Source organism: Periplaneta americana, chromosome 17, assembly GCF_040183065.1.
Source record: "Periplaneta americana isolate PAMFEO1 chromosome 17, P.americana_PAMFEO1_priV1, whole genome shotgun sequence".
NCBI lineage: Eukaryota > Metazoa > Arthropoda > Insecta > Blattodea > Blattidae > Periplaneta > Periplaneta americana.
Genome location: NC_091133.1, coordinates 85,970,754 through 86,259,111, shown reverse-complemented (window position 1 = coordinate 86,259,111; position 288,358 = coordinate 85,970,754). Strand labels below are relative to the sequence as shown.

The window sequence follows — 288,358 nt, the reverse complement described above, 5'->3', positions numbered from 1 at the left end:
ACCCAAGGAAGCAGTCGGTCTAAGCGAGATTCGATCCCACACAAGAGCGCAGACTCGGATTAGTAGGCAGGATATAATTTTTGGTCGCGGTCGGTGCTCTTGCGGTCACCATGCTTATCGTTGAATCCGAGATTCGAGGATTTAAACTGAGCCGTTGACAATGGGAAGGGAAATAAATCTGTGGACTCAGTGTCGTAGATTTGCAGACGTATAGAAAAAGAACCCGGCCCTGACAGACAGGTCGAGGAAGAAATTGTTGGTCTATTCCCGCTCACATTGAATTTCGCCGCTGAATAATATCTGCTGAAAATGTTATAATAAAATACAGTACTACTAGTATCTGCAGAATGTATTTTTTTGTTGGATATTCTTGTGGTCAAGACGTTACGCGGCATGGATCTCAGTGGAGAGGAAACTGCACCCAGTAGTGTCGAACCCACAATGCATAGGCACGAAAAGCAATGCAGGAGCAATGGCCCATGTTCTAAAGAATGAAGTCATCACGAACGGTTATTCATAGCCGGTAGTGATAAATTGCTGACGGTACTCGTGAAACTGAACCCTGAAATATGACGTCTAACAATCGGGTAATTAAACAGCATATATTAAGTTCATTAACATTATTATTTAGGTGACTAAGGCGCGGCTTTGAAACTACAAGAAAGTACAGACAAAGACTTACGGCCTGAGGTAGCCAGATGCGGACCTGAATACCACCTAGAGAAGAGCAATTTTTTCGATTTCCATGATGTTTTATGTGTAGTCATAGTAGTACTAGTAGTAGGAGAAGGAGGGGTAGGAAGAGGAGGAGGAGAAAGAGAAGTAGGAGGAAGGGAAGGAGGAAGACGAGTAGGATGAAGAATATGAGGAAGAGGAGTGGTAGGAGAAGAAGGAGAAGGAAAAAGAGGAGTAGGAGGAAGGGAATGAGGAAGAGGAGTGATAGGAGAAGAAGGAAGAGTAGTGGCAGGAGTAGAAAGAGGAGTAGGAGGAAGGGTATGAGGAAGAGGAGTAGTAGGAGAAGAGTAGTAGCAGGAGCAGAAGGAGAAGGAAGAGGAGTGGTAGGAGAAGAAGAGTAGTAGCAGGAGAAGAAGGAGGAGGAAGAGGAGTGGTAGGAGAAGAAGAGTAGTAGCAGGAGAAGAAGGAGAAGGAAGAGGAGTGGTAGGAGAAGAGTAGTAGCAGGAGGAGAAGGAGAAGGAAGAGGAGTGGTAGGAGAAGAAGAGTAGTAGCAGGAGAAGGAGAAGGAACAGAAGTGGTAGGAGAAGAGTAGTAGCAGGAGAAGGAGAAGGAAGAGGAGTGGTGGGAGAGGAAGAGTAGTAACAGGAGGAGAAGGAGAAGGAAGAGGAGTGTTAGGAGAAGAAGAGTAGTAGCAGAAGGAGAAGGAAGAGGAGTGGTAGGAGAAGAATAGTAGCAGGAGGAGAAGGGGAAGGAAGAGGAGTGGTAGGAGAAGAAGATTAGTAGCAGGAGGAGAAGGAGAAGGAAGAGGAGTGGTAGGAGAAGAAGAGTAGTAGCAGGAGGAGAAGGAGAAGGAAGAGGAGTGGTAGGAGAAGAAGAAGGAAGAGGAGTGGTAGGAGACGAATAGTAGCAGGAGGAGAAGGAGAAGGAAGAGGAGTGGTAGGAGAAGAAGAGTAGTAGCAGGAGGAGAAGGAGAAGGAAGAGGAGTGGTAGGAGAAGAAGAGTAGTAGCAGGAGGAGAAGGAGAAGGAAGAGGAGTGGTAGTAGAAGAAGAAGAGTAGTAGCAGGAGGAGAAGGAGAAGGAAGAGGAGTGGTAGGAGAAGAAGAGTAGTAGCAGGAGGAGAAGGAGAAGGGAGAAGAGTGGTAGGAGAAGAAGAGTAGTAGCAGGAGGAGAAGGAGAAGGAAGAGGAGTGGTAGGAGAAGAAGAGTGGTAGCAGGAGGAGAAGGAGAAGGAAGAGTAGTGGTAGAAGAAGAAGAGTAGTAGCAGGAGAAGAAGGAGAAGGAAGAGGAATGGTAGGAGAAGAAGAGTAGCAGCATGAGGAGAAGGAGAAGGAAGAGGAGTGTTAGGAGAAGAAGAGTAGTAGCAGGAGGAGAAGGAGAAGGAAGAGGAGTGGTAGGAGAAGAAGAGTGGTAGCAGGAGGAGAAGGAGAAGGAAGAGGAGTGGTAGGAGAAGAAGAGTAGTAGCAGGAGAAGAAGGAGAAGGAAGATGAGTGGTAGGAGAAGAAGAGTAGTAGCAGGAGGAGAAGGAGAAGGAAGAGGAGTGGTAGGAGAAGAAGAGTAGTAGCAGGAGAAGGAGAAGGAAGAGGAGTGGTAGGAGAAGAAGAGTAGTAGCATGAGGAGAAGGAGAAGGAAGAGGAGTGGTAGGAGAAGAAGAGTAGTAGCAGGAGAAGAAGGAGAAGGAAGATGAGTGGTAGGAGAAGAAGAGTAGTAGCAGGAGGAGAAGGAGAAGGAAGAGGAGTGGTAGGAGAAGAAGAGTAGTAGCAGGAGGAGAAGGAGAAGGAAGAAGAGTCGGAGGAGAAGAAGAGTAGTAGCAGAAGGAGAAGGAAGAGGAGTGGTAGGAGAAGAAGAGTAGTAGCAGGAGGAGAAGGAGAAGGAAGAGGAGTGGTAGGAGAAGAAGAGTAGTAGCAGGAGGAGAAGGAGAAGGGAGAAGAGTGGTAGGAGAAGAAGAGTAGTAGCAGGAAGAAAAGGAGGAGGAGGGGTGGTAGGAGAAGGAACCGTAATAGCAGGAGGAGAAGGAGGAATAGGAATAGGAGGGGGAAGAGGAAGACGAAGAAGAGGACGAGAAGGAAGAGTAGTTGTCGTAAGAGAAGAAAGAGCAGTAGGAAGAGAAGAAGGGAGAGGAAAAGGAGTAGAGTAGGGGAGAAAGAAGAGGATTAGTAGTTGGAGAAGGATGAGGAGAAGGAGGGTTATTTTTTGTGACGCCTTATCAACTGCTGTGGTTATCTCGCTTCTGAATGATATGAAGGTGATAATGCAGGTGAAATGAGTTCCAAAGTTACCTAGCATTTATTTTTAATGGGTTGAGAGAAACCCGTATACTTAGTCAATCTCGCTGCGATCGGCAGATAAATCGGATCCGTTCAAATCTCACATAGTTATGACGCCGGAACGCAGTTTTCGAGGCATGCTTTGCCCTATCCGTCTTGTCGGCCTTGAGGATTCGATCCGTTTCTTCTGTATGTTTACGGTTATGGGACTCCTTTATCTACACGATGGTATACTTTTCATTACACTGTGCCTATTTGTTCAAAAGTTATAAGCGATTCATTTTTGGACATAATCTCTTCAGCTTGCAGATGGTTCTAGACTTCTGCGCGTAAACATTGTCCTTTGTATATCCCCATAAAAAGAAATCAAGAGACCGCGAGGTTGGTGACCTACCGTGCTGAATAGAAAGACATAGTACGAAGTCATAAGGCTGCTATGGGACGGCTTGTCTCATAGTAGGTTTCCCTTGACATTCTCATTTGAGAATTGCTCCATTATCATCTCTAAGTAGGCTGGCAGTTGAAAATATGTACAGTCCACATTGAATTCTCTCTGAATGATGTTTATAGTACCGAACAACTAGACTATTATTCTGAATTTTAAATTAAAAGTTTCCCTCCAAAATATACGAGTGTAACGGAGCGTAGGCCTATAATTTGTCGGAAGTTAAGCAGAAAATGTGTCTCCTATCTTTATTTGTCGTTTCTCCTGAAATGTACTGCTGAACTACAGACTTTGCAACAAAACTTTAGAAAAAATGCGAATATCAAATACTTAGAGTTCTCTCTCTCTCTCTCTCTCACTCGCTCGCCCGCCACGTGCAGCAGCGCCGTCTTCCTCAATCAGGCCTGCTGCCTTCACTTTCGTCGAGCTGCAAGAATCGCCTACAGAGTCGATCCCGTAATACAGAGGTCACTCACTGCTGTCCGTGGGTTGGGGTTCGATTCCAAAACAGGTCCGGACTATTGAAGGCTGATTCACACGTAGAAATAAGCTCCGTTTCCTCGTGGGAAGATATTTGTCGGTCTGAGGATTTATAGCCGACTTGTTGATTGATGCGTATTGAGACCGCAGAGCTGGGGGTGGCGTGGAGTGGATAGGCTATAACTTCCAGTATCTCTCAGATCTCTGGCTGGCAATTGCTACTGTTGTTAAGTCGATGGAGCGAGCCAAGATCAAATTAAATGGAAACAAAAAGAATAAAGAAAAATAAAGCAAATTTTTGGCGAACTGGGAGTTCGTGTTCAGATTTCCTTCACATGCATCTTAGTCCGCTTTAATTTTCGTAATAATTATTGTCGCTTTCTTAGCATCGTTTTTTACTCGTATTATCATTTTTGTTGTGTCTTTCATCTTATCACTTTCATTACCATAGCGTCGTTTTCTAATGTAGAGTCTGCTATATTATCATTAGAGTTGTGTCTTATTATTAACTTTATCGTGTCCTTCGTTATATAATCGTTATCATTATCATTATCCGTTATCACTGTCGTCTACTTCATTATCATCACTTTCTATATCACCATGGTCATATTCATCACCACAAACAATTTCTAAATTGCTATCGTTTCTTCTTCTTCGATGCCATCGTATCCCTCACATTATTTTCATAGTTTCTTCTTCATCATTTTCTCGTTTCGTCTTTTCCATTTTTCTCGTTTCATCTTAATTGTCCTTGCTTTGCCTTTTACATTTTCCTCGTTCTGCATTCATCGTTTTTCTTGTTTCGTATTCATTTTCCTCGCATCGTCTTTATCATTTTCTTCGCATCGTCTTCATCATTTTCCTCTTTTCGTCTGCTCCATTTTCCTCGTTTTGTCTTCTTCATCAATCTATTTCATTATCTTCATTTTTCTCTATTCGTCTTCTTTCATATTCTCGTTTCGTTATCTCCATTTTCATCACTTCGTCTTCTTCATTTTCCTCATTTCGTCGTATCCTTTAATCTCATTTCTTCTTCATTTTCCTCGTTTGCTTTTTCATTGTTCTCGTTTCGTCTTCATTATGCTCGTTTGTTCATCTGCATTCTCATGTTTTCGCCTTCTTTTTCGTCGTTCCATCTTATTCATTTTCCTCATTTTGTTGTCTTCTTTAAGCTCGTTTCTTCTTTTTCACTTTGCTCATTTGGCCTTCATCATCCTTCTCGTTTCATCTCGTTTCGTCATCTCCATTTTTATCGTTTCGTCATGTTCATTTTCAACGTTTCGTCTTCTTCATTTTCTTCGTTTCGTCTTCATCTTCTCCATTTTGTTATCTTCGATTTATTCGTTTCGTCTACTTTGTATTCCTCTCATTGTCTTCTTCGTTTTCCTAGTTTCGCCTTCTTCGTATTCGCCGCATCTTTATTGTTTTCTAGAATCGTTTTCTTCATTTTCCTACTTTCGGCTATTTCATCTTCCTACTTTCGTCTTCTTCATTTTCTTACTTTCGTCTTCTTCACTTTCTTCGTTTAGTGTTCTTCACTCTCCTCGTTTAGTCTTCTTCAGTTTCATCGTTTCGCCTTTTTCATTTCATCAATTCGTCTTCAATTTTATCCATATCTTCGTCTTCATATTTTTCGTATCTTCTTTATTTTCATTATTGCATTAATACACTGCGATCGAAAAGTCCCTCCGCAGCTCTATTAGTTCTAGTAACCCTAGAATACAACCCTATAGAAAGTTGGCACTCCTCCATTCACTCCGGTTTGACCACCTCACAATCCCAGTCCATCATATGCTTAGCGGTTAGTGCTGTCACTTGTTCTCTACCAAATACACTTGAATTCTCTGCCTAGTGGATTCTCAGCTACACAAGCACTGCGGAGAGACTTCTCGATGGCACTGTATTTTCATCTTTATGTTCTTCATTGTTATCGGTGTCGTCATTATTATTATTATTATTATTATTATTATTATTATTATTATTGATGTTATATTTCCTAATTCGGTGGTACAATTCTGGAGGCTTACTTGTAAGAAACACGCATTCCAGGCTGTTTACTGAAGTTAACCACATGCTTCATGTCCACTCCTACTTCGTCTTCTTCATTTTCATCACTTCGACTTCATAGTTCTCATTTCGTCTTCACTTTCTCCATTTCGTCTTATTCGTTTTCCTCGTTTTGTCTTCTTCCTAGTTTATCCTTGTTCGTTTTTCTTGTTTCGACTTCTTGGTATTACTCGTATCGTCTTCTTAATTTTACTACTTTCGCCTTCTTCATTTTCCTCGTTTCGTCTTCATTTTTTTTTCGCTTCGCCTCCTTCACTTCCCTCGATTAATCTTCAATTTCATCGTTTCGTCGTTTCGTCTTTTCTGTTTCTATCATTTCGTCTTCACTCTCATGACGTCGTCATCATTTTTATCGCCATCTTCGTCTTCGTATTTGTGGAATCTTTATTTTCGTCGTTGCATTAATATTATCATCGCTATGTTTTTTTTATTATTATCGGTGTCATCGGTATTATTATAGCTGTGGTCCTCGTATTTTTATGATTATTATTATTATTATCATTATTATTATTATTATCATTATTATTATTATTATTATTATTATTATTATTATTATTATTATTATTATATTCCCTAATTCGGTGATACGACTCTAGAGGTTAACTTGTAAGGAACACGCATTCCTGGCTGTTTACTGAAGTTAACCACATGCTTCAAGTTCACTCCTGTCCCTTCCCATTTAAATAATCGCCCTATCTTAATTGCATAATTACATACAGTGCACTAATAAATACGAATTATTAGAGGAAATACCCTTGTACCCTTATATGCATGAGATTTGACATTCCATGCCAAAGAATTTGCCGAACATCACACCCACCGAAGCCTCCCTGGACAGAAACCCGTTGCCATCATTGTGAGGGGGCAGAGCAGGAAGTAAGCCCTGCGCTGCTGACATCTCACGTACGTCTCGATAACATCTCGCTGCGCGCTGCCCCCGAGCGTCGAGTACAGTCAGTCCACGGAGAATCTGGACGACACGACGACGCATTGCCACGCCGTTTCTTATATAGACAGCTACCAATTCAAGGGCTTATCCCTCGTTAATTCGATATGGTTTAATTTTCTGGGGAATTGGTACCAAAATTAGAAGTGTTTTGATTTATGCAAAAGAAAGCCACTAGAATTTTATGTAGATCAAACTATCTTGACCATTGTCGACCACTTTTCATACAATCACAATTATATTTGCATTATAATATACATGATCTAGTCCTTTACACTCAACATAATATCGACAATTACTCAATAGTGGTCAATATACATGAAATAGTGAACAAATTAATATTTCATACTATAGATTACATAAGACTAACACAAACGTTTTTGTCATGCGGATCAAATTATATTAGTACATTATGCAACGAGCCTATAATGGTAGTAATTAAGACGCAAGTATGTTTGTTTATGAAACGAGCGCAACCGAGTTTCATAATTTTCATACGAGCGTCTTAATTACATTATAGGCAAGTTTCATACCGACTTTCTATGCTCGACCAAATTTCTAACTTAAAATTATTCAAAAATATTCATATTATGGTTATGTAAGTGAGTAGCGAACTGACCTGAATTGTGAGATGTGCGCAGACGCGAAAGTATTGATTTTTACCGAGGCCGAATGTCATTGACCTTGATATAACGTAGAGAATAAGATGAAGATTAGTCTTGATATAACCTGGAAATTGATTTGGAATTGAAAAACGAGATGACAAATTGAATTTATTTGAATATTATTTACAATTAACGCTAATTATTATAGTAACAGAACATAACCTTCTGCGACAGTATTTGATTTACAGCTTCCGTGACTTTTCACTAATTGTCTTTCGATTGCATATCGGAGAATAATCGATACTTGCAGTTTTATAATGGTACAAAGGTGATTTGTCATTGGCTGAACACCTGAACTTTAATGAATAGGTATGCTTTAATGAAGTACATTAAAGGGCTACTACCAGGTGTATAATTACTACATTTCGGCAGGGTCGAGCATAAAATCTTTTAAGCTACCAATCAATAGCTTTAAAACTAGATTTTGTAATTGGTTATCAAAAAAATCCTTTTACTCTGTTGGCGAGTTTTTTTTAACATAAATTCACATGAAATTGTTTTTTAATAAATACATTTACATTTTGTTAATATTAATACATTAAGTGTGAACTGTTTTAATTAACTTTGATAGTTTTAGTATATTTTGTGTTTTCAAATGACAAACCCTATTCTTGTTGATAAATAAATTTGGTTACAGTCACTGCTTTATCCACCGGCCAGATACCAGGGGTTTCTCCTCCCCGTTTTTAATACCCCAACATAATTGTCAAGACGTTATGGCAGCGATTTGTGCAACTGAGAACATCTCTCTTCACATTTTTACTACTCGAATTAAATATTTTAAAATAGTAGTCCATTCATTTTGAAGGACTATTATAGTTTACATTAGTATACAAAATTTCAGCCCTTTATCTTAAGTAGTTGCTGAGTAAATGGTTCCTGAATTTAAAAAAATAATTTTTTTCAATACTCCTTCTTTCTGCCATTGCTGTACTAAAGAATGAAAGATAATTCCTTTCTGTGGCCATCTCACCAACATTTTGTTTATCACATGGTGCAAAGGAATTAGTCTGTGTTTTGATAGAAACAGAGGAAAAAATTATTTATATATTCATATTTATACGTGTTATCAGCTCTACTCACTACCCTTAAATTGTAAAATAAGATCTTGACGTTGGTACGAAATGTAGCTTTAAGGTATATGTACACCTTTACATACAAAAAATTTTGTTTTGTATAATTTTGCTCTGTAAAATTTTTATACAATTGAAAATGGTACCAGAAAGAGAATGAAGTGGACAGATCCCTTGAAATTATGTCTAAATTGTTTTCAAAAATTATTTTGTTTATAATTTTGACATGCAACTTGAAACATGATAGCTCATGCAGTTTTTAAGATAGAGCCACAGTTTCTTCACTGTTTTATAGCTAAAACTATTGTTTAGTGCCTGACACAGAGCTATTTTTTATTTTTATTTACATTAATTAAATATTACCATATATGTAATTTACAATAATATTTTATGTTGCATAAATCATGTAAAAAATCCATAGATAATTATTAATTAAATTAATGTTATTTTACTCAGTCAGGAACTGGGGGACATTTCAAACTTCAAAATGACACCAATATCCTCTTGGTATCACCATATTTGACTGAGATATCATGTTTGAAAGAATTAAATATTCTAAAATTACTATTTACAGGAAATGAGCCACAAACTTTCAAAGCCTAGAAGACTCCATCATCATATGTCACTCCTTAAGCAGCTTCCTGTCTGTCTAGTTTCAGCTTCTTTCTGCCTCACAAATACCTCCGCCTTGTTTTAACTTCAGGTGTTGAATGTTTTTTTTTTTGGCATTTTTGTCCTTATTTCCATTGATGCAACAAATCCTGCGATGGTGATTGTCCCAGGGTTTATGCCCATCCTCCTCAGAATTGTAATTTCTACTTTTGGACTCTTATTAAAATGACGTACAAAATCATTGACACAAATTTACAGTTTTACGACTAACAGTAAAAGATTATAAATTACTTCATTATGTAAAAAAGATTTTTCAATCTAATGATCATGTCCAGATATCTATGCATCCATTTCGGGACTAGAAAGAAGTTTATTTTACAAGCAATGCTGGACGAGGGGAATGACTGCTACGAAGATCACTCCAAAAGTAATGCACTCCAAAAGTGACCGTGGCTGATGACGCAGCATTTTGGAAAATGGAACTTATCTGAAAAACCATAAGGCATAAATCGAAAATTATTATATCAAATTAAAGAGGAGAAAATTCTCTATTAAAATAGTTATATTTTGAAAATTCTAATTTTTCATCATTTTTTGCGTTTTGTGGGTGTACATATACCTTAATATGTAAAGAAAAATATCCTTGAATCATGTTTGTAAAGAAGTACTTTAATGAAGCTGTTCGTTGTGAAAAAATTAATTGAAGCTAATATTAATCTCTGTAGCAAAGAGAAGAACCAAGATGAATTGATACGACTGGAGGAACAACTGCTCATTGTGTACCGTCCTTGGCTTAGAGTGTCGTGGGTTCGTGGACCGGCTATGCATAATTATGCAAGACATTTTACATCCTGTATCGCCAACAAGCGATTTTTATCTCCGCCCATATAAATTACTATAAGGAAGGAAAACCCTCGATTCGATGGACGTTGCTAATTGTGAATACAGACAGTGATTGACTATCTCTCGTTTTACCAGTCGGAGACAGGGACGACATGGCACTTGAGGTCACCGAGACGCGGTCTATTCTTACTACAAAAGTCAATATCTGGGTCGGTTGCGAGGTTCGCACGGATGAAACGCAGTATAGTTGCCAGCGTCGGTTTCCTCACAATTGTGAAATAGTTTATTCGAGAGGAAATGTTTCATACTACAATTTAGCTACGGACAATTTTTGTGTGTATTTATAAGGTCATTCAAACGTCAGTTTAAATTTAAAACATTATAAGTAATATACTGTAATATTTGAGACAGGAAAAAAAATATATCTCTGTGTTGGGCAAACATATGGCGATTTTCACTGTTAGTTTTTATATTTTCATACTTACCATGCTATAGATTAAAACATTAATGATTTTATTAGTATTACTAAAAATGTGTTAAATTCATTCATTCACAGCTTCCTGCTCAAGGGCAGGTCTTTCACTGCAAACCCAGCATTCTCCAGTCTTTTACTATTCTCTGCTTTCCTCTTAGTCTCGCATATGATTCATATATCTTAATGTTGTCCATCATCTGATATCTTCTTTTGTCTCGAACTTTTTTTTTCCGTTCACCTTTCCTTCCAGTGCATCCTTCAGTAGGCAGTTTATTTTCAGCCAGTGATTCAGACAATTCCCTTTTCTCTTCCTGATCAGTTTCCTTTTCTTCACTCATTAATGTGAATATTGGAAGTAAAATTTATATCATATTACCAACAAGCATCAAAGATCAAAAAGATGAAGACACACAGAGGAAATTTTAGATCCCACTGTGAAGTTTTAGGATTAATCACATCAACCAGCTGAAGTGGACTCCAAAAAGAAGAACATTTATGAATCTTCCATCTCTTATTTTCAAAACCCTTACAAAATTCATACTATTGAAGTGACTGGTATTTTTTTTTTTGGGGGGGGGGGGAGTAAGAAGAAATATTTACAAATTCTTTCAACAGTCTCTATATGTTTCTGCTTTATAATATATGTGTTAGCAGAGATTCAATTGGACTCGCTTTCAGATATAGACCTATGATATCCACCATGCACAATTTCACCCATACTTTTTAATTTTTTTTTCGCTACAATATAACGATTCCTTTCTTCTGACACTCCTAAGAATACAGACAATTTTCTTAACGACAATCTTATATTTATGTCAATAACTCTTCTGCTCTCTTCACATTTCCATCTGTCACTGTTGAGCTAGGCCTAACGGTAAGAGACTCAATCTTCTCGTTCTTCCAGCCATCGTTACAAAGTTTCCACTATTTCAAAACAGCTTATCTCTTTAGGGAATCTTGGCTGAATAATGATATGAATTTTCTGAACTACTTCTTGCAAGAAAAACAAGGAAATTAATAGCGCAACATTTGCACTCTACCAACAAAATATCGACTTGCTCTGCCATTCTTGCACGGAGAAATAAAATGGCAATACCTCAACTTTATCAATCGAAAAAGAAAAAAATTAACACAGAAACAGCAATACAGATAGACGTGTTTTTGTATTCTAAGGGGCATTATTTTTTTAGATTTTTATTCCTTTTACAGCAGTCAATTCACGAATTTGACAAAGGGCCCACATACAAGAATACGTAAATTTAAGGAAATCACAGAGCTGAAGTGAACCATTCTACTCATTGTGGCAGCGATGTTCCCACAGATAACATACCACTCACACCGCAGCCTCCTTTCTCCGAAAACCGCGTAATACTATCAATATGTATAACAACATTCCTAGCATTCGTTCTCAGTGGAATATAACTTTCTGTCATCAGTTTAGTGCATTGAAAGTAGGTCTGCAAGCTTCCTCAATGCATCAGTAGCTTGAAAATCTGGGGACAGTTTGCAATATTTTCTCTTGCAGTGTTTGAAACAAACCACTTTAAACAAACCTTTTTCCACTTCATCTTTTTCTACATTTCAGGGAAAGGCAATCACAGCACGTCGGCTTTTCTTTATATCTGATTTCTGATTGTTTATACTACAGTTACTAAAAAACGTTTAAAGACACCCATTCAAAATAGATGTTTCACTTCTGTCCGTATAGCCTACTTGTATGAAACCCCCTGATTTTTACGCAGGGACCAAATACCTGTGAAAAATGAAATTTTTTTACTGCAAACCCAATCTCTCTATCTTTCAAACTGTGAATTATACAGCAATTTTTCTGTTATGAAAATTTATTTAAAAATTACAATTTTGTGGGAAAAAAATTAATTACTCCAGAATGGATTTACTTATATCAATGAATTATGGGATAGAGTTAGATATTATCTCAAATCATTCTTTCACATTACAATCTGTCACTTCGTGTCCATACTTACTCGACCCATTTTCACTTTTTTTCAAGAAGTAACTCTAACCTTTCCAAACTTGTGACAAACTCCACAATGTTTAGATCTACTTAAAATTGAGGGAATAAGCTGTTTGACAAATTTTTACGAACTCCCAATGTTATTATGTAAATGGCACTCGCGGTTCCTGATCAATTTACCGCAAATTTGAAACACAAGTGAATTTTAGAAACTGGCAATTTTTCCTGAATAAAACAAAGAAAAAATCTAGATTACAATGCATGAACGAGCTGTCACAAATTTTTAAATTAAAAAGTGACAATTGCACAAGAAACCTTTCAGATATGTCTAGCTCTATCATAAAATTCATTGATGTAAGTAAACTCATTCTGGAGTAATTCCTTTTTTTCCTACAAAAAATGTAATTTTTCAATAAGTGTCATAACAGAAAAATTGTTATATAATTCACAGATTGAAAGAGAGAGAGATTGGGTTTACAGTAAGAAACTTAATTTTTTCACAGGAACTTGATCTCTTTATAAACATCAGGAGTTTTGACAAAGTATAAGGACAAAATTGAAACATCTCTTTTGAAGAAGTGTCCTTAAAATTTTGGTAGAAGCTGTAGTAATGCTAATATGTCAATTGAAGCAGTCTTGCTTCTGCCATCATGCACATAGGCTGTATAAAATTACTATAACAGTTAGTAACACCAAAGTTAAGTCACTTTGCTATGAATTTTACACTTATTATCCATCTTTCATTATATTTTATATTGAATGTCCGAAAAGTTTCGCATAAAAGACTTAATCACAGTATGTATTCTATGTGTGCTCCACAATACTTCACATATATCTGGAGGCGAAATCTCATGTTGTTTAAAACACGGATCCCAAAGTCAGGTGATATGGCGTGACACTCAATCCTCGATGCTTTGGCCTAGATACTCCATGTCTCCAATCTTGACACTGTAACATTCCCAGAAAGTAAAGTACAGGGCATTTAAGTCGGCTAGCGTGATGCCCCATTCGACGGGACCTCTACGATCACTTCGACCAAAGTTACCTTTACCATACATAAAGACATATTATGATTTATCTTATGATGAAGGACTTTTCGGACACTCTGTAACCTGTTATAAAAATAATTAAATAACCGATGCCATGAAGATGACACTTTCTCTATAATACATTTTATACTTTCCACAAAAATTCACTTCTCTAGAATGTTACCACTGATATTTCTGGATATGGCAGTTGTGAAAATGTTGATGATGATAGTGGTGGTGGTGGTGGTGGTGGTGGTGGTGGTGGTGGTAGTAGTAGTGGTGGTGGTGGTGAAAAAATGATATTAGGACAGGGTTGCAGAACTGGGGAAGAGAGGAGTGGAAACATGGGGAAAGACTTCGTCCTCCCATCCATAAGGCCAGAGCCTTCAATGACGTTTGTGTGACGATTGGCATATATACTGTTGTATCTTCTCCTCACCCCTTACCGTACAATGACGCGAGAGTTGAAGGGAAGGGATGAGTTACGTGTTCCGGGTTATGACGCGTGCTTCAATTGGGGCACAGTTTTGCATCCCTGTATTAGGAGGATGTTAAAGATGATATTAGGAAGGAAAAAGTTGAAGAAGAAGATTAAGATAAAATTATAGTGGAGTTTAATAAAATGATGATAAGAAATGAGGATGAAGCTGATGATAGTGAAGAAGACGATGTTAAGAAGATGAGGGTGAAGAAAAATATGATTTTAAAGAAAAGGGAATTGGTTTTAAAGGGAAATAAAACGTTGTGATGATGATTATGAAAAAGATGACAGTGAGAGTATGATAATTATGAAAATAAAGTCAGGAACAGCAGTATAGCTACTATTATTATTTTATGATGATAAAAAATTCTTGTAATATTAACATCAATCTGTCATTAAATTAAAATGTAGCTGTAGACTCAATATTTCGTGAAAATTATGTTTCAGTGAAAGTCATGGGCACTTAAGTTACCAAAGAAATTAACCAATAACACTGTTGCTAATAAAATAGCTTCGTTAGAAAATGGCTAAGATGATTTACGACATCCGTATTACAAAACATGCATGCGCTTTTTCTACAAAAAAGTTAATTAATTGAAATTACATTATTTCTCCCATAAACAATGTAGTCATAATGACAGGTTTTCATGGTTCATTTAGCTAATGTTGGAATAATATTGCCGAGAAGATGAATAGCAAAGTCGTAAAATTTTCAAAGACCGTTAATAAATACTTATGTAGAGAGATTCTCGATGTTAAAACAATACTACAACTGACACTTTTTATAAAGAATGTACTGTACAGTACTTTCCAATTGAAGATCCTTCGAGTTGCATTATACAGTCAATATATGTAGTCTATATGAACTATTCAGTTGGTCTTAAACTTTGCGTACAGGTCGAACTTACGTAATAGCAAACGCACACGGCCATTATGACTTCTTTAATTTATCGTATTATTCATATTTACACATATCCCACGTCAATAGTGTATGTGCCAGCATTCAGGACAGCACGTAATCTTATGTGAATTATCAAAGAAAAAGATGCATTATGTAATGGCAACTATTTCAGGAGCAGGTTACAGTTTTACAAAATAAAGTGTTTCCGCTTTTAGAGATTCCGGTAGCATCCTTGATACTCAGGAAGTTTCTTTCCTGCACGATAAAACTCCATGCTTTAAGCGGCACTGACTTCTTCGGGAACGCAGATATGGCGAACGGTGGATAGGTATAGAAGACCTAATCACCGGATTTAAATCCTTTGCATTTTTTGTGCATGGGGTTGTGCAGAAAGCCTATGGTCCGTTCCAGAAATTTGTGGAGTAGAAAGACGAAATAAGACCTCTACGCAAGTGATATGTGGGAGGTATTGCTTGAACGAAGCAAGGAATCACTTGCAGGAGAGGATAATTTTTACCCCTTAGCGGACTCGAGCTGATGCTGTCCGCAATACACAGATAGACTCCGCCCCCATATCACCGAAGTTACTTCACAGATTCCTGGGACGGACCATAGTTTATGACATCAGCATACCTGAAGAAACATCGGATTGTAGATGCTTTCCAGCAAATGAAGAATGGCCCAGAATTGCTAGAGCGATTTCGCGAGTCTGCGTAGAACACTAGACAGATACATTCAAGTGCATGGTCAGCATTTTGAATACCTGCTGTAAAATTCTTCAGTTAACATGTTCATACTGTATTGCAGCTTGTTTATCCACAAACTGTAGTCTACTGTTTTTCAAACAAAAAAAAATTCTTTTGTGTATGTTCAGTCACATTGCTGTAGTGTTGAAGCCAAAATTAAGAATTTCACTGTTCCGTGACTAATAAATCAAATAAAATTATCACTGCTTTTGTTAGAATTAGTCAGCGGGCCCCAACCAGAACAAAATGGTATTAATTCGTAAACGGTAAATTCGCAGATGAATGTTTACTGGAACTCTTTTTTACTTCTCTTCGTTTTTACTACTTATCCATAAATGTTTTGCCATCACTTTTGAAACTGCCTGTATATGTGTAAATTAATTGTTGTCGGCCTGGATGGCGCAGTCGGTAGAGGGGCTGACATTCTGTTGCCAAGACTGCGGGCTCGATCCCGGCCCAGGTCGATGACGTTTAAGTGTGCTTAAATGCGACAGGCTCATGTCAGTAGATTTACTGGCACTAGGGATGTCAGTCTACGCGCCCGCCTCCTTTACCCCAATAAAATTCCCTTTTTAATTGTATAAAACAATATTAACTGACCAGAAAGTGTAGTCTTTTGCCAGAAAATAGGCGTTACTTCTGTGTTATATTGTAACCAGTGTTGAGTCCAGCAATTTTTTTCTTTAGTGTAAAAATATTTAGTTATCTAGTTCTTGTATCCAGGTAAGGATTCGATGATCCCGAGAAAATGTTTAATTATGCAGACATTTTGTATTTTATTTAATGTCATATTAAATATAGACCAAACTATAAGAAGGTTTATTTTTTAAGCAATTACATATAAAAAACTTGTTCCAAATTTGAATTTACACAAGTAAGGTCAAATTCAACAGTGTTCATAAATGATATAGCCTATTAAGTATACAGAGAAATAATTTATTACAGTTGTATGAGCACTTTTTAATTATTAAAATTAATCAGTTAAAAACCAGAAATGTTTCGGAGGAATGCTCCTCCATCTTCAGTGGCAATACCACGACGCTGGATCTGATGTTCGATCGCGTATCGTGGCTTAAAGGAGTCTCCACTGAAGATGGAGGAGCATTCCTCCGAAACATGTCTGGTTTTTAACTGATTAATTTTAATAATTAAAAAGTGTTCATACAACTGTAATAAATTATTTCTCTGTATACTTGTTCCATATTGTTTTGTAATGAATATATTTTAGCACTGAAATATATATTTCATATTTTCCCAGAGTAAACTGTAAAATGTTCTTCATTTTATGCCTGCCTCTATTAATATCCAGAGATGGAGTTTAACTATGGAAGTATTCGGTTATCAAAAGATCAAATTGTCAAATAAAATCGTTGGAATTTTATTACGACAAAGTATACGTGCTCTTACCTTATTTACAGGAATTAAAAAAAAAACAAAATAAGAGTTTACAATATACTCCCACGTCGAAGACGGCGACTCAGAGACAAAATATTCTAATCATTGAAGAACAATGAGAGTAAATTATAAGTTACAAACCCAGTGAGAGAAAAAAATTTAATACGCATTCCTATATTAACAACGACGTTATCTGGTGGCGGTGGAATTGGTAATAACGAAATGGAATTTTGGAGATATCAGACCTTAATTTATTCAACAGGTTACCTGACATTCCCCTTACAGTTGGGAAAAACTTCAGACCAAGAGACCAGCTTCTTATCACTGTGCTATGCCGGGTATCTACAGAGCGTTAAAAAAGTAACCAATGTTTTAGGAGGTGATAGTATGTATCAAAACAAGAAAATAATGTCTAATAAACATGGGTCCTAAATCACATACTTTCTGAGATATGAACACTTGTTCATAGGTGGTGCTCAATGTGACGTCCATTCGCGGCAATGCATTTCTCTGCCCTACAATACAGCAGACTACGAGATAATCATACCGTACTTGAGACTCCTGGCATGGAATAATGATACGTCGCAAAGAATACTGAAAACGGAAGTCTGGTTGCGGATATGAGCGGGGTTCAGCAGAGATGGTGTTGTGAATTTTCGTAATCAGCATGTTTGAGCTGATGAAAATTTCTATTCAGTTGAAGAAACAAGGCATCAGCACCGATTCTCAATAACGTATGGGCAGGAGTTCTTGGTGATAGATTAATAGGGCTACACAGAGATTAACTGGGGCTCGTTATCAGGACTTTCTTATTAACGCATTAACAACAAATTTCAGAGAGTGCGTGATTCCTTACGCCAATGGGCAGAGGAATACATTGCCGTGAATGAACGTGACATTGAGCACCTCTTATGAACAAGTGTACCTACAGATCTAAGAAAGTATGTGTTTTAGGATCCATGTTTATTAGACTTTTTTTCTTGTTTTGATGCTTACTAGCACCTCTTAAAATATTGGATACTTTTTCTTAACACTCTGTATAGACAGAGAATAAATTTTTTCTTGGGATAGATATCCAATGATGATACTTTGAATCGCAGTATACCAATACAAACAAGACGGACGAACTCATATTGTTACTGTTGGTCACGGTTGCAGTTCACAACGGTGTGTATAGACTGGGGTGTTGAGCACGGATTGCGTTTGACACGCCCTGACCAACTGTAAACCACGGTCCTAATTGCGTAGATACGCATGCTGCTAATAAATGCGAGTTTAATTGTATGCTGGTCGGAAACAAACGGAAACTGCTCGTTCAGGCTTTGAGCAAATTAACACATCCACACCACGTCACGGAGGCAAAGTCAAGGAATGACCGAAGCAATACACTTTTATAATATGTGTAACGTACTGCAAAGAATTAATGTTCTGCGTTAATTTTCTAATGATACAGTATTATGAAATGATGAAAATGCCTGTCTTTTGTACTCATCCCAAAACTGGGCCATGAACATAGCGGAAGTACACGTCATGTTCTGCCTCTACCTCATCTCTTTGGCCACTGATATAATAATAATAATAATAATAATAATAATAATAACAATAATAATAATAATAATAATACTTACTTACTGGCTTTTAAGGAACCCGGAGGTTCATTGCCGCCCTCACATAAGCCCGCCATTGGTCCCTATCCTGAGCAAGATTAATCCATTCTCTATCATCATATCCCATCTCCCTCAAATCCATTTTAATATTATCTTCCCATCTATGTCTCGGCCTCCCTAAAGGTCTTTTTTCCTCCGGCCTACCAACTAACACTCTATATAAATTTCTGGATTCGCCCATACGTGCTACATGCCCTGCCCATCTCAAATATCTGGATTTAATGTTCCTAATTATGTCAAGTGAAGAATACAATGCGTGCAGTTCTGTGTTGTGTAACTTTCTCCAATAATAATAATAATAATAATAATAATAATAATAATAATAATAATAATAATAATAATAATAATAATAATAACAACAATAACAATAATAATAACAATAATAATAATAGTAATAATAATAATTTGTGTATCTATTACGACTTGTTAATTTCAAGATATTAATGAACATAATAATTATTTTGGATGGTTACTAAGGAAACCATGCTAACAATGGATTGAATTATTAATTTCGGTAAACAGTGAACGAGTAAAATAAATGGTCATTTGGAGAAATGTCCATTCGGACTAATGGCAATTTGGAAAAATGATCATTCGGCAAAATGTATTCGGAAAAATAAGTTTCGGAAAAATGACCATTCGGAAAAGTGGTCAGTCGGAAAAGTTGATTTCGGAAAAATGAGTGCAAACGCATTTCTCCCACAAAGGAAAATTTTTCTTATCTTACTATAAATGTTCACATACGTCTTTTCCAATATTAATCTCGCAGAATCTGGTGAGAATCGAACTCCAGTTCTCTCTGTTGAAGCTGTTTGCTGACTATAGTGCAGCCGGCCTATAAATATGAAGTCAAGTATTCCAACATCATGTTTACGTAACGCGAACGCAATGTTACTCTAATATGAAAGTAAACACCTACAGTAATTAATCAATTATTATATTTTATTATTCACATGTATCCAGACGTTTGTTAACTATCACTATCCCACGCGCATTCCTCATAAGCTGTCAGGAAATGAAGAAGGACTTGCGCTAATGAAAAACACGGAGAGTATGATGGGAAAGGGGCGTACACCTGCTTACGCCCAACTTAATCGATTCCTTATTGTTTGTCGAGCAGACCGCCAGGTTGTAGTTCGATAGCCCATTATTCTTCTGGGAAGCTCATACTCAGCTGACTTTAAAAGTTTGTTAATTTATTAGTAATTCATCAATCTATGTTTAGAGTAGAGATCGCGACTCACGAAGAAGGGAGAATATCAAAAATACGAATTCTTCGGCATATTACAGAATTTCAGCACAGTCGAACTTCCATAAGTCGAACTCCTGTATCTCGAATTTTCGACATTCATTCATTCATTCATTCATTCATTCATTCATTCATTCATTCATTCATTCATTCATTCATTTAGTGTTCTGCCCAAGAGTAGGTTTTCCATTGCAAACCCAGCTTTCTCCAATCTTTCCTATTTTCTGCCTTCCTCTTGTCTCCTCATATGATCCATATGTCTTAATGTCGTCTATCATCTGATATCTTCTTCTGCCCCGAACTCTTCTTCCGTTCACCATTCCTTCCAGTGCATTCCTCAGTAGGCAGTTTCTTCTCAGCTAGTGACTTAACCAATTCCTTTTCCTCTTCCTGATCAGTTTCAGCATCATTCTTTCTTCACCTAGGAGAGACTCGGCTAATTCCGCAATATTAAGAAGTAAATCTATCATATTTTTATCAAAATGTTTATTGAAAAATATTATCAAGGTATGTAGACATGGACGAAACCTTTCATTGCCAATGCGATAAAGAGACCTATTAAAATAAAAATATATTTACTTGTACATACATTACAGTTGAAAAAGAACTCGGGTAATTCCGCAACAGTGCGGATAAATCCGCAATACGACTTGGCTAATTCCGCAGTAGTAAATAATTATGAAATACATTATGAAAGTAACATAAAAGGAACAATTTATATGTAACAATGCTCACTTTCTTCACAGCTGTGTAGAAAAACACGAAAAACAGCCAACTTTCGATGTTTCATTGTATTGCCGACAGAGGTGTCGACCAATATCCTTGATTTTTTTCTATAGCAGTGCAGAGAACATGCCTCCTGTTGACAGCCTCTCAAAACTTACGTTCACGCTATTGTAAAGCCGCAGTAAAATCATATATGCACAACTGCGGAATTACCCGTACTGCGGAATTAGCCGAGTTTCCCCTATTCTTTCCAACACAACTTCTTTTCATTTTCTTTCTGTCCACTTCGCATGTTCCATTCTTGTCCATATCCACAATTCAAATGCTTCTCTTCACTGCTGTTCTTTACTGGAATCTTTCCTTTCCAGCACTGACCTACAACAAATTGTTTGAGAATGGACAAGCATTTTGTTTTATTAGATTAAGATAAAAAGTGTTGAGTAGAGAAGTGAGTGGACCGCAGCCCCCCCCCCCGGACTTCCCGACAGCAGAAAGTAGGTTGACACAATAATGTGGAACATATTGCATTGTTTTTACCAATTGTAGAAATCGAATTTTGAATCGGAAAGCAGTTTTCAGACATAAAAAAACCTTCTTAGCGATTCCAGCAACGCACGAGTCCCAACTTTCATAACGCGTGATGATCCAGAAAGCCAGTTCTTGTGACCACGCGGTCTCTGCGAGCAAGAAGGGCGCTAAGGACTCTGGAATTCCTCACGTTCCAAGGAGAGTGATCACTTATTTTTGTACTGGCTGATACACGTGTCAGACGCTCGGTTTCACATCCGTGTGACAGAAGGGTAGTCAACTTTTAGTGCTATGTAGTTTTCAGTTCTTCTAATTCTGTCTCTAGAAGCAGCGAAACTGATGTGAATTTTAACAATACAGAGCAATTGTATAGCCTACTGGAATAAGGAAGACAAGCGTTGCGCACCCAGTTTCGATTCTTTTCGAAGTAGTCTGTTATTACTTATTAATCATTATTTTAATATTAGGCAAAAATTAGACGAAGAGGATAAAGATGAGATAGGAAGAAAAGCAAAAGGAAGTTTGTAGCGAAAAGCATAAAGAGGAGAAAGAAGAGTAAAAAGAACAGATGAAAGATAAAATAAGAAGAGATATTTAGTCAAAAAGAGGGAAAAGAATATTGAGAAGAGAGAACGGAGGAGACAAGCGGAGACAGGGTTGCAGGTTTCATCAGAAATCCAGGACAGATAATGATACTGCGTACCTTAACGTACCTACATAGTTGAATTAATTCAATTTGCAATACCACTGTTTATACAGAGTGCCCCAAACTGATGTATACACATTTTGAAACACTATTTCTTAGCAACGAGATGAGAGAGAAATACGATTTTTTTCGGTTTTGTATTCCTTAAGCCCGTACATGTTCAAAATGGCTCCTATCGCCACATTACACTCCCAACAACGACGTACAACAGAGCGACATACCAACTGGATTCTTGCTAGTGGAATATCATTACAGGCATGTTCAATCTGAACTCTCAGTTCCTCCAGTGTTTGTGGTTTTGTGGCGTACACCGAGTCCTTTAGAGCTCCCCATATGTAGAAGTCTGGAGGGGTTAAATTCGGAGATCGAGGTGGGAACTCCGCAGCACTTCCTCTTCGTCCTATCCATCTCTGATTGAGTGTGCGATCGAGAAAATTCCTCACATTGACATGAAAGTGGGCTGGAGTCCCGTCTTGTTGAAAGTAAAACCCATTTTCATTCTCAAAGAGGTCATTAAGACGTGGAATCGTGGTTTCCAACATTTGTAGATATTTCTTACCCGTGACAATCCCTTCGAAGAAGACACATCACACCATACTGTTACTCCTGGAAGATTGACGGCCTTTTCTTGAAAGATATGTGGATTTTCGTTAGTACAGTACACACAATTGTACCGTTCCGTCGAATTCAAACTTGTCTCGGATTCTTGTGATAGTTAATCTTGTTGGTGGTTGTGTTCTAAATTCAACCCTCCAACGTTGTTGAACCTCAACAACATTCTCTACTTTCCAATAAAATTTCAGTATCCACTTACGTTCATCGAACGATAATTGCACCGCCATGTTTGTTTATAAACAGATGAACATGTTCCATGCTTTCCACTGCCTTCTGAATCATAAGCCGCAAAAGTTGTATTTCTATCTAATTTCTTTGCTGTGAAATAGTATTTCAAAGAGTGTATAACATCAATTTGGGACGCTCCGTATTCGTTTTATGTATTTCAACAAATATATAGGGCCTAAACTTTTATTTGTGTTACATTTTTTATTATGAAATTTGCTGTGAATTATTGATAAAGTCTGAAAAAATAATGTCATATTACAGCCTGATTTATACAGAAAAATGCATGATACATTGTTTAAATCCTATCAATAATAAATCAACTTCCAAGGAGAGTGAAGAATAAACATATAACACCTAATACATACTATAGGTGTCTCTGATTGAGGTTCTGGCTGATATGTGCATCTGTTTTCAGGCAGTAGTCTACATTTCACTTGACGATATGTGTCAGAGAAAGATCAATTGTTTGTATGCAACTGAAGTGTGACTGGTGTAATATGTAGCTAATCGACGATATATGCAATGGAGGGGAAAGGAACTGGCCACCCTACCTCATTATATCCTACCCTAGTTGCCTCATAAATGGTGCCTTGTTGGTATCACTTATGAGGTTCAGACCTGTCTTCGGACAGTTGACTGAATAACAACATACTATAGTATTATCATTTTTATTTCAATAGGTTTGTCCTGCAGCAGTTTCCAACGTTTCCAGCCGTCATGAGCATGCGCACATCGACTTTACTGTTCGTGCAGCGATAACTTCAAACACTGACTACTGCTGATTAAAGTCAGGCGTTCTTGCAGCAAATCAAACCGTCATCAAACCATTTCCTGACGGTCAGAAAAATTTGTGGATCAAGTGCAAATCAATCTCAAACCTGGGTTTAAGCCACAATCGCATTTGTCGCATTTTGCAACTCGACTTTTAAAAAAGCATCAAACGTTCAATGTAATTGTGCAAAAGTGCGACAACCACAATGGACTTCAGAAACGAAGATGATAATGGAGAAAATGAAATCAGAGATGTGTTTGAACTAATTTGAATTTAAATGAAATGCAAATGGCATGGGCAAAATTGAAAAAGATATTGAGCAATAGATGTTCAGGAATTGATTTCAAAGAATTGGTGCAATTCATATAAGTTAAGTGAACAATTTCTTCTAATTGATTTATGTAACTCCATCGCATACTGTAAATTGTGAGCGAGGATTTAGTAGCATGAATCTAGTAAAAACTGGAATTAGAAACCCTCTTTGAGTGAAAAGAGTTATCACTCTACTAACAATAAAACTTGAAGGGCCTACTAGTAAAGAATTTCAGTGTTTAGAATGCCCATAAAATAACGTATTTAAACGTGATGTGAATTCAACATACCTACAGACCGATTATTTAATCCTGACATCTCAGCGACGCGAAAGAGGGTAAGTATTCGGAGGAGTGGTGAGAGTTCCAGAGTAGAGATAAGGCGAGCAGTCGGTAAAGACAAGCGAGTGAATAAACCAAACACCTCTTGGCATAACTAAATGGACTCGCCTATCCCACGCGCACATCTCCGGCGCCTGTCAGGACTAAATAATCGTACTGTACGTCTAATGATTTACTTACATAAGTATATCTAGAATGTGATAAGAGATATTGAAAGTAATAAAACACCAAGAAACAAATTACATAACTTTTTGTTTCTGCATACCTTATCAATTTTATCTCTCTGCACAATTAATTATAATACTGCACAAGGACTTCGCAATTTCCACAAATGTAATTTTTCATTTGTGCATTTTTGCGACAATTATTTATTTTCTAGCTTAAATCCTGTCTGAAACCACAGTGACACATGCGCATTAAGATAGTTGTGGTTTACTTTTATCCACTGGAATGGCACGCACGCACGTTTTGCATTAATATTTTATGTTTCCATGCTTATCTTTATTTACCCCGATACACCTGATTAATAAAATTATAACCTTATGCAAAGATTTTGTTTCTAAGAATTTTAAATTTTCTGCTCTACATAATTTTTCTCAAAAGCGATTCCTTACACTAACGCTGTTATTGCATACAGCTCTTCACTGTAAGTGCAATACACAGAACATAGGGGAGAGTTGGGTAATATCGGACATCGGGCAATATCGGACAGTGATGTTTCTTTTATCTACCACCAGATGGTAGTGCCTAAGTCACATGGTTACGTTTCTGTATGCGACATCTGAACACTGCTACTACCATCTGGTGGTAGATGAAATAAACATCACTGTATTACCATCTGGTGGTAAATGAAAGAAACATCACTGTCCGATATTACCCGATGTTCGATACTACTCAACTCTCCCCTACGACTATGAGTTCTACGCAGCTATATTTTGCATTTAAACTTTAAGACGATCTTCTCATTGAATCAATGTAGTATAGAAAATGATTTCGAAATCGCATTCATGTATGAAGTGAATTTATTGCGTACAATTAGTTTTTGTAATACGATGAAAGCCTCACTCGACAGAAGGACGTGAGCGGTGAATTGCTGTCGAGTGCCCATTCAGCCGGAGCCGTAAAGTGGCAGAGTCACTATCGGATCAAATCTCTCATCAAGTGATTCTAAGGACAGACCGTAAATTAAATTGCGATATAGCCATCTTTAAGGTGTGTTTGTACTTCAAGACTTGTGTTGCCGCTTTGTGAGCGTAGAGTAAAAAAAAAAAGGAAAGTTCACTCTGTGACCTTAAAGTGTGTTTTCCTCATGATCGTCATTTTGTGTTTAATCTTTATAACCAGCTATCAGAATTCCGCAGGTTTAACATCCAAAGTGGTTTAATATCTTATTTCCGCACACGACTCCATAAATATTGAGCGCGTGTCACGTTACTAAGTATGCCGCAGTGAGCTATTACTGGTGTAATTACTCCACGCTCAAGTTAATACGATTCTGTATAAGTCCTCTTTCTTTAATTCACAATGCCTATATTAAAACCCTTGAAAATAGATAAAAAAAATTAATAACAAATTAATAATTTCCAAATCCGCAACATACAACAAAAGCGTACTTAAAAAATTACAAAATTATCACACAAAAAAATAACATAGATTTTATTAATTGAGGACGTCACCCGAATAAGGGGCGTATACAGTAAAATGCAGTTCTGATACAAACTAATTTCAATGCTTGTAAGTTTTCAGGTTCATCATAGTTGTGTCTAAAAAGTTTTTCATTACTTTTAAATAGTTTCGAGGATATTTAAAACAAAATTATTGAAACATAACAGCAAATAGTATGTTCTGCTATTAGTAAATAAATATAATATGGAACACTGTATACGCCCTTTTTCCGGTGACAATATGTTTTAGTACTGCTTTTAATTATTCTGATGTTCTAGGTGTCTAACTTTGCATGAGAACATCTCGTACTTTATTAATAATTTTGTCGTAAAAAGTAAAATAAAATAAAGTCATCAAAATAAAATATACATTTACTATAAAATATTAAATAAAAATATTGAATAATTACACAAGTAGGCCTACAAAATAACATTATGCCTACATTTTCAGTTTATGGTTTTCTTCTTCTTATATGTCTTTTTCTTCTTTGTTCATCATCTGTTGTTGCTAGAGTCATCTTCAGCATTGTGTGATGATGTCCCGGCTTTATTCAGAATTGAGTTCAGTCAAATTTGGACATCTTCATTAAAAACTGTAACAGTTCTCTTAAGTTCTTTGCCTTGGAGGATTCCAAAGGTACTGTATTCATTTGTGTTGGACTCAAAAGTTTCAGCTGCGACACTTCTATTGCCGTCTTCCAAATGTTGAAGAGAACAAATGATGCTGAGTATGAGATTCAAGCTAAAAATACCCTGATGTACTGTATTTCAGTTGTTTATACATTTGTATCATGTTTGTATAAGGCGATTTAAGTGTGTACCCCTTTTATCATTCAGGATGTCACTGAAACCAGTTTATTCTGAATTGTTTTTAATCTATTCTCTGAAATTTACAATAGACTCAATAGAAAGTTTCGACACATTAATTTTTTTATCCCCATTATAGAAAACACTGTATTTCCAAAAATTATTCCTATTCTTGAATGATTGATGTTTCTTGGTTTTTAGATTCACTCTTTCAAGGCAAGAAGTAATAAAATGATATTCGTCTAATTCCGAACCCATGTCCCAAAAGCATTTGAAAATAGAGAGTTGATCGTCCTTTGAAATTTCATGTGTACACATTTTCATACATCATCTTCTTACCGGTGTGAATGACTTCTTTTCCATTTCCTGGCCAGTACAAGTTGTGTATGATTTGCCATTGTTTCTATTTATTTTCCTTTCTTCGGTTTTCCAGTTAGTTTTGTTCACAAGCTTCTTTTTTCCCACATTTTCGGTCATGATCCACTGCTGCAACTGACAACCTAAAGTAGGCCTAAAGATTGAATATCAGCCTACTACAGTACGGCTTGCAACAGCATGTGACTGCCGCTTGTTCAACTTAAAAACGTAACATTATGTCCTGTGTTACGTATTAAAGCTAGACTTACCAAAATTTGCTACAGTGTACTATATGCATTCAGCTATCTAATCCCTTGATCGTCGGAAAACGGGCGTATAAGGGTATACGCCGTTATTCGGGTGATGCCCTCAATTGCAAACTAAGTATATAAAATTGATTAAATTTCAATATATAATTTGAAGCTGCTGCTTTTCACCTGTTGTATTATGTATATAAATATTATTATTATTATTATTATTATTATTATTATTATTATTATTCCATGTATTGTGGGTCCCTATTACCACGGCATGGCGTGTCCTCAGGTTCCGGATCGAGGAGACGGCCTCCAGTTATGGAGGGTAGCTGTGAATATATTGAATAAGCAGTCGCGGACAGCCGATGAGGGGTGGTCCTCCAGCTTGGGGGTTGGGCGAAGGGCTAACAACCCATCACAGTAGAAAATAGCTTGTTACGAATCCTTCAAATAAGCCTCGGTATGGGACTGATTCTCTGGCACGACCACAGCAAAGGAATAAGGTTTTGAGATTTGGTACTTGGAAGGGCATGTAGCACGTATGGGCGAATCCAGAAATGCATATAGAGTGTTAGTTGGGAGGCCGGAGGGAAAAGAGCTTTAGGGAGGCCGAGACGTAGATGGGAAGATAATATTAAAATGGATTTGAGGGAGGTGGGATATGATGATAGAGAATGGATTAATCTTGCTCAGGATAGGGACCAATGGCGGGCTTATGTGAGGACGGCAATGAACCATAAAAGCCAGTAAATAAGTATTATTATTATTATTATTATTATTATTATTATTATTATTATTATTATTATTATTATTATTATTATTATTATTAGGTCTAGACTTAAATCCAGCAGCACAGATAACTGATTTGTAAAGAAAAGTAGGATAGAAGAACAAAACGCTACACTCTTAATGTAAATAAAATCAACCCATAAAATATCACGATGTTGATAATTACAAGAACGGTGATGCTGATTAATAATAGAAGGTACAATACTGATAAAGAAACTAATTGCGGTTTTGACGACGAGAGCGATGATATTTGTAACAACGGTACTATGATGATATGATAATAGTGACAGTGATCGGTGATTCTGATAAAAGTGAGGATGATAAGACAGTGACGGTGATACTAACGAGAGACAATGATACTGATGAGTGACGGTGATACGATGACACAGAGAACAGTGACGGTGATACTGATGATTGTGATGATACTCATAAAAGGGATGGTGATTCTGAATGGTGGTATGGTGATACAGATAACAGTGACGGTGATTCTGATGACAGTGAAGGTGATACAGGTAGCAGAGTTGGTGATACGGTAACACTAATAAAAATGTTTATAAAGCGTTGTAAAATAACCTACTAAAAATTAAAAAAAATAACAGTAACGTACAGCAGAGTTCGTATAGGTCAGTTTCTGTCAGATACGTTTCCAATTCACTGTGCGCTAAAGCATGGAGATGCACTATCACCTTTACTTTTTAACTTTGCTCTAGAGTATGCCATTAGGAAAGCCCAGGATAACAGAAAGGGTTTGGGATTGAACGGGTTACATCAGCTCCTTGTCTATGCGGATGACGTGAATATGTTAGGAGAAAATACACAAACGATTAGGGAAAATACGGAAATTTTACTTGAAGCAAGTAAAGAGATAGGTTTGGAAGTAAATCCCGAAAAGACAAAGTATATGATTATGTCTCGTGACGAGAATATTGTACGAAATGGAAATATAAAAATTGGAAATTCATATTTTGAAGAGGTGGAGAAGTGCAAATACCTGGGAGCAACAGTAAGAAATATAAATGATACTCGGGAGGAAATTAAACACAGAATAAATATGGGAAATGCCTGTTATTATTCGGTTGAGAAACTTTTATCATCCAGTCTACTGTCGAAAAATCTGAAAGTTAGAATTCATAAAACAGTTATATTACCGGTTGTTCTGTATGGTTGTGAAACTTGGACTCTCACTTTGAGAGAGGAACAGAGATTAAGGGTGTTTGAGAATAAGGTGCTTAGGAAAATATTTGGGGCTAAGCGGGATGAAGTTACAGGAGAATGGAGAAAGTTCACAACACAGAACTGCACGCATTGTATTCTTCACCTGACATAATTAGGAACATTAAATCCAGACGTTTGAGATGAGCAGGGCATGTAGCACGTATGAGCGAATCCAGAAATGCATATAGAGTGTTAGTTGGGAGGCCGGAGGGAAAAAGACCTTTAGGGAGGCCGAGACGTAGATGGGAAGATAATATTAAAATGGATTTGAGGGAGGTGGGATATGATGATAGAGAATGGATTAGTCTTGCTCAGGATAGGGACCAATGGCGGGCTTATGTGAGGGCGGCAATGAACCTCCGGGTTCCTTAAAAGCCAGTAAGTAAGTAACTGCGAAGCATATGTCTTCCCATAGTTTCTATTCTGTCTGTCGCACAATTTAAACACTTTATGCCATTATTAACCTACATAATCATGTTCCCCCGCAATGGAATAAGTTATTATTGTTACTGTTGACGCTGCCAATAGTATAACAGTAATATTAATAGAAGTAAACTTTGATACAATTTCTTGCAGTCGTAGTAATAATATGTAACTTCATAATTGTAACGAATGTCACTTTTAGCATTCACGAGTAATGCTGACTGATATGAGGGAATGAATATCACATTTTATGACACTTTTATAGGCAATAATTTAATATCCTGTCATAACTATGGACTCACGTTGGCGCAAAGCAGAGCTACTTGCTACGTGGAACTTTACCTTGAGTGTGTTACTTTCTGCTTCAGTCGTAAACTTGTATGTTGATTGAGAATTATGGAAAATGTAGAAGAAGAAATGTCGATACATTTCCTCTTCCAATATCGTCTTCGTTCATAACATATTTATCTTTAACTATCTGGCTTTCATGTTTGGGTCGTTGGCGTACGAAGTCGATATTATAATCTTTGGACTAACTCGTCTAAAAATATTAATCATACTCATTATTATCATCATCGCTGTCACTATCATCGACACATCATCAATAGAGGAAGTGTTACAAATATGGAATACCATTTTGTTTTTCGTTTTGAAACCTACATATTCTGAATACTGAACGTAAAGTATCGTCCTGTTTATTACTGACTGCCCCTGTGAATGGTACATCGGACTTAGAAGTTCGTAAGTTGTTATAAAATGTTTGAAAAAATAATTTCCTCAAAGTATATATTTCCTTCATAAAAATGGCGGTACAAATATGGAATACTATTAACAAGTTACAATATTTAAAAAACTTCAAAGTCAAAATGGCCTTTACTAAGAAAAGCACAGAATAAGCATTCATCATCTTCATTAGAAGGTGTTTTCCCAACCGTAATACTGAATGCAGATGAATCGTCTCTCACGTCTTTTGTCGAACTTGTATTATGGATTCTTGCATTGTATTTATATTTGTTACTGTTGCTCCAAGATATTTGAATTTTTCCACCTGTTCAATTACCCCTTAGGTTATTTAACGTCTCAGTGAGATGGTGATAATGCCGATGAAATGAGTTAGCTATAGAGCATTAATCTAACCGGAATCAAAATAGGCCTACTGTCACTTTTTTTAAAGAAATCGTCATATTCTACAGTAACTATAATTAACTTATAATTAATAGTCGTATTATTATTATTATTATTATTATTATTAGCGTATTAATAATGTGAATATGTTGGAAGAAAATCCACAAACTATTAGAGAAAACACTGGGATTTTACTTGAAGCAAGTAAAGAAATAGGTTTAGAAGTAAATACCGAAAAGGCAACAAAATATATGATTATGTCTCGTGACCAGAACTTACGTAGTACGAAATGGACATATAAAAACTGGAAATTTATTCGTTGAAGAGGTGGAAAAATTCAAATATCTTGGAGCAACAGTAACAAATATAACAAATATAAATAATAGTCGGGAGGAAATTAAACGCAGAATAAATATGGGAAATGCCTGTTATTATTCAGTTGAGAAGCTTTTCTCATCCAATCTGTTCTCAAAAAAGTTGAAAGTTAAAATTTATAAAACAGTTATATTACCGGTTGTTCTGTATGGTTGTGAAACTTGGACTCTCATTTTGACAGAGGAGCAGAGGTTAAGGTTGTTTGAGAATAAGGTGCTTAGGAAAATAACTGGGGCTAAGAGAGATGAAGTTACATGAGAATGGAGAAAGTTACACAACGCAGAACTACACGCATGTATTCTTCACCTGACATAATTAGGAACATTAAATCCAGACGTTTGAGATGGTCAGGGTATGTAGCACGTATTGGCGAATCCAGAAATGCATATAGAGAGTTAGTTGGGAGAATGGAAGGAAAAAGACTTTGGGAAGATCGAGACGTAGATGAGAGGATAATATTAAGTGGATTTGAGAGAGGTGGGATATGATAGAGACTGGATTATTCTTGCCAAAGATAGGGATCAATGGCGGGCTTATAAGAGGGCGGCAATGAACAGGGTTGTGTAGAAGGCGTAAGTAATTATTAGCCTATTATTATTATTATTATTATTATTATTATTATTATTATTATTACAGATTCCTTAAGCTTGCGACATTTAAAGATACCTATCTCATTTCTCTTTATTTGTTTCATGCTTTGTGAAATATTTCTGCGGTATCACCAGATGTTCTGCAGAGACAACTGCAAGCTATCCTCTCAAACGATATATTGACTTTTAGGGATCATTTTTCACGAAGTAAGATACCTGTTTGGACGAGAAACATCTTGCCGATAATTTTGTCGGAGACAAGGTTCTCTACTACGTGCTTCGGTAAGTAATCTTCAACTGACCAAGACGAAATTAGACCGCAACATTGACAGAATTATAATTTTAACATAAACACTAACTTTGGCCTTATCGCCATATAAGCAGAATACGAAATAAAGCTGAAAGGCACAGCTAAATATAGAATTAATAGCTTCCAAAATTATTAGCAATCTGGGCTGAACTTCCGGCTTCATTACAGAAGAAAACACCGTTGTTATTTATGTGTCCTGAATTTCGTCTTGTTCGGTACATTTATCTTCCTTTGTCTTGCTCTAGAGGAAATATCTTTCTTAAGCCCTTAATAGAATTGTCTCTCTGCTCTTTACGGTCGATATTTTATCCCTAACACATGTAATGTCAACAGCGTAACAACATGTCTCAGTGAAAGAGGGAAGAGTTAACGAAGGAAATGTGTTAAACGTTTCCTGCATTGTAAAACAAGCAAAATCTAGGGAGGTTAATAAAAGCGACAAACAAAACGCATAAAGCCCAGCTGTTGAGCTCAGCATGGTGCCGCGCAACATTCTCAATGGTTTATTTAAAATTACTTTAGAATTGACAGTTCGTGATAGTGCAGCGGAAGGGAGAGAACTAGCAGATAACGCTTACTTTCCACCAAACAGAAACGGTATATTACAATCAGAAGCCTAACTCTGCCTAAGGTTCTCTTCCAGATGTTCTCCTAGTTGATCTGAAACACAACAAATCACTACTGTGAGTTGGCGTAGCAATAATTGACGTAACTGTCAAAGCGTGTGTTTAAAATAACAATCACCATATAACAACCCACCCCTTTCATTATAATAGTGACAGTATGTTTCACCCCAAACGTTCACGTTTCAGTTTTCTGAAGACCACGTGTGGAGTATCTAGAACAGACATAGACAAATGGGACTCGTTTAAGTCCACGTGCTTTGCGACGGTTAACCTGATGACGTAATATCACCATGGCTATTTATTTTCCCTTCCAACATACAAGAAAATGTAAGGTGTCAGTGGAGCATAAGAAATATGTCTCCTTTGAAGCACGCTCAACAAGGAACCAAACGTCCATACAACTACGAATAGAAAGAAGAGTTCTCTTGTTGTCGTCAAAAAGGAGAAAATGTGAAGTGTCTTTTAGTCTTATCCAAAGAATAGGTTTATTACAAAACAGGAGGCATATAAACAATTTCTTGATATTACAGTTTTGGAACTTGCCTGATCCAAAGTCTTCATTAAGAGTATGTGACAAAAAATAGCCAGATTTAAAATGTCCTGAGAAAGTGAATTATTTTTAATGCGTAAACACATCTCATGGGACATTATGTAGAAGAAATTATACAGTATTATAAAAACATACAAACAAATTGAAATGTATATTAATCAAATGACTACGTATTCAATTGCTGTAGAGGAAATTAATGACGTTGACAGATAGCCTACTTGATAGAAATATAAGGGAAGACTTCAAAATGAATGGATATTTTCACTCACTTGATTCACGTGGTGGTTTTCTGTTGACGTACCTACAGTGACGTGTATATCATGCAAATCTGGCTTTCAGGTAAAGCTCCCTGTGAAGAAGACTTGAATAATTTGAATAAGAGAAAACCACAATTCAAGTCACAAAGAGTTTGTGTTCACTCAAAGTTGAGTTTCTGGCGCCTTGTCAGTCCACTTGAGTTGTGTGGATATAAAGGGAAAAGGTGAGACGGTGTCTGGTGTAATTCCTGGGTAGCTCAGTCGGTAGAGCATTCGTGCGCTAAGCGAAGGATCCCGGGATCGATATCCGGTCCCGGAACAATTTTTTCCTTGAAATTATTCAAACGTAGGTAACTGGAAAACCTGACACCTCGAGTTTCGAGGTTCCCTCCCCCCCCCCAGGTGTACTATGTAAAAAATAATACAACATAGAATATTTACGACACAGATTAAGTATCAGAATATGCAGAAGAAAACTGCATCATGTTTATGTGTGTTTAGGGCATCTCCACGTGAATACCAGGACTTTATGGCATCCAACCCAACCAATAACTCCAGCTCGTTAAAATACCACGAGCATCAGAATATTCATTCATACCGTCAGACGCTCTTTCAGTGCAGTCGGGAACTGTGATCCATTGTTGCGCGGAGCAGGGGTTGGCGGAGCACCAAGCAGTGCAACAAGGCTGTGGTGGGGCGAGATCCGAACAGAAGAACGGCGCGCTGCGGTCGTTCAGTGCGAGTCGGCTAGTTGCCGTGGTAACAAGTGACAGCCAGGTGTTAGTGTTGTGTAGTGCAGTGCAGTGCCGCCATGGAGGCCGTGTAGTGTCACCCCACAGATTTAGAGCCCCAGGATACGAAAACAAGGTGAGTGCACTGAGATTCTGGATTCGGACGAAAGGTTCTTCCTTTATAGTTCATTTATTCTTTAGTGTTTGAAATTTACCCTTTAGTTACAGATGACATGTGCCATTAGTAAAATTAAATAAATCAATATTTTATGAATAAATACATAAACATAATTACAGCAAGGTTTTTTTCTTGCTTTTAAAAGTTTCGAGCACTATTAGAAGAACAACTAGAGCACTAGGTTTCGTTATAGAGATCAAGGTTCAGATCCCGACAAGGCCAAGCAGAATCTGTGGATAGCAATGAGGCATGGGTGAAGATGTTTTATCGGGTTCCTCTGCCATCATTCCACTAATTTTCAACCAATTGCTATCAATTCCCTATGAGGAAGAACTGGCTGTGCCAGTCAGCTCTGTAACATATTATCCTTTGACACATGGTAGGGGCTTCATTTTTAAGTGAAAAGTAATTTTTCGGAAATAAAAAATTAATTTATAAAACAGACATACGTAACTCTCTTCAAATAAGTCGTTCTCAGTGCTTACCATGTTAGCCTAGAGTTCGCCGGTTCAAATTCGGTCGAAGGCGATATATTTTAAAGGGCGATTAAATTCTTAGTATGGCTTTCTTCGGGAGGAAAGTAAAGCTGTGGATTCAGTGTCGTAAATTTACGGTAAATAAAATAACTCTGTCCCTGAATGAAGGTTGCAAGCAAATTTGTCGACCGTTTCTCGCCCATGTTGAATTTCGATATTGGATAAATAACTTTTTCACCTGAAAGCGTTATTAAGGGTTAGGTAATGCTTACAGCAGAAAAAGTTTGGAAATATTCAACATTTTTTTTCCTCCATTACTGTCTTGTACAACAATGAAAATTAGTATGTGTAAAACACTGTCCTTCTGCTTCATTTCACTGTGCAGTGATGAAGCGTTTTCCACATAACTCAAAAACTATCCAACATTCTCTGATGAAATTTTTTATATATATTATGTAGACTATATCATATCTACAATATGATGCAATATCACTTCTCTACCTTTGATAGATTATCTGATAAAAATAAATTCATTTTAAAAACTGGTGAAATATCAGTATTTTCTTCTAACAAAATAAAAAAAAATTGCTTATTAAGGAATGCAGCTGAAAGAGCATGATATTGTAAACATGAGTTTCAGCAATAAAATACAAGAGAGAGAACATGAAAAAGTTAACAAGATTATGAGTTATGAGGTAAACGCTTCATCACTGCATAGTAAACTGCCATCATTCTTAATTTTAAAAAAAAATATTTAAGTATTTTTTTTTTAAATCGCAAAAATATTTTTATCATATAGCGGAAGGACAGTGTTTTACACACGCCAATTTTCATTATTATACAAGATACAGTAATGGAGGGAAAAAATGTTGAATATTTCCAAAAATTTTACTGCTGTAAGCTGTACCTAACCCCTTAAGCAAAACAGTACTTCTCCTCCCGTCACATAAAGTTGGGTAAACCATACAATTGTACAAGAATTATATTATAGTTCTTATGGGAATGTTTACTTTTTATTGCTTGCTTACTTACGTAATGCGAATTATTGTACCTAACATGTAGAGTCTATTCACTGACGTCATTGTAACGTATCGCTTAGGTGAAAATTAAGTAACTCAGGGGAAGTCACGCACTACTTTTTGTTTCAAATAATGTAACAAATGTGACTAAAACTAACTCGACTGTCGAATCTAGATAATAATCACTTATCGAATGATGACCTATTATTGCTTCCAAGAGCGAGACATTAATAAAAGATCCTTTTATATCCAAATTTCACTATTTTCAATTATTAATAATGTTCTTGAATTCCACATTTTATCGTCATTGCTAGCCAAAAATTCGCCCGACATTCATAAACGCTTCCATTCATAGAGCATGCAGACGTACTGGAAGGGGTGATGCAGAGCTTCCTCGACGTCTTCTGTTACTAGCAGTTGGATATTAGGCTATCAAAACGCTTAGGCCTCTTTGTCCCTACGAATAAGAAGCATACGAGAGTGGTAATAAAGTAATAAATACATCCGGAGCTGTGAGAATTAATATCTCTGTTTAAAATGGTACTATTGGGTTATAAAAGTAGAGAACAATGAGCAATCTGCGAAGTTATAATGGGTTGCGTCCAGATGTTTGTACGCCAAACATTTCGTTGATAACCAGTACAGGCTAGGTATCCTGGCGTGCGTAATGAAATGTGGTTGTAATACTGACTTCATTTGAAGTGGTCTGTGGCTTTGCATCTCAGGTAGCTTTAGTTTCTTCAGTACCCATTTTTTCCGAATCATATAATGAAGGACCTATTTCTACCATGACTACCATGTACAGTAGGTACTGCTGCAATCACATTGGATTGTATATGTCTGCTTGACGAGTTTAGATGTTCGCATTTCATAACAGGTGGTTAATAATTAGTGATGTTTTAATAAATGTAAAATTACAATACAATATATTATTTCAAGTATAAAGAGCTAATTATATTTCATTCATTGCTTAACAATAAAAGAATGTGTTCTTTTACTGTTAGCAATTAAAGATTTAGCTTCTTTCGTTACTTAATAACCGAATAATAAGTCTTCCTTCTTCCGTAATTTAATAATTTAGAAGCATTATTTTTTAATAATCGGGCAATTTATTCTTTGATAATTTAATAACTGAACAATATTTTCTTTCATCTTCTAACTACTGGTCACTATTTTCATTCGTCATCAGGTTACTGGCCACTATTTTCTTTGATCATTTATCAATATTTTCTGTCATCATTCAATTACTGGCCACTATCTTCTTTGATTAATTACTGAGCAATATTTTCTTTCATCAATTTGTAACTGAGCAATAGGCCTATTTTTTCATAATTTAATTACTGAGCAATATTTTCTTTCATTTTTTAATAACTCGTCAATATTTCTTTCTTCACGTAATTTGTTTTCATTATCTGTTTAACTTACTTTCTGGGCCTTACAAGCCAGTGTCCGTAGGGAATGAACGACAGAATGAACGAAAATTCAGGAAGAAGCTAACACTAGAAGTTTATAAATTCAAATACCGGTATTGATGTAGGAGAAAAATGAGCATAAAGTATAAAAGAAAATATGATGATGAACACGTTCAGGTAGAATAAAAGGAGGAGAAAATGGAAAATAAGTGTGAGAATAAAGAATAAATATGTCGAGGAGAAGGTAAGCAGAAGAGAAGAAAGCGGGGAAAAGGATGATGAAGAGAAGGTTGAAATGGAGAGGAATATGTGATGAATAGATTGGGGAGGTGGAAGAACAGTAGAAGGGGAAAGTGGAAAATGTGTTAAGGAGAAGGCTTATTACGAAGGGAATAGAGGTTATACACTGTACGTTAAGTAGGTAGAAGAGCAGAAGGGAAAAGTGAAAAAAGGATAAGGAGAAGACTTATTACGAAGAGAATAGAAGATATATAGGTTAAAAAGGTAGAAGAGCAGAAGGAAAAGTGGAAAAAGGATAAGGAGAAGACTTATTACGAAGAGAATAGAAGATATATAGGTTAAGAAGGTAGAAGAGCAGAAGGAAAAAGTGGAAAAAGGATAAGGAGAAGACATTACGAAGAGAATAGAATATATATATATATATATATATATATATATATATATATAGGTTAAGAAGGTAGAAGAGCAGAAGGGAAAAGTGGAAAAAGGATAAGGAGAAGACTTATTACGAAGAGAATAGAAGATATATAGGTTAAGAAGGTAGAAGAGCAGAAGGGAAAAGTGGAAAAAGGATAAGGAGAAGACTTATTACGAAGAGAATAGAAGATATATAGGTTAAGAAGGTAGAAGAGCAGAAGGGAAAAGTGGAAAAAGGATAGGAGAAGACTTATTACGAAGGAAATAGAAGATATATAGGTTAAGAAGGTAGAAGAGCAGAAGGGAAAAGTGGAAAAAAGGAGGAGAAGGCTTATGACTAGGGGTATAGCCGAGAGGATTATATATATATATATATATATATATATATATATATATATATATATAGGCTACAGACTGAGAAAGTAGAAAAAGATCTATGATTACATAGATTGTCATATAGACGGAAATAATAATAATAATAATAATAATAATTATTATTATTATTATTATTATTATTATTATTATTACTATTGCTGAGAAGTTGACTTGTCGGAAAATTCAAACATAAATAGTAAAAAAAAAAAAAAAGAATAAGATTTATGACAAGGAGAAAAAAGGATATATGGGTTCAGAAAGTGGAAGATGATCAGGAGGGAGAGGAAAAAAATATTGAAAAATTGATGAGTAGGAGAACAGTGAGTAAATAGGTCGAGAATATGGAAGAGGAATAGGAAGAGAATGTGGAAAAGACGCATAAGGAGATAGTTGAAGAGAAGGACAGAGGATTAGTAAGTTAAGGAGGTAGAAGAAGTGCAATAGGAGACGGTGGAAAAGAGAGATAAGCAGAATTTTGACAATGAGAAGAATATATGATAAAATTGAGAAAGATAAAATGGAAAAAAGATATGGTGCAATTGGACGTCGATACATGAGTAGCAGGAAGAGATAAAATTAAGGGTAAGAATGAGAACAGGAAGTAAGGATACCAGAGGAAGCAAGAAGAGAAAAAAAAAGAAGTTAAATACAAGATACATCACTAGAAACATATCAATGCTGAATTCCAATACTACCGGCATTTGAATTTATAAGCTTGTAGTGTTAGTTTCTTCTTGAATTTTCGTTCATTCTGCCGTCATAAATATTATGAGCTAGACATTCGCAAGTAGCGGTCATTTGGTCAGCGTGACTGAGGTACACAGCCTGAGACAATACCAAACACGACACAAATGATGATAAAGACGAAATTACTTTGTTACTAGACCAGAGCGCACGACTAGCGGCTAGCAGATTGTAGGAATACGTGGCATTGCTGCACAGTGCACGGTCGCTTGCTCGCTCCATGCACTGGGCAGTGAGTCTTGCGGGGTTCTATACATGCACGGGGCTTCAAGTCGTCTCGAGGTTTAATGACCGGCTTCAAAGGGATTTCCACCCCTCGTATCTCCTCGTCGCATGCACTTGTTCGAAATCTCTTCGTCGTACCAGGCGCACGTTTTATACAGAGATTACCTCAATTTACATTTTAACTTGTGGGGGATTGCAAAAGAAAAAAGCAGCACGGCTCTTGAGGAAATCCCTACGATTGCTTGCAACGCCTTTTCAGGAATTAGGGCAGTGGAATTAAGATAAATAAATACATTTTTCTATAAGATTTAGGTGTTCTCTAATGAACGAAATGAATTAAGCTATTTATGACAATCATGCAGATAATAATAATAATAATAATAATAATAATAATAATAATAATAATAATAATGCGTTTAAAATGGAATTTACAACTAAGACAAATAAAGAACTTTTATTTCTTAGCGACACGCAATAATTGAGCCGTTCAGAGCAAAAGTGGTGTAAGTCAATATTGGGTAATGAGGTTTAAAGTAAAAATTCTGTAAAATACAGCGCAAACTATTTATGTATGTATTTATTTACACTGCAAGTGGGCAAGCACCCGGTGGCAGTGGTATATACAATATTAACAATACACAGTTAAAATGATAAGCAATACACAATAAAATTTACAATACATAATATAATTTACAACACAGATACAATTTTATACACAATACAATAAGAATACACAATACAATTTAACACAATAATAATAAAACATAAAATAAAACACTTACTTTTACAACACAACCTACATAATTATGTATAGGTCCTACATAAGTTTCAATAGTCTTTCACTTTACTCTCATCTCATTCCCTGTAGTGGCACTATGACGCATTTCACTGACACTTTAGCACACATTTCACTGACACTCTGTAACACATTTCACTGACACTATAGAACACATTTCATTGACGCTATAAATGATCACTGATCGGAACTGTTCACTGCACTGTAAAACCATAACTTCACTGACTCACCTCGCTTCACTGATACAACAGTTCAAATAAGTCAAATAATTGCATTCTTATGCATACTTATAAACAGAACTACATTTAAACTAAACATTTCTAGTCTAAGGCCCTCTTACACGCTATTTTTAAATAATTTACAATTCAAACCAAGGAAGTAAACTCGTAAGGCTAGATAAATACATGTCACCTTAAAAAATTAAATGTTGAATGTCACCTTAATTTTAATTTTCACTTTATACACAACTCTTTAAATTATTCTTGAATCTCCTTAAGGAAGGACAGCCCTCAAAGACCGCTGCAGGCAGGTCATTCCAATCATTTATAGTTCTGTTTAAAAATGAGAATTTACCTACATCCGTTTTCTGTTTCCTACATTTGATTTTAAAATCATGATCGTTCCTACCACAGTACGTTGGCTTTTCTAACCGAGCCGTTATGTCTACCCATGCTTTCTGACCTAGATGTGCTCTATACAGTGATGTTATGACAATCATGCAGATAATAATAATAATAATAATAATAATAATAATAATATTGCGTTTAAAATGGAATTTACAAGTAAGACACAGAGCAAAAGTGGTGTAAGTCAAAATTGGGTAATGAGGTTTAAAGTAAAAATTCTGTAAAATACAGCGCAAAGTAGCAATTAATATGTCTTTCTTGCTATCCACTGACTACTAATAGCTTAAATAAATTAAATATTAATTGTTACTTTACGCTATATTTTACAGAATGTTTACTTTAACCTTCATTACCCATTTTTGACTTACACCACTTCTGCTCTGAACGGCTCAATTAATCACTAACTGGTATACTACTGTATATATGTATATCCCGTAAATAATGTTAATGTTATTTTATCCAGCCTGTGTACACTAATTCCAGTCACGTATTAACATTCTATAGTTAAAGCATGTATTGTGCACGCGTTTATTTCGCGACTATGTCAAAGCACAATAATTGAATAATATTTTCAAAATATATTGCTATCCCTCGCATGAAATGAAATTAAGGGGAGATTCCACTGAAAATCATGAAAATTTTCCATGCATTTTTTTAGCTATTTCACTTATTCAGAATTTACATTTTCATAACCCAAATGGATTCAGCCCAATTCTGATTACAAATATGTTTACATTTTTTAATTAAGGCTGTAAGAGGGCGTGGAATTTAAAGTGCTGTCGAAATTGTTTTTTCATCGAAGACTTATTTTTTTTTAATTTCTGATTACAAATCTAGTGACTTTCTGTTCTAAAGTTGGCTCCCTGAAGTTACTAGATGAATGTAGCGGAGGAGAATATTAATTTACATAAATATTCATTTTATTTTCAAATCCATTTTTCCGTGTTTATTTTTCTTGATTCAACACCAACTTTCTTATACCAAATATTAATCAATCTGGATGAAATTTTTACTGCAAGTAGGTATTTATGAGGTAGCTGCATGTTTCTATACATTTATTTTGTGAGAAATGCTGCTAGTTTATTTTATTAATATTTGTTTGAATGAAATACAGAAAAAATAACATTTTTAACATTATAAAAAAAAATTTTTGAAAGTGAATAAATGAGATATTTCATAAAATGCATGCATAGAAATGTTTCTCCATGTCTTGTAAAAGTAACAAAAAAAAAAAGGAATTTTAAAAATTGAGATCTACTAAAATCTGGAGTTTGAAAATATATGTAAAAATAATAGAAAAAATTAAAAATCAAAAGTCAGAAACATTTGGAAGTTCAAAATTTGAATTTTGTTAGTCCTTTGTATAGTAGACGTGCTCTCAAAATTTAGTTGAAAAATTATTAGGAAAAAAGTTGTCATTTTAGTGGAGTGTCCGTTAACTCTTACAAGTAGATTATATACGGTATATGCCTATATGCGGACTCCCCTTTTGGCTGGGATGGATTCTTTCACTTTGTTGGCTTTATCGGATGTAATGCAGGCATTCCCATGGCACCGTCAGTGTAATTTCATTTCCACAATTTTTTTTTGCATTAGTGTAGGCCGAATAGATATTGTCTACACATCAAAAAATTAGAAAACGTAGAACAAGTTAAAATCCCAAACATATTGTAAATTACAGGCACAGGACAGCAACTCAGAAGGTGGTTATAAGAATTTTGAATTAAGTATGAAATGAGACGCGCGATTAGTAATTTTATATTCAGAGCGGATTAATCTAAATTCTTATATAACGATCAAAAATAAATTAAAAATATAGAGTTAACTTGAAATAGCTTGAAGGTTACTTAAGACAATTCAAAGTATTTTTAAAAACAAATTTAGAGTCAGAAAATGTTTTAAGTTTTAATGAATTTGACTGCATCTTTTCTCCCCTTGTTTCGAACGCACATCAACCCCCAAGACTTATTGTTCTTGCCGATGATGACAGCGAGGTAATATTTGGAGAAGTGAATCCGAGGATTTCATATGAGATTACCTGGCATTCACCGTACGTGTGACGTTAATGTTAACTTCGGAAACACGCAAACAAGTAATCAACCCAATGGGGACTCGAACCCGCGCCCGAGCACAGCCCGAGATTTGAAGTCCAACTTGCTACTGTTTGAGTTACTCTTATAAAAGCCACTGATCTACCAAAATGTAACTGCCAGAATTTCGGATCCAGCAACAAGATGGTAATTACGAGGCCATCGCGAGACACTTGTTAAAGGAAGCCGAAGATAGAGTGTCTATATTTGGTCTACAGGTGTAAATGAAGAGAAGTGGAGGATCACGAACAGCTGTGTCAAGCATGTGTGCTCAACAACCTGACAGAAAGGCTTTACGCTATGTTTGAGAGTTATGCTTACAGTTCGTATTAACAGCTAATGTTTTAGTACTTAACATTTCACGTGTAGTAAGTAAATGTATACAACTTATCACAGGGGGTTTCGATCTAGCAATTTTAGAAGGTTTTTCAAATACCCGGTGTCCGGTTTAAAACACCAATGAAGGAAATGCTTATAGCCTAAATGAAAATCTATACAACAAACGGAAATCTACCGAGGTTTGGTAGTGCACCTCTTACAATAATGTAACAATCATGTGGTTGTCATGAAATCGTAACTGAATTAAAATGGTAATAAAATTCTATAAAGCTGTCGACGCTCCAGGATAAAATGTAGTGTGTCCTTTGATTTTATTATAAACAAACTTGTCTCGTTACAAAAACACACATGATCTAAGTATGAGTTGTCTTCGTAAAGTTTTGCCAAGACTCCACTGGATGTTCAGTTCAAAATGTGTCTTGGCTCGCTGCATGCCGTCATGTGGCTAGCTGATGAGCCTAGAGAATTCAATCTTCCTACACTTCCGCAGCTCAGGTGTATAATCTAAGAGGCAGAGAAGTTGGCTAGCAAGTACGGCATTCATTCTGAAGAGTACGTGCCGATACGTACGGTAACGCCGGTAGTGGCAGGAATGTGAACTGTTTGGAAATACGTACTGTCGAGATATGGGGAGAGGGTTAAGACGATTACTTACGTATTTGTTGACATTAACTTCGACGGTCAACATGGACACGGGGCATTTGATTTGTGTTGTGGAATGTTACCATACGCAACCGATGATAACAAATACCCTGCGTACGACTTACCGGAGCAAAACACAGTTCGAAAGAGGTTATGGTAGCACACAGACCGTACAGACCGCCATCTGTTGCTACGACGTTCAAGTTATACCGTACACATTCTCAAGTTCAGATTGAAGAACGCCTTAAATAATAGGCAACTTCTCTAACATATAAACTGAAACTCGCTTCAAATCTGTGACCCAACAACAGTGACGTCATGACACACTTTGAAATGAACACCCAGTATATCTTTGGGCCGTGAATTGCTATGCAATTTGAATTTTGTATGCTCGCAAATGAGTCTTTTGTGCAAATAATTACGAGTCGTATTGCGAAGAAGTTGAAGTTGCAAACTTGCTAGTCGAGTTAATGTTCCTCGGACACTTGTAAATGAGGTTCGAATCTGTTCAATGTCTTTTGTAGAACATTTTCGTTTGGGATGCTTACCGGTTTCCGGTAACAACTCCCTATTTGCTTGAACTTTGTATCTGATGCTATTATTCTCTTATACTAAGGAATAGGATCGTCTGTTTGAAGGTTGACTTCCGAGGAAACTGGCGCTACACGTGTCTAACAGACTTTTTTTTCTTCTGATAACCAAAGAACACATGAGATTTTCTTCTTAAGCGTTCACATGATTGTAACTTTATGGAATTAACAGTTCGTTTATTTTTTCAATCTAGCTACGATTTCATAGCAAACACATCATTATAACAAATTAAAAGAGGTGCACTACCACACTTCGGTAGATTTATTTCCGTTTACCGTATAAATTTTAGTTACAAATTACGAAAGTGCACAAAATAACAGTAATCAGTTTCTGACAGAACGTTATTTTATTTTAGCTTATTATGATTTATTTTGTTAAGTTTATTTATACAGCTTTAACTCTGTGGTCATATCGCGTGTTTAGGATCTGTGGGTATACTAGTGGTAGTAGGCCATTGTGACAGCTGTTGAGTTCCTGTTTCTATTCTGTGTTGTAGATGGTTTGTGTTCATGTAACTGATTTCAAATTTTGATTAATGTTTATGATACTGATACTGATACCGATGTTTAGACTTCGAATTTTAAGTAGAAACCTATTTTAATTCTTAAAAGATGAGTTCATAAAAACTTGCAAGTACACGTTTCATATAAAACTAGCCCTATGCCTAAAATTCGTATTTTAATAGCACCCAAAAGTACCAATTTTGGCGACAAAGAGCCTATTTTGACCTATTAAGTATATTTTATCTCTAATAGGTCAAAATACTCATTCTTATTTCGAAAACTTGCATTTTAAATTCCAAATGTGTTCCTGGTTCTGTTGGAAATAAAGTACGGGATAAACTGGAGCAAGTTCTGCAGAGAAATGTAGGACTGATGGACCTGTATATTGCTTCAGATATCCTAGCAGGGAGGAACACGAATTTACAATGTAACATTCTTGTCCAACTAGTGTCAAAATTGAAATACGCTCCTTTTACTTCAGTGGATGTGGAGCGTTCATTTTCAGCATACAAATTTTTATTGAGTGACAGACGGTATTCTTTTTAGGTGAAAATTTAAAAAAAGTATTAGTAATATATTGTGAAGCTAATTATGGATATTAAGAGACAAGGCTTGGTAAAAATTGATTATACTTTACTTGTTTGTGTACTGAACTTATGTCTAAAGCTTATTTTTCACATTTAATTGTTTAGTTTATGTATAACTAGTTAGACATTTGTTGTTCTTGTACTTTTAGTAGTAGTAGTGGTGGTAAAGGTGTATAAAATTATTAAATTCTAGAAGTGAATACTTGATGATTTGGAACATATTTTTAAAGGAAACATTATTTTTTGTTAGAGCCTATTTTCAATTCTTTAGAGACTATTTCCTACGCTTTTAAGTCTATTTTAGACACCTAAAATTACATTTTAACAACCTAAAAATCCGTACTCTACTGATGATTGAGGCAGTGATGAATCGAGAACTTGAAAATAAAATTATTCTTTTATAGTCTATATTGCATTCCCATCAAAATTTCTATAAAATCACAACTATAAACTTTACTTGTCATATGATAGCCCATTGTCTTCCAGATTGAAAGGATAGCTGTAACCCTTCAGATATGCAGGCAGAGAATGTATTATGTACAGAAATATTCCAAGTTTTAAGGCAAAAGTGCTATCCGAATTGCAATCATCATAATGTCCAACATCCAGGAAAAAGGGGTGTTCAAGATATAGGATACTGTGGACATGCAATATTTTAAAGTTTTTTCCGGTTTCTATTAATTCTGTCCCAATATAAAGACGTGTCCAGGATACATAGATTTCTAACTAGAGGGTTTTATTGTAACATACTGGGAACACGTGCTTACAAAGCTCCAGGAAAGGTAAAGGCCTACAGTACTTATAATTATGTATGAGATACATCGTATAGATTCAGATCATGAATAAAGCCACCGGCGCGCGGCGTAAGTCTGACAATACCGAGTTGGTCTCGTGTTCTGAGGCTACGCTCGGGCGTGGCTTCGAATCCCGCCTGTGCTGATTACCTTGCTGGGATTTTTTCTCACTTTTCTCAAATTGTAAGATGAATTTCACGTATTTACTTAACGTCTCGTCTCGCTATGGCCAATTCTATTTGTCCTCTATGGTCTATTCATTTATAGTTTTCTGCTAAAGGACAAGTCTTTCACTGCAAACACAACATTTTTTGCCTTACTCTTAGTCTCCGCATATGACCCATATATCTGAATGTTGTCTATTACTGTATCTGATATCTTCTTCTGCCCTGAATTTTTCTCCCGTTCACCATTCCTTCCAGTGCATCTTTCAGTTGGCAGTTTCTTCTTAGCCCGTGAACTAGCTATTTCTTTTTCTCTTCTTAATGAGTCTGAACATTTTTCTTTCTCCACCCACTCTTTCTAGCACAGCTTTATTTCTTATTCTGTCTGTCAATTTCACACACTGCGTTCTTCTCCATATCCACATTTCAAATGTTTCTAGCCGTTTCTCTTCATCTCGTCGTAATGTCCATGTTTCTGCCCCATACAATGCCACACTCCACACAAAGCACTTCACTAGTCTCTTCTTAAGTTCTTTCTCCAAATGTTCGCAGAAGATTATTAACGGATATTATATCATTATATAGCTTTTATATCCAAACTCAGAGAATGATTTACTTTAAAGGACGATCTAGTCCTTAGCATTTATTCCTTCGGTAGGTAAGTAAAGTTGCAAGGTTCGTGAAATATATTTATATCACTCATATGTACCCTGTCTCCTATAGAGAACTCTCGTCAAAATTAATACACTTTTTCTCGTCCGCTATGAAATTTCTATCTATTTCTATTCATTGGGCCCTATCAGCTACTTAATACGCGTGGACTTGCTTCTTCATCATATGATAACGCAGAATTCCTGCATGGAAATATATGTACTCCGGTACATCGCTATAATATGACATGCGTATATAATCACTTAGTGATTTAAGACGGCGCTCATTCCGTCGTATCCGGGCATTAGTGTGTTGGACGTTGTGCCACTGTCACACATTTGTGACACAGTGCATGAGGGTTGGCCACTAAAGGGAAACTAAGAAGTGGAGCTTAAACTGAGAGGATTCAATCCGGCATCGGAATTGGAATCCGGTATGGCTTAGTGGATAGAGCGTAAGCACGTAGAGCTGAAAACCCGGGTTCGAATCCCGGTGTCGGAGATAATTTTTCTCCGCTCCACCGATCCTTCATCATATGCTAACGCAGAATTCCTAATTGGAAATATCATAGGCCCTATGTACTTTGGTTCATCGCTATAAAACAAATGCTAGGGAAGTGATAAAATTATAGCGATAAACAGCCATGATCGGTGAAACACGTTCTTTCGTACCGTTTTATTGGTCAGAAGTAGTATGACGTAGTAAAAGTGTAATAGTCAGCATAATCGAACTTCAACATTAAATTTCAAGCAAATCGGTCTAGAGGAATAATACTGACGATATCTTAACGGCCTTTCCCATTCCACTACAGTGTTGGGTTCCATTATGTGTACTGTGGTTATTGTACTGCTAATTAACTGTACTGAAGTACAGAAGTAGGATTAGTTCTGATTCCTGGATAAAAGATATTCAGCTTTGGCATACATTATAAGAGCAATGTTGAAGTCGTTTCTATTGAAAGGAAAACTAATTACAACCTGGTTAAAGTAACGGTACTTGTTTCCATTCGTTTTACTGTATATTATTAAGCATTTTCACCCGAACTTCATGTTAAAGTGATATAATATGTTTTACGTCTGGCGCATAAAATATTCTTCAAGATATCGAACAAATCGAGTAACAGATCTTTGAGTTATGAAACAAATTTTATCTACAAATTATCCCTATATACGGTGTCATCGGGAAATTAAAATTACCTCGAGATAGAGAAATTCGCTTTATGGAAGTTCAACTGCATTTTATTTAACGACTTCCAACTGCGGAGGCTGTTCAGAGACGAAAATCAACGTGGGCGAGAAACGGCCGACGAATTTTGCCTGAAGCTCTCTATCATGGACAGAATTATTTTATGTGCCGTAAACTCCCCTCCCAGAGGATGCCTGCTGAGGGTTTTATCGCCCTCTGCGGGGTTAGAACTTGCGAACCTCAGATGCAATAGCCATCATGGCAACCGCAAGACCACGAAGGACGGCACACAGCCGTTGCTTGCACTTTTAAGAGATATATGACCTTGTAAGACGTCGCGGAAACCAGTGTAATAAATACATGACAATGAACTTTATGCATGCATTTTGAGCATGGCGCAAAATTGGTGTCAGAAATGCTCATAAATTACACAGTACAGTAAGTCCCACTGCTTTGCATTTCATGCGTAAATACGTACAGTAATGCCTTGCTTACTGAGTAGTCAGTCTCACTGCCTAGCATACCAGTTAAAAAAATTAAAAGTCGTCTGTCTAAAGTCGATGGCGGAGAATTCTGCGTGACTTCTTCCATCTCGTAACACGTTTAAGAAGCAAATTCCTGCCACATTCCTCGAAATTCTTTTTCTTCCTCCCACCAATGTCTAGGCTTATCCCAAGGTTGGGAATTTGTCGCTCCAGTGTCTCCATAAGCATTCTACGTATTTTATTTTCTTTCTTTTGTAAAGGAGAGCTTGTTGTGCGCCTCGGACGGTCTTTTGATTTCTGCTTTATCATTGTACGAAACATTAAGAGAAAGTACTGTGATGCTGCAAAAATGCAGTTTCAGAGTTTCACAGAAGCACACTTCTTCTGCATAACTTACATCGGAAATGTTCTTACATCTATCATCTATCTGTCTCTCCGATCACGTTCTAAACGACTGGACGGGTTTTATTTATACACCGTGTCCCACTGAGAGGAATCGAGAAATAAGTGCTAATTTAAAGTATAAATAATGGTTTTATAACACAACTTTTTGTACAACTTGATGTAAAAACTCTCCGAGTTTCGGAGAACGGTCAGTGCAACTCGATGTGTACGCCTCGAGCTACTCTGAAGACATCCAAAAGGTACTCAACCTTCTGCCAAGTGTTCCATAACATTTGTGGAGTGAATAGCGCAGCTGCATTTATAATGCGCTGTCTCAGTTTTTCCAAAGTGTTAACTGTACCACGTTGGTACACAACATTCGTCATAAAGCCCCAGAAAGAGGTCAAGTCGGGTGTCCTAGGTGGCCAGGCAAGGGTTCTCCTTGTTGCAGAAAAACCGATCCTGGGGGAGTTGATCAACAATAAAATTTCTGCAACATGTCCAGATACACATTCCCTTTGATTGTCGCCTGATGAAGGAGAATGGTCCAATGACGCAATGTTCTACTGAATGGCGCCAGGCTTGTTTACACAATAAACGTTAGTGCGCATGCGCATGAACATGCAACTGTTTTTAAACATTGGTGCATAAACTTGGACAATTTTTGCATCTTGTCAGATGTAAATCAAAACAATATCTTCATCTGATTTTAAATGATGAGCGTTTATTTCTCGATCCCTCTAAGCGGAACACGGTGTATTTAGTGTCTAAAATACCATTTATTCGAGAATAATGCATATGAAATGGATGCGTAAGAAGAACAGTATTGCAATGAATGTCTGGAATAAGTAAAATTTGCAATAAAATAGGTTTGATTGTGAAATATATTTACATACCGTACCGTATATAAAATAGTGTAACACAACTATTTACAATAAACTAAAGAAATGCTTAAAGTAATTAAAAGTGAATAGTTGTCTTTTACAACAAACTTTAAACGTCTTTATTCGGGACTTCGATACTTGAAATAAATTATGAAAATCTATTTCTCGAGTTGAATTTTATTGTTTTCATTGCTCAAAATAGGCAATCCATTGAGTCATGGTGACAATTATTAAATAATATTTTAATAGCTTAAAAAGATACTTTGGTATTTCAGTTTAGTTATTAATTTTTTAAGTTTTAAGAATATATTGTGTATATTTAGGTAATATCACAAGACTCCTTCATTTTGATAAATTCATGACCTGCAAGCAATCGTGAATTTAACCAAAGTTAAAGAAAACCTCGCATGATGTTTAAGAATACTATTTCACAAATAGATTAACACATAAATAATTAAGGAAATAGCGCATGTTATTTATATTATATCGTATTTCATACGAATTAGTATGAAAAGAATGAAAATGTGTAAACTAATGTTAAATAATGACACTGCAACGGAATAATGGAAATATTAAATTTCATTATAATAACTTAAATATGAAATTTTAAAATGTACAATTATTATGGAAATAACATTTGGTAAAAGTAAATTTATTGGACGTACTTAATGCAGAGGAAATTGATGACAACTGATTACCTCTGAGTGTACTGATATTCAGGTTAAGGTTTCCTAATAATTATTCATTTATGTAAACAATTGAGAATCGCCAGCAACGTGATAAAAGTGACAATATAAGTCTACAATACTGCAGGGATAGATGACTGGGTTTCTCTGACACTCAACGGATTCTTATACGTCATTGGTGAATTGGTATTTCAGCAACATAGTCAATGTAATACGATTTCACAATATGTTTATAAATACCTAGTAATATACATTATTTGCGTAACATGAGCTGCTGCCAAGAAGTCAAAAGGAGAATAGCAATGGCAAAGGAAGCTTTTAATAGATCGTCTTTTGCGGACCTCTGGAAGAAGAATTAAGGAAGAGACCAGTGAAGTCTTTTGTGTGGAGTGTGGCATTGCATGGAGCAGAAACATGGACATTACAACGAAGTGAATAGAAGCGACTAGAAGCATTTGAAATGTGGATATGGAGAAGGATGGAGCGTGTGAAATGGACAGACAGAATAAGAAACGAAGCTGTGCTGGAAAGAGTGGCTGAAGAAAGAATAATACTCAAACTGATCAAGAGGAAAAAGAATTGGCTGGATCACTGGAAGAATGCACTGGAAGGAACGGTGAACGGGAGAAGAGTTCGGGGCAGAAGAAGATATCAGATGATAGACGACATTAAGATTTATGAATCATATCGAAGACTAAGAGGAAAGCAGAAAATAGGAAAGACTGGAGAATATTGGGTTTGCAGTGAAAGACTCGCCCTTGGGCAGAACATTATGCATGAATGATTACGTTATTTACTGTAGACCTACTTGCAAATGTCATTTTTCAAGCTGATATTAATTTCATTTTTTTTCAAATCTACAATTAATTTTATAATTATTTTTCAATTTCCATCCAGTGTTCTGTGTTTCACATTGCTATGTATTTTTTTCGTCCTCACTGTTAATCTTACTAGCGGTCCAACATACAATGTGTAAAGCTGAACATATAATTCAACTGCTAACCACACAGCGGATTTTCGGTCCCGATACTGAACGTTAGGTGTGCGTCAGATTCAGGGAGGCCACGAAACTCGTTGCTACGCTCCCTCCGTACGCCAAGAGACATGACGTCTTGTCGCTGTGTAGGGACCGAAAATCCGCTGTCTGCTGATAACAGCGCAGTACAGATTGTGCCAACTTTCTCACACGATCACAACCACAATAGCAATGCTTTATAGTTATATTGTGTGTGCCGAAATTGAACCGATTATCCAAGGATCATTAAATTTCCCTGTATTACGAAGTCTTTTTTTTACAGCAATTTGGATACTAATATACGGTAAAATCTATAATAATGACTACTTTCATTCACTGATGACCTCACTACAGGTCAATGTTTCTAGACTATATTTAACTTCTCTAAGTTCTTATGCATATCCTCTCATTTCTGCGGTCATCTCCTACTGCGGTGAGTGATTAGACTACTTTTATATAGGCCAATTTCAGCAGCCCTACCTGAAGGCCGCCATAAACTGTTCGTATTATTGTTTTTTTCTCTATCGCTGCTTTCTCAGAAGTTTCATTGGATCGGAAGTGGTTAGTTTACTGCTGCTGTTTATGGCACCAACCTGATTTATGACAACGTGAGTTAAAGCTTTGTCTTGTAGGCTATATAGCTGCATACGAGGATGAGTCTAACGTACATACGGGTCATTCCATGTGAAATCGGACAGAAAAAAAACCTTACAACTGTGTAATTGCTCGAAAAAAGTACATGTATAGAGGGGTAGGAGATACTTTATTGTGTGAAGTGTGTTCTCGTTTAGGTACATTAGTTTTCTTATTTTAAGGGGTTAGGTACAGCTTACAGTAGTAAAAGTTTGGAAATATTCAACATTTTTTTCCTCCATTACTGTATCTTGTACAATAATGAATATTAGTATGTGTAAAACACTATCCTTCTGCAATATGAAAAAAAATATTTGTACGATTTAAAAAATAATATTTACATTTTTTTAAATTCAGTTCACTGTGCAGTGATGAAGCGTTTCCCACATAACTCAAAAACTATCTACTATTCTGTGATGAAATTTCTTGTGTGCATTAATGCATGTCATATCTACAATATGATGCAAGATCACTTCTCTATCTTTGATAGATTGTCTGATAAAAATAAATTCATTTTACAAAATGGTCAAATATCAGTATTTTCTTCTAACACAAAATAAAAAAAAATTATTTATTAAAGAATGTAGTTGAAAGAGCAAGATATTATAAACATGAGATTCAGCAATAAAATAAAAGAGAGAGAACATGAAAAAGTTAACAAGTTTATGAGTAATGAGGGAAACGCTTCATCACTGCACAGTGAACTACCACCATTATGAATTTTGAAAAAAAAAAAATATATATAAATATTTTTTTACATCATAAAAATATTTTTTTCATAAAGCAGAACAGTGTTTTGCACATACCAATTTTCATCATCGTAAAAGATACAATAATGGAGGGAAAAAAATGTTGAATATTTCCAAAAATTTTACTGCTGTAAGATGTACCTAACCCCTTAATGAGTTAAATGTATCGCAATTCCGTAAAAATATCCAGTTCCAAAGGGCATAAACTTGAAATGACTTATGATAAGCATTCAAATAACCTCAGGAATCGCCTCCATAAACCGGGAGAGAAGTTTATGAATCACCCTGTATATTTTATATAACAATGATATGACTTTATGACAAATACGATTATTATACACCGTCTCAGGAGCTGTAAAAAGTGTTCCACTAACTTCTCTTATCTTTAAGAAAAACTAGAAAATACTGATGTGACGTAAGATGTAATCAAATTACCGTCATCAGTATCCCAATTCCATCGTGATTTGTAAGTGAAATCATCACTACAACAGATAGCTGTGTTTTCTTTGAGGTGCAACCTCTCACTTCGTAGCCTTGGAGTTTCTGACATCATTAAAGTCGTGCTTTAGTAGAATTACAGTGAATTACAAAGCCTGGCTGATTATGGGATATATAACCAACAAGAAACAGTTTAAGTGAATTCAAATGTCGAGACACTGAAGATGGTGTGAAGTATGGAAAACATAATGCGCTTATATTATAAATGCTTAAATAATTATGAAATTATTGAGGTAATGGGCACAAGTTATATATTTTTGAAAACTATAAGAAATGAGCTTCCAGATGAGGCAAAAGCATTATTTACCAAAATTTTGAAGAAATCTGACATTTATAGAATCGATGTATACCTTAAGAGACGTTGCAGTACTATTTTAATATCCATGAAATTGACCAGCATTTATCGAGGAATGACACAGCTGTATTATACCCTATTTTATTTCAAGGAGTGCAGTTCGGTGTTCAAATAAGCCACCGAACTGCACTCCTTGAAATAAAATAAGGTATACCTCTTGGCGCTGTCGAAACCACTGCACAGTGGAGAGGTAGACTCCACTTAAATAAAAACTCTTTATTACGTTATTTTCATCATATTTCACTATCGAATATGCAGGATTTGAAGCTTAAACTTCGATATGATAAGTCGATAATTGTGGACTGTGTTATTACAGACTTTCATAAGCAATGAAAACACGGGTTAATCACGTCTCGACATTACTGCTACGTGTTCATCTCCGCACTGAATGCTGTTGACGATAACAGCGGCGGACGTGATCAGAGTTAGAATATGCAGTCGTGCTGGGAAGAGGGATTTCATATGTAGACCTTGAGAAGGCCGCCAGCGTGGAAACAAAGGAACGGATATACAGAGAGCTGGGATCGAAATCAGAACCACGGGAAGGAAATCAGACTCAACACTGTGTGGACATGTACTGGCATTGTGAAGTGGGCTGTCTATCTCGCAGGCAACAGCGGAATGCAGACTGTCCACTCTGGATTTTGTGCAACACAGATCCAAGTTGAAGCTATGGAAATTCCAAGAGATCTCTGTCGGTAACATTGAACGGAGGAGACAATGAGAAAAAGAGCTATAGCACGTCTTCAGATTATATATATATATATATATATATATATATATATATATATATATATATATTCCTATATCCTACCTTACTCGGAGTCAATGATTGCTGCTCTTCCTGTTACCTCTTCTGCGAATCCTACTACTACTTCTAATTTTAAAACTACTGTACTCCTTTCTTTTCTGCCACTATTCCTTTTCTGTCATTACTCCCCCTCTTCACTTGTCCTTTTTTCCCATCTGTTACTTATCCTCCCTCCCCTCCTCCGATACTTCACTTACCTCATTCTCTGCTACTTCTGGCGCATTCTATGCTACTTATCCTACTCCCTTCTCTGATACCTGTCCGAACTCCTCTGATAAGTCCTACCTCGTCCCCTGATACTTGCTCTACCTTCTCCTCTGATAAATGTCCTAGATCCTGCTCTGATACTTGTCCTCTGGTTCTTGTGCTACATCTCTTGTGATACACCCTTCTCTGATATTTGCCCTACGCCTTCCTCTGATTCTCGTTCTACGTCCTCTTCTGATACTTGTGATATACTCTTCTCTGATACTTGTCCTACGCCCTCCTCTGATACTTGTCCTACATGCTCCTCTGACATTTGTCCTATCTCCTCCAATATTCGTGCCACCTCCTTCTCTGATACTAGTCCTACTTCCTCCTCTCATACTTGTCCTATCTCCTTCTCTCATACTTGTATTACCTCCTCCTCTGATGATTCTATCTACTCCTCTAACATTCCTTTCTCCTCCTTTGATACATCTCTTACCTTCTCCTCTGATACTGCCCCCACCTCCTCCTCTAATACATCTCATACTTCCTCCATTGCCGCTTCTCCTAAACTCTTCCTCTGCTAATTATCCTACCTCCTTCTCTGATAAGCTCCTCTCTTCCTCTGCTATCTAATCCTACCTCCTATCTTAATTATAATTCCTTCTTCTCTCTTATTTGTTCTATCTCTCTCTTCTGCATCTGATACTTCTCTCGTCTGAGATATTTCTCTTCCCTCCTCATCTGCCATTTCCCGTCCCTCCTAAACTACTTCTCCCTTCTCTTATACTTCCCCTGATTTCTGCTAATACTATTCCTTCTGCTATGTCTCTTCCTTCTTCTACCCTTTCAATTTCTTATTCCTTTATCTCCTCTTTCTTTTAGTTCTTCTATCGGCTCTTTTTCTTCTATTTCTTTTCAATTTGCACTATATCCGTTCTCATTTTTCTTTGGAACATCTTTTCTTGAATCTCTAAATGTTTTCTTATATCTGTATTGATACATGTAGATTACTTAAGGAATTCTCGTAGTTCCAGACATTTTATTAATAAGTTCTGATCCTTTCTGTCCAATTTTACTGATAGCCTATAACATATGAATATTTTACCTCGAAATTAGTTTGCCATAATGCATATAACAGTTAATTTGTATATTGGATGTCGTGTAAAATGATATTCCAATTCTGTTCACATCCATTATCATGTTGTCTTGTCAATAGTTCCTCCGTAACTCATCTTATGGTTTTTCAATGACAACTGGATTTGGAAATAAATCTGCTCCATAATGTCTATGTCCGACACAAATCTCACACGATCCAGTCAGGATCTCTTTCTGTGAGCAGCCGTTAGCTGACTGAGCTACGGTTGAGTCCACTAACAGAAATATGGCGCAATTCCTGAGATGTGACGTCAATACGACACCAGGCAACAATTTCGCAGCGATAACGGCAATTTATCGATACTTGTAGAGGGATTCGAACCTTCACCCATGGTCTTTATACGTAGGTTAATATTAATGTCATAAACGTACGTGTACTATGTCAAGCTATTAATGTAACTTCTACAAATGAATGTAATTTTGCTAACTGGAAGAATGTGAATAGATTCCAAGAACAGTTTCCTTGTTACCTCCTCTAACAACTTGTCACGTAGAGGTATTGAACGGTTTTCCCCGAACCCTCCATGTTTTTACAGCTACATTTTCAGGTGTTGTGCGGGACATTGAACTGACTAATCCCTCAAAACAGGAAGATTTTCGCGCAATGGTGCCAACATTACCATGACGGCTAGTTCCGCCCCACTTATAGCAGAGTGAAAACAATATTCCTCGGAGAAAACTGTTAGTAATTAGGAGCTTCCCCGTAACTCCCGCGTTACCTGGCAGGTTGTCTCGGCCGGTTTCGTAACACGGGCCCGGAGGATGCAATTACATTTCAAGTTACGTCCAACGCAGGCACAACATGCTGCATGCTTGCGGACAATATAACGCGAATAAATATTTGATGTTACTGAAAGCTACTGCAAATTAAAGGATATTTTGAAATAAAATGCCCTAATGATGTAGGTCAATAACTGTTTTCGCCAAATTTTAGTTCAGGTTTCTAGACTTAATTTCTTAGAAAGCAGCAGTGTGTATCAGAACAGCAAAATTGAAGCGATGAGATCAAGAACCACTCAAGTCCACTTGTGACCGAAATAGAGATGTTTATACAACCTGCTATTTCGTTTCCTTTTCTATCCATTAAGTTAAAGAATCAAGGATGTGATTTTAAACAGTACTTTTTCATGTTTTGTATTTAAGAACCATTTAAGTCCACGCGTCGAGAAGGTTCTCGCTAGGGTCGTCTTGCAGTTGAGCGGGAATGGAGCTGTTAGTTGTTTTATGGCTTTGGTGTGATCGTGTTCCTCTAGTGTTGTGTTAAAACTAAAAAGAATACTGTACGTTTTTTATTGCAATATTGATTTAATATAATAAGGTAGGCTTACGTAAAAATTAGTTTTGTAGTGATATATGCACCATTCATGTTATAACATAGTAAAGCGAATTAATGGCGTGTGTATACCTACGCTTTAGATAAATAATGAATGAAAAACGGCTTTTCAAGTGATGGTAGAGAGACCAGTGACAAAAGAATGAAGCAGCCTTCATCTTGCAAGCTTAATATAATCCGAAAAAAAAATTTAATAAGGTAGCAAAGAGCATATTCATCGGAAAGGGGAACATATTGTACGAAAACAGGGGCCAGACTTTCTATGCTGGCACATTCCTAGCATGCAAGGAAAGGCCCAATGTGTGTAATGTTTCGCAACGTTATACTGGTGAACTGAAAATGAAGCTACCAAAGCAGCTGATATAAAAAGTATCTGGAATGAATTCTTCCAAACCATCAATTCACATCTCTTTTTGATCGTCTAGCAGCAGATGAAGTAAATGACAGTGAAAGTGAGATACAGAGGGTTGGGATTATGAGTAGTGAAACAGATAAACAACTTAAAAACAATAAATTTAGTAAATATATTTTATTAAAAACATTCTTATTTTTCTTTCTTACCGTCTGGCATCTGGTGAAGAAAATGGCAAAAAAGCGAGAGTGATACAGAGGGTTAGCAAACTGAGTAGTGAAACACATTAAAAAAACAGAATTTAAAAGCTATAAGTAGGAACCTACTATTTATAATAATAATAATAATAATAATAATAATAATAATAATTATTATTATTATTATTATTATTATTATTATTATTATTATTATTATCATCATACATATTTACGTAAGTTTAATCTCAATGACAATAATAATAATAATTAATAATAATAATAATAATAATTATTATTATTATTATTATTATTATTATTCTCATTGAGATTAAACTTACGTAAATGTATTATTATTATTATTATTATTATTATTATTATTATTATTATTATTCTCATTGAGATTAAACTTACGTAAATATGCATGAATATTAGGGTAATTTGTCAATAAAGCCATTACCATATGGTAACAGGTATTTCGATGAATGTGATCAATAACCATTAATTTTTTTGCAATTTTTAAATTAATTTTTGGATATTTCCACAAGCGTCACGGCTTTAAAAAATGGTGTACTACTGTGTTTTCATCTGTAAGTCAACCAGAAAAAATTACATGAAAAAATAATGATTAGGTAAGAAAGAAAAAAGGGTTTTGCATTTTTATCAAACCTTGTGTAAATGGATTTGAATGGTTACTGATTTCATGGCTTCAGTTTCAAACAAGTTAAATTAAGTTCAAGTTATCAGTTTAGCTCATTACCCAGCAGCAAACTGGAGATTTATTGTCTCTGCGAATGTATACAAACTTAATGAATAAAGCCTTACAAGACAAAACATCTCATGTCCTGTTTGAAGTTCCTTAGAGCAGCATTCACTTCCAGTCCGCCAGGTCCTCTGCATCTGATGTAAAGCCATGCATGCACAATAGTTGGACACAATGGGATGTTAATTTGGTTTTGTTGCGGCTTGTTTTTTTGTCTAGCAAATTGCTGGCTGGTAGAGTCACGGACCCTACAGCATCCACAGGCGGGCCGCAAACAGCGGCTATGAGCACTGGGAAGCCCGTGAGGACAGTGTGAAATGTACCGTAACCATCCTTCGCAATACAATATAAGAGTTATGAAGCTATACAGATAAATGTGATCTAGAGAAATTTACATAAAGCCGATTCAATACTCCCGATTAGGTAACTACAAACGTATCGTTGTTTTTTTTTATGAAATGAAAGTTAACCCGAGGGAAACAATTTGTGGCGCGACTCTGTTGGAAACGAAAGTTAAATGTTTTGTTATGGATATGGTATTTAAAAAACCCTGACCTAGATAATGGATCCTCCAGGTATAATTATAAACCATTTATTATCTACGTCAAACTTAGAGCTTAGCAGAGGTATTGGAATAGTGACTGATCACTAGAGCCCGAATTTTCATGCACTATAAACTCTTAAAACGTGCATGCATTCATGCATTATCATATGACAAAAGACGCACAAAGAAGCGAAAAAAACATTAGAGATATTAATTCATAAATGTTCTGCCCAAGGTCAGGTCTTACACTGTAAACCCAGCATTCTCCAATCTTTCCTATTTTTTGCCTTCCTCCTAGTCTCCGCATTTGATACACACAGGGTGAAAAGTAATTAAACCGACAAACTCCGGGCGGTTGTATGGGACACCAAAACAAACAGTTTTCTCTAATGTCATATTGTGCTGTGAGACACTATTTCGCGAGGACACCAGATCTTAATGTAACACAAATCATTGCCATGCTTTATTGCTCGAGTCTCTTATAAAACATTTACAAACCAAAATCACTGCAAAAGATGTTAAAAAATGCCTCCATTGATCTGTACACAAAGGTTACATCAGCGGGACTTGGATTGTCTAACGCGGTGAAAGACTTCAGGATTAGGCCCATCGTATATTTCCCCTACTACAGCAAATATCCAGGTCACCAGATCATCTTCTGCTTCAACTGGGGTTGCGTAAACAAGATTATGCTTCTGTCCCCACACAAAAAAAGAGGGGCCAAATCATGAGATCGAGGAGGCCAAGGTACAGGACCTACTCTGCCAATCCACTTCCCTGGAAATTCTTTAAGTAGTCACGTACACGATGTGAATTTGTGGAGTAGTCATGAATTGAAGAAGCATACGCCCTCTGCCGGTTTAATAAAGCTTCTGAAGAAAATATATTAGAGAAAACCGTTTGTTTTGGTGTCCCATACAACTTCCCGGAGTTTGTCGGTTTAATTACTTTTCACTCTGTATATCTTAATGTTGTCTATCATCTGATATCTTCTTCTGTCCAGAACTCTTCTCTCGGTAACCATTCTTTCCAGTGTATCCTTCAGTAGGCAATTTCTTCTTAGCTAGTAAGCCAACCAATTCCTTTTTCTCTTTCTGATAAGTTTCAGCATCATTCTTCACTCACTCTTTCCAACACAGCTTCATTTCTTATTCTGTCTGTCCATTTCACACGCTCCATTCTTCTCTATATCCACATTTCAAATGTTTCCAGTCGCTTCTTTTCACTTCGTCGTAATGTCCATGTTTCTGCGCCATACAATGCCACACTCCACACAAAGTACTTCACTAGTCTTTTTCTTAGTTCTTTTGCCAGAGGTCCGCAGAAGAGACTTCTTTTTCTATTAACAACTTCCTTTGCCATTTCTTTCCTCCTTTTGACTTCCTAGCAGCAGCTCATGTTACTGATTATAGTACACCCCAAGTATTTGAAACTGTCCTCTTGCTGCTGCCTCATTTAAAATTCGCAAGTTTACCTTCTTTATTTTTCTTCCTAAGACCATGATCTTTGTCTTGTTTGCACTTGTCGCCCTGGTTGGCAAGTTGGTATAGCGCTGGCCTTCTATGCCCAAGGTTGCGGGTTCGATCCCGGGCCAGGTCGATGGTATTTAAGTGTGCTTAAATGCGACAGGCTCATGTCAGTAGATTTACTGGCATGTAAAAGAACTCCTGCGGGACAAAATTCCGGCACATCCGGCGACGCTGATATAACCTCTGCAGTTGCGAGCGTCGTTAAATAAAACATAATATTTAATATTTGTTTGCACTTATATTATCCTATATACTGCTCGCACTCCTGCGGTGGTTGAGTGGTCAGACCTCTGACCTGTCACGCAGGCGGCCCGGGTTCGAGTCCCGGTAGTGACACTTGTGGTGGACAAGGTCGCAGTTGGGGTTTTTCTCGGGGTTCTCCCTTTTTCCCCATATTAGGCATTTACATCATTCCGTCACCATTTCTCCATTTTTTTCATCATTCGATAGCATTCCCCGATCGCCGGCTGGCGACGCACGGAGGGGGCTGGCCTGGGGACGAGGGGGTTTGCCTGCTCGAAACCTGGGTACGCAGTGAACCTTAGTGTAGTCAGCCGGTGTGGATATGGAAATATGCCTAGCTTGAGGGTTAGCACAATATACCGTAACAGGTCGCAGTGCTAGGCTATAGTGTCCCCCTCCCGTAAATTCAATTCAATTAAATTCATTCATACTACTCTAAGAAATATTTTGTCAATTAACTGTTGACGTGTAATTTATTTAGCATTATTTCAGTCTATATTTATGTATGGTATTATAGGTTGGGGTGAAACTTATAAATCCAACCTTTATCCGTTCATTTTACTACAGAAAAAAGTATTAAAAATTTGTTTAAAAAAGCAGAACAATTACTTACTTACTGGCTTTTAAGGAACCCGGAGGTTCATTGCCGCCCTCACATAAGCCCGCCATCGGTCCCTATCCTGAGCAAGATTAATCCAGTCTCTACCATCATATCCCACCTCCCTCAAATCCATTTTAATGTTATCTTCCCACCTACGTCTCGGCCTCCCCAAAGGTCTTTTTCCCTCCGGCCTCCCAACTAACACTCTATATGCATTTCTGGATTCGCCCATACGTGCTACATGTCCTGCCCATCTCAAACGTCTGGATTTAATGTTCCTAATTATGTCAGGTGAAGAATACAATGCGTGCAGTTCTGTGTTGTGTAACTTTCTCCATTCTCCTGTAACTTCATCCCTCTTAGCCTCAAATATTTTCCTAAGAACCTTATTCTCAAACACCCTTAATGCAAAGAAAGTTTGCCCAACTGAATTGCTGTTTAAACATTTCAAAGTTTTCAACATTAAACAAATGTATTATTTTATTTTATTAAAATATTTTCATAGAAATTTTAATAACTTTGAAAGGTATATACATAAATATAGAACTAAAAATATGAATTCTCTGCGTTTGTCTGAGCCAAAATGTAAAACCAACGCAGCTTTTTATCATAGCATGAATATTTCAACCACGAATCCTCTCCAAATTAATAAAAAAATATAAAAAAATTGTATTGGATTTATAGTTTGAGTTTGAACATATTAAACATTATTTAATCTGTATTCACTCTCAATTTTAATTTTATTTTTGTCTGTATTGGAATCCCCTCCTGAGCACGAGTTTTACTCATCCAGGAGTGGTCTAGTTTATCTTTCATTGTATTATTAACTTGTATTCATTTAAAACTTATAAGCAATAAAAAAAAAAAATATATATATAACATTTTACATTCCTCCTGAGACACCCTGTATAGGCCTACTTTACGCACTCTTAGTGGAAGCTTATAGTCAAAGTCAACCCTGGGTATATGTAGATAATGTTTTAATAACTGTCGCGGCAGGCCCGACGTTGTGGGAACGGCTCCACCGGCCGCGCCGAGGCTGGGCTGTCACTCTCTTGAAATGGACTGGGGGCGGCACCTCGCTCGTTTCATTATCCTATAATGGATCTGTCCAATCTCGTCACTCACACGAATAAATTAGCATTAACAGTTACCTTGCTTACCCTCCACACAAGACGAGAGCTAAGAATTAATGCTCTCTTGACGGATTCGGTACTCATGGCAAACAATGCTCGCATCTAATTACACTTTGTATTTGGATAAGCCTACTTCTAAGCTATCAGTTTCTTTATGTACTTAGTTTATATAATCAAATTATAAATTTAGCGGTATATTATTAATTAATATCGTGGGATAATTTGTTTTCTTCACAGGATTGCTCAACCAAAAGATACAAACTCTTGTTTCTCCAGAGATCCAGACACCTCATTTTCCATGTTTTTTTTTTTCTACATAGTGTCCCTTATTCGATTCTCTCAAAGGTCGTGGCCTTACTTGTTTCTTTTTTCCAGTATCCAGTGGATAACGTCTTTGTTTAATTTGGTATCGTCTTTTCACATTATGTGTTCATACTTTCTCAGTTGTTCTTCTATTTCTTGGTATATATTCTTCTTTTCAACCATGTTTCTTTATATTATTTTTCTTTTTATTCCTTCTTGATTTTCGTGTTGACCGTCTTCGATAGTTGATCCAGGTGGTCACTTATTTATTTATTTATTTATTTATTTATTCATTCATCATTCATTTGTTCATTTATTTACTTATCTATCTATCTATCTATCTATCTATCTATCTATCTATCTATCTATCTATCTATCTATCTATCTATCTATCTATCTATCTATCTATCTATCTATCTATCTATCTATCTATCTATCTATCTATCTATCTATCTATCTATCTATCTATCTATCTATCTATCTATCTATCTATCTATCTATCTATCTATCTATCTATCTATCTATCTATCTATCTATCTATCTATCTATCTATCTATCTATCTATCTATCTATCTATCTATCTATCTATCTATCTATCTATCTATCTATCTATCTATCTATCTATCTATCTATCTATCTATCTATCTATCTATCTATCTATCTATCTATCTATCTATCTATCTATCTATCTATCTATCTATCTATCTATCTATCTATCTATCTATCTATCTATCTATCTATCTATCTATCTATCTATCTATCTATCTATCTATCTATCTATCTATCTATCTATCTATCTATCTATCTATCTATCTATCTATCTATCTATCTATCTATCTATCTATCTATCTATCTATCTATCTATCTATCTATCTATCTATCTATCTATCTATCTATCTATCTATCTATCTATCTATCTATCTATCTATCTATCTATCTATCTATCTATCTATCTATCTATCTATCTATCTATCTATCTATCTATCTATCTATCTATCTATCTATCTATCTATCTATCTATCTATCTATCTATCTATCTATCTATCTATCTATCTATCTATCTATCTATCTATCTATCTATCTATCTATCTATCTATCGATCCATCTATCCATCCATCCATCCATCCATCCATCCATCCATTTATTATTCTATAAGAGTGTACATATTTCAGAACCATGAAGTAGGGTACCTTTTACTATTGTATTATATAATATCATCATTTTAGTCTCTCTTATACTTACTTACAAATGACTTTTAAGGAACGCGGAGGTTCATTGCCGCCCTCACATAACCCCATCATCAGTCTCTATCCAGAGCAAGATTAATCTAGTCCCTACCATAATATCCCAAGTTCCTCAAATCTATTTTGATATTATCCTCTCATCTACGTCTCGGCCTCACCAAAAGGTCTTTCTCCCTCCGGTCTCTCAACTAACACTCTAATTGCATTCCTGGATTCGCCCATACGTGCTACATGCTCTGCCCATCTCAAACTTCTGGATTTAATGTTCCTAATTACGTCAGGCGAAGAATACAATGCTTTAAGTTCTGCGTTGTGTAACTTTCTCCATTCTCCTGTAACTTCATCCTTCTTAGCCCCAAATATTTTCCTAAGGACCTTATTCTCAAATACCCTTAGCCCCTATTCCTTTCTCAGAGTAAGTCTCACTTATAACTATTCTTCTTCTTCTTCTTCTTCTTCTTCTTATTATTATCATTATTATTATTATTGTCATTATTAGGCTATTATTATTATTATTATTATTATTATTATTATTATTATTATTATTATTATTATTATTATTATTATTATTATATGCTCCAAGTTATGTAAACTGATATGAAAATTAGGTGTGACAGATAATCTTGTATACATCTGTCCAACAAATTTCCGATTCATTTAACTTAAAGGCAATATAACCTGTGGATTTTTTATAAACTTTAGCTTTCGTGTTCGTATGAAAGGTATGAGAACTCTCAAACTTTTCTATGACAGACATTCTGAATCTCTTTCACTGTCTAAAGGTGCATTAAATCTTCCAACTTGTAGGCCTACAGCAGTAAATTCGATCCATTTAATTTATACATTAAATTTTTGCGCAAAACTAACAGTTATTAATTATTATTAGACAAGTTCGTAAAGACACGAATATAAAGTTTGTGAATCAAGACGAAGCGAGGGCCAAAAAGATAATTTTACGAATGTGTGTCATACAATGTTTTTCTACGGTAACACAAATTTATATTAAATAAATATTTCAAGTTGGGGAGTTTATAAGATCACAATGTCATGGCCGTCTATACTCAGAACCATTAAAGAAGTAAATATCCATTGAATGGCAGTCTGTTTCATTCATGTTCACGATTTCATGGCCATATAATCTACAAAGCGGTTAGAAACAGTTCAATCATCAATCTTGTTACAATGAGTACATGTAAATTCAGAATAATAAGGACTAAAATGTAGATATGAATGTTAAATTTGTTACTTATTTGTGTTACGTGTAATATTTAAGTAATGAAAGATCGAGACAATGCATTAATTTCATACTGTATGAAGTTCGTACATTGAATATTATATTTTCTTTGGCGGTATGTAAAATGAATTGCAGTGCCTAAAGTAATTACTTACTTTTTTGCACACTATCGTAGAAAAATATATCGTTAACGTGTAATATTTTCATTACTGTTATTTTATTATTCTAGCTCTTGTGCTATCCTATTATTGTCTCATCACTGTGGGCTGGAACAATAATATTGATAATAAATTAAAAATAAAGTACAGCAAATATAACAAACTGTATAATCTTTTTGCTGTAAAAAAATCCTAATGTAAACAATAGCACGTGACTGAAGTGAGGCTTCATTGGCCGCTGTTTGGCGCCATAGATTCTCACTACGTGTTCCCGCCTACTGTTGTACATTCTGTTTCATGTTAAACATTTCCCGTTACTCGTCAATTAGGTCTAACCTCACTACTATGCATTCGTTTGCTTAGGAAACATTTACTTTATAATTACTGAAATTAAATTATTTTTAAGTCTTATGTCTTCACAATGGACAGTTGAGGATGCAGAAGCCATACTTCAGGACCACGTGCTTACGTGAACAACTACGAGCTCAAGTGACACCAGCTTGTTACAAGAACAGACTGCCTCGGTATTACTGTTGGTATTCATCCGCGTTCATAGTACATAACAAAATATAAAAGTAGCTTTTATTTTACACAGCGTTTTACACATGAGTGAAGTTAAATGTTTCATCGTGTTTAACAACTAGAATTCAATTTTTTTTTTCATATAATACAAGATTGTGGTTTCCAAATACGAACTATATTTTCCTGCGTCGTGTGAGTGTTTCGACTGGGAGCCAATAACGGGTATGACAGCAACATGCTTATGTTTACATTAGAATTTTTCTTACAGCGAAAACAATATAGAAAGGGTTCCGCGAGCAAAATAATGCAACACCTTCAGGTTTTACCCATCGTGAAATACCTGCCTCTTCGCGCAGGAAAGCTTAAAGCTGAAACTCGCCGAGTTAATATTTGTCCAGGTTTTCGATTACATCGCCATATGTCAAGGGAAAAGAAGATGTAATTTTGTGGCTTCGTATTTCCTAACAGAGACGTCAAGTGTTAATCGTATGAAATGCCGTGTCATTGTGCAAGCATTGTTACTCAAACAGAACTCAAAACGACTGTTGATTACAGTGCCTGCTGAAAGGATTATGCGGTGGTGTTGGGAACTTGAAATTCTCCTGAATTATTAAGGAGTTGTACTGTATTGTATTTTTGCTGGGAGGGGGCGAAGGCCGTCCCATTAAGCCCACATTCCGAGTAAAGTGGTTCTAAACATGAAGGTCTGCATGGAATCCAACCGATTCCAAGAACACACGGGGAAATCTTCCTGGATCTTGTACGTTAACCGAAGACAGGTAATTCGTGCTCTTTCATTTTTAGCTTTTCTTTGTGTGAGGGTGTAGTGTCTGTCATTAGATTCATGACGTAAGCTAAAGACATGTTCCATCTCCAGACGTAGAAGAGCTCTTCTGCTCTCAACATTTCTTGCTGCCCATCTAAATCTAGTTAACGAGTACTTCAAAGACTATAATGACATTTGGTCATTATCTATACGCTATATGAAGCCTGCCATAAATGTCTCATGGAAGTGCGGAACACTTTTACTATTGACGTTCATTTTTATTAATTTTTTTGTAAGCAAATTTATCTATATGTTAGGAGAAAATCCACAAACGATTAGGGAAAACACGAGAATTTTACTGGAAGCAAGTAAAGAGATAGGTTTGGAAGTAAATCCCGAAAAGACAAAGTATATGATTATGTCTCGTGACGAGAATATTGTACGAAATGGAAATATAAAAATTGGAAATTTATCTTTAGAAGAGGTGGAGAAGTTCGTATATCTTGGAGCAACAATAACAAATATAAATGATACTCGGGAGGAAATTAAACATAGAAATTCCTGTTATTATTCGGTTGAGAAGTATTTATCATCCAGTCTGCTGTCAAAAAATCTGAAAGTTAGAATTTATAAAATAGTTATATTACCGATTGTTCTTTATGGTTGTGAAACTTGGACTCTCACTTTGAGAGAGGAACATAGGTTAAGGTGTTTGAGAATAAGGTGCTTAGGAAAATATTTGGGGCTAAGAGGGATGAAGTTACAGGAGAATGGAGAAAGTTACACAACACCTGACATAATTAGGAACATTAAATCCAGACGTTTGAGATGGGCAGGACATATAGCACGTATGGGCGAATCCAGAAATGCATATAGAGTGTTAGTTGGGAGGCCGGAGGGAAAAAGACCTTTAGGGAGGCCGAGACGTAGATGGGAAGATAATATTAAAATGGATTTGAGGGAGGTGGGATATGATGATAGAGAAAGGATTAATCTTGCTCAGGATAAGGAAAAATGGCGGGCTTATGTGAGGGCGGCAATGAACCTCCGGGTTCCTTAAAAGCCAGTAAGTAAGTAAGTAAGTAAGGAAACTGAAGTTAGAATTTACCGAAAAATGTATTAAGTAAGATTCAAAGAGGGAGTTAAAAACACAATTGCCTGTAAACAATTTTTATTTATGTCAATTTATTTACGTCATTTGACAGTACTTTGTACTTATCTCTTATTCCGTTTTAATTATTTTTCTCCATTTTCATTTATTGTATACCACAGATCTTACATTAGCAATGAAGTTCCATGATTTCAATCAACTCAAGAGTTGTACAATTTTTTTGTCGAGATGAGGTGGTGTCTAACAGTACCATTCATACAAATCTGGTTTTCAGATATAGTTTCCTGAACAGTATCAAGGGAAAAATTGTTCCAGTGTCGGGTATCGGACCCGGGACTTTTGGCTGACAGCAACATCCAATCAAAAAGTTTGTATAAAATAAGATAAATAATTATATTACGAAGTTATTCTATTATCATAATTATATTATTATCAACAATTATTGTGATAGCAACAATATTATATAAAAAACAAACCGAAGATCAAGAAAAAAGATCACCCTTCGAATCCAATGCTCTGCCGACTGAGCTACCCAGGAACTGTATCAGACCCCGGCTCAATTATTCCCAGATTTCTATAATACACGTTTACTATTCGTTAACAGAAAACCACAAATTTAAGTCACACAGTAAGTGTGCACTCAATGCTGGACTCTGACGTTCTGTCAACACACTTGAGGTATGGGTTCGATACCGAGCCCTGGAACAATTTTCCCCTTGATATTATTCAAGTACCATTCATGTTTGCTTTTGGAAATAAAATATTTGCAAACACTTATACAAATCAAAACAATAATTATATAAAGAAAATATTGATTTTTACATTATTAAGTAAATTTTTATTAAAATACGGGACTTCTGCGCCAATGGCTCTCGTCATAGACATATAGAGGACATTTCTGCAGTCATTATTCTTTGTTAATTACTACCACAGATGACTGGTGAATCACTGCCACACATCAAAACTGGTAATGCCAGAACGTTACGCAATTTCAACCTGGTTTGTATTTGGGCAAACAATAGTTAAGAACAAGGTTAAGTATGCTTTTCATTTGTGGCTATGTGGGAAGCGTGTTCACTTCCAACCATGCGGTCTGTGGTTCGATTCTCGGCGTACACAGTAGAAGAGATTTATCTTCCGTCCATAAAACTGGGTATTTTTTCCTTGCCATGTGCTGTACTGTGTTATCTCAGCGGTGGCTTTGCTGCGTACTGGTTACACGTCCAGAGAGGCTCGTAATGTGTGTCTATGTAGTATTGGTCCATAGCTATATACTATACTCTCTTCTACAATGCGTTAGGTTATAAGTAGGTAGAAAAGTAGGATATGAAATAGAAAAAAGACTGAAAGAAGATTAGCGTCTACTGTGAAGTTCATACTTCTGTTAATAGTTATTTCTTGCCATAGAATATATTATTTCTAAGATATTTTAAACTGGTTTGTTATTCCAGTATCTTGTTACATATATATGTAAATTTTACCTAGATGGTAATATCTTATGAAAATTTTATAGAAGTTTTTCTAGTCCGAAATCATTAAGGATTTTTCTGTCCTCATATATTGAATTCTGAAGTTTAGCTTCTGTACTTGTAAACAGACCTTGATAAATCCCTTATTATAGTGTGCCTGTTTTACAGCAGTAAAGCGAATATAAATTTGCAGTAATTAATATTTTATTTAATTAATTATTTAACGTTCATTCCAAGAATATGATATGATATATTTCGTCACAGCACTTCTTTACATGTAATGGTGTACCTCGCATTTCTGTAGCTGGTGCCACCATTAACATATTATTACAATAACACATTATTTGCAGTACACATCTACACAAATACTCCCAATTACACTATGTACCTTTTTTTGTTACTTAGTCAATCTCCCCTTCAGTGTTTCTCCTACATTTCATTTGCTATTCTCTATTTGTTCCTTAATCCTAATATATCTAATATTATATACTCCTTTCAAACCCCTTTTTCCTCTAACTGCCATTCACTAAAATCTCAATTTCAATTTTTCTCTATAAATTATCATATTGAATTATTTGTCCTATTTGTTCTCTGACATTTTCTCCTATCTTTCTCTTATATTCATTTACTGTTCCAACGTTCAAATGTTAGTACTAATTTTATGCTGTCACTTGTTCACTTCTCTTAACCCTTTCTCACTATTTTCACTCATTCCTATTTGCGCTCACTTTCACTTTCTCACTATTCTGTTTACACCTAATCCTTTGTCACTATTCTCACTTCCTATACATACTTATATTTTATTCTACACATCTACATATACAATTTATCTCTCCCCTATACTTCTCGATCTGTTCCAGTTTCACTTTACTTGCACTTTTTGATCACATCCCCACATTTTTTAATCATATCTAATATCTCTGCTATATCCTCAGCTGTCGCAGGTTCTACCTTTCTTTACTGTTCGTCTCTGCCTTATTTCTATGTCTTTCTTTCTATTTATTTCTTCTTCTATTCCTCTTTTATCCCCCCCCCCGCTTTCACTTTCACATACTAGATTTCCACTTACACTTGCACCCTTATTCTTTTCACTAGTTTCTTCCCTATCACTTCCTGACTCTTGGTTTCTCTTTTTATCACCCCTCGCCTTTTTTCTAGCGCCCGTGATTCCAAGAATATAGGCTATCAAAGTATTAGAGTAAAACCTGCCCATGAAAACCTCACAAAATCTGCTGGGGATGGAATTCACGTCTTTTTCGTGAGAAGTCATCAACTGACTGAACTATAGGTGGGCACTTTTATGTTAAATCTTTCAACAATAACACCCGGCCAGTGCAATGGGTATGCAGTCTGAAATCTTGCAAAGTTTCTCAGCAATTTCTCCTCGTAAATTTTAACATTGCGCCATAACAGACGGTGCGTTCTCTCCACAGCCCATCACTCCCTTGATACTTGCCATAATAGTCACGCGACACAGGCTGAGCAATTACTTGAAAAAACAGGCACACATGACGGGTCAGAGGTCGTGCAGAACCACACGCAGCATGTGCAAATGACACATCGACGCTCACTTTCTAAGTGACACAGATGGTATATGACTATAATGATAATATGAAGGCACTTATTATATTATACAAGGGTTTTGTGGGTCCTGTAGACATGTATGAATTAATTTTTTGCATACTAGAATAGAAAAATTTCATTCTTACACTCTTTCAATTGGAACATACTTTAATTTCACCATCGTTAAGGCTGGTTCACAATAAACCGGGAACGGAAACTACAACGAGAACAAGAACGGAAATATTGTTAAAATAATTGTATTTGAATGTGAGCATTCACAATTAACTACTGTGAATGCTCACATTTAATTACATTTATTTTAACATTATTTCCGTTCTCGTTCTCGTTGTCGTTTCCGTTCCCGTTTTATTGTGAACCAGCCTTTATGGCTATTCTTGACATAGGCTATTAATTTTTCAATATATAAGGTTACTGAAAATTAAGTTCCCATTTTGAAACAGCTGTATCTTCTGTACAAACAAAAACAGTGACGGTAACCGGGCAGTGATATTTTCAAATGTTGCAAGACTTTGCAATACCAGCGTTACAGAATCATGAAATCGAAAACATTATTTTCATGCAAGACGGCGCTCCATCTCACATATACAATAATGTAAAAACACTATTGGACGAAGATAGATTCAAATAGGACTAAGACCATGGTCATAGGAAGAAAAATAAAGAAGGTAAACTTACGAATTCTAAATAAGTCAGTAGAGCAAGTGAACAGCTTCAATGTTGCCAGGAAGTCAAAAGAAGGATAGCAATGGAAAAAGAAGCTTTTCTTCTACGGTCCTCTGGAGAAAGAACTAAGAAGGGACTATACTTGTTTTTTTTTTTTAACATGGGACATGACACGAGCGTTGCGATCGGAAAAACAACTGAATGTCACATAGCGTGGTAGGCCTGTTGCTATAGTAACGGTTGAGTTGCCAAACTTACCATTCCCACGTGGCGAGTGCTTAACAGCTCTCTTGGCGACATTTATTGTGCACACAATGTTAGCATTGGTACGTTTCGTGTTTGATTCTCTGTCGATTTTTGCATTGTTTTAAGTGTCAGCCATCTTAACGTCAATTCCATCAGCAGACAGCATGGTAGTCCATATTGGCAACATAGCACTGTAGTTCCAAGCTTGGTCGTTTAACTGTCATGTCCCATCTTTAAAAAGAAAAAGGTATAGTGAAGTGGTTTGTGTAGAGTGTGACATTGTATGGTGCAGTAACATGGACATTACGACGAAGTGAGGAGAAGTGAATAGATGTATTTGAAATGTGGATATGGAGAAGAATGGAACGTGTGGAGTGGATAGACAGAATAAGAAATGAAGCTGTATTGGAGAGAGTGAGTGAAGAAAGAATGATGCTGAAACTGATCAGGAAGAGGAAAAGAAATAGGTTGGGTCACTGACTGAGAAGAAACTACCTTACTGAAGGAAATACTGGAAGGAATGGTGAACGGGAGAAGTGTTCAGAGCAGAAGATATCAGATGATAGACAACATTAAGATATATGAATCACATACTGAGACAAAGAGGAAGGCAGAATATAGGAAAGATTGTACTGTAGAAAGCTGGATTTGCAGTAAAAAACACTATGAATGAATGCATTATACGAGTATTACTGTGTGGAATGAATGGCTGTGACGTGATTTTTTCCCGAATATTTAGATTTTCACTTTCAGTCACTTTCTTATCGTCTTCACTGATTCCTAATAGGCTGTATTTTCTACTTTAGAAAAGTAGTAGAAAATTCCCCCGTTCCACATTCGTCAGTCGTACCTTCGCCTTCACGTAGCGTACCGGTTCCCGTGTTTTACTGGCGGAGGTGAAATTCTGGCGGAACCGCCGCGCCGTGTAAAAGTGCGCGTCACAGAGTAGAAAGTGTCGCCACCCCGCCCAGCGCGTTTCCCCGGGGGCAGAGTTCGGGTTTTAGGTGAAACGCAAGAGTCCTCATCTCTGAGACCCGCTTCGAGTCTCTCTCGTCTCACTACTCGCTTATTAGTATGCAAGTGATCACCCGGGACAAGTTTGCTGATGACGACATAACTATTCCTCAAATACATTCATATTTACAAACTTATCCAGAGAGAAGCTAACTGAATGCAAATATCTCTAGAGCTAAATTACAGAAATTTACTTATATATACATACTCGTACATATACATGTAACGTATATGGGGGTTTCCATTTCGAGGACATAAGAATATTTATGTCTCCGTTATGACTCACATAGTAGTTACTGGCTAGCAATTCAAACGAACCGTGTTCGATTCTAGATAGAAAGATGAGATTTATTTCATTTTCATAAAGATTAAGGTCTAAATTCCTTGACTTGTGTTCTCACTACGTGTTTGAAACTCTAGTCTTGCTTATGCTGATCATTTAAGGGGTTATGTACAGCTTACAGCAGTAAAATTTTGCAAATATTCAACATTTTTCCCCTTCATTACTGTATCTTGTACAATAATGAAAATAGTATGTTTAAAACACTGTCCTTCTGCTATATGAAAAAAAATATATATATATTTTTAAGATTTAAAAAAAATATTTACATTTGTTTTTCAAAATTCAATTCACTATGCACTGCTGAAGCTTTTCTCACATAACTCAAAACTATCCAACATTCTGTGATGAAATTTCATGTGTGTATTTATATCTACAATATGATGCAAGATCACTTCTCTATCTTTGATAGATTGTCTGATAAAAAATAAATTCATTAAAAAATGGTCAAATATCAGCATTTTCTTCTAACACAAAATAAAAAAAAATATTATTTATTAAGGAATGTAGTTGAAAGAGCATGATATTGTAAACATGAGTTTCAGCAATAAAATAAAAGAGGGAGAACATGAAAAAGTTAACAAGTTTATGAGGTATGAGGGAAATGCTTCATCATTGCACAATGAATTACCACCATTATGAATTTTGAAAAATAATATATATATATATATATATATATATATATATATTAAATCGTAAAAATATTTTTTTCCATATAACGGAAGGGCAGTGTTTCACACTTTACACATACCAATTTTCATTATTGTACAAGATACAGTAATGGAGAAAGAAATGTTGAATATTTCCAAATATTTTACTGCTGTAAGATGTATCTAACCCCTTAACATTGTGAATCTAATAGTACATCTCGTATGTGGTACATCACATTAAAACCCATAATACATATATCGAAGATAATTGTGTATACTTTGACTCAGGTTTTGAAGAAGATTCATTGCTGTATTTTCCATTTAAAGAGAGGTATTTCACTTGTTTTTTTATGTTACAATGTTCCTGAACTACTATTCTTTATGCTCGACCATGCCGAAATGTAGTAATTATACACCTGGTAGTAGCCCTTTAATGCACTTCATTAAAGTACACCTATTCATTATAATTCAGTTGTTTAGCCAATGAAAAATCACCTTTGTACTGATTGCACCATTATAAAAACGCAAGTATCGATTATTCTCGGATATGCAATCGAAAGACAATTAGCAAAAAGTCACGAAGGCTGGAAATCCAATACTGTCGCAGAAGGTTATGTTCTGTTACTATAATAATTAGCGTTAATTGTAAATAATATTCAAATAAATTCAATTTGTCATCTCGTTTTTCAATTCTAAATCAATTTCCAGGTTATATCAAGCCTAATCTTCATGCTGTTTTCTAGATTATATCAAGGTCAATGATATTCGTGTTTCGGAAAAAATCAATACTTTCTCGTCTGCACATCTCACAATTCAGGTCAGTTCCACTCCTCAGTTACATAACCATAACATGAATACTTCTGAATAATTTCAAGTTAGTAATATGGTCGAGCATAAAAAGTCGTATGAAACTTGCCTATAATGGTAATTAAGACGCTCGTATGAAAATTATGAAACTCGCTTGCGCTCGTTTCATAAACAAACATACTCGCGTCTTAATTACTACCATTATAGGCTCGTTGCATAATGTACTATTTATAGATTAAATTTTCACATTACATAATTTCCAGTAAAGTGATTTTCTATTTGTTATTATGATTACGAGCAAATTATTTTAGTACTGTATTCAACTTCTTGTGATTGGAGGAGTTAAGTTCTGTCAAGTTGAAAACCGCTCATTAAATTCCACAACCCCACTACCAACGTTAGTAAGTAATTAAACGTCTTCTTTATTGTGCATATTATTGTAATGTAGTACTCGAGTCACTCACCCATAGTTGCGAATAATATACTGTGAGTTTTTTATACGAACAGAGTATAGTAAGCTAGTGCAATAGATCTATATGCCTGCTGCACTCAACCTGAAAACAATGTTTTGGTACGAACTTCCTAAGACTGATGGTAATCTTTACAACGAAAATGTGACAACACAGCTTGACATTACAACCACTGAGGCGCGCAAAAAGGTGGGGTAAAGTTGTCTAATTCCGTGATACTCCTAATCCCGTGATAAAATTTCAATTGACTGCCATGGAGTTGTGGTCTCTGACTTTTAAGTTTTTGAAATACCTAAAAGATGCTAGGAGATGTCTTCTTTTCAATTCTATTGACTACCCGCCTTTTGAATAGAAGCAGTTGACTGCAGAAGCTTTTGTTCAGTGAAAGGTGGTTGACCAGTAAGTTTTTCTTTCTCTTGTGACCGCTCCTGAAGAAACATTTTATATTTGAGGTAAGAATTAATGTAGCATTATAAAAATGATATATGACTGTAGATTATAGTCAGCTGAATCAATGTATATGATTATTTAAACACTGTGAGACAATAACAATGCTACAGAAGCATTCCCATTTTCGGATTTATTTTAATATTTCTCTTTCCTGGCTCACTCGACTAGTGACGCCAACGCTAAATTGTGAAAATTAATGTCTGTGAAAGAAAATAGTTCGTGAAAATAATAATAGAAATAAGTTATAGAAAACATCAATTATAATAATAAACTAATGGGGCATATATTTAACTTAATTACTGCTATTGTTAGGAATATAAATAATAAGAAATAATTGTATAATTTCGAAGGAAAAATTGTTCCGGGACCAGGTATCGAACCCGGGACCTTTGGTTTAACGTACCAACGCTCTACCAACTGAGCTACCCGGGAACTCTACCAGACACCGATCCAATTTTTCCCTCTATATCCACAGACCTCAAAGTGGACTGACAACCGTCAAGCAACCAACGTTGAGTGCACACTAACTCTGTGTGACTTAAATTGTGGTTTTCTGTTATCGAACAGTGACGTGTATTATGCAAATCAAGCTTTCAGGTATAACTCGCTGTAAAGTTGATTTGAATAATTTCGAAGGAGAAGGAAAGAAATAATTGTGTTATAATTCAATTTATTCAAATTTAATTTTTTATTGAATTTAACTTTCAGTTTATTTTGTTTATAATATATTAACATGTAATATGTAGCCTATTCCTATAGTTACACAAGTATTTTCTATGAAATTTGTCACTTAGGCCCTTTTTATATGCTGTAATTTCTTGCTTAATCCATATTAAAACAATATACCATGACTTTAAAGTGTTTTTCCAAATACACGTCTGTTTTCTGAGCAGTTAATGAAGATTATTTTAGTATCACGGAGTTAGATATCACTCACGGAATTAGGAAACCACTATCATGGAATTTGGATCCCTGTCACGGATTTAGGAGCCACTGTAAAACAATGAAGAATCATATATTATATGAAACTTGTGAAACTGTTGACAATGAATGTTGTAAAAACTGTAGCTAGAGGTCCAAATAACGTCATTTAGGTGTTATTTGAAAAATTTTAGTATAATTTTGGCATACATATAGACTTTATTAAATATGTCACGGAATTAGGCAACCTTACCGTATATCCAACACAAAGCTGGCCGGTAGGGTATTAAACGATTTTACTATAAATACATGATATAATACTCCCCTCGAAATGTGTTTGTCATCATCCCAAACTGACGAAATGCGTTAACAATCCCGTCATCAGGGCACCGTTTTAAACAAGGAAATACCTTAAGACGTGACGTTGTCACGGCAGTGAGCTTGATGTCATGAAGTTACCTGACCACGTGGGCGTAAACACCGCTTGCTAGCAAATACTGCGAATTATGCAAACTGCAAGGAGTGCACAGCTGAAGCCGTGAAATTTAATTCGTACCAGGTGACGTAGGCCTACTGCTGCATAATCGTTCCCATGGAAATGCGACACAAGTGTTTCTCCGAATACGGATGCCAGAATAATAATTAAAGACACGGTTATACCCGCTGCTGCATGATTCATGAACATTATATGCGGCCAAGTTATGTAGGGACAATACAGTAACCTGCTTGAAAACTGTCATGAATTATGTGGGGGCAACTGCATTCCCTTTTCGTCCAGCAAAGCTGCCAGAAATGAGTGGGAAAAACCGTATCAGCTAGGCTATCTTTTGTTTGGAGTAATCATATTTTAATTGCTTCTCCCATATCCTACATAATGACTCACAGTGGAGGTCAGAAGATTGAATGACAGAAATATGGAAGACGAAATGTCTGTCAGCTTTTTACGTTTTAAATTGACTACATTTTTCACCACTAGACTTGAAGTTCTTGAACTTTAAGGACGAAAAAATAATTTAGCTAGATGGTTTTCATTTGAACTAAATTAAGATAATGTGATCGGCACCACGCTCCGACCGTCTTTTACCCACGGAAGAAATCTGGTCAAATTTGTAAATGTATTTTTATTACTTATTAACTTACATATCACTTTTAAGGAACCCGGAGGTCCATTGCCGCCCTCGCATAAGCCCGCCATCGGTCACTATCCTGAGTAAGATTAATTCGATCTCTACCATCATATCCCACCTCCCTCAAATCTATTTTAACATTATTCTCCCATCTACGTCTTGGACTTCCCAAAGGTCTTTTCCCCTCAGGTCTTCCAACTAACCCTCTATATGCATTTCTAGATTCACCCATAAACGTCTGTATTTAAGTCCTCATTATGTCAGGTGAAGAATACAATGCGTGCGGTTCTGCGATGTGTAACTTTCTCCATTCTCCTGTAACTTCATCCCTCTTAACACCAAATATTTCCCTAAGTACCTCATTCTGAAACAACCTTAACATCTGTTCCTCTCTCAAAGTGAGAGTCCAAGTTTCTCACCCATACAGAACAACCGGTAATATAACTGTTTTATAAATTCTAACTTTCAGCTTTTCGAGAGCAGGGTGGATGATAAAAGATTCACAACCGAATAACAACAGGCATTTACCATATTTTATTAAATTTATTTTATTATATAAATTAATTGTTGAAATAATATAAACAATTAAATATTAAATTTAATAATAATTGGGGTAATTTTGTCTTCTAAATTTTTGCTATAGAAGCTTTTGACGTCTACTGAGTCATTAATAGGATAAGGGGCAAGCAGGTATTTTAAATACCTTAAAAAAACGTGGATAAGTTAGAATTGAAGCAGTGAGATCAATAGGCCTAACCATTCAAGCCCACTTCTTGTCATGCATTTTTTGCAAATTTGAAATTAAATTTTGGATATTTCCACGAGTGTTACGGCTTTAAAAGTTAGTATACCACATTGTCTTGATCTCTAAAACAACCAGAAATATTACGTGCAAAAAATAATAATTAGGTAACAAAAAAAATGTTTTTTGCATTTTTCTCGAAACTTGTGTAAATGGACTTCAATGGTGATTGATCTCACCGCTTCGATTAGCAAAATCTACCGACAGAAGTTTAAAGAAGAGGTGGAGAAGTTCAAATATCTTGGAGCAGCAGTAACAAATATAAAAATTACACTCGGGAGGAAATTAAACACAGAATAAATATGGGAAATGCCTGTTATTATTCGGTTGAGAAGCTTTTATCATCCAGTTTGCTGTCAAAAAATCTGAAAGTTAGAATTTATAAAACAGTTATATTACTGGTTGTTCTTTATGGTTGTGAAACGTCGACTCTCACTTTGAGAGAGGAACATAGTTAAGGGTGTTAGAGAATAAGGTGCTTAGGAAAATATTTGGGGCTAAGAGGGATGAAGTTACAGGAGAATGGAGAAAGTTACACAACACAGAACTGCACGCATTGTATTCTTCGCCTGACATAATTAGGAACATTATATCCAGACGTCTGAGATGGGCAGGGCATGTAGCACGTATGGGAGAATCCAGAAATGCATATAGAGTGTTAGTTGGGAGGCCGGAGGGAAAAATACCTTTAGGGAGGCCGAGACGTAGATGGGAAAATAATATTAAAATGGATTTGAGGGAGGTGGGATATGATGATAGAGAATGGATTAATCTTGCTCAGGAGAGGGACCAATGGCGGGCTTTTATGAGGGCGGCAATGAACCTCCGGGTTCCTTAAAAGCCATTAAGTAAGTAAGACCATCTCTGTGGTATAGGGGTCAGCATGCTAGTCTCTTACGTAGAAGGCCCTGGTTCGATTCCCGGTCCTGTTAAATTTCCTGGTTGAGGTTTTTCAGGGTTTTCTCTCAACCGCAAGGTAAATGCCAGGAAATTCGGGCCACAACATCTCTGAATATCACCGGCCTCATTCATCACCGAAATCATATCCATAACATATCAGTAATAGTACATATACAGTCGCCATCTAGTTGACAACAATAGAACCAGTTTCAACAATAGTATATAGGCCTTCGGATTTCAACCAAAGATTAACTCGTGATATGACCAAAGATGTTAAAGCGAGTATAAATAACAGCGAGGAAAAAAATAAAATGAATAATGCGACTAATTTAATTAAAGGCTTTTGATATCCCCATCAGAAAGTAGATGACCTTCGCAATTTATTAATGTTAGGATTGGCTTTCTACGCGTCAGACAAGCAAAAGTTGGATATAAAAAGTACACAACGTAACGAGTGGCTACCACATTTAATTGAAGTTATGATACTTGTTAAATCTCGTTACTGTTTATCGTCGTGCGAAGCACAAAACTTTCGATTCTAGTGATGAAATTTCTAGTTAATTATCTTGTATTTCCTTATTTAATGCAAACGCTACCAAACATGCTGTCGATTTCTGTAATAACTTCTATTCTGATCACGATTACATTGCAAGAATGCGGTTTCCTTGGCAACGTAAATAGTTATTTATCGCTGAAGAGTTGTCAGAGTAACCTACAACCGGTTTTGTTTACCGTAATGCAGCATCTTTGCATTCATGCAATTGTTAAAGCTTCGAAGCCAATAGGATAAGAAATCGGTCAGCATCCATCAATCCGCCATTTACGGGTTATAAATAAGGATTGTGTAGTCTCACCTCTATGGGTGTAAAGGAATGGTCAAACATGTTTGTTGGTTCTAGGTCCGGGAGAAGCTGTAACGACGGGTCCAACGATGGTTCGAACAATAGCTAACTCGGGTCCCGGTGAATTCTGAAGGACCATAAAACTCTGTTTTTTTTTTTTCTAGAATATAAGTAAATTTAGGACACTTGGTGTGAAACGTCAATGTAATAGTCTTATGTGACAGGAATATAAAGAAAATTTGAGTATTAAGATGAGAAACGTAAGACAAACAATTCTCTTGGTTCTCGAGTGTAATCGATTATGAGAAACAGTCGATTGTTTGTTTCCACCGAAGCATTACGTTTCGTTTGCATTTGTAATGGAGATTGGCCTGGGCGCTAATTCTGATATGCAAGCAGATAATATCGTCCCACTCAAATGGTTAACATCTGGAAGTCAAAGAGTTTATCTTTGCTGTACCGCAAAAGAACATTCGCATATTATCTTTCTTGCAACATAAGGCCGATTGTTTTGTTTATTACAAGTCATCCGATACGCGACACGCTTCTAAGGTGAAGGTAAGACGTGATTGCTGACCTCTACCGCTTCGTCGTGGGGCTCGAAGGATTTAACAGGAACTATTCCTGACGAGTTCTCACCACACTAAATTTGTCAGTATTGATTGTAAAGTACGGGGTCGTAGCTCATTAATATTTAAATAATAATAATCCGTGGCGCTACAGCCCACGAAGGGCCAAGACCGACCAGCCGGCTGCTGGCCTCATGGTCACATGCCGAAGCAGAGGTGGACGATCATCCAACCAGAATGGAGGTATCGTGTGGTTAGCACGATGAGCCCCCCAGCCGTTATAGCCGGTTTGCGTAACCGGATTTCATTACCTATCGTAGCTCCCCAAGTACATCACGATGCCGGGTGGGCACCGGCCCCATACATTGGCCGAAATTTCATGAGAAAATTTCTTCCCCCATATTTAAATAATAGATTACTTAATTTCATTCTTTCAATTCGATCAACACAAATAAGTTATAAATGAGCCGTTCAGAGCAGAAGTGGTGTAAGTCAAAATTGGGTAATGAGGATTAAAGTAAAAATTCTGTAAAATACAGCGAAAAGTAGTAATTAATAGTCCTTCGTGCTATCCACTGACTACTAATAGTTTAAATAAATTGAATATTAATTGCTACTTTGCACCGTATTTTACAGAATTTTTACTTTAAACCTCATTACCCAATTTTGACTTACACCACTTCTGCTCTGAACGGCTCATAATAATACTATGTTGCGATGAAACAAAACATCACAGGCTGTGGGTTCCTTATAAGTCCTTCACCCGATACCAAAGTTTGTCGGTCTAATAAGACACATCCTGTATGATGGCGATGTCAGTGGAACTTATGGAATGACATGGAAAGACTAGCGCCCTAAGACAGCTGATTCGTTCAGCACAGATCTCAAAGGATTTACCCGGGAATTAATCCCGGTCATTATTTGAATATAAACCGTCAGTTATCTCCTGTGTCCTGAGAGATTTGTTGTTTTATTTTTGAAGTTCAATAACGATTCTACACTTAAAAAAATCACTGACATGAGGAAAAATGCTGTAAAAATTCTACAGGTTACAGTTAAGGCACAAATGCAGGTACATTATTCTATATTTTGGGTCTCTGCACATACGTCATAATAACGTAATCATGTATGAAGTATGGTATAGTATATTAAGTATGCTATCAGGACTCAGACGACTGTAGAGTCGTGTGTTTCTTGACAACAGTGTTGCTAACTATATTCTTAAAATTCCGCTACAATAAGTACACAAAACATTAAATTGTTACATGATAAATGCAAGATTAGATTATTTTGGCGCTGTGAATATTAAAAGATCCGCTAACTCCCTAGAATATTGGCAATAAAAATGTAATAAATATGATGCTATAAACCACGAGGGCAGCTACATAAGCGTTCGGGTATGTTCGTAACAGTAACGTCAAACACCGCGTAATATGAACAGATCGAGTCGGTCACTTACAGTTACACATTGCTTTCCTTTAGCATCCATAGAGAAATGGTTCTGTCTAAAGTGGCTAGGAAATCTGAAAACTCTGCGTTACGAGAAAGTTTGAAAAGAGATTATGTGTTTACAGAGATTGGGATTAATAATGTTGAGATAAAGAAATTTTTAGACAGTATTTAAGCACCCAGTGCTAGAGCGTATTGATGAGGAATGGATACAAGATTTAACCTTTCTTAGTCATATCACTGCGTCTTAATCAAAAGCTGACAAGAGAAAGAAAGCTTAACAACTGACATGTATGATAAAATCAAATCTTTTATTATGAGGCTCACGTTATTGGAAGCCCAGCTGAAACTCGGGAACGTTGAAGGGTTATCTGGTTTAACAGAACAGCAACAACTTAGATACAGTGAAATTTTTTAATATCTTAGAATATCATTTGAGCATAGATTCAAGAAGTTTCATCTTTTTAAAAAGGATTTTGAATTATTTACAACTCCATTTTTGGTTATGTATAATGTGTACAGGTAATGTACAGTATTCATTTATACAATTTTGTATAGTTGATTAGCTTTCGTCATTTTTAATATTTTACACTTTTAATTTTAATTTTGTGGCTCTTTAACATGAACGACACAATGTACAAGTAAGTTATTTTATGAATAATTTTGAGGGAAAAATTGTTCCGGGGCCGGGAATCGAACCCGGGACCTTTGGTTAAACGTACCAACGCTCTACCAACTGAGCTACCCGGGAACTCCACCCGACACCGATCCAACTCTTCCCTCTATATCCACAGACCTCAAAGTGGGCTGACAACCGTCAAGCAACCAACATTGAGTGCACACTAACTCTGTATGACAAATTGCAAGTTATTTTATCATCCCCAAATATGAATGAATACACATATATGGAATATATCCATTCAGAAAGCTTACTTTCATTTTCCTTACGCAGAGACCACTCACAATGTCACACGCTACGGATTATGTGCATACCTAAAGTGAAATATAATACGTTAATAACATATTATGAAGCAAAGGTGATGTGGGTGTACGTCTTATCACAGAAGCGTTACAATCAGCGTTCTCAAGGTTACATCATTCTACGATCGGGTTTCTTCGGTTTCGCAATGACTAACGATGCTTTGCCCAGTGCAGTTTTAACCTTGAGACCGCTGCTATAAACTAACAAGGAAAAACACCAGGTCTAGCGGGAAAAGTGCTGAATTGGCAACATTGCTTGACTAGCAGAGAGAGATTCAGAACAGCAGAGTATTTTAAGTACCTTGTTCAGTACAGTTCCCACCTGCTGCTCTACAGTTGACACTTTCTTTTCAAGGACAGTTCTGATGTGAAAACTATTTAATTGTTGAACTCTAAACCTTTGCTCAGACAACTGTAACCAGTAGCAACGGATGTAAACAATAGAGTTGGGTGACAACTGTCGTGACGTGATGGCTTTGCCTCTTGTACAACACAATATCGAGACGAACATGACTTTCTCGGAGCAGAATTTGATTTTTTAGTGGAAGAGTGAGCTAACCCACAACCAAAGTGGGAAAGATATGCTATACGTTTCTTGAAATGTGAGGCCACCAGCGTAGCTCTGGCTGTAGCGCGTTCCTCTACTGATTCAGAGGTCTGCTCGCGCGTGGGTTCGATTACCTCTTGGGCTGACTATATGATTGGGCTTTTCTGATTATTTTCAAACTTTCCACCTGTAAGGCGAATGTCAGGAACTTCGACGGCGAATCATCGGATTCCTCTAGCCAAATAACATCTCCCTATTACGAATTCCATCGACGTCATTTTATCTCGTAATTAATTAAGGAAAAAATTAGAGCTGAAATTTGAATTTTTTTTAACCATTTCAGCTATATTACTGAGAATTTGAATGTAAATAGTCTCTGCACAAAGTTTAACCTCATTTGGTCCAAAATTATATCAATTATTAAAATGTTTTAAATTTAAATTATATTTTCAAATAATCACTACTCCTCTTACAAATTTCGAACTTTTTATCTGAAATTTGCTCCTCATATCTTTCAATCACACTCAAACGTAAATTACTATTTACTTTTTTTCAGATTATTCTTCAAGAGTTAGGAAAAAAATATTTTATAAGGTCAAATATAAAACAGGTAAAAATTGTAATTTCTAGAGGAAAAAAAATATTTTCCCCAAGAATATTGAAGTTTAAGGAAAGTCCTCATAATAAGTTTTGTTAAGCACACCTCTGAAAAAGACTACAAAAATAATGCACATAGTACAAAATTTGGATCAATATGTAAGAAAAAATGCAAATGGAGGGAACTGAGTTGACGAGTTTAAAGAGCTATCCATGAATGAGCAACTTTTAAAATGTCAGCTGATTTAAGGGGCCTATATGCATGAAAATTTTTTGGAGAGGTTCTCTGAACCATATACAATTTTTAATGTTGAAAACGAAACATCTCATTTTCGCAACAAAATAAACAAAATTTCACATCTTTATTTAATTATTTGTTTATTATTTATTTATTTATTTAATACTTTATACTTGAGGTACATTAAGCATTGCAGCCCGAAAGAGCAGAAGCTTGTGCTCGGGCGCAGTTTATAACCTATTAAAAATGTATTTATGCTAGAACTAGGATTTCTATATAGACTAGCATAGTGTTGTGAAATATATACATAAAAAAGTGGGAAAAATCCCTTGAAGTAGGCTATGTATCTAGTAATAAAATGTAATTATTGCAGCTGTTTTGAACTGAATTGGATTAGATTGGTTATTTCAAAACTCTACATTATGTTTTCGAAGGTTGAGAGATGATTTAGGGAAATCCGAATGAATACATGAAAGCCTATACGCCAATTAAAGTAATAAAACAAAATGTACAAAATTAAATTTGAAGCTCCCTTAATGTTTCGCTTACAACACAGAGTAAACAAGAGCCCCTGTAGCCTATATATGCTACTTGTGGACAGTCGTGCGAAATTGTTGCCTACATAAAAGGCTCACTCCAAATTTTTATTCCCTATCTGTACATACCGTCGGTGACTCAGGAGAAGACTAGAGCAGGCTGAAGAGGAAGGGATGTGAACAGATAACGTACGACAACACGTCAATATTTGTATTGTAGTAAGCGGAAACATTAGGTCTCCTTCTGTTCAACTTAGCTTTAATTTCCATACGCATTGTTACTCATGTTTCCTGCACGAGTAATAACCTGGCTACTGGGATGCTTATCTGAGCGATGTTTATAATAATCAACAGAGATAGTCAAGAAGGTCACATTCTTGCCCCTCGTCTTCTCCTGAGTAACTGACAGTACATACTCCATATAATCAATTTATTATTATTATTATTATTATTATTATTATTATTATTATTATTATTATTATTATTATTATTTGGAATGAATGAATGAAATAGGGAAGAAAGAGGAGGAATTAAGTTGCCTACACTAGGAATACAATACAAATTTTTGTTCCTGAATTTAACACTAGTACGTGCGAGATGTGGGGGCACTAAATCGAATGTTGACATCACATTACTGAACAAATTCAATACCAGAAGCAACTCTGTACTTATCAGTTCCTTGCTCCGCTTTGCCCCGAGGGGTCAGGGTTGCACGACCCGCATACTCGATTCGCAACTCTCTTGCCGACGAGTGGGTGCAAGAAGATACTAAGTGAAGTTGATTAATTTCATTATACAAAGTATTTCTTGTTGCTTGACAGCGCCTTCCTGTGGATGCTGCGAGAAGGTGAGTGAACCCGTTCTGATGTCATTCGGATGAATACGATCTCTAACGCATCTCGATAAAATATCGAATAGAGAAGGAGAGAGAGAGAAAGATAGGACTACACAGAAAAGTTGGAGGCCATAAAATATGCATGTCAAGGACTGGCGAACAACGATGAGGATTTTTTGCTATTAAAATAGGATTTATTACTTATTTGTTCCATCATTTATTTGGCTTTTTAATCTACTATGTCCCCTTGATTGGGTACCTTAATATAAAAATGTCAGCAACTTGGATTATAACGGAATGTTTTATTATTTTTTTATTTATCTCCCCCTTTCGCTTATCATCTTCCTTTTGTTTTGACATAGGCCTAACACTCAGAACATAAAACACTCATCTTATAGTCTATGCTTTCAGTAATTTATTCAAAATCTTATCGATTGGATGAATATTTCATCAGTTTTAAAATGCACTCGGAGTTGCTGCTAGACATAACTATGAGCAATAAAGTGTCTTGAAAGGCCACCTATGTGACTACCATCTTTTATGCACATCAGTACACAAGGCTGAATTATTCCTTGCACAAACACATATAAGGACATCATATTTACGTCGCAAGCAGTCCGAGAAATAAACAATAACAAAAAAAAAAGTTGAAAGTATGAATCTGAACTGAAAGAAGACTGAAGTAATTTTCAAATTAAAAGTTTCAAAAATCGACAGGAAAGCTCGTCGCGTCAGTTTTTCTTTTTTTTTGGGGGAGGGGTGGAGCAAAAAAGCAGAATAATTATGACACACTATAGGCTACTTAGAACAAGAAAGAACTGTGATGGGAACGTATTATTATTATTATTATTATTATTATTATTATTATTAAAACAATAAGTAAAACCATATTTCACTCGAAGACTTCGTCTTATTTGATACTCCCTCCGTTCCAAAATATGGTATAGTAACAAACAAAACAAATTTAATTATTGCGCATGCGTGCATAAAATGTTTCGCGATGTGGTATTCTGTTCAGTAGTGAAGGAACTATCAGACAGTGCAGTTGTGAATGTTTCTAGTCTTCTGCAGTGCATCGAACTATAATATTTAAATAGTTAATTATGAACAGAAATCAAATGGGCTTCTGCTGTGGTGTTCCTGTTGCAGAAAATGTAACGCCAACCCAGTCAATCTTGAATACAACATTTAAGGCTCAACAGTCGTATGAATCGGGTTACAATTTATTGCAGTTTTTATGTTAATTTGTCTCTCTGAAAACAATGTTTGTTTTTTGTTTTATTAATTTTACATCACACAGAATGAAAAGTACCTTATTTTTATGTATTTATTATGTTAATTTATCAAACAAATAAGTATCTGGAAGATGTATTAAAGTTACATTATATTACTGAGAACTTTAACAAATGTAGCCTATATCATATTTTGGAACAGAATTAATAACATTTTCTATACCATATTTTGGAACAGAGGGATTATGAAAAATTAATCGCAAGATCTGTGCTAAAATTCTTAAGCGGTTAAAACATGAGTGGAAGACAGCGAATATTTTTATAATGAGGTGGAACAAACACGAGAGACCTCCCTTTAATGCATGTCATTAAAGTACATCTACTCATTAAAGGTCAGGTCTTTCAGCCAATGACGACTCAGGTTACAACTGTTCAGCCAATGACAGGTGAGCTTTCTACCGTTATAAAACCGCAAGTATCGATTATTCTCGGATATGCAATCGAAAGAGAATTAGCGAAAAGTCACGGAAGCTGGAAATCCAATACTGTCGCAGAAGATTATGTTCTGTTACTATAATAATTAGCGTTAATTGTAAATAATATTCAAATAAATTCAATTTGTCATCTCGTTTTTCAATGTCTAATTTAATTTCAATGTTATCTCTGTAGGTTCTAATGGCCTAGCAAGGTCAATGTGGACATCTGTTCCTCGGAAAAAATCAATACTTTCGCGTCTGCGCACATCTCACAACATACGGGACATTGCTAAAAAATTAATAATATCAAGTTAGAAATATGGTCGAGCATAAAAAGTCGTATGAAACTCTCCTATAATGGTAATTAAGAAGCTCGTATGAAAATTATGAAACTCGCTTGCGCTCGTTTCATAAATATCCATACTCACTTCTTAATTACCTTCATTATAGGCTCGTTGCATAATGTACTATTATTTTAACAATATTTCAGTTCTCGTTCTCGTTCTCGTTGTCGTTTCCGTTCCCGGTTTATTGTGAACCAGCCTTCATGCACGACACTAGTGCTTATAATAAAACTCAGTTTCTAAAGACTGAAAAAAGTACATTCGTAGGTCTGTTATAAAATCCAGAGACATATTTTTTTTCCATGACTCTCACTCAGGTTAACTCCCAATTTCGTTTTCCAGTATCTCAGTCCTAATTTATGAAATACGACAACCATAAAATAATAATCCTACGTTAAAAACGGGGGCGTGGCCGAGTGGAGTATGGTCAGCGGCAGGGTGACGTGTCCTCTTACCTTCTTCGGGCTCCTTTTTAGGTTAATCCCATGCAAACCCGGTGTTTCGAAACACCTGCTCTCCTACTTCCACACCACCCTGAGGCCTATCATGTTTCTCCATTTCACCTTCGTTATAGCCTGATCGGATTTCAACTGTCATTCCTGAACATTTACTATTGTCATTCAAACTGTCACTGTTCCTATTAGTGAAGACAACTAAATGAATATTACATATAAACTCCAATAAATATAACTTTAATGACACCCTACTATAGCCAGTATTTCAAACAGTGACACATTGCTAATGCGGTCAGATTCTTAATTTTAAATAGCTGTCAAAATAATGGCTTTTTATACACTGGGTTGATACATAAATTCGTCGCGTTTATATTCATCATCACAACGCTGCTTTGTTAGGACATTGCATTTGTCATTCGTTTATTTGGAGTGTTGTGCTTGTAAATACGTTTTGAAGTTTGAGGATTTGAAGAAAGCTTGTGCTATTTCTGGGCTAAAGAAGATGGAGTGTCAAGTAGATAGAAAAATAGCACTTTCAACATATTCTTTTGATGAAAGATGGATAGAACATAGAAAAATTCTCTCCGACACCGGGACTCGAACCCGGGTTTTCAGCTCTACGTGCTGACGCTTTATCGACTAAGCCACACCGGATTCCAGTTCCGATACAGGATTGAATTCCCTCAGTTTAAGTTCTACCCTCAGTTTTCCCTTTGATGGCACGTAGAGCTGAAAATCCGGGTTTAGTCCCGGTGCCGGAGAGAATTTTTCTCTGTTCTATCTATCCTTCATCATATGATAACGCAGAATTCCTGCACGGAAATATAATTATGTACTTCGGTACATCATAATATTCTTTTGAGTTTAATAAAAGAGCAAAGACAGCTATAAACATTTGTGCCGTGCACGGGGAGAATGCCATCGGAGGAAGCACTGCAAGAAAATGGTTTTGTAGTTTCAACACACAACAGTCCGTACAAAAGTTAGTGTCCATCCACAGAAGATAATGTTATGCGTCTGGTGGAATAAAAAAGGCGTCGTGTACTACCAATTGCTTCCCAGGAATGTAACCATAACTGCTGATATATTGCCAACAATTCAGACGCTTTGCGGCCGCAATTAAAGAAAAACGACCGGGAGGCCTATATAAAGTGCTACTGCAATGCACGTCCGCACTCCGCTAACATGACGAAAGCAGGTATCCAGGAGCTTAGTTGGGAGGTGATTCCACATCTCCCATATTCTCCCAATCTTCCGCCCTCAGTTTTCCACCTTTTCCGTTCTCTATCCAACACTGTTCAACAAAACTCCTTTGATAATAATCAGGGAAAGGATTTATATGTAAATACATATTTACTTATAAAGCTAATATAATTTATATTTTGCATTATCTTTATGTTTCACAATGTGTAGGGTTGAAAAATCCTACTTTTATTTTCCATATTTTTCCATATTTTAGAGTTTAGTACATATTTTCGTTAATTTCCATATATTTTCCATATTTCATATAAAACAGTCCATATTATATTAGGTTTAACAATAAAACAAAACAAAATTCCATTAACTTTTAAAAATACATTTCAACAATAGAGATTTAAACACATGTTCAGTAATCCCTTTAACATCAGAGTTATTTGAAAATTAGCAGTCCTATCAACAATGGGAAAGTAAGTTACAAAACTGTATTAATTTAATTTAAAATTTTTAACAGACTTCAGTTGTGCAGCTCAACAGTTAAATGCCAGTCAGAGTACACATAGGTTCAGTTTTGTAAATCATACTATAAAGACGGTAAATATGCCAAAAGTACGTCATTCAGTCAATTTAAAATCAAAACTAACAAGTTACATTTCAGAATTTAAAGAAGATGGTTTATCAACTGACAATAAAATATTATTTTGTAATTTGTGTCAGTGTGCAGTATCATCTACACAAAAGTTCCTGGTGCAACAACACATTACAACTAGTAAACATCAGGCCAACAAACAACTAAATTCCAAGCAGAGACAATTGTTTTTAACACAACCAACAACATCGAATGTAAGATCTGAGTTTAACATCGACCTGTGCCGTTCTCTCATCTCTGCTGATATTCCTCTCTACAAACTAAAGAATAAGGTCTTCAGGGAATTCCTTGAAAAATATACTCAACATACAATCCCGGATGAGTCAACACTTAGGAAGACGTATGCTCCATCCATCTACGATGAGACAATACAGAAGATAAGAGATGAAATTAAAGATAGTTCAATTTGGGTTTCCATTGATGAGACTCCCGACAAAGAAGGTAGACTTGTTGGTAATGTAGTTATCGGTTTGTTAAGTGAACAATATTCTGAACGAATTCTTTTACATTGTGATGTTCTAGAAAAGTGCAATAACAAAACTATAGTTAAACTGTTCAACGAAGCTATGGGTATCCTGTGGCCAAAGGGTATTATGTACGATAATGTGTTATTCTTTATTAGCGATGCTGCCCCTTATATGGTCAAAGCTGGACAAGCATTATCTGTTGTATATCCTAAATTGACTCATTTTACTTGTGTGGCGCATGCATTTCATCGTGTGGCAGAAGTGGTCAGAGACAATTTCCCTAAAGTAGATTTGTTGATTTCATCAGTGAAAAAAGTATTTCTCAAAGCTCCCAGTAGAGTTAACGTGTTGAAAGAAATGTACCCTGAAATTCCATTGCCACCAAAGCCAATTTTAACTAGATGGGGTACATGGCTAGAAGCAGTTGAATATTATGCCGAACATATAGACTCTATTAACAATGTTCTCCTTGCATTGGACTCTGAAGATGCAGTCTCAATTGATACTGCGAAAACAGTTACCTGTGACATAAGTGTGAAGAATGACTTAGCTCACATTCAGCATACATTTTCATGCATCATAAAAACGCTCAAAAGTCTCCAAAATAGGCACCTTTCACTATCTGAAAGTTTTGAAATTATAAATAGTACTGTGGAACAACTGAATCGTGGTAGAGGTAAAGTTGCAGATGCAGTAAGAGCTAAGGTGGACACTGTACTTTCAAAAAACCCTGGATATGAAGAACTACAAAAGGTTGTTGCTGTGATGAGTGGTGAATCAACAGTGAAGATTAACTTGGACTTATCCCCAGCAGACATTGTGAAATTGAATTATGTACCAGTTACTTCTTGTGACGTCGAACGCTCTTTTAGTCAGTATAAATCTACCCTCAGAGACAATAGAAGAAGATTCACTTTTCAGCACTTGAAAGAAATGTTTGTAACCTATTGTTATGGTAACAGACAATAAAAATTGTGTTTTGTTGAAACTACATTGGAAGATAAGGTACGTCCATTATATTTTTTGTTTAGTTTGATTAAAATGTACCAATATTTAACGTACATAGTCATTTTTTTATAATTTTAAGTCCATATTTAATTCCATATTTTGGTAAAAATCCATATTTAATTCCATATTTTGGTAAAAATAACTACATATATATTTACATATTTCATATATTTTTAGTCCATATAAATCCGTTCCCTGATAATAATGAAGATGTTTTACAAACTTGGCTTGACGATTTATTTAACTCCAAATCAGACGTGGAATCGAATAAACTACCCCAATGTTGACAGAGAATCATAAATAAAGTTAATTTCTATCTTCCATTCATCTCAAAGAAAAACTTTTATCATGGCGAGAAAATGCTACTAACTTTCGCATCAACCCAATACAAAAACTTACTCTGTAACCTGGCAACCACATCAGAGTCTGTCGTGCATCACGATTTAGTTATTACTTTCATAATATTTTGGGTGAATAGACTAAATGACATTTTAACTTTTTTCTTAAATACATTATTAACTCTACACTATCTATTAGTGATTTCTGGTTGTGCTTACTGATGATATTACATGTCAACAACGTGACGTTGAAACTCGTGTTCAGGTTTCTACCCAGCGACAGTCCTGATTGTATTTTATATTTTGAAAACTGGTTAATTAATAACCCGGCACACTCACATTCATACAAATTTCCAGACTCTAGGCACCCAGGGAACTTTTCTTCTTCAAGGAAAATTCCTCGACAGCCGAGCCCGGGAATCGAAATCGGGATCTCTAGATGTGGAACCACTGAGGCAGTCAAACGACGTTTCAATTGCTTATATTTAACAATATTTTATTTCAATTGTTTGTGATCTGTAACATCATCGATACTGCGTTGTCTCCGTAACCAGCATTTTGGGAGAGCGCTCGCCGATATTCAAAGTCGCCACTTTTCGGCTGGGAGATAATTTGCTCATTCAATAAACTTTGTACATGAATATTATGAAATTATTATTTTAAACGTGTCAACAAGACATTCATTTTTCTAACTATAAGATATATTTCTCACTCTTTATGTAGGCTAACTTCATGTAACTGAGAAGAAACTGCAACATTCACATGAACTTAAAACAGAGAATTAAACTATTCATAAATAAGCTACAATACTCTATCTAATGTCGAATTTTATATTGCTAGAAACTTGGGGGCAGTCATACATAGAATGAGTGAGAAAAGGATCCTGCATATAGTTTAGATGCGTTGTTAACGTTTACACAAAACTAGCTACAACAGAAGAACGATATGTATGACTCACGAGCTTTCATTTTTTAATTTTTGCTACATCGGGACTCGTGTAATATTCAGAATCTCTCAAAGATCTTGTTGTTAAAGTTAGGTCGCTCAAAATGAAATAAATAAAACTATTTTTTACTAAAAACGCGAATGTATTAAACTGAACTCATACATTTCTAGCTCTGCTTAAAATTTTTCGACGTCATGAAATTCCTTGCGTTGAAGAACAGACATTTTATATGCTGAAATAGAGGAATAATGTAAATTTAATGCAAAGAAATAAAACAATAGTACTCACCAAAATTTGAATGAACGACAGAAGTAAGACTTAGCATCCTAGTTGGTCCTACAGCCCTCCCGATGGAGAAAACGTTCCCCATTGCAGACTGTAACAGGAAAAATTACAATCAGTGTTAACAAATAGCATAATTAATATTATTCTGAAGGTTTGCTGCTTTAGCTATAAACACAAAGGGTCAGTAAAACTTACAAATGATCTGATTACTTATTCATGAAAGTTATTACAGATCAGTAAAAGCAATCCCTGAATTTCAGTTCAATAAAAGTTTACTTATTAGTTTATCACCAATAATTAGTAAGGTTCGGATAAAGTAGCTGTATCAGGATAGGCATCATTAGTCCTTGCGGTTTGTTTACAAACATTAACTAGTTATCGCGTGTCCCCCAGCCGACAGTAGTGACGACGTATATTCAGTTCCTATCGGCTGTACTGTCCAATCACTGATGTTTTAGCTAGGGGTGGGGAGCGCTCTTTCCAGCAAGTAGAGTTTTAGGAGTGGAAGAGTGTAGTGTTTACTTAGTCTGAAGCAATTTAAGGCTCTATCATACAGCAATACAGCCTATTCTGATACAACCACATTATCCGAACCTTACTGCTAAGTAGGGTTCGGATGTTTATGACCTAAAAAAGTTGGAAATATGCAAGCAAATATGACCTTATAAATAGCTAAATATGACCGAAAAAAGACAAAATATGACCAAAGAAGTGGATTCAAATTTAATTAATATACGTAACTGCCACATAAGTTCGATTAAGTAAAATGTGTCTTAGTGAAACGTACAGCAGAGTCCGTATATGCCAGTTTCTGTAAGATGGTTTTCCAATTCACTGAGGGCTGAAGCAAAGAGATACACTATCACCTTCATTTTTTAACTTTACTCTAGAATATGCCATTAGGAAAGTTCAGGATAACAGAGAGGGTTTGGAATTGAACGAGTTACATCAGCTCCTTGTTTATGCGGATGACGTGACTATATTAGGAGAAAATCAACAAACTATTAGAGAAAACACGGACATTTTACTTCAAGCAAGTAAAGAGATAGGTTTGGAAGTAAATCCTGAAAAGACAAAGTATATGATTGTGTCTCGTGACCAGAATATTGTACAAAATGGAAATATAAAAACTGGAAATAGGCCTATATCCTTCGAAGAGGAGGAAAAATTCAAATATCTTGGAGCAACAATAACAAATATAAGTGATACTCGGGAGGAAATTAAACGCAGAATAATTATGGGAAATGCGTGTTATTATTCGGCTGAGAAGCTTTTATCATCCAGGCTGCTCTCAAAAAATCTGAATGATAGAATTTATAAAACAGTTATATTACCGGTTGTTCTGTATGGTTGTGAAACTTGGACTCTCACTTTGAGAGAGAAACAGAGATTATCGACGGTCAGTGATAACATGATAATATAGTGATGATGAAGCAATTGTGGAAAAAAAAAGTATTCGAAGAAAACCTACACGATAATCATTTTACCCACTATAGAAATGTCACAAGATCTGCCCAGAAGGGAACTCCTATTTCATGTAATGAGTAGTGGACAGCTCACTGAATAAGACAAGGTCGCGGTAACCTGATTTCCATTCAGCTTTTTATTCGTGTAAACGCAAGCAAGTCCTTCAAGCTGTAGACTAAATAAAATGTTCTATGTGTTCTATTTTTTCATTTTGGTTCCACGGTTTCATGTCCCTAACTAGATGTTTCATCGATATAATACGACAGAGGATGTGTCAGCCGCTACGTGGATTGGGCATAATGGCCCTTCTAAGATAACACAGGCCCTCACACTCGGGTGTCGAGCAAATCACTCACGCTGCAGGTGGGATTCAAACGCACGAACAGGCTTTAACAAAATGCTTAAGCTATGCCTTAGCTGTCTGTCGGTTGTTCTATTAAAGTTATTATATCTTTTAGTCCATGTTTTATTTCTACATCTTCAACCCATGTTTTACTTCTATATCTTCAACCCATGTTTTACTTCTATATACATCTCCAATCTATGTCTTACTTCTATACCTTCAACCCATGTTTTACTTTTGCACCTTCAACCCATTTTAGATATTTTACTTCTATCTCTTCAACTCATGTTTTACTTCCACTTCTTTAACCTATATTTTACTTCTTCATCTTTACCTAACCCATGTTTTACCTCTACAACTTTAGTCTATGTTTTATTTCTACATCTTCAACCCTTGTTTTATTTCTGCATCTTCAACCCATGTTTTACTTCCACATCTTCAACCCAGGTTTTATTTCTGCATCATCAACCCACGTTTTACTTCCACATCTTCAACCCATGTTTTATTTCTGCATCTTCAACCCATGTTTTACTTCCACATCTTCAACCCATGTTTTATTTCTGCATCATCAACCCATGTTTTACTTCCACATCTTCAACCCATGTTTTATTTCTGCATCATCAACCCATGTTTTACTTCCACATCTTCAACCCAAGTTTTATTTCTGCATCTTCAACCCATGTTTTACTTCCACATCTTCAACCCATGTTTTATTTCTGCATCTTCAACCCATGTTTTACTTCCACATCTTCAACCCAAGTTTTATTTCTGCATCTTCAACCCATGTTTTACTTCCACATCTTCAACCCATGTTTTATTTCTGCATCATCAACCCATGTTTTACTTCCACATCTTCAACCCATGTTTTATTTCTGCATCATCAACCCATGTTTTACTTCCACATCTTCAACCCATGTTTTATTTCTGCATCTTCAACCCATGTTTTACTTCCACATCTTCAACCCATGTTTTATTTCTGCATCATCAACCCATGTCTTACTTCTACTTCTTTATCCCATCTTTTACTTCTACATCTTCAACCCATATTTTACTTCTGCTGTACATCTTTAGCCTGTATTCTACTTCTACAGCTTTAATCTTATATTTTACTTCTACATCATTAGCTTATCTTGTGCTTCTACATCTTTAACTTACATTTTCCTTCTACATCTTTAGTCTATCTTTTACTTTTACTGTACATCTTTAGCCAATATTTTAATTTTACATCTTTAGTCTATCTTTTACTTTTACATCTTTAGTCTATCTGTTACTTTTACATCTTTAGTCTATCTTTTGCTAATAACTAACTTATTTAGCTCATCATTTAATGCTACTTCTTTAGCCTATCTTTTACTTGTACATTTTTAGCCTATTTTTCACTACTACAGCTTTAGCTATCTGTAACTTCTTCTTTAATCTGTCTTTTACTTCTACATCTTAAACCTACGTTTCACTTCTGCATCTTGAGCTATTTACTTCTACATATTTAGCCTTTACTCTTACATTTTGAGCCTATCTTTCACTTCTATATTTCTAGCTATCTATAATTTCTCGTTTAACTGTTTTTTAGTTATACACTTCTACATCTTTAGCATGTCTTTTATTTCTACATATTAAATCTACCTTTTACTTCTGCATCTTGAGCCATTTACTTTTATATCATTAGCCTATCTTTTACTTCTACATCTTTAGCCTATCTTTTGCTAATAATATTTAGCCTAACCCTTACTCCTACATCTTGAGCCTTTCTTTTAGTTCTACAATTTTTAGCTATCTTTCAGTTAGCTATACATCATTAGACTATCTTTTACTTTATATCTCAGCTTTCTACTTAATATTTCTCCTCTCCGTTTCTTACTTCTTGCATAACTTTTATGTTTTACTTCCACATCTTCTGTATAATTATTTTACTTATAGTGTATATATTTAATTCAACTTCATCTCGTTTGTAAAATTGTAACACTTTTCCTGTATTACTTATTAGACTGAAAGCTAGTTACGTTTCTGGAATTTAATCAGTCAAATATATTTTTGTTTAAGCTGAGATATTATGAAGGTCACAATATAGTCTGATATTCACTTTTACAAAACACGTAGAAAAAAAATCCAGATTTTATCCATCACGTTCAACATTTAAGCGCAGATGTAGCGGAACGCAATTTCGTTTTACGCCTTGGAATGCAACATCCGGTAATGAGAATTGATTCCGGAACCTTGGGAAAGAAATTGTAATGTCTAGGGACGGTAAACTCCGTTCCGCGTCCCTGGCTGAGCAGAACATTTCCTCCAGACTCCCATGTATCGGGCGACCACATGTCTCAACCGCTGGATTTGCCATGCTTTCACACCGCACGAGTAAATCTCCAGAACAATACGGCGCGACTCTTTGTTGTCTGAACAAATGACATTCGACCACTGAACCAAGCAACGGTCATTCCGGAAAAGAGAATATGCATCTAATCGATTTATTCCCGTGTTCAAATCACTCATGCATAACCGTTACAGAATTTCTGGAAGAACAATGACATCTATAAACACTTTCTAGTGTCGCAGTTAGAATACAGATATCAGCGTTCTATGGGATAGCTTTTCTCATAAAATTAAACGAGCGCAAGTTGTGGCATAGTATAAATACTACCATCAATCGATATGTTGCATAATATTCGCTTACATAAATCAAATAGAGGTACACTAAATGCCTGATATAACGCTCTATTCTGGACATGCTTCACCCACGCATTACAACTTATCTGTGGTGTGTCGCAAGATGACTTGTAGGGTGCCCATGAACGTGAAGGGAGGGTGTGTAAAGAACTGTAACTTATACAGTACTATATCGTTGTTGTTCCTGCAATAACTCCTATGTGACATATTTATCGATTGTCAGATTTTTGCTCTATTAAATAACTTAAATAGTGATACAGTAGAACCCCGATTATCCGTCACCCTATTAACCGATTGGCGGATTATCCGACTCTCTCTCTCTCTCTCTCTCTCTTTACGAGACAAAATATGAAGTCCTATACATAGACTTACTAAATAACCGCGGGTCCTATACGATTACTTGTTGTAGGGTGTGTTTTTCCCAACTTGTAAAATAGTCACTACCTGCTTTCAAGAAAATGACCCCAAGAGCTGCCACACAATCGCAAAACCCGTGTACAATTCAGTCCTTGTTCTACTGTTGATGTGGACGTTCTGTTCTTCTGTATAACATATGTAAAATACCTTCCATGGGTGTCGAAAGAAAACGTGTTGTGCGAAGTATAAAAAAGAGCAAATAATTGAGAGATTTGGAAAAGCAGAAACTTTATCTCATATCGAATCAGAATACGAGACTGGCGTTACAACTGTGCGCGATTTAATAAAAAAAAAAAGGTAAATTGTATAAAGTACGAGTGTGTAAATCTACAACACGAAGCCTCTACTCCTATCTTTCGGCAGACAACAATCACAAGGAGTTCCCTTAGTCCCTAAAACCCGTCATCGATAACCAGACTTAGGGCCTGTACTACGACTCTCGGATAAAGTTCTAGTTTAAACTTATCCGGCAGATGGCATATTTATCCGGAAGTTGGGTTGTAATTGCGTACTACGACTTTTGGTTATGTGCAATCTGGAGGCTAAACTTCCAGATTAGCAATCCGGGAGGCAGAGTAGCAGATTGGCGTTATCCGGAGGTTGGAACTCGGTGTTGAAATCAAGATGGTTGCACGTCGTACAGCTGGTGATTTGAAGGATCAATTTAATTTTGATACTGATTCTGATGATAAGTTCTGGAGCAGATGCTTCGTTATATCAGAACAGCAAAACGAATTAGGCTGCGTCCAAATAATTTTGAAGAATGGGATGACGAGAAATTTTTTAGACAGTTTCGAATAACGAAACCTACTACATGAACTCAATTATCAACTGAAACAAGACACAGCTCGTAAGTACACAGTTAATAATAAGCTACACTATTTCTGTAGGTATTACATCAATATTTTGTATATAATAGCACTATAATAATTACTTTGAAGTACAGTAAATACAGTAGAAGTGAGGTTAGAATGTTGCTTCATGCAGGTGTTCTGTTGCCCTTACAAGGTATGAAGATGATTGATATAATAATATAGGGCAACCTACAATAATAACAGTTTCAGAATACTTTTATATAAAAATAATAACAGTGTATAATATATCAAAATCCTTTATATGGTAAACTACCATTTCTTCACAATTGCGTTACCACTTTAAGATACAAATGTATTCACATATTTGGCTTCTAGTCAAGTCATATGTACCATAAACGAAAGAAAAATTGAGTGCCGACACCAATTTCCCAAATAAAGGTGGAAAGTTGCTGTGAAAGTGGAGTGCGGTGGAGAGGTACGGGTAGGCGGGATCGCTCTATCGAGATAGACGGGTAGGCGGCAGGGAAGGGCAACACATTCATTTCATTACTGTGTTTCCTTACTAATTAAAGGGAAAAGACAAGTTTTCGTAAGATCGAGTTAGTGACAGGTTAGTATGATTTGCATATATTTACAATTGTCTAAAAAAAAAAAAAAAATGTCAAAACTACATCCAAACCTCTCTCTTACAGGCTATCCTGTAGGGAGTCCTTGCCTTCTTTTGGTAACGCTATTGTAAAGATTTACCGGTAAAGTTGTAACCAAATCTCATTCTTTATATATTTTTCCAGAAATAATGCCTTACCTCCAATGGACCAACTACTACTGGTATTGAGATTCTATGCCACTGGGAGAACATTGACAACAGTAGGAGATTTTTGTGGGGTCCACGAAGTTACAGCAGGAACTGTTGTCAATCGAGCTAGTGCTGCACTTGCTGCTTGGTTTAATTGAAGTGATGACTTTTAATGCTTCATTGGGAGTAGTTTTATTTGCTCCAGTAATTAAGTGCAAGGCTTATTCCCCCCCCCCCCCCAAGGGATTCTGTCTCTTTTTGATGCTGTTACGAATACTTCTGAATAGTATTTTATGTATATATTATAGATCTTGATTAAAGTTTTCCTAGAACTGTTTCATTTTGTGTCTGCTAGTTGTTTAGTCAACTCTCCAAAGATAGATTGGAATACCAATAAGGCATCACTCATGAGACAACTGTCGGGAGATAATGTGGTAGGGTGGCAAGTTCCCTTCTCCTTCCTTGCATATATAGCTCACCAGTAGGAGTAGGCCTAACATATTTCACTAATCAGACTTAAGATATGCTTGCTATATACAGTATTATTATTTAACAAACTGTAACGGTTTATTGAATTTTAGACGTGACAGTTTTTCTTCATTTCCTGAAAGTTTTGGAATTGGCATTTATGTTTTGCAAGGGAGCTGTTTCATTCACGCTAGGCCTAGTGATTCATGTATGCAAACATATTCATATCGTTACTTTTTATATATATTTTATTGCTTGGATCCCTCACAGCGATGTCTTAACAGGCTAAGATGATTCAAACACAAAGGTTTGATAAATACATTTTAAAAATTATGACCAGGTACACTGTAGGCTATTTAAAACAATAAAAATGCACTGTATCTGCAATTCAAATTTATTTTACATAAGCAAAATATGGTAAAACATTTTTCAAGAGGCACATTAATTGAAGCGTCGGCTGGAACAACGTTATAAGTTATATTTGGTAAAATGTACAGGAGCTGCAAAAATGTGTATATGCGTACAACTTTGTTCTTCTGAGGGTAGCAAACTTTTGAGTGGACAAATTTCACGTACTGCATTGATGGACAGTTGCAAGCCAAGGAGTATAGCAAGGTAACATGACATACAACATTATTACACGGAAACACACCGAATGAAAATTTTGTAACTTACAACTTTGTTCCAGCTGACACTTCAATTGTATTCAGGTACTCTGTGAATGTGTTCTTAAAACAAGAGAGATGCACTATAGCTGCAATTAAATTTAAAATTTATTTATTTATTTTGTGTGAACAAAACACGACATTTTTCAGGAGACACAATAAGCATAATCATTTATTACATCCACTGTCTCATTATATATGCTATGGTACATGTCATATTTACAAATTAATAATATACAGGCTAATACATAATAGTACATAGTAACTGTAATTAAACACAACACAAATACATATGCAAATACACAAAACTTGGAAAACTGTGGCAGAGCCAACTTCAGCTATAAGCCCCATTTGTTAGAGATCTGCACGGGCCATAATTCTTAGGCCCGGCCCATCTCGGCCTGATCTGAACCAGACCCGAACCCAACCAGAAACCTTAGATTACCTAATAATTATCACCTGACTCGAACCTAATCCTGAAGACTAGCAGATAAAGCAGAGGCCAGAGACCACAGGGATCAAGAACAGCTGCAAGAGATTATCACTCCATTAGAAGGATGAGAAGAAGTAATCTCCCAGTCATCCAGGTGAAACAAATCTGGTCAACAAAATTAAACATATTTTTTGTTAAAACATAAAGAATGGGTGATTATTGTAGCATTTACTTTCTGCCACTAATTGAAGATGTCTTTGTAGATAGACCACCCATTAAAGAGGAGGAAAAAGTAATGTAAAAACTCCAAATCTTACTTTTGATATTCCAAACCCCATCTCTTTGCAAACATGAGGATATGACTTACTTTTATTTCAAATCATTCTATGTTATAATGTTAGCATCCAACTTTCAACTAATGTATTTTTTAAAGAAATCACTGTAATAGTACTGAAGTTCATGAATTTCTAACATCTCAAGTAAAATTAAGTCAACATTAAACTTACAGTTCACAGATGGAGAAAGATTTTTCAATGTGGCTAATGCATTCCTCAGAGGCTTGCTTTTTCTTTCTTTCTTTTTTTTTTAAGCCTCGAGTGGAATTAATTCTTAAGATATTTAATTCTGGAGAAAGATGATGTTTTATCATAAATGTGTGGACACTTCAAAGTCAGCAGCTGTAACAGTATTGTATTTTCTAACGTGCTATTAATCCAAACTCATTTTTAACAATAAGAAAGTGAAGCTGCAATAAAAAAGAGAGAGAGAAAACCAAGCAAATAGTTCTATTGTAAATAGAGTGTAGTCAGTTTCTGTTTTACCTTATGAAAAGATATTTTTCAGTTTTTCTGTACACAAGAAATCATTCACAAGTTTCAAAGTGAGAATCCTCAAGGTAAAATTGAAATACAACTTAACATAATGTGGCCTAATCTAATTACAAACCCATTACAGAGAAATCTCAAAATAAATTCTTCAGTTTAGTGTATTTTCTATTTTTAGGCCTACATTTATAAATTTCAAATTCCCACTCAAATCCCACATAATATTATAATACAATGATGTTTAGTTTTTATGACATCCATTTCTTGTGACCATTTCATCATTATGTACAATTTATATTTTAACATTTTTTTTAAACTTTTGCATCTAATTTATCTACTGCTTGCTGCAGATTTCATATAGTATGTGTGTTAGTTTTATTTTCAACATGTTGGCTGAAAATGTGTTTACATGTTACAGCTATTTCGGATTGGAAAAGTAAGCATCGTACATAGAATGTGAAAGAACGTTTTGTAGTATAAATCAAATTACCTGGAGATATTGTTGGGATGTCCAGTTTCACTTCAAAAACTAAAGAATTGCACTGTGAACCTGAATGGTACTGTAAATAAAAAAGAAATAATAGTATTATAATGTAATACCGACATTAAATTAAATTTGTATAACAATTTTCAAGAATCTAATATTTTTTTTATCTCTAAAGCTCATCATCTCTTCTTCTGACTCTTAATTACTTACACACTAACCTCATTCGTGTTATTAGCTGCACTGGTATCAGTGAAACTTGGTTTAGTTACTACTTCGGCTGTAACAAAAGTAAGTAAATAAATAAATGAGTGAATGAATAAATAAATAAATAAATGAGTGAATGAATAAATAAATAAATAAATAAAAAGAATTCAAACTTGTGTTATACAATTTCCTCTGCTTATTATGTAATAATTGTATAAATTAACATATAAGTGAACTTATGCATTGAATATGAATAAAAATCACTGAGAAATCACTCAATTGATAGGAGAATTAAATCACTTACCTTGGCTAAGTTTGGATTTGGTTTTGCTTCAGTTGGAGGGGCTCCAATTGTTTGTAGCCTGCATTGTCTCTCTGCAGCAGCAATTTTCTTTGTGTTCTTTTCCAAGAATTCAAATTTGCTTCTCAGCTGTTTTCAGGTCCTTGTATTTGTGCTGATGTTACTATATTCTTCCCATGCTTCATTCTATATTACTAAAAAGGAAGTAAAACTAGGTTAATTCCATATGCAACCTACAACATTAGAAAATATACTGTATTTCTCTTTTTCCCTTATCTAAGTTTCTATACCTAAATAAGCAAGAGCTTTTACTGGACGATTGTCAGTACAATATCAAACATATGACTATACTGTACATAGAAACTTTGGAAAAAACTTAATATCTTCTGTTTCTGTGTTATTTTACGAGGTGTTGAATGTGCATTACAGTGAGTGATTATAGTCGAACTGGTAGCAGCAACAGATATTGCATTTTAGTGGAAACGTCTCTCCACCTCATGCTGTTCTTTTAAAAAATAATGTTAGGCCCTATCTGTGATCGAATGGTATTATAGGCCTAATACAAAATATCCGCCCATTTACTAACAGTAAAATACGTAGGCCTAACATGCTGAAATATTGGTAATTTGCTAGGAACAGTGTACCTTGCTGTACTAATGTTGGTTAGAAATCCCAGGCCAAAAACATCATTCATTATTATCATTTATCAGTATCAGTGAACTTTTCTTTTTAAACGAGTTACTATGCCTTCGACCCATGATTTGGAGCCGTGAGTACATTATTTCTAAAAAAATTACCGAAATAGGCCCTATTCACTAATAATGTAGGCTATACAACAAACTGAAAGCACACTTAATATTAATTACAATACAAAAATAATTGCCACCTACACTTCTTGTGCAGTTACACATGAATAAAACAATGATTATGGAGAAAAACGCACTTTTGCTGGAACCCGCACCCGTCCTTTTTAGGCCTACTAATTAAAACCAAAATACTATCATATTGTAGGAATTATTACTATTCGAAAAGAAACATAACCTTTAAAATCTTACCTTTTGCTTCCATGTAAAGTTTCTTCATACAGTATGTGTAATTTTCTGTTCTTCACTCTGTTATTTTCTTGGCTGGAGTTTCAGCATTATAATAAATAATAACAATAATGCTTACAATAAAACCTCAAAATAAATAGTACCATATAAACACGGAACATAAACATGAAATACGCGGGGAAAGGTATACCAACGCAATAAATTTTACTACATTTTCAGTAACTTCATTGCCAACGTAATAAAAATGTTACTATATCTTCCGGATAACAATCCTGCAGTTAAAATCCGCTGGTAGTACAGAACAAAATATTTAACTTCCAGATTGCTAAACTGGAGTATACGAATCTGGAGCTTTAACAGGCGATCGTAGTACAGGCCCTTAACATAGTGAACTTCTGATCCACTAACTAGCATGTTGAACACAACACCACGGAGGAAATTACGAAACTATAGGCCTAAATATTGTGCACTTTATTTATGAAAATCTTCTATAGTACGGATTATCCGATTTTTTTCGATTAACCGTTGAGTACATCCCTTTCATTACCACGGATAATAGAAATATTATGTTTTATTTAACGACGCTCGCAACTGCAGAGGTTATATCAGCGTCGCCGGATGTGCTGGAATTTTGTCCCGCAGGAGTTCTTTTACATGCCAGTAAATCTACTGACATGAGCCTGTCGCATTTAAGCACACTTAAATGCCATCGACTTGGCCCGGGATCGAACCCGCAACCTTAGGCATAGAAGGCCAGCGCTCGGATAATAGAGGTTCTACTGTACAGGCAAATAATAAAATCTCCTATATGTAATTATATTTCTTTGTTTCGAAAATGTACGGCTGCCATAGGATGAATAGATGTGTTTTTTCTTCCTACTGAAAATTTTTATATTTTGCACATAGGAGTTATTGCAGGACAATGACGATATATAATTTTATGTCATCAAAGTTACAAATAAAAAACCTATCACTTTATCTGTTGTACACCTTTACTCCTACGAAATATAAGCACAATAGGCCTAGTTAACATTTGCTGTAATTGCTCAACCTACTGTATGTGTATGTATTTATTCACACTGCAAATGGGTATATATCCGGTGGAAGTGGTAATTAATTACACTCAATAATGACAATTAATAATAAACACTAATAAAAACATTAATAATTAATAATAATGATAAATAATAATAATAATAATAATAATAATAATAATAATAATAACAATAACAATAACAAGGAGCATCCTAAATTAAATGAAGCACGATCACTTAAAATAACATTTAAAGTAAATCTAATTTGTATCTTAACCCTAAGTTCGAACTAAGACCCACGAATGTGATAGGTTCAAACCTGCACAAGTACCTTTCGGCACTACACTTATTTCGTTGTCAACTCACTCACTGCACTGATTCTATCCTGATTTTACTAACACTTCAAAACCATTTCACTGTTCAAATACTTTCACAGCCACTATGAACTATAGAACTTCACTGACACAAACACACTTCACTACACAATAGACTTCACTGACACTACACACTACACACTTCACACTTCACTGACATAACACACTTCCACACTGATACAACACTTCAAATAAAATATCAATTACACCTTTTAAATAGTGTGTGTATAATATACTACCGTCTATTAGTAAAGTCATTAAGCCTATTTTTAAATATATTTTGGTAGAACTAGAACTAATTTACGTAAGTCTGTAAGTGAAAATTTCAAATAGGATTGCATAATATTGAAGATATTGGTGAAAAAAAAAAAAAACGAGGCTAGCTCCAATCCCCCTCCCCCAATTTTGAGATTAAAATTTGTACAAACTGAAGAAGCCTCCTTCAGTTGGTGCAGTAACGACGTAGATCCTGATGAAGACTTCTATCTTTATTCGGCATCTACACGACTCAACCGACCGAAGTACTTTCAAGTAAAAGAACTATCAACAAAATACGTAGGCCTACCATTCAACTGTATATGGTTCTATGAAAATTGAAGTACCAATGAGCAGAATATAAATAACTATTACGTTGATGTAAATGAAATCAGAGCTCTGTGAAAGTTTCCACTTTCTTCCAAAATAAAGACTCGTCATTTTAGGGATATACAATAACAATTGTTTTCCTTATTGAAAGATAAAAAACAAACAAACAAACAAACAAACCTGTAGTCGTCAGTCAGTTGATGCCTTTTCAACAACGTAACATGGCTGGATTGTAGGGTATGAGATTTGTGGTAAAAAAGACGAATAGCCTACTCTAACATGAAATATATGGTACCTGCACAACTTAAAACATAATTAAATGCCATTGAATGATTGCGAACATTCTTGCTTCAAGTTATAACGACTTAAAAATAGAGACGTGATAATACATTTACTTTGCTACTTAAGAAACAAAAACAATTGAAATGGGAACAGCGGCGGACCAAAAGGCTTAGGATATGACATTCAATGTCGCACTTATTCGTATGTCAGGGCTGAACCGCTCCAAATTCATCAAGGATTTTTGTTACAAAGGCTTTTACGTTGAATGTTACGACTTCTGACTCTTAACACCAGTGAGAGCCACCGACGCAGCTCAGGCGGGAGGCACTTTTGTCTAATGATTCGGATCTGCGTTCGATTCCCGTTTGGACTGATTACCTGTTGGGCTTCCCCCCCCCCTCAGAGGTTTTCCCAAATGTAAGGCGAATGTCAGGTAATCACATGGCGAATCCTTGGCTCATCTTGCCAAATACCATCTCGTTATCACCAATTCTATCGACACTAATTAACCTATCAGTTGGGATAGTGTCGTTAAATAATACACAAAAAAAAAAACAATACGACAATGCAAGACAAAATCTGGAACTTCTCAATCATGTTTTCGTTCAGTAATTTCAGAAGCGAGGTTCGTGGCAAATTTAGGAGAGCAAAATTAATGTAAAACTTGTAGATCTAACTATATATTTTGCTGTCAGCTACAAAGGCGGCTGATTTAAAACACTTTCCGCGCTTACAGAATCACCCGATTTCAAGATCACGTGGGCACTCCTGTCTTTGACCGCCATTAATGTTTGCCATTTGTTTTCCTAGGTCATCTCATTATGTGTATACATATTCTTGTGTTATAATATAATACAAACTAGATGTGGGTATTGTTAGCTGTGGAGGAAAACATTTTCTAAGCATTATTACCTATAGTTTTGTTCTATTATTTTATCAAAAGCTTTCTCGTAATCCACAAATAACATGTGAGTTTCGAAATTGTGTTCCCTCCTATTTTCAATTATTTGATTTAGCCTATAATAGTAGTAGTAGACTGGTTATCTGATTTGAGAAAATCTAAACAAACTCAATCTCCCCTCCCCCCCCCCCCCATTTGAATTTACAAAATACCTCATTAAATTCTTGGGCATTATGAAGAGGTTTATCAGCAGAACAGATTTAATAGTCATTTCAGTCAATGCATAGTAATTCTTTAACAATTCTGGTAGACAATTCAATACGTTAAAAGATGCTTAAGTTATTCGCAACTATTTTGGGTCCTACTATACTTCATTAATATAAGTTACAACTTATTTCTGCTACGAGCTAAATGATGATGAACTGAAGTGCACACAGAATAAATATATAAATATTCCTTTTTACATAGAGAAGACTACTTAAAACAAATACTGAAGGCAAAGCAAGTACCCCAAGTTTAATAAAGAGTGGTTTACATTGAGGTTTCGGTAAAACTACACAAATAATTTTCAAGACCATTTTTTGTGAGATAAATATCTTTTTAGCATAAAAAGACTTCCCTATAGAAGAACTAATGAATATTAAATGCAATACAAACAAGGAAAAGTACAAGATTTAGTAATAGCAAGCGTTGCCAAACGTACCGACTGCAGCGACTTTTCTAGAAGGAAAAATGGAAGGAAGGCGTGGATTACGAAAAGAAATGGCATTGTAATGAAATAAAACCACAATGTACTGAACTACAGAAAACTGAAGACTAAAAATATGATCACAAACGTGAGTAAGCGAAAATACATTACAAAATTAATGTCTGATAATTGCAACATGTTACTCATTTGCGATTACTGAAAACTGCGTACAAAGGAACGAAGGAAGCGTTATCAACGACATTCTTTGTAAGCACCTTTTACCAGACGGTCATAAACTCTGTATGAATGTATACTTTTCTTGTCGTGTAATTAGGTCAGATCGTGATCCTTAATTAAGTATCCTTTGTAGGGCACTAGTGCTGCGTCGAAACGCTGTGAGATGAGGGTCACATTCTCTAAATGGGACCGATCGTAAGGCTCTTGCAATGCTTCTTATAACATAGAGGTGTCTGATTCAAGTTTATATTTTACTGCTAATAGAAACAATTACATTTTGTAGTGTAAGTAGTAATAAAATATTTTTTAGAATACATATTCTAAACATAAATGAACTGCCCTAATTATATATGGTCTACATCAGTGGTCGGCAAAGATTACGTCATATAAAATGCAGCTCGCAATGCACAGCAAAGGGGAAGGTGATAGGGAGAGGATACCCAAACTGCTTAACATTCAGTGACTAAGTGATGGATAATGGGAGGGAGATCATGCCTTATCCCTCTGACTATTTGTCTATTAAGGTGTTGACTCGCGTGCCACGAAATGCCGACCACTGGTTTATATATAACATATGTTTCAAATGATGATAGAAAAATAAAATAAATGGTGATTAAATAAATTATGTAGGCATAATTACTATTGGTGGAAACAAAAATCACAGTACCTATACAACAGTAAAGGCAACACTCAAATTTGGTAGTAAAGTTACTTCTTTTTCTCCATTTTATAGATTAGACACGGGTTACGTAAGCTTTTTGTCTATGCGTATGACGTGAATATGTTAGGAAAAAATCTACAAACGATTATGGAAAACACGGGAATTTTACTTGAAGCAAGTAAAGCGATAGATTTGGAAAAGACAAATTATGATTATGTCTCGTCACCGAATATTGCACGAAATGGAAATATAAAAATTGAAGATTTATCCTTCGAAGAGGTGGAAAAATTCAAATATCTTGAAGCAACAATAACAAATATAAATGACACTCGGAAGGAACTTAAACGCAGAATAAATATGGGAAATGCCTGTTATTATTCGGTAGAGAAACTTTTATCATCTAGTCTGCTGTCAAAAAACCTGAAAGTTAGAATTTATAAAACAGTTACACGGTTGTTCTGTATGGTTGTGAAACTTGGACTCTCACTTTGAGAAAAGAACAGAGATTAAGGGCGTTTGAGAATAAGGTTCTTAGGAAAATATTTGGAGCTAAGAGGGATGAAGTTACAGGAGAAAGGAGAAAGTTACACAACGCAGAACTGCACTCACCTGACATAATAAGGAACATTAAATCCAGACGTTTGAGATTATCAAGGCATGTAGTAGGCCTACGTATGAACGAATCCAGAAATACATATAGAGTGTTAATTGGGAGGCCGGAGGGAAAAGGACCTTTGGGGAGGCCGAGACGTAGATGGGAGGATATCGTAAAAATGGATTTGAGGGAGGTGGGATAAGATGATAGAGACTGAATTAATCTTGCACAGGATAGGGACCGATGGCGGACTTACGTGAGGGCGAACCTGCGGGTTCCTTAAAAGCCGTAAGTAAGGGAGTAAGGCATATTGCTCTTTCCCAACTTCACAAGTATGACTTCTCTGTTAGTGTCTTCATCTCTTCTTTAGTGTACGAACGGCAGGATCAATTCTTCGGTGAAGGATCATGAACAAGATTCGGGAAACTACATCAACATAATTCATCAAGATAATAATAATAATAATGGTGATGAAATTAGTAGAAGTTAAATGCTTTTTGCGTGTCGCTTGCGGTACGAGAGCACTGGTTGCAATTCCGCTATGAAGACAAGTCTGAAGAGACCGGATGGTCATCTCGTAGAAAGTGAACTACAGCAAAAAATTTCCCCTGTCTGACCTTGAATGAAGGTGAGGGAAATTTCACCACGTGCCGCAAGCAAACACGTGCGTTGACACCGAGTTTATAAATATTGTACATGGATCTTCAACTGTTTATTAGTACCTCGGTAATGCAAGGCATGTGTTTACACGCACTTCTGTCAGCTTCAAGTGAGATGTGGACAGACTAATAACACCGCGAGGCGAGCTTCCAGAGTAATGTTTGGGTTCCGTGGAGGGAAAGGCTGAACTTGTTCCTCCTTCCCCGAGATTTACGAAACTCGATACGAACAATGGCGCTGACGCTTCCTTTATTTTATAACTACAGATGCCGTTCAGAGTCAGTAGAGAATGATCGCAGTGGAGCAGTAGTGGAATGATAATGGCAAGAGGAATACAGTCCAAGTATTCGCCGAGGTGACAGGAACAACAAAATTATTGTCAACTAAATTTTCAGGCATTCACGTAGTTGTATTAATTCAATGCGGAATATTTCATGAGTGGATTGTGTATTCTGCCAGTTTAAAGATCCCTTAATTTTCAAATAATCTCTTGAGATAGGAACTATAATGCCAGTTGTTCCTCGAAGAAATTTTTTTCTTAATTACATTAAAAAATATATTAATGCTGTTTTCTCTATAATACTACACCTCTGGTTAAAATTTTTCGTGATAAGAAATCAGTGCATTAAGAAACAAATTATACATTATGAAACTAACACACTGGTTAATTAACGGCATCAGGTGTCAAAACTAAGAAAATATTAATATTTTGACAAATATGTTCACCATTAGCCTACCCCAATGACATGTATGTATGTATGTATGTATGTATGTATGTATGTATGTATGTATGTATGTATGTATGTATGTATGTATGTATGTAGGGCGTATGTATGTATGTACAGTATGTATGTATGTATGTAGGGCGTATGTATGTATGTATGTATGTATGTATGCATGCATGCATGTATGTATGGATGTCTGTGTGTATGAATGTCCACTACCGGTCAAAAGTTTCGATCACCTATCATAACTATGGATTTGTGGTTAAAAAGGGATTTCGTTTTGAATATTCTATCATATCATAAATCTAGTGGGAGAAAATATTTATTTTATTGGTCTATTTTGTTTTTCCGATGTGTTTGTACATTGACATAAAGTATATTGTTGTTTTCATAGCTGATCGAATACTTTTTGACCGGTAGTGTGTGTGTGTGTGTGTGTGTGTATGTATTTATGTATGTATGTGTGTATGCATGTGTGTATGTATGTATGCATGCATGCAAGGGGTCAGGAACAACTGCGAGAGAGATCACTGCAGTTGGAGCATGAGAAAGTAATCTCACAGTGACCCAGGTAAAACAAATTAATCAACGTCCTGTATCTATGACAGAGTAGAGACGGGACAAATGCCGTTACGGAATACGAAGTCGGAAAGAAACAATATCTTATGATACCGGTAGTCTAGTCTGGATGGGTGTCGGGTGGACATCTAATCGTGCATGCATTAACGTATTATTTATTTAATAAATATATAATTCGCAAGAAAAAAATATTTGTGTTTCTTTAAGGCTCGAGCCCGGCTCGAACTCGACAAGCATAAGTGAATTTCAACCCGAGCCCGGCCCGAGGGCTTATATGTATATATGACCGGATATTAGACGGTTCACGATAAGAATTTGTGACATAGGTCAGCATTACGGCGGGTTTCCGTCTCAGACAACACGTAACAGCTTTTTGACAATAAATTTGGAATCCAAGACTTAGTTTTCACATAGCGTTTAAATTGTGCTTTAACCGTCATGTACAGATACAAAAATAAAATTTGAAGCTCCCTTATTGTGTAAATTTCGCTTACAACACACTGCGCATATGCACTAGTAAACATGCGCTCCTCTATATATGCTACTTTCACCTTACCTTGAAACGCTCCAATGGGTAAGATTACAGGACCGAAGATATATCCATTCACTAATTTTTCTATATCGCACCATCAATACTTCTTCGCCTAACTATCTCTCGGTGCGTTTTAATTTCTTGTCTTCTTATTACAGCCTGGGTACTCGTTCTAAAAATGACTTTATTATCTATGCCTTACCATAAAACAGCTCACTATTCTTCCTCTTTCACAGTATCAGCAATTCGTTTCTGGAACTCCCTACCCAGCTCCCTCAGGAATTAGCAATTTAAAAGTAAATTGGTTAAACACGTGACCATTATTCATGTTTAATTCTCCTTTGTGTGTATAATTTTTCTCAGTGTTATAAAGGTATAATTTACTTTGAATTTGTTATTCTTGTAATTTGTAATATTGGTTCACTTACCGCTTGCATATTCATTGAATGTAACTTCTAGCCTTATATTATTTTGTAATTATTATTTAGTATGTTTGCATTAATTTACTCAACTTGTGCTTGTATGACTATACATTTTTATTACTGTTCTTAAAATATTAGTTGAATTGTTTCTGGCTAAGTGAAAGAGAAGATCTGATGGCCTTAACTTCGTAGAATAAATAAATAATTATTATTGTTACTATTATTATTACTATTATATTATTATTATTATTATTATTATTATTATTATTATTATTATTATTCGTGGGGGTCGAGCGAAATGTTGCCTACATACAGGTGGACTCCCATCAAGACTCGCTTCAAATTTTAATTCCGTATTTGTACATCGTGGCCGATTGTGTGAAGATGATGGCGATGACCATTTTTATGCTGCAAAATTTTAGTTGCGTGCAGCCCTTGCTACCTGAAAGCTGCGTACCTGTGTCTTTTTTTTTACAGTTTTCTTTTCAATGCCTTAACGTCGCTATTGTTGTTTTATTGTTTTCTTTTATGAACAACCCAAGAAGAGAGGAAGTGGTCGGAAGGCGATGGGTATTTGATGACGTTACAAGAAAACTAATGGACCTGCAAAGGGTGGAAACCCCGCGTGTTGAGGATACGCACCTGCCATGTAAAGGCAGATCTAATGACGGACTAGCGCATGACGCGGTCCATTAGCTGCCCACCTGGCGCATGTCATGCCTTTGTTCGACAACAGGTGGCGCCGCTGGGCAACACGTCACGCAAGATGTTCCGAGTCATCCCCTATACACAAGAGGGAAAAGGGCTACAATCACATGAACTAATTATTGCTGCAGTTGATCGTTATCGCCTTACTTTGTAAGCTTACCTGGATGGGTGGAGTTCATGAAGTAACCGAAACAATTGTTGCTTATTTTCTGAATGGGATGATGATGTAATAATAATAATAATAATAATAATAATAATAATAATAATAATAATAATAATAATAATAATAATAATAAATTTAAAATATGAATACATTTATAAACGAGTGACACCATTAATTTTGAGGTCTAAATCCAAATTCCTCCTAGTGCAAACGAAGTTTATCTGTGGGGGAAAAAAAAAAAAAAAAAAAAAAAACGACGATGAAGCCATTTCTCACTTTGTGTTACCATTATTCCGTCAGTTAACATAGTTTCATTATCATTATCAGGCTACAGAACTCTTAGTTATCACACTGTAAATAATAAGGGAATATAATCACATTAAATATTCTTTTATACTGGTGATCGTTATGTCTAACCAGCATCTAAGCATAAATGTATGTAGTGCTAAGGAGAAAACTATATGTTTCTAATGATGAATAAAACATACAATTCGAGGCTAAATTTCTTAAAGCTTACATAATATTAATTGCATATTCTTGTTATCATATCCTTCGCTGCAAGGATACAATGTGCAACAGCCGTGCAACTATGATGTGACCAGCTTCACCCACTCACATGTTTTTCCTCATGAGTCAGAGGAATTCCCCTTTAACACAACCCACCTACACCCGACACGCGGTCAACACGACGCACCCTGAACTAGAGCTCACCCTTCAGCCCCAGGGGATGCATAATGCACATCAAGTATGCATGAGTTACAGTCTACATATAACATGTTCGACGCTGCAGAACCAAAACTAGTCATGAAATGCCTCGAAATAAATTAATTACTCCATATATGGCGCAGAGTTGGCTACCAAACTGGCAGAGAATGGCTTGTGCGTCGTTTTTCATACAGAAAAGCCAGATGAAAATATTGGCCAATCCAAGTGAATTTCTTGATCAGCATCCAAAGAAGGTGAGAAGAAATACAGGACGAACTGAAATCGGAATAATATGTGGAGACGAAATAAGACAAACACACAAAGAAACGCGAATGAAATAAGAGGAACGATAAGAAGAAATAAAACCAAAAAGACAAGCAGGTGATAAAAGAGAAGAACCAAAAGATGTAAGAGGAGAATGAAACAGAAGATACAAAAGAAGCAAACAAAAGATAGAAGAGATGAAGCAAAAGGAAGATAGAAGAGAAACAAACAAAAGATGGAAGAGGAGAAGCAAACAAGATTTAGAAGAGTAGAAGCAAATGAGATGCAGAAGAGGAGAAACAAACAATATATAAAAGAGGAGAAGCGAACAAGATATAGAAGAGGAGAAGCAAACAAGATATAGAAAAGGACAAGCGAACAAGATATAGAAAAGGACAAGTGAACAAGATATAGAAGAGGAGAAGCGAACAAGATATAGAAGAGGAGAAGCAAACAAGATTTAGAAGGGGAGAAGCGAATAAGATGCAGAAGAGGAGAAACAAAAATATATAAAAGAGAAGAAGCAAACAAGGTATAGAAGAGGAGAAGCAAACAAGATATAGAAGAGGAGAAGCGAACAAGATATAGAAGAGGAGAAGCAAACAAGATATAGAAGAGGAGAAGCAAACAAGATTTAGTAGAATAGAAGGAAATAAGATGCAGAAGAGGAGAAAAAAATATATAAAAGAGAAGAAGCAAACAAGATATAGAAGAGGAAAAGCAAACAAGATATAGAAGAGAAGAAGCGAACAAGATATAGAAGAGGAGAAGCGAACAAGATATAGAAGAGGAGAAGCAAACAAGATTTAGAAGGGGAGAAGCGAATAAGATGCAGAAGAGGAGAAACAAAAATATATAAAAGAGAAGAAGCAAACAAGGTATAGAAGAGGAGAAGCAAACAAGATATAGAAGAGAAGAAGCAAACAAGATATAGAAGAGAAGAAGCGAACAAGATATAGAAGAGGAGAAGCAAACAAGATATAGAAGAGAAGAAGCGAACAAGATATAGAAGAGGAGAAGTGAAAAAGATATAGAAGAGAAGAAGCGAACAAGATATATATAAGAGAAGAAGCGAACAAAAGGAGAAGCGAACAAGACACAAAAGAGGAAAAACAAAAAAATATATAAAAGAGAAGAAGCAAACAAGATATAGAAGTGGAGACGTGAAAAAGGTATAGAAGAGGAGAAGCGAACAAGACACAGAAGAAAAGAAGCGAACAAGATACAGAAGAGGAGAAGCAGACGTGATACAGAAGAGGAGAAGCGAACAAGATGTAGAAGAGGAGAAGCAAACAAAAGGTAGAGGAGAAGCTAACAAGGTACAGAAGAGGAGAAACAAAAAAATATATAAGAAGAGGAAAAACAAGATATGGAAGAGATGAAAGAGGAGGAGCAGAGGAAAGAAGGGACGCAAAAGACAGAAGAGAAGAAGGAAAAACAGAAGAGATTAATCAAAAGGGAGAAGGGGATAAATGACGAGAATAACGAAGAAGAAAAGGAAAGAAAAGATAGGAAGATGAGATAAGTGGAAGAACGGGGAAAGAAGAGGAAGATATAGGATCAGAAAAGGAGAAGGGAGAAGAAGAGGAAGAGAATGTAATTAGAAGGAGTAGAAAATGTAATAATAATTATTTCTGAAATCCTACGAGAACATTCGTAACCGATCAGTCACTGATGTTCAAAAACTGCTAATTCTGCATGGTTGTAATACTGACAGGTGCCGGCCACCAGACGAAAATTAATAGAATGACTCTGTGGAAATTCAATAGAAACTGAACTCATTTCCGTCGTGTTTACGATCAATAAAGATATTAGAAGCCTGTTTTAACTTTATTACTATTCACACCTCTGCTCAAACCACTTTATGGCAAAGCGCCTGTAGTTTCTCTGTCAAATTTCATTATCGTTACCTACAGTTACGCAACTTCAAAACAATAGGTCCTATCGAACGTGTGTAGACAAAGTGAGCGTTCATTGGAAAACCACTGTGTACACAGATTAGAGGACAGTGACGTAACTGCCAGTATAGGAAATTTACTCTCTCATCAACTCCCGGTCACATTTACCTTCTGTCATACTAATTGACGTATCCAGACGGTTTATTACGAATTCCAGCTGTGGAAACACTCCTTTTACCATGGAAATACGTGGAAGATCGCGATAACGGTATACAATTATGTGGTAATATGTTTCTGTGGATTTTATACTTTCGATGACCGTCACGGTCGTCTAGTGGCTAGAGCTAGACTTCTAATCCTGTGGATTCGGGTTCGATTATCGGCATGCTCCTATTTACAGAGTGAACATAAAGTTATTCCTTGAATATAAACATTTATTCCTGAGAAACTACGCTAGATATAGAAATACGGTTTTCAGCAAATCATGCCTCAACCTTCAAAAAGTTTTCATGGATACATCTCAACATGTGCTCCATTTGTTTCCCGGAGAACTCAGGTCGAAACCCGAGTTCATACCATGTTTTTGTCAATATCTCAATTTTTCGACCCTCAAATTCGAAAATTTTATCTTGACTTTTCCGGAGATACGAAAGTTTGCCTTATAAAAAATAATCTTGCATAAGATAGTCATTGTTGTGGTCCAGATAACACAGGAGTTCTCTCCGGAGCTCCGATTCCCCTGTAGCATCCCAAAAAATCTCCATGATTGGGTGATAAGAACGAGAATTTTTTTAGTAAATATTCTTGTTAGTAAGAATAAAAACATTTTCGTACCTGCTCGTTTTTATACACATAACATGGAAGCATAGTTCAATATACTGAAGTGTCCATCTTGTACAGTATATAGTATATACTCAAGTTTTTTAATAATAAAAGCTAGTATATTCTCATTTTTATAAATTCGTCTCATGTTATTCTGAGTATGGTTTGTAGCAGGCTCAGTTCTGAGTATTTGTTGATTTTTGTTTAGTTTAAAGATAGACTAAACCTTTAAAAATGACAACTTATGAACGATGTAGAGCCTCATGGAAAAATATAGAAAAAGCGTGAACATGATTAAAAAAAGACTTCAGAAGCCTTTAACGCTATCACTAAAGGAGGCATTGAGAATAATATTTTTAGCTTTATACAATATGGTATAATAAATTGGGGTGGAGTAGCATCATCTGTACGTAATCCATTAATTTTATTACACAGAAGATTAATAAAAATGTTTGTGCGAGATCGTGCGTATTTGCTTGCTTTCCGCACAAAACCAATACGCGGTAAGTGTGAAATACCACATTCAGTATTCCCAATGTAACACACATAACAATTTCCCTCTTCTTACCGCTTAAGCGCCATATTCATTTTACTGATTTAGGCTTTTAACATATTATTTTTAGAGACGTTTAACATAGTAATAATTATAAATTGGAAACTTACCACTGCAATTTCACCTAAATTGCACTGCTAATTATTATTTTTAAATATTTGCAAAAATTAAGTAAAGTCTACTACTCCACAAAAGTTATTGCATTCCTGATGCAAGTAACATTAAGGAAGCCATGAAAAAATCAACAAACTTGCCGATGTTATTACTGCAATATGTTATATAAATAATATCGTTAAAATATTAAAATGAAAAATAAATCATTACATAACCTTACCGTTTGTTTTAAGTTTGCATTTATAGACTGGGGGGGGGGGGGGGGAAAGACAGACGTATATCACGGCCTGCTGGAATATAGTAAACACAGAAAACATTTTATAGCAACAATGTTGAAGATAGATATATTTGTTTTCCAAAGTTGCCGTCATTGAACAGAAACCAAGATGGAGATTTCATTGTAACTAATTAGAAATTCTTCTTTCAGGTATGTAATAAACGATCTTCACACAAAATAATGTACGATACACGAGCGGTATTTTTGTTTTCATATTCTCGAAAATTAAAAAAGCTCAACTACGTTTCGGTTTTTTCAATCTTTTCCTCGAACATGAAAACTTCAACATACCGCTCTTGTAACGCATATTACTATTCTGATCAAAAATATGGATTACCCAACAAATACCTCCATCATCAATATCGAATAGCCTGGAGCCCTGGGCAATGTATATGTTTAAGAATTGTGAGATCTTTCTCGTATCATAAAATATTCTTTGGCTGCGCTGTGCGTACGGGCCATACAATAGCGCGACCTTGCAGCGCGTGGGGTCCCGTTACAATGACGTTGGTTCAATATTTGTTTAACCTCGATCGCAGACTGGTAGGATAACACACGCAGTTCTGTAAGATTATTAGATTAACACTCAACGGACAAAAAAAGTTAAGTATGTGCCCTATTCACTTGCTTGCTCCACCAACCATACAATTTATTACATGAAATAACATCTTATTATAAAGTTGGCTTTAACACTCGTATTGGAAGCCCATCATTTTCTGACATTAAAGTAGAAGTTGATTGTTTCTCCTTCAAAGGAGGGAGAGCTGACGACGCAGTAGAGGTCTAGGAATAAATGTACTTACTTTTAATGAAGCCCTGTAACTGTAAAGATTATTCAGACTTGGCAGCAACGAGAAACGAGTAATTTTAATTAAATACATGCCAAATTGTAGAGTTAGAAAACTAGATCTATTGATACATAGGTTTTAAGCGTTGGTTTGGATTGGTTTTTCGAGAGATGGACCAGAAACGGGTCCTTGCACAAATATACTTGTTTCGTGCGCCCAATAATACAGGGTGATTCACTATTACGTGTAAATATTTTGTGTGTGTAATGTAGAGGTGAAACTAAGACTAAAACGTTCTATACAACTTTTTCTTAAAATCTTCAATTCCAGAGTTAACGCCATTTTTCGTGGAACGTACGCTCCCAAACAAGGAAAAGATAACACGCCAAATGTAAACTAATTATTACTTTCGTACAGTGCATTTGGACCAACATAAAAATAACCAAAGGCACTAAATCCATATCCTCGGCAGTCCATTTATGCACGTTTTGTGAACTAAAACCAAACACAGTAAAGAATGTAAAGCAATTTCTTCTAGACTTTACACATTTGCACAATTCATAGTGTAATGCATGTTCAAAGTGCTGTCCCTCAACTTGAAGTCCAGAGGGTTCATGTCCGGTGATCTGGCTGGCCAAGGAGTTGGTCCTGCGCTACCTATCCATTGACCTCGATACGCAGCATTAAGATACGCCCTTACGTTGCGGCAGTAATGCGCAGGAGCACCATTGTGCATAAACCATAAGTTCACTCGCGTTGGAAAAGGGATATCATGTAGCAGACCATGCAATTCGCATTCCAAAATTGCGCGGTAGATTTCCCCAGTCAACCGCAGAGGTGAACTCGAGGTCCGAGTAACTGATTCCCCACAATACCACACCAAATGTGTGGGAGAACAGTAATGCCTATGCAGTTACTATGACGTAGGTGCCATCTACTGGAACTCTGGAATTAAAGGTTTTGAGAAAAAGTTGTATAGAACGTTTTAGTCTTAGTTTCACCTCTACAATACACACACACAAAGTATTTACACGTAATAATGAATCACTCTGTATATGTTGTCCAAGTCCAACAAATGAAACGAGTGGCATTCGTGAGTCCGGTGCTGACACATGGGTCATCCTGTCTCAGTCCTGACAGAGCCAAGTTTCATTCTCAGACGAACATCGGATAAGTTCCAGGGCCCAGAAACCTCAAGCTCTCTTATATCAGCATCAGAAAAGCGTACTAATACCAAGACTTCACTCCAGCCTATTTTTAACTATTGTAGATGATAGACGAAATAAGGGGGAGGTGGAGGGTGTCGGTGGAATGATAAGGGGAAACAGGAGTATCCCGGGAAAAATCACCTGCAACTTATGCTTCGTTCACCACAAATTCCCTCTCGAACTGTCCGTCAATCGAATTGATTTCCCCCCCCCCCAAAATGTTCTCCAATCACCAAATGTAAGGTGAACATCAGGCAACCCGTGACGTATCACCGATACCATCTCGCTTTCGCCAATATCAACACTACATAATCTTGCAGTTCACCATCATCGTCGAATAATCAACTGCAAGAACAGTAGCGTTACCTGAAACGTGTGGCATGAGAGGTTGATTTCGACGCTCAGAATAACGTAAATGTCCTTGAAAACAGTAATTAGAGATGTGGGCGTTAAATATGACTAATAATGTGGGCTCAACGAAGAAGTTCAAAAGCCCCTAACTTTTATGGAAACTTGTTTCTTCAACATATTGTGCGTTTACTAGATCAGTGCACCGTATTCACCTCGAAGCAAGTTATCGACATAAATTATGTTATTTTTGTAACTTGTTCATAAAAATCTCCACAAGAGGAATGTTGCGATTTAGGAATCTCTATGGTAAATTTCCATCTCATGCAGGTATAGGATCCCATGCGACGTATCTCTTTGTTATTATTGTCCTTGGAGAGCCAAAACCTGCCAAACAATTAAAGCGCTCGTATTCTTTGTTCATCTTCAATTATGAACCTCATCGCATCACCTTAATGCCTTCCTCTATCCCTTGTAACCATTTCTTTTTAACCTCCTCAGTCCTGAGAGTATAGTACTTACACTATACCATACTTCATACAAGATTATGATTATATAATATACCTGCATTTGCGTCCTAAGTGTAACCTGCACAATTGTTTAAGCATTTCTCCTCATGTCAGTGACTTTTTTAAAGAGTAGAATTGAAGACAATATTACAAAAACAACCCTTGTCAAAATTGCTATTTTTCAAGAGAACAATAAACATAAATAGAACAGCACATGTCAGCTGTTTCCGTACAACTGGTGTTTATCCTTGTGGCTATTGCAGCTGACATGGATCATTTTTGGAATCTATATACGTTTGAAATAGTAGAAAATGTGTCCTTAACTCAATTTCATTAAAAGTGACTAGGACTGATTTTGTAATAATATATTCAATTATATTGAACTTTAAAAATAAAACAACAAATGTCTCAAAACTCAGAAGGTTAAAATTACCAGTACATCTTTCCTCACCTGGTTTTCTTTTATCCATCTTTTTAATCAAGGATATCTTTTCACTTGCCTAAGTATGTTCAATGCATCTAAGTTTGAAGCTTTCAGTTTTTGGTGCTTATATTCTCAGCAGTATTTTACTTTCTCATTAACATACTCTCCTCGTCATTCTTGAACACATAAAGTATACAGTAGGATGCGTTATGTCACCGCAAGTGTGTGATAAATGTGTGAAATTTCCTTCACTCATTTCGATCTTCACATTACGCACTCATAAGTAAAAATTCCAAGTAATCAATCTGACGCAAAATCTTCTCTTGAGACAAATTGTACAAGAAGCGACGACTCTATGGAAGGGATACAGATCTCCACTTGCCAATGGGGAATTAAACCCAAGTGCATTGGATTTGTAAGTGGATATATTAGTACTTCAACTACAGCTTGTTCAGATTTTAACCCATAATACGAATAAACATTTACAAGCAGGGAAAGTCTGTGGTCATGTGGTGAACACAGGACAAAGTCACTTAAGTCAAAGATGAACATATGTAAGGAAGAAAAATAAATATTATATTTCTCTATCGATAATCTAACTCGAGATCTCTAGATTCATTTCCATAGTTGTATGCTGATACATAGGGGAGAGTCGGATAGTATCGGACATCGGGTAATATCGGACAGTGAGTTTCTTTCATCTACCACACGATGATAATACCTGATTGACATGGTTACGTTTCTGTGATGTCGCATAGAGAAACGTAACCATGTCATTCAGATACTACCATATGGTGGTAGATGAAAGAAACGCACTGTCCGATACTACCCGACTCTCCCCTATCTTACTGCTGTCAGCAATGTTACTAGAACACACCACAAAAGACCCATTTAGGATGTGAATCATGGACTGTGGAGTAGAAATGAACAACGATCGAGAAAGCAAAGCCGAAAACCCGCACGACAATGTTGTGTACGTCGCGTAGCGTCGTTGACGTTAAGACTGCTTCTGAGTGTTTTGAGAAGTCGAGATTGATCACTCCTAAAGTCCCGAACGTCAAGCAGTCTTGAATCGCCACAATTGTTTATACCTGACTGAACTTTTATTTACTTTGGTAACTGTTATATATGTATAAACAATCAAGTAGCCTATTTGAAACACCGTCTCTATCTTTGAATGTATAATAATCCGTTCCCCAGTCTTTATTTAATTACTAGGCCCTTATTAAAAGGCTAAGAATTTTCTTTTCATATGTTTGAGATCAAGTGTGTAATCTTAAGTACAAAGATATTAACGTTATGTTTTATGTTTCTTAGAAATGAAAATTTATTTGAGAATTGCTTTTTTTTCTGTTTATATAATCATAGGTAATATCATATAATAGAACCAGAACATGTTGATTAAGGGGATGCGCTACTGAATTTTCTAATTTCTACATTTTAAGAGATAATGTATTGAAATTTTAACAGCATATTATGATCATGATTATGAATTAATCAGGAAAATTTCAATGATTTAATCAAGAAATAACTCTTTTAAAAATAAAATTTGAAAATAACACGTTTATTTTTGGAAACCGTTTTTTGGAATCTAAAACAAGAGTTTTCTATGTTTTTTATAGTGCATATTATAGCTGAAACACAGGTTGTGGTAATGGAGCATTGGAATTTAGCATATGAAGAGTAAAATAAAAAAAAACATGAAATTTCTTTAAAAAACTGTAATTTTTCAGTAGCGCATCCCTAAACTAAGATACTGTTCTGTTTTGTCTCTTTGTCTCATTTAAACATTTATAATGTTATTTATTTCAATGATGTATGTTATTCAAAGTTACGAAATCTTTCCAAGCCGACCAAATGCTGTTTCGAGAATGATGAGCGAGACTCGAAGCGTACGAGAATGACGAGACGAGACTCGAAAGACAAATGCAACGAACACAGCGAGCGAGAGCGGCAGTTAGTTTTGTTCATCTCTACTGTGGAGTGATGTCGCTCAAGCGCAGTTAGTCCATCCACCTTGCGCTGATGGCTAATGGGTTGCGTAACTACAAGGACGCCAAGACAATCGGAGTAAATTTTGACGCTGCATTGCAGCCAAGCCACGCATTTCCGGACATGGGTTCCCGCTTGAAAAATGATCACTTTCATGTCCTGTACAAGATACTAAGGGTTATTTTGAATCACGCTGTATATACAATGATTGTTCAAGTCCGACAGGTGACCTGGTCGACATTCGTGAAACCAACCTGCCTCAGCCCCTGATAGTGTCAGGTCCCGGCCGTATACGAGTAACCTGAAAAGCCCCAGGAGCTGAAGCCCTAACATCTTCTCATATCAACATCGTAAATCCGTACTACCTTTACAACTTCACCCTAGGCTATTTTTACTTCTCAAATGATAGATGAAATGAGGAAGATGCGCAGTGTGTTAGTGGAATAATAAAGGGAAACGGGAGTACTCCGACAAAAACCCTCTGCAACGCCTGTTTTGTGAACCATGAATTCCGTCACGACCTGGCCGGGGATCGAATCCGGGCCGGGGATCGAAGACCAATACGTTAGCATTTCAGTCACAAACACGGCCACAATATCTGTATCTGGTCATTTGAGTAGCATGGTGCAAGGTTTGGTGATATGGGTTATAATATCACAAGGGTCTAGCACAGTTCAAGGGACTAGGTTATGTGGATAACTTAGAGCAAGGGACCTGGTTGTGTAGGTCAGATAGGGAAAAGAGGCTGATCATATGGATGGCATAACTCAAGCGAAAAGCATGATATGGTTAGCATGGCACAATGGGTCTGGTCATGTGGGTAACATAGCTCAAGGGGCCTAGTCATGTGACCAACAAAATAAACAACATAATGTATGGGACTCAGTTTTCCTACCCTCGGGGCTGGGAAAGAAATGAGTTGAAAACACAGTCTTCTGGAGGAATGGAAAAGTCTTAATGTTTAAAATCATAGATGGTTAGACGCGGAATTGTGTCTTATAGTGAAATAATTGCTTTGATTTGTGAATAATTCTAAAATCGTATTATTAGTGTTAAATGTTAAACAAAAAGTATCTTTTTTTATTTTATTCAGGATGGATGGTAACCTCTTGTACCAAAATGAAAGTTCTAACAGATCAAGAGGAGAGATTTGAAAAATCTCAATACGTTTTTTTCTCTAACATTAACCATTTTATAGAAAATCGTTATGTTTCTATCAAGCATTTGGGAACATCTCGGCTACTTCATTAACTTTACCAAGCCCAACCTGCGCTCCTTACCTTCCCCTCTCCCTCTGCTGTACTCAGTCGGTGTTAAGCGACAGTGCGCTGCGTTGCAAGATTTATTTTAAATATTTTCGCAATTATTCAATTTAAATTCATGGCTAGACGGTTTAATTTGCAAAGAAGGATTCAAGACATTAACTGTTCAGATTATTTTTATCTATCTGCTTGTATAGCAATCAGTCATTTCTCTCGGGCCATTACCGCAATAGAGCGCTGCAAACATTGGGCAAAGACAATGTTTTCATGCTTAACGGTGCTTCATCAAAGAATAGTGCAATAAAAGTTTTGTTATACCTTATTTAATATGTAGGATCACCTCTTAAATTTTTGTGCATCCCTGACGCTCTGTATATAAGTAGTTTTGTATAGTTCATTAATGTTTTAACTTTTATTTATGATTTAATTCATTTTTGTTCATTATGAAACTAATGAATATGTAAGAAAAAACTGCCTACTGGAGGATGTACTGGAAGGAATAGTGAACGGGAGAAAAGTTCGGGAGAGAAGATGATATCAGGTGATAGACATTAAGATAAATATGAATCGTATGCGGAAACTAAAAAAGAGAGATGCAGAAAATAGGAAAGATTGGAGAATTCTTGGTTTGGAATGAAAGATCTGCCCTTGGGCAAAAATTATGAATAAATGAATGATTGAACGAATAAGTTTGTTTTCCACGATGGTTACAAATCATGGGATGATTCTAAAGCAAAATATTGTAGGAATAGTTAAAGATGGTGCGTGAATTCTAATCATCAGTATTCGAAACTCAAACGGGAGAGGAGAAAAATTGGGAAATACTGAGACTAAAATAACAATATCAAGTGCTAATAAGATATTTGTAAACTTTTCGCACTCCTTACGTAGTTACAGATCTGCATCTCAAACAGTAGGGCACATACAATGCAACGGACAAATGTGTAGCAGCTTTGAAAGGGAGGCAATTGTCTTCTTCGGTATCAGAATCGAATAGGGGCCGCAGGAAATTGATACAACTGTAATTGCAAGAATGAATGAATATCTTAACTTGAGTTGCGAGGGAGGATGTACTGTGGGTCACCGAAATCTCAGGGTGGGGGTGCAAGGAACAATCGAGCACGAGAGGTGCAGGGCGTAGTTGAAGAGGAATGGCAGCGCTGGTTGGCATTTCCTGGTCGCCCCGGGCAACAGAACAGGTTCTCCGCCCACTGAACCGCGAGGAGGCTGCCTTAGCAACCAAGGAATTCTCAAACCCGAGTACGAGAGGAAGAAGTGATAGCGCTCCGTCTGCAATTATTATGACTTCATGTCTAGTCAGACTTAATGCCGTCGTTACATTCATCAGCAGACTAACAACCAGTGTCCGAAGTGCAAGGAGATGAAATGGTAACTTCAGACATATATCTCTTCTCCTAGCAAGAAAGTCGAAGGTGACTACGCAATATCATTTTATCTGTAATTTATCTAAAGAGGAAGAGAGAAAAATCAAATACTATCAAACGAGCAATTTATATATATATATATACGGGCCTAAGAATTTTGATGAAATGAAGTGCCTGTACCGTTTACGGAGGAAAGTCATTTAGTTACGTCTCGACTTCGAAAAAACTTATTTGGGGGGGTTAAATTCAACGAGCAATTCTTATATATCCGTAAATTTTATCTTGAAAACCGGCTTAAGGATTTTGATGAAATGGAGTGTATGTACCGTTTTCGGGGGAAATAAATAAATTATTTAATAATTAATTTATTTATTTTTTCTTATTTATTTATTTATTTATTTCCTTATTTATTTATTTATCTATTTCCATATTTATTTATTTATTTCCTTATTTATTTATTTCCTTATTTATTTTTACCTTATTTATTTATTACCTAATTTATTTATTTATTTCCTTTTTATTTATTTATTTATTCATTTATTCATTCATTCATTCGTTCGTTCATTTATTTATTTATTTATTTATTTATTTATTCTGGTGTAGTTAAGGTCATCAGGCTTCTTTCACATCACCAGAAATACAAATAAAATAATATAAATAAAAAGAAAAATCACACTATGAACAAAGTAAAGCCACACAAAAATATACACAGGATGCAGTCACATAAACTTTCGGTAAGTGATTAAGTATTATAATTAATTATATCCTAACTAATTAACTAAAATAAACAAGAAACTTGCAATTTTAATCTAGAATAAAAAAACACAAATCAACACTTTTAGCAATACCTAAAATGCATAAAATAAAATAAAATTTTCCAATTTAATTTTCAATTGTGATAAAGTCCGGCAGTCCCTAACATCATTAGGTAACGAATTCCAGAGGCGAGGTATTTCTACAGTGTAGGAGGATGAGTATAAAGACGTTCTGTGATGAGAGATAGAAAGAAGTGCTTGATGCCGGTCTCGACTTTGCAGAAATTTGGAGGGTTAAATTCAATCAATATATAACCGTAAATTTTATCTTGAAAACCTGACTAAGGATTTTGATGAAATGGGATGCATGTACCGTTTTCGGGGAAAGCGATGTAGTTATGTCTCGACTTTGCAAAAATTTATTGGGGGGTTAAATTAAATGAGCAATAATATATCTGTAAATTATATCTTGAAAACAGGCCGAAGAATATTGATGAAACGGGATGAATCTACCTTTTTCGAGTAGAAGAAATCAATTTAGCTATTAGGAAAACAAACTTATCGGATTAAATAACCAGAATGATTTCTATAAACTAATAATCTACCGTGCTTCCAACAATATAAATCTAAGGGACACATTTACAACTCGAACAAAAAGGCTATTTGCGAGACAATAATACATGAATGGATCTGTGTTTAACCCCTCGACTGCCCAGAATTTTGAATTACCTATAGAATCAGACTATAAACACAGAAAGCATTTCAGTTATCTTGACAACATGAAGTTTAACGCAGCAGGCGAATAGTTACAGAAAATAAGGTTCTCTGATTAGTCTTTATCTTTTGATTTTAACGTACCTAGTGTTATATTATAATCTTTGGAAATAACATAACAGTAAAATATAAAAACTGTTATTCTCTCAACTCTCCTTTACCGACTGATAGTAGGTCTTCCAGATACTTATTATAGTCGAGACATGTTGCCAGTGAAATATAAAATTTCGATTAATAGTAATATTTTGATTATCAGCAGTCGGATTTTTATGATATAGGCCTAACATCTTTTCCTTTGGGCACATTTTTCATGCATTTATAAATTCTATTTGTAGTGTCCATATTATGAAAAAATGGATTTATTTATTACTCTTGTCATATTAAATTTTAAGATAGTTTTCTTTTTAATTTCTCATTGTAGGCTACTGTAGATAGTTTCATTTAATTCCTCATTGTACTGTACATGAACTCTAGGGGCCGTATTCATAGACATTTTTAGCGCGGGCTTCCGGTGGATGATCAGCGTTTTTCGTATTCATAAACCAGTGTTAGCGATAGGATATGATTTGAATTCTGTACTAGTAACCAGTGGATAGCCGGGGCTAGCTTAGTACGCTCGTAGCGCGTGCTGCGAAATGTCTATGAATAGCACCTTAAGAGTCTAGCTAAAGCAAAGAATCCGTACTGCCGGGACTGTGTAAAGCCACAGAAAGTCTTTCTAAAAACAGTCATTTTCGAAGATCGAACCACTGAATTTCAGGCGATAAACAGATAAACAATTCTCAATTACCAGTGCTTATTTGAATAATAATGTTAGGTATTGCAGATAATTTGTAGTTGTTATATTGTAGTGAGTATCAGAGGCAATAATGGAGCAATAGAAGAATAAAAATGCATGGGAAACCAAAGTATTCGATGAAAACCTACTGAAACAGGCATAGGCTTACAACGGGAGCTAACTTCGATGAAATCCAATGACTGATGCGTTGGGAATACAATATTTTCCTCATGTGAAATCTTGTACACGTAGCTTAGAAAGCATGATGAAATTTGTTTAGATTGTCAATTAATATAGATAAATACAATATAATATTTGTTACTCAGTCAAATGACAAATCAATGTAAAATAATGACATATTATATGGTCATTAAGTTTTATACACATAAATTACATATTGCAAACGTTTTCGCCTATTCAGGCATCTTCAGGCACAATAATACAATATCTCAATATCAAACTGTATAATCATTACATTGATGGTAGATAAACTGTTTAAAATTAATGATGTACAACATCTCCATGATTAAAATGTAATGTTACAGGTCATAAAATTAATATAATATTAAAATTGGAAACAACGTAGTGTTATGATTTAAACTTCATAATATTCTGTGAAACTCTTGTTCAGTAGAGTCCAATGATTGATGGGTTATATCTGAAATATATAAATATGAAATAGAAATGGCAAATTATCAAATTTAAAAGTACGATTGGAATGGATAATGACCTATACAGTTGCCACGTTCAAACGACGTGAGTACTTTCATTATCCATTCCAATCGTACTTTTAAATTTGATAATTTGCCATTTCTATTTCATATTTATATATTTCAGATATAACCCATCAATCATTGCACTCTACTGAACAAGAGTTTCACAGAATATTATGAAGTTTAAATCATAACACTACGTTGTTTCCAATTTTAATATTATTTTAATTTTATGACCTGTAACATTACATTTTAATTATGGAGATGTTGTACATAATTAATTTTAAACAGTTTATCTACCACCAATGTAATGATTAGGCCTATACAGTTTGATATTGAGATATTGTATTATTGTGCCTGAAGATGCTTGAATAGGCGAAAACGTTTGTAATATGTAATTTATGTGTATAAAACTTAATGACCATATAATATAAGTGATTATTTTACATTGATTTGTCATTTGACTGAGTAATAAATGTTATATTGTATTTATTGTACACGTAGGCTAACAAGAATAAATCAGTCTGTGGAACCGAGACCATTTGTTGACTGTCAGACTATTTTCAATTACGTCATAAACAGCTGTTGTTTAATTTTCCCGTTCAAGTAAACAGCTGATACCGAAAGGTCTTTATTTGCTTCACCAGCAGATTCACACCTGTGTAATACTTCGTAATCTTCCGCAAATGAAAGTCTGAATTGTGTACACATAATTAAAAAAAAAATGGATACAAACAAGTGACAAACGCCGTGATGTTTTCATAACAACACGCAATCCAAATACAACTTGCATGTGCTACAAAACATATCACGCGTTGGGTTGATGTGCAGGGATAGGCCGGTATTTCATAGCAAATGCAGAATACAAGATTCATTTTAAAGCAAATGGACGGTATCTCTTAATGCAACAGAGATCTTTGATTAAATTTTTCAGTGCTGGTCCTGAACGTACAACGCAAAATAATAAATAAAAAATAAAAAAATAAAAAACAAAACTGTATAAAATCCATGCCGTTATTCATACAACAAACTCGGAAGATGAAGAAAAACAACATGGTACATACCCAATTCCTTTTATAGGTACTTACTTACAAATGGCTTTTAAGGAACCGGCAGGTTCATTGCCGCCCTCACATGAGCCCGCTATCGGTGCCTATCCTGTGCAAGATTAATCCAGTCTCTATCATCATATCCTATCTCCCTCAAATCCATTTTAATATTATCCTCCCATCTACGTCTCGGCCTCCCCAAAGGTCTTTTTCCTTCCGGTCTCCCAACTAACATCCTATATGCATTTCTGGATTCGCCCATACGGCTACATGCCCTGCCCATTTTTATGTAGGTACTTATTTTTTGTTAAATTAAGACCATAATGTTGTGATCTAGTTACAGCCTACAAATACCATACAGCAAGTACATAATATATACAGAGTGATTCATAAGCCTATGCAAAAATAGAAAAAAAGAATTAAATAGTAGCAGTTGGAGGCGTTTCATGTTAGGCTGGTAGACGACACGAAAATCGGGATAGTAGTACACAACACATCCCCTGCTGGATACAGTGGTTGCCTACCCATCCATTACGCAGTTACAGGATATGCTAGTAATGATCGCCACTGATCTCTAAACAGAGCTCAGGACGGCGGACCATTGACTGTCAGACTCTCACGAAGATCTCAGGAGTAGCACGAATCGTATCTTTTACGGCTACAATCCTTTTCCAAAATTATCCCCTGTCTTTCACTGCTGTGACGTACACTGACGTACCCAAGTAACTCTACAGAAACAATTTTAAACTGATGAGGTCTGGTGATCTCGGTGGCCAAACCATATTACTGAAATCATATAATTATGTGTTGCTTCACTGCCAAGAGACTTTTTGGAGGCGCAGGAATAATGCGGCGCTGACCATATATTGTTTGACGTAAAGTATTCGCTTTATCCCTCTCCGGCACTCCTTAAAAATTGAAGAGTCCATTGCAAGAATGATGGATGTCACTTTCTTGTCGAAAATGAACCAAGACTGTCAATGCATAGCTTAAGACATATAGAATGTACATAGAGAGTTACATGGCATTAACACTGATAATCATTGTGCAGTAATGATCGGAAAATCACAGTTAAGCTTTGAGCGCTAAGCATTTCAAACTTTCAATCGTTTCTCCTGCAAAATGTATTCCAAATGACATCCATCATTCTTGCAGTGGACTCTTCAATTTGAATCGACTTTTGAAACACCCGCTATATTGGGCACAGGAAAAGAAAAGTGAAAGTGCTTTACAATACAGAGTTTTAAAAATGCAATATTTTGAGAGGTGGTAGCATTAATCAAAATAAAAAAAAGGCTAATAAACATGGGTTCTAACATTAATATCCTATCCTCACAGATATGAGTATTTGTTTATCAATATTATAGGATATGTTCAATGTGATTTGAATACATTCTAATGAATTCTTCTGCCCTATGTCTCAGGAAATCACACATGGTTACTCTTTTGTTTACTACATTTCCGATATATTGTATAGCCAAAAAAAAAAAAAAAAAAAAAAAAACAATCAAAGAGCTCACATTAGAATATACGCTGTTCTTGCAATACCAATTTCAAAGTCTTTGTTTCATACAAAATTTAATTTTGGGAACCATGCTTATTAGGCTTTTTTTCCTTCTTGTTTTTATGAATACTACCATCTCTCAAAATACTGACTTTTAATGCAAATCACATGGAGCATCTCCTATGATATTGAAGAACAATTCTTATTTCGGAAGATATTAATTTTAGGATCCATGTTTACTACACTTTCTTTTTTGTTTTGACGAATATTACCACCTCTCAAAATATTGAATGCTCTTTCTTTAACACTCTGTATATGAGGATTCTGTATATGTGCAAGAATATTGATTTGAAAACTTTGAAGTAGGAACAAAACTTCCTATGACCAATGTAGCAGTTACAGCGCTTCGCTACAAAGTCGAAGATTGCGATCACTACTTCCGACGGGCTCAAGGATTTTTTCAATTGGCCTAATCTTCCAGGCTGCACCGTACGAAATGCGGAAAAGTTATGATGTCACCTTCATGACAGTGATCTTCTTTAGTTTATTGCTTTTATGACGAAGTTGTAAAAGATTTGACTAAAGCAACAGAAACAAGTAAATGCACCTGAATCGAGGGATGATAGATTGTGAAATTCTTTAAAACAAAGTCTCATATTTAATAGAATGTGCTCCTAACCTAAGAAACAAAAACTCTTCGAACTCTCCACGAGAGATCAAGAACGTCGATCTACCGGCTGATATAGCGTGTCCGACCGAGATCTCAAAGCAGGCTCGGTCACGTGACATTGTTTCGTCCCCATTAAGTCTGGACGACCTTAAGATTCCTGCCATCTTGCCCGAACGTGATTTGCTAGCCGGTTATTTATGGCGAGGTGCTCGGTTCGACTCCTGACACACTGCACTGGATGTTGCAACAACAGTCTAGCACTTCTTCGTACATAGTATTTATTCAGATTAAACAGTCCTTATTCAGAGCGAAGGTTTCGACATTAAATGCCAACATTATGTTTATTCAGCTCTAATGGGGGACTTTAATTCCTAAGAATTTGTAGTGGAGAAATTACCTGTGGCCAGATTTTCTCAATTAATGTCCGCTGTTTCTTCAATCATACACATTTCATCAGCTCTTAATGATCGCTGTTTCAAAAGTCTGTGCTAATTTTGTCTTCCTGCACCTTTCCTCCGACTGTTACTCTACCATCTCATTCTTTTTCTCTCCTTCATTTTCTTAACTGCTTATTATATTTCCTGAGAAGGCAGAAGGAATATGTATGTGATATGAATGCTTACATTATGTGACGCAGTAGCGATGCTATTCATTAAAAATGTGCAGCCTTCATCAGTTTCTGGTCATTGCTCTTGTGCTTTGGAAGTCAGGAGTTAAGCTATTAATTACAATTCGTGCGACATTAAGCAATTATTAATAGTTACTTTATTAAAATAACTAGTGTCTTTAATTTCTATACGCTTATTGTTACTAATTTTTTCGGCATGAGTAACAACCTGGCTACAGGGATGCTTATCTGAGCGATGTTTATAATATTCAACACCCACAGTTAAGAATGTCACATTCTTCCCGCTCGTCTTGTCCTGAGTAACCAATAATATCTCTCAACATATAGAATGTTTCTTTTTTACGCCCTGTATAATTCGTGAAAATTAATCGCTGTGTCCTGCACTATATATTTTGTGTGCACACTGAAGATTTTATGAAAGAAGTGTGTAGACTATTATTTAACCCGTAGGAACGGTGCGTCCATTGTAGTGGCCAGCTAGTATTATGGTCATGACGTGATATATATATAAAATATGTTGATATAAATTTTATATAACATTAAGCACATTGCACTTGATTAAGGCAATACATTTTTGTAGTGTTTTTTTTCCTTAAAAGAGGAGCAAAATCATTTCAACTGCAGTCAACTGAAACTGCAATATATATTTAAATAATTCAGATTTATATTAATATTTCAACAATAATGCTGTATTATTTATAGATAATCTGTATTTATATAAATTTATTATTATAATATTAATAACCCTATTCCGCCAGCTTCCATGCGTACCATTATTTCGATTGTTTTACATGGGGCCTCCCCATCCTCTATCACAAACTCAATTGACTGCAGTGGCCGGGACGCGAACCTGCGATCTTAGGTACGATTTGCGTGCAATAGTCTTCCGGCTTCTAAGGATTAATAGTGGTCACAACTAACTAAAAAATGTCAGACTGCTTGCCTACCGAACAGATGAAATCTCTATAATAATTTTTTGAGAAGGTATCTGGCGGCCTGTAGAATTGTACATTCTGTCACAGGGACGGGCCTACGATTCAGTTTAAAGGAAACCATTGCCAAGTGTCGGTCCCAGCGTAAACAAAATTTCTTCTGACGTGGTGTTCCTATGCATGCCAGCCTCTCCCAAAAGTCCTGTTACTCAGCGCGGGCGCGCATAATGAGACTGACCTGGCGTCCTACGGGACTTCCGGTCTGGCACGGCGCGGCGCGGCGTCACGACGCCTCGGTGAATTATTCCTGTGTTCTGTACCACACCCACCCAGACTAAAAGAATGTCCGTCTGCACGCATCAAATACTTCTACTACATTCGTATAAAAATGTGTTCCTCTCTTATGGCAAGGTATTTATTTAATTGTTTATTTATTGTTTATTATTTATTAAGTTATCTATTTCTTTAGTTATCTGTTTCCTTACTGATCTGTTTATGTACTTATTTATTTATCTAGTTATTTACTCATATATTTACTTGGATATTTATTTATTCATGTATTTTATTATTTCCTTATTTATTCATTTGTTTACTTATGTGTTCATTTGTTAGTTCGTTTATTTATTTATTTACTTACTTATTTACTTACTTACTTATTTACTTATTCACTTACTTATTTACTTATTCACTTACTTATTTACTTACTTACTTATTTACTTACTTACTTATTTACTTACTTACTTACTTATTAACTTACTTACTTATTTACTTACTTACTTATTTACTTACTTACTTATTTACTTACTTATTTACTTACTTACTTATTTACTTACTTACTTACTTATTTACTTACTTACTTATTTACTTACTTACTTATTTACTTACTTACTTACTTATTTACTTACTTACTTATTTACTTACTTACTTATTTACTTACTTACTTATTTACTTACTTACTTATTTACTTACTTACTTATTTACTTACTTACTTACTTATTTATTTATTTATTTATTTATTTATTTATTTATTTATTTATTTATTTATTTATTTATTTATTTATTTATTTATTTATTTATTTATTACCATGATACTTATTATAAGTTAGGAGAATTAGAAGACAATAGTGTTACAACAAAATTCTACACAAAAAACAACCAAATTACTAAGAAATTTGTGTGTGTTTAAGCTCTTCACACTGCACAGTTATTATTGTTACTACATAAGCGAACGTTAATTCATTTGGATACCAGAGAAATGCATTATCAACCCAGAGGACATCGACGGTTAGGAAGACTCTTTAGAAGATTGCTAGATGGGGCCGAAACAGGTCTACACAGGCCTAATTCGTGACGGATGATGATGATGATGATACCAGAGAAAGAGATTAAAATTTATGTCGTAGAAAATATTGCAACTTTTCATGCCTTTCATAGCAGCATGTAAACTACAGTAAATTACAATATCTTTAAGAAACCTGAATGAAAGAAAAGCGTCGAAATCTTGACGCTGAGAATATAACTGACACTCTAAGAAATCACAATCTATCTCGTAACTATTTCTAGTCACTGGACAATATTTTTACGTTGTTGGGTTGAATATTTTCTAATTCTGCAGCGTCAGTTGTAAGAAAATTCCAAACCACAGATGCAAACTAATATAGTTGTAGCAGTGATAATAGTAGTAATAATAATAAAAAAAAAAATAATAATAATAATAATAAAAATTTCCCAAATCTAACACACGCTCTACTTCTTCCCAAGAGTGGGGGAACTGGCATAGTCTAGACAGGCAGTGTCTCATTGAAGTTTCCAAGAAGTGATCTAGGACTCGCTAAAAGTATCTCTTCTGGCTTGTTTTATCGCATGTTGTGGCAGCAGACTTTGGCCGCGTATCACAAAAATAGTGATATGTGTGTGAATAGGCCTAAATGAATCACAGATTCAGGAATAGCTGCTTAATTACGAATAAATTATATGTTTTCGGCAGTGTAAATACTGGATGTGTTACAAGGTTGATAGAAGAACAGCGCCTTCTGATCTTTTTTATGCAATAAATCTGAATTATTTGATGATTTTTGCCTTGGGAAGAAAAATCTCGTGTGTGCAATAGGTCACATTTTTATTAGTGCTTCCCTTCGGAGTGTATCTGTTGTCAGATATTTGTAAAGAATGTGATGTTTCCCAATGTTAATTGACCCAAATAAATACGGAACCACATTATAAATAGGAAGAGACTTGAGGAAGAAACGAAGAAAGAAAAAATAAACAAAGAATAAATAAAGGAACAGAGGGAAAAGGGACATGATGGAACAAGAAAAAGATAGCTAAAAGATAGTACAGATTAAAAGAAACAAAATAAATAGAAATAAAATCTACAGAAGGGATTAGAAGAAACAGAAAAGAAAAAGGGATTAATAGAGGAAGAAGGAAGGACTACGTAAATTAATAAATGAATAAAGCAAGGAAAAAGGACTTCTCTGTAACAGTAAAAGAAAACAAACTTAAGGAATGAATAAAGAAAAAAGGAGGGATATGGAAATAAAAGAAAAATAAAATGAAGAGGTGAATAAAGCAAGAAAATAGGGCTATACAAATAAACAAAATAAATAAATACATAATGGAATAAAAAATCAATATAGAAATAAATGAAAAAAATGAAGAGAGGAATAAAGGAAGGAAGGAGGGCTATGCAAATAAAAAAAACGAAACTGAAATAAATAAAGGAAGACAAATATAGAAAGAAAGGAAACAAAATAAAGAGACGAATAAAGCAGGAAGGAAGGGTTATAAAAATAAAAAAAATGAATGAAGCAAGACAGGAAGGCTGTGGAAATAAAGAAAAATGAAAAAGAAAGAATATATTAAGAAAAAATGAATTCAGAAATGAAGGAAAAAATAAAGAAATGAATTAGGGGAGAAAGAAGGGCTATAGAAATAAAGAAATAATAAAACGAATAAACGAAGAAAATGGAATATGATAGTGAAGGAAAAACAAAATGAAGAATTGAGTAAATGAAGAAACAAGGTATATACACAGTAAGAAAGAAAAACAAAGTCAGTAAATGAAGAACAAAGGAATGCAGGAAAAAAAGGAAAACAAAATTGAGAACTATAGAAGTAAAGAAAATATAAGATAAAATTAAATAATAATAATAACAAGAAAAAGGGCTATAGGGCTACTATAGAAATAAAGGAAAATAAACTAAGGAATGGAACAATGAAAGGAATGGGAATGTAGAAGCGAATAAAGAAAGAAACGGAGGAATACAAAAATAAATGAAAAAGAAAATGAAATTAATGAAGGAAAAAAATGACTACTGTTAAAAATGGTATGTAGAAATGAAGAAAAAAAATAAAATGAATAGATAAATCAAGGAAGAAAAAGGAATACAGAAATAAAGCAAAAACAAAATTGAGGACTTAGAAATGAAAAAATGAAGAAGTGAATAGGGGAAGAAAGAAGAAATGCAGAGATAAAGAGAAAAAATAAAAGAAAAAGAACAGAAGATGGGAATGTAGAAATAAAGAACAAAGAAAAGAAAGAGGGAGATGTATACATAAATAAATGGAAACTAAAATAATTAATAAAGATAAAAGGAAGGAATATAGAAAGAACAGAAAAATTAAAATGACGAAAAAGAGTAAAACTAAAAGCGATGAATAAAACATAAAAATAGATAAATAGAAATAAGAATGCAGTGAGAAAAGTGAAAGAAGAGATGTAAAAGGAAAGAAAGAGTAAAATGTAGGACAGACCACACTAGAGAGCGTATAATGAAGAGACAGGAAAAATAAAGATTGCAATAGCCTATAGGAAGTAAAAGAAAAACTGCAGAAATATATTGAAAAAAATGCTGTGTAAATAAGCAAAGAGAATGAGAGTCTAGAGAAGTGACGGCAGAGAAAAACGAAACAAGAAAAGAAAGGAACAAATAGATAAAGATAACAAGATAGAAGCACAGTCTAGAATATACAGTCACGAAGCTCAATACGTAGTAAATATGCATCCATAGATAGTTGCTAACCACTAGGATCGCTAATATCGCCTCATTACAGACAATGCGAAATAGTATCGGCACAGTCTATTGTTCCTAGCACCCTCACAACTCAAACTTCGTGACTGTATATACCTAGACTGTGATAGAAGAGAGAGAGAGAGAGAGAGAGAGAGCGCCTGGACAACACAGTTTGTTATTTAACCACCGCTATAAACTGTGAAAGCTGTTCGTTGTTTGTAAAGTATGGAAATAATGGTAGGATGATAATATGAGAATAGTAGGAAAAATCAAAATACTTCAAGAAACCATTAACTACGCGTATGACTCACCTAGTCTGGAACCTGAGGAAACAATCTGAGAAGGTCCGATAATAAGGAAACACACAAGTAGCTTTTTTAGAATGCTAAGTGCAGACGTGTGAACTGGCTGCAGTGGACAATGCAACACTATGAGTATACTAATTGTTGGGCGGGCGGGTGGCAGCTAGCGGCCCGCAGTTCCGGCAGGGGCGTGGGAACGGAAGGAAGTGCGCGACCTTAACACTCAAGTGCACAAATCTCTGAAGAAGCGCGGGATCGTGTCTCTGCTTGAGCCACAACGAAGGTCTGGCTAATCGAGTCCACATGGCTGAGGGCTTTCCCATACTCATTTCAGGTCACAGCCGGCCGGTACCAGGCTCGGCTAGCTTGTGTGATGTAATTGCAGTAAATCTATTATTGCTGGTTTTGCCGTTCTGGTTCTTCACAGCTTGAAGTGTGTCAACCAGTGTTTCTTCGTCAAGCAACGCAACGTGTTTGCTATAACCCGCGTACATACTATATGTCAGGTAGGAGGAAAATTATTCGAGGGTCATCGCTCTTAATCAGTGTGAGGATAAAGTCGTCTCATATGTTCAAATACTGAAAAAGAATATCAGATAACAGTTTGTTTGTCCATCGCTAGACTTCGAAATAAAATGCGGATAAATGTAGACATGTAACAATTATCTCTCTCAGCCAAACTTTTTTTTTTTAATGTTTAATATTTATGTGCACCGAGCGGGCTAGCGGCGTGGTAGAGGGCTGGCCTTGCATTCGGAAGGTCCGGGGTTCGATCCCAGGGGCCGGCAATCCTGAGGTTTTTCATGGTTTCCTCAGTTATTTCCAGGCAAATGCCGGGATTGTACCTCTTGAAAGTCCGGCCATGGACGGCGATCCTTCCCTTAATCCTTTCATGTGTGTGAGTGAATGCTGTGTACTGTCTTAAATGTTTGTGTTGTATCGGAGGTGGCCCTGGCATAGAGCTGATCCCTCATCCGGGGAGGCCCTCCATGTCCTTGTGTGGTCAAAAAAGTATGTATGTGATCCAATAGCTTAATTCCTCTCCCGACAGGTCGCGGCCCTGTAAGGCCCGGGTGGCGTGGGTCGTGTAAATGAACCTAGAAGGGAGAGATTAAACTAAAGTACAGAGAGAGAATATTTATGTGCTTGATATTCGAGAAATCTGGTCACACTTTTGTGTTAATAAGTTGACGCCATTAATTATAATAGGCGTTCATTCATTCATAGTTTGGTCCACGCCTGTGGAGTAACGGTCAACGCGTCTGGCTGAGAAACCAGGTGGCCCGGGTTCGAATCCCGGTCGGGGCAAGTTACTTGGTTGAGGTTTTTTCCGGGGTTTTCCCTCAACCCAATACGAGCAAATGCTGGGTAACTTTCGGTGCTGGACCCCAGACTCATTTCACCGACATTATCACCTTCATATCATTCAGACGCTAAATAACCTAGATATTGATACAGTGTCGTAAAATAACCCAATAATTAAAAAAAAATCATAGTTTACTACCCAAGGGCAGCTCTTCATTGCAAACCCAACATTCTCTAGTCTTTTGTATTGTTCATCTTTCTCTTAATCTCCGCATAGGATCCATATATCTTAATGTCGTCAATCATCTGATTTCTTCTGCACTGAACTTTTCTCCCGTAGCCTATCACGTTTCCGTTTAACTTAATACAAACTCCATTAGTAGCACAAAGACTTTTGGTGGAAAAATTATGTCTTAATCTGGTCCAACCGGAAACCTGTCAAAAACTTCGCAAATAAAGAACAATAATTATGAAAGCGATTCATTGAATGAAAAGGCTTATGTTATTTCCATACTTCTGATTAAAATGCCATAGCCTCTTGCAGAACAGGTGTGCGAGGTTTGAAGTACATACTGAATTCTTAAGGACAAAAAACGACATTTAGCGTGGACTCCCACGGCAGGCTAGAATTTTAGGCGACGTGAAATGACCTTGTGCGTTGGGACGTTTCTTTCTTATTGTTACGCAGATTTATAGTGCAATTAACCGCTATTTCAGTCCAGGTATCCAAATTACTTAACAACCAAATTATCAACTTCTTTGGAGTAAAAATGGCGTAAGGTTCTTATTGTTTCTAAGCAATCTAAAGCTTTCAGTTTCTGGTTTCTTGTTGGAATTTTTTATTGATTAATTTTATGACGCTTTATCAACTGCAATGGTTATCTAGCTCCTGAGTGAGGTTAAGGTGATAAGGCCAGCAAAATGAGTCCAGGGTTCAGCGTCTACATTTGCTGTTAAAGGGTGAGAGAAAACCCAGGGAAAAAACCTCAACCTGGTAACTTGTCCCAACCAGGATTTGAATCTGGACCCAGCACTGTGACCTGTTACAATCTATTGCGCTAACCTTCAAGCTAGGCGCATTCCCAAGCCCACACCGGCTGACTACACTAAAGTTCGCTGTGTATCCAGGTTTCGAGCAGACAACCCCCGTCGTCCCTAGGCAGCCGGCGATCAGGAAATGCTATGGAATGATGACGAAATGGAGAACTGGAGACGGAATGCCTGTGAAGAATGGGGATACAATGAATGGAAATCACATTGAACATATCCTATGATGTTGATGAACAAGTATTCATATCTCAGAATATATTGATTTTAAGACCCATATTTGTTGGACTTTTTTGTTTTGATGGATAATACCACCTCTCAGAATATTGAATGCTCTTTTCTTAATGGAAATAACACTGTGCATCTCTTATGATTTAAGTAGGCCTAATCATATTTTGGAAGATAATTAATTTTAAGAATCATGTTGAACAGATCTTTTTGAAATTTATTGTGCGGCTTGAAAAATGTACTGTATGTGTAACATAATTTGCCCTGGATAAAACATTTTCAAAAGAAATTGTATTTCGTATCGAAATAACAATTCTGTTTACTTTAGTGTGTGCCAATTAACCGTAAGAAAATCTTAAAATTTGATATCTCAATCTCAGAATAAAGATATTTTCTAAGACAGATGTAAAAGTTTAAACCTTTAAATATGTTCACAGTAGAAACCTAAAGTTGCATTTACAAATCAAATTCGACTAACTACATAATACTCGTTGAGTTTATGTGAGAAAAGGAAATTTAAACGTGCACGTTAAGGACAGAAGAAAAATAAAATTTAAGAGTATGCAATGATATATTCCTGTCGGAGATTTCCTGATGGGCAAAATATAATGTTTTCTTCACATTTTATTCATAAAATGGTTATTTAATAAGAAGAAGTCGGAAAATGTAGTACATTTAGAACTTGTAGTTCGCGACTTCTTAATCCCCACCCTCTAGTTCACCTGCACCGTCAGGGTTTGTTGACAAGCTTCAATGTGCTCACTCGCTTAGTTACCACCGGCGGCTTAATAAGAAAGAATATGTCTTTCGAAGGAATTGAATCTAAAAAGGCAAGGAAATATTACGTCTAGAAGGAATAGGAAGAACAATAGGCCTGCCTATCTATTTTTGTGAGGTAGGGGAGAACATTAGATGTTTGCTGTATCAAAAAGTGTTACTGGCTTGCTAAATATGAGAAATGTGCAACGGGATCGTGTGTGTAACAATATTAAATGTAAGAGTTTTAACTTTTTAAGGTTCAATTAATTAAAATTCAATTCTCTAACATTTTTCTTAAACATGCAGCAGCTCTCTTCTTTTTAATTACAGTTATATATATTCGATATAAAATTTATTACTACGATAATATAAGTTACTTTATTTACAGACCTTATCCCTTGGCATGTGCTATTCGTGCTAAACAGTTAGCAGGACTAAAAATCAAGTTTTATAGAAAAATAAAATAAATAAAGAAACACTTAAGCCGGAATTCACGAAGAAAAAAATTTTTGGCGTGAGTTATGAAGTTGCGTGGGAAATTACTACAGAAAAAAACCGTAAACGCAAGGAGAATTATAAAAATTTGACTCATTAAAATACCACAAAGTGTATGTACTCGAGAAAATACGAATTTATGGTAAACGATATATTAAAATTTCTGGTGAGCTCTTTGTTAAAAAAAGCATTTTTCTATCTACATAATTTTTAGTTTTTAATCCAGATTGTTTGTAATAAATAAACTACAGTAGTTCTGTTTAATTAAGGATAGCGAGCCGCCACTGAGCAGTAGCAAGGAGGGTTTGAGACAATCTAGCACACGAGTTCAATGAGGTAGGTGGGTTTGCTGCAATCGCCGTAGGACGGCTAAATGTATAAAAATGCATACAACTGCCACTGCAATAAGGCTTCAACGAATTGCGAGATTATAAAAAATTGTCTTCGATTGGCTATAATATTGATAAAGTGACCACGCCTGAAAGCCAAGAGTTGTGGCGTCTACTATAAGCTATCGCAACGTAATCGCCCACCAAAGAGTCTTGATTTGATAGTTACAGCAAAAGCATAAACTATGGCACGTCTTTCTACAACTTTCTCTATTTACCAATCATTAAGTCAACATATAACTTCTCCACTCATTGTCTTCATAGACTCTCAATCAATCCTTAACCAATACAATGCAAATACCGGCTTCTACAGATAAATAAATTGTCAAAAGGTTCATCTCAATCAGGATATTTCTTCGATCATTAATAGCATTCATGAACAGCACACGCAATCAATTGAAATCGATTAGTCTGCATGGCGCAACGCTGCATTCCTTTGTCTTGTATCAATCCATTTATCTGACTACTATGGCGACTAGAAGGTGGCCGCCCAGTTACGTCTTGAGCCACTGCTGCATCAAGCAGAAATTATTGCGTCACACAATTCCTAAAATGGACTCGTTTGATGCAGATATTGAGCGATTTGGAAACGTCGGCAGACGGATAAATGAGCGAGATGGCGCCGGACGCCACCGTCCTGCATTCATATCTCTTTATTAGCATCACACCTTGCGGCAGATACAGCGTCATTATCTGTCTTCAATTCAAAGCCAACAAATGGGATGACGAGCCAGAAGAGATCAGTGTCAGATTCAGTCCTGGCATTAATGCGATGCCAAGAATGTGTCTGTATGTTATTAGATATGGTGGAAATCTATCTATATTTCCTGCCTTGTCCTGTTACTCACTGCCAAGTTCTGTGCCTTTGAACTTGCGAAATGAAAGTCAGTTACAATTACCAAGACATAACATCTAAACAAAGACTAGCATTTGGAACTTTCGAAAATAGACTACCGACAAATTGTAACAAGCAGAGACAGAGAAAGATTATTGAAGAGATTACTACCACAGAGGTGCCAACTATTACGAATTTTCGCCATCTATTATGATATTACGGCCAAAGAGAAAATTATTACGAAAAACAAAATTATCACGGTTACTCTAAAGTAGTTCCCATTTTGAATTTGCTTTTTCTTCTACATATATTAACAGTTTGATTCTATATAGATACCATTATGCTTCACAGGGACTTTTTTTCTAAGATAGTGCGTAAAGTTGCTTTTTACCCACTGTTATCAATGCTTCTATCAAAACCTAAAACAATCTTCCAAAGAGGTGGGCCTGAGCATTAACTGTGACAAAACAAAGACTCTGACACAAACACATTCAGAATGTCCAATGACCCTCAGCATTACCATAGATGATCACAAAATAGGAAGAGTGGACTATTTTAATTATCTGGGAACGATAATTAACAACAGAAATGATGAAAACCAGGAAATACAAAACAGAATACTTAAAACTAATCGTTCTTATTATAATCTTTCACCCATGTTCAAATCTAAACAAATTCACCAAAATACCAAAATGAGGCTTTACAAGACAATGATACGCCCGGTATTAATTTATGGATGCGAAACATGGGTTATGACCAAAAAACAGAAAACATAATCAACAATTTTGAAAGAAAAGTGTTAAGAAGAATTCTCGGACCCGTTAGAGATAATGGGATCTGGAGAATGAGATATAACAAAGAAATTTACAATAGATACAAAGATTTGGAGATTTCAGTAATAGTGAAATTCAAAAAATTGGAATGGGCTGGACATGTTCAGAGAATGGACAATTCAAGCATACCGAAGATGGCTATGCAGGATCAGATATATGGCAAAAGACCTATTGGAAAACCTAGGAAAAGATGGAAGGACTCAATCAAGGAAGATTGTCAGCAGCTACTGAAGTATAGGAATTGGGAAGTGAGAGCCCGGGATAGAGAAGATTGGAGGCAGAGAATCAAGAAGGCCAGGGCCTGTTTTGGGCTGTAGCGCCAACGATGATGATGATGATGATGATGATGATGATGATATTATAAATGCTTAAAGTGAACCTTTAAAATACTAGTGCGTAAAAAAGTAAGTAATCATTTTAGACAATGTTATTCATTTTACGCACTGAAAAAAAAAGGGGGGGGCAATATTAAATGTACAAATTCCATTCAATAGAAATTGATCTTTCATGATATAAATATTAGTCTACACGTAACACCAATACAAGTAACTAACAAATTTAACTTTCATATTTACATTTTAGCCCGTATTATTCTGAAATTACATATCTGTACTACTCAATGCAACAAGATTTAGCATTCAACTTTTCCTAACCACTTTGTTGATTGTATGGCCGGTTTAGACAGCCATGAAATCGTGATCATGAATAAAACAGGCTGTAATTCCATGGATATTTATTTTTTAATGGTTCTACGTTTAGACGATCGTAAAATCATGATCTTATAACAGTTATTTCCAACTGAACAACCTTTGACGCCGGAGCGCGTTTCCCCTCTCGAAGCAGAGCTAGAAGAGAACGTGAGGGAGGCTAATATTGCGTCTCCGCTATTTAAACATCTTCATTCCTTCCACTGCCACTCCTGCTTTGCTGTTTTAGCTATGCTTCCTCTCTCAAAGAGCTCGAGAGCAGAGACGTGTGACGTCACAAAACCAGCAGTTGGAAATACCTGTCTTATAACCTCTACAACTGAAATATTTATTTAATGTAAATTTGTGCTATAGGTGAAAAAACATTGTATAATACACAGGGCCAGGTATTTACAGAGATTAATTTTATCATTTGCGTTTTTTAATATTGGTGTCGGCGGAGATTGTTGGAGATTGATTTGTACTCTTGGCGGAGATTAATGGAAATTTTGGAAAATACAATTGTTTTGGAATTGGTGTATTAACTCAGTATGAATATAACTTTCCAAATAATTTACATTAAAGATTATTTGGATTCTGGTAAAGGAACAGTATGGCCAATAGACAATATTTGTTGGATTGAGACTGTATTCAACAAACATTCATTAAGAATGAAAAAACTTGGAGCCCTCAAATTAACACTTCCAAATTATTAGCGAAATGTTGAATTCTCCGTCTTTTGAGTGCACTAATGTAATCAGAACACTTGGAATACCATGTAATATAGCTGCTTGGATATATAACAGATTCAAGTGGGAAAAAAATCCGAAAAAAAAACTCAGAATATGAAATTCGCTATAAAACGACGCAATAGTAATAATTCGCGAATGTGTTCATATTTCGCTATTAGAACTCTATTTCGCGATTTGTCGCAATTGTTTTATCCACATATTATTAATCAGAATCACTTAATTGGTAAAGATTAGTAAAAAAATCTGTTTATATATATATATATATATATATATATATATATATATATATATATATATTATGTCGTGATTTTCGCGATCTCCATAAATACCCGGCCCTGATGTTACATTGTCGTAAAGTTATCTTTTTGGCCCTCGTGTACTTGTGATACGAGGCTTCGTCTTACAAATTTTACACTCGTGCCAAAAAGAGGACCTTTACGAATTTCTATCATAAATAGCTATTATTTTTCGATATTAATTTCGTTGTTATGGTAACTGTCACGCTTGTACACATAATCGTTGTTATGAATACAGACAAAAATAATTTTTACCGTGGCTTTGCCTTTACAAGTTCGTATTGGCCTCGTTCAGTGCTATTATGAATGCAGTAGACCATATCCCACTGCATTGAGAAAATTCCGAACGTTTCATGGATTGAGAAATGGACCATGCTCTGTAAAGACATTTTGTAAATTAATGAACAAATTTGAGCGAAGTGGCGCAGTTACCATTTCTTTTTTAACAACACGGTGGTTGTCATATTTACCTTTTTCGTTTATTGTTTCTTCTTGTTAGAATAAACTCCCCCACTTCTTTACGAACAAATTGTTGTTTTTATTTTTGCAGAATCTAAAAATTTGCTAAAGCTATGGCCATTTGAAATTCAGAACTTATTTTAGAATAACGTTACACATATACAGTCCTTCCCAAAAGAATTTTTTTATTGAGGATGAATTTATTCAGCATGCAGCAGTTGTAGATATTTCATAGAGAAAAACATTTCATACTCATCTACTGATTTAATTTATTCAAAGATCCCCAAACATGGTTAATGAAGCTGAATATCACAGACTTGAAGAAAAATTTGCAATACGATACTTTTCCTGAATCAAAAAAGGATCTAGTATACCTACGAATAGAGCCAATATTTCAGATCCCAGAAATTAAAGTGGATAAGTGAAGTATAAAACATTTTAAAGTTGTGTTTACAGTGCTACAGTAAGTGTGCCTCACAGCGTCTCTCCTACGGAAAAAGTCCTCAGTGTTGTGTGAAAAAAGATCAGACAGAATTCAGACTTACATTAAACATATCACTGGTATCACTTTTGATCCAGAAAATCAAGCTAACATCACATAAAAAGTATGCGCCAAGAAGAAATTTGCAGAAAAACAGCTGCTAGATGCAAAACATGCAGCGAAACATTCGTTTTCACAGAAGTGACAGGTAACGTGTTATATTATTATATGCTTCACCTCTGACTTTGCCAAAAGGGGGGACACACGCACTATAGGATTACTGGTGACGCATTTGGTACTTCTGCTTCTAGAACAGGCAGGCCGAAGCCTGTTCGAGGGAAGAAGAAAATAAAAAAGAAATTCTGTAAGTCAATATTTGCGAAATATCTTAATGACGCTGACCTTTCGCATATGACGACACAGAACATAACAAGACAAAAGGAAAACGACAATAATGTGCGAAGGACATTTTTTGTACGACAGCTCGTGCCAGGATATCCACTGAGGCTCTGAAATGTATTTTGTTTTAATTTCGCCTTAACCGATCAACTTTCTCGTTTCAGCTGCCCCATAATTATCCATTTTACTGCGTTCGGAGAGAATCATTTTTAGTATTGTTTCTTTATGAGGGTTCTTTGGAACAATCGTAAAACTCGAAGAGTTTCTACATAAACGGCCAATATCAAATTTCGTCAACATTCTTTTTCAAGACGAACTCTCTCATGGTAATAAATTACACAAAACAGCTGGGAAAACCTATCGCTAATAACTCATTTCGAGAAGTATGTACAGACATGGAAAACAGAAACAAAACACTGAGGCCGAAGTTGTTATTTACAAATCATATACGAGATTAAATGAAAATACAGATGAGCGTCGACAGCGAGAGAAATTATATTACACTATATTCGTACGTAGCGATAATATAGTCAACTGTCCGAAGACAGGTCTGAACCTCACAAGTGATACACCACTTATGAGGCAACTAGGCCAGTAGGAAATGGGGTAGGGGGCCAGTTCCTTTCCCCTTCCATTGCATACATCGCCGACTAGTTACATATTACACTAATCAGACTTCAGATGTATACAAACAATTGTTCTTCCTCTGACACAAATTGTCAAGTGAGATGTACTGCCTTATAATAGATGTAGTCTGCATATCAGACAGAACCTTAATCAGAGGTAAGACATACACACATACATACATACATACATACATACATACATACATACATACATACATACATACACACACAGTCCACACCTGTGGAGTAACGGTTAGCGCGTCTAGCCGCGAAACAAGGTGGCCCGGGTTCGATTCCCGGTCGGGGCAAGTTACTTGGTTGAGGCTTTTTCCGGGGTTTTCCCTCAATTCAATATGAGCAAATGCTGGGTAACTTTCGGTGTTTGACCCAAGACTCATTTCAGTGGCATTATCACCATCTCATTCAGACGCTAAATAACCTAAGATGTTGATAAAGCGTCGTAAAATAACTTAAATAAATAACATACATACATACATACATACATACATACATAGAGTCCACACCTGTGGAGTAACGGTTAGCGCGTCTAGCCGCGAAACAAAGTGGCACGGGTTCGATTCCCGGTCGGGGCAAGTTACCTGGTTGAGATTTTTTTCCGGGGTTTTCCCCTCAACCCAAATATGAGCAAATGCTGGGTAACTTTAAGTGCTGGACCCCGGACTCATTTCATAGGCATTATCACCTTCATCTCATTCAGGCGCTAAATAACCTAAGATGTTGATAAAGCGTTGTAAAATAACCTACTAAAATAAAATACATACATACATACATACATACATACATGCGTGTGGACATTCATTATTTGTGAAGTGCCACACACAAACATATAATACAACATAGGCATATCACCAACGTGAACGGTCAAACAGAATACTTGTACGCAGCATCGAGGTTTTGTTCATCCCTGCGCAGATACCGAGGTCCCTGCAGGTATCTTCAACAAATGCGACTCTTTTAACCTGCCAGAGCGGAAGTCGGCGCATAAAAACAAAAACAAAAGCTGGAGAATTTGGGCCTGCCCATGGCCCACTATGATTGCGATATTAATATCACGCCGCTGCGTCGGAGTTGGCAACGAGCCACTCGCTTGTTTTTGACGCGGGGGACGATGACCCTCGCGGGGGGAGGTGCGGTAGGGTACATTGCTCTCAATGTGGCATTGTTTGGTCGCCACGGGGCACCAGACGCATTGTTGCACCGTGCCTCAACAATGACAAATCTCATCAATGGAAACAACGAGGGGTTGAAACCTAAAATCCGAAGAAAATATGAACTGCAACTCGGATGAATTGAAACCGCTAACGTGTAACAACGGCTGAACTGTAAAATGATTTCATGATGAAAACAACGAAGTGAAGAGTGACGTAACAATATAACAGACCATTGAATAGCTTCCTTCAAATCTGCTAATGCTAGGTAAAGAGCGTGCCCCCATAGAAGTTTGTGTCATCCTTACTAGGGACCGTTTTTTGGCCCAGGGGATGCGGAGATGAGGTTAGTTGTTTACAGACTATATTGACATACATACATGTTTGCGCGTAACATAGATAATATCAGGGAACACTTGCATCTTATTTGTGATGCAGTTTACGTTCTATTCATGATTGTTCGCAGTGCATTCTAGTGATAAAGACTGATACTACGATCGCCTTTCCTAAAATTTAAATTATTAATTAATTTATTTATTTGATTTGTTTTTACTGGCAGAGTTAAGACCATAAGACCTTCTCTTCTACTCAACTAATATAAAAATACACAGCAAATATAAATTACATCAATATGCAAATTCATGGAATAATAATAATATTAATAATAATAATAATAATAATAATAATAATAATAATCATAATAATAGTAATAGCAAATTGTAGATATGTTTAGTTACATGTAATACGAAGAGTTAAACAATTACAATTTAGTGTTAAAAAAGATAATTTGGCCCAAAGAATGTTTAACGTAATGAAGGAGAATTGATTATTAAAAATAAAAATATTCTACAGGAGTAATATTTAAAGGAAGATCATATTCTAGAGACGAAAAGAAATCTTTTCTACAACCGGCTTTTGAAAGTAACTTAGTCAATGCTTGGCAGCTCCTTTACATTATGTACACTAGAATACACTATTTTTAACTGCTATTTCCACTATCAAGAATGTAAGGAGTGGATCAGGACAGCACGTTTGCACATCTCCTTTTTATGTTAGGTTAGGTTAGGTTCTTTTCAAACTGAAATGACGAGTGAAGATTTTGTCACAGTTAAAATTACTTTAACCTAACCTAACCGTTTAATATGCATGTTTTTTTTAACAAAGCAGGGATATCCAAATTGTATATTTTAAATTCTTACATATTTTTCAAGATGCTCAGGAACACTGGAAATATAAGATAAAATACTTTCAAAGCTCCTTTTTATGTTAGGTTAGGTTAGGTTAGGTTAGGTTAGAGTAATTTTAACTGTTACAAAATCTTCACTCGTCATTTCAGTTTGAAAAGAACCTAACCTAACATAAAAAGGAGATGTGCAAACGTGCTGTCCTGATCCACTCCTATTACAATGCGCAAAACTGTACGTAATAGTATAAATAACTTTTGATCAACGTAGGCCTACATTTGTTATGATAGCGTAAATGGTAAAAATAGGGTATACTAGTGTATATTGTGTAAATAATTTAAATTGTAAATATTAGTGTAATTGTTGAAGTGCCCGATGTATTTGTTCTGCTGAACTTGACCAAATATTCGCGTTAGTAGTAATTCAAGTACTTCTATTGCTAGATGCACGCGCATCGTCCACTTAAAAATTCCAGTAATACTTAGTCTTGTCCCTAATTATTACATACTTCATCGGTGATATTATAGACCTCCATGTAGATTTGCAATTCATTATTATTTTGGAGGGTCTTTATGTTGCTATTCTTGAAATGTGTATATTATAGGTCATAAAAAACAATACCGGTATTTTGATGCCGTAAAAAAATCGATTTCAAGATTTTCTCGAAAATACGCGTTTATAGCATCCCTAATAAGTATCGAGAAAGCAGCTTTGAGCAGGTCGTCTGTCTGTAGTCTACACCTGCCTCTAGTTTGTCCTAAACTTTTGGCCAGATTTGGTTCATATTCAGTAACTAAGAGGCCATTTAGCACCAAATTCTGATAGAATCTACCCGGAAACTAAATACATTGTCCTTTGGTGAGAAGTTAACCGATTCAGCTGACAGATTTCTGTAAGAATTAACTTGACCCTTATCGCCGTCGTGATGGTCACATTCATCAACATTTTTTTTTTACACGATGGCATGAAGTTCTTGGTTGTGCTGGCGTGTCACAGCATCTATGTCTATCCAGTTGAGTGACCAATAACCAGGTAAGCAAACATTTAGGCTCAAGTTACCAGGGTTATATGTTATTGTTAAATAAAGAGTTGCAGTGAATACGTTAAAACGTCCGAAGTCTACAACACAGATCGTATATCGTTTACAGGTGTACATTTCTCTTTTCTGGAAACAAAAAAACGGAGAAGGATGAGTGTATTTCTCTACTGTATATCCCCTTAATTTTACTGTGAAAGTAACTTTTGTTGTTTATTTTTTACAGGTATGGAGCAAAAACATTTGTTTCACATTAATGATATGAAGAGTAGCTGGAGGTAAGAATAAATTATTATGTTTGTAACGGTAAATATAAACGGTTTAACTCGGATTTTCTTGATGCTGGTCTAAAAATGAGTAAAAAAAAAATATTAAATTATAATAGCTATGAAACAACTTTTCGTATGCTGTACGAGTTTTTACAGTGCATGTAGAAGGACGCATATTCATTAGACCTATTATTAAAAACCAGGAAACTCACTCAATGGTCTGGTTTATCTTTTCAGAAGAAAAGGTAAAATATAATTTATTTTTTATTTTTTTTCACAAAGAAACATCTCTAAGCTAGGAATAATAATAATAATAATAATAATAATAATAATAATAATAATAATGACAACATAAGTAAATTTTGTTTTCCATGACTCTAACAGTTAACTCTGCCTTTTTTTTTTATTCGTAATACAGTATTGTTTATAATTTTTGTACTTCAAAGTGGTTGTAATGTAAGTGATAAAGTACTACTTCATTTACGTATTTTTAAATTCGAAGTTGAGAAAAGTTATTGAACTTGTTAGAATGTTTGTTTCGACATCCCTTATTTATGTGGGAGGAGTATGCATGTAGTTATTGTAGTAATAACTTTAATGTTGCCATTAGTAAAACATGCTAGAATATTAACTTTGCCTAGTTCCTTTTAAAATTAAAAAAAAACTATATATATATATATATATATATATATATATATATATATTTAAAAATAAACATATTATAATTAATAACTAATTTCACTATAATTATAAACATATAATAATTCAGTAAACATTTCAATAAAATTCTTAAATAAAAATAAATTTAACTGTGTCCTACTTATTATGAACACATGTACTTCCTATGTTTCACAATGTGAAGAAGACATTGCATATTTTGTCGGTCTGCAAGAATTGTAAAGAAGAAGTAATTGCTTACATTATCGGTATATTTCACAAAAGGAAAAACTGCTTATATTGGCGTTATGTTTTACAAACAATGTGAAGAGGAGGAAGAAATTACTCATATTTGCGGCATGCTTTAATAATGTGAAGAAGAGTAAGAAACTGCTTATATTGACGGTATATTTTGCAAATACCGTAATGTGAAGAAGAAGAAGAAGAAGAAGAAACTTTTTTATATTAGTGGTAACTTATATTTTACAAATACAGTAACGTGAAGAAGAGGAAGAAACTGCTTATATTGGCGGTATATTTTACGAATACCGTAATGTGAAGAAGAGGAAGAAACTGCTTATATTGGCGGTATATTTTACAAATACCGTAATGTGAAGAAGAGGAAGAAACTGCTTATATTGAATGTATATTTTACAAATACCGTAATGTGAAGAAGAGGAAGAAACTGCTTATATTGACTGTATGTTTTACAAATACCGTAATGTGAAGAAGAGGAAGAAACTGCTTATATTGGCGGTATATTTTACAAATACCGTAATGTGAAGAGGAGTAAGAAACTGCTTATATTGACTGTATATTTTACAAATACCGTAATGTGAAGAAGAGGAAGAAACTGCTTATATTGACTGTATATTTTACAAATACCGTAATGTGAAGAGGAAGAAACTGTTTATATTGACTGTATATTGTACAAATACTGTAATGTGAAGAAGAGGAAGAAACTGCTTATATTGACTGTATATTGTACAAATACCGTAATGTGAAGAAGAGGAAGAAACTGCTTATATTGACTGTATATTTTACAAATACCGTAATGTGAAGAGGAAGAAACTGTTTATATTGACTGTATATTGTACAAATACTGTAATGTGAAGAAGAGGAAGAAACTGCTTATATTGACTGTATATTGTACAAATACCGTAATGTGAAGAAGAGGAAGAAACTGCTTATATTGACTGTATATTTTACAAATACCGTAATGTGAAGAGGAAGAAACTGTTTATATTGACTGTATATTGTACAAATACTGTAATGTGAAGAAGAGGAAGAAACTGCTTATATTGACTGTATATTGTACAAATACCGTAATGTGAAGAAGAGGAAGAAACTGCTTATATTGACTGTATATTTTACAAATACCGTAATGTGAAGAGGAAGAAACTGTTTATATTGACTGTATATTGTACAAATACTGTAATGTGAAGAAGAGGAAGAAACTGCTTATATTGACTGTATATTGTACAAATACCGTAATGTGAAGAAGAGGAAGAAACTGCTTATATTGACTGTATATTTTACAAATACCGTAATGTGAAGAGGAAGAAACTGTTTATATTGACTGTATATTGTACAAATACTGTAATGTGAAGAAGAGGAAGAAACTGCTTATATTGACTGTATATTGTACAAATACCGTAATGTGAAGAAGAGGAAGAAACTGCTTATATTGACTGTATATTTTACAAATACCGTAATGTGAAGAGGAAGAAACTGTTTATATTGACTGTATATTGTACAAATACTGTAATGTGAAGAAGAAGAAGAAGAAGAAGAAGAAGAAGAAACTGCTTATATTGACTGTATATTGTACAAATACCGTAATGTGAAGAAGAGGAAGAAACTGCTTATATTGACTGTATATTTTACAAATACCGTAATGTGAAGAAGAGGAAGAAACTGCTTATATTGACTGTATATTTTACAAATACCGTAATGTGAAGAAGAGGAAGAAACTGCTTATATTGTCGGTATGTTTCACAACAATGTCAAGAAGAGGAACAAGGAACCGTACACATTATATTATCGGAACGTTGTAAAGAATAATTTATCTCTGAAAGAAATCAGATTTTTTTCACATGAACTTCACTTGGAGGTCAGCAAATAGTACCGGTAAATCGTGAGCAACACGCTGTTCAAGAGCCCAATATCACGGTTGTAAGAGATGGAATCTGCACTCTCGAAGGAGAATTCGGTACAGGATGCACCAAGAGATTATTGCAACGTAATCTCAAAACATCGCGATTAAGAATATAAAAGGAGTATCTGGGATTTCTAAACCACGAACAAAAGACGAGCTGCGTCACAAAGTTTATGTTTCCAAGGCAACAGATGGCACCGGAAGTGAGCAATATCGGAAGTCACCCGCTCCCGATTTCTCTGAAGCCAAGAAAACACTCAAATGATGGAATAATTATTTATAACAGCTGGATGAGTAAAGCCACACGGGACGATTATCGTCATTCTGAAAACATCTGTCGAGCGCTCCGTGTAATCATATCGTAACATTGTTATAATCGTAACATCGTCCAGTCGTCTCTTGCTGTGGTGGACACAAGTGCACTTGTCAGTGTTCAGTTGTTAGTGCTACAGGTTGTGTGTGTGTTTAGAAACAACATGTACTATAAGGAAGGATACATTTAGTGGATTTTAACATATCGGAAGAAAATGGATATGATTCCTGGAGATTATCCGAGGTTAGTCTCAACTTTAATCCTATTCCGAACCAATTATACGTTTCTTCTAAATTAAATTGTGTATTATTCAAAAAGGTTATAGACTTCACTTTTTACATTGTTGTTTAAGATAGAGTTCTGCGTTTGATTACCTAAAGCCTCCAAGCAATCCGCAACAGTGTAGGTATATACAGGAATATCATTTTATTTTCACTTCAATTTTAATTGTGCCTGAGTTTTTTAATGTACTTCACTCCCACCCACCTCTACTAGTAAACTTCCAACCGTACTCCATACAAAACCAAGGCCACGTATGCAGTCAAAGTAAACAGTACTGAGTTAGTGAGCATAGTACGTTCCAGAAATACGTTCGTGTTTTCCAGTGACGAAAGAGCTTTCAATATTGAATCATATTTTCGCACAGGTACTGTCGTTCATTTGCCTACGTCGCATCCCGCTTCTGCTTGCTCCTCTGTAAAGACTAGTGGCTGGGCTGTCTTAGCTCTTTTCTGAAAACATTAATTTCTGTTAGGAATTGGACGTATATGCAATGTACAACTGTTTAAAAATAACTTAAGTAAAAAGGCCTCGTTAAGTAATTAACTGTCACGTGATTTCCCCCCTTTCTACGACCCTGCGACAAAACCACTTCGACGGACAATAGATAGCATGTCTGAGTAATTTTATTTGTGAACAAAAATTGAAATATCAGGGCCGAAATATATGTTATACATTTCAATATAAGCTCATTTTCAATTGTGACTATTCAAATTTCATTACTTTCAATAACATATATTATTTACTTCTAAACTGATTTTCACTTTGATAAAATATACTACCTATTTATTTTAAAAAGTGTAATTTAAATATTCAAACTCTGTAAATACGAGAAAAATAATGAGCATTGGTTATTAATTTTTGAATGAAAAATATATTGTGTTTAGTCAACTGTCCGAAGACAGGTTGGAACCTCGTAAGTGACATCAATATGGAATCACTCGAGGAAACTAAGCCAGGAGATAATGGGGTGTTATGAAAGAAAGAAGTACCGGTAGGTCTATCTAGAATCGAGATGCGTTTTACTTATTGTCAGAATAGCTAATCTTCTCTTACCCATAAGGTGGCCTTAAATAAATATTTAGTTTGTTATTAAATCTACGTGATAGTATATTTTGTACCGAGTATTATTCTCACTGTTCAGTGCAAACACAGGCAGACACACGAATAAGCATATGTAAACACACGAAACGGAGCGGGGAGACGAATCAGAGCTCTCTGTACAAAGCGAAGCTATATGATCCATGTAACCTAACTTGTACTCTAACCAAACGCAGGACGCTAGTCATGAATACGATTTCATTATGTTTCGAAGATTGGTTGTACTTTGCCTTGCGGTGAGGAAAATACAGGGCGAAAAGGTTAGCTACTATGCTATGTTCGTTCATTCGTAGTGTTCTCTCCTAGGGTAGGTCTTTCACTGCAAACCCAGCATTCTTCAATCTTTTCTATTTTCTGCCTTCCTCTTTGTCTCCGCTTATGATCCATGTATCTTAATGTCGTCTACCATCTGATATCTTCTTCTGCCCCGAACTCTTCTCCCGTTCAGTGCATCCTTCAGTAGACGTCGGATAATGTAAAAATGGAAGGTGTCACTTGAGTTGAACATAGTAGAATTCTAGCATTAAGTTCAAAAATGAGATTTGTCAAATGGCTAGCCCCTCTTCTTCTAACAAAGTGTTTCACGTATTTCGAGATTCAGTGTTAAAATGACCCAGTACCCAACATTCTGGGAGTGAGTTGTGGGAAAGTTAAGATGACCTCATTGAATAGTGTGTTTGTTACTGAGGTGACAGCTTGTTTATAAATATAACGTTGTACTTTAAAGGGTGTATAAAAATAGTAATTTTCAATTACCGACCCGGAGGAGAGAGAGAATTAGGAAGAATTAAAGTATCTAACGATTTCATTTCGCGTGTCGAAACTGACCACGAGATCTAGAATTGTAAAGATAAGGATGGTGATTATGATGATGATGATGATGGTGATGGTGATTATTATTATTATTATTATTATTATTATTATTATTATTATTATTATATTCGATTTACTTAGTTATATCAATATAACCTTTTTTCTGTGATGGAATACAGAATGTATCGTGTGATTAAACTAGTAATACTGTTGGATTTGTTTGCTTATCATAGCTTTTCGAGGCCGGATCAGGCTACTATTGCCTAATTATGCGTCCTATGCGTCCCGACTCGTCAAAAGGCCCAATCCTTGAAGAAGATAAAGTTCCATTTCACTCTCCGACGATTACCTACCATCCAGTGAACAAATCACTTTCTATCCGAGTTACACAAAAACATCGTTACATCATATTCAGTTACTCGGGTATGAAGCAGACTTTTGTGTTTGCGACAATAACATTTCTTTTAACTCCTGTCATTGTATGTCATAAAGTTGAAACATCGTATGACTTTTTCTTTGTACCTCCGACCGTAAGAAAATACTTCTAGCTTTTAGTGGTAACAATAATTACCCTAGTTCAAATATCGTAGTTGTCACAATTTTCCCCATCCCTCAAGACAAACAGCCCCGGTCTTCCCCCTCCTCCGCCTCCTCGTCTTAATTCTCAGGGCAGATCATCTGGAGGAGAGGGGCAGCGTGTGTGAAGTGTTGGGTGCCACAACACAAAGAAGTCTGGAGAAGACGAGTGACCTTGGAGGGACTGGAGCTGGAATCCAGACCTGTTCTGCTGGCCTCCAGCACGCACACACCTGCTCCATCACCCCCGGCAACCCCTCGTGTAGTTTGTTCTCATCCCAGGCTAATGGTTGTCCCGATGCTTCACTTTCCCACTGTGATGGTGGATAAACAAACAAGACAGAGTGTCATTTGGAACTCATTCTGTATGCGTCTTTACACTTTAAAGGGGCTTATAGACTTCAACCTTTGTGTAACAATATTTTACGATGCAGCCGTTTCTGAGGTGGCGGCTTCCAGCACAAAGAGCAGTGGCAATCGATCCCAGGTGGATGACGTAATTTTTATGATGAAAAAGCTGGAATGAAGCAGGTTTATCGCGCCATTCTCACTTTGTTATTACTGAATTACCATGCCACCCTAGTCGCTGTTATCTTCTTCATTGATGTCTATGTTAGTCACCACCGTCTCATCGTAATCACTAATCACCATCGTCCAGTTGTCTTCGTCACCACCCTGCCTCGTCGCTTTCGTCATCATCATCGTCTCGTCACCTTCGTCATCACCATCGTCTCGTTTTCTTCATCACCACAACCGTCTCGTCGCCTTCGTTACCACAACCGTCTCGTCGCCTTCGTTACCACAATGGTCTCGTCGCCTTCGTTACCACAATGGTCTCGTCGCCTTCGTCATCACCATCGTCTCGTCATCTTTATCAACATCATCGTTTCGTTGTCTTCGTCACCACCCTGTCTCGTCGCTTTCGTCATCAACATCGTCTCGTCGCCTTCGTCATCACAATCGTCTCGTCCCCTTTGTCATCACCATCGTCTCATTGCCTTCGTCATCACCGTTACCCCGGCTCTTTTATCACTATCATCGCCTCGTCGCTTTCGTCATCACCATCGTCTCGTCGCCTTCGTCATCACTATCGTCTCGTCGCCTTCGTTACCAGAACCGTCTCGTCGCCTTCGTTACCACAATGGTCTCGTCGCCTTCGTCATCACCATCGTCTCGACGCCTTCGTTACCACAATGGTCTCGTCGCCTTCGTCATCACCATCGTCTCGTCGCCTTCGTTACCACAATGGTCTCGTCGCCTTCGTCATCACTATCGTCTCGTCGCCTTCGTTACCACAATGGTCTCGTCGCCTTCGTCATCACCATCGTCTCGTCGCCTTCGTTACCACAATGGTCTCGTCGCCTTCGTCATCACCATCGTCTCGTCGCCTTCGTTACCACAATGGTCTCGTCGCCTTTGTCATCACCATCGTCTCGTCGCCTTCGTTACCACAATGGTCTCGTCGCCTTCGTCATCACCATCGTCTCGTCGCCTTCGTCACCACAATGGTCTCGTCGCCTTCGTCATCACTATCGTCTCGTCGCCTTCGTCATCACTATCGTCTCGTCGCCTTCGTTACCACAATGGTCTCGTCGCCTTCGTTGCCACAATGGTCTCGTCGCCTTCGTTACCACAATGGTCTCGTCGCCTTCGTTACCACAATGGTCTCGTCGCCTTCGTTACCACAATGGTCTCGTCGCCTTCGTCATCACCATCGTCTCGTCATCTTTATCAACATCATCGTTTCGTTGTCTTCGTCACCACCCTGTCTCGTCGCTTTCGTCAACAATATCGTCTCGTCGCCTTCGTCATCACCATCGTCTCGTCCCCTTCTTCATCACCATCGTCTCATTGCCTTCGTCATCACCGTTACCTCGGTTCTTTTGTCACTATCATCGCCTCGTCGCTTTCGTCATCACCATCGTCTTGTCGTCTTCGTCGTTACAATTATTTCGTCGCCTTCGCCAACAACTTCTCCTCGTCATAAACGACATTATTGTGTATTCGTCAACGTCATCGTCGTCTAATCGGTAAATTCGTCATCGTCTAGCCGTTAATGACATCATAATCTAGAAGTTAATCTCATCATTATATAGTTGTTAACGTCATCACCGTCTAGTCGTTAATGTGATCAACAATCGCCTAGTCGTTACTGTATCAATAATCATCGTTCGATCTTTCGTGTAGTTATCATCATCATAATCTAGTCAGCGTTATCATCGTTTAGTCTTTCGTCTAGTCGTTAATGTTATCGTGTAATAATATACACTTAATCGGCCGATCGTCAGCGTCGTCATCGTTGTATGTCCGTCATCATCGTCTAATCGTTAATATCATCACCATCTAATCGTCAACGTCGTTATCGTATGGTCGCTAATGTCATCATATAGTCTTTCGTATAGTCGTTAATATCATCGTCTAGTCGTCAACGTCATCATTATCTAGTCTTTCGTCTGGTCATTAATGTGATCACTATTTAGACGTCATTTTCATCTCTATTTCAATATCAAAAGCAGTCATCATTGGCGCAAGTTTTCAAAGTATAATTCTAACAGCTAATATATAACCTATTTACTAATGGCGAGCACTTGACTTCCTCCATTCACCCAAGCATCTCCATTTACTGTGCGAAGCGCCGAAGCTTGTAGTTCTTTCATCGCCACGAAGGCGCTGCTCTTGGTGCATTATAGGAAGCGAACTACGTAACACCGTATGAAGATTATGATGATTCATGGAACAATGGTACAATGCCGTTAAGGGAACGATAGTATCACGCGAAAACTTACCACTAAACATCACCTTTGCCCATCACAAATTTCAGTTGGGTCCGCCGAGATTCGAACCTGGCTTACCAGCGAGAAATGCCGAGGCTATAGTCGTCCGGCTAATATCTAACCACACTTTGTACATGAAAGTTAGTGTTTGCTTGTATGTTTGCAATTTTGTCGTAGACTAAAGGGTATTCTCAATCATAAAAAGTTTCGACCCACCCGATGTCTTGAAATAAAAGAAAAAGAAGGAAGAAATAAGAGAAGTAGGATAAATAAGAATGTTCTATTCCGAGAGATAATTTCAAGAAAGCAATTTGTGTCTACCGTATCAAGTCTCGTTTCTCGGAAATGGCATTTCGTAGAAAGAAGATGAATGTAGATAGAATTTTCGGTCTTTCACATCCTTCCAGCAAGTCTCGACTGTGACTGATGATTCATAATAGATAGGCTACTCATCAACATCATTTACATCTGCTCAATTAATTTATTATTTTTATTATTTAGAAAAAAGTATGTTTGAGATTATTTTAATACTTTCCTAAGCCTAATGTCTGTCTGTGATCTTGTCTTAGCTTTAAATTAAACGTAAATATGTCTTACTTGTCAAGACAAGATATTATGGCGATATTCAGGGAAAATGTCTAACAATAATTTCTGAACTTTTCTTTCATAAAATACTCATGTTTAAAAATCCTTAAATTATTTGAAATTGTTTTAATAGTTCCAAAATAAATTCATTACAATTATTAATAATTACAATATTTATTTTAATTTATTTATTTTGCTAATAATTGTAACATAAAATACGAGTATAAGTAAACAGAAAAAAACCTTAGCTCGCCCCTGAAAGAGTAGAACTCGTGCTCAGGGGCGGATTCCTGAGCTGAAATTAAAAAGTATATATACAATTTGTCTTATGTCTACTACGCAATAAGAATATATAAATTTAAATTTACAATTTTTCAATTTTTATAAAATCCATACATAACTTTTTAAATTTAATACTAGAACTATTAGAATTGACAAGATTAGGATATTTAAATATAAATTTGTTATATATTCTTGGACCTAAATTACTACTATGAAGCCCACACCTGTGGAGTAACGGTCAGCGCGTCTGGCTGCGAAACCAGGTGGCCCGGGTTCGAATCTCGGTCGGGGCAAGTTGCCTGGTTGAGGTTTTTTCCTGAGTTTTCCCTCAACCCAATACGAGTAAATGCTGGGTAACTTTCGGTGCTGGACCCCGGACTCATTTCACCGGCATTATCACCTTCATTTCATTCAGATACTAAATAACCTGAGATGTTGATACAGCGTCGTAAAATAACTCAATAAAATAAATAAAAAAAACTACTATGATTAAATACTGTAGCAGTGTTGCATTTCGGTTCAAACAATCCTAAAGAATTCATACCTTTTATTTCATAACTACGAGAATACAATTCAAAATTATTTCGATTTTTATGTATGAATTTTATTAATATAATAAATTTGTCTTATTTTAAGAACATTAAAGTCTGAAAACAATTTTTGAGATGGAAAATCAATAGGTTTATGAAGACATATTTTAATTTTCTTCTTCTCTAATAAATAAAGTGGATTAAAATTGGATTTAAATAAGCTAACCCATCCTATAATTCCATATATAATTACCGATTGAAATTTTATCTAACGCGTGCAATTATCGCAGTAGATAATACAATTTATAATGTGTACATGGATATGTGTGTATCTATGTGTTGTTTGTGCATTAAGTATCGGCATTTCTAGTTACAGACACAGCTGTGAACATAAGACCTGAGCCAAACATTGGTGTGCGCATTAGATCATGATAACATCTCCTCTATAACGGCTGGCTTCCCCTCTGCGCACGTTCTAATCTTCCCAGTTACACTTTGTTTTGTGTTTGTCCTTTGTATGTTGCGCTATGTTGATCACATGACTAAAGAGCTCCGATATTTATGAATGTCTAATGTTAGTTCATAATCCTTACACAATTGAATAACAGCCTAGTAAATACAGTCACGGAGCTTCAGTTGTGAGGGTGCTAGGAACAATAGACTATGCCGGTACTATTCCGTATTGTCTGTAATGAGACGATATTAGCGATCCTAGTGGTTAGCAACTATCTATGGATGCATATTTACTACGTATTGAGCTTCATGACTGTATATACTAGACTGTGATTGGTTCCATGTGCCAGTTCTTAAAAAGATCATTATTATGATGATGATAATGATAAAAGTATACAGGTGCTTATCTAGTAGAAAATGGAGCATCCCTAAGCATTTCAGAGCAAGTAGACTTTTGTGCACCGGTGATGAAATGAGTTGTGTGACAACTATGCTTCCTGGCTAAGCATGCCCCACCATCCGTCATACCAAAGTCATACTACGCATTCCTCTCCATCATTCTAATCTGTCGTTCCTCACAGATCTATACCTACGAGGGTCGTCAAAAAAGTAATGCCCCACATTTTTCTAGAGCCATTAACAAAGACATAAAAGTGTATTTCTGAGGACTTGACAGCTGATATTTCCCCCGCGTGTTTACCGAATTGCTAGTCATTTTGACAGAATGGCTGAGCTATAGTGGACTGTTAACCCTTAAATTCGCAAAGTATCCTGTAGGATATAACAGGTTAATAGGCTATATACTATAATTTTAATAGAACAATAGAAAAAAATTGGTAGGAAAATTAAAATTCCATAATAGAGATAAGATAAGATAATAACTGCCTCCCATTGGAGGTAGCCCAGAAGGACTCAGTATACTCTCCTACATGAATTTTACAATATTAAATGTTTACATAAATTTTGTAGAAAGAAAATTAAAATAAACATATATGAATATAAAGTGAATAAAAAAAATTAAACAGAGTGAATATGATGACTCAGAATTTGGCAAGAGCGTTTCAAAACTGAAGTTATGATGTCAGCAGTAAGTGTCTGTGGTAGTTCAAAAGTCTTCCTGAAGCTTTCAAAGAACTTGGGAATCACACCACGAGCTCCAATAAGGAGACCAATCACCTCAATGTCTTCAAGCTGGTATTTTGCCTTGAAGTAATCAACTGTTGGCAGATAAATGTTGATCTTTTCTTTATTGACATCCTCCGGCTGGCTACTCCCCGTTTCAATCCTTATGGTAGGATCAATTATATATCCTTTCTTGGTAGTCTGGGAATATGCTATGATGTCAATACGTCTGGAGGAGCCATTAGTAGCAAGGCAAAAAACTTCCTCTTCTACTATCCAAGACTTTTTTCTTAAAGCAGTTGCAATTAAGGATCGAACATGATGGTGTCTGGCATTTCGGAGGAGTAAACCTCTGTTACACTGACCTTGGACGTGGGCAAGGGTTTCAGTCTCCGGGCAGCATGTCTGCACCGGGATCCGTCCAAAGAGCGACCAGGTACTCCTCTAACTGCTGCTAAATTGGCATTCATTTTGAGGCAGGTTACCCATTCAGATGTAGATAGTCCAGACTTATTAAAAATCCAGGCGTTGGCTTTAGGTACTTGGCTGTACAATTCTACACCTCTGCCTCTTCCAGGCATTACTTTCCATGATTCGAATTCTGCATTTCTTAATTCCTCTCTTAATTTCCTAGTCACAGATTTACGAAGTTCAACTGGACAAGGGAGACTTAGATGTTGAAAGGAAGAATTAAGTTCAGACATCAAAGGTCGCATACTATTTACATAAGGATTTTCATTTAATATTAAGGTGATGCAGATGTTGCAGTGTTACAGAAACGCTTCCCATGATGCTCTGACCAGTCCCAAACCTCTGTAGTTTTTGCTTGCATATAACATACTATAAAATATGGACATTGCCATGGTTGTTTTCTTTACAGTCCGACACGGTTTAATAAACTGGTGTGAGAAATGAAGTTTTGCCAATTTAAGGGTTAAAATGCGTCTGTTGCATGCTAGAGCTGGGGACGGAGCGAGTAAGTCCGTTGAGTTACTCGGTTCTATCGGTTTATATGCTTGGCAGCAGAGCACCGAAATTACTCGCTTAACCGTAGCCGTTACCGGTCAGTTCAAACGTTCAAACAGAGTTCACGTGTTTTACTTAATTCTAGCAGACAACAACGTAGGTGCTGCTGTATTTAAATATCTGCTGCAGGACAAATTATTTCCTTATCCCCAAGGCGGGCTGAAAGGCCTCTGGTATTGAAGAGGAGTTCATTCTATTATATGACCTGTCAAGTGGACCTAATGAACACTGACAGTCTGAACATATTACTGTACATAATAATAATAATAATAATAATAATAATAATAATAATATTACTATTATTATTATTACTACTACTAATATTAAAGTCCAGATAACAGAGAAAGTATGGAATTGAACGGGTTAAATCAGCTCCTTGTTTATGCGGATGACGTGACTATATTAGGAGAAAATCCACAAAAAGTTAGGTAAAAAACGGGAAGTTTACTTGAAGCAAGTAAAGAGATAGGTGTGAAAGTAAATCCCGAAAAGACAAAGTATATTATTATGTCTCGTGACCAGAATATTGTACGAAATGGAAATACAAAAGTTGGAAATTTATCTTAGAAGAGCTGGAAAATTTAAATATCTTGAAGCAACAGTAACAAATATAAATGACACTCGGGAGGAAATTAAACGCAGAATAAATATGGGAAATGCGTCTTATTATTAGGTTGAAAAGTTTTTATCATCCAGTCTGCTCTCAGAAAATCTGAAAGTTACAATTTATAAAACAATTATATTACCGGTTCTTCTATATGGTTGTGAAACTTGGACTCTCACTTTGAGAGAGGAACAGAGGTTAAGGGTGTTTGAGAATAAGATGCTTAGGAAAATATTTGGGGCTAAGAGGGATGAAGTTACAGGAGAATGGAGAAAGTTACATAACGCAGAACTGCATGCATTTTATTCTTCACCTGACATAATTAGGAACATTAAATCAAGACGTTTTAGATAGGCAGGGCATGTAGCACGTATGGGCGAATCCAGAAATGCATATAGTTGAGAGGCTGGAGGAAATAAGACCTTTGGGGAGGCCGAGACGTAAATGGGAGGATAATATTGAAATGTATTTGAGGGAGTTGGGATATGATTATAGAGACTGGATTAACCTTGCTCAGGATAAGGACCGATGGCGGGTTTATGTGGGGGCGGCAATGAACCTTCGGGTTCCTTAAAAGCCATAAGTATTATTATTATTATTATTATTATTATTATTATTATTATCATTATTATTATCATCATTATCATCATATTAGAATGTTTGATTAATATTAAAATATGATAAAAAAAAGAAGTACATTATATTTTTCTTCTATTTGTGTTTATTGGATTTGTGTTACCTCATCAGTCATCATTTTATTTGTATTTATTTCTACGAATTATGTTACCTAATTACTTTAATTTATCAATAATATTACTCTTCACCAAAGAGAACATGATTGTATTGAAGGCTAGTAATGTTATAAAATAAGTAAGCATTATGTTCTTCAGTTTAAGATTCCACTTTCTATTGATTATTTTATCTACTTTCCGTAATATTAAATAATTATGTGTGTTATTTTTAAGTGTTTTAGGCAGCGCTTCATGGAGCCCGTTTCTTTCTATCTTATTTTTCACTTAGCTGCGGCGTTTAACGTTTACCTCACATGCTAATTTATTAGCTGTTAGTATTATAAATTATTTTATCAATTTTATTTCATCTGTCATATACAACAACACTGAAAGTTAAATAGGCCTTTCATACAAAATAACTCCGCAAATAGTTGTAATCACGCAAATGAAATTTGCAACCGCCATTTTGCAATGAAGAAAGCACTTTTTTCTCGTCAATTGGCAAAGCGAAAGCGCTTTACTACAACGCTTTTAAAACACGCTTGGTTTCACTTTCAAAGTACGTTCTAAAATCGACTCAATCTATCTAAATTTTAAATCTGCCGCCACAAATTTGTACTCGGTTCAACCGAGTAATGACGTCACAGTAACTGCTCCGAACCGAACCGCTACGTCCCCAGCTCTATTGCATACTCACGTTACAAGCAGCAAGTAGTAATTGGATTTTTGGTTCTGGAAAACGAAAGTGTTGTACATGTAGGCCTATCAATCGTCTTATTCTCGTCAACTGGAGAGAAGAGTCTGAGCGGCTTCGGTTCCTCTCATACAGATCTATGAGTAGCCAAGAACTCACCACCACTGACATCTACCAACCTTTAGACAAACCGAGAAGAACATTCATTGCGGCGGGTGGCGGCTTCGACGTCACGATAACACAGGAGACACCCTATTTTTCGGGATGGAAGATCCCTAAGAAAAACCCTCAAAACCTTGGCTTTGTCCACCACAATATAAATCTGCCATCGCCAAGATTTGCACTCTGGTCCACGGACATCTTACTCCAGCGATTTGATAACTGTACTACGAAGACTGCGATGATGATGATGATGATGATGATGGTGATAAGTGATAAGTGATATCCTAATATCCTAGCTTACTAGCATGTACACGTCTTCTAGCAAAAGATGGACTGAAAATAATAGCAGTGACCAAAGAGACAAACATAATTGATTGTAATATACATAAAAAGAATCAGGCAAAACGATTTTTTAATATAGTTGAAACAAGATAAAGAGCTGTTTTAGACCAGAACAGGAACAGGATGGCTTGAAAATGACGATGTGTTCTAAGAAAACCTATCCCACTGCTGTTTTGTTCAATAAACATTTCAAATGAACTTCCCTTTCGTCGCGTCAGCTGTCTGAACTATGGTTGGGCCTTCTTTGTTTTCTTCCTATGCACTAGTGGAAAGTCTCAAGTTCCTTATCCTGAAATTCTGAGTTTTATCATTAACCACACGAATAGATCTAGGCATATGTCCGACTACTTTACTCGCAATTTAGGTCAGCCACACTTTCTCCTACATGCCCCTCCTCTAATAAATTTCAAGCCATTCTTCTATCTCCTCTAAATTAAGTAACCAATACAATTGAAACAAAAATGTTAGTATTAGCATTTAGCAATAGACTCCAGCATTTCCATACTTGAATTAAAAAAGCAAACAACATCTGCAAATTAAAGTTGTAATACATAGCACAAAGCACGTCAGCATCCTGATTTTGGACGTAGTATTTAATATTTAATACATGAATACAATATAGGCATAATTCAATAACTTTTGAGTCTTAGAAAAATACGTTTACTAATGAGAATTACTGTGTCCTGCCTAAGACTCGCGTTACGAAATGCGCTCGTTCGAGTCCTCATGGAGGAAGAAATTTTCTCATGAAACGTCGGGCAGTGTATGGGACGGTGCCCACCCAGCATCGTGATGCACTTGGGGAGCTACGATAGGTAGAGAAATGCGGTACGAAAACCAACTATAACGACTGGAAGGATCATCGTGCTAAATATGATACCTCCATTCTGGTTCGATGATCGTCCACCTCTGCTTCGGCATGTGGAAGTAAGGTCAGTGCCGGCTGGTCTGTCTGGGCCCTTGAATGTCTGTAGCGCTACGGATTACTATTATTATTATTATTATTATTATTATTATTATTATTATTACAAGGGGCAATCAATAAGTTTCCGAACTGCCCTGAATGTAGGGAACACACAGGACATAGTAAATGGAGAAGTTATCTAGAATTAGGGAAAGTCTGGAATCTATACTAAATGCATCACTTGAAAGTCGGAGAAGAAGACTAACCATAAGGCGTATATGGGAAGATATCAGGAAAAATTGAAATAGGTCCTTCACATGTTTGCATAAAATCACGTGTAAGGGTAGAAACTCAGTTCTTAAAGACAATCTGACTCTGTGTGATAGACTGACTCAACAGACATGGAAGCAATGATCTTCAGTGACACACGCATGTGAGTTTAACGGCACAATAAATACAAATGCAGCTCGGAAATATATTGATTGCACCTTGTATTATTGAAGATAATTAGGCCTACCAGAGAAAACACAATGAATTGAAAAATTCTATCTTAAATTTGGACTGTTACAGTTTCACAGCCACGAATATAACCCCAAGAATTAAAAGTGTTTAGACTTAGACATCATCATATCCACTTTAAAAAATATAATTCTTTAACCCGTTCTGTATTCATTTTCAGTAAAGAATATGAACAAAATTTAGTCATTAAAATTATCGGAGCTCCTTTGTCAAGTGGTCAGCATTGTGCAGACTGCGAGTACGATCCTACTTCAGTATTTCTAGTAGAGAGGCAAATTTCGATATCCTTGCTGAAAGTCAAAACTCTAATGTAGGCTACTTGATTTGTAACCAGAAACGTTACCCCTGAACCACAGCGGCGAAGATAGTTATCCAGTCCTATCGTGTAATACTTACAATGCTACAGATGAAAGACCCAATGAAAACATTTGTTTAAGATTAAAATAGCTATACGAACAACATATTTACACTAATAATGATGATAGTTAATTTTATATATCGTACGGAAGGAGAAAGCAAAGTGAGCCAAATTTAGGGCTGCATTTTCACAAACACAAACACACACACACACACACATACATGCAGTTTATATATAGGCCTACTCTTACCGAAATATTTATGTTTGACAGCTGTGACCCCTTTTACGATTTCTCGTTTGTACTTTCTAGTTAAACTCCGCGTGAGAATTAGATATCGTTTGCTATGCTATTTTGCAATTGTGTAGCTTTGGTGACGACGGAAAAGTATTTTTATGTATTTCTAAAACGCATGCTACTTATCATTCGTTCTTCTTAAGAATTTTCATAGGTTCCCTGGTTGATTGGTTCTCAACACCAAGTACTGTACTTCAGAAATAACGTATGTCATTGGTTCTTCTCGACTGGTTTCGGTTGAATATAATACTCTTTATTAAATACAAGTGTGTAAAACTTTCAGAAATTTCTTTGTTGTTAAGGAGGTCTGGCTCTGGACTTCGTAGAGTGAGAGTGATTGTGGAATATTCGTGGAATGACAAGAGGGGGAATGTGAGAACCCCGAGAGAAACTCCACGTGTCCGCTTTGCCAACGACAAATTCCTTCATAATCCAACCGGGGGTCGAACTGGGTTAGCCACGGTTTAAGCAGAGACGCTAACCACTCGGCCATGGATGAGACTTCGATTTAGTAGAAACACTCCATTTTCCCTTTTGTACCTGGTGCATTTTCATCAGCTGGTATTATTGTACACTAGACTTTCCAGCGCGACTTATAAGTTTATAAGTCATGAAGTTACATGGAGGGACGGTATCATCCCTCATGTACTGTAGCCCAAGTAGACTTATTCTATAATGCTGCGAGATGAGTTGCATTCCAGATCCTCTATCCGCTGCATCAGATGTTCATACCCAGTCTTCTGTAACCTTAATGATAACGATCTTGTGTGCCTCACATTTTTTGATAAATATGTAGGCCTACAGCTATTTTACATAAATTCGTGAAAACTTAACATGATACATGTTATATACCAAAGACGAATATTACAAATGGAGTCAAATTATTACTTCTGGAATTATTATAACATACTGAGTGTTCAGTTCAAAGTGTGTCATGGCTCGCTGTATGCCGTCATGTGGCTAGCCGATGAGCCTAGAGAATTCAATCTTCCTACACTTCCACAAAGGCGTATTACCTATATGCCAGAGAAGTTGCCTGGCAAGTACGGCGTTCATTCTGAAGAGTACTTACCGATACGTACGGTAACGCCAGTAGTGGCAGGAATGTGAACTTTTTGGAAACATGTACTAAGGTGAGTGTTTTTTTTTTTCTTTATGGGGAGAGGATTAAGACGATTACTTACGTATTTGCGACATTAACTTCACGGTCAACATGGACACGGAGCATTTGATGTGTGTTGTGGAATGTTGCCGTTACCGATGATAACAAATACCCTACGTACGATTTTCCCGCGCAAAATACAGTTCGAAAGAGGTTATGGTAGCACACAGACCGTACAGACCGCCATCTGTTGCTACGACGTTCAAGTTATTCCGTACACGTTCTGAAGTTCAGATTGAACGCCTTGAATAATAGGCAACTTCTCTGACATAAAAGCTGAAACTCGCTTCAAATCGCTGACTCACAACAGTGACGTCATGACACACTTTGAAATGAACACCCAGTATACCGTCTTCCGTGCAGTCCAGAAAACGAGAGTTCCATCTTATTTGGGTTAATATTATTGGATTAACCTTGGTCCCGTGGAACAGAGGAAACTCGCTAATGTGGGATACGACATGCGTGGATACCTTAGCTCCATCCCACTTACCATCAACTTCTAAAATCGCAAGCTCTGCAGCAGAATCTGCCGTACGCAGTAAACGTCGTAAATACGTACATCTAGTAGACAATTACATCTTCATTGTCTTTGTTGTCGAAACAATAGGCTCCTGCTGTAAAGAAGCAAAAGACCTGGTTTCCGAAATTGGCAGAAGTTTGGTGACTGTTACTGGAGACCCTCACTGCACCAATTACCTACGGCAACGAATAGCAATAGCCATCCAACGTGGAAACGCAGCCAGCATTTTGGGAACCTTTCCAGACGCCAATTCTCTGGATAAGATTTTTCTTATTTGAATATCTGAAAGCAAGACAATGGTGAAGTACGAAGCCCTGTAGATGAAGATAAAACTCCATTCACGGCAAGAATCGAACCACGGACCGCTTCGTTGGAAAACACAAGCACTATGTAGGGCCTACAGAGAAATAGTGCAATACCATAAATTCAACCGTTACGAACTGTATAACTTATATAAAAATCGATTGTAATTCATTTTATTCTGAGGTGTAATGTAAGAGCTAAATGTAAAAAATGTAACATTAAAAATTATATAAGAGAATAACATTAGATTTTATCAGCGAGTAAAATAATTAGCGTCCCAGGCGATACCGAGGGTGATAATCTCCATGAACTCATAAAGTCTGTTTACTTCCATGTGCTAGGCCTATGGAAAATTTTATTCATTCCTGGTATATAAATTGATTTTAAATTGTATGCCTTTTATTTGCAATGTGTTTGTGAAGAAGTTATAGATAAATTAATGTATGCGTTTTATTGTTGTTAATCTGTTGGTTGTCAATGAGATGAATGAATGTATGGATTTTATTGTTGCTAATGTGTTGTTTACCAAGTATAGAGGTAATTAAAAAAATAATTCAGATGTGAATTAAAAACATTCAATTCACTGCATTGCTGTGAATAAAACCATTGTTTAGGTTGCTAAGGACGGTGAAATAAACACTCGCATAGATACCAGTTATGGATAATAGTAATATGCGTTACAAGAGAAGTTGAAGTTTTCATGTTCGAGGAAAAGTTTGAAAAAGCGAAACGTAGTTAAGTTTTTTAATTTCCGAGAATTGAAAGAAAACATACCGCTCGTGTATCGTATATTATTTTGTGCGAAGATCGTTTATTAGATACCTGAAAGAGGAATTTCTAATTAGTTGCAATGACGGCAAATTTGCAAAACAAAAATATCTATCTTCAACAGTGTTGCTTTAAAATGTTTTCTGTGTTTACTATACTAGACCAGGCCGTGATATACGTCTGTCTTTTTTTTCCCCCCAGTTTATGATGAGTCTGAAATCTTGTTCATTTTTTCACGGCTTCCTTAATGTTACTTGCATCGCGAATGCAGTAACTTTAGTGGAGTTGTAGTTTACTTAATTTTTGCAAATATTTAAAAACAATAATTAACCGTGCAATTTAGGTGAAATTACAGTGGTAAGTTTCCAATTTATAATTATTACTATATTGAACGTCTCTAAAAATAATATGTTAAAAGCCTAAAGCAGTAAAATCAATATGTCACTTAAGCGGTAAGAAGAGGGAAATTGTTATGTGTGTTAGGTTGGGAATACTGAATGTGGAATTTTAGACTTTCCGCGGATTGGTTTTGTGCGGAAACCAAGCAAATACGCACGATCTCGCACAAAATTATTTTATGCGTTTTTCGATTAGTAAGATTATTTCAAGAAAACACACTTTTAAGCAATATTATTCTAAAATGAGAAAGGAAGTGAATTGTTGTGAGACGCATAACGAGAAAGTAAGTGTCAACTGCGCGACTGTCATTTATTTCTTGTGTGTTTTGCTGTGTAAACACATCCCGACCTTTGTCTTCCATTCTTCACATCATGTTTATACACAATATAGAAGTGTACGCTTGCAGATATTAACGTGGATAATCTGTCCGGTTCTTGAACCTTAGACGGAAAGCTACGATTACAGAACAGAGAAAGTCAAGATTATAGAATCAGGCCGGCTCCTTGCATGTCAGCCGCCATTATGCAAGACACGGTAGCCATCTGGTGGCTACATCGCGTGATCTTAACAAAAGATTCAAATTTTCCCTTTCGTCCGTATAATTTCCCGCTCCGCCCATGTCATATAGCACCTGTCGGCGCGGGGTGAGGGTGGGATGCAGCCATCTGTCGTCAGTCCAAACATCGGCCACGCCTATTTGTAAACAAACTTCTGTTTATGTAGAATTAAGTGTCATCAGACCTTCAGGCAGGAATAAGGGTTTTTGCTTTATTTGTATGGCTGAATAAAACGTAAACACGGATTACACGCTCTGTCTCCTTTGAACATTTGCATAGGTTGTATTGACGCTCATTCAGGAAGAAGGTCATGCCAGAATCGTTTTATTCAATTCCCCCACCCTCCATAGTAGGCCTACCGTATACAGTTCAGCGCCCGAGGTTATTCCTGCGGGAATGTAAAATTGTGCGAATCAGTTTGTGTGACGATGTTGATGTAAAGACTAAAAAGTGTATTTTAAATCCCTCATAGTGAGTCTCTAGCCCTCTGGTGACTTTTGACATCATAATGAAGGGAAGAAACAAGTTAACTCCTTCCAATGCCTGGATTAAGACTTACTTTACGAGAAAGAGGAAGATATTAACACAATCTAGCATATACAGTCGCGAAGCTCAATACGTAGTAAATATGCAAATATTAGATAGTTACTCACCACTAGGATCGCTAATATCGCCTCATTACAGGTAATGTAAAATAGTACCATCACAGTCTATTGTTTCTAGCACCCTCAAAACTCAAGCTTCGTGACTGTATAGAGCAGACTGTGATATTAATAAAAAACTGGTAGAGGATTTGAGGAAGTGCCTATGATTGGGTGTAACTTCTATACAGGAATAAGGGTAATGGAATTAGCCTAGTATTAATTCATATATAATTTCCTGTAAGATTTAGCGTGTCTAATGAAGAACAGTCAATACTTTAATAATAATAATAATAATAATAATAATAATAATAATAATAATAATAATAATAATAATTATTATTATTATTATTATTATTATACTTACTTATGGCTTTTAAGAAACTCAAAGGTTCATTGCCGCCCTCACATAAGCCCGCCATTGGTCCCTATCCTGAGCAAGATTAATTCAGCTCTACAATCACGTCCCACCTCCTACACAACCATTTAATATTATCCTCTCATCTATGTCTCAACTTCCCCAAAGATCTTTTTCCCTCCGGCCTCCCAACTAACATTCTATATGTATATATCTGGATTCACTCATATGTGTTACATGACCTGTCCACCTCAAACGTCTGAATTTAATGTTCTTAATTAGCCTATGTCAGGTGAAGAATACAATTCGTGCAGTTCTGGGTTGTGTAACTTTCTCCATTCTCCTGTAACTTCATCCGTCTTAGCCCCAAATATTTTTCTAAGCACCTTATTCTCAAACACCCATAACCTCTGTTCCTCTCTCAAAGTGAGAGTCTAAGTTTTAATGTGTTATTTTTTATCTTTCGTCTAAGTGGTCAAATTACACTTCAATATAGAAGACAAGGAAGGGACTGGAATAATCTTGCTCAGAATAGGGACCGATGGCGGGCTTATGTGAGGGCGGCAATGAACCTCCTGGTTCTCTAAAAGCCATTTGTAAGTAAGTCATTAGGGATTTTTAACAATATTATATTGAAGTCTAACTTGGCGAAACAATCTTCTAGAATCGGAATCTATGTGTAACACGTTAGTCCTTCCTTGCCTTCCATATGGAAGTGAAATTTGACCACTTAGACAAAATAACACATTAAAAAAACTCACAAGGTTTTCCTGAGAGTCGAGTCCCGGTCTGGCCTGGGAAACATGTGAAATCTGTAGTGACACTCTTGGCGGGCAAGATCGCAGATGGGGTTCTCCAATTTCCGCACATTAGGCATCAATATCATGTCTGCATTCTGTTATCATTCCAAAGCTTTCTCTGAACACAAGCTGACGACTCATAGTCGTCGACCTAGAGACAATGATATCGCTGTTAAAACCCGAATACACAGCGTACTTTAGTGTAGTCAGTCGGTGTGGGTTGGGGAAGGGCTTAGTTCCAAGGTAAACGCAATAGATTTTCTAGACGCAGTGCTGGGTCGCAGTGCCTCCCCCCTCCAGAAATTCATTAATTTCAGAACCTGCCCTACAGCCGTTTCGTCACCCCAAATATTGCTTATGGCAATTTTTCAGGCATGGAACCCAGACTCTCATTACTGCGACATGTCTACTATTTGTACGATATATCAAAAGACCAACATGTGACTTTGTAAAGTGTGACAAATTAACAGGATCCGGTATATTCACATTTCCGGTACGAGCAAACTTGAATTGATGTGCTTCTATCCGCGTAGTCTGTAATGGTTTCATACGAATGACTGCGCACAATTTTGAGAGTTGTTGCACAGGAACTCCATAAACCGGAGATTGAGAAATTAAGTCGTGAAGTGATATAATTTCTCGATCGTCATTTGTCGGACATATGACACAGACTTGGCGTTAGCGATTTCCAATGAGTCACAAATCTGTCTGATATCGACGTTTCACCACAAGGATCAGATTTGGATTCTCGATATATTACAAAAAAAATTTCTGCGCACTATCGGGGATACACTGGCACGTAGAATATGTTACCCAGTTTCGGAACTAAAATTATTGTTGTGTTAGTTTGAATGTTTTATTTTTGTTTCCATGCGTTTTAAATTTAATTACAATAATATTGATCTTGATTTAACTGCCACATACGGAACCCGTAATCTAAACAAAAATGATCATACGATTCGGTTTATGAGTGAAGAGCATATGTCTATGATAAGAGAAGTATCTCACATAATGTTGTTTCAGTAGCATTTAAAATTCCACCATTTTTCGTTTTACCACGAATCTCGAAAAGGATGTCTACACTCGGTGCGGAGAAAAACGTATTCCTTGCCAAAATATGTGCAAAAAAAAGCCTAGGGGACACACTTTAATTGAGTCTCATATAGATATAGCGCCAAACAAATTGTTGTATATAAAATTGTTCAAAGAAACCACCTTTCAGTTCGGAGATATCCACGAATAACTTCGATCATAATGTATCATTGTCGATATATATAGAAGGCAAAATACTAGCTGTTGGATCTGAAGTCCGCAGATTGAAACTCGGGCGAGGACAATGGATCTTAAGGAGCGATAAAAAAAATCCTTACCAGGCTCATAATAAAAAGGAAGAAGACTTAATTTTCCCGCAATTTCACGTTTTATGTTTGTCTTATCACGTTATACGGGTGCCACCATCTATTCTGCGTCAAATATCGTGTGAAGTTCATAATAGTAAAGTTTTAAATAACTATCGCGGCCTTCATGATTTTATTTTCTGCAGTTATGAGCACAAAGCACAGCTATACACAGGGTGATCGATCCATTTGTGTATGGATAAAATAAAAACACCGTAAAACATTTACTGAACTTTATTTGTTGAAATTTTGTGCATACAACACTGAAAGATGGGAAATTCCTCATAGTTCAACATGATCCCCATTGCGCATCCTGCACAACTCATAACGGTGATGCAATTCAGCCCATGTCCGTTGTAACATAAGAGGAGTGGTTGAAAAGCTTGAATAATTTTTACTCTCAGATCATCAATGTTCCTGGGTTTCTGTGAATAGACAAGGTATTTAACAAAACCCCACACGAAGAAGTCATGAAGGGTTAGATCTGGGGAGTTTGGGGGCCAAGCCAAGAGATAGCTGCTTCTCGTACTGGGTTTCGCCTGCGAACTTCTGCACGTTTTTTTTTAACATAGAACCTGTTTTTACATGTAACATTATGGAATCGTATTTAGATGCATAACGCACACCATACTCACATCGAAATTCCCTTTGAACTCTTTCAACACTCTCAAATTTCGCATACCAAAGAATATATTATGCCCGATGTTGATTTGTAGTAGCCATTTTAATCATCTACGATTTTCATTTGTCTTTCAGATTATGCATTGTTCATTGTAATATATTGAAACTCCCATCTTTTAATCATAATAATCCAGCAAGAAAATTTTCCTACTATCATAATAGTGTTATTACGATTATTATTAATATTGGTTATTATTATTATTATTATTATTATTATTATTATTATTATTATTATTATAGGTAGAGCTGATTGTAAGTTAGAGAGGAAAGTGAATGAGTATGATTAAATAGTGTTAGTAAAAGTTAGTTCAAAATATGGAAATTTTAGACGATAGGAAGTACTTCAAATATAAGTAAACAATAAAAGTGGTGAGGTGTTCATTAGAAAGAAGGGAAAATTTTAAGGGGAGAGGTTAGAAAGCAAATTGAGAGTATGTATTATAGTAATAGAGGTAACAAAGGTAAAACAAGATGACTGCACACGTCAATGAAAGTTTCTTGTAATTGGAAGGTAATGGGGAGCACGAATACAGAGATGTGGTGGCGACCCATTACCAAATAAGAGTTGTAGAAATAAATATATCAATATCAATATTATTATTATTATTATTATTATTATCATCATCATTATTGTTATTTCATTTTTATTGTTGTATTAATCTGTTTTTACATTTTATGTCAAATTTTATATCTCTTGTAATTTAGTATATTTTATGTCTATTTGCAACAAACTGTTGCTCATGACGTTAGTAAACGATTGATTGGTTGATTGATTGATTGAATAGCTTTATAATAATAAATTAATATTATCCATACTCAAACGGATCAGACTGTATTATAGGCTCAGGAAATATGACGACACACGCAATTTAGTTATCACTTATGAACAAACGAACAGAGATTATGTGCATTTCATTTGGCAACAGTAGCGAAACATATGAAACAGACGAAGGTAACTTCGCGTTCATTACCGGAGCAATCTGATGTTCTTCGTGCAATGGACATCTGTCACTTGACTAGATTACATGTATTCTTAAGAAATAGCAGGAAGCTGGCATTGTTACGAGCTCATAAATAACCTGGTCAGCTGGACTATACACAAGTAGCCGCTATGTTCAACAAGTGTGACTAATTTCAATTAAAGATTTTGGATGTCCAGGAAGTTACACACTTCTTTCCGGAGCTCAGCTTTGTTAATGGTCGCGGAAGACGAAAGTACAGGAAAATTTACTGTACCTTTCCTGACCGTTCAGGTTATAGCCCCTACGTTTTACGTGTGATTTTTTTTTATATAGAAACAAGGAACTTTTACAGTAATATTGACAGGCAATTGAAGGGATGATAATGATATAACCCTAAGTCACACTGATAAACTTTCACAGGAGAGCGTATTAGAAGTACGCCTATAGAGTCCAATGCTATTAGGTGCGGTATTATAATTTCTTCAGCCTATACTTATGTTATTTGTTGCAAGAAGTGAACTCGCACAAAAAAGTAAATATTTTTGTTAAAAGTGTGGCTTTGGACTGTCTCACTTTCAAGCCTTCACTTTTATGAGGATTGATAGCTCTACAATTTATAAATACTGACCTACCTCTCCAGTCATCTGGTCGGAGGGGATTAGAACTTTTGAGTTCTCAACGAGAAGTAGAAAAAAAAGCTTTCTATGTAAGGCCAATTAAAAGTCATCTCAAACTTTAAACTGTGCGTGTGTGTGTGTGTGTGTGTGTGTGTGTGTGTGTGTGTGTGTGTATGCATGCATGCATGCATGTATGTATGTATGTATGTATGTATGTATGTATGTATGTATGTATGTATGTATGTATGTATGTATGTATGTATGTATGTATGTATGTATGTGTCATTAATGTTTTAATCAACTAAATGGCAAATATTGAAATGTAAAAAGTAAAAAATGAAAAACCATGTTGTTTTCTCAATATAAGCTAGTGATTTTTTCTACTTCAAATATAATATTTATAACGTCTTAAAGTTTGAAGTGATTTCTGAATGATTTTACACAGTATAATAATTTCTCGCAGGTGATAATTTTTTGCTTGGTATGAACAAAAGTGACGAAAATCGTCTGATATTTCCCAAGTGGAACTTCATTGTGTTTTTTTTTTTTTCAAATAAAATTCCGTTTGATCTTCTAATAAATAATTATATTCTGTACATTGGTTCGTAGAAAACTGAGTATAAACAAAAGCCGTCCGATAGTTCAGATAAAATCGCTGCACATAGATAGACGACATGCTCATAGCCACTTTTTCTGTTGAAAAAGTGTTTTCCAGTTATAATTTCGAATTCAATCTTTTCGGAGCAACAAAAGACTTCCAATTTATTACTTCGCATAATCAGGAAGTAAAAATTATAAAGTTACAATGGCGATCTTCTTAGTAGATTGAATGAATGAAATAAGAGTGACGAATTATTGATAACAATGTAGACAGGATGTCGGGTGCCGTCAAAGTGAATAATACTAACAGATTAATGATTAATTGCAGTTTTCTGAGTCATGATTATTCTCTTACGAACTCAAGAAGCCCAATGAAATTAGTTGGGATATAACGCGAACCAACAGGAAACATTTATAATTATTTTCAATTTCTTTTAGTCTTGTTCATCTCATTTAATTTATATTTTATCTTCTATTTAAAGTCAAAGTCTCCACTAAATTCCTGAGTTAGAGGGCGACAAAAAATAAACTATACAAGTTTACAGAATGCATCACGAAAGGTTTAGATGAAGTGTAGGCGGTGCACGCGATTGTGAATGTAGAAAGTATTTCACTTACTAATGTGAGAATAGAGACTTGGTTAAAAGTTCACACAGACGTCAATACCGCAAGTGTCAAGGTCATAACCAGCTCACGGATTCCAAGATTCGAACCTATTCTATTCTCACAACCTTGACATTTCAATATCCTTCACCAAATTTACGAGTTGAAATAAATTTTATTATAATACTGCATACTGTTTGGAATCTACAAGACTCCACCAAGAAGTTTTAGTATTCTATTTTTTGCTTTTATTTATTTACTCATGATTTATTTTATATTATATATTCAGTTCATTCTGTACTCGTTTTTTATTAATTCATATATATGCATGTTTTTATGTTTTAAGGGCGATAAAATCCTTACCATGACTTCCTTTGGAAGGGAAGTGAAAATGGGGATCCCGTGTTGTAGATTTACAACACACGAAAAAGTATCTTGTCAAGCAAAATCTGTCGGTGATTTCTCGCCCACAGTAAAATATGGAGGTAGCACAATCGACCCATATCAGTGGTTTAAGTCAGTTTGAGCTTGTCCCAGCTTTGAACCTCTAATCCACAATGCATCATACCATTTCTTGTGTAGCGCATTAAAAATTGTTATGGAAATCTCTTCATTGTCTCACAGTAATTCTTTGTGAAGCGTTCCTATAACAGTCGAAAAGTAATGTGTTTGCTTTGGGAGCATTTAAGAGTTGTGTTTTAGTGCTTTAAACATAATATAAAAATTGGGGGGGGGCAAGCAATTAATAGCTATAGAATGGACTTCAAGATTGAAGGACTGTAGACAGTTTTCAAGCCGTGCAAGAGGTTTTTTTATCATAATATTGATAGTTTTCCGCTGAAATTGTTTAGAAAATTTTCATTCTTGATGTATAAAGTAGACTATACGAATGTGAACAAAAACATTATTTTATATTATAATTTTTATGTGCCTTTGAAAATCTTAGACTTCAACGTCATAAGTAGACAGATACAGCACTTACTTTTGTGCGAGATCGTGCGTATTTGCTTGTTTTCCGCACAGAACCAATACGCGGTAAGTGTGAAATACCACATTCAGTATTCCCAACGTAACACACATAACAATTTCCCTCTTCTTACCGCTTAAGCGCGACATTCATTTTACTGCTTTAGGCTTTTAATATATTATTTTTAGAGACGTTTAACATATTAATAATTATAAATTGGAAACTTACCACTGCAATTTCACCTAAATTGCAATGTTAATTATTGTTTTTAAATATTTGCAAAAATTAAGTAAACTCTACAACTCCACTAAAGTTACTGTATTCGTGAAGCAAGTAACATTAAGGAAGCCGTGAAAAAATCAAAAAGATTCCAGATGCCGATGTTATTACTGCAATATGTTATATAAATAATATTGTTAAAATATTAAAATGAAAAATAAATCAATAATTACATAACCTTACCGTTTGTTTTAAGTTCGCATTTATAGACTGGGGGAAAAAAAGACAGACGTATATCACGGCCTGCTGGAGTATAGTAAACACAGAAAACATTTTATAGCAACAATGTTGAAGAAAGATATTTTGGTTTTCCGAAGTTGCCGTCATTAAACAGAAACCAAGATGGAGATTTCATTGCAACTAATTAGAAATTCGTCTTTCAGGTATGTAATAAACGATCTTCGCACAAAATAATGTACGATACACGAGCGGTATGTTTGTTTTCATGTTCTCGGAAATTAAAAAAGCTCAACTACGTTTCGCTTTTTCAATCTTTTCCTCGACCATGAAAACGTCAACATACCGCTCTTGTAACGTATATTACTATTTACTATTTATTTTCATGTTATTTCCTGAAGTTGTACATATATGTAAAGAAGTAATAACACCATGTAAACACTAAGCAGGCAAAATTCCTAGTTGGGGTATTCCGGAATTTTACCTCATCCAATTGAAGTAAAATTGCTGGATAACTTTCGGCGTTGGACCTCGGACTCATTTCGCCATCATTAATTCACATATCATCATCATCATCATCATCATCATCATCATCCATACCATAGCCCGGGTTCAGTTCACGGTGCGGTGTGCTGTACTTGTACAAGAGCGCGACCGTTCGGCTACCCAATCATTCACAGAACAGGAGTGGTAAGTACAATAAGCTTCAGGCTGCAGTGCAAACTTTCGGGTCCCTCCTCCGTAAAACAAAAAGAGAGAGAGAGAGAGGGGGAGAGGGAGAGGGAGAGGAAGAGGGAGAGGGAGAAGGAGAAGGAGAAGGAGAAGGAGAAGGAGAGGGAGAGGGAGTGGGAGAGGGAAAGGGAGAGGGAGAGGGAGAGAGAGGTATTTCGCAATAGAAGGTAATGTAAAACATTTTTTCTTACTAATATTTTAAATATTCTCTTACATAAACTTAGGTTTCTTTGATAACTGTTATAAAGTATCAAATAAAGAATTACAGATTACATCTATGGTCATCTGAAATTTGTGTTCCTATCGTTTCCTCACATTGATGTCTAAATATGACAATGAAAATGAAACAAAAGATGGAAAAAAATAAAAAGTTATATTCGGAGTACTTTCTTGTGTTAAATTTTAACGTACCTTGTTCACATGTTTCGACCTATTTTCGGCCATCTTCGGAACTGGCCGTTGTTTGTCTTCTCGCCTCTTGTTTCCTGTGTGGGTGCGTTCGTAGTGTAGAGTCAAAGAGTGTATGTGTTTTGAAATTGATTTGTGTGTTGAGAATATCGTTGGGGTGTGTTTTCGTGTGTCTGTATATTTCATATTATTCTAGTGTGTTTCGTTTCTGGCGTTTTGGTTGGATGTACAGTATTTCCATGTCTGTGTTGATGTCTCTGTAGGTGTGGTTGGCATTTGTGATGTGTTCTGCATATGTGGAGGTGTTTTGTAATTTTGTTATGGCTGTGATGTGTTCTTTGTAACGTGTTTGAAATGATCTGCCTGTCTGTCCTATGTAGAAGTTTTTGCAGGTTTGTATACGCCTGTGTGGTTGTATTTGTTTGTTTATGTTCTTTGTGTGTTGAGATGTTTTTGTAGAGTGTTATTTGTTCTGTATGCGATGTTGTAGTTTAATTTCTTGAAAGAGGTTGCAAATTTATGCGTATTTTTGTTTTCGTATGTTAGTGTGATGTATTTTTTGTGTTCTTGTGTTTGTGTTGTATTCTTCTGTTTTTTGTGGTTTTGTTTTGTCTTACGTATTATGTTTATTATGTTGGGATTGTATCCGTTTTCTTGTGCTATGTATTTTATTGTTATAGTCCTAAAAGGATAGTGTTGCAATGCTCAACATCCGTACACAATTTATTATTTTTCAAAATTCGAATAAAGAGGATGAAAAAGAATACTGGAAGAATAATGCAAAGTAAAGAAAAAAAATTGTAATTTAGTTCGCCATTACATGAATTTTAGAAAAAAATTACGAGTTCCAAATATTTTGGCCAGAACTTAAATATAACATTTCCAAATCAAGGGCGTTCTTCGCTCTAGAAGCATAAACATCTTCTGCAAGTTTTCTTCGCCTCTGGAGGAGGAATACGAAGTTGGTCCACGGATCTTCATCAACGGGCTTACGTCAGCATTCACCCGATTTCTAAAGGTTGTGACATTCACGCTTTGTTTCACCTCTGAAAGACCTGATTTGAATTCTCGCTTAGCAGGCAAGGAAACCGGTTACAAAATTATTGGGGCCAAACTCCCCACGCTGGACCATGTAACTATGGTAACTCCAGCCACTCATCTGGCAGCAGAAAAGTGAATCTCGAATTCCCCCGGTGACACCGGGGGCGTTGGTGTAATATTTACTGACTCGGTATAAAATTGCGTCATGCTTCAGTTAGTATTTAGTTGAAAATCATGAATGTAAATCTATTTTATATCGTTTCACGGTTCAAAATTAGTGTTGGGAATTATTTTGTAGTAGTACATATTATTTAGGCCTTCCTTGCCAACACCATTTAATTCTTTTAATTCTGGAAGAAATGTAACAAATAAAAAAAAAACTTTTAGAAGTAGATTTTAAAAGTTTGCTTTCAAATGAAAGTTTCTGGAGACACCGTCTAATTCACAGCATCTTAATTTCAGGGAGGTCCTTATTTGAGATATTTAAAACAAAAAAGTTTAATACAATTTTGCTCCTTTTCGAGACAAGAACTGTTTTATGGACAACATTTTATAGCATGTTTTCTGAAAGCCATTGGTTTAATTTTCAATATTTTCAGTCAACTTTAGAGAGCAGTGTATTATGATAATAAGTGATTGAAAGAATTTTAATTTTTGTCCTTTAAATGTGCAGAAATTTGCATTGTATTCTTCACCTGACATAATTAGGAACATTAAATCCAGACGTTTGAGATGGGTAGGGCATGTAACACGAATGGGCGAATCCAAAAATGCATATAGAGTGTTAGTTGGAAGGTCGGAGGGAATAAGCTCTTTGGGGAGGCAGAGACGTAAATGGGAAGATAATATTAAAATGTACTTGAGGGAGTGGTACATGATGGTAGAGACTGGATTAATCTTGCTCAGGATGGGGACCGATGGCGGGCTTATGAAGGCGGCAATGAACCTCCGGGTTCCTTAAAAGCCATAAATAAGTAAGTAAATGTGCAGAAATTTGATCCGAAAAATGTAACTTTGTAAAATTAATGTGCAGAACGAAAAGTTACATTTGTTCAGATCAAATTTCTACACATTTGAAGGACAAAACTAAATTTTTTTAAAAATAATTTATTAACATAATACACTACTTTCTTAAATTGACTGAGCATATTGGGAATTAAATCAATGGTTTACGTTATGAAATGTTTAATATAAAACAATTTTTATCTCGTAAAGGAAGCAAAAACGACCAAAATTGTATTACATTTTTTATTTGAAATATCTCAAAGAATAACCCCCTGAAATTAGTGGCTTTACTTACGATTCACTCTGTATATTACCGAATGTTCTGTCAGTCATGTAACTATAGCCCGACCATTGACATTAAAACCTGCGCCACAAACCAGTGTTCGTTTGTGCGCAGCTTGTCATAGTGGGGGATCTGTTGTGTTGCAGATGCGCTCCCTGATCGACGTCTCTCAGCTATTGGAAACAGCACTCGTGTCAGCTTCCAATCTTTCACTTTTCAATCAATTAATATTCCATTTCGACTTATTGTATATAGGCTAGTTAAAACAGATTGTAATTTATAATAATGGAAGGGAAACCAAGTGTGCGCGGCAGGCTTTTGAAAAGTGACGCGCGTAAAATTATTTATAACGTTGCGAAGTATTTAAAAGAGAAAAAAAATCAATTTAAGTTGAAATATAATGTTGTCACATCAACAAGTAAGCTACGGGAGTTTCGGCCAGCTTGATAAAAAAAAACGTTTTGAAGGAAGGGGCAGTGTCATTGTCTACCACAGTTGGAGTCCGACTAGTGTAACCCGGCCTAGAGAGCTGCTCGTATAGTGATGACGTCTCCCCCTCCATGGCCACGTGAGTATTGGAAAAGTCGAAGATCTTTTTGTAGTTGGTCGAGCTATAACACTGAATTTCGAGAAAAGGTCTTAATTATTGTACTTATAAATATAATTTATTTTATTTTTATTTTATTTTAAATCCACCATCAACAGAAGCAGGCTTCCAATTACAGGTGGCTTACACAGATATATACACAAAATACATACTAAGAGAAAAAAACAACAAAACAACCAACAACACAAACAAAAGAAAGAAAATACATAATGGTAATAGATGCTAGAATATAATATTACAGTTAATATAGTGTCAAATGTCAATATAATGATGCAAAATTATTTAAAAACTTGAGTAAAAACATTATAATACACTTCTTCATAAATTAAATATCTAAGGAAATACAATGCTTTTTAATACAATGCTTTTTTATGTTTGCGTGAAGTGTTATTGTTGTACTCAATATTAAATTTTACACCGAATGTTGTTCTATTTTAATTATTGCATTACTATATGAAGGGTACACGGGAATAACGATCAAGGTCCATTTCAGAAAATTTCGAGAAAAACGAATTTTAAAGTTTAAGCACTTAATACTTTGTTATGTGTGTATTTAATAGAAATTGACGTAGTGGAATGTGAAGAACAATGATTTCTTATTACCAGCTACACCACATTATAGTACTTTCTTTCCACTATAAGATAGCATTATTAACTCAATTTCGATTTTTGATGGACCTTGATCTTTTTCCCGTGTACCCTTCATATAACATCTTGTGCTACAGGCTGGCTATCTGTCAAAAGCGTATCGTGCAAGTAGCTAAATATGCACCTCTCTATCAAGAGGAAGCAGCATTATTATGTTAGTCAGCATTCATTACTATTTCTCTGTTTTACCTCCCTAATCGTTTCAGAAGCCACTGCGGAGCACGAAAAGAAATTTCATTTAGACATATTCCTGTGGTTATGGGATCGAGACGACATAGGACCCTCTCGGAGATACCATAGGATACTCTCAAGTCAAGGAACAATGAATCAATCCCATAGAATGGAGATAAATCTCTGCCGACACCCAGAACCGAACCACAGATCGCTAGTCTGAAAATCGTACGATATCCACAGAGCCAAGCGGTGGACGTCTATTACTGTTGTACTTAAATATACCGGTACCTTTAACTTTAGAGGTGAACTAGCACTTGCTTTTTATTACCGTAATGTGCTTGACATTGACAGTGACAAGAGAGGAAGTTTGGAGGGAGAAACATTTAAAAGGTACAGTGTGTACGATCTCACGTTCCAGGGATCTCGGGACTGATAAAACATTTATGTGAGTTTCAATCCTGTTCTTCACTCGGCTCATTCCATTCAACAGCGTAGGTAATTCTGCGCGTGACAAGAAGAAAAAGCGTAACTAAAACACACAAGGGACAATACCCATCGCTAAACACTAATTCCACGACGTGCAGCCTTTTCTCTGAAACAAGGCCAGCCGAGCGTTTATCGTCTATCGATAATATTACCTCTCAGAGTCACGGAAACACGAATCAGAGCCAAAGGAGTTCTATCCTTCACGAATCTTTTACGATCTCATGTTCTTGCCATGAAAGTTAAGGCATCAGTAACTGAAATAAATGAGGGTTAGATTATTTGGAATAGAACTGAAGTTTGACGTGGAGGACACAATAGCTTCGTAAGGGCATCAGCGTAATGCAGGCATGTCAATTGATGCCCACAGAAGCAAACGTGCGCTTTGGAGCCCAGGAGAACCTGAGCGCTTTACAGCGGAAAGGAAAGAGACAGACGAAAGAGGTGGTATATGCCGCTTGGTCGAGCTATATTCAGGGATGGCCAGCACTGATGCAATAGATAAAGGGAAGAGAGCTTATTAAAACTGTATCCATATTAATTTTTATATTTGCCTGAGAAGTATAAGTGCATTATAAGAATTTAAGTTTTAATTTGAATGCTCATTTTTCACAAGTTTAATTTTTTATTCAAAATAAATATTTTCTCAACTTTTCGTATAGAAAAGTGAAATTTTCAGGTATAGGCCTATTTATTTAGTAGCCTTACAGAATGTTTTCTTAAATCTAATATACCGTATATGTGTATTACTGAAGATAGTGTATTGAAAATTTTGAAAATATTCGCATGGAAATTGTTTGTAAGGAAATGAATGAACAAAGCAACTACTGTTACATCATAAGCAAAAGATACGTGCCCATGTGTTGTAAAAATGTCAGGTCTATAGCTTCAGCAGATTTCGAGAAAATAATTTAATATTCTGATGATAGGAAGTTGCTCACAAATATCACCTTAAAAGCATAATGCGATTAGAGTTTTGTTATGTAATATTAGTTACACTTAAAACAGATACAGTACCTAGGTAACTTTGCTTTGTACTGTAATATTGTTTTGATTAGTTTATTGATTAATTTTGTAAGGCTAAAGATACCATCAATATAAATTCCAACTTATCATGTCATACTCAATCTCTTTCTTTGGAATATCACTTTCTTTAGACTATGAATGATGTGTTTCATCCACTTAATACAGTATAATATTATACTACTATGGAATTTAAGTGAATATTCCTTCTTAACTCTCTATTATGTTACTAAGATTTAAAACACAAGTGCAATATTAAGAAATCAGTGTTAGTACTTTTGTTTTACAGACAATATAGATAATATTAAACAGAAAGAAGCCATATAAAAATAACGACATAAAATTTCACGTTCCGTTTGAAGTTTGTGCACCACTGTTTTCTTAATCCAACAGGTTGTTTATTCATATACACAACCCTTCCTCTTTCTATACTTAGCGCTTGCTGGCCGCGCACGACGTCAAGGTCAGAAAAATGAGCTTACTTTGACATCACTGGCGTAATGTATCGAAAATTCTGTCTCGGACATTCGTTCGATGCAGTATGTTGCAACCTCGTCGTAAGAATGCTTGTAATCATCGTCACATCGCACGGTCCGAGATAAAAGCGTCCTGTCGGAGACAGAATGTTCGACGCATATGCTGCCGGCCTTTTCTATTTCGCCTGTCGCTCATAGGCTTATGTACTGGACCGTATTCTTTTAATGGCGATAAATACGAAATGTGCCTGAAAAATGCACAAAGAAATATATATACAGTTGCATCATAATTAATGTGATAGATTTATGACAGTAAATTTGTTGCGAATTTTCGCGGAAATTTGCTACTTCTACGATAAAAACGAAACAAAGGACATATCTTCTTACATTATTTTAAAGAAATACAGTATATTAGTTTTAAAGTCGACAGCGGTAAAAAATAGGGAGACAAGTTAATTATTTGGGGATTCTACTATTCTCTTTAATGACTTGCAGGACTATTGATGACTGAGTTTGTGTATAAGACTAAGTTAATTAACAGTAAGGCTGATTTATGAAGGTTACAAATCATTACTCAAAAAAAAAATAATGGCATTGATAGGGAAGGACCACATGAGGTGTAAAATAATGATCATTAACAGAGTAATTGAGCAAGTGAGTAATTTCAACTATTTAGGATTTGATGTAGTCATACTGCCAAAAAACATATATAAATGCGAAACTCAATAATAGAATGTGCGGTACAATACGATGAATATTAAAAAATAAAGCTTTAACCCACATAACTAAAGTTCTATAAAGTGATGGCAGTACAAACTTTAACATATGCAACTGAAAATTTGATTGTTAATGGAATAGATAGAGGAACGTTGAAATGAAGATATCAGAAGAGAATTGAATATATATCACATCCGATTCCATTAATTCTTTCAGAAAGTGTTAAACTCAGATGTCTACACAGTTTTCTGTCAAAAGCTCCAGAGTTCGATGCAAATAGCAAAAATATTAAGAGTACAGTTTTCTCGGTTATCGAAATAGTAAAACTGTTAATAACAAAGATGTCTTTTTCATCGTCTTCATGGAATTAAGCCGAAGACTTGTTTCCACATCAAGGAAGGTTCAGTGAGTCCTGCCATCTGGAAACTGGACGGCCCACATTTATTCGTCCTCTTCATCTCTAGTTTAATAAAATATTTGGCATTCTGTTTAGAGTTATTCTTTGGATACGTTCATACTAATTGTTTCTTCGATTATATATTATGTCTGTTAATAATTTTATTTAACATATTACACATCTTGATTACACAACTTTTAACACTATATCACTTCGGAAAACGTATTAATTGTCTTTCTTCTGTTAAATTTATATTACATGTTAACATGTTTCAGCCTGCTATTGGCCATCATCAAAACTCTTTCTTCAGATGATGGCCAATAGCAGGATGAAACATGTTAATAAGGTAACATAACATTTAATACAAGAAAGACAAATAATACGTTTTCCGAAAAATTGTTGTTCAAGTTTCCGTGTCTAAAAATCTCGCGAAATCTAATTTTTCACAATTTAGTTTCTTTGCGTCGAACCTCGAAACCTTTGATAGAAAATAGTGTAGAAACATAAATTTAACATTTCCTTCAAGTATTAGAGGAATCCGTCTGAAATTACAGATTTTATTAAACATTTAAAATTATTATTCATTTAACGACTCTCGCAACTGCCGAGGTTATATCAGCATCGCCGGTGTGCCGGAATTTTGTCCCGCAGGAGTTCTTTTACATGCCAGTAAGTCTACTGACATGAGTCTGTCGCATTTAAGCACACTTAAATGCCATCGACCTGGGCGGGGATAGAAACCCGCAAGCTCGGGCACAGAAGGCCAGCGCTATACCAACTGCGCCACTCAGAGCAACTACAAATTTTATTAGCTTCGTGTGAAAGTATAAGGAAAAGTTACTGAATGAATTCGATGAATGTAAACAGTAACTAGGCAATTTTGTATTAACAATTTTAGATTTGTACAGTATTATAACTTGAAGGCACAACTGGATAATAAAGTAGTTTGCTATAAGTTTGTTCATTTTTGTAAATCAGTGTTTACTTACAACATATTATTTATTTGTTACTTTCTTGGTTGTTTAGTTAGTTAATAAATTTATTACTTCATTAATTCGTCCTTCATTCCTTAATTAATTAATTCGTTCATTCATTCATTGTGTAAAACGTGTCATATTAATGTCTGCAATTGCCTAAAACCTATAGTGTCAAAGAGTATAATACAAGTGATCTTTTCAAGAAGCAAAAGAGTACCCAAGTGATTGCAAGGATTAAAAACATATTTTTAGTACATAAAATTTACTGAAACACTTTTTACATACCATTAACAAAAGCTCAAAGCATCAATCTTACCACCTATGTGGTCGAGTAATATCTCAAATATACTCAGAATTTACAAAAAGCAATAAACGTTGACGTCACTTTTTTCGAAATTGTTGAAAGTGCACTTGTATTCCCCTCCTTTTCAACCGCTCAATTAAGCTGTTATAATGGAGAAATTCTGGTGAGGGAAAGAAAACATTTTTGCAATAGAACGTACTATGACTGGACCCAAGAGAAAAAAATCCACATATAGCATTTGTGTTTGAGGTATGCTCAAAATTAAGCATATTATCTCAGTTTGGCGAAATGGCCCCCTTAGGCTTGCGTGTGACATAATATATGTTACGCTTCCTGTAAGTTAACTATCTCATTATCAACATCAGTAGCATTTGTATGGCCGAAGTCATTTTCCTAACTTCTTGACGTAAGTGATAACTATTATTTTACCTTGACCGTGGACGTTAACTAACAGTTACTTAGTGGTTTTCACGCTCTCTGGACACCCATACGTCGGCAGTGTGTGAAGTTGATACAGGTTTCCACAGACCGGAAGAATGAGATATAGCGGTACTTACGAGGTATCCAGTAACAGGTGAGAAAAGTTATTTTAAAGAGAAGTAAATGTAGATATAAACCATGCAAACTGAAACAAATAAATAATGACACTGAATTAATTTAAAAGAAACGATGGGAGTTGCAGCAAAAGCCTGATATGGCTATTGTCGGAGACATTTCACACTCTCACTCGCGGTATATTGGGAGATGATTTGTAAAGTGATGAAAGACGCGGTTAGGGATGGGGAAAAGGATTGCAGCATAACGCACTACTGCACTATATACATAATTTTGTCATAAAACATACAATAATTGGGAGTTTGTTTTCAAAAAGATCCTTGTCCATTCCCATAACTTTCTGGGAAATCATAAAAAACGTTTTTAGGTCTAAAATTTCTTACCAGCTAGGTAAAGGTGCGTGCACACGTAGCGAACGAACAACGAACGAATGAAGAAGCAAAACTTCGTCGTTCGTTCGTTGTTCGGAGCAACATACAAATCAACAGCAAATGGTCGGAGAAAATTCGCGTTCGCTGATTATCCGCAGTAATAGCAAACGAAGATATAATTATAGCAACTGTAGCCGTTGTTATTATTACAGGCAAGTTTAACAAAAAGAAAGTTCAAAAACAAAAGGCGATGGTGGCAGACGCCACTCTACGAAAATCGCAATCGATTAGGGATAGCGACACTGACTTGCTTCATGATTTACGTCGAAATGAATCGGGACAGTTTCACAAGTTCTGTAGCATTTCAGAAACAGAGTTCGAAATATTACCGTGCAAAATAGGGCCATAAAATTTTCTGCTCCCTAAAACTTTGATGACAGCTTCTTCAGTCCACTCCAGTTTCGACATCCTGTTAGTGAAATTAAACTAACCGCTACGTTCTGCTACGAACTGTAAACAAGTGGCAAATCCCGTCGACAACGAATACCAACTTCCTTTGATGTACCGACAAGCGACGGATCACTACCGAAGGCAAATCAAACGATCGGTTGCCTTTGCTGCGCCGTCCACACGTTCCGATTTCAATCAGCGAATGCATTCGTTTGATATTCGTTCGCTGTGTGTATACCACTTTAAGAGACATTAAGAAACAGAAGAGGTTGGGTGCATTTAGAATCAAATGGGAGCCTCATAGTCCTTGATTCCAAAGCTGGAACTAATATTGTGTCGCATATTCTGCTGTTAACAAGAGTCAGTTTGATTCCAGTAGTCACTTTTAACGCAAGATTTTGGTGGTTTAGAGGGCGTTCTGAAGCCAGATCATGACAGTTGCATGTAGAGTTATATTTGAAGAATCTATGGACACTGGAAGCTCATTTTCGTTATCAGATGGACAAGAGACGTTTGCGTTCCTGAGCTCCGGTAAGCTTCTCGTTATTTGTGAGTGTTCACATAGAAATATAATATTTATTTTAACTATTTTTCCTTTTCTGTTTCCGTTCCCGGTTTATTGTGGACCAGCCTTGAGTGACTCAGAGCACGGTGTAACTCCATCCGAGATACTTCTGAGAAAAATTATTATATCGTTGTTGATTTTATGAAACCTCCTACGTGACAGTACAGAGCATACATTTTTCAGGAGAAGGAAAACATAATTAATATCAATAGGCCTCCTTCGAAGAGGTGAACAAATTCAAATATCTTGGAACAACAGTAACAAATAAGAATGGCACTCGGGAGGAAATTAAACGCAGAATAAATATGGGAAATGCATGTTATTATTCGGTTGAGAAGCTTTTGTCATCTATTCTGCTGTCAAAAAATCTGAAAGTTAGAATTTATAAAACAGTTATATTACCAGTTGTTCTATATGGTTGTGACAGAGGAACAGAGATTAAGGGTGTTTGAGAATAAGGTGCTTAGGAAAATATTTAGGGCTAAGAGAGATGAAATTACAGGAGAATTGAGAAAGTTACACAACGCAGAACTGCACGCATTGTATTCTTCACCTGACATAATTAGGAACATTAAATCCAGATGGGCAGATCATGTAGCACGTATGGGCGAATCCAGAAATGCATATAGAATGTTAGTTGGGAGGCCGGAGGGAATAAGACCTTTGGGGAGGCCGAGACGTAGATGGGAGGATAATATTAAAATGGATTTGAGGGAGGTGGGATATGATGGTAGGGACTGGATTAATCTTGCTCAGGATAGGGACCGATGGCGGGCTTATGTGAGGGCGGCAATGAACCTCCGGGTTCCTTAAAAGCCTTAAGAAAGTAAGTAAGTAAGTAAGGCCTATATAAGAATATTAGATAATTCGTTAGAAAATGTTGGTGAATATGATCGACATCAATGACATCATCAACGATTTGTGTACGCCTGTTGTTATTTAATTGCTTTTTTCTCCCTCCTAAAAAATTATGCTCTGAACTGTCACATAGGACGTTTCATAAAATCAACGACGATTTCTAAATGCGAATAGACTACGTCTAGAAAACATTCAGTAAACAAACAAATAGCTAACAAATGAGCATCGTGATGATTTGTATACTTACGTATTTCCTTGTAACATTGAAAAGTATGGATATTCTTGCTACAAAATATGCCAGTAGCTCTATTTTCATGGAAGTGGAGTTTACATTATTATGCCGGGCAGTGTATTTTGTGATAGGCCTACAGATCTTCTGAAGAAAACTGACTTCAGTGTTTAGAAATTATGTTTTCAGGATAAGACAACAGAATGGAGACACGTACACTAGAATTCTATTTAAAGCCACTTATCTCTGTTACTAGCACATCTAGTTATTCTTGACAATCAGCTTGTATACAACCTTCAGTTCGTTATCTTTTAAAAGTTAATTTATTTTAAAACTTTATTTAAAAATTTATGCGCATACTCGGAACTCGATTAGAAACACGAATACACGCTGTGAAAATCTCGAAATAATAACTTGTTTTTGTAAATATTTGCTATGCTTAAGTAGGTCAGTAATGCCAAAAAGAATCAATAACATGGTCATACGTAAAATCTATTCATCTGATAGCTTTTTGTCCAAGACAATTCTGTCACACAAAGGAATGCCGTACTGATAAATTTTCATTATCAGTAGTACAATTGCAAACTCTAAATTGTGCTACACGTGTGATATTACATTATTCCATATAGTTAATATAGTTTAAGTGCCGCGCCGTAGCGTCGTGGTCTAGTCTAAGAAATCATGCCTAGAGCTGGCGTAACGGAATGCGCGCTGGTTTGAGTCTTCATGGGAAAGTAATTTCCTCATGAAATTTCGGACAGCATAGTCTATATGATACCGGTGGCCATCCAGCGTCTTGTAGAATTTTGGGAGCTAAGATAGGTAGAGAAATTCGGGTTTGAAAACCAGCTGTAACTGCTGTGGGAAATAATCAAACCATACTGACGTTCTAGTTGAATGATCGTTCACCTCTGCTGAGACATGTGGTTGTGAGGGTAGTAATCGGCTGGTCGGCCTTGTATCTTTATGGGCTGTCACGTCACAAATGATAATGGTGATTATTATTATTATTATTTTTTAATTAGGTATTTTACGACGCTGTATCAACATCTCAGGTTATTTAGCGTCTGAATGAAATGAAGGTGATAATGCCGGTGAAATGAGTCCGGGGTCCAACACCGAAAGTTACCCAGCATTTGCTCGTAATGGGTTGAGGGAAAACCACGAAAAAACCTCAACCAGGTAACTTGCCCCGACCGGGAATCGAACCCGGGCCACCTGGTTTCGCGGCCAGACGCGCTGACCGTTACTCCACAGGTGTGGATTATTATTATTATTATTATTATTATTATTATTATTATTATTATTATTATTATTATTATTAGAGTGCATATATTTCACTTCTTGTAGTGTTGAAGAAAAGACCTCATGGCCTTAACTCTGCCAGACTGAATAAATAAATAATAGTAATAATAATAATGATAATAATTATTATAATAATAAAATAAAAATATAATAATAATATTAATCTAGACTCGTATGATGTATTCGTTTCTTTTTGCAAAGAATATAGTTCGTCAGTTCATATCGCATACGTTGCAACGGTAAAGCGAAGTGTTATTTAGTAACGTCCTTGGTCGGTGAAGTTCAGCTCACGTCATTGTCAGAGCGAAAGCGTGGCATTAAAGATAATAAATCATTCGACGTACGAAATCTTAGAGGATCACGCGTATCTTAGGTAAAGGGCAAATAATTACGACTTCTCAAGCACCTGCTTGAATATCAGACTTGAGTGTATAACGAGGTAAGAATGAAGTAAAGATTAGGCCTATAATTTATTATTTCTCTCTTTGACACTATTTCAAATGGGGCTACTTTGGCCACACATCCAGGGTGCAAATTGATGGGAGGACTTACCCCTGTTGGAAAGTCATCCCCTTATAATAAATTCATATTAACATTCTTGCCAGGATAACTTCTATCCCCCCCCTCAAAAAATATAATTGTTTTAATTCGAGTATACTTTATAAAGTACTGTACAGTAAAAAGAAAGCAAAGGAAATAATATTGATGTATTATCATCACCGGCAAGCTGACAACATTCAATAACTTAGGAATTACACATCTTATCTTAAGCCTGCTCATGGATATATTATTATTACTAGCCGTACCTGTGCACTCCGCAGTACCTGTTAGAAATAAATATAACGTAATTACATAATTAAGGTAGGACGTTTGATCCAGGGAACATTCGTGTTTGATAGAAATATAAATCGTTTAATATGTTACTTAATTTAAATTGTATTTAAATAATTAAAATGCGATCATTTTGCTCCAGAGAGCAATCATTTGGTGCAATGACAATTCCTTTAACATGTTCCTTAATTTGTTATTACATGCAACCATAGTTTAATGAAGATTGACATGTTTAGTTTTAATGTGTATACTTTATATTACTTACTATATGTTTCAGAAGTTACTGTAATAACATTGTAGAATTATGTCCATCTAGAGAAACTACACTTTCCAATGGTTATTAGGTTATTTTTACGACGCTTTATCAACATCTAAGGTTATTTAGCGTCTGAATGAGATGAAGGTGATAATGCCGGTGAAATGAGTCCGGGGTCCAACACCGAAAGTTACCCAACATTTGCTCATATTGGGTTGAGGGAAAACCCCGGAAAAAACCTCAACCAGGTAACTTGCCCCAACCGGGAATCGAACCCGGGCCACCTGGGTTCGCGGCTAGACGTGCTAACCGTTACTCCAAGGTGTGGACTTTCCAATGGTGAAATAATAATTAAACAATTAATTAACTTCCCATATTACTTCATACAAACACAGATGTTTAATAGCTTTCGATTGTTGTTGTCCAAGGCCCCTTATAGACGAAGTCATTTGTTTTTATTTCAGTATAGCGCCTTAGATGGCGTTATTGTAATTTTAAAACCATTTATCTTATTAAATATCAGTCCTATCAAAATTTTGTATAGAATAAAACTTATCGGAAATTATTTTTAAAGAAACTTTTGTTATGTAATATTTTTCATGAAAATCAATAATAAGCGAGATATTTCGGTTTATTTACTTCAGGCCCCCTTATAACCCCCCTTTTAAATAAAGTATTTTGAATGCCATGTAGCCTAAAATCTAAGTTACAACGAACTTAATTTATATTCCAATTTTCATATAAATCAGTTCAGCCATTATCGCGTGAAAAGGTAACAAACATCCAGACAGACAGACAGACAGACAGACATACTTACAAAGAAAAATTTCAAAAAAGCGATTTTCGGTTTCAGAATGTTTAATTATACATGTTGACACCTATTATTTTTGGAAAATCGAAAATTACCAGAAAAAGTTTGGCTACAGATTTATTATTAGTATAGATGATCAAGATGCAAGACAAGCAACTCAGTGCGACCAAGCGTTGAGCCGTATAGAATGAGGATAATAACAATTTTATGTATGGTATTCTCTATCTAGGATTCTATCCCTCCCTCGCACCCTGCACATATCCGTAGTTCTGAGTGTTTTTTTTTTTTTTTTTTTCAGCAGGAAACCCAGAGAAGAAGGCTATGAATTAGAAGCAACGGATTTAACCTAATTAGAAGTTTATAAAGCAAAATATCGCAAGTAATTCAGTAGCTTCTTCAAATTGATTGCCCGAAGAATATTACATAAAATCCACATCAGATACTACGTACATTATATTATAGCATATTAAATGCAACAATTGAAAATCAGTTTTCACATGGAAGTGAATTGGGTTCGAATCATAACCTGTACATTAATAGTCTTTTGTTGTCGGTGTGATGTTTTGTTATTTTAACGTGATTTATAAAATACCTACCTCATGCCATAGAAGTCTTATAGCCAGCGCCAGCGTTTTTGGCATGTCCTTGAGTACAAAGCCAGTCAGTGAGCATTATGTTGTCAGTACTATCCAACACGTCACGTCAGCGATCTGCCATTCACAATTGTCAGGTTTATTGCCCACTGACTGCGGCAAAGGCAATTTACTCGCACTTTGCGTTCCTGGGGTGTGTCCTAGAGCACACTGTCCACTCAGTGACATCTGTTGCCACTTCGGCTGAGAGTGGTACCACTTCCTAAACACAAGTGACTTCAACAATCTGCCAATTACAGTTGTCAGTTTTCTCGCCCGCAGACTACGGGAAAGATAAGATACTCGCTCTCAACGTTCCCATTACTTACTTCACACGCCAGAAACTGTGGCTTTGCTTATATCAGGTATTGATCTGGTGTTATTCTGGTTAAAATTCAGATATGTAGTACTTAAAAATGGAACTGGCAATGAACTCAATGTCAAAAACTCCCTTCAAACTACAAGCACATCTCCACAGGAGGTAAATATAAAGAATTAACTGCCCATACTAATTGAGATATCCTCTGAGTGAATTTCTGGCTTTACATCTCACTTGACGATATATGTCAGAGGAAGAACAATTGTATGCACCTCAAGTCTGAATAGTGTAATATGTAGCTAATCGGCGATGAATGCAATGAAGGGGGAAAGGAACTGGACACCCTACTCCATTATCTTCTGGTCTAGTTGCTTCATAAGTGGTGCCTTCTTGGTATCACTTGTGAAGTGCCTTCAGACAGTTGACTAAACACTAATTGACAGAGTGAAAGCTTCCTTGAAATGTTGTACTACGAAACAACGGCGTTATGGTCAAGAATTACTAAATTCTGTGATTATTTAAGTTTAATTCCACAACATTACAGTCAGTATGGACAGCTGTTTTTATATTTGTCTAACTTCTGTGGAGATCTAGTAGTGTCTGTAGTTTGAGGGGAGGTTTCGACACGAGGTCACACGAGTTTCTTTCTTAGGAAAAAACTATTCTTGGCTTAATAAAAAGGAAGACAATATTTGTTTACCTTCTTTGCAGATGAGTTTCATTGTATGAAACTTGTAACGCAGTATCCTTTCTCCCATTTCATATAGTTATTGCAGTTGCATTTCATGCAGTGTGATATAAATCTTCTTCGTTTCACATAAGGTTGCACTAATTGTCTCTCGTGCAGTGGTTCTCTCGCAACAGTGAGGAACGCAATTGCGTTCATCTTTTGTTTATGGAGAATATCCCGGAAATGTTGACACGCTCAAGCATTTCAAGATTCAGTGGTTTTCGAGTGTTGAAAATGTTTTATAGTAGGTCATGCCAATTGTTTAACACGGTCTAGGCATTTCAGGAAGTGATACAATTGACAAGGCTGGAATTTTGATTTGTCTGGAGACAAAACAGAGACTTTTCTTGAAACACTTTACTACTACATACAGTAAAAGATTTTTTTATATAAGATTAATTACTGTGATTAGTGGTCTTAGGGAAGGGCTAGTACCACTCTGTTACATTCCGCACGGTACTATGGGTGTCTTAAAATAAAAGTATTTACAATAGATTATAAACTTATACTTGTAGATATGAAATGCAAAGAATGAGAAAATGTGCTCTAGCATCAATGTTATTTTTCTCACGTTACGATGCAATGCAGAATGGGTTTAGGCCTACTAGTAACCGCAGCTGCTGAATTTTTATGTCTGCAGTTCAGTTTACGGTCGATTAATCAGCTCATAGCTTTATTATGGTTTTCTTTTGTTCCATCAGAAATATACTCAAACAGCTTCCTACACGTAGGCCGACACATACGTTAAAAATAACTGCCAATCGTTCTTGATGGAAGAGACGCAGTTTAATCTCCTTCAAGGTAAAAATTGTTCCTCCCACAAAGGTACTGCGAGACTTGAAGTTTTTTCTCCAGTTATCACTCCACTACTGGTACTGCATCACTATATTTATTAGAAAAAATGTAATATTCCAACAATTCTGTCCACGAAAACTGAAGTACCGTAGTCTATTCGCTAATAACAAAAATGACCATTTCTTGATATACCAGATGTTTATTCGCAATTCATTGCAAAAAATGTTTAGGGGAGAGTTGGGTAGTATCGGACATCGAGTAATATCGGACAGTGCGTTTCTTTCATCTACCACCATATGGTAGTACCTGAATGACATGGTTACGTTTCTGAATGTGACATCACTGAAACGTAACCATGTCAATCAGGTACTATCATCGTGTGGTAGATGAAAGAAACTCACTGTCCGATATTACCCGATGTCCGATACTACCCAACTCTCCTCTACTACGACATCTGTTCGTTTTGAAAAGATGTTATGCAAAAGCACATCGCTCTCGTTTTCTGTGTACGTGCCCCTTTCGCGATTGACTTGCATGTAATCCACCACCAGGGGTGCCAGATTGATTTTACTTCAAGTCGCCAAATTTTGGTGCTCTTGTAGCCCAATGTCGCCAATTTTCTACTTAAAAATAAGTAATCTCAATGCTTTTATGATAATATAATATCGTTATTTTATAATATTTATGTAATAAATTCTATAAAATTAGTATTTATGGGTTTTGCATTGGTTTTTGTAACGATCTTCTCAAATTTTTGCCACTTCTCCAATTTTGCACAACAACAGTCATTGTTATCCTCCTCCCCTACGAATTAAACCAATCCCAATATCAACACGTTTGAACGAATGAAATATTTAGGAAATTGGAGTTGGAACTACAGTTAGATTGCTATTTTCACGTTGCTTAGAAAATGATCTACAATGCATCGTCTCTAAGTTCCATTATTGATCAGTTTATTGGTCCTCAGATTAAGAAAAAATAGCGCAGTAGGCCTACTTCCTGGAGCGATACGTTTGTTTAAACAAGTGTCAAAGATCGGTGACAACAAGTTTCTGCGCTCAACTATAATGTATATTTTATACAATAAAATTTTAATGGATAAAAGAAAACAAGTTCAGGTGTATTAACAATGATAAGTCTAATAGTTTCATGTCAATCATTGGATTGGATTAGCGATGTATCAGCAATGGACTACTTAATAAAATAAAATTAATAAACGATTAAGTGATTTTCCTATGTCGCCCAAATTTCGTAAAACTTCGGGCAAAAGTCGCCCGAATGGCGTTAGTCACTATTATTTAAAAATAGATCGCCAAATTTCTGTTTATGTAGCCCAAACGACGCAATATCGCCCAATCTGGCAACCCTGTCCACCACATTATCGGCATTATTTCTTCAACCAGCACTGTTTACAAAATTAAAGGAAACGTTTTTATAACAGTCTCACGTTGTAACAAATAATAGAACGGATGGTTGAGAAACCACTGCTGGTCCTTTGCGGTCGTAATGTAGTGAATTTCAGCCAATACAAAGCAATCGTTTCTTTTTAGGCTACCATATTATCTAAATAAAAATACTTGTGGTAGATTATCGATTACTCCTTCCTGGACCCTTTATTAACTACCTTTTCACTGTCTGTAGAAGAACAATGAATCTTCCAATGCAGCCAACAATACAATCAGACAACTTGCATAAACTAAACCATGGCAAACAGAACCTATATTCTACGCTTGCTAACGTGCACATATACACAACTTGATTCTATTGGTAATTGGTAATTTCTGTCATCTCAACATTTCTAAGTATCTTCTTGAATAAGCTGAACTCTATCGCAGGTACGTGGTTTACTATCCGTTAATTTTACTACAGAAAAAAGTATGAAAAATTTGTTTAAAAAAGGAGAAAGATTACCCAACTGAATTGTTGTTTAAACATTTCAAAGTTTTCAACATTAAACAAATGTATTATTTTATTTTATTAAAATATTTTCATAGAAATTTTAATAACTTTGAAAGGTATATGCATAAATATAGAACTAAAAATATGAATTCTCTGAGTTTGTCTGAACCGAAATGTAAAACCAATGCAGCTTTTAATCATAGCATGAGTCAAGGTCCCAGATTATTAAACAAATTTTATTCCAATAATATTTCAACCACGAATCCTCTCCAAATTAATAAAAAAATATAAAAAATTGTATTGGATTTATAGTTTAGGTTTAAACATATTAAACATTATTTAATCTGTATTCACTCTCAATTTTAATTTTATTTTTGTCAGTATTGGAATCCCCTCTTGAGCACGAGTTTTACTCATTCAGGAGTGGGCTAGTTTATCTTTCATTGTATTTATTAATTTGTATTCATTTCAAACTTACTAGTAATAAAAATAAATAAATAAAAAAAATCTGTCTGGTAAAATTTAAGTTACTTAGAATGTATTAAAATATGCATTTGAACCACTCTTTGCTTATTTATGCTTTTGGATTTCGTATATGTACACAATTGAAGTTATTATTTTTTTAATCACATCCTCCACTTGCAATGCAGTGCTGAAATCGTTTCTGGAAACTTGTTACGAACACCTAACTCCCGAGTCCTGACTAAAGTTTCACTTTCATGCCGATTGTTCATTTCTTGAATATCATGTAATCTATGGAAGAACATCCTGTGAGTCAAATATCCCCGTAAGAATGACTTATTCAGAAATGTATTGTTTTGCGCGAAGAAGCCCATTATGGCCACCGAATTATTTTCGAAAAGCACGTTGAACTTGAACAACTGATTCTGTTTTTATAAACTGTTCCTCACAGGAAACGCGTTGCGGAACAAATGGTCGGATGAGTAATCAATGGTTTATTAAGGCATATTTTAATTATTCTTTTCTCAATAAGTATTAGTGGAGTGAGATTAGAATTATAAGCATTCTCCATCCTAAAATTCCATATTGGAGAATGGATTGAAATAAAGCTAAATAAATGAAACGTAAAATATTAAATGTGGGACGTCCGAGAAAACATGGACTGATCATTAATGTATATGAAGGATTAACCTTGACGGTGATGATGGTCTCATCATCTGTTCTTGTTTAGTAAATTCTATCATGTTATCGTCTCTGAAGAGCCCCCGTATTGAAAAACGATAGGCACTGTATAAAAAGTGTTAACTATAAAAAGCGGCTCATGAGTACTTCCACACTTCCTTACTTATATATTCACGCATTGTCTGGTTCTATGTAATTTCTCTTACGTCAGAGGGACTTATAAGCGGATGGCAATTCATGTATCCTTAAGACGGCAGGAATAATATCTTTTAGTATTCAGCGAAAGATAATGCATTGTGGTCTTCTCTCTAGATAGAATTGTTTACCGGTATGAATCACAAAACGGACGCTGTCTTTGACGATTTTACATTAACTTAAGAACGCATTGTATTTATCATGCTACAAAAGCGAAAATATTACCACCATATTCTTTAATTAACAGGTAAGCGTGTACAGCCAACGCAGGTTATACGCTTAACTACTCCTCCTTACAATATAATAATTGTGATCGCGTTGTGCAAGTTAATTTTGAAGTTCTATTAATAATTTTCTTTTAATTTTGCGGAACAAATTAAGAATACTTGACCCACGAGCAGCGGCGACCTTTGAAGTCGGCCGGCCTCCTGCTTTGGAAATGCCGACTGGATCCAATCTCCTCCTCTAGTGAGCTCAGTTGCAAAACTTACCCTCAGTGACCCGTCTCAATGAGTTAGCATCTTCCTTTCCCCTCTATTTCCATTACTACTCATTTACATACGAAAGTTGTTATCTGCTATTAGAGATCGCCGATAAATCACAGTCTGATATTTTGTCACAGATATGAGGCTCTCAGATATCTGTGACTGACAGGATGTGTACCGGTGAATGAACGGCACTAAAGCCATAATGGATCTTGAAGGTCGCAGTGGCGAGAGACAAGCCTACGTGCCAAATATCCTACACTATTTCTCTACCATTTTCATTACACCACTGCTCCTTTATCGCCGTCTCACTGTATCATCGTGTCTGGTTATACCACAGTCTAGTACATAATAATAATAATAATAATAATAATAATAATAATAATAATAATAATAATAATAATAATAATAATAATAATAATAATGATTTATTTTAGCTGGCAGAGTTAAGGCCGTAAGGCATTCTCTTCCACTCGACCAGCAAAAAGTATACATACATATCAACTTACAAAGAATTCAACAATTTGATTTAGATAAGAGCTACATGTATACAAGAGTTATTTACGAATTAAACAACAAAATACTATGAACTATTAATTAAACACTGAAATACAAACTATGTAGCAGAATTAAGCTAAAATACATAGAATGTTAATATATTTCAAATAATGTTAGATAATAGAAAGAGATTATTATGAGACAATTTTGAAAATACAGCACTATCAGGTTGCATGTCTAAAGAAGGAGTAACAATGTAGACAGTGATAGTTTAAGTCAGTATGATTTGAGTGAAATGTTAAGAAGGTTATCTTTTAAGCTGTTTCTAAAAGCGTTTATTGTCTTGCAGCCCCTAATACTTTGTGACAGGGAATTCCATTGTCGCGAGGTGGATACTGTAAAAGATGATGAATAACGAGATGTTCTATGAAGAGGTATACTTAACGCGCCACAGATAAGTGATCTGGTATTTACGTCGTGATTAGAGTATAGATAAGAGAAATATACAGTCACGAAGCTCAATATCTAGTAAATATGCATCCATAGATAGTTGCTAATCATTAGGATCGCTAATATCGCCTCATTACAGACAATGGCCCGGTTTCTTCAAGCTTTGTTAAATCATAACAGTGTGTTATTCCATTTTAACTGTAAACTTAACAGTTGAAGCATTTCTTCAACTACTGTTACTACTAACAGGCTGTTAAAATCTATGTTAATTTAACTGCCCAATTTCATGCAGTTAAATCATTTAACTCTCTGTTAGCATAGAAGTATCCAATATGGCTGGTGCGTTAGATGCTGAACTTATATATCTGGATTATTTAGAAAATGATATATCTCTGGATTATTTAGAAAATGATATCCATGAATACATAAACAGAGGGAATGATTTCTATGATTTGACAGATCAGAAGTTCATACAAAGGCATAGGCTATTTTCTGCCAAGCCTCACTTTTCGCTTTCAACTTAGATCCGTTTGTTTGTTTATTCTCATTAATTGGTTTATATTGCGAAATAATTTCCAGCAGAAGGTTTCTTTCGAACGAAGAGAAATTAGTCCCACGATTTCTTTTTGTTCCAGTATTTTCTATTTCATAACAGCAATACCAATACGCCGCTCCACGCTATTGTGATACAAACGAGGAAAGAAGCAGAGATCAAACCTGGGAGAAAAGAAAGACATCTATCCTCTCTGAATCAAACAACGGAAACAAGCGAGAATCGCAATTGTCAGAGTTCAGAAAACAGAAGTGAGCCTACACTTGGTTATAGGTTATGGTTAAACTCTAGAATCTCTGGTCCTAACAGGGAGTTAACAAACAGAGTGTTAAAATGTGAAATGTAAAGTTGAAGCAACGCAATATTTTAACAGCAATTCATACTTTTAACTTACAGTTAATTAACGCTATGTTAGGTGCATTTTAACAAAGGTTGAAGAAACCGGGCCAATGCGAAGTAGTACCGGTACAGTCTATAGTTTCTAGAACCCTCACAACTCAAGCTTCGTGACTGTATATACTAGACTGTGGTTATACTGTGCCGTTAATATACACGTAAAAGAAGAATCGCTCCAGCGAATGTTAAGACATCGTTAATTTTATGTGTGAGTTGTAAATTTCAGCAGTATACGATTTTGAACTGTGCAGTGTATAATTTCATATTTTCAGAGACTTAAAAATCGACATTAATCTTGAGTCACATAAAGTCAACGTTGGTATTCCCATGAAATGTTTAATGACGACATATCAGCAAGGGGTCTGGAACTGATGGTGTACTAATGTTTCTCTGCGAATGTTATTCTTAATATGGCCTCCTAGATATAAAAACCGGTCTCTCGAAATATCTGTGTTCGTTCTCGTTGCGTGCATGCAAGCCATGAATATGAATATACTGGGTTCTGTTCGACCCTCGAGATGCGCCACGCAGCCAAAGCGAAGAGTCACGGCCATCTGGAGACACGCACGACCGGTTCACGAAGAAATCGAATGTGTAGCAGCCACTGAGAGTGAAGTTAGTCTAATTAGTGGACAGTTTATTAATACCGACGTTGTCACACCTACGCTTAGCAACGCTGCCAGTTTTGTTTACTGTATATTTTATGCTTTTTGCTATCAACAGAATATCAACGTGGAGAAAAAAAAGCTAAAAATGAGGAAAAGTGACGAGACAAATCCACAAAAAGTGGTATGGAATTCGAGGAAATCCTTACGATTACGTGTAACGTCTATATAGGAATTAGGGTAATGTAATTACAATAAATAAGTACAATTTTCCGTGACATTTAAGTGCGTATAATGAAATAAGCTATGAAGAATAATCATTTCTCTTATAATAATAATAATAATAATAATAATAATGATAATAGACTAATAATAATGTTATTAGTCTATTATTATTATAATAATGTTACACCTGACATAATTAGGACCATAAAATCCAGACGTTTGAGATGGGCAGGACATGTAGCACGTATGGGCGAATCCAGAAATGCATATAGAGTGTTAGTTGGGAGGCCGGAGGGCAAAAGGTCTTTGGAGAGGCCGAGACGTAGATGGGAAGATAATATTAAAATGGATTTGAGGGAGGTAGGATATGATGGTAGAGACTGGATTAATCTTGCTCAGGATAGGGACCAATGGCGGGCTTATGTGAGGGCGGCAATGAACTTCCGGGTTCCTTAAAAGCCAGTAAATAAGTAAGTAATAATAATGTTAATAATAATAATAATAATAGATTAATAATAATAACAGTCATAATAATATTAATAATAATAATAACAACAACAATAATAACAAAGGAAACCATCTTGAAGTAGGACATCACAGTACGTTTTTTATTTTAAAAAAGGGGGGAAATTAATTTTTTAGGGAAAAATATATTTCACATGTATTGTTCCTGGATAAATTGGCTCGTAGATAGGTACTTAATGTAAACAAAATCTATCCAATAATTTAGTTTGAATATTGCTGTACATCTCTCCAATTCTTGCTCGGTTTATGTAAAAAGAACTATGTCGCCCGCAAATTTCATATCGATCAATCTTCTTCCATTGATATTTGTTGTTAATGAAGAAAGAAAATCGCTCCGGTGCCAAGGATCGAACCCGGGATCCCCAGTTCTACGCAATGGTTGGAACCTAAGAATCAGTGGGTACAACTGGGGTACCGGGTTCGATCCTCGACGTCGAAGCGAATTTTTCTCCATTAACAACAAACAGTAACCATAACAGATAATTCTGTAAGACCAAAAAATTAATCTTTACGTAGATATTCCCACTGATGTTTATTTCGTATTTGTCATCCCAATGTAGATTGCGAAATTGGTTCTCTAGAAGGCAAGTAAAGAGCTTGAATGAAAGAGAATCCCCCTGATATTCTCTATCACGTGTTCGCTCTTTCCAAACGGCATTTTATAAACATTCTGTATATGTAGAATTAAACAGACTCCAAATATTGGATTATAATTTTTTCTAGGTCCCAGCCCTCAATGTATTAAATGCTATCTTCTCTGGAATGTAAAACTCTAAGAAAAATTTATATTAGCACTAACATTATAGGGACAAAATAGGTTCGAACCTAAGAATCCGGAGCTTAGTGAGACCAGTAGTAGATGCAAACGTTATTAACTTCAAATTAACAATATCATTGATTTGGAATGGCCAACACACAATGCAGTTAGTAAGAGACGAAATTGTCTATTTCCCAAAGACTAATCCACATTCCAACGAGTCATTTGTAATTTTTTTGTGTGTTTGCTCCGAGCATCCATCACAGGATCAGCTTCCGGTGCAGACCCATCAATCACAGAGGAAGCCTCGCAGCCTTCTAGATTACCGAGATTCGTTCCACTGTAAGACAATTTCGGCGCGTAGAGCCGCTGTCTCCTGCATAGCAACTGCCGTCACATTTTAGTGTGTCATTGTTTCTTGCGGGCTACGCAGGTGAAGTTGAAAGACGGCCACTTTTTAATAGCAATAGTCGGCATTGTTTTGGTTTCAAAAGAAGGGAGCATCCAGTTCTTGCATGACGCTAATTGCCGCTTGTAAACAAAACATAGTCTCCTTAGCGTGGCATGTCTCAATGAAGGTTATGCAGAAGTCTACATTAACGGCATACATTTATTAAGGAATATTACATCACAGTCATGTTTCCAATTCCGAGTCGTCGTTGGTTGTTCAGCGATTACCATTACCTATAGCCGAAGTTTGCAGGTTCAAATCCGGCCGAGAGCGATGAAATTCTGGGTTATAGCAAGTTAAGCTATCGCTATCACAGATTCCACCGACAGCAGATGACGTCTAGTTGATACAGCTGAATTACAGTTGAATTAATCTGCTTACTTTGTATTGTATATAGTATTTGTATAGTTTTTGGCCGATGAATTTTTTATGATTTTATGCTCGACCATGCCGAAATGAGTAATTATACACCTGGTAGCAGTCCTTTATTGCATGTCATTAAAGTACACCTACTCATTAAAGTACAGGTCTTCAGCCAATGACAACTCAGCTTACAGGTATTCAGCCAATGACAAATCAGCTTTGTACCGTTATAAAATCGCAAGTATCGATTATTTTCGGATATGCAATGGAAAGAGAATTAGCGAAAAGTTACGGAGGCTGGAAATCCAATACTGTCGCAGAAGGTTATGTTCTGTTACTATAATAATTAGCGTTAATTGTAAATAATATTCAAATAAATTCAATTTATCATCTCGTTTTTCAATGTCGAATTCAATAATCAAGGTTATATCAAGTTTAACGGGATTACATCAAGGTCAGTGACATTATTGTTCCTCGGAAAAAGTCAATACTTTCGCGTCTGCGCACATCTCACAATTCACGACCTAGAACAAGGTCACTTCCGATCTTGTCAGATAGAAATAAAATGTATACATCTGAATAATTTCAAGTTAGAAATATGGTCGAGCATAAAAAGTCGTATGAAACTTGCTCGCTTGCGCTCGTTTCATAAACAACCATACTTGCGCCTTAATTACCATCATTATAGGCTCGTTGCATAATGTACTATAAATTGAATAGTAATCTGTATAGCTCTATTGATAAATTGTTTGTGTTTGTAATTTGAAGTAGTTTGCATGATATGTATTATCAATTCTGTATATCACAACCGGTTGAATTGTTTATGCCTTAAATTTAATTAACTTGTTCTGTATTATACATATAGCTCAACTGATGAATGATCGTTTGCGTTTGTAAATTTAATAATCTGATTGGCTATGTATTGTATACTTTTAGTAGAGCCATCGATGTAGCTCAGTCGGCAGACTCGCTGGGCTGCTGATCCGGAGCTGCGTTCGGGCTTGGGTTGGATCCCCCTTTGGTCTTTGGTTTCTTCCGAGGTTTTCCACAGCCGTGGGACTGAAGCCGGATGATCTATGGCGAGTCCTCGGCATCAACCCCTCTGATTTTTATTACCCCCCTTTGATTTGATTACCTGGTTGGATTTTTCCGAGGTTTTCGCCAACCAAAAGGCAAGTGCCAGGTAATATTTTGGCGAATCATCGGACCTCACCTCATCTCACTACATCTCGCCAAAATATTGTAAAAATTGCACAAAATTGTAAAAATTGTAGAAAATTACTAAATTGTAAAACTGTAAAAATTTGTAAAAATTGCAATTGTAATATTGTAAAATTTTGACTTGTTCCACATCTTAAAGCTGCATTGCTCATGTAAGATCTATGGAATAAAATGAATGAATGACAGCGTCGTCAAATAATAGATTAAAAAAATTGGTTGGCTAATGGTTTGTATATTATATTTTTATTAACCATGAATGATACTAATGACTGCGCTGTGATTTGCAACACGTGCCAAATTCCAGGATAGGCAAAACAGCGCTGCAGCGTAAACGTAGAGAACGGCAAATATTTTGATTCTTTGCGATGGATTTGTTAGGTAACAGAGCGTGTCGTAAATAAAGTTGGTTACATATTACTGAAACAATCTAGGAATTTTAGGACAAAGAGAAAATACAGGACATACCCATCAAATATAATTACCGTGAGAGACTAGGTACTCAAATATACGAAGTCTTTGTTGACATTTGTCAAGCATTAGCTACGGAAATTTCACTTACATTAATTTTTTTACTTAATAATTGCCTCACCATCATCTCACGGGCCGTTATAACTTGACAGCTGACATAGCACTGTTGGTAAACAAACAATGATGTGCTTCCATTTGTTTACATCATATTCATGGCTAGATTTTTTTTCTACGGAGTCCTTTTTTTGTTATTGATTTATTTTACGACGCTTTATCAACTGCGATGGTTATCTAGCGTCTAAGTGAAATGAAGGGGATAATACCAGCGAGATGAGTCCAGGGTCCAGCATCGAAAGCTACCCAGCATTTGCTCTTCATGGGTTGAGGGAAAACCCAGGAAAAACCTCAACCAGGTAACTTGTCCCAACCAGGATTTGAACCCGGCCCCTCTCGTTTCACGGTTGGACATGCTAACCGTTATTCCACAGCGGTGGACTCTACGGAATCTTATGAGCAGGGCAAGGGATTTGGAGTACTGTAAGGTAATGTTGAAACATAGTAGATACGAGTATAGTCCAAGTTTTAGTGAACTGGAACCAAGCCACTGCATTGACAAAGCAGAAGTACAATTCAGTAATTGAAAATTACACGCAATTTATTACAAAATTATTTGAGAACAAATTGATGTATTACATACTTTAAATAAATATATTGACTTACATATATCATATACATTTCATTTCGAACTAAATAATTGAATCCATTTGTTTTTTTTGTTTTTTTGTTTTTTTTGAAAGGACGTATCACTAATTTCTATCGTGTGAAAATTAAAGAAATCCTTCAACAAATTAATCATTAATATATTAAAAACCCTTCTCAAAATATCACATAGGTATATTACTAATAATCAGAAAAAAATACAATTATTTTTTTAAACCTCTTAATATAGTTTTGTTGGTTTCCCAAAATTTACATCAATTGATTGATGCTCTTCAAAAAATAAAAGAGAGAGAAAGGTACATAGGCCTATCTTTCTCGACATCGCAAATGTTGCAATATTAACAAAAATAAACCTTATGATCCTTGTGTGATTTTTTATAGTACGACACAGTGAATATTATTTTCAAATTTTGCATTGAGAACGACGCCCCGTTACATGGAAGAAAAAAACTTGGGCCTACACACGGAAAAACTGCGTTCCATGTTGGCTGACACAGTTGCAGCATACTTGAATTTAGGCACGTCACTTAAATGTACATCTTCAATGACGTCATCAGGAAATGTGTTCGGTTACACATTTGAAATTTCACTAAGGTTGACGTGAATATGTCTATAAGTTCGGATGCCATCCCAGAACGTCGATAGACACATTTTCAGACGAGTTTTGTCGCGCCTATAATTTTATTACTTTAGGCTACAACACGACAAATTCCAATGAAGTATAGAGTGATTGACAGACGAATAAATGTATCCACCATAACCTTGAGTTGGAGCACATAGAGTATTATTTAGGAGGCCAGAGGGAAGAAGACCTTTGGGGTGGCCAAGGCGTAGTTAGGAGGATAATATTAAAATGGATTTGAGGTAGATGAGATATGATGGTAGATATTGAATTAATCTTGCTTAGGATAGGTACCGATGGCGGGCTTATGTCAGGGCGACAATGGACCTCTGGGTTATCTGAAAGCCATGAGTAAGTATAACCTGAAAATCCATGTTTTAGAGAGCTTACTTCATTTTCCCTACTGACACGAGATTTATTTTCCCGTACTGCTTCCTGCTTGTCTAGCAGAGGCCTCTATCTTGTCACGAAGCGTTGTTCTGCAGACATATGCAGTCTTGATCGATTATTTGGCTAATAGATACATCTGTCCGGAAAACAAGGAACATCTGGCTGTTCACTTAACTGAAGTCCTCTTATTCCAATATGCGATAAAGTTACCTGTCATAAATCAACTCAAGAAGTCTCTGATGTTACTTTAATGCCGATTGAAGCCATATAAGAATTCTTTATCATCCTTAAAAATGTATTGTATTCGCCCGGGTTTGAACTTGCAAACTTCAGTTACATGGGCAAATATGGTGATACTAGAGGGTGACTAATCTTGTTCATTCAGATCCGGTTAAGTAGCAGCTTTTCTGTGAAGTTCATACACTGCTACTCGTCTTGCATGGTTGTGTAACTTGATCTCTCACTGCGAAGAATGGGAAGTGCTTGAAAGGGAACACCAAATTGGCTTCTGAAGCCATGTTTCTTAAATCTTTTTCTACTCATCCCTGAACCCTTGTAATAAACTTTCTAATGAAGGGCTCGTTGCAAGGAAATCTGAAGATATGATCAAGTTTGAAGACAAGACATCTGGAATATACAATGTTGTTATAAATAGCACAAAGAGAGCGAATATCAACAGCGGATTGTGTAGTTAGGAAATGACTTAACAACCTTCAACAAGAAGGAATTTCTTTAACGGTTCGAGAAGTGTCTGCGCCAATTAGTATGTGGTTCTCAGAGAACACGTTGCAGGAATGATAACCATGATGAATGATACACGAAATATGTGGCAGGAAGGAGTCATGCTCTGATTAAAATACCATCTCAGCATCTGTCTACACAGGCATGTGAGAACTTCAGAAGTCACAGTAGAGACAAAAGTGAAGGTACCAGTTGGAGCTTATGAGAAATACAGTGCATTTCCTGTGTTAGAATCGGAAGTAATGTGCAAGCACAGCACAAAAGATACGAAGAAAAGATGAAAGGGATTGACGAAAGTTAAGACAAACAGAGAATGATACTTCTTCTGCCAAGTCAAGGATTAGTCCCAAGACCCGTTCCGAGGCTAAACTCTGTAAAGCTATTGATCAGTCTATCTCATCTTCGAACGTCATATTTTATATTTGGACTATATAGTAGTCATGTTCGTATTTCAGTTACTATGCTCTTTTCCTCCAACTGTCTTTTGATCTCTTCACTCCTGAATAGTGTAGCCAAGTTGGTGATTTTTTTACCATATCTAGTGTTTTTGGGAAGTCATTTGGTTCCAAAAAAGTCATTTAGCTATATATCGAAATTCTAGTGATAAATCTGGGGTTTTAGTCGCACAAAATTAATATATGATTTATTCTTGTTTTTCATTTAATTAACCTCAAATCTTATTTGACTGGGAGAAGTTTGGCATTACTTAGCGTTTCGAAATAATGTGTAACATCCCCACGTGGGGATTCCACTCCCTACCATCACTTCATCAACTAAGAGAAAAGAAGTTACGAAGTCATGAACATGAGGAAACGAAAATTAGGAACGAAGAGGTTCTATTTCATTAGCAGTTCACTTTGTTAATCAGTTACCGGAACTTTTCCCTACACAACGGTCTTTTTAAACTTTTACGGTACTACTTCATAAATAAGTGCAGTGTCGTGTTCAGTGTTAGTGTTTGTGAAAATCCCTGCACATTTGCTTTATAATTTAGAACTCTTCCACACTCAAATGCTGATGTTGAACGCTTGTTTAGTGTAATGAATTTGACCAAATCTAATTTGCGAAATAGAATGAAAATTGAAACACCTCGTGCTATTATGTGTATTTAATTCGGCTTGAAAAGAGTCAACAAACACTGCCATAACTACAGTTTACCGGAAGATGTAGTTAAACAAATTGGAACCTTACAGTCATATACGCCCGCAACGATAACTTCTCGAGGATGTCGACTTTGAAGAGGAAATGTTCTAAGTTTAAAGAGAGAATTATAATTTTTCAATAATAGGATGTATCTTTTATTTGTATTTTAACACATGCTTTCATGTAAGTTAAAGTAATAAGATATATATTTTGGTGCTTTTCTGTTAATTTTATTATTTTTGTATTATTACTCGGTGACATTTGATTTGACGAGTTGGCAATTCTGCTCCTGATTCTGTGTCTTGGTGCAAGAGTTGTTCTCAAAAAGCTCATTCGTGTTGCTTCTAATCTTAAAGATAATGAAGGAATGAAAACATAAAAATATAATTGAAGAAGGAAACTCACAAAGTAAAAATAAAACAAACGAACAAATTACCGGAGAAGTTACAGTTTACACAGGAGATGTCTGTCTGATTCCTGAAGCCTCATCTTGTGATGTCTGGCGTGTTTTCTCAGCCTCTGTTTCTAAGTTTATACGTGTATTAGTACATTCTTGCAGGTCATCTTAAAACACCGGCAATGGAATGGTCAACATTGCAATCTACGGCTTTTCTCAAAGACAAATAACTCGATAATGGAAATAAAAATACGTTAAAACGGTACAATTTTCTATGCGATAAGCCTGTTTTACACGGAGAACTGTTTGTCTTGTTTGACATTCTCGTGTCGCTAAGGAAGAGAAAAAGTACCTAAAGCGAGGTTATGTTTTGTTTGCTGCAATTATCTTCAGACAGGCAGAGCCACTGTCGTGCCTGACTTGTACACATAGTCATTTGTTTATAATTATTAACACACGTGTGATTCCAAGAATAGTGAAGAGCTTCAACATTATGTAACTGCGATCAACTGCACAGGAAGATGCGTTGATGATAACAATCTGACACGTTTAAAAGTGTAAACAGCATGAGAAAATCATGAATTCATGAAAAAAGGAATATTAATCTTCGGAGATACAGAAACAAACAAAATAAGTGCATATTAAGTGATACGCTATCTTTGCACCGTCTGTTCCTTCATTTCGTATATTTGATAGAAAGCATTATCTCTTAAATTTCGTTCATCAGATTTACATAATGTAAATACAGAATCAGTGTATAAACCTTGTTAAGTTATTTTAAACATTTTTAGGATTAAAAATGTATATTGTTTATATTACATTATTCTCAACAAGTATACAGGGTGTTTAAAAAGTGTCGCATATTTTCACAGGAAGTATCATAGGTCGAAACTAGAAATAAGTTCCTATAAACATGTGTCCGGAAACAAATACCTGCTGAGACATGAGCCATGCTGTATTATGGCCTATGATCGTCATTCGTTTAAAAATACAGAACAATGGTGCATGTTTTTAGAGTGGATAGCATCCCTCATCAGATGTAAACAGAATGTAATAGTAAACAAAGATCCAGGTTACTGCGGAGTATATCATTTTACTTGTGTTAGTAAGTACGTACGTACGTACAGTATTTAGTGGTGTAGACTGTATTTCTGTTTATGCACAACGGGTACCACCCCATTTTCTACACCTCGTGCGACAATACTTAGCCCGGAGGTTTAATGGGCGATGGATTGGCCGAGGAGGTCCAGTAGTATGGCCTCCCCGATCACCTGACCTAAATCCTTTCGATTTCTGCTATGGGGAGATTTAAAGACATTGGTGTATACACCCACCGATAACGTACAAACGTTACTGGAGCGTGTATCCAATGCATGTGAGCAAAACAGCCAGGTGTGGTCGCTAGAGTTTGGGATTCACTGAGAAGGGTTGAAGCATGTGTAACAATGCGTGGTAATCATATAGAGCACTTTCTGTAATGTGTGCGTAACAGACAGATGAGTATTGTAGGCCACAATACAGCATGGCCCATATCTCAACAGATATTTGTTTCCGGACACATGTTTATAGGAACTTTTTTTCTAGTTTCGAACAATGCTACCTCCTGTAAAAATATGTGACACTTTTTTGAACACCTTGTATTTACTAATAATTTTTTACTTTTTCGTAGATCACGGGCGTAGCTCAGGGACCTGTTCTCTGAAGAATGCGCTGGGCCGTAGGTTCGAATCCAGTTTTGGCTGATTGTCTTGTTTTTTAAGGTTTCCTCTAACTGTAAGGCGAATAACGAATCCTTGGTCTCTTTTCGCTATCAGGAATTTCATCGATGTTACATAACCTTGTTAAATAATAATACTTTTTCATCGTACGAAGTACAGAACATTCACTAGGAAGCATTTCTCTCCGGTAAATGCCATCGGACTGTTACAGTTGTAGATCGAATGCAGCTGCCGAGGAAATAGCGTGTGCATTTCCCATGGGTAGAGGGTGGGAAAGTTTTGTGTTCCGTATTATGGGTAATAAACATAGGCTGAAGGGGCGTCAAGGTTAGAACATTAGTATACAACTGACTTCCATGCAGTGTGGTTCAGTTTAATTCGTGGCAATGCAGTACAGAATGGAACAACGAATCTCCATTTCTGTTGTTCAATGCAAGAACCTTGTAACACTTACACAGCTTATTGTGGATACTTAGGCCTATACGATATTCACAATAAGAACGATGATACATTAAAGATTTAGACCAATATTAATTTTTTTTCTGAAACACATTTATGGTGCGTAAGCCTATATTACGAAGAAATTATACAAAAAGTGTCATGCTATATTTCTACGAAAATATCCAGGCGACCAACAAATATATTGTACAATCCAGAATGTAGTGAAAAAAAGCGAGAGAATCCGGTTCATTTTTAATAAAAAAAAATAAGGCACATAAATCGCGTTCTAACAGATTATATAGGCTATATGCAAGAATAGTCTCTCAACATTTCGTTAAGAAAGTTAGCTCAGCAGGCACGTGTATCCAGCTGTAAGATGGACTGAAAACATAGTTCTTAAAACTCTAGTTATCAATTCATCTGTGCTCGCTATTTCGTACAGATTAACCACGTGACCCACATTCCTGCAAGGGTTTCAGAGCTGTGGCGTATAGTATATTGAATGTCGAAACTACAGAATGGAAGACCAACAAATTACATGTTTGTTAAAGTCTTGAAACATTCTATCAATCAGCGAATTACTCAACCAATCTACGAATCATCCTACAGAAACCAATAGATCATTTAACGGAAAAATTGTTCAGAGACTCTTTTAGTCAAATAATCAGGCAATTAATTTCTTAATCGGTCAATCAACTAATTAGCAACCGATCAGACTTATCTATTTATACAATCTGAACTTTCTAATTTAACCTATTTATTTACGTACTGCATTCTTATATTTAATCTATGCTTATATTAAATTTATTCATTCATTCATTCATATATAATCTTCCCACCCATTCACTCTTCACTGAATTAACGACTCAAACGATAGTGTCATTTTTTTAATATGTCCAATTAACTGATTATTTATAAAACAGTTAATTAAACTGAATATTCACAATCTCTACATAATACTCATTCAACTTCCACCAAAGTTATGCATGAATTACAAGCAGACCCAGAATATATCGTCAGTATATTTGCACGCGTCGATTATCTAATATCCCGAGTTCCCACGTGCAGATAAAGTCATGCGACCGTTTATATATATTTGAATGTGTCCCACTTACATCACCACTTCCTTTACGCGGCAAATCTTATCATACCACACAAAACAGGAAACATCCGCCGGGAATGCAGTGGAAAATTATACGAGTAGAGTACGCGAATCAGTTAAAGCGCGCGGTGGTCAAATCTCTGGATGCAGTGAATTATTTCTGTTGAGTGTTCGATCTGATACGTTGGACCACATTTCTCAATCTTCAAAGTCTTGGGCACAGTAAGTAGATTAATAATAGAATATATAAAAGAACGCATTTCCTCTCTCAATATTTTACTTAGGAACAAAATACTTTTCAATTAGTGCATATTTACTGCTGCTAACATGGTGGCTCTTTTCGCAAAAATTCAGTACACCTAGACACCTATTCCCCACTTCAGTTTGTTGACAGGCTTTCCCCTCTACTCACACTCTCTACCGTCAGTGAAGGGGAAGCTGCTACTGTCCATCTTACTAACGTTCGACTAATTCACTTTCAATATAGTGACAAATTTTTAATTATTGAAAGTGTTTATCGGTAATCTATATTTCGAAAATCTATACTAAGCATTTATATTTCATTTTATTGGTATTTATATCAACTGGCATATTAAAAAGGTACTGACAGCAGAAGATAAATGTTTTCTTGACTGCTAATTTCTACTCTACAGCAGACACAATGGGACAATCTACCCTGTGTCACTCCCCACTGACTTCATAATACAAACCAACATCCCTTAATTTAATTATTATTACTTGAAAATATTGTAAGAACGACACTAAAATATACTCAAACATGTAATTGTCAAACATCTGTGTCGATGTATTTTATATTCACTAACGTACTTTAGTTAATATTTTATTTCCTAGTGTGTACAGTTTAGTGGGTGCAGGTATAAGAGATAACAGCTACCGGTCTGTCACTGACGGACTTTGGGCAAGTAGAAGGGGAAAGAAATGCCTTCGCATCCTCTCAACTTGTATGAAATGTCCTTTAGCTTAGATTTCTTGTGGCGAAATGTAGATTTACACCTTTAGTTTAGTATCCTTACTGTTTTTCGACATTTTATGCCAAAAGTTTCGAACTAGCCTACCTAAGGGCTAAACCAAACAGCATGAAACAAAACAGTTTCAGGCTGATTGATACTGACTCAGACAGTTTGCTACAACCAATTTATTAACCCTTGATAAGCAGATAGAAACAGTCAGGAGTTGTTTCATATCTACTTGTTTGCAGCGGTCAAAATCTAAAAACATCTTTCCAGTTGACTATATGATTTGTTTGCTGTAGTGTAACTTATATGGAAATAGATCCGTAGCAAGGAATTTAAAGTTGAGGAAAATGGGTTTTGTATATCAATTTATCATCAATTATTGATTCGTTAGTTACATTCTGACTACCAGTTACATATATTTTACAACTGATTTATTATTTTAGGTAAAGTGTAATTTGAAACCTGAAACAGCAATTAGAGACTTAAAAATATATACTTTTAATATATAGGCTACACTAATAAAATACAGTTATTATATTAACGTATAGAAACAAATGTAAGTGTTACAGTGAGTAATCCTTTCAGTGTTCTGAAACAATTACAGAAAAAACACAATATCTTGCACTACACTACGCAAGAATGAATTAACCCTTCAGTGTTCTCAAGTAATTACAATAAACACAACAGCTTGCACTACATTACACACGAATGAGTAATCCCTTCAGCGTGTCAAACAATTAGGCTATAAAAATACGATAGTTTGCACTACAAAACAGGAAACATCCGCCGGGAATACAATGGAAAATTATACGAGTAGAGTACGCGAATCAGTTAAAGCGCGCGGTGGTCAAATCTCTGGATGCAGCGAATTATTTCTGTCGAGTGTTCATCTGATACGGTGGAACACATTTCTGACTTTTCGAAGTCTTGGACACTGTAAGTAGATTAGTAATAGAATATACAAAGAACGCATTTCCTCTCTCAATAGGAAAAGAATCTTGTCTTAAAAATTTGATCAGTATATGGGACTGGTACCCACTCAGCTTTGTGATGAATTTTGGGAGCTACGCTAAATAGCGAAATCCGGTTTCGCGAACCAGCTACAACGGCTGGGGAATCATCGTGGTGACCACACGTTACCTCCACATCTTCTGAGGCATGTGAACGTGAGGTCAGCAACCGGCTAATCGGCTTTGGCCCTTCATGGGCTGCCATGCCACGGATTACATGAGGATTCGAACCAGCGCTCATTCCGTAACGCAATTCAGGACACGACGGCGTAGATTTCGACGCTACGGCGCTGGACTATATACAGTTACAGTCTTAGTAATGAACCGTGTATTGTTTTTATACCAGACTTATGCAGAGTTTGGACATAAAACATTACTAATAAACCATGCATAAGCGATGAATGTATAAACAGTCTGTAACTATACATGGGAATTGCTTTGCAGTAGTTATATACACGAAACCCCTTGTTTAAGCGTTGTATATAGAGAAAAAAAATGGCCGCCCCTCTATCAGCTGTTCGTATCGATTGCCATTTTATGATGATGGTTGCCTTGTAACCACAGAAGAATAAATCAAAGAGCACAGAACAATTAGAATAATATCACAGCCACTATATACAGTCACGAAGCTAGAGTTTTGAGGATGCTAGAAACAATAGACTGTGCCGGTACTATTTCGCATTATCTGTAATGAGGCGATATTAGCGATCCTAGTGGTGAGCAACTATCTAATGTTTGCATATTTACTACGCATTGAGCTTCGTGACTGTTTATAATAGACTGTGATAATATTGCTATATCTGTTCTCTCTGACCAAAATATAGCGTGGTAATCGATCAGGCGCAGTTATACTATCGATAATTATCGCTACACACTAGTGCCAACTATCGGATGCAATAGAAAACCTCTGTTATACCATTACGCTATTACCTTTCGTAATGAAGTAATGACGAAACTATAAAGTAGCTGTGTAACAGTTGTACTGTTATACACGACGTAAGTAGTGATTTAGTAAGGAATTTACACACGTCTTATAAACGAGCTATTCATTGTGTAAGTATAAGAAAGTAGTCTGTATAATAGGTTTTATTAGTAAGACCGTTAATGTATACCACTGAAATGTCTTAAATTTTCTAGTTTTGAGCAATATGGAAGGCTAGACAGTTGACACAGAAACCATTTCGGACTGATCGCCGTAGTTCCAATCAGAGCCACTGAAACAATGCAAAGCCGGTGGAATGCGGGTCACAAGTCCACAAGGCCGCGCCACTGCCCAAGGCGACCGCAACACCCGCTGCTCCCTGTCAGTCTGTCCGACCGCGAAGCAGGGACGTCCTTTCTCTCAGAACTGTGTTTATTTTTGTTTGTTATGAAAAACACGTCCAGGAAATGTCACATTTTCTTAAAGTTATCACTGCTTTTTAGTCCAGTTATCAGACCACAAAGATAAAAACACAAACAGTGCATCTAATCTATTCAGTGCTCGCGGTTTTCAAAGAACATAAATAGTGACATTTGAAGTATGTCTTACGAGTTACAAAGATACAAGTTAGAAAACATACAGGAGTGGTATAGTGTGTTGCTTCGCTATTAGATAGGCAATGCTTACAAAAATGACCGCCGTTATGGCTATATGGATAGCGTGTGGTCTTCCCAATCAAGAGGTCCGAAATTCGATTCCCGGTTTGCGCAATGATGACATTTATCTTCCGTCCACGAGACTGGGTGTTCGTTATTTGCTTTGTAATTGTCCTGTGATGTCTCAGAGGTGACTGCGTCATGCCGACCCCATAACCAGGCAGTCTCGCATTTGTGACAAGTCTACAAATAGTGTACGATCAAATGTATCTCCCTTCCCTACCCTCAGTGGTGTGCAAGTTGAAAGGAGAGACTAACCAGAGTAAGAGGAGAGGAAATACGTCTAGAACAGTTCAGTATATATGTACAGTAGTGGCAAAAAAGACCGCACCGACCCTTGTAGCTGATTTCAGAGCCTTGTTCACTCCAGAGCACGATAGACTGGTAACTAAGACTTTCGTGGTTCGAATCCTGCCTGGAAAGGAAACTTTTTTTTGTTCCTTATTCAAATTTATTCCCAATACTTTTCGATTGCATTAAAATTCATGTTCTTGGAATAATAAGTTAATTAAGTAGTAAAATATCGCTGCAATCGAAAAGTATTGGGAATAAATTTGAATAAGGAACAAAAAAAAGTTTCCTTCCCAGGCAGGATTCGAACCACGAAAGTCTTAGTTACCAGTCTATCGTGCTCTGGAGTGAACAAGGCTCTGAAATCAGCTACAAGGGTCTGTCCGGTTTTTTTCCCCCACTACTGTACATTGTAAAGATTATAACGAAAAAGTGGGCAAAATTTAGGTATGGGTTCCTCATAGGCCTACGTTAGAAAAAAAGGTTATATCAACATGGGTTCGGAAATGCTTGATTTCTGAGTAGGGCTTGCAATAACGTCACCATAGTGCATCGCTAGACTCAGTTCTTATAGAACCGGAAGGTACCTGTAAATCACGTTAAGTTGGATATCTTACGGATTTTAATTAAAAGAAAATATCTCCTGTAACTTCATAGTTTTCTGTGACATAGTGGGCCCCGTTAGTGGCTTAAGTGTGAAGATGCCTTTCCAAAGGGGGCTTTGCTTCATTTATTTCAATGTAACTTTCAAAAGCGCAATAGAAATTATTGATTTTGAATGCTTTAAATTACTTTCATTATAATATGCTCTGTTTCCATATTGATGTCCCTAACTAGTATAAAGACATTCTCAAGTAGAGGTATTTCCACTTTATGACGTGGTAATAAATATTGTCCAAGGCCAGAGCTTAATAAATACAGGATAAACACAAGGTTATAGAATTCACTTTCAATCTCAATGTGAAATAAATCTGTAACTCTCCGCAGATATAGATAATTATGATGATGACGACGATATAATGGGAATAGGAGGGAAAAACAATTCAAGACTAGTCGGTCGCTCGTCCTTGCAAGGGAATTTGAGGTAGTTACGAAGAATCTATGCGAGCTCCAAGCCTGTAGGCTACTTATCTAATTACGTTTTTTATTGCTTCGTTGAAGAACCTAAGAATTTTGAAGGGGAAAAGCCTAGAATGGCTGCAACCTAATAGCAAAACTACGACATGAGCGGGAGGAATGTCGCGACACTATTCGCAGCAGGAAGGGCCACCGAGGATATGAAAAGTCTGAACAAACATAAATGTCCGCTACGCTGCATTTTTAGTAATTGACCGAGAGCTGAGGACTATGAAGTTACGTCCAGTTATGTTCTGTGTACTATCAATGAAAAGAAAAACGAAACGTTAATGCTATTATAATAATTTCTTAATGTTATTGTTCGTACTTTGTATGTAGACAGGAATTGTAAATACCAGTAAACATGTTAATTGCTATGAACCAACAAAAGGAACTGTTAATATAATTAGAAATGTTGATTGACATAGCTAAATAAATTGATTTATTACATTTGAAGGTGTACGTTAATGGAATTTAAACAATCATTGTGATTTTATGACTACAGAGAAACACTTCCTCAAGAAATAAACAATTTTATAAAGACTCAACTCCACTTCTTGCTTCCAATAATTGCAATTTCGCTGGAATTTATGCTGATTGTAAATCATCCTACCAATCTATTGATTATAATTATTGTTTTAATCGCTTTTCGTGCTTAGGAAGCAGTTTGACTCCCTAACAAAAAAGGAGAGTGATCCTGGAAGAAGGAAGAACTTCTACTTTCTTATCTAAATTAACATGTTAGGGTCTACAGAACCTCAGGGTTTCTATCCGAAAACTTTATTGGTTATCACAACTAAGGACATGTTATTTATGTAATCAGAAAATCTCTCTTCTTAATACAAACATATGCTGAATAAATATAGTTAACTAGCCATCAGATACACGTTCTGCACATCAAAGAGTTCGATTCCTAACGCTGTTCTTTGTCATTTCCGTTTACGCTTCAAATTGTCACAGCAGAATATCTTAGTTCTCTTCTTTTTCGCTCATTCTTTGCCAAATAATTTGTAGGTGGTAGATTATACTAAAAATGGCATCTATCATTGCAGAGATAGGCTATTTCTTTTAATGAGTGTGGCTCTCTAGTACTTCCAAGTATCGATCAAATTCCAGCAGAATTAATACAAAAGGGTGCAAGGCCATAATCTAGCGAAATTTGTAAGCTTGCACTTGCTATTTTGGAAAAGAAAATTGTACCAGAACAATGGAAGGAGTCCATAATTGTACCTATCTTTAAGAAGGGGAGGGGGAAGACTAAGTGTAGTAACTTTCGAGGAATATCACTTTTGTTGACGTCATACAAAATTTTGTCCAACATTCTTTTGAGAAGATTAACGCCATATGTAGATTAAATTATTGGGGGATCATCATTGTGGTTTTAGGCGCAACAGATCGACTATTGATCAGATTTTTTGTATTCTGACAGATATTGGAGAAAAAATGGGAGTATAAGGGTACAGTAGCCTACATCAGTTATTCATAGATTTCAAAAAGACATACGACTTGGTTAAAAGAGAAGTTTTATATAATATTCTTATTGAATTTGGTATTCTCAAGAAAGTAGTTCTATTAATTAAAATGTGTCTCAGTGAAATGTACAGCAGAATCCGTATAGGCCAGTTTGTATAATGCTTTTCCAATTCACTGCGGGCTAAAGCAAGGAGATGCACTATCACCTTTACTTTTTAACTTTGCTCTAGAATATGCTATTAGGAAAATCCAGGATAACAGAGAGGGCTTGGAATTGAACTGGTTACATCAGCTGCTTGATTATGCGGATGACAAAGAATATGTCAGGAGAAAATCCACAAACTATTAGGGAAAACACGGGAAGTTTACTTTAAGCAAGTAAAGCGATAGGTTTGGAAGTAAATAAGTACATCCCGAAAAGACAAAGTATATGATTATATCTCGTGACCTGAACATAGCACGAAAGGAAAATATAACAATTGGAAATTTATCGTTTGAAAAGGTGAAAAAATTCTGAAGTTGAAATCGTCATTAGCAGGGCGTGGTTTTTGATGATCCTGGATACGAGCTGCTGGTTACAGAAATGTAGAGTGTTTGTCATTTTTGGTCATTTTGTGCGATTTTAATCTTTTAGGTATTTTTTTTTATTTTGAGGGCATTTTTGGTCTTTTTTTAAATTTTGAAGTGAATCTTTAGTCATTTAAGCTAAAAACTACAATGACGAACTAAAAATATGCCAATAAAGGAAAACTCGCAAACCTAGTACTGACATTATCCAAATCAAATGCGGAATCTGAAAGGATTTTCTCGATAGTAAGTGACGTCAAGAGGAAGATGAGAAATGGAATAGGAAGTGAAACTCTCAGCTGAGTTGTTGTTGTTGTAAGCTCTGTCTTCCAAATAAAGAAATTATTGTTTTAGACGAAATTCCAGGATACGGTACAATCATTGAAGTACTCTTAGGAGAAAGCTTTAAAACAGATACAAGAATAATTAACATCCAGTGATCTGTCACTCTTCAAGTAAGCTCCTGCGGTCAGCGCGGATGTGGAAAGAAGCTTCTCAATGTATAACAATGTCCTCGCCGACATCATCGTTCGTTCAAATTCCAAAATCTTCGGAAGTACACTGCCATCTATTGCAATGGAGAGGAGAGCTCTTAATTTGAGTGAGGGTTTTTATTACATATGTATCGGATTATTTATTATTAGGTAATTTTTTCAGCATTTTAGATCATTTTTTAACATTTTTGGACCATTTTATAGGGCACTTTTATGGTTTTTTTAGATCATCAAAATCCGCATCCTGGTCATTAGATAAAATAGTACATGGACTTTTCCAGAGATTGTCATTCCTCTCAACATTTAATTGCATTCCAACAACACTAACTTTCACGTTGCCTTCTTTTTCCTTTCTTATAATTTACGTTTAAGTGTCGATTATTTATGCCAAATCTTCTTCCTCTCCCTAGTGCCCTGTCTTAACTTATCCACACATAGACTTCTCTCACTTCCTTCACAAGGTAACTTAAAGTTCACGCGTCTCTGAATGAGAACGTTAAAACGTACCGGTACTGCAAGTTGATAAATCTAGTTCAGATTCCTGCCCATTAAAGTTAATATTGTAAAGAATAAAGGCGGTGTTGAGGCAGATCATTCTACTAACTTCCATTTCATCGGCCACATTCCACCAGTTTTCATAATCCTATGAAGAAGTTCTTGACCTTGCCAATCAGCGCTGTAATGTTACAGCCTCCGAGAAACAGTACAGAACCTGACTAGCCACTTGACTTGAAAACAGATTAAAAAGAGCCAGAAATAATTAACTGCGATGCGATTTCATACGAGTTGTACAATTTAATGCTAATAAATTACTCATTTAATGACTTTTTTGTATGCACATATTGTTTAACGTCTACGGAAAGACGGCATGATGATGCTGACTATTGTTGACAGCAGGAAAGTTTATGGTTAGTTAAAATTTACGATTAGAACAGTGAAATGCGTGATAGCTCACACTTGTCCTAATTAGTGTGTCTGATGAAAGTAGGGGTTGTCTTAATTCTTTCATGCTGGACAGCTTGCTCTTCGATACAGAAGGTCACGAAATATGACGGCATCCGCGCCAAGACTATAAAAGTACACACGGCATAAGGCAGGAAAGGAAAACTTTCACACGAGCCCTATAGGTTATATACAGAGTGAACCGCAAGTAATGCCATTAATTTCAGGAGGTTATTCCTTGAGATATTAAAAAAAAAACGTTTAATACAATTTTGCTCGTTTTTGTTTCCTTTCCGAGATAAAAATTGTTCTAAATGAAATATTCCATAATATGTTTTTGGAAAGCCATTGACTTAATTCCCAGTATGGTCAGTCAATTTGAGAAAGCAGTGTATTACGATAATAAATTATTGAACGAATTTTGGAATGGAATGGAATTTAACTGAGGGGGCACGGATGGCCCAGCACTGCGACCTATAGAGATTTATTGCGCTAACCCTCTATATGGAATGAGTTGCGTGCCACAGACCCCCCTACGCGCACCGCCCTAACCACATGACTTCCTTAACGACCGGTCCCTACAGCCAACAGAATCATATATCATTCCTGTTTCGGCAAATTCCTCCAAGGCTCCCCTGTCGGTCCGAAGCGAAACTCCTCCTGCGAGTAGGTCCGCCTCGGGTGCTATTGCAGAAGCCATCCAACATCGTACATTCCACGGAGTCCGGTCGAGAGAGTCAGCAGCTTCGGGAGGCCGAAGGTAGAGTGATGTGAAAAATAAAAAAACGGGATGATCAGGAAAGGATGATGGGTAGGAAAGGAAGTGGCGAAGATGAGTGGGGTTCCAATCGCCTGATAAAGTTCATACATAGGAGTGAGGGAAAAACTCCGAAAAAACCTCACCCAGGCAACTCGTCTTGACCGGGAATCGAACCCAGGACTGGGTTCCGAGTTAGACTCGCTAACCCCTCACCCACAACGGTGGACTTGAAATAATTTTAGTTTTGTCCCTTAAATGTGCAGAAATTTGACCCGAACAAATGTAAAAGTAACTTGTCGTTCTGCAAAAGAACTTTACAATGTTTCATTCCATCTTTGCATGACTTAAAATTACAAGAACTCGCTATACCATTCTCAAACAATTTAGAAAAAAACACAATAACTTGCTCTATACACTGCACGACAATTAGTTCGCAGACAATTAAAAAAACCTTAATAACTTGCACTACACTAGGTAGTAATGAGTAATTAACTTATAAGTAATTGAACTTATAGCTGGAACGTCCTAATAAGGCTTTGGAGTTCCGACTTAATCTTCAGCTCCGTCTCGTTCATGAAAGCTAATTGTAAGTAATTATACACTAGGCTGATGTGTTAACAAATATTGGTCAAAAGCTTTATTTCTTTGAGTTGTTAACATTTTCATCCAATAAATATACAGTTCCTTCAGAAGCAACACTGAAAGAAAATACGATTTCTCGTCTTTAAGTCTAATACGTAATTGAACGCACCGCCAGTGGTGTAGGCTACTGTGGATTACTCCTGACGAAGTACTTAGCTACATCTACCAGCTAGGAGGCGAATAACGATATGGTAGGGGCCATTATTATCAGTGGCGTAGCATGAAATTTTGAGCAGGGGAAGCTAACTCAAGTTGTCTTTCGTGTACATATGAGAAAACGTATTACAAAAATATAGTCTTAAAATAAATAGTAGTCAATGTCAAGTCAGCAGTCCGAAGATTGGTTGGAACCTCGTAAGTAACACCAATAAGGCATGACCTCAAATGGTAAAATATGATTTCATAGTTTACACATATCTCTAACAAATAGACACGGTCATTTGTCTTTTAAATCGCACTTTTGTTCGTAAGTCAGTCTTGATAATAGAATTGTCCTAAAAATTCAAGTAAATTGGTGTCAGGAACTGTTATTTCACTCATTATTTATTATATCAGCCGCAATGCACACTAACCTTCAACTGAACACAACTCACGAAAGGGATAACTCGGAAACTTTCAATGTAAAAGCTAGCTTCTTCCGTGCCTTGCGAACAAATCATCCTGAGATGCCGCATCACAATATTTAACCCATAAATATGAACTCTATTAAAATTAATAAATAATTTTGTTCATAAACTGCAGGTTTATTATGAAATTATTATTAACTGGGGAAGCTGAGCTTTTTAGCTTACATTGACGCTTCGCCACTGATTATTATACACAAAAGCCAAATTTTATAGCATCTTTAAATAGTAAAATATGGAGAACTAGAACGACTGTTTAGTGCAAGTTAGGCCTACTTATATGAACATTTTAGAAACTAACAAGGAACTGTCAGTGAGCCCATAACGAAATCTGCCTTGAAATTTCGCTCACAAAAAATTAGCGCGAGTTTCAGCTGCAAGGTCCTGAGATCGAAGCTAAAATATCGCCTGACAAAGCAGCCATGCAGCAACAATTGGGAACCTCTCATCAGCGTTAGTGGGGAGGGTAGGGCGTGCAGTGATTCTGCTGAGCGGCCGTACAGGAGCACACAAAGCTATAGATAAAACTCCATGCTTTTCCCAGGGGCCGTATTCATAGACATTCTTAGCGCGGGCTTTCGGTGGATGATCAGCGAACTAACGTTTTTCGTATTCATAAACCAGTGTTAGCGATATGATACGATACGATACGACACGATACAGTACGATACGATACGATACGATATATGATATGATATATGATATGATATGATATATGATATGATATATGATATGATATGATATGATATATGATATGATATGATATGATATGATATGATATGATATATGATATGATATGATATGAATCCTGTACAAGTAATCAGTCGATAGCCGAGGCTAGTTTAGCACGCTCGTAGCGCGGCTTAGCGAAATGTCTATGAATAGCACCCAGTGTTTAAACAGAGACTACTATCTCGATATCGGGAACTTTCAGTTTGAACTAGCAGATTATTTTTTATTTTATGGGCTTTCTATAAAGTGTAGTTTCTGTCTTCGAAATTTCAAGGTAGGTTTCAATATGAGCTCAATGACAGTTGCCTTGTAAATATATCTTCGTTGTACTTAAGGCTACAGAAATGAAAGCTCCTCTGTATGTTCTGTAGCCATTCGGGAATGGTATGCAGCATTTTAGATTTTATTTGTTATGTAAATGCAGAGCCAGTTTTGTAAATGTAAAGCTTAGATCAGAAATGGGTTCTCGTAGTTCATTGTCTTCCTTTCTTTTGTCCGTCATTGATTCAAAATTCGAGACCGAAAATGTAAAGATATCGTTTTGCTAAGACATTTTATATTAAAGCCGCCTGAAGTCAAGGGCTGCCAATCTTTAGCTTCTTTTATGCTCGACCATGCCGAAATGTAGTAATTTTACACCTGGTAGGAGCCCTTTAATGGACCTCATTAAAGTACACCTATTCATTAAAGTTCAGGTGTTCCACCAATCAGAAAATACCTTTGTAGCAATATGAAAGCGCAAGTATCGATTATTCTCGGATATGCAATCGAAAGACAACAATAAATCAATAAATCTCCTATATTTTAAATAAAGTCAGTTCCGGTAGTATAATAATTAGCGTTAATTGTAAATAATATTCAAATAAATTCAATTTGTCATGTCGTTTTTCAATGTCAAGGTCAATGCCGACATCTGTTTCTCTGAAAAAATCAATACTTTCGCGTCTGCGCACATCTCACAATTTACGAGGTATTGCACAAGGTCAGTTCCGCTCCTTAGTTAGATAAGAATAACATGAATACTTATGAATAATTTCAAGTTAGAAATATGGTCGAGCTTGCGCTCGTTTCATAAACATACTCGCGTCTTAATTACTACCATTATAGCCCCTTTGCATAATGTATACTACTATTAAATGTAAATTAGAAAAATATCTTATAATGAGTTGCCAGACCTAACGCGTTGCAAATATTTAATGCAATGTAGGCTATTCCACTGTATTTATTTTTATTTTTTGTTTCTTATTTTTATTGCGTAATCATGTAAATCGTGTTTATTTATCACTTAACACCAATATGTATCCCACTGTGTTTTTATTTATTATTTTTTTATTATTAGTCTATTTTTTTATTGTGTACATTTTATTCAATTGTCGCTTTCTGGTTTAATTATGTTAATCCTACTTACTTGTAATCTAATACTAATATGTATTCCAATGTGTTTATTTTTATTTTTACTGTGTACATTTTTATTGAATTATCGGCTTCTGTTTTTGTATGATTCGTATTTGATTCTAACAACATTAATATGTATTCCATTATGTTTATTTTTATTTTAGGAGGTAAATTTTTATGTAACTACCTCTTTTGATCTCATTATGTACCTAAATCGTATCAGTATGTAATTACTTAATTCCGAGCCAAGTATGTTCAACTACGTAAGCAAGTTTTAATCCTGGTTGAGGGTAAGAGAAGGCCTTACGGTCTGAACTCTGCCAGGTTAAATAAAACCATTATCATTATCATTATCATTATTATTATTATTATTATTATTATTATTTTATAGACTGACTTCGCAACCTTGATTTAACGCCGATAAAATAATATACGAAGATATTGGAGTAACAGTAAAATTAATATTGTGCAAGTCGGGAAATAGAGGTACTTACTCAATGCAGAATACCAACCGCGCGCCATTTTGTTCACCAGAAATAAATATACCTGGGTTTAAGCCCCGGTGTAATGTGGTGACAACCCAACAGATAACTGAACTACGTCAGTGCCCTCTGTGAAAACTTTTACACGTAACTTGAGCTATAAAAATTACTAGGGCGATAGAGATTTTTTTCACCAACTTAAGAAGAATACCTTTCCTTTTCAATGAAAGAAATATGTTCTGAGATAAGAGCTTCTTATAGCGCTCGAAAAAAAAAACAGTAGGAATTTAAATAAATGCGAATATGACTTAAGTAGTAGCAAAAAATCTCGTACTCGGAACCTTCCAATAACCTGTTGCCTCAGGAGCACCCGTCGTTTCGGTCCACCGGGCTGCATAGTCCGTGACCACACCCGCATCGCTCATTATAACGGATAGGGTAGGAACACCAGTACCCGGTAATTTAGTAACTATGCGAGTTTTGGAGGTGTAACTCCAGCCATGCATTTCTTATACACACATTGTTATTGTGAAGGCGTATCTAACTTGCTTTCTTTAACCATGGCACAAAGACAAATGAACTTACTATCGTGCATCACTGGATAGCATGTGGCCGAAATGAAACTTCTTATAATGATATTTACGAAATAATGTTTGCTTGAAAGGCATTCAGGCAACTTTTTCATAACAAATATTTTAAGTATAAACCAGAAAACGAAGATTGCAGTTACATTTTCACGGTCTGTAAATTAATTAAACTGAGCTTTTAAGTCAAAGCATAAATATGTTACGTTTACATGTCATCGAGATTAACGGAAAATTTTTGGATCCGTAAATCATAAAGTTTTTTTATAGAATGATGGTAACTCCTACTAACCTAATGACCGTGGGCATTGGTACGTGCACGTAGAAGTGACTTCTTAAGATCATCATTGTTTTGATATTATTACATTGTGAGTGATTTTTATAAGTAAAAAGTGTTGGAATTTTCTGTTGCAAGACATCAAATATTATTCAATCTCCATCAAGCTCTGGCTCAGCGGTACCTTGGCGAGCAGAAAACTACAATCAAAGGGATCGGGCTTCGATTCAGGGCGATGACATGAGATTTGTGGCGGACAAAGGGCTGAGGACAGTTTCTCTTCGAATTAATTTGTTTCGCCATTCTCATTTCACGTTTCCTGTATCAAGATAATATCATGAGGGCATTATCTCTATAGTTTAAAGAGAGGTTAAATAAATACTAACAATTATGTGGTTCTTTCTACACAAAGCCTGCGTCAAGATCGAGTGTAATCTAAGAATTATGAAATTGTTTCCTGCATGTCCTTGTCTAGCAATAAACACAATATTGTAAGAGACTGGAAGAGATAAAGAGTTTCATAATAATATTTAAATGGAGCAGTTTCGCGAATAAACCGAAGTTTGGCGATTTTTTAAATGTCGCAGTTATCACAAAACTATAGTCGCGACGCTGTTATTCCCGGTGTGACTCCTCTTTGCTTACACCTTAGGAAGTGAAGCCTCTATAAAGTCTAGGTAGGTAGTATCGTTCGCCATTTTTGTTCTTTCGTTGCCGAGCTACCAGACGAGAAATCTATTTGCCACACCTTTAAACATTATCATGTCGTAGCTCCTATGATAATAAATCAAACGCACTGTAATTGTGCAAATTATTTAGCTGCAAATAACGTTCTCGTGTGCTTTCTGCGATCACCAACGAAAGAGCCAAAATGGCGGGCGATTATATTAAGTATTTATAGAGCCTTAGAAAATGCATAACGTCATCAGGAGCGAATCACATGACACACACGTTTAAATGTAGCCTACCTGCAACATGATTGGGTGCCGGAAATAAGAGCGACGGGACCATAATTACAGTACTTTTTTTAGACATATATTTTTTATTTTATTGTATTGGGTTATTTTACGACGCTGTATCAACATCTAGGTTATTTAGCGTCTGAATGATAAGAAAGTGATAATGCCGGTGAAATGAGTCCGGGGTCCAGCACCGAAAGTTACCCAGCATTTGCCCGTATTGGGTTGAGGGAAAAACCCCGGAAAAAACCTCAACCAGGTAACTTGCCCCGACCGGGATTCGAACACGGTCCACCTGGTTTCGCGGCCAGAAGCGCTGACCGTTACTCCACAGGTGTGGACAGACTTATATTCAAATTGAAACTTGCATAATTCATGCTTCATTATTATTATTATTATTATTATTATTATTATTATTATTATTATTATTATTATTGTGATATAAAGATTTTTGGGAAAATGTCATTAAACACAAAACTGAAGGGTTCTGCTTCACAGTATCTCGTTTACCATAAATTTCGCTGCTTCTTCTTGGAATCGGAAAGCGGTCCTCTTTAAACAGTAGCCTACAGATGTGACCGAGATTTAGATAATCTAATTAGGTTCTAGTTTGATGGGCGTGAACAGAGGCGAAATGTGTGTTGTGACGTAACGACAATTTCAGATTTTTAATTCGGGTACTTAACGACACTGTATCAAGTACTAAGTTATGTAGCATTGATGGAATTGGTTATAGCGAAACAGTGTTAGGCTGGATGAGGCCGAGGATTCGTTATGTTATTACCTGACATTCGTCATACAGTCGGGATAGAAGAATCTGCCTACTGAAAGATGCACTGCAAAGAATTGTGAATGGGAGGACATTTCGGGACAGAAAAAGATATCAGATGATATATAACATTAATATATATTGATGGTATGCTGAGGCTAAGAGGAAGGCGGAAAAGAGGGAAGACTGAAAAACGCTGGGTTTGCAGTGAAGGACTGCCCTTGGGCAAAAAACTGTAAATGAAAGTGGACTATACGCTGTGAATGAACTAAAAGACGGAATTAAAAGTGAAATCATATTTACATCTTGAATATTTTACCGAAGGGAGTTTGGAGGAAGTGCTAACACCGCGCCACAGGAACCCCACGGTGTGTCCGTTGGATTTCGAGTTGAAAGGCGGAGATATGGACTCAGGCCAAGATTCAGCAAGGTCGTAAACACCACGGAGCAATAGTATTGCATCAATGCCAATGCTATCAGCCTGCTTCCATTTTGTTTTTATCCATAAAGCGCGGATATCTCGAAGTGATGTCGCTTATTTCATTGCTCGCTGCTCCATGAGATACATTCAATTATTTCTCTATTAAATATGAAGTGGTACATTATCGGATGTGTAATGAGGACGCATCGAACCCACGTGCCCCAGTAACATACGACCGGTTCTACAATCAAGGTTGGCTTCATATATGAGGTCACAACGTGACACGCTCTGTCCCAAGTTAGTTTTGGTGCCATCAAATTTAAGAGTTCCACTGGACTTATCACATTTGACGTACGTAACTCAGGAAATAAATATTAGAGAAAATCAAAACTCGTCTGGGATTTAATTGACTATTACATGATTAGAAGAAAGTATATAAAGCTAAGAAGAAATAAAGTACTCTAATACAATGAAATATTAATTGACTTACTAAAATATGTACTAAACTGTCTTCAAAATGCAGGTCTATTATTGTACCGTCTCATCATTATAAATATTCTGCTAGATGGCAGTAGTGTGTTATAATCAGCTGTTCTCTTGTTACCAGTTGTGCTAACTATACAATCTTCATTGAACTCTATGGACGATTACTAGTCAAGAAGACTTTGTTGATTCAGTTTCATTTTTATTAAAACAGTCGCATTTCACTTCGATTATCAATGTATATTAAACAATCTCTGATACGTAACTATCCATAATCTTATACATCAGAAGCTATAACATAAACTAAATAATATAAACAAAATAAATGATAAAAAAGTTTAAATTAAGGATGATGAAATAAACATGGATCATTTTAAAAAGTAGAATTATTGGAAGTACAATGTTGGTAAACAAACAAACAAATGCTAGGGAGATGATAAAAATTGTAGGATAAGCAGCCATAATTGGTTGAAACACGTCGTTCCGTACCGTTTTATTGGCCAAAAGTAGTATGATGTAGTAAAAGTGTAACATAGTTCGCATTGTATTCGCGTCCTAGAATGTTGCACAAATACATGCTAGGCTATATTTGAAATGAAAGGATTTCATACCTCTAATTAAAAATATATTGTGTAAGTCAGTGAAATAACTTTTTATTTTACAGAATTTAACTATTTCAGAACTGACTGGTAATAAAGATTCTCACCGAACAAAGATACATATGTTACAAATCACCCCCCTACACTGTGGCCCATACCAAACTCTGAACTCTTACTGTCAACCAGTGGATATTTTTATCGCTTGCAGTATATATGTCACAGACCTGACATTACCTATTAGGGACTGATTTAGAGCATTAAAGAAACAATTCAATGACTATCTTTTGTAATAAATTAATAAATAACAGGGATATGCTAACATTTAATCCTGTCAAATACAGTATTGTGTTTCACTCATTTAATTGCTAAATAACAATAAAAATGATTTTGAAGATGTAGTCAGAGACATGTCACAGAACTGACATTTTTATACTCAGAGTTGCTGCTCAGGTATAATATGGTTTACTTACAATTGTCCAAATAATAATTAAATTACAACATGACGGTTGTCATTGTTTTAGTGCGTAAAAAGTTTATAATTTGCAGCCAGATGCACAATAAATTTCAAAGACATGTTTTGGCCAATTTCGTAATTTCTAGCCTTATACATATTTATGACATTCCGTAAAATAATTTGTAGCCTATGTTATTAATACTGCATTACTTGATATTACTGAATTAACTTTACAAATGTTTTATTGATTAATAGTAAGGGAATAAATCACAATAAATTAACATTTATGACGATTCTCATTAAATTAACTATTTAGAGACAAGTGTAAATGGTTTACAATTTCTAATTTATAGCCAGCTTAATCATAAATTGTGGTTGAGGAAGTAAATATATTGTTTTATGAATCCAAATTATTTTACATTTTAACTTGTATCGCCGACATTTGAGAAAGTGTACAATGTTAACAACGCTGCACGTATTCAAGTCCCGCTTAGAAGACGGATGTTTGTGCTTTGTCGATGTTCTCTTGTTGTAGACTGAGACACGATATCGGGTTAACCCCACGTCCCGGAAGCACCGTCATGTGTACTTCTCTCGAAAAAAGACAAAAAAATGTTATTCATAAGTAACTTGTCTAAAGGTTGTCTCCCAGACCTTAAAAGTTATAAATAACTGTTGAAAAATATCAAATTATGTGAACAAAGCGAATAGAAAGCCCAAGCACAATGGGCGTTTATTCTCCCAGCAAGCTATCTTGGTTGCTGAAAGAGACACACTGTAAAATTCTTTTGTGCGAGATCGTGCGTATTTGCTTGGTTTCCGCACAAAACCAATCCGCGGTAAGTCTAAAATTCCACATTCAGTATTCCCAACCAAACACACAACAATTTCCCTCTTCTTACCGCTTAAGTGACATATTGATTTTACTGCTTTAGGCTTTTAACATATTATTTTTAGAGACGTTCAATATAGTAATAATTATAAATTGGAAACTTACCACTGCAATTTCACCTAAATTGCACTGTTAATTATTGTTTTTAAATATTTGCAAAAATTAAGTAAACTCTGCAACTCCACTAAAGTTACTGCATTCGTGATGCAAGTAACATTAAGGAAGCCGTGAAAAAATCAACAAGATTCCAGACTCATCATAGACTGTGGGAAAAAAAAATATAGACGTATATCACGGCCTGCTGGAGTATAGTAAACACAGAAAACATTTTAAAGCAACAATGTTGAAGATAGATATTTTTGTTTTGAAAATTTGCCGTCATTGAACAGAAACCAAGATGGAGATTTCATTGCAACTAATTAGAAATTCCTCTTTCAGGTATGTAATGAACGACCTTCGCACAAAATAATGTACGATACACGAGCGGTATGTTTGTTTTCATGTTCTCGGAAATTAAAAAAGCTCAACTAGGTTTCGCTTTTTCAATCTTTTCCTCCAACATGAAAACGTCAACATACCGCTCTTGTAACGCATATTACAATTGTGCGAGATCGTGCGTATTTGCTTAGCTTCCGCACAAAACCAATCCGCGGTAAGTCTAAAATTCCACATTCAGTATTCCCAACCTAACACACATAACAATTTCCCTCTTCTTACCGCTTAAGTGACATATCGATTTTACTGCTTTAGGCTTCTAACAAATTATTTTTAGAGACGTTCAATATAGTAATAATTATAAATTGGAAACTTACCACTGTAATTTCACCTAAATTGCACTGTTAATTATTGTTTTTAAATATTTGCAAAAATTAAGTAAACTCTGCAACTCCACTAAAGTTACTGCATTCGTGATACAAGTAACATTAAGGAAGCCGTGAAAAAATCAACAAGATTCCAGATGCCGATGTTATTACTGCAATATGTTATATAAATAATATTGTTAAAATATTAAAATGAAAAATAAATCATTACATAACCTTACCGTTTGTTTTAAGTTCGCATTTATAGACTGGGGAAAAAAAAGACAGACGTATATCACGGCCTGCTGGAGTATAGTAAACACAGAAAACATTTTATAGCAACAATGTTGAAGAAAGATATTTTGGTTTTCCGAAGTTGCCGTCATTAAACAGAAACCAACATGGAGATTTCATTGCAACTAATTAGAAATTCGTCTTTCAGGTATGTAATAAACGATCTTCGCACAAAATAATGTACGATACACGAGCGATATGTTTGTTTTCATGTTCTCGGAAATTAAAAAAGCTGAACTACGTTTCGCTTTTTCAATCTTTTCCTCGACCATGAAAACGTCAACATACCGCTCTTGTAACGTATATTACTATTGCAGAACGAAATGTTACACTTGCTCGGATCAAATTTCTGCACACGTTGTGTAACTTTCTCCATTCTCTTGAAGTTCATCCCTCTTAGCCCCAAATATTTTTCTAAGCACCTTATTCTCGAACACCCTTAATCTCTGTTCCTTTCCTTAAAGTTTTTTTAATTTTATTGGGTTATTTTACGACGCTGTATCTTCATCTAAGTTATTTAGCGTCTGAATGAAATGAAGGTGATAATGCCGATGAAATGAGTCCGGGGTCCAGCACCGAAAGTTACTCAGCATTTGCTCGTATGGGTTAAGGGAAAACCTCAACCAAGTAACTTGCCCCGACCGGGATTCGAACCCGGGCCACCTGGTTTCGCGGCCAGACGCGCTGACCGTTACTCCACAGGTGTAGACTCTCTCAAAGTGAGAGTCCAAGTTTCATAACCATATAGAACAACCGGTAATATAATTGTTTTATAAATTCTAACTTTCAGCTTATGACTTTCAGCTTTCTTGACTTAGCATTCATTGAATCATTTAGTAAACTATTGGAAGAATAGTAAAAGAGAGGGCAAACGAAATTTCGAGGCAAGATATTTTTAGACATATTAAAGACCTAGGTCACTAAAATACTATAGGGAGGTTAAGCAGTTTTGGGAACAGGAAGAATATATTAGACTAAATTCAAGGGAAGAGAGAACAGGAATGGCATGGTGGAGATTAGGTATCTGGAGGCTCTAGAATAAGAGAGGGAATGTAGAGAAGGATAAATGTCCTTTGTGTGGACTAGCGGAAGACGCAATGCATATTGCTTTAAAGTGTCAGGCAACGAACGATTTGAGAAACGGTTGGGTGGATAAACGATTTCTACAAATAAACGCTATAGTAGCTTATAAACAATGAATTGTCACCTAAACGCCAGCAATCTGCATCAATTAGGAAAATTTCTTTTTAGAGTTAAAATTAGATGGGAAGAGAAAGTCAAAGCTCTAACGGATATGGAATTATAAGTTTTGAGTAGTCGGACACGATAGGAAACTACGAAAAGTAGTCAATGAAGTTAACAGAATCATTTTTAAGAGATTGAGTGCAGAAATGAAAAAGTTAAAGTAAGAGCTTTTAAATACAAGAGCTATACTTATCATTATTATTATTATTATTATGTAGAGGATACTTATAGGTCCAATATGGATTAGTTTTTTATAATATTTATAGGCCCATAGAGAGTGATAGCAGATTAAGAACTGGAACACATATAATCCGCCATTGATGAAATAAATAAATAAATAAATAAATAAATAAATAAATAAATAAATAAATAAATAAATAAATAAATAAATATTTATTTAGTTAGCACAAATTCACAGAGCAAATACGCAGGGGTTAATTAATATAAGCACTATATATCCAGACGTTTGCGATGGGCAGGGCATGTAGCACGTATGGGCGAATCCAGAAATGCATATAGAGTGTTAGTTGGGAGACCGGAGGGAAAAAGACCTTTGGGGAGGCCGAGACGTAGATGGGAGGATAATATTAAAATGAATTTGAGGGAGGTGGGATATGATGATAGAGACTGGATTAATCTTGCACAGGATAGGGACCGATGGCGGGCTTATGTGAGGGCGGCAATGAACCTTCAGGTTCCTTAAAAGCCATTTGTAAGTAAGTAAGTACTATTAGTAATAAATAATTTGAATAAGTTAGCAGCTTTTACTTGTTCTACACATTTCCTTAACTGGAATTTATAATTCAATGAAGGTTGTGAACTTGTTTAGTAACTATTATGTATGTTTATTTGAACATTTTGCATTACATGTAGAATTTACAATTGAATTTGCATAATAGTAGTCCAATTTGAATAATAATAATAATAATAATAATAATAATAATAATAATAATAATAATAATAGTAATAGTAAAGTAATGGGTAAATAGGATTAAGAGTGTTACGAAGCAGGTTGTAATTGAATGGGGAGGTGGAGGCTAACATACATCTGTGAAGGTAAAAACTACAGAGGTTATTAAAATGTTTGTGAAACAACTGTTTTAATAGTATAGGTATTGCGGAAACGTTCAAACACATTCTATACTGTTATATGCATATGGCTGGAAATTGAATTCTCACATTAACTGCTGATGTAATTGATTCTAATCTTCGGTAGCTCCACATAACATAAAATTCCCATTATAACACCGTGTGTCTGTTTTTGTGTGTTGATTTATTGCCTGTACATGTAGACACACCTTTCCGGGGAAGTAATAGGAATCCTGTCGGGACTGAAATTACACCATCACAGAGCAAAACAAGCCACTGAACATGTAACAGCAAATGGGACAGTTCAATTATGATTACTCATTGTTACATAGCGAAATAGTTGATTGTGAGGAATCTGTGGGTGTGTTGAGTCACTGAACTCATTACAAGTAGCTGGGACAAGTCGCGCCTGTCTTACCTAAAGATGGAATTGCTCATTGCACCGCCAGTGTTGTAACGACTCCAGCGAAGAACTGCAATTACAGCGCTAATAGCAATGATAGGCTACAGGATTTTCTATCCGTCCATTAGAAGCCATCAACTATTAATGCGTGACAAGCAACTGCCTTAATGACGGGGAAAGAACAACTGAAGAATGAATTTCGACCCAAATATTGGTAGCCTTGTGCGTACATCCAAATTTCGAGTAATAAAAAAGTCACCCACTGTCTTCTTCCAACATAATGTGTATGATACTAACCATGGTAGCTATAATTATGCAAACCAAGGCGTATTGTATTTTGAACAGCAAACGTTGCCTTCTCTAAAGCTTTGAGTAACTAGAGTCGACGGCATTTCGGAAGGCGGTCAGCTGCTACATGCGCAGTAGCATTTCTGGTATGTGACGTCACAAGCTTGTACAGTAGAACCAATGGGAATCAGTCTATAACAAGTACTTCCGGAGTTTGTTTGTTTACATGTGAGTATTTCAATTCATTGAATAAGTAAAACATTTACTGTGTGTGTGTGTAAAATAAATAAATGGGTCCACACCTGTGGAGTAACGGCTAGCGCGTCTGGCCGTGAAACCAGGTGGCCCGGGTTCGATTCCCGGTCGGGACAAGTTACCTGGTTGAGGTTTTTTCCGGGGTTTTCCCTCAACCCAATATGAGCAAATGCTGGGTAACTTTCGGTGCTGGACCCCGGACTCATTTCACCGGCATTATCACCTTCATCTCATTCAGACGCTAAATAACCAAAGATGTTGATAAAGCGTCGTAAAATAACCTACTTAAATAAAAAGAAATAAATAAATGGAAGAAGAGATTATAAAAAGACCAGTATTGCACAGGCAGGCGCGGAAAATAGTGTTTAAGGTGTATAATTATTTTAAAAACGTTGACGAGTAGAACGCTGCCGGCCAGCAAGAAACGACTGCAGAAGCATGTGTTGTGGAATTGAGAACCGCGCAAAGAATATTGTTAGTGAAGGAAGGAGGGTTTGTTTGGTGTCATGCTTACAGTAATCAACGGCTAAGGTCATTATTGTCTTTTGATAACTTAAATTCTCTCCTGCGCTATTTGTATTGCACGTGCGTGAAGTACGATGTGGCAATGTTGTACGCTGCCTTGTTCTCTCTATCTGTCTCTCTCGACTCAAACGCTAGCAGACTACCGCCTTCCGAATTGCTGTCGACTCTAATACTTTGTGTAAAGATCGGTCTCTCCCAAAACACTAATTTGTAGAGCAAGGATTTTAATTCGATTTTCATTTGGTTAGAAGGAAAACAATTGAGGAATGACATTTCCAAATGGTGCAAAATCAAAAAAGTTACTTTTTCAGGAAACATGATGTGTTATGAATGAAAATATTTTGAAGGTACTGAAAGGAGACTTTGGCAGTTAAAACATTATTGAAAGTGAGCTACAGTGATATAATTTAATTTTTGGAAATTGATATTGTGTTAGGTAACAATGCTGTTACACATTTTAATATGTTCCAAAATGTGCTAAGTCACTTGGAAGAAAATGTTGTCAACCTACTTAGTAATTATGTATGTTTATTTAAACATTTTGCATTACATGTAAAACTGAAAGTAGGCAATGTCTTAATAATAATAATGATTTTAGTATTACTTCACAAAGAATATCCTCTGGTTCAGGTTCTGGCTGATACGTACATCTAATTTTTGTGGCGAAATTACTGGTCCACGCTGGAGATGTATGATAAAAGTGTGATTTTTCGGTCCGTTGATCGTTGTAGATGTACAACCCTTTCTGGTATTATCAAAGACGAAATGGAAGAAAGTGGTGACAGAGAAATCTACTGTTTAGTTTGAGAAGGGGATTCATCATTGACTGATGTCCTTTTAAAAAATAATAAAGTTTTCACTACACTATAGAACTTCAAAGAACAGGCTGACTTATGTTCTTTAAATGAAAATCAGTGCAGATATATAAGTATATTCTGGAAAAAAAACTAACCAAATTGTTAACCGATGCCCTTTTAAAAATATACAATGCAATTATATGTAGACAATATATAACTAATTTACCTCAGCAAAGTATGTTTAGTACTTTAGTAGCTAGTCCGTATTATTAATCAGTTTACGACCTACGTAACACAAAAAATCACGAAGAAATCGGGTGGAAAAATGAACCACCTTCCACATTCACTACTCACGAAGAAAATATTCGTATGATTACGTTCATCATTTTCAGATAAATTTACTTGTAGCACTGATAGAACAAAATACGACCAAAAGTTTCTGAGAAATTGCTGCATACCCTCTACTTTAATCCAGAACTCAAGACGGACAATTGAGTAATATTTCATCAATGACTTTTGACGATAGTCAACTCGCTTAACGAACTTGAATCCTATCTTCAAATTTTATTTTTCTACTAAATCAATGTACACTTACTTACACACTCAAAATTTCAGGAGAGGATATCTGTGAGGGAAGTATGGTTCTTGCGGGGTGAGAGGAGAGAGTCAACTAGTAACTCAGCTCCTCTGAAGGAGCAGGTGTCATTGGCCGGCTGGGACAAACAAGGCTTACTCATTGGCCGGTCGTTCTGTGTTGGGGGTTGGTTGTAAGAGTGGGAAAAAAACTCACATTCCTTGCTCGGATCTTCTCCTGTACTTCATCAATGATTTGACGATAGTCAATTCGCTTAACGAACTTGACTTCTATCTTCAAATTTTATCTTACTATTAAATCAATCCACACTGTGCTCTGGTCCGCTTTAGTTCAATTTTACTACTAACTTGACAAATATCAGATATTACGAACTTTGGAAATGAAAGTAAGTTGTTTGACAATCGTTCAACATCTAACATTTGTCAACTGTCTTGATTACGATTCTGTGAAACCAGCCCGTATTCTTTAAAAGGAAGCCAATTTTTAGAGGTATTCCGAGCACTTAAATCACTACTTTAATCTGACAAACCGGCTACGATAGGGATCTTGAGAAGCGAGAGAGCCTCTTCCCCCTCCCCCTTTGCGAATTAGGGATTACACGACAAGAAGCTTTCTTCTCTTCAAATTTTAAACGGCCTGACATTTCAACGAATGCTGGGGATTTTTCAGCCCGATCGAGCGGACAGCCGAGAGATCCAGGTGGCTGGTGCGAGTTCAAGGACATGTAGAGTCTCGCATCCCGTCCGCCAGGTTCGCTGTTCGCTATGGGCCACTGAACTCTGATACTTGGTTCACCCCCCGTCATTTATCAGGTCCACATCCTCTTCCTCCTGTCTATCTACACAGATTCGAGATTATTGAGCTCAGAATTAGAATGAAGGGATGATTAGCGACAACTCGCCGGCTTATAAATGGCCAGTTACCCGCCTCAATGTGTCACCGGACGTAGTAGTTCACTGTCAGAGCAACTGGCTTCGTTAATAGCTGATCGCACGAGAGCCAGTGTTCTGTTCTTGTTTTACAAACCAGGTTACTCGAAAAGTCACATTCCTGACGAACCAGAACCGATCCTGATATTGCTTTATATCGACACATCCACTTTACCAATGATAGCTAACACCACCAATAAATGGCAATAGGATACTGAATGAATGTTTACAACTCAATCCAGTTCACTTTTCAGGAGAGCAGTAGAAAGATTGAAATTGGTATCAATTATAGAGTTTTTTTAATTATGAGTTTTTTTCCTGGATATTATTAGTTCCATCTTCTAAAATAGGCAATGTTGTTCATTTAACAATTTTCTTGATTATTTCCAAAAATAGCCGCACTTAAGCCCTTTTAAGACTAGAAGCCAAACTGAGTAGAAGGGACTATTAAACGTAACACCTTTTTCATGTCAAAATAAATGAGAAATGTAAATTATTAGAAATACAAAATGGGTCTTAAACAATTATAGGACTGTTTACCCTGGTTCTTAAAGTTAGACCTTTTAATAGGGAAGCATGGAAAGTAAACATGTCATGGTTTGTAAGGAATAAAGTATTAAATATTCTTAAGCCCATTATTCTGTGTATGCTCGATTCAAAAAGTACTTTGCGCATTTGATAACACTCTATAAATCCAGTCAGGAGTCTTATGTGACTTTAGCCGTTTTACCAGATTGTAGAGAATTGTTTCCGCTTTCAGACTACAGTATATAAAAATCTCATTTTCACAAAATTGACTTAAGACCTTTTTCCTCCCTGCCACAGAATTCATCACAAACCGACATAATACAATATAATTTATTTGTTACGTTAAATTAAATATCGTACATGATATTAGTAAGAGAAACTTTACTTTTTCGTAAATTACTCATCTACTGTATTTCATAGTTAAAGCAATACATAAAACCAGATATTTTAAATTATATCTTCAACATACTTATTTTCACCTTAGTTATAACTAGATTACCACCACCACCACATTCAACATCAGGTTCTTCGTCACCTTCATTCCGTCAAATTACTCATCTTTTATTATAAACCATGAAGCCACTAAATTGTGACATAAAAATGGAATATATTGCAGAACTTACAAGAGACGAACGTTTTCGCCATGAAATGGCATCATCAGGTCTCGTAATAGTGGGTATCATACAATGAACACTTTACAAATCTGGTTAATTTAACATTCTACCCTTAAATATACATTTAGACAAAGATTAATAAAACTATAATAAAATATTGATAAAATTTAACATGTAGGGTTATTAAAAATGTAGGTTACATATTATGTAACATCAGTAGAATTTGGAGGTAATAACCGAGTCTATTATAAAATGTAGTAACATAGTTACTTATAGAAATCAGTAAAAGGATGTTGAGGTAGTAACAGAGTATATATAATTACTTAGCAGTAGAGTACACAGTGTATAATGTAATAATTATCTTGAGAATCTTCCGTAGTGTGCAATCTGGCTGATGTCATTTCACGGCGAAAACGTTCGTCTCTTGTAAGTTCTAAATATATTCCATTTTTATGTCATAATTTAATGGCTTGATGGTTTATAATAAAAGATAAGTAATTTGACGGAAATAAACAAATATAGATATATTTCTCGAATTTAGTTTATATTGAGCAGTGTTTCTCAAACTATGGTCCGCGGACCATCTGTGGTCCTCGAGCTCTGTCCTTGTGGTCCTTCAAAAAAGACAGAAGAAAAAATAAAATTCAAACGAATTGCGTATCCCACTATAGCTTAAAATCTCAGAGTTTGGAAATGACACATGGCAATCGAATTTCACTTTTTCTCCCAGTAGGCCTACTGCATTTTACGAAATTTATTACCCTACCCGTCTATCGACTTCCCACTCTACTCTCAGCAACAAAAGAGGGATTTAAAGCACTATATACGTGGTATTTCTCGACATCTTTTCCCTGCATATCTGGCGCCGCGCCTGTAACCCAGCCAGGGACCACCCGAATTCATAACAGAGGACCAAAGTACCGAACCTTATAGGCCTATTGGTATTAAAATATCCTACGAAAATTATAAATTTGCTTTCGAAGGGAACAAGAGTAAGGTGGTCCGCGGAACTGTTCTGACTTTAAAAAGTGGTCCCCACTTCAAAAAAGTTTGAGAAACGCTGATATAAAGTATTAGAAATGTCACAGAATTTCCCACAGATGGATTTCAATTTTCTTTATTAAGAAACATAAAAACCAAAATCATTATTGTTGAAGTAATGATATTTCCTGACCAAAATTAAATGTGTACTAAGTTCAATGGGGACTGCACGCTAAGTATCTACTGCCTTAAAATCCACAAGCTTTTATTTAAGTCTTTACATTTATTTGTACACGAATGTTAAGAAATTCTATACGTCCTTGATGCTACAGACCCTGGAGCGACCGTCCTGTCTAAAGTATGAGCCTGCATTGTCTTCAGGTTCTTTATCGATATAAGAATTCCTGGTAAGAATATTATCATTATTAGTGCAAATCGTGATATCTTTTCAGAAATATCTACTCAGGGGCGTAGCTGCAATGAATAAGACTCCGAGCGTTAGTGTTAGGTCCACATGAATTATAAGGGTACGTACTGGACGTCATGCCACGGCGTCGTAAATAAATTCTCTCCTCGTTTTCATGTCGGAAAGGTTGACTTTCCCGACCTCCGATATCAATAACTCAGCTGTCTCGAACAACTTTGTAAAACTCATGTCATATGGTCAGTTGAATAGGTTTACAGATTCACGATTTTCCTGGTTGGAAACATTAGTTATATTATTACGAACCATCCTATACTCCGCCCACCACTTGTTGCAGCTGCAGCGGAGGAAATCATCTGTGAAGGGATATTCCACGAGTGCGTGCATCACTGACGTAACTGATTTTATCCAAGAATTGTTTGCCTACGGACACTGGGGGAACAAAATAAAATTTTAATATCTCATTACTGTGTGGACAGTTACAACTCAAGAAAAATTAAATACAGGAGAGATTAAATTACTCCGATTTTTTGCTGGATAAACCATGTTCGATAACAAACGAAGTGAAGATATCAGGAATAAATTAAAATCACTAGTTTAATAAATAAAACCTGGTCCGAACAAACATTTAACATAAAATGTAACATTTGTTCGGGTCCACACCTGTGGAGTAACGGTCAGCGCGTCTGGCCGCGAAACCAAGTGGCTCGGGTTCGAATCCTGGTCGGGGCAAGTTACCTGGTTGAGGTTTTTTCCGGGGTTTTCCCTCAACCCAATACGAGCAAATGCTGGGTAACTTTCGGTGCTGGACCCCGGACTCCTTTCACCTGCATTATCACCTTCATTTCATTCAGACGCTAAATAACCTAGATGTTGATACAGCGTCGTAAAATAACCCAATAAAATAAAATAAACATTTGTTCGAATAAATTTTTTGTACATTTAAAGGACATAACTAATATTCTTTCAATAATTATCACAATACACTGCTCTCTTAAAACGACATAACATATTGGGAATTAAATCAATGGCTTTCTCAAAATACGCTATAATTTGTCTTATATAAAACAATTTTTATCTCAGACAGGAAGCAAAAACGGGAAAAACTTTATTACATATTTTTGTTTAAAATATCTCAAAGAATAATCCCCTGAAATTAATGACACTATTTACGGTTCACTCTGTATGTAGCTATAATAGCTCCAGGAGCTGCCTCCTTTTCTCAACGATACGATTTGTAGCTCACAAGCAAACATTCTGATAAGGGCAGATAAAAAAGTTAAATTTTTATTCTTTCACCTTGATAATAATGTCAAGACAAGTACTTATACAAATTTTGGCCATTCGACCGCAATTACGAGGGCCGTAAAAAATAAGTTCGCCAGGGGCCGTTAACAGAAAGAAAACACAATTTCATTCGAAAAAAAATTATTGGAACAGACACAGCACTTGTTGAGCTATTTTTCAACATATTCCCCACCGGAATTAAGACATTTGTCATATCATGGGATCGACAGAGCGGTGCAGACGGCTGTCAAACGTTGTTCCGATCCCAGGCGGCTGTCTTCTACGACACAAGGATACAAAAATTGATTCCATGGTATGGCTAGTGTCTCAATTTCAGTGGGGGGGATATGTTGACAAGTAGCGCAACAATTGCTGTTTCAATAAATCTTTCCATGCAATTATGCTTTTTTTTTTTTCTGTAAACAGGCCCAGGGAAAAATCACTTTTTTGCACGGCCTCGTAATTGCGGTCGAGTGGCCAGAATTTGTATAATCACTTCTTTTGACGTTATTAACTTATTAACTTGGTAGAAGAAAAAACAATGACTTTTTTATCTGCCCCCATCAGAATGTTTGCTTGTCAGCTCAATTACACTGTAACTCGGAATCACACCGTTCTTGCACTAAAAGTCGGGCATATTTTTTAACGTATGAAACAAGCAAAACATTAATTTCATCAAAAAGTGGAGCCACCTCCTTTCTGTAGGGAGTCCTTCATTTATATTTCATAATTTTGAAAATTTGATTGAGACCGTCTGCTTCCCATTGAACACGTCCTTGATATCAAAAGAAATAGAAAATTAGTCAATAGACAGTGATTAGTAGTTTTTTATAATGCGAAATGCGTGTAATAAAAACAACAAATTCTGTAAGTGCAAGAATAGCAGAAAAATACAATTAGGCCTATTAATTATTATTTATGTCTTAAAATTGATAAACTTCAACTAGAAATCGTCCTTCACAACAAAACCTTATCAACTATTCTAATTTCGTCTTAATTTTTTGGTTCAGTGCAATGTATTGCACGATATCTTGATAAGAACTTTTGACTCCTGGCTGACCAACCGATGTTTTAAAAAAAGTCAACGTAAATACTTGTTCAGCAAGGACATTTATCAGTGCTATCTCTTGCTGTGTTGCCGAAGGGAAATTACACTTACTTCTGAAAACGTGAAACACTAATTTCTTTCACCATGTCACGCGTGTTATCACGTGTTGAAAGTAGACTTATTCAATTCACTGACTATTTATAAATAATTATAAAGTCTGAAATATATGAGTTAATACGTGAAAAGAATGCCTACAACAGTAAATCCTATTGATAATATTATTAAAACTAAATCAGGGAACTGATCATGAAAGAATCCTATTAAAATGACTATGCGCTCAGCTAACATAACAAATCTCTACTATTATAATCTCGAAAAGTTCTCGACATTCCGTGCAGGTGTAGATAAAGTAACGAAAATGATTTGAAAGTAAAGTTCTACTACGATCCATTACGCACAAAAACAGCTTACAAACTAGTTTAAATTCTGACTGAATTGATTTTTATTTGTTGTTTTATTTATTTATTTATTTATTTATTTATTTATTCATTTATTATTTATTTGTTCAGTCCCTTATTTATTCGTTAATTTATTTATTTTGCCAAATTGTAGTTATCGCATTGACAGGATTCTTTGTAATTCTTCATATTTTGTTCTCGCCCGCTAAACCAGTGGACCAAATAATTATAAAAATTCTGTCTTCAACTTTCTATACTTTCCGTAGGCCTACTGTGTACCTGTTGGCATTCCTCAAAAGTGTTCAACGATAGTATAATGGTTCATAATAAATACTGATCTTGTTAAATAGTGGCTTAACTGTAGCGTTTGGTGTCAAGCTCACGAATTTCATTTGTCTTTCCTAGCGAGAACTGGAGCACTTCTTAAAATATGGATTGAAAACTATTATCTAGGATTATAATTCTAAACGAAATGGTTTTATAACTGTAATCCTTGATGATGGTGATTATGCTGAAGATGTCGGCGACGAAAATGACTATCTTCGAACAGTTGGTACTTAAAAAAGAGCAAAAATTTTACACAATTCCAATGTGATGTCTTTAAACGGGCAATAATATGGAACTAAAGCAACAATTCAAGCTAACAAATTTTCGAACAGATGATGGTTTAAAAATGGAGAAAAAATTATTTTCACTTTTAATCTTGTGTCTTCTGAGGTTCAAAAACATAACCAAAACTAAAATGTTATAAAATTTCAATTATTTTGTCTTCGAACAGACAGTGATTTAAAAACAGATTTAAAATGTCGAATGATTCCAATATGATGCGTATTCGAGCAGACATTTGCTTTAAAACAGAGCCAAGATTTTGCGCAATTTAATTCTATGTGTCTTCTAATAAACCCTGATTTAAAACAGATTCAAAATATTATACAGACTGGCCCAAAACTAGCTATACAATAGTCACACAACGTGGTGCCAGATCTGGAAACCCCTTCGCGTTATTCTGCGAATGTGAGGAACTACCTTAATAACACATTCCTACAGCTTTGAGTGGCCACCACGGTCTCCCGACCTTACCTCAATGTCATTATTAATTTGAGATGTGGTTAAGAATAATGTTTATCGGAGAATATCACACATAGTGCAACCGTTTCGTGACTTGATTTCAGATGCATTTCAAGAGATTGATGGGAACTTCTCATTGTGTTCTGCCGTGAGTCGTGGTGTCGCTGACAAGTTTCAGGAGTGCCCCAATGTTGAGGGAGAAAATTGGAGCATCTACATTGTTGAGATAGTACTTAGAGAAGGACTGAACATAATTTTGTCTCTACCTGTATATGTAAAATACCTACTGTCTACATAGGCTATTCCATGAAAAACGCAATTACATACCGATTGTTTTCTAACTTTTGGGCCACCCTGTATAATTTCAATCTGATCCGAACAGGGATTAGCATTTGAATATAGACCTGAATTTTCCACTGACTTTACGAAATTATATCTCCTAAATATGCTTTCCTCTGCATTTTTAACCAGTTTAAAGCAAGGGTATAAGTAGACCTGTATTACGGCGCCGTAGTGACGTCTGACGACATGACCTCCGTAGGAAATAGACCAACTCGTAAAATATTACAGAAAAGGCAGACCATCGTGAACGCCCTACAATCCTATTTTTCTTTACCTAAAAGACGGATGTGGGCCCCGGAAACTCCACCAGCCTTAAAAGAGGCGTGCCCGGACGGGCGAGGTCGGACTCACACTTGGCATCGATATGACAACAAGACGCAGGTTGCAAATGACAACACGAAACGCTCATTAGCAGACTCAGGTCTCGTCGTCCGCAGAATCCTGACTGGCTCTGCTAAGGGATACCGGAGGAAGAACTAACCCTTGATTTTTAATCCACTGGTAGCTACTGTACGTCTAGCATGCTAGAATAAATGTATGAAATAGAACAACCACTTCAAGTTTTAGTCGTTTGAAGCACAATGAATATATGCGAAAAGCAGCTTCATGTATATACGTAAATATATCTCACAACTCGACCTCCACTGGTCGATCTCGATTCTTTGAGATCAGTTTTATTTAATCTAATATTACAGGAAAACTGAGCACTATAATGTGTACTATTGTACATTTAAATATATTAATTTCATCTTCATAAAGTAGCCTACTAGTTTATTTACATTAAACTAATCGTTTATTCGATTTAACACTATATTTGAAGTGTTCATAAAGTGATAGAACAAATTGTTTACTTGAGATAATCTTAATTGTATCATTTGCAAATTACTTGGGACAAATTATTTATATAAAACAATAATGCATCTAAAATTGATCCCTGGGGAACGCCATATTTAGGATTCCTAAATTCTGAGGATGCTATTCATAGACATTTCGCTAGCCCCGCTACGAGCGTGCTAAACTAGCCCCGACTTTGCCAGAGGAGGGACGAATTATTCATATCGCTAACATTGGTTTATGAATAAGAAAAACATTAGTTTCGCTGATCATCTACCGGAAGCCCGCGCTAAAAATGTCTATGAATATGGCCCTTAGTGATTAACTTTCTGGCTATTTTGGTAATCTATATTTGTTTCCATTTTTTGTTTCTATTTGTTAAATAAGATGAGAATTTCGATCACAAAAACGAAGTAATGGCTTTTCAAGGCAAGGAACCAGTAAGAACGAAGATAATAATAATTAACGAGAAAATTATAAGAAAAATAAATAATTTCAACTATTTAGGAAATTATTAGATATGATAATGATTATTGCATATATCAGAAGATCCGTGGAACAATTAATTGTGCTTTCAGAAACAAAGTACATAAAGGAACAACATTTAGATTTACAAAGGTATCGCTGTACCTAAAGGAAGTGAACTATGTAAAAAAAAAAAAAAGAACGCGATAGTAAAAGACAGGCCTTGGAAATGAATTTTCTGAGGGAAGTTAAAAAATGTACAAAGCTAGGTCAAATACAATACGAAGACATAAGAAAAATTATAAATGTTTAACAGGAACAATAGACTGAAAGATTACAGAAGATAATGGAAAGAACATCGAGAAATAATGCCAGATATAAGATAACCAAATAAATATGAAAATATAAACCTTGGAGAAACAGATCTGTAGGAAGATCAAGGAAGAGATGCTCAAAGATCATTGAAGGTGGAACAAGCAGGTAGCTGCCTATACTAAGAAGTGAAGAAGAAGCAGAAGATAATGATGTGACCTAACCTAACCTATGGTTTCATCTTTACTATCATAAAACTTTTATTTGTCTATCAGTATTTTGTGATCTACATAGTCAAATGCTCACCGATTTAGTAAATATTAATGTTTCGTTGAATTTTCATCAAAGAGGGCCGAAAATTCCACACAGTTTCTGTGGGTTCTTTGATAAACAAAGCGGCCGTTCAGAGTACTTTTGCTTCCTTTGAATTTTCATTCCACAATCATTGCTCTATTATCGTTTCTTCGTCTTTGAATAGCCTCTGCAGTTTAATAGACTCGTTAAAGAATCACAATTGCAGTACTTGAAGCACATGTAGTTTGACTTACTGCTATTGCACGCCCACGAGCTGCCTACGAGTTAGAGTAAACAAAGAGTATTTCAATAAACCAACAGAAGAAGTTTTACAGATCATCATTAAAACGCATAATAAAAGGCGTTCTGAAATGATCTCCGGGATGTTAAGTTACATTTATGACTACAAGATATTCTACACGGATTTAAAGTGACGACTTAGAAGAATGTCGAGGCCAAAGAATGGGAAAGTGCAAAGGACAATACTCATGCAGGTATTAAAAGTATTTTTTCTTTATCTCTCCCAGCTAGGGTTGCACAATAACGCGTAAAAAATTGTCGTCTACATGTCACATAAATTAGACGTAAAATACATAAAAAATATAAAGTACGCAAAACTAGAAAAAAAATTAAAATAATTTAAGTGGAGATGATGGTGAAATTTGGCAAAAAAAAGTAGAATTAAAAAAATCATTGCCTGAAACTGTTTTTGGATATATGTAAAACAATACATATTATTTTATTGGCCAATTTGCACGACTGGAAGTCATTAGTAGCCATTTTTAAGTGGCCTGTGCGCTGGGATTTTAATTGTCACGCTGTTTGTTGATATCCCGCAAGTTTGATTTTCTGACACGGTACTTACAAAAATGGATATAATTCAGGAACCACTGAAAGGAAGTTCATGAAATTTTGAACACATCTTTAGCAGACTTTTTTTACTTTTTCCATTGAAGTCACATAATTTATTTTTACATATAATTTATTTTCTTTCGATTTTAAAGATGATATATAAAGTTAGTACACCCGAAGAGCAAAGCTTCTGTTCGGATGCAGACTATAACTCAACTTTTGTTTACATTAGGATTTTGATATTTTATGTGAAAGTGAAAATAATTTCCAATATGTAAATCACTGACTATAAAATAAAAATTAATCAGGTTCATAAGCTTGTATTATTGGACCCAGGCGAAATATTAAAAATCAAATCTAAACAGTTTGTACATTGTTTTTATGAGAAAAATGGTAAAGAATTCTGTGAATATCTTAAAAATTGACTAATTTATATCAATTTTAGTAAATACCTAAGCGAGGGAGGTTGTTAAATATCAGCCCCCACTTTTATTTTACAAAAACTTTTGGCAGTGGATTTAAGGTTTCACTTGGCTAGCCGAGTCCGAGATAGATTACCAGACATTCGTCTTACGGTTAGGGAAAACCTCGGAGAAACCTAACCAGGTAAACAGCCCAAGCGGAAATCGAACCCACGCCCGAGTGCAACTCCGGATCAGCAGGCAAACGCGCTACCGTTTAAGCTACGCCGGTGGCTGTTATTTTCAATCAGGTGTTTTTTTATTTTGTGTGTAACAATTAAAGTTGTTTCTTTTATACAGTTACGGTAGCCTATATAATTTCAAAATACATTCGAGGAATTTAAAGCTGTTACTAAAATTTTGAAATTCAGCCGAAATAAATTGTCATTATATATTATACTAGTGTAAAATGTAGATACCACCAGATTTCTAAAAAAAAAAAAAATACAAGACATACACTTTTTTTAATCCGTTAATAGGTGGCTGTATAAACAATCTTTAGAAAATAGTCATTTTTTGCTTAAGAAAATTAAAATTTAATATCTAATGCAGTTAAAGTGATTTTTACGTTATTAATACACGAAAGAAATTTTTTTACGTCGCGTAAAATGCTGGTTTTGTGCGTCAAGTAAATTATTACCCCCAGCATATTCAGACCTTACATCTCTCTGACGCTGAATTGAACAGTGGCTTAAAATATAACTTAACAAGGAGAGCTCACAGAATAAAGAGGTACAAAAGAGAATAACACTTCGGGCTAAATGTGTGGTTCAAAGACAAAAAGTGATGTTAATTTTTGGCGAAAATGTGCTTTTGCAATATATCACGCATCCTAATGGTATCTTTATTGTGGCAAAAGATGACCTAGATATCTGTTAATTTTCTCTCTTACCCGTTGCTATAAAACATGATTATTATGATTTGATACAGTCGTTTAAACTTTAAATCGTCGTTATTCCTGCAGTAACTCCTATGTAACATATTTATCGATTTTCAGATTTTTCCTCTATCAAATAACTTACATCAGCTGCTTGTCTATGCGGATGACGTGAATATGTTAGGAGAAAATGCACAAACGATTAGGGAAAACACGGAAATTTTATTTGAAGCAAGTATAAAGATAGGTTTGGAAGAAAAATCCCGAAAAGACAAAGTATATGATTATGTCTCGTGACGAGAATATTGTACGAAATGGAAATATAAAAATTGGAAATTTATCCTTTGAAGAGGTGGAAAAATTCAAATACCTGGGAGCAACAGTAACAAATAGCCTATAAATGATACTCGGGAGGAAATTAAACACAGAATAAATATGGGAAATGCGTGTTATTATTCGAATGAGAAGCTTTTATCATCCAGTCTGCTGTCAAAAAATCTGAAAGTTAGAATTTATAAAACAGTTATATTACCGGTTGTTCTGTATGGTTGTGAAACTTGGACTCTCACTTTGAGAGAGGAACATAGGTTAAGGGTGTTTGAGAATAAGGTGCTTAGAAAAATATTTGGGGCTAAGAGGGATGAAGTTACAGGAGAATGGAGAAAGTTACACAACACAGAACTGCACGGATTGTATTCTTCACCTGACATTATTAGGAACATAAAATCCAGACGTTTGAGATGGGCAGGGCATGTAGCACGTATGGGAAAATCCAGAAATGCATATAGAGTGTTAGTTGGGAGGCCGGATGGAAAAAGATCTTTGGGGAGGCCGAGCCGTAGATGGGAAGATAATATTAAAATGGATTTGAGGGATGTGGGATATGATGATAGAGACTGGTTTGATTTTGCTCAGGATAGGGACCTATGGCGGGCTTATGTGAGGGCGGCAATTAACCTCCGGGTTCCTTGTAAGTAAATAAGTAAGTATTAAATAACTTAAATAGTGATACAGCTAATAATAAACTCTTCTGTATGTAATTATATTTGTTTGTTTCGAAAATGTAAGAATTCACAGTCTCCTATGTACGGCTGCCATAGGATGAATAAATGTGTTTTCTCTTCCTACTGAAAAATTTTACATTTTGCACATAGGAGTTATTGCAGGAACAACGACGAAATGCTCTCTTCTGAAAATATACAAGAAATGACATCACATTTTGTCTTGGGGCCACAGAAATGTAGACAGAGCATGATATTGATTGTATCACCTGATGCTAATGCCAAGATACAGGAACTCTACCTGTTTGTGTTCCGTACATATGAAAGACATGTACACTGTTTTACCTTGCGAGTACCAAACGATTTTGTCCCTTGCTACATTCTTACAATAACGTTCTGGGCGCGTCTCCACCAGCATCGAATATGATTCAGAGCTCGCTTCATATTTTTCGTGGTCTAAGGTTCAACTCCCAACAGTGCCCTTTCTCTAAGTACAGTTAGAGTTCACGAAGGAGCTCTAGGCCCAATCTGTGCTTTCGGTGAACACCCGTTCAGATTCTTTCTGCCGTATGGTCACAAGCTGACTAATAGCAAGGTTCGAACCAATAAATACCGTTTTATTTGCATGACTAGCTCAAGGAAAAACGCAAATACCGTAACATTAGAGCTATTGTTGCACTCTTGTGACCCTCTGGCTCTCCTGAAACAGATCGTGCACACATTACCAGCAACTAATACAATATTATTGCTTCTTTCATTGCATGCTTGTGGTAGTTATGTGACACAGCAAAAGCCAGAAGCTCACAGAATATTACAACAGTTTTAATGACAAGAGTAACGAAACGTAATTCCTAATTACTTACGTACTTTAGGGCAAGTGGCTTGACAAGGAAGCAAAAACAATAGTCTATATTATACACTCAGTATCTTAAGATTAAATCTTATTAAGTCATCATATACAAAATGTTTCGTAATTGAATGTAATAAGTAGCTACATGGACAGTATCGTACGGTAAAGAATAACAGACAATGAAAAATTATAGAAACATATACAATTAAACGGTTCATTACGAAGGCTTGATAAGGATTAAATTAATATACTATTAAAATAATACGTCCAGCACTATGAAGCGGTGGTAAGCATGTCGAATTACGATACTAGCGGAGGGTTCAAATCCTGGTTGAGATAAATAATTGTCTGGTTGGATTTTCTTCCGCGATTTTTCCTATACCAATTTAGTATTCAGTATTTATTGCTACACACAATACAAAATAAATACATATTATTTATGTAGCACACACCCGTTTGAACGAGCTCGTGTTCGGGGGCGGTTTCTATAAATAACTATTTTGTATTAAATGGAACATAACAAAGTTCATTGGAAGTACAAAACCAATACAATTATTACAAAACAGGGATAATTACGAAGATAAAAGTAGAGAATCAAGTCAAGAACAGAATATAAGTTGAAATGAATAAGTAATGTATTGAAATAAAATTAAGAAAAAGAAGAAAAGGAAAAACGGACATAAATTCGAAGCAAATGCTTGACAATTTTCGCCGCTGGGCCCTCGAGCTCATTTCGCCATCAGTAATTTCAACTTCATTTATCATTCATTAGCTTTATATCAACAAAGTATGCAGCAGGAGGTAGTGCTGTGAAATACAGATAGTAGGCTATCTGAGGAAGTTTCAAAACTCTCAAGGGAATGGAGGGTCGTTAAGGTAATAACTGTTTTATAAACTGAATACCGTTTTCTACCTAAGAAAACAATCGCATTCTCGCAGAGGATTCAACCGAGACCCTGAGCATCGTTTAATTCACTCGCGCTAGCCATACTGTAACGGACTCACAAAAGCTCTGTTCATATATCGCAGTGATTGATTACGTACGTTAATTCGCTTTGTGTTGTAAACAATATTTGTCGATCACTGACTTTATTGGGACAATACAGTCAAGAGCGCCCAGAAGTTAGGGAATCTTCAAAACTATATATACTAGTGAAATCACTCAGTATACTCTGTGCAAATTCTCACGAATGCCCATCTCTGGAGCTAGTGATAAGAACCAACTTGTTATATTTATTTTCTAAACAGAGAAAGTGACTACTATAATTATAAAGAACAAATGACTAGCAAATATAACAAGTGGATTGTACCTAGGCACTGATAATGCATGCATACATACATATAAAGGGTGATTCACGAGGATTTACCGTCATTTGCGGAGCTTATTTCCGAAGACATTCTGAACAAAAAATGTCATATAAACGTTTATTCTAATCTAAATATTTTCAAAGTTACATTAATTTGAAGTTGTTAGTAAAATACCCTTTTTCTTTAGTTTTAAAGGTAAAAAAATATTACAAATACAGAACGAACTATTCAGAAGTGTCATTTATTTAATTGATCTGAAGCTAAAAATGTGTTGTGAATTGCTTTGTACAGATTTTGTTTTTCAATTTTTAACTAAAAATGATATGATTCTTACGCACTTAACACAAAAATTGTTACAAATCGTACGACCCTATTCTCAAACCAACCCAATTTAAAATAAAGCATTTACATTTTTATTTCTCACAGCATCTTCCACCGAAAATTCTTACCGGGGCCAACAGGAAGATAAAAGAGACGATCTATTTTTACAAATCGTACGACTTTAGGAACTTGATTCTTTACAGTTTAATTAAGCATCCTAATGTACAGTCTTCAAGAATTTAAAAGAGTGGCGTGATTTGTAACAATTGTTGTGATAAATGAGTAAGAAAATGTACGGTAATTTTGTAGTTAAAAATCGAAAAAAAAGAAATCTGTACGAAGCAACGATGGAATTCACAACACATTTTCAGCTTCAGCTAATTGAAGAAATTATAGTTCATTCTTTATCTGTAATATTCTTTTACCCTTAAAACTCAATAATAATGATATTTTACAAACAACTTCAAAGTAGTATAATTCTGGAAATATTGAGATTAGGACAAATGTTTATAGGACATTTTTTGCTCAGAATGTCTTCGGAAATAAGCTCCGTAAGGGAAGGTAAATCCTCGTGAATCACTAGGTATAGTGTACTGCCAAATGACAGGTCTTTCACTGCAAACCCAGCATTCCCCAATCTTTTCTATTTTCTACCTTCCTCTTAAATTTCCTCGTATGACACATTAAATCAATGACGTCTATCATCTGATATCTTCTTCTCTCCGAACTCTTCTCTCCTTCATCATTACATTCCAGTGCATCTTTCAGTAGGCAGTTTCTTTTTGGTTCAATATTTTCACAAAGTGAGGGACCAGGGGCCCAGTCTTTAATGTCCATGATACTGATAATGATTTAAGTTTCACTCTCGGATAAGATGGCATATCATATTGTATACTTGAAGAAAGAGAACGACTTTTCCTTCTGATCTGCATAATAAGGCTAACCTTGAATTGCTATCATAACGCTCTATATTTGTACGCTACTCTAAATGCTGCGGAAACGTCACAGCGATCTGAACATTATACAAGAAACAATAGAATTATTGCGTCGCCTAGAATCTCATTTCTCCTTCAAGGTAGAGGATTTACGACTACATGTGTGCCAACACAACACAATTTATGTCCCTCTTCATACATCCGGTCGAGTGGATTTTACGGCTCTGCTACTGCGTGGTTCTAGCGACCAGCGTATATATCACAGCAGTACCAATAGTGAAATGGTGTGTGTACATATGCGGGCGTTTTCTATTGTCTTTGAGTTGCGTAACAGTGCAGATTTCTCTGATGTACTGTATCATTGTATGAAACGCTTTGATGAAGGCTATGAAGCAGCAAATTTAAGAGGGAAGAAATTGCTTGTGGTTTTCGTGTTTGTGGAGTCTAAATCGTATAGCTTTGACGGATCAGGAGCGTATTCCTGTCAGGAGGAGCCCGATCCTACTTCTTCTGCAACCTGAGAGCAACATGTTTCTTTATTTGAACTATAAGTTTCGCAGATGTGCTGTTCAGGGAATCTGTAATGTATAATACTTTCAATGCAAACATAAACTATTCCTCTGAAAAAATGATGTGGCTAACATAATACATAAAGTCACAGCCAACAGAACTACATTATAGGAACGAAACATACCACAAGACAAATATGAACTACTAGTAGTCTTTGAAAGCTACAAATTCAAAATGTACTTGGGAAGAGAGATATAAATTGATAGGAAAATCTATTGGAATGGTTCACATTATTCGTTCTATAAACTAAATAAAAAGAGGCAAAGGATGATTGCGAATTTCCCGACCTTTGATCAGGTCAAAAACTCTGATAGAACTGATATTTCACCCTTGTGGTGAATTTCGGTGAACTCCGGAGCGGCTAATTACTCAAATCCACTGTCCTCACCTCCACGCTGGGGCCACGTGGAATCTTTTAAAATGTGAAAGAGAGAGTGGTGTGCGGAAAGCAACGGGAAGCTACCACATTTATCCTTCCCAAGAAAAACTACAAACAAAGAAGGAAAAGGAACGTTGGGTCACTGACTGAGAAGAAAGTGCCTACTGAAAGGAATGGTGAAAAGGAGAAGAGTTTGGGGCAGAAGAAAATAAATGTTAAGTTTATTTAACGACGCTCGCAACTGCCGAGGTTATATCAGCGTCGCCGGATGTGCCGGAATTTTGTCCCGCAGGAGTTCTTTTACATGCCAGTAAATCTACTGACATGAGCCTGTTCCATTTAAGCACACTGAAATGCCATCGACCTGGCCCGGGATCGAACCCGCAACCTTGGGGATAGAAGGCCAGCGCTATACCAACTCGCCAACCAGGTTAGATAATTGGGATTGTATTCTTTGGGTATTCAGTGTACAGCGCAATGGAAAAGTCTGCAAAAACTACTTAGTTCAATTTATTATATTACTATTACTTTACAATATATTCAACAACACTATTTTTACAACGTCCATAAACATCACTGTTTAACATACACTGCTTATACACACACTTAGGATCACTTTATGTCCACTTATTAGCAAGTTTCTGGCTGCCAACTTGTCTTCTCGAGCAACGTCTCGAACGAACGGATAAATAAAGAACTCTGGGTAATGTACCCAACACGTAGTTCTAATGTTCACCATCTCGGGCGCTGATCTTATTTGAGCCTCCTGCCGTCAGATGGTGCTGACCGCAGTTTCGCATTCTATTATAATATATTTATCCATGGTAGTGTTCTGAAGCAAGTCAAGGCCCCATCCTATACAGCTATACAGCCTATCCTGATACAGCTACTTTATCCAAATCTTACTAATGAAGGTGTAAAAGCTCATTCTCGCAAAGTTTTCTACACACTTCTCTTCCAAACGAGAAATTCTAAGAACTAACCAAACAATTAGCGATTCGTGCACTGCCGGGTGGAAAACACCGTTACAGATAAAAATAAAACAGATTTCTTCATTACTCCTGGGAAATTTGCTCAACCATTAATTATTACGAAGATGAAAGTTTTGATATGTAACGCTGGAACTTGGACACTGTAGGAAACAAACAGATACATAGATCTGGCTGGAAAACACTGCTCTAGATGCAAGTAAACAGATTTTTGGCACTCAAACGGGGAAACTTGACCAACTGTTGTGACGATGAAAGTCTTGAGATATTACGTTGAACTCTGAAGCTTGAAGAAAAATAAATAGTTGTTAGCTTTGCATAAATATTTCTCCTGACTTGTCAAGTGATACACTAATTATTTCGTTCTCTTGAGCAGAACTGAACTTCTCCTAACCTTCATCGCCAACTACCGTACAGCCCAGCCGGAAATGCTATGACCTGGTTCGAATCATCAACCTGTTACGTGGCTTTTTATATATTTTATTGGCAATCTTATGACACAAGATTGCTATTACGTAGTTGTCATTACGGCAATATTTATGCACGCACTTAGGAGTTTATATCGCAATGAATGGAGCTCGTTATTCCACCTAGAAACAGCTGCGAAGAGTCGTAATATCGCACCGAACACCCACATTCAATGCTTTATCAAGGATGTCCCAGGATGTATGTCAATATTGTATATCACAGTACGGGTCATTTTGAACAAAGAAGTTCAATAATATGAATATCTGGTCTACCCACAGGCATAGCTCAGTCCGTATGAGGCGCTTGCCTGCCGATTCGGAGTTGCGTTCGGACGTGAGTTCGATTCCCGCTTGGGCTGATTACCTGGTTGGGTTTATTCCGAGGTTTTCCCCAACTATAAGGCGAATGTCAGGTAACCCTCGGTCCCATCTCGCTATCGCCAATTACATCGACGATAAATAATCGACAACTTGATACAGCGTCGTTGAATAACCTACTAAAAAAATCTGGTCTGTAAGTTACTGAAAGGTTATCGAGATGGAACTGTTCGAATATAAGGCTTCATCTGTACAGTATCCTGAATTTGGTGCTGCCGATTTAGGTACATTCTAGGTGGCCATGCATTGTCATGGAGACTTATTTATGTACACAGCTGATTTGTTACTGTGGATTGTGAATTCAGCGCATTTCTGGATATTTCACGAATAGTCAATATATTTCGTTAACTTATTGTGATAGTGATTCTGTAGACGTGGTTTTCAAGATGTCAGATGCAAAATATGTAGATATGCTCATTGTTTACATCTTCTCTGATTATAGTTTCACTGACTAGAAGAGTACCGCTGACGCTTTCCTAGACGCAGAATTCCTGAAAGTGAAGTGTCTTCCAGAGTTTTTAATACATTGCACGAAAACGAAAATGATATGCTTCTCAGTGTTCATATGTCATCTGAACGAAGACGTCAATGCAATGAGCAAGAAGAAAAGAATATTATTAGTGCGGTCCAGTGTAGTCATATTACTATTTTAGCACGCGACGAATTTCTGAGCGTCTTAATGTTCTACGAACACGTATAAGTCAAACATTGCATGACGAAAGACTGTACCCATCCACCTATGGCATGTGAAAAATCTTCATAGAGAAGGTAATGTCAAGCGTTTACGATTTTGTACACATAGTCTATAGGCGTACTTATTATTGGCACTGTGTGAGGACTCATCTCAATACCAAATTTCCTAATCGGTAGATTGGTCGTGGCAGTACTATTCCCTGGCCACCAAGATGTCCAGACCGCAACCTCTTGGATTTTTCTTTATAGGGTTAGATGAAGAGTGAAGTGTGGAGAAGGATAGTTAATACACGAGGCGAATTGCTCGCTCGCATAATGCATGCTGTTAACGGAGTCAAGGAAGTCACGATGATCTTCGAAGAGCAACCCGTCGTCTTCTCGCAAGAGTTGAAAAATATATTGAGGTGGACGGTGGAATTTTTTAGAATGTACTGTGGGCCTACATTCTTTGTCACCTGAACAAGATATAACGTGAAATAAAAAAAAACCTGTTTAACTCTCACTTTCAAACAGTTCTATCTCGACAACCATTCAGCAGGCTTAACTTATAGCCCACATATTTATATGAAATTCTTCGTCTAAACGTGGTGGAAGATGTCTGCGAATTTTGCACCTGCGCTAAGGTTCTTTTACGTACCATAAACCTACTACACAGGACTTTCAGCTTTATTTACATCCCGCAGGAAGCAATGCCATTAATTTTATTGCTTTTAAAATCTTTCGCCCTCGACAGGATTTGAACCCGCGGACTTTGCATCCAACGGCCAGCTTATCACCAAAGACGACTGTGAGCAGCTATTATGATGAAGTACAGGATCATTAACAATAGATGTACATCCCTTGTGAAATGAATTTAATACTTCACGACTGTTTGATGCTAACAGACCATGAAAAAAAAAACGTGAGAAAGGAACGAAAAAAGAAAGACTGGCAAAAGATAAAAAAATAAATGAGCAGGGATATACTGGAAAAGAATGACAAAATAAATAAGAGAAGGTCATCGACATGATTTTTATAAAAAAAAAGGTCTTTACACAAATTAACGAATGACGAATTTAACACTACTATTACATAACGTATTTGAGGAAAATGACAAATGAGTAGTATTCATTTTATGGGACAATGACACTGCTAAATTGTAATAATTTATTGTGAATTAAAGCATTACATTTTCGACTCGAGAAAGGATACGCACAGTAAGAAATGTTTACTGCTGTAAATTTATTGTTGAGGTGTGGCTTACTTCATTATACAAGGCCGAAAAAACAGTAAGATTTAATTTCATTTGCTTATAAAATTCGTTGTTAGGATCGCACCCAATGAATGTTGTTTCCCACAAATAGTTTTTTGTTACCGTAGAATTATATTTCACGTTCCTATTTCTTCTAAACCAAATCTAAATTTTTAAAAAGTTTATATTCATACCACATTATCAATTAGACCTAAATGTATCAGATTGCTTCGGGTTTAATGTTTAGGAATAAAATATTCTACACTTCAATTCACTTTACGACGATTTAACTCTAAAATTATGTGATTGTGAAATCGTTAATACAAGGCGTTTTAAATTATGAATTTCGCTTTTAGCAAGTAAAAGCTCAAAAGGAAATCACATTTTCGAAAGGCTGTAATCATGTTGTTTTTATTTACATTTTCTGAATAACGGCACATATACAGAACTTCAAGAACGGGTAAGCCTATTTCAAAATATAAAAAAGAACAAAAATAAATTGGTCGTTCATAAGAAATTCAAACACGGTTCTCATATATGATTAGTCCAAGAGTATGAACTAGATTACAAGCAAATAATGAAGTTAGTGAAACAGTTAATATATTCAGATACCTACCTGTACCTCGTCCCATAATGTCTGACAGGAGAAGAACATTGCCGGCAGAGGAGAGAAGTATAACTGCTATTCAACCAATGATAGAGGTCTCATTCCATGCTTATTTTGAAGGTGGGCGGGGGTAGAACGCTTCTGAACGTCCAACTTGAAGACAAGCGCGGAATGAAACCTCTGCCATTGTTTGAATAGCAATTATACTTCTCTCCTCCTCTGCCGACAATGTTCAGACATTATGGAACAAAGTATAGGTAGCATAAGGAATATAGGTGGAAGGAGGATTATAAAACAAAGAGCTTATTTGTACAACTTCAGCCTATACATTATGGAAAAATAAAGTAATACATCAAAGAAAACTAAGATTCTTATACTGTATTTATAACAATAATGCAAAATACATTTTGTTTTACTTGCGCGAAACTTGGAAAGAAATCAGTCAAATTATTAATAAACTACAAATCTTTGTAAATCGCTGCTTGAGAAGAACACATGGCATTTAGCCTGAAGTAATAAGTAATTGTAAATTGTGGGAAATTAGTGGATTTAAACCGTTGGAAAAAAAATTAATTAAGATGGTAAAATTACGAAGGATAAGACATAATCTGAGGAAGAAAGATGAGCCCATCGCAATGCAAGCATTGAACTGGAACCATGAGGCGTTCGAAGAAGAGAAAGGTCGAATCAAACTTGGAAAACAACAATCGTAGAGGAGACAGAGAAATCGTAGAGGAGACAGAGATGTTACAAAACATAAAGGGAAGTCAAAGTGTTGGCAGACATTAGAGTTAGATGGAAGTTCTTCACAAACGCTCCATGCTCCAGATGGAACGAAAGGGACTACTACTATGCTTAATACCACCACCACCACCACTACCATCATCAACACCACCACTACTAGGGCTACTACTACAACTACTATTCTTTACATAACGGTGGACTATTATTAAATAATACACAAAAAATTATTATCTTTTGAATTAAGCAATTAATTTATTGATTTGTTATTCGGAATGTCGTTCTTGAGCAACAACATTTTTGAACACTTATATCGTAATTAAATATTATTAAATTATCTCAGTCATACTGTTAAGGAATATTTTTTGTAATATAATTTTTTTTTCAAAGTTATAATCTAGAATAAAGATGTTTATACAGGGTTGTTTCCGATCTCTGATAACGAATTTGAATGACATCATGTGCGTCAGGAGTCACACGACAGCTGAACTGTGGCGCGAGGTGACAGACCAGTAGTGAGTGATCTTATAGTCAGAATGCACAGCGATTCACAGCAGAAATGCCCAAGAAAATCGAGCCTTTTTGGGAGGGGTACGTTACGACTCTTTCCAATGCCAAGTACAGTTAAGTGAAAATAAAAGAGGTTTCGTTATTTCCAAGAAAGGCATCTTCTGTATACTTAATAAGATTGATAAAGCTCGAATGGAATTAATTCGTATCACTTCGTGGGGTGCGGCGACTTATGACGGGGTGTGGATTTGCTTGCTTTTCCCACTCTGGAATTAATCCCATCCGAGATTTGCCAATCTTATTAAGAACACACAAGATGCCTTTCTTGGAAATAACGAAACCACGTTTTTTTGCAGGCTCCTATGATTTTCACGCATCGGAAAGAGTTGTTATGTACCCCTCCCAAAAAAAGGCTTGATTTTCTTGGGCATTGCTACTGTGATACACCGTGCACTCTGATTATGAAATCACTCACTACAGGTCTGTCACCTCTCGCCGCAATTCAGCTGTCGGTGTGATTTCTGACGCACATGATGTCGTTCAAATTCGTTATCAGAGATCGGAAACAACCCTGTAGTCTATGTGGCCAGATTTCTTTTTCAGAAGGAATTGTCGCTATGGATTTAAATAATTCGATTACATCGTTTCAGTAACCGTCGCAGTTTTGTGGAATGAGTTAACCACGATACAAGAAGCTACACTGTAACTAGATAATTTTGTACACGGTAGTTCTTAGGTATAACGCTTGGGGTCGCAGATATTATACCTCATCTCTCGAATTATTTTTATAACTACAGCAATCACATTTTGATATAATAATATTGATCTGTATCGAAGCCTCGGGCTGTGTCTTCATTTAACAAGGAATGGAGCATGCCCCTTAATGTAATACACATTTGATATACTATCTGTGCCTACGAACGTTTCTGGAACTAATCCACCGCTCTGTATGGCATCATTTGGTCGTCATAAAAACACACTGCTGACGCCCTCATCATTTGACCAATATTCCAATCTTTTGAGCGGACTAGCCATCGAGACTGATTGTCTTAACTCTATGACTCGACTACATATTATTTTCTTATGGAGGCCTCTCGCGGCCCTAATTCAAACTAGGATCTCTTGTTTGAAATCGTATATCTCGACCTTGCATAATGGCGTAGGCTACGGTTTAACAGTACACAATACAGAACTCGTAACGTTCATTGTTAACGATTGTCTGATGTCATACTTGGGTAGGCATTTATTTCTCTCGACCTTCGGAATACTTCTCGCGCCCCTCGAATTTGCGGATATATGTCTGTCATTTCCTACAGAAGGTGTGTCGTCGTTAACTATTGTTCTAATCTAAAGGAATGTGTGTCAAATCGTCTTGACTGGAGGCTTTCAAAGCTTGCGCATATGCCTTTTGTGATTCACTGTTCTATGAAATGCAATAAAAGGGATACTAACAACCGTAATGAAAATAAAGTACGTTACGAGGAATACACATCTAAAACAGCAATATAATTTTAATGGTTTAATTTTCCGATATACTCGTATATTATGATACTGAACGAGTGAAAAATAAAATTGAAATAAAGTAATCACAGACGTTTATTTCAGACTTCTCCCTCTCATCGAAGTTATAAAAAACAAAAATATTTAAACAATAATATTTTAAAGCTACAATATGACGAAAACTTCGCTATATTATTGCATGACAATTTTATGAGTCTAGCGGGTTGAATACAGCACAATAAACGTATAACCGGACACGTACCGGTATTTTAAATTATGTTCACTCCAAGCATACCGTAGTCAAGTGACAATCATAGCAGGGCCTGCCTTTATGAGCGCGGCAGTCTACAAGGATTATAATACGTGTCTGTATAGCGAAACTTTGATCAATTTGTGGTTAATTTTTGTGAGTGAAATATTAAACAATGAAAGAGCTTTGTGTGTAAAAATATTAATGATTGAAGTAATACGTTACAGTTGAGTATTATCAATAACACATGGAAGTGATAATTCTGTATTGCCATTCATATTTCCTTGCATATTGTATAGTCATAATATTAGGTAATATAATATTATTACTTCCTATGATTGAAGTTCAGGTAGTACATCTCACTTGACGATATGTGTCAGAGAAAGAACAATTGTTTATATGTATCTGAAGTCTGACTACAGTAGGCCTAATATGTAGCTAGTTGACGGAACTGGCCACCCCACTCCATTATCTCCCGACCTAGTTGCCTTATAGGTAGTGCCTTCTTGATATCATTTGTGAGGCTCAGACCTGTCTTCGGACAGTTGACTAAACAAACAAAAGTATTACAAAAGTGATTTAGAAAATATATTAAATCTGATACTTGCTTCTGAACTGTTTGAACAAGTTTGTCAAAGCGTGTTTGTAACGTTGGATGTTTAAATTTTCATATAACTTGAAATTATTATTTTGTTCGCGACCACCCAGGTATCCAATGCCTTCCGATTCAGAATCACTGATCTAAAGCCTGTTGCTGGATCAGGGGTTCGCAGATTCACACCTGGCCGAAGGCGGTGCATTTTTAAGGAAAGGAAGTGAAGCTGGGAGGACCGTGTTGCAGACTTATGGAGCATCAAAATTAAATTTTGAAGGTGGCACAATGTTCGTAAGGGTGACATATTTAAGCCTGCTTTTGTCGCATCATGCGACTGTAAACAATTCATCCATACAAATCACATATCTTCAAATATGAAAAGATTTCAGACAAAAAATATACGAATAATGATACCCAAAACAAATTCGACAATGTAAACCAAGAGAAAGTCTATCAGAACAGGTTTAATGCCCGCTCCCACCCGAACCGAATCGAAACGATACGTCTGTCGGCGCTCACATCTATACTCTGTTTCTGGAATCTGTAGAGTAACAGGAGACGAAACACTACCTTTGCGCAAGTAGTGAGTAGAGGGGGGCCAGTCCAATGACCGCTCTGGGGAAAGCATTGCTTGGATACGACTGTCTAAAATGTCACTCTACCTACCACTCCTTCCACGCGCAACTTACCCCTTAGCGGTCGTGAGCCGATGCAGCCCGCAATACACTCTCGCACTGATAGGCTCCATCCATTCGCGTGTCATCGGCTTCGGCTCCACCCAAACTTCCTTCAAATTCCAGAAACGGATTGTAGTGAATTCGAACCGAGACGAAGCGTGTACAGACTAAATTGAATCGCATAATGGCTTCAACACAGATTTAAAAGGCATATTGAGAACCGATAAGCTAATATATTAAATGAGGGTGAACAGGGTCCATCTATGCTTATCTTTAGAACAATTAACACAAGTTATTTGTCACATTTTATTTAAGTTTAACGTTTTCGTCTCAACAGAGTCATCTTCAGAATCTATGCCCTTGAATACATGAATATACAGAGTGTTTCCGGGCTGGTGTTACAAACTTTCAGGGATGATGGGGAAGGGCACATATATCAATTTGAGATAAGGAACTCTGATCCGGAAATAACTGAGTCGAAAGTTATAAGCAAAAATAGTTGTGTGGAAATGGAATTGTAATTTGGCACCACGTGCCCTCTTTCCCTTAACCTTTGGAACAGTCGTGGAAAGATGGTATGGGCCGGATGTCTCCTACGTGGGTACTTGTACCGATACAATCTATGAGCTTGTATATTCTTCCCATTGGCTCATCCGTATTCGAAAATCAGATCTGCATATTCCGCGCTCGTGTACTCCATTTCACTAGGACTGATAGACTGGACACTGCAACTTGTACACATACACTGCTGTCTACAGACGTGCATATCAGGACCGACCATGTCCGTACACATTACGCTATCTACATTGCTTTACTGTAGTTTCCTGTCCCCACCCCTCAGACAGCGCACTGAATGGAATACTGTAAGTAGACAACGTAAACAATGTCAGATGAATAAAGTTTGTGTAAGATGTACAGATAAATATACATAAATAAGGTGTACAGAGGAATAATATTATTTCATTTCCACACAGCTATTTTTGCTTGTAACTTTCGACTCGGTCATTTCCGGACCAGGGTTCCTTATCTCAAATCGATACATGTGCCCTTCGCCATCATCCTTGAAAGTTTGTAACACTAGCCCGGAAACACTCTGTATATGGATTAGTTTGTGTGTGTGTGTGTGTGTGTGTGTGTGTGTGTAATTTGATATAATATAAGCACTGAACAAGTTGTAAACTTCTGTTATAAATAAAATTGTAAAATCTGATTATGATTAAAATTAAAACATTAATAAAATGCTTATATAAGCTGTTATATCAATAAAATGTTAAAATGTTAAAATGAAGTGCGGACTACAATTTGTTGAACCAACTATGACAAGGGATTGAAAACCAGACGAAGCGTGCGTTACAATGTTGAATGACAGCATTGACCTCCGGCCATATAGTCTACTACTCACTTATCAACATGCACTTTTTAATAGGAAATTCTTGATGATGATGATGATGATGATTATGATTATTATTATTATTATTATTATTATTATTATTATTATTCCAATTTCGGATATATCGCTCAAAACTGACTCCTGTCTCTCACTTGTTTCAGCAGGATGCGCCTGTTCAAACGCCGCTGCTCCGACCCCAGCCCGCAGCTGGTCAGCCTCTCTCCAATCTGTCAAGATGTCATCAACGACGTCATACCCGACGACACCGCCACGGTCAGGTCACGGCATCACCAGAGACCGCCACCGGTGCCAAACCAGGGGTCTGCAGCGAACAAGGGAGCGTCGGCGTGCGAGGGCTCTCCTAAGCCTAACAGAAAAGGTAACGTAGATCCGACACAACACAGTGGGCTACTGGAGTGAATTACGATTATGTGGCATATATCTGTTCATTTATTGCTGATGTCGGAAACAATATGGAATTACGAAAAGTACAAGGCATTTCCTCTCCCCACACAATTGAAACATTCACCCAGAAACTGAGTTACAGATATCTGGAGCTTCCTTCTGCTGAAATGACTATTTATCTCCGGTATACAAGTAACAATCAAGAAGTTTCCGGACTACCCTGAATGTAGGCAACATATAGGACATAGGAAACGGAGAAGTTAACTAGAACCAGGAAACCGCCTGGAATCTATACTAAATGCATCGCTTAAAAAGAAGGGAAGAAGACTAGTCGTAAGGCATTTATGGAAAGATTCCAGGAAAAATCGCAGTAGGTCTCCGACATGTTTGCTCAAAATCACGTGTAGAAGTTCAGTTCTTAAAGATAATCTGACACTGTTTAACTCAACAGGCATGGAAGCAATGATTTTCAGTGTCACGCGCATATACGTTTAACGGTACAATAAATAATACAAGTGCAGTTTTTGAAATATATTGATTGCACCTTGTAATTTCAAGTGGTTATGTTTTATAACACAGATACAGTATGTAAGAATTCATTACTTTGTATTTCCCGATAAAGTGATTTTGCTTATCGTGTATAATTCAGTCATTTAAACTTTGCAGGAGAGACAAAAATATTGATATCGTTGATCTGAAGTCGGCCTCAGTAGCGCAATTTGTATAGCGCTGGCTTTCTGTGCTCGAGGTTGCGGGTTCTATTTCGGCTCAGGTCGATGTCATTTAAGTGTGCTTAAATGCAAGAGGCTCATGTCAGTAGATTTACTGGCATGTAAAAGAACTCCTGCTGGACAAAATTCTGGCACACCAGCGACGCTGATATAACCTCGGCAGTTGCGAGCGTCTTAAATAAACCATAATTTATTTATTTATTTCGTTGATATGAATAACTTTTTTTTTTTCCCCGGGAATAAAAACATAACAATGAAGCTTTCTGAGCAAATTTGTGTACCAAAATACTGTACGTGCAACATAGCTCATTCTCTAGGAATTTAGAAAAAAATTATAGAGTTTGTTAAGTTTAGATAAAGAAGAGTGAGGACTAACTTAAAAGAAAGTTGGACACAATTGCGGAAATATCAACTTTTAAAAGTTCAAAGAAGTTTTTGTGATAATTCTTAGTTTATCATCTACATTCTACTAGGTCTAGACCTTTTCAGTTCTTTCCGTCCCCGTTAACCGAAGCCATCTATCCAACGTCTTCTAAGTCTTCCAACTTCTCTTTTCCCAATTGGATTATAGAATCCAACATAATTTTCGACAGCCTGGAATGTTGCATTCTTTCTATATGGTTCCTTCAACATACTTTCTTTTCTTGAAATGTTTATGTCCAATTATGCAACTTCAGTTCATTTCTTATGTCTTCGCTTCGTTTATGGTCCAATAACGAATATCCAGCGACTGAGCGCAAAACATTTCTGTTGATTTAATCTTCCTTTTTTGGGTTTTTCTCAAGGCCCATGATTCACTTGCATATAATAACATCAGAATCGACACCGTTTTACAGAACTTTATGAGTGTTTCTTTCATTGTTTTAAGACCAAGTGTTCTTTTTATTGTGTCACACATATTTGTAAATTTCATTTTATCTATGTTCTGACGAACTGACGTTATCTGATATACCAAGTACTTCAACGTATGAACTTGTTTCATTATATTTTATTCAGTTGTTATTTTACTTCTTGAATGAGACTTTTCTTTGAATGCTAAAATTTTCCTTTTATTGTGGGATAGGATATTTTCAAATTATAATCTTTCATAATAGCACTCAGTTGATCTGCTGTAATTTTAAGTATCATCTGTTTCTGCAATAAATTAATGTAAATTCATATTTCATTCAATAACAAGGCGATAACCATCTCTTTCCAAATTCCTACCATTTTATCTCGTCACAACGACAAGATTACGTACTACAGAAAAAAGGCTTTAAATTACACCTGCAACTTGTAACAAGTTTAAGAATCGAGGTTTCTTTTCCACATCTTCCCGCCTGCAGGTGATATATGCATAAAACATGTTTTTTTTTATTTCATTCATAATTTTCTGCCCAAGGGCAAGTCTTTCACTGCAAAACCCAGCATTCTCCAATCGTTCCTGTTTTCTGCCTTCCACTTAGTCTCCGCATACGATCCATATAGCTTAATGTCGTCTATCATCTGATATCTTATTATATCTCGAACTCTTCTCCCGGTCACAATTTCTTCTATTGCATCATTCAGTAGGCAGTTTCGTTTCAGTCAGTGAACCAGTCAATTTATCTTTCTCTTCCTGATCTGTTTCAGCATCATTCTTTCTTCATACACTCTTTCTAACACATTCTTAATGTCTGTCCACTTCACACGTTCCATTCTTCTCCATATCCACATTTGAAATGCTTCTAGTCGCTTCTCTTCAGCTCCGTCGTAATGATCATGTTCATGCCCCATACAGTGCCACATTCCACATAGAGCACTTCACTAACCTTTTACTTAGATATTTTACCAGAGGTCCGCAGAAAATGCTCCGTTTTCTATTAAACGCTTCCCTTTCCATTGCTATTCTCCTCCTGTCTTCCGGGCAACAGCTCATATTACTTCTTTTAATACACCCCAAGTATTTGAAGCTATCCACTTGCACTACCGTCTCATTTTAAATTCTCACGTTTACCTTCTTCATTTTTCTTCCGATAACAATGGTCTTTGTCTTGTTTACATTTATTTTCATCCATACTGCTCACAGCTTTCATTTAGCTCCAGTAGCACATCCCTTAGTATCATCTCCTCTTCTGCTAACAAAGCCATATCATCAGCAAATCTTACACACTTTATCCTTTTTTCTCCTACTACCACTCCTCCCATGTTCTGGAAACAGTTCTTCATTAAATTCTCCAAGCAGATGTTGAACAGTGTACCTAGGTGAGAAAGAGCATCCTTGTCGTACTCCTCTCCCTATTTTACTTCCTTTCCATATTTCTTCTTCTATCCTGACATTGACTCGCTATTTCATATTAAACTTATATAAAGGTTACAGACCAGCCTTTTTATGGCAGTCAAATCAAATCTTCCGTCAATAAATAACAAATCTGTGAGAGAAGCCTGTTCAAAATGGCATCAATGACAAGGATGATACGTGTTGCAGGCCTGGCGACGTGGGGAAAGAAGGTTGGGCGTAAATGGGAGCAGCTGAAGAGAAGCGACTCGTCGGAGCTCCTGGCCGTGACGCCGGGGCGGCGGCGGCATTGGTCGCCCAACAAGACGCCGGTGCAGCAGCAACAGCAGCAGCAGGCGGGCTCGGCGGGCGGCACCACGGCGCGCAGCCGGCGCATCTCTCGCGTCGAGTCGCTGCGCAACCTGTTCGTGGGGCGCAGCAGCAAAGTGGACAAGGAGACCAACACGGAGCGCGACCCCGAGTGGGTCAAGGAGGAATGCAAGCGCGGCCTGGTCGACCTGTATCAGCTCAACGCCATGCTCATGCTCGACGAGCGTCGACGTCTACTGTCCACGTCATCCGAAGACGGCGGCGGTGGAGGCGGCGTCCTTCTCGAGGAGCAGCTGCTTGAGTATTTGCAGAACTCGCTGGGGTCAGATGCCAAAGCTATCAGCTGCGAAGACCTGCTGTCCACTTTCAGGGCCGTCGCTAACGACGAGGACTTGTCGGTACGGTATACTGGCATTGGTACTGACGTTTGGTTTACGGATCTATTTTTTATATAAGTTTTACTGACTGGGTACAATTTGGACACATTTTTAAAGGCAAATTTAATACATTTTTTCATTCATTTTTTTAGTGTCATTTGAAGGCATGAATGTTATTTAACACATTTACACTTGACATACTGAATATATATTTAATTTGAATCATATTCATTTTTTCTTCAAAAACCAAACTTTCTTTGAAAACAACCAAGCTATTTTGAACAAATCTTGCACATTACACGGATGAGTTTTTCTGAGCGATCCATGCAAACCTTTTCATTAGGCCTACATTGATCACATTTCCAGTCTGTTTTCTTAATTCGAACAGTAACAAAATATTTTAAAATAATAAATAGGCTAGATTCAGCTCTTACTAAGTGGGGTTTATTTTAAATCATTTAACAAAGTATATGTGTGAGAAACAAGTTGATAGATGATACTGTACAGTATATATACTCTGAAGAGCTTAAAGAACAAATAGATGACCTTCCAAAATTTATCTTCACACCCACTTAGTAACGAAGGGTTAAATACAGCGTGTACAGTATCTGTCCTTACACATTATTAGGTCCGTGGATTTGTAGAGAGGACAGAGTAGATATACAGGAAACACACCGTTTCCATGCTGTAAGCTGAAAATGTTTCATTTCATGTCATGATGCTATGAATACCTACAAAAATATTAAGATGAATATCCAGTAATCGAATGAGTTGAGAGAAACGTGAATAAAAACTACGACGTAATTAATGAAATTAAAGATCAATAAAGAGGTAAACTGGGGTGTTTACAACAATATACTTTATTCGGCCTCAAGACAGGTAGAAATTTTGTTTAAGAAAAGCTGCAGACAGAGCACACGACTATGTATACAAAAAAATATATGGTTGAGTTATTCGAAATTATGTTTAAAATGGGATATCCAGGCGCTTGAAGGGAAGAAAAAGAAACTATACAGAATGAACCGTAAGTAATGTCATTAATTTCAGGAGGTCATTCTTTGAGATATTTGAAACGAAAAAGTTTAATACAATTTTACTCGTTTTTGCTTCCTTTCCGATATAAAAATTGTTTCATATGAAACATATCATAGCGTGTTTTGAGAAAGCTGTTGATTTAATTCCCAATATGCTCAGTCAATTTAAGAGAGGAGTGTATTATGACAAGACATGATTTTGTACTTTAAATGTGCAACACTTTGATCTGAACAAATGTAACATTTTAAAATTTCTTTTCATGACGAAAAGTTACATTTATTAGAATAAAATTTCTGCACATTTAAAGGACAAAACTAAAATGCTTTTAATTATTTATCATCATAATACACTGCTCTTTGGCATTGACTGAGCTTATTGGGAATTAAACCAATGGTTTTCCCAAAATACGCTATGAAATGTTTCATATAAAACAATGTCTATCTCGAAAAGAATGCGAAAATGAGTAAAATTATATTAAACTTTTTCATTTAAAATATCTCAAAGAAAAACCCTCTGAAATTAATAACATTACTTACGGTTCATTCTGTAGCCTATATGGGAAGTACAGTCGGAATGTACGCTATTCCACAAATACAGTAGCATTACTCGCGGAAGTAAGAAAAATTACGAGGTAAAGGATCGGTCTTTATCCTAATAAAATTATGCTTCCTTTGACGTAGCCTATTAAATCATGATGTTCGAAAGTGACAATTGGCTCGGGCTTGCTTTCACCCATTTTGTGCTTATGCGATAATCGTCAAAGTTCGGCTTGGTGTGGCAATCGTGAATCCGTTGCTGATAGGTGGAACATCATGTCTCAGCCCTGACAGAACCAGGTGCTATCCGCAGAGATATAGCCTGATAAGTTCCAGAGGCGGAGTCCCAAGCCATCCCTATTTAGCATTAGAAAACCGTAGGCTACTACACCAAAGACTTCACTTCAGACTATTTTTAATAAATTATTGCAGATGATAAATGAAATGAGAGGAAGATGAAGATTTTGAAATGATAAAGGGAAACGGGAGTACCCCGAGAAAAATTCTTTGCAACGTTTGTTTTGTCCACCATAAATTCTATTACAACCTAGCCGATGATTAAATCTGGGCTGCCTGGATGGAAAACCAAAGCACAAACGATAAAAGTGACAATTAGTTTCCCTATACAATACTACACTCTTGAGACGGTTCATACACTACTAGCATCAACACCTTAGCACTTCATAATACGTTTAAAATAAAGCAATGCTTTCTATAATTTGTTTGTTGTTAAGTCAACTGTCCGAAGACAGGTCTGAACCTCACAAGTGATACCAAGAAGGCATAACTTATGAGGCAACTAGGCCAGGAGATAATGCGGTAGAGTGGCCAGTTCCTTTCCCCTCTTCATTGTATACATAGTCGATTAGCTACATATTACACTAATCAGACTTCAGATGCATACAAATAATTGTTCTTCCTCTGACACATATCGTCAAGTGAGATGTACTGCCTGATAATAGGTGTACATATCAGTCATGATTAGTATAACAAAATATTAATGACTCACTATAAAATTGCAACAAAAACCATGTTCCAGATTTTCGTCTTTAAAAATAAAGACATTGAGAGTAAGTTACTTTTTTTTTCCAGAATAAAATGACGTGTGTAACTTACACTTAATATAGCCTATAGATGATCACGATAACAACAATGAAGATCAGTAAAGTAATTTGATTCTTAAAAAAAACTTAAAATTAATGTAGAAAATAATTTTATTACTATGTTTTTAGCAGATTTATCACTTAAAACTAGAAACATTATATACGAAATTATCTAATATTATCAATTAAATTTTAGAGTAGAATTCGTCTACATGACGTAAATCTACGACACGGAATTCCCCTCTGGTGGAACCCACTCAAATTTCAAACATAACGACGTGTGTGGTAATCGTTAACACTTCAGGAGGACAAAGAAAAACGATACTAAAATATCAATATACACTTCAGGAGGACAAAGAAAAACGATACTAGAATATCAATATCTTCTCTGTATTTCTAGCTGTCGGGTAAGACCAAGAAGACCGGCACTGTAGGACAGAAATCAACGGGGCGCCCCACGAAGCTGTCTGTGCTTACTGAAGAGAACACGTGCTCCGCATCGCCGCGCACGGCGAGAAGCACCAAACGGCGATCAGGTGTCCAGACGTCGGGTAAGGGCTTAGGCGACAGAGCCGCCTCCACGAGCTGCGACGACCTGCTAGCCAACGACAACACGAGCATCGAAGTGCGCTCCAAGGCGAGCGGCGCCCGCAACGCCGTGAGGAGCGTCAGTTTGTCAGCCGCCACGTCGACGCCAGACTCGCCGCTGTCCGTGAGCGACTTGTGCCTGTTCCTCAACAACCTGCTGCTGCTGCGGTCCGACGAGAGCGGCTACGAAAGCGATTCGACTCGCGCGGGATCTGACTCGCCGCGAGGTTCCATCAAATCCACCACCTCCGACTTCCCCTCCTCCAACGGCCTCATCTTCGGCAGTGTCCAACCGCGACGGGGCACTACCAACTCCAACACGTCCTCGTTCGCCGAGTCGGATGACGTGGCTGCCTCCGTGTACGGCCAAGTGCACGGGGAAGCGGAGGGAGAGGCCAAAAAGGAGGCGGAGAAGGAAGACACCGATAGCGTTTTCGAGGCGCCAGATGAACCCGACAACGAAGTCAAACCTTCCTCCGTGCCCGGAAAGAGACAGCGGTCGGTATCCGCGACGCTCAACGAGACGGACGAGGAGAAATTGTCTTTCTCGAGGAAGAGGAACGCCAAGATCAACATCGGCATTAGACGCGGCGACGTCAAGGCCATTGGGCGGCGGCCGCGCTCCACCAGCGGATGTCCGGAGTACACCGAGGACCCCGTAGAATCTTTGGTGTGCGACAGGTGCAAACCGGAAGAAGGACAGAGGGAGCTCAAGTGCTTCCGACTCACCAAGGACGACACCGGAGAGCTGGGGGTATACATCGAGAGGAAGGACCCGCGCACAAGTTGCTATGTTATCTCGCACATCGAACAGGGCGGCCTCATGGACAGGTGAGGACAACCTTTCTTTACTGGTGATGATTGTAAACATCTGTTTATGAATACATCTAAACGCTTAAGTGGTATCAATATCTATCAATGTTTCAGTCTGTCAGCTTGTCTGTCACACCGTCCATTTACCCTGAATTTGTTAGAGTGCCAAACCATCAATCACATGGTCAGATAGTCAGCTAGTCAGATTACCAGTCCGTCAGTCACATTCCCAGTCCTTCAGTCAGATTATATTTGTATTATTTAACTCTATAAATTATTTTTCATATATTTATCAACTAAATGAAATGGATGATTTGCGTATCTTGAGCAACAATATTATTAAAAAAAAAACGAATTGAAGACCGAGAAAAAAAGATCACCCTTTGAATGTGGTTTTCATCAGTCAGTCAGATGACCAATCCGTCTTCAGTCAGATTGCCAATCCGTCAGTCGGTCAGTCAGTCAGTCAGATTGCCAGTCCTTCAATCGGTCAGATAGATTATCAGACCGTTAGTCAGTCAGATTGCCAGTTCGTCAATCAGTCAGATTATCACTCCGTCCGTGAGATTCTACCAGTCAGTCAATCAAATTGTCAATCCGTCAGTCCTTTGACATCCCGTATATCAGTCACTATGATAGCCTTTATGTCAGTCACTTTGGCAACTCCTGTCAGTCCGCCTGTCTGTTGTCTGTCGGTTTGTCAGTGTGTTGTCAGTCTGTCAATCTCATATCAGTCTGTCAGTCTCATGCCAGTCTGTCAGTCTCATGCCAGTCTGTCAATTTGTTTCTGCTTCACAACAACATGCTAGGTTATCAGCCTATTTACAGAGGTCAGAGTATTATACATTTTATTAGTAGAATTACACTCGTTATTCCTAGTTTACGACTTTTTCGGTTTAAGATTAGGCGGACAGATTCTGCAATTATTTTTATGTGGAGTTGACACTATGTCTAACCTTAGCTGGAAGTCATAGGATACATTAGTGAGTGCCTATGTTTGAAATCGCTACGAAATGAAATGTTAAATTAAAGAAACTTATCGCTTCATTTTTCAACAATACATACATCATTCTAGTTACTGAACTTCTCTAGGATTAAGTAGTCGATTAATAAATAACATGTCTGTTCATTATAGAGATGGTCGTTTCCGCATCGGCGACGAGCTCGTTAAAGTGAACGGACGGCGCTTGCGTGGTATGACGTTACAAGAAGCCCGAACGACGCTCAAGAACGCTCCCCGTGAAGTAGACATTGTTATAGCCCGAAAATCTGGGGATCCAAACCCTGCTCCGGGCGACCTCGAGCCTGCGAAATCAAAGACGGATAAGGAAGAAATGACCAAGGAGAAGCCACCTGCCGCTGTGCAGAAGGAGGAACCCACAAAAGACAAGCCTCCTGCGGTGACCGGGATGAGGAAGTTCTCGTACCAGTTGGACCATGTGACGCCGCGGCGGCGGAGCTGCAACGTGGCGCCCACCGTAACGGCGCCGGGACGTCGTGTCACTGCAGGGACGCTGCCCAGGAGGCCGAAGTCGCTATCCCTCTCACTCTTCACCGTGACCTTTCACAAGGGACCTGGGAGGAAATCACTAGGGTTCAGCGTCGTTGGTGGACAGGATTCTCCCAAGGGCAGCATGGGCATTTTCGTCAAGACGGTGTTCCACTCTGGACAAGCGGCTGAGGAAGGCAGTCTCAAGGAAGGTGCGTATTGTTCAGTTAATTTAATATACGTATATCACATGGTTTTCCACGAACACGAAGAACTTTTATAATAATAATAATAATAATAATAATAATAATAATAATAATAATAATACAGAAACAATAATAATATTATTATTATTATCATTATTATTATTATCAGAAGAAGAAGAAGAAGAATCTACAAGAAGTAGGTTGTGTTGTCTGATCCGTATCTCAGAAGATTTTGACACTTAAAATTTATTACGTCATTTTTACCTTAACATTAGTTCTTTAAAAGCAATAGTTCTTTAAAAGCTCTATTATTATCATTAATTTAAGAATATTGTCTTCAATCATTTAATCAGTATGTCATTTTCATTTGTTCCTGTATTCAATTATTTTGTGTGCCAGTTTAAAAAAACTTCCTTCGTTACAGATGTCTCTATTTTCTTAATCAAAAGTATGTATCCTACAACGATTCTAAAAAAATCCCATTTTTACTGCTCCATTTTTGCGGAAGAGCTTTCCAATATTAATAAGTAAATAGAAATATTTTGAATTTTCAATCGATATAATATTGCTGACGTTTCGGAACTACTTAAACAGGATTCAATCTTTAGTCTTTTGTCACGTAAGAATCACTTAATCTGCTGGGTTCGTTAGATGTGCCTAGCCTAAAGCAACAAACAAACATCATGAACCCAATTGAATGGGCGACAGGGTCATATTTCACTCAGGACCTGAAAAGCGTCGACTCTGTGTCTGTTATGTCTGGATAGTGGTATGGGCTAACCAGGCATAAAACATGCAACATAGTAGACCATACTTGGGTTCTTAGTTGACTTTTAGTTTGAAGATGGACCCTGTAAGTAGTTGGTTTTGGTTGCCATTACTCTGAATCTGGAACTTGTAAATAGTTGACTTTGATTGACATGATTCTGAAGATGAAACCTTTAAGTAGTTGGTCTAGATTTATATAAAAATGGAACTTGTAAGTAGTTGGTTTAGATTGATATTACTCTGAATATGGATCTGTAATAGGTGATCTTGGTTGACACGACTCTGAACATGGAACCTGTACGTAGTTCTTGGTTGACATGTATAAATATGGAATTTGTAAGTAGTTGATCTTTGTTCACGTGAGTCTGAAGACGGAACGTTTAAGTAGTTGGTCTCGGTTGACGTGATCTGAAAATGGAACCTGTAGATAGCCTTGGTTGACACAAGTCTGAAGACGGAATCTGTAGGCAATAACTCACATGACTCTGAAGACGTAACTTGTAAGCAATTTATTTTGGTTGAAATGACTCTGAAGATGAAGCTCTAAGTAGTTTCGAAACGTAGGCCAAATTAATACTCAACAGACTCTGGAAAACCAAAAATGGGTACTTCTAAAAGTTTGTAGATTTTCAGTTCTGTTTTGAAGAGTTGGAGATGAAATGAACATCAGATTGCAATATTATCATCATCAACGATATCAAATATGGAGATAACTTTTTTTGAACATCTGTCACAGCACAAACAAGGCACAACTTTGTTTTAAAACTGTATATAAAGACATTATGTAAAATGGAAACAATATCTTTCAGGAAAGCTCTACATAATTATGCAAATGTTCTGTCATATATCGTCGCCTAGCAGACGAAGAGATGTAACTTCAAAAAATCGATATAACCAGGGATGTCAAAGCGCTTGCACTGTGTGCTCTCAAGAACCCTCTCAACATTTGCTTAATAGCAATGATTGTACTTTATCTTGTTAAAAAGTGAACCTTGTTGGATTTTTATTGCTTGTAGTATTAGCACGAAATACAGGCGCTTTGACATTCGTGTATATAACAAACTGTTCAATAATTCGAAATGTACGTATAAATAGTTTTCCTTATAGCTATACATGATAATGTGTAGTGTAAGAGGAAGTGTGTTCAACTTTTTTCTCAAGCTATAAATTATCCGTATCACTTAACAAAACTACTTAGATTTCCTTTTTAAAAGAGCATTGATTTGTGTTGCAGGTGATGAGATCTTGGCTGTGAATGGCACACCACTGCAAGGGCTAACACACTCTGAAGCAATTACCGTGTTTAAAAATATTAAAAGTGGGGAAGTACTCCTGCACGTGGGACGGAGAGACCCTCAAACACGAAGGTAACAATCATAAATATGGTTTACAAAATGAACTGTACTTCTTTTACCAAGGCATTATATTCTCAAGCTTCTTCCATCCATGTATTTATTTGTTTTGTTGTTTTTTTTTTTGTTTATTTACTTATTAATTTTGGTATAGTTAAGGCTATCAGGCATTCCCTTTCACGCCACCAGATATAAGGAAAAAATTGATCTGTGTATTGCATTATAATAACTGTCCCGCTTCTTTTAAACACACCTACACTTTTTAACCTTCGTGTTTTTTCAGAGTTTTGAATGTCACAGTGTGACATATAAAAGAACTTTTCGATCAACACACTTAGATGTAGGATACTACGTACAAAGCTTTCACTCACTAAACATTCTGAATCCCTGCCAACTCAATGCCAAGTACATCACGTTGCCTCAATACATTAAAAACAAACCTTTATATTCAACGCTTCACAAACTGTGTTATTCATTCTATGAATGTATAAACTAACGGAATTATTTTGAAAGAGGAAAGACAGTACAAGTGTTACAGAAATTTCAATATAAAAAATCGTGCCCACTCATATAAATAAAGCTGGCAATTAAAAGGTAAACAAGATATCAAAAAGGCAGCATTAATTCGATATTATCAGCCAGTAATTTTGTTCATGGGCAGGACTACTATTCACAACATGGCAGCAATTCGGAAAATGAAAACCGAAATGGCTAACAGATTATATTATAAATAAAATTGTGAGGATTGTATTCCTAAGGGATGTTCATTTGATGAGAACGTACCAAGAATTATGTATGCTTTCAATGCTAGCGCCATAATTAGGCATTTAATATATAATGTAGATTAATTCCATGAATAAAGCCGTGTTTTATGACAATATACATTTTATCATTAATTTCGTGCTAACGTAGCTGAAGAAGCAGGGAACAGTATGCGTCACAGATATTACAGTATGTTTTTATTAACATATGAAGCGAAAATAATTTACTTTTTTTCATTGAAATGTTAGCTACCAGATTATGTGTAGAAAAATAAGAAAATAGTATTCTGTATAAGTCAAGCAACTGAAAAAATTATGTTTTCGTTAAACTTATTCTAAGGGAAAAACCATGAATAATTTGCAAATTCCTTATCTTCAATTTCAATATCTATTATAATAATTCAACATTCAAACTTCAAGAGACATACAATAACAATTTATTTAATTATAACGTAACACATCTGTTACACACAAACCTTAGCAATATAGTTCCTTCTGTAACCATTTTATTTAAAATCTCAGAAAAACAGAAGTTCAATCATTTTCATCGGGAAAGATACTGTGCTCTTGTGCTGGGGGAAGGAGGTAAACAACCCTCGATATTTAATTTATTCTTGTAAAAAATGTTAATAATGTATCAGTTTCTTCGACATTACACAAGTAAGCATTTTGCCATAATATAAATTTAATTAGATATTAGCACAATAAAAAATAAGCTTAGAAATCAGTTACGTGTACAAGATTTTGCTACGATCTTCAACCTGTCACCCCCCCCCCCCCAACCTCTTACTTTGTCTCCCCATAATAGTTTGATTTTGCTGGAACATCAGACAGTTATGATAGGCCCTACTCTTTGTGATTATTTACATTAATAGGATTATGAACTTGAGACTCATAATGCATGTATATTTAAATACAAATAATAAGTAATACAGGTCAGATAAGTTTAATTAATTATAGATTTCATCCATTCTTTATTTCAATAAAAAGTTCGCAATTTAAGAGTGATATCTTTACTGGGTGAAATCCAACTTCGTTTTAATTAAACCTTAAAATTAAATATACAGAGTTTTTCAAACGTAACTCGTAATTGCAATTAAAATTGAATGAGTGAATTTTGGGCAAAAGTCCAGACACATCAAACCTTGTGTTTAGGAAAGACTACTGTATTTTTTATGAGAACAAAATATTTTTGCGACTATTGTGCTTGTTATTACGTCAACGAGAATATTTTTTTCTCAAATGGCTGCCTATAATTTTTAATACAATGTTTTTATTTTATTTATTTGGTTATTTTACGACGCTGTATCAACATCTAGGTTATTTAGCGTCTGAATGATATGAAGGTGATAATGCCGGTGAAATGAGTCCGGGGTCCAGCACCGAAAGTTACCCAGCGTTTGCTGGTATTGGGTTGAGGGAAAACCCCGGAAAAAGCCTCAACCAGGTAACTTGCCCCGACCGGGAAATACAATGTTAAAGGAGCATATTTTTGTCTAACATTTCATTTGTTATGGTTATGGTAATAATTTTACTGTTAATATTTTTGTTAATGTCTGTATTATGAAAGCAGTTTTACTGATGAAATCAACATAAAACAAGATACCGTTAATCGTAACAGAAAATGACCTTTTTATGTCTCTGAGATGTCCATGTTCTCTGAATGTCGTTAATATTCTACTCACAGTTGATTGAGAAATAGGTGGCCGATAGGGATTAGTTTGTCTACATCTTCTGCCACCATATCCTATCATCATCAGAATCTCATTTCTCTCATTTTTTGTAAAGAATATCTTGTTTTATGTTGCTGTCACCAATAAAACTGCTTTCGTATCACAGGGACTAACAAAATATATCAACAATAAATTTGTTACCACAGTAACCATAACTATAATGTTTCTGATAAATTTGAAAGTCATATTGAGCTTAAAATTTCAGATAAGTTGGAGTTTATATAGTAATAATTATTTTATAGTTTCAGTCAATAACTTATCAATTAAAACAGAAACAATTTTCTGTTATTTCACATTACAAGGTTATAATTCCACTGATATTTTCGATTTTTTTTAAATCATCTTCAGCTGGAGATACATAAATTAACAAATTGAACACAGGTGCTTATTATAAACAAAGTTAAAAACATGTATAGAGACAATGTAAAATTATATAAGGTGTGGTTCAAAGTAATTTTAACATGTGATAAAACATTTGTAAAGTTTATAAACTAAAAGTCTTTTAAAGGTGACCACATTATTTGAATCTCTTGATGTTACATAACCAGATTCAATCGTAAAATGCACGTATTGACAATCAAAGGTTTAACATTTTAATTTAAACCCATGAGGGATACCATGTTCAGAAGAGAGGTCTTTAAAAGAATGCAAGTACAGTGGAAGCTCTTAAATTCGACAGAAAATAAGTTCGACATTCTATTGTTCGACTGCTTACGTAGGAGAATTAGACACGCCCCTATACGGGCACTAAGAAATGGGTTTGTCATTTGAATGGGAATTGGATCTGTATCTTGTAGTGATACTTTTGTTAAAGGAAAACGGAATATTTTATTGATTAGGACATCCATATTTAATCACTGATTTTAAATTAATGAACTCTTCTTTTTCTATTTGAGAATTGTGCCGTTTGTGAGACGGAACTGTCGAAACCCACTGTGGAACTAGAAGGGCATACACAAGTCTCGGGGCGGGCAGGAAATGCAAGTATAGTACTGTATTCGTTGATGGATAACTAATAAGAATTTGTATTCATTCACCTGCCACACTCACTACTCTTATTGGACTGAACTTTCAATTCTGTTCAGTCGAACTTAGGAGAGTCCACTGTATTGGCATTCTGTATGTTTGTTAATCAGTCACTCGTATCGATGAGGTGTATATGACATGATCAGGGAAAGGATTTATATGTAAATACATATTTACTTATAAAGCTAATATAATTTATATTTTGCATTATCTTTATGTTTCACAATGTGTAGGGTTGAAAAATCCTACTTTTATTTTCCATATTTTTCCATATTTTAGAGTTTAGTACATATTTTCGTTAATTTCCATATATTTTCCATATTTCATATAAAACAGTCCATATTATATTAGGTTTAACAATAAAACAAAACAAAATTCCATTAACTTTTAAAAATACATTTCAACAATAGAGATTTAAACACATGTTCAGTAATCCCTTTAACATCAGAGTTATTTGAAAATTAGCAGTCCTATCAACAATGGGAAAGTAAGTTACAAAACTGTATTAATTTAATTTAAAATTTTTAACAGACTTCAGTTGTGCAGCTCAACAGTTAAATGCCAGTCAGAGTACACATAGGTTCAGTTTTGTAAATCATACTATAAAGACGGTAAATATGCCAAAAGTACGTCATTCAGTCAATTTAAAATCAAAACTAACAAGTTACATTTCAGAATTTAAAGAAGATGGTTTATCAACTGACAATAAAATATTATTTTGTAATTTGTGTCAGTGTGCAGTATCATCTACACAAAAGTTCCTGGTGCAACAACACATTACAACTAGTAAACATCAGGCCAACAAACAACTAAATTCCAAGCAGAGACAATTGTTTTTAACACAACCAACAACATCGAATGTAAGATCTGAGTTTAACATCGACCTGTGCCGTTCTCTCATCTCTGCTGATATTCCTCTCTACAAACTAAAGAATAAGGTCTTCAGGGAATTCCTTGAAAAATATACTCAACATACAATCCCGGATGAGTCAACACTTAGGAAGACGTATGCTCCATCCATCTACGATGAGACAATACAGAAGATAAGAGATGAAATTAAAGATAGTTCAATTTGGGTTTCCATTGATGAGACTCCCGACAAAGAAGGTAGACTTGTTGGTAATGTAGTTATCGGTTTGTTAAGTGAACAATATTCTGAACGAATTCTTTTACATTGTGATGTTCTAGAAAAGTGCAATAACAAAACTATAGTTAAACTGTTCAACGAAGCTATGGGTATCCTGTGGCCAAAGGGTATTATGTACGATAATGTGTTATTCTTTATTAGCGATGCTGCCCCTTATATGGTCAAAGCTGGACAAGCATTATCTGTTGTATATCCTAAATTGACTCATTTTACTTGTGTGGCGCATGCATTTCATCGTGTGGCAGAAGTGGTCAGAGACAATTTCTCTAAAGTAGATTTGTTGATTTCATCAGTGAAAAAAGTATTTCTCAAAGCTCCCAGTAGAGTTAACGTGTTGAAAGAAATGTACCCTGAAATTCCATTGCCACCAAAGCCAATTTTAACTAGATGGGGTACATGGCTAGAAGCAGTTGAATATTATGCCGAACATATAGACTCTATTAACAATGTTCTCCTTGCATTGGACTCTGAAGATGCAGTCTCAATTGATACTGCGAAAACAGTTACCTGTGACATAAGTGTGAAGAATGACTTAGCTCACATTCAGCATACATTTTCATGCATCATAAAAACGCTCAAAAGTCTCCAAAATAGGCACCTTTCACTATCTGAAAGTTTTGAAATTATAAATAGTACTGTGGAACAACTGAATCGTGGTAGAGGTAAAGTTGCAGATGCAGTAAGAGCTAAGGTGGACACTGTACTTTCAAAAAACCCTGGATATGAAGAACTACAAAAGGTTGTTGCTGTGATAAGTGGTGAATCAACAGTGAAGATTAACTTGGACTTATCCCCAGCAGACATTGTGAAATTGAATTATGTACCAGTTACTTCTTGTGACGTCGAACGCTCTTTTAGTCAGTATAAATCTATCCTCAGAGACAATAGAAGAAGATTCACTTTTCAGCACTTGAAAGAAATGTTTGTAACCTATTGTTATGGTAACAGACAATAAAAATTGTGTTTTGTTGAAACTACATTGGAAGATAAGGTACGTCCATTATATTTTTTGTTTAGTTTGATTAAAATGTACCAATATTTAACGTACATAGTCATTTTTTTATAATTTTAAGTCCATATTTAATTCCATATTTTGGTAAAAATCCATATTTAATTCCATATTTTGGTAAAAATAACTACATATATATTTACATATTTCATATATTTTTAGTCCATATAAATCCGTTCCCTGGACATGATGTTAAGAGAAGGATATAGAGTCAGACGTCGGAATCATCTCATCGAAGCGTTACATTTAAAAAAATTGAAAATATTAGTGGCATTATAACCTTGTAATGTGAAATAACAGAAAATTGTTTCTTTATTAATTGACAAGTTGTAGACTAAAACTATAAAATAATTATTACTATATAGTGCTTCTGTACAAAACAAATGAAATATCACATAAAATATCCTCTTCTAAATTATATTTAAAAAATAAGGGTGTCATTTGGAAATGTTATCAATTACATCAAAACTCGTACGACAATAATCGCAAAAATATTTTGCTTCCATAAAAATATTATTTCTATTAAAGAAAAATTTGAATTATATATAAATGTTCATTTAGAATTGATTAGGAGGCCGATTATTAAACCCTAGTTGGGACGGCTATCACATATCTATCTTTCGAAATACAAGGTTTGACGTTTCTGTGATTTTTTCTCCAAATCCCGTCATTCAATTTTAAATGCAATTATGCGTTACTTATGAAACATCACATATATCCTCCATGAAATGTCTGTTTTTAATTACCATTTTTTGCCATATTTTCTAGTGTTTTGTTTATTTCTCCAACAGGGCCAGCAAATCAAAATCATGTGATGACTTGGACAAATTTAATGGCTGAACGTATCTGCTGTTGATCTCAACGCAACCTGTTGTGTCGTCATGCTCTTCATGAGAGCCACAAATGTGCATAACGGTTAGGCTGTAATCGAATGTGTTTTTTGTTGTGAAAAACGTTTGATGTATTGCAGTTTTATCAGTGCTTATCAATCAATATAACCGTCATACACAGGGTTTTCTTTTTCCATCTGAATAAGATTGCCAAAAAGTCAAGCATCACATAAATTACCTGTAAATTAATAATTGTTCTCAGAGTATATGTGAAACTCAAGAATGAAAGTTCATCATGCATAATACAAGCTAGACCTTGTCGGCTAACATAAATATAAATAACTTATTCAATGTGCTGTAGATTGAGAGCCATTCCATCTATTGTAAAGATACTTGCTGCGTCAAAACTTGAGAAACATCTGTAGTTTAGTTGTACATATTGTCAGCTTTGTAAACGACTTGTACATTAAGTAACTGGGAAGAAATAAGAAAGGTTATTGTAAACAGTTCCTTTTAAGTGTTCCATAGAGTTGAATGTTGTAATGTGGATTATTCAATTTGCTTATCAAGAAGGGCTACACAACTACTACTTTATGTATTGTGCATGTAAGTTCATATAGCAATAGTTGAGTAGTCTGTTGGTGTTGTGTTGGTAATGCTTGTTCCAGTCTATCCTGTGTGTATAAAATCTCATCTCAACTTGTACATAAATTATATTTTTATATATATGTTGTATTTTCATTTACAATAAATTCTGATAGAACTGCACGTGCAAGAATTAAAAATTTTTTACCCTGGAACGAACAAATTAAGGTTTATTGACATTTATTTGTCATGGCAACCTATTGAACCTTTCTCCCGTCCATGCATTAACATCAAGGTCTAATGGTTTCATGTGACTTGAGAAGAGATATTTGTCTCCTTCTACACACTGAGATTTTTATCACAATCACAACCACCACATGACCATCATCATCATCATCATCATCATCATCATCACAACCATGTATAAGATGTAATAACAGGTGCGGTAAGACGAGGAACTGTCCTATCACCGACATCATTTAACGAAATAATTGGCAAAATTAAAGAATAGTCAATGGAAACAACTATTTTAAAGTTTTAGTATTTACAGGTGACAAATAATTGATTATAGATGACCATAGACAAAGAGGAAGGAATGGTGAACGGGAGAAGAGTCGGGGGCAGAAGAAGATATCAGATGATAGACGACATTAAGATATATGGATCATTAGAGGAAACGAAGAGGAAGGCAGAAAATAGGAAAGACTGGAGAATGTTGGGTTTGCAAAGAAAGAACTGCCCTTGGGCAGAACACTATCAATGAATGAATGAATGAATGAATAGACACAGAGATGTGATCGCGAAAATGCATGGGTTGTTCCGAATTCACACGTAAAATGTTGTCTTATGTGAATTTCAACGAACCGAGCTACAAGCTAACAAGATTAGGTAAAGCCTGATGACGAGCATTTGCGTCTGGTAGCCAACTCTGGATTTATGTGGGACATCCAGCGTATTCGTGCGCTTCTACTCATAATATCAAAAAGGACAACAATTTTGTAACAAAGTTCAACAAAATATTAGTGAAATTTTGTTCATGAATTA

The 288,358-nt window shown here is 36.0% G+C and overlaps 1 protein-coding gene across 1 annotated transcript; it reads left to right on the top strand.

The window, feature by feature from the left end:
* Nucleotides 1-52,218: 52,218 nt before the first annotated feature.
* LOC138692915 (uncharacterized) lies at nucleotides 52,219-287,497 on the top strand. The gene is made up of 8 exons (XM_069816267.1): nucleotides 52,219-52,231; nucleotides 151,616-151,667; nucleotides 268,416-268,633; nucleotides 271,837-272,354; nucleotides 275,408-276,426; nucleotides 277,544-278,109; nucleotides 280,106-280,238; nucleotides 286,691-287,497. Exons 2-8 carry the CDS (start codon nucleotides 151,618-151,620, stop codon nucleotides 286,737-286,739), a joined length of 2,553 nt encoding a protein of 850 aa, XP_069672368.1. The 5' UTR covers nucleotides 52,219-52,231; nucleotides 151,616-151,617; the 3' UTR covers nucleotides 286,740-287,497.
* Nucleotides 287,498-288,358: the final 861 nt, after the last annotated feature.

Coding starts and splice junctions, on each gene's coding strand:
- LOC138692915 (XM_069816267.1), top strand. CDS start 151,618: ATGGAGCAAAAACATTTGTTTCACATTAATGATATGAAGAGTAGCTGG. Junction 276,427..277,543: donor CAGGGCGGCCTCATGGACAG/GTGAGGACAACC, acceptor TGTTCATTATAG/AGATGGTCGTTTCCGCATCG. Junction 278,110..280,105: donor GGAAGGCAGTCTCAAGGAAG/GTGCGTATTGTT, acceptor TTTGTGTTGCAG/GTGATGAGATCTTGGCTGTG.